The sequence below is a fragment of the Watersipora subatra genome, chromosome 2 (genome assembly GCF_963576615.1).
Source record: "Watersipora subatra chromosome 2, tzWatSuba1.1, whole genome shotgun sequence".
NCBI classification, from domain to species: Eukaryota; Metazoa; Bryozoa; class Gymnolaemata; order Cheilostomatida; family Watersiporidae; genus Watersipora; species Watersipora subatra.
Window position 1 is genome coordinate 51,126,589 of NC_088709.1, and position 257,649 is coordinate 51,384,237.

Here is a 257,649-nt window from a genome sequence, read left to right on the forward strand (position 1 = left end):
TAAAACATTGTTTGTTACAAAACGGAAAATCTCATTTTATATTTTTGTCAAAAACAGACTTATACTCAGCTCAAAATATAACAATAATTGCTCGACTATTGCAAGGTTATGAGGCCATGACTAGTGTTTTGAGTTTAAACGCTGCTGAGTTTTAACAATTGGCAATTAGCAATTGCCAATTGCAAATGCTAATTAATAATTATAAAAACAATCAAGTTTATAAATAAAAATATACTTTTAAAAATAAAAACAGTAAATGTATGGTATATTTTCAAGCCTATAAAATACAACGAATTTTACTTTTGTTTAATTCTTAATTTACTACCCTGCCGACCCACAGCATTCTGGGTCACTCTAATTCAAAGCCCCTCAGAAGCAAGCTTTATTTGGAGTGGTCTGTGACACCTTCTCTGCATAAGTGAACTATCTGATTGATGAGGCTGCTTGTGTGACAAAAAGAGCCAACACCATCATATTTTATTTTCATCACTATTTAGATACCTATGGTCTTGGTGAAGAAAAACCTTTGTTCCACGCTGACAACTGTTGGGATGCAAACAACAACCAATGTTTTGAAGTTTAGTGTTTGTATTGAAAATGTATTGATAAAACTTTGTATATCAAACGTATTTTAGTGGCCAGAATAAAAACAACGCAGTGGTACAGTACGTGGTCTGGCGCATTGCCAACGGGCTGCACAAGGAAATTGAACTGAATTTTCTCATCACTGGTCACACGAAGTACAGTTCCGATTACTGCTTTGGCTTGCTAAAAATTAAATACAGAACTGACAGAGTTTCCGTTCTTTCTGATATAGCTGAGGTATGTTTCCCATTTTGTCAATTAGTGAAATAAGAGTTTGCAAATTTTGCATGCACTAATTATACACAAACTATCTAAAGGTTCTTGGTTACCTAATCTGAGTTTTATTTAATTAGGTAGTGAATGGCACGGCCCACATTAACCTTGCCCAGCTTTTCATGGACGATCCTGGCGATGCGTCCATTTCAATAAAGGACTGTATTGGATTCCTTCATACAAAAGCAAAAAGGATCAGCCAAATTAAGAGCTACCACCAGCTTATCTTGTTGGCGGAAAGACTAGGAATACTTTGTTTTGTATTCTTAGTCATCCGAAATTTGGTTTTTGAAAGTACAACATAGAAAAATTCCATAATATTGTACAATTAAAAAAATACTAATATACAGTGTGTGAAATAATCATTGTTTTGCTGCAGGCAGGGTCCGAGTAAAAAAGCATGCCAATAGCTTGGGGAGTGAAGATATACAGCTTATGTCTGCCGAGTCAGCCAGGTCAGGGCAGCCCGAAATCATTCCGGCTCATTCCATTCAAATCTATTTTCAAAGAAATCAGAGAGTTCTGTGATAGGAGCAAAAGATATACTGTGTGCCCAGCGCCTATTCAATAGCCATCGCAGCTCAATATGTCTGCTGCAGTGACTGCAGAATGTAAAAGGACTACTAAAAAGTCTACTAAGGCTAGCTCTACCACCCCGACATGCAAACCTAAACGTCAATCATAGACAGAAGCAGCACTGCTATTAGTTTATTTTTTGTTTATATTATATTATTATATTATATTCATGTTATTTTGATATTTTAATCAAATTTCTTTACCTTGAACTTAATTTACCTACCAGACTGGTAATATTGATCTCAAAATGTCTCCACGGGCTCAGAAGCCCTGAATCGGCTATCCTAAAGATGCTAACTCGTACATCTCAGTAAAAGTTCTGTGAATGGATTGGGTAATTGTTCTAACACTGATACATTGGCATCAATGTTATGCCCAAAACAACCAGTTCAATGTGCAACACAATTTGGTCGTAGCTCCTTTACTGTATATTAATGTGTTATTTTCCAACGACACAACATATTACCTTGACCTCACTGTTTTATGTATTCTAGTTCATGTGGCGCCATTGGAAACTTTTTTATATTGTTCGCCATGTTATCTTCCCTAAAGATTTCAATATTCATGAGAACATAATGCTTGTAGCGGGGGGTGCTATGACCTTCCAAAACGTCAACAAATAATACTGTTTGATATTTAATCCATCAACTGTAAAGACAAATTTCTCAGTTTTTGGCGTCTACCACATTGACCAACACCCTCTTTGATATAACTCTGTGTCTTAGGTTAAATTGCTTTGATTTTAATTCCAACAACAGTTTTGAAAAGCTGACAAGTTTCTCTATTACTTTGGGCTAAAACCAATTTTGTGATATGACCTAATTTGTATTAAAAATGACACGACCTGTCACATTTTTCCCAAATGTTTTAAATATGCAAAATTCAATGGGAGAACTTTGTTCAATCGAAACAAGCTATCGAAACCCGTCAAAAGACTCAAGTGCTTTATAAGGAAAAGTGTGTAACGCAAAAGTCTGAGATACATGTAAAACTATTAAACTGCTACTATGTAGGACCGATATCAGACTGCTACTGCAACAGTTGAATGAACAGTTTGGGATAGATAAAAGAACCAATAACATAGCTGTTACTGTTTCATATCTGTTGGTATATCTGCTTTTGTGTGTGTGCGCATGCGCGTGTGTGTGCGCATTGTGGGCATGCATCTGTGTATCTGCGCATTGTGGGCATGCATGTGTTTGCGTTTTGTGGGCATGCGTAGGTGTGTCTGCGCACAGAGGGCATGTGTGTGTGTATCTGCATATTGTGGACATGTGTGGGTGTGTCTGCGTACAGCGGGCATGCATGTGTGTGTGTATCTGCGTATTGTGGGCGTGCATGGGTGTGTCTGCATATTGTGACATGTGTGGGAGTGTCTGCCCATTGTTCAATATATATATATATATATATATATATATATATATATATATATATACAGATGCATTTGTTTTATGGCAGCACCATTATGTGCAGTAGCTATTACTGAGTGATGGGTTTTTGAGATAATAGATGGATTAAAGAAATTACATTGTATTCTTATACAAATATATGCTCCATCATACAACAGTTTTAACATACAAAGTGGGATCTTGAAACAAATTAATTTTATATCTAGAAGTTTTACTGCATATTTGAAAAGTTGATTTGTTGCTGCTGAAACTTAACTGTTTGTTTACTTTTTGAAATTTACTATTAAATTCATTTATATTTATGAACTTCACAAACTAAACCAATTCATTAGTTAGATAGTATTTCTGCTTGTTTGGTCCATGTTCAGTGTTTAAACAAGACTTTGGCCTGTATGAAAAACCTATTGCAGAGTCTGGTGACAGCTCAGCTGGGAACAGACATGTTCTTCGAATTTGAAACAATGTAGTTTTTAAACCGTGTTCGTACAAGAGTAGATGCTTTGTGAAAAACATTCAATTTGTGTCACATGTATTATATATTATTATTATTACAGTTGATTGCCTTTCTAGTAGATGTTAAATGTCTGACATTTGCCTTTGTCATTTATACAGTAAAGTTAAGCAAGAAGAGGCAGCAAGGTTACGATGCTGAGAGATTCCATTTACTAGGTACTAAAGTCTTCGACTAAAAGTGCTGGTGATAGACTTGGAATCTTTAATACGATTATGAAAGGAGGGAAACCTAAAATACCAAGTTTAAAAACTAAACCATGCAAAGGTCAAATATCGTGTGCACAGATCACTGATGCTTCCAAACAATATAATATCATTTCAGCTTCAAATGGGAGTCATCTACCCATTCGATGGAGTGATCGTACCAATATTAAGTGTGTATGAGCGATGCCTTGAAGACCATGATGTCTGCTTAGCTTACTAAAGTAGAAGTTGTGTCCACTTTTTAGCAGTATTGTTGCACAAAAACTGGCTCTGTCATCTCAGCTAGACATGGCTGAGTTCAGTGGTAAGATAACCTTGACAACTGGAAACATGCACAGTTGAAGAGAGAGGGCAATTTGAGGTTAGATACCAAAGGTCAGGGTTCAATTCAAAGGTCACCACTGGTGACTTTGTTAAGAATTGAATCCAATCTATGGTTTGCAGACCACTAGGTCTCCACTGCATTGTTTGTCAGTTGTCATGTACCCAGTTGGCACAAATCAGTTGTCACATATGCAATAGGTTAACTTAAAGCCCACATGTGATTAGTCGGCCTTAATCTTTTGTTTCATGGCTCTTTATTGGACCACTCAGCTCTAGAATTTTTATAGAATACTCACAAGCTTAAAAAGCCAAGTTGATTTTTGTTAACAATCTTTATACTCTAAAACTGGCTCAGCAGGTTTGAACAGTTGTTAGCAAAAAGCAATCAACAGTTGGCAATAAACAATTGGCAATAAACATTAAACACTTGACAATAAGCAATCACCATTTAGCAATAAGCAATCAACAGTTGGCAATAAGCAATCAAAAGTTGGCAATAAGCAATCGACAGTTGACAATAATCAATCAAAAGTTGACAATAAGCAATCAACAGTTGGAAATAAGCAATCAAAGGTTGGCAATAAGCGATCAACAGTTGACAATAGGCAATCAACAGTTGACAATAAGCATTCAACAGTCGACAATAAGCAATCAACAGTTGACAATAGGCAATCAACAGTTGACAATAAGCATTCAACAGTGGACAATAAGCAATCAACAGCTTGCAATAAGCAGTCAACAGTTGACAATGAGCAACCATTAGCTACTTTAGGTAGCTTTAGTTTACATTTGCTGTTATTGTTGTTCTCCAAGAGCAGCTCTAGTTTGCTCAGGCATAATTGAGTAAAATAGCTGTTGGTCAAATCAAGCGAACCAAACTCATGTGTTTTTGCACTGCTTTACCGTTCAAATCTCAAACACTGGTTTTAGCCAAGCAAATTCTCTGAAAAGTATCTACATGCATTTTTCCTGAACCTATCCAGTTGGAAATAATACGTATTTGGAAATCTTTGTGCGTTATTCTTCCTATTAGTTGTTCCAAGAAGTCGTTAAGCTTTACCTTTTAAAGTGGCTCAGATTTAACACATTTATAAAAAAGAATTTTTTGTTGACATTTGGCATGCGTCGAATAGTGTATACTATAGAAACACTGATTATAGCTACAAAAGCTTTTTTGACAAAGAGAGCACAACTCCATTTAAGCTATCCTATTTCAGGCAATAATAACTAGCAGTGGTGCTGACTCAGGGTTTTACATAATAGCATAGGACAAGGACAAAAGCATGCTTGCTAGTTTTATGCCACTCGGCATGGGCTGCTGCTATACCACCCACAACACTCCTTTGTAAGTACCAAGGAGTGTGTAGCAAAATCCATATAAACTACCATGTACACTCAAATTCCTTTATATTTAGAATCATGAGCTATACATAAGCATTTATGATAGCCGTAACTTTCTATGTTAGATGCATTTTTCTTAAACTAAGTACCTGCTCCTGTATTTGAGTCACGAGTGTCATCTCTTTCCTATATAAACAGCATAATCTTTAGTTCTGTAGACAAAAGCGGTCGTGTGGTATTGTACAGCTGACTGCATTCTTTCAATGTTTACCCTAGGCTATTAGTAACATCATCGGGTGGCTTTTATACCAAAAATGTCGATGATGTGGAAGAGTGACATGGCCATCAGGAACTCAAACTAAACTCAGCTTTCCTATAAATGTTACACTGAACAAACATATTTCAATCAATGTAGGCTGTACCAGTTCTCATTCACCTACAACATTTCCATTGTTTGTTTTGTGCCATTAAGTGGTTGCAGGTAGCAGAAAAACACGATATCACCTGCCTTTTTAGTTTTTTACCGAAAGATTTTAGCACAAAAACTTTTCATAAATTTGGAACTGTAGCTAAGAACATTAGATTGGCTCTTCTAGCTAGTAAAAAGTTAATTACTAAAGCCATTTGAGGCCATGTGTCTCAATGTCTAAGATATCACAATTTTATTTTTTTAACAATGAATGTGTGTTCACACCGAGGGGATTTATTGGAGTTGTGTTTTTGATGAAAGAGTTGGAGTTGGAATGACATCCAGTCTGTTCACAATTTGACATGTAGTTTGCAAACCAAACCCAATTCAAACTCTGATTATTCAGAATGAGTCACCTTTTTCAGCCAATGAAATACCACATCGATATCCGTTCCATTTGCTTGTATTTGCGTCGCTGTTAACATTGCGATATGCGATTGTTCACTTCTATGTTGTACTCTGTCAATGATGGCTGTTCAAAACAGACAAACATAGTATGCAGAACTTTGCTGATTTAGTGTCGGCAACTGATAAAAAGACATTTTTACAACCATTTTTCGTGTTACACCAAACCGACTTTGTGGGCATGAAAGCAACTTCTATAAATTACCCCGGTGTAAATGCACATATATAAGCTCTTATCAAATCTGGAACTTGTTAGTTGGATCAATTTTCTGGTATTAACAAAAGAATCGACACATGAGCCAATTAGCTAGCATGAGTAATTTTTCAGCCCTCACCTGATTGGCTGGTCTGAAGCCTCACAGAGTTTAAGCTGTTTTATTGCTTATTGCTGAACCACCAAGCAAGAGGAATTTTTCTAGACTATTGCTTTGTAGATTATGGGACGCTCCTCTACCACCCTCGTATTCCAGTTTGGAAATCAGTTTATTAAGACTCCAGTTGGACTTACAGAAGGGTTAAAAAACACGCAACATCCAAGCATAGATGATTTGGTAAGATCAATGTTAGTGTTCTAGAAAGTACTGGCACATTCCATAGTCTCTTGTTCTAGGTATAATGGCATCACATTGTATGTGTAAATATAAACATATTTTGCTGTATCATTATTTGATTTGTATTGTAGTCACCGCTGCAGATGAGTGATAGAATAGTATACACATGTTAAGCATCCCAGAGTCTACTACAAAAAGCTGGTGTAACTACTTCGCAGACGGAAAGGCAACCTGCTGGCTCTGTACACAAGAAGTAAGTCATACACACTGCAGCAAGACTTGCTTACATTGCTGTCAATATTGATGGCATAATGACATATAAGCTAAGCTGCCTTAAACTATGACATGTCCACACACCTGCTCTAGGATTGCATTGGTATGCCTCAAAATATGATCATAGACATCTGTAGACCTATCATAACATATCATAACCCGAGGAAATCAACTGTAAACAGTTTTAAATAGAAGTTGAATGGTGCTTCACATCCAGGCATGTCAGTTGCTAATATCCCGTCATGTCAGTTGCTATATCCGGGCATGTTAATTGCTTTTATCCTGGCGTGTCAGTTGGTAATATCCAGACATGTCAGTTGCTAATATCAAAGCATGTCAGTTGCTAATATCCAGGCATGTCACTTGCTAATATCCAGACATGTCAGTTGCTATATCCAGGCATGTTAGTTGCTATTATCCAGGCATGTCAGTTGCCAATATCAAGGCATGTCAGTTGCTATTATCCAGGCATGTCAGTTGCTAATATCCAAACATGTCAGTTGCTAATATAAAAGCATGTAAGTTGCTAATATCCAGGCATGTCACTTGCTAATATCCAGGCATGTCAGTTGCTTCTACTTGCTGCTACCTGCTAGACATTTCATTGTTGCTTTTGATCAGCATGATAGTCTGCATGCAGAGCATTCCTATTGGAGTGGCTCTTGCCTTGCTTTTTAAAGGTCCACTTGTCTAGTCTTGTCGACTTTTGATCTTTGTTGAGACAGTTAAGAGTTTATCAGAAGACCTGTATCAAAGATGAAAGAATAAGTTTGTAGAGCTTATGAACTGGAGTAAATCAAGCATCAGCCATAAGTATCAGTAATAAATGATTTAGCAGAAGTTAGGTGGTTAAGTAGAAAGAGGTTAGTAAACTCTAACACCACTAAGTTTGTGTGCTAAACACAACTGATTGGTTTAGTGCCAAATAAGCTTTCTTTTTGTTCACTTGAACACTTACTACTCTATGGGAGGTGATCTGGCAGCATATACAACCCAACACATAGGAGCTGAGACATTTACTGTAATAAATGTGTCACATCTGTCTTGGATTATTTCAGTGTGATCAAAAGGTAAATGTTATCCGCAATTTCAAAGTGAGACTGAAAGACTGTATTCAGTTAAATAGAGACTGTGCACAATGGCAAAAGTAAGGGAGATAATTGACTATTATCTCTCATGAAGCCAATATGATGACACAAAGGCGTATCACAGTGAACACCAGTCTTATATCACATCAACAGTAGTACTCAATGGCTATTAGTAATATTTATAGTTTGGTAGGGATTCAGGCGTGTCCAAATTGTTTGCAGGTTCTGGACCATGGATGCATTCTCTACTACTTCAAGGTTGTCAGCTCGTGAACAAAAGCTCTTTTAATACTCCATAAGACTCCAACCATACGGGGTTTCCGGGGTGAGGAAACAATTTTATATATACATATATGTATATATATATATATATATATACATATATATATATATATATCTAAATTGTTTCCTCATCCCGGTTAACCCGTAAGGGTGGTAGTAGTTTCTGCTCTAACTCGGGTCTCTTACCAGAGACCTGAGAGTTTAAGCACTCGCCTCTAAGATCTTAGCTGTTCCCAATAGCGCACTTTTCTGCAACTCACCTTAGTTGATTGCTGTTGGTGTCTGGGCAAGCAACATTCTGTGCGCTGGTGTTATTGCGCCCAGTGCCCCAATGACTACTTGGATTACAGGTGTTCTTACATCCCAGCATTTTTCAATCTGTTCTCCAAGAGGGAGATATTTTTCTACCTTTTCTTTTTCTTTGCTGTCTATATTGTAGTCATTCGGTACTGCTATATCTATTATAGTAGCTCTTTTGTTCTCCTTGTCCACCACCACTATATCTGGTTGGTTTGCTAGAACATGTTTGTTAGTCCGGATGTAGAAGTCCCAGAGGATCTTAGCGTGGTCATTTTCATTCACCTTACCAGGAGTTTCCCGTCAGTGTTGTGGTTTATTAAGGCCATACTCGTCACATAGACTTCTATACACAACACCTGCGACATGGTTTTGCCACTCAGTGTATGAATTTCCTGCTAGCTGCTTGCATCCATTAATGATGTATTGGATGGTCTCAGGTGCATTTTTGCACAGTCTGCATCTAGGATTGTCTCTAGTGTGATATATTTTTGTTTGGAATTGCCTTGTTGGGAGCGCTTGCTCCTGGGCTGCCATGATTAGCGACTCTGTATTAGTCATTAGGTTTCTTTTTTTCAGCCACATATATGTCTGGTGAAGATCGCCAACCTTAGATATTTGCCGGTGGTAAGCACGATGAAGAGGTTCCGTGTGCCAGTCAATTTCCTCATCATCAAGGCAAAGGTCCATTGTAAGAGCAGGCGATTGAAATTCAGCGAGCAACTTATCTGAAATGGCCATGGAGGCTGCATAAGCTTTGATGCTTTGCTCTTCCTCCTTCACTGTCTGCTGTACATTCTTAAGTTCCCTACCGCCATCTTTCCTATCGAGATACAATCTAGTAATATCAGATTTTGGTGGAGTGCTCCATGCATGGTCAGCAGTTTACGATTCAGCAGCTTCCTCAGTCCACTTTATTATACATGCTGAATATCTTATTACTGGCAGTGCATAGGTATTTATTGCCATGACGTGATTCCTGGTCCGTGATTGTCTGCAACTATTCTTGAGAGCAGTTTCCATGTCGTGGGCAAGCACGTTATTGGTCGATAGTTTTTGGGAATCGGTCCCTGCTTTGGATCTTTTATCAGAAGTACAGTTGGTCCTTTGGTGAACCATTCTGGATGGTCGCCTTCTTCTCTTAGGCATTCTGTCTGCTCAGTTCTTCTAGTGCGAAGTGATGTCAATTTCTTCAACCAGAAGGCTTGAATCATGTCATGGCCAGGTGGTGCCCAGCTCTTCAGTGCTGCACTCTGCACTTTATGTCCACTTCGCTTATGATGAGTCCAATTGTAGCCACAGTGTGTTGGTGGCCACAGTGTGTTGGTGGCTCTCTTTAAGCCTCTTCAGCCAACTTGCAGGGGTGTTATGAGTAGTCTCTTTCTGTCAGATGTCCTTCCAGGACTTTGAGGTGCTGGATCGGGGAGGATCTGACATTGGCATCTGCAGTTCACTTTGACCCGGGAATACACTCTAGATGGATTATTGATGAACAGGTTGTTCATTCTCTTGTTATTCTGCTCCTTGGTGTACCGCTTCAGTCATGCCGAGAGTGCTACTAACTGCTGTTTGGCAAATTCTGAAGCTTCTATTGTGGCTTCCCTTTTTGGATGCTCCAAACTGTGGTTAAATCTCTCACTGAGCCTACTAACGTTCCTGTGCTAACGTCCTTGATCCTGCTACTAACGTCCTTGATCTTCTTTTGTAGCCTCAGCTGCAAAGATGGAATGGCTTGAAGCCTTGTTGACATTGGCTTAATACCCATCTCCTCCAAGATGACGGTTGCCATACTGTAAATTAGGGCATTAGTCTCACTGATCGATCGAGTTGGAATCGATTCCAGTGCCAAGTTAATGTCTTCTAACAGCTTCTTAGGTATGGCCTTGCTAACTCTCTGTAGTAGTACCCCGCTTTCATAATCATTAGTCGTCGCCATCTTGTTGATGATAATTTCCGCAAGCTCTTACCCTTGGGTCAAGGTCAAAGTGCATGTCTTCTTCAACCCGTGAGTTAACACAAGATTGTGTATGTGTGACTGCTGGTGTTTATATGCACTGCTCGTTGGTCGAGGCTACTTGGGTGAGTCGGTACCTAATTTCATCTACCTCAAGTTCCGACATGAGGTGCCGCTTGATTATGTTACTCTTCTGAGCTACAAGTTGCTTAGCGGTTAATGGCAATTTAGGGCGCATGTTTATCCACAGTTGACGCATCCTTCCCATATAGCCTCACTTTTGAGGTTCAATGTTCACTCATAAAGTAGCTCTGCATGAGGTCCGTGTTATCAGTTTGAGACCATTTCAGTCGTTTTGAACCATTAGCGAATTTTTCACTGCCTTCTCCTGGTTCAGCTACAGGCAGCACAGACTTTGTTTGAACGGGCGACATCCGAGTAGGCATGGATTTGGTTGGTTATTGCACTCATCATAGAGGTTTTAGACGTTATACAAGCAAAGATCTTGTCTAAGGACCACCAGAAGGGTGCAGTTGTTGGGGTTTGAACTTAGGACCTAATGATCACTATCCCGAAACCTTACCACCTGCACTACCGCTCCTGTATAAATATATATATATATATATACATGTATATATATATATATATATATTTATATATATATATATTTATATATATATTGATATATGTATATAATAATAATATATATACATACTAGCTGATTGCTCGACGGTGCCCGGGGAATAAAAGTTTTTGCACAGAAAATTTATTTTTATTTAACATATATCAACAGTTACCATTTGAACTTGCTAACTTCATATCATGAGAAAATTGTTTTGCTTAGTTTAAAGGTTGACTTGCAACAAAATTCACGTTACAGTTATTTGGTATGGAAAGATTCACCATGTCTTACTCTGTTGTTTTGTAGGTGCCAAATACGTGAAAATATGATTACAAACCCTTAAAAGCTCAAAAACAAAAAGCCGCCGTAGATTGGACTCTAGATATTTATCTGTCGTGTTCATTACAGTTTTTTATCGTCTTGTCACGTGATGTTCTCACGTGTATTAAAAGGCCAATAAAAAGCTCACCATAAAACATATCATAGCACTAGTTTATGGCAAACACTTCGGGTTTTACCGAAGCCCCCGTATTAAATATAGATGCCGCTACTTTACAGTTTTGCTTCGGCATTATTCAATCGCCAAGTCGTAATTTGATCACGTGACCCAATACTTCGCAAATAATTTTTGCAGCACTTTTCGATTATCACAGGTAACCAACAGGCTTGTCATGATTATCAGACAAGGATATATACTCCTTCGAGCTAAGGTTATAAAGTTTAACGATTTTTTACGATCAGTTATAAGATTTCAGTGCTAAAAGTGACTGCATTACAATGACGATAAAACAGATGCGTAAGAACAACAGACATGGTTTTATTGAATGTGTGAAGGATATTTTTGAAAATATTTTGACGAATGAGGTTGCATGAAAGTGTAAACAGAAACCATCCTCTAACAACTACGTCCCATTAGAGCCGTTTTGAAAAGCGAATCCACGCTACAGCGGTCTCGTGTGGCTGCGATTAACCGTTTGTTTTTTAGCTTTTAAGAGCTTTTAATCATATTTCCACATATTTGGCACCCACAACACAGCAGAGTAAGATATAGTGAATCTTATGATACCAAAACTGTAATGTGAATTTTGTTGCAAGTCAACCTTTAAATAAATTAAGAGAAAAATAAAACATCTGTAAAGGTTTTCCCTTCTCCGTGAGTTGAGCAATCACTTGCGCAAACACTCACAAATTCTTTATTCCGAGATATGAAATTTTCTATAGCTGAACATTTACAACGACGAATACACAAACTTTGAGAAATATATATACATATAGATATATGGATAGATATATACCTCATATTTGTTGTGCAGCCGTTGTGTAGGCACAGGTTTCAGACCAAACATTATATATGAAGTTCTGGATCCATGCAACTGGGCTATAATCACAAAAATCAATTATGTGGTTTTCCATTGCAGGAATAACTAACGATTGTAGATATACAGCTGTACAAGCTAATGGAATAGGTAATAGCAGTAGAAGGTTATTCTTAACCCTTATACTCAAGTATACTGGTATTTAATAGGGCAGGAAATGGTTAACGTCATAGTTGCAGCTTTCATTATTAAAATGGCGCAAAGGGTATACTTGTTTCTTTCAGTTTTTTTTGATAGATTTTTTTTGAGGGGACATAAAACTGACAGTCATTTCAGGACTATATGATAATGGAAGTTCTATGTGTGTTGAGACCAGCAGAAAACTAGTAAAAGTAGTTACGCTAAATGTCTACTAAACTATTGAAAAATTAACATACAAGATCAAAGGCATGGTCTTATGCTAAAAATTTACAGCCGAGAAGGGAAAACTTAACATATTGCACACATATGTATTAGGAATGCTCAATTAAATGTATACAAGATTTATCGTAAATATACTACGGTATAAGCAACTAGCAAAGCTCTAACCAATTGCTGGCTAAACCAAAATTCAGTACATCGTATTTGACCAAGAGACATATACCTTTGCATGTAACTGAAATGTTGCGCTAATATAAACACTCCTTTGAATCAAACAATTTCAAACCTTGTTAGTATTTTGAAATATCTTTTTGAAAAGCTTGGAGTCAGAGAAGAACAGTTTTTGTCTAATGAAAAAGTACTTTACCTAAGCCAGCCATACTCTCAACTCTATGAAAGAAAACGAAGAAACTAACTTATGTTCTATTGTTAAAAGTATTTCTATTGCCTGATGTGTGTAATGTAACCATGATGTTGTTTTAAAAGGATGAAACATCCGGAGAGAAATGTGTCTTTTGAAATTCTCCAAGCAAAGATGGATTTGCTAGAGGTATGTCAATGAACTTAACGAGCCATGCCATGTACATAACACCACGAGTAACTGAGTCATGCACCATCCCTAGTAACTCAGTCATGTAATTTACACTCACTAGTAACTCAGTCATGTAATGTACCATCAATAGTAACTCAGTCATGTACCATCACTAGTAACTGAGTCATGTCATGTACCATCACTAGTAACTCAGTCATGTAATGTACCATCACTAGTAACTGGGTCATGTAATATACCATCACTAGCAACTGGGTCATGTAATATACCATCACTAGTAACTGAGTCATGTAATGTACCATCACTAGTAACTGAGTCATGTAATGTACCATCACTAGTAACTGAGTCATGTAATGTACCATCACTAGTAACTCAGTCATTTAATGTACCATCACTAGTAACTCAGTCATCTAATGTACCATCACTATTAACTCAGTCAGGTAATGTACCATCACTAGTAACTGAGTCATGCAATGTACCATCACTAGTAACTGAGTCATGTAATGTACCATCACAAGTAACTGAGTAATCTAATGTACCATCACTAGTAACTGAGTCATGTAATGTACCATCACTATTAACTCAGTCATGCAATGTACCATCACTAGTAACTGAGTCATGTAATTTACCATCACTAGTAACTCAGTCATTTAATGTAGCATCACTAGTAACTCAGTCATTTAATGTACGGTCACTATTAACTCAGTCATGTAATGTACCATCACTAGTAACTGAGTCATGCAATGTACCACCACTAGTAAGTGAGTTATGCAATGTACCATCACTAGTAACTGAGTCATGTAATGTACCATCACTAGTAACTCAGCCATTTAATGTACCATCACTAGTAACTAAGTGTGCACTACCTTACTGTCTGCGCTCACAGAAGGTAAACAATGAATCGCTAATAGATGAATGTAACATTTGGAAGGTTTTCTTGGATAGATATTTTGTTTAAGGATTTTACAAATAAATGAAAATTGGACAAGTTTTGCCTGCTTTTAGTTGTTTGGCTCATCTACCAAGTTGACTTAGTTAAGTGATTGAAAACTTAACAAGTATGCGAAGCGTTTGTCTGTCTAGGCGTTTGGAGATATTGAGATTGCCGTGAACGTACTAAAAATGGGAGACTCGAACATTCATCCAGTAGATAGAAAGTACTTGTCACTTGAGTTTGACCTTGAACCAATGACTAAATCTTGCGATATATACAAGGTAATGCTACTTTTACCTCAACAGCTATTTTATACTCCTTATATTGACATATACATACATTGGGCCGGTATGAATGTTTCTCTCTTTCAGTAGTAAATTATTATTTTCAGCCTTTTACTTGTATTTCATCGTTAATTAGATTATCAATGCTGTTCAACTTACTGGTTATGTCATATATTAGTGTATAAACATCATATTAGATGAGACTCAACAACACTGGTCAATTGTTTAGCATCACTAGCCAATATTTGCTGGTCAGTTGTCAAGTTTTAGCCGATGGAAAACACAAATGTATTAAGGGTGCTCCTTAGGCAAAAATCATTGACACAACCAAAGGTCTCAATGCAGTGCAATATTTACTAGTCTTACAGCCAATCAGCTCCATGTTTATACATTTCATTTCCACTAGCCAATGAGCCAGTTGTGTTCAATTTCCACTAGCCTATGAGCTGGTCGCATTCCTTTTCTACTAGCCAATGAGCTGGTCACATTTCGTTCCTATTAGCTAATGAGCTGGTCACATTCCTTTTCTACTAGCCAATGAGCTGGACACAGTCCTTTTCTACTAGCCAATGAGCTGGTTGCATTCCTTTTCTAATAGCCAATGAGCTGGTCACATTAAATTTCTACTAGCCAATGAGCTGTCTGCACTGCTCTATTCAACTGTCTAGTTTTGCAAACTGTATTAGGTCTACTGAGTGAATGTTACATTTTCCCTTTCACCTTGCTTATTGGACGCTTTGGTTCATTTTTTGTGGTAACTTTAACGGTTTTAACAAAGTTATCACCCATCACAACTCTTCATTAATCACATGTTTGTATGATTTTGTTAGTTAATCAAAAGCTATTTGCTAAACACCCACACTTCCTCCCTCTACCAGTATTCCATAGAATTGTTGGACATATTCCATTGCGACAAAGATCAGCCATCGGGACCAGATGTTGGCAATAAGTCAGTTGTATTTCTAATATTTTTGGTTGTATCTCCAATATTGATAGTCGTATCTCCAATATTGATAGTCAATCTCCAATATCGTTAGTCGTATCTCCAATATCGTTAGTCGTATCTACAATATCGTTAGTCATGTATCCAATATCGTTAATATTATCTCCAATATCGTTAGTCGTATCTCCAATATTGATAGTCGTATCTCCAATATTGATAGTTGTATCTCCAATATGTTTAGTCGTATCTCAAATATTGTTAGTCATCTCCAATATTGTTAGTCGTATCTCCAATATAGTAGCCTGATTTCTTTACAGAAACTCTGTGTTTTTTATTTATTTACTTTATGTTGGCTATTGTATGTAGGCCTGTCGTTTTCAGTTTCTGTGATTTCTTATGATTACTCAACTCTATATCTATGTATTGTGTGCATGATGACTCATTCATATGGCTATATATTACGTGCAAGATGACTCAATCATATGGCTATGTATTACGTGCATGATGACTCATTCATATGGCTATGTGAGCTCATCATTCTCTGTCTAACATGTACTGGCGCACATTGCGTAGGATGCTACTCTAGCATGGCTCCAGGCTTATCAACTGGGTTGGAATTCTGGCTAAGGGACTGAGAATTGCACCCTCGGGCGGCTCCTGTTACAGGTTACATGGTGAGTAAATTACAGTTTTGTCAAGGCCATGACAAAGATTTGTGTTACACTAGTAACCGGGTATAAATGAATTCGAAATCTTATACAGGTGTGACTGCTTCATCAACTAAAGGGTCCGGTATATTATAAGAGGTAGCCCTACCAGTAGCTCAGTGTTCAGCTATCTAAAGTTGTTGTAGTCTCCAAAAAGTAGAAGAGACCATTTGAGCTTTGAATAGCCATTAATATCTTACCTAGCAATGTCTCATTCGCTATAAATGTTAATGTCGAATTTTACCTCCTAAACTTTCCTATGTAACCTCATCTTGCCTGCTATTTACCTGCTTCTGATAGCCAGTTTACTTTTTTTGCCTTTCTTTTTGCATCATAGTTTGGCAAGGTTGTCTATTTCCCTGATTGCTCCAGTAAAAGGCCATTTATTGCTTTTCAACAAGAAGAAAAAATGTTGGAGTGTTCCTGCGTAATGAGGTCATGCTAGGTAAGTTATATGTATGTTACTAGGTAAGTTATGCAAGCTAAACTGTTTAGATGTACACTAAGCAGGTTATACCAGCTAGACTGTCTAGATGTACACTAGGTAAGTTATACCAGCTAGATTGTTTAGATGTACACTAGGTAAGTTATACTAGCTCGACTGTTTAGATGTAAACTGGTTAAGTTATACCAGCTAGACTGTTTAGATGTACACTAGGTAAGTTATACCAGCTAGACTGTTTAGATGTACACTATGTAAGTTATACCAGCTAGACTGTTTAGATGTACACCAGGTAAGTTATGCCAGCTAGACTGTTTAGATGTACACTAGATAAGTTATACCAGCTAGACTGATTAGATGTACACTTGGTAAGCTATACTAGCTAGACTGTTTAGATGTACACTAGGTAAGTTGTACCAGCTAGACTGTTTAGATGTACACTAGGTAAGTCGTACCAGCTAAACTCTAGATGTAAACTAGGTAAGTTATACCAGCTAGACTCTTCAGATGTACACTAGGTAAGTTATACCAGCTAAACTGTTTAGATGTACACTAGGTAAGTTATACCAACTAGACTGTTTAGTTGTACGCTAGGTAAGTTATACCAGCTAGACTGTTTAGATGCATACTAGGTAAATTATACCAGCTAGACTGTTTAGATGTTAACATTCAGTCTAGCAGCCATTCATGAGATTTTGGCTAATCTTTTAAAGGTGCCTGAGCTCTTGCATCATGACCACCAGGTCAGCATAATTGGAGGGTTTATTGTCTCTGTGCAGGTCAGCAAAATGAGATAGTCTCTTTAGACTACTGTGCTGACAAGCTGCCTAAAGGAAAACACTCTGTAAAAGCTTGTGGGAAGATGATTCCAAACCCAAAAGGAAATACTGACCAGTAAGTTCTTCTCATCCGGTGCCATCCTTAATTTCCTATTGAATTTTTACTTGGTATATAAAGGAAACATTTACACCAAATACAACTTTTATATTATTACAAAAACTAAAACTGTGTTAACTAAAGTTTGATAAACTCAACACCAGAAGACTGATGGAAAAATTACCAAATGCTTTAACGTTTTCCATTATCATATGAAAGCTGTTAATATTGAATCAGTTTATCACTGTGATCATCAAGTAGTGATCATGTTCTTGTTGACTATAAATCTATTTGTCGTGAGTTTAGATAGCTCTACATATCGGTATATGATAGCGTATGATATTTGAATCACACAGGGATGGCGCGACTGTACCCTGTGGAAAGCCTAAGAAGACAGATACATTCAACTCATCAGGTTATACGCTCTACAACAATGAGTACATAGTCTATAACACCAACCAGATCACGATGAAATATCTTCTCAAGGTCAAGTGCAACTTCCGCCACTAATTCCTTCCATAGCAATGCCAACTAGGCTCGATTGCTTTAGTTCTTTCTTGTCAGTTTTCTTTGTATTATCTCGTTGTTATGATTTTAGGCTTGGTCATTATACAGATTTGTAGTTTTTAACTTTTTAAATAATTTCTCTTGGTACTATTGCACATTGTTCTATTCTTTACTGTGTAAATGAGGATAACAGTTGGCAAGTTACTGTTGCCACTTGCCGTTAGTTGCCACTTGCCGTTAGTTGCCACTTTCCGTTAGTTGCCACTTTCTGTTAGTTGCCACTTTCTGTTAGTTGCTCACAGTATACGCTATCAAAAGTTTTTTCAAACAGCCAATCAAAACTTGCAAGGAACACTTTGCTAAGTTTTCTTATTATGTTGTATCAAATACATGTACATGTGTGTGGACTCGATACACGGGGCTGGTTCATTGCTGCCATGAATAGTGGTTAGTTTAACATGACCTTGACCTGCAGTCTTCCTTGTTAATGGTCACACCATCAGCTCTCTACCAGATATGGATTGGTTCGATGCCAAAAAGTCAAATTATCTGCTCGTGAAAATGTTTCTTGAGATCATAATCGGTTTTTTAGTAACACAAGTGATGATCCTTACTCCTTTCTTACTTCCTCATGCATGATGTGCCTAAGAATATTCATCATCAGAATCATCAGAATTTCACTCTGTTTTGTAGTCACTGAGGTTTAAATTTGATCAATTCACCTGTAAAAATCTTTATAGATTGTTAACAACCTGATCTGAAGACTTTAATATATTTTGATGAATGATGAGAACAACCTTCAGGAACAGCAAATGGCATAATATCAGCCATTGTTACAGCATTTCAAAGTGCGTTTTCTAACTTCAAAACTCTTTGGTTTTTTCCTTAAAACTTTGCAAACAACGCCATCAAATAAGTAATAACTGTATCCGTTTAACATGTTTACTTAAAGTAGTTCCTTTATAGACTTGTTTAACTTGGTCTCATACTTGAACTTATATGAAAAATGGTATAGCGAACATTCTGAGACCCACGCGTGAATGCTGCTCTGTCCGAAAGAGATTGAAAAATATAGGTGACATTAGCAGTGCTTTGTTCATATAAAAGTTAATTTTATTTTTTCTAAAATTCTCGCCAGCTAGTGAGGAAATGAAGCATCACATTTTATTTGAACGTCATGACTATTATAATGCCACTTGAGTGGAAGGTTTGGAAAAATACAGCGCCATAGGACTCAAATAGAGGTTTCATATTATATTCCAAATATTTTCAGCCTTCCTTTGAATAGAACTTTTGTTGCTCTTCAGGGAAGATAGGATTAACAGTATCATAAAATAGGCTTAGGTCAAGGCATCGCCGTCGGGTTCTAATGAACCATTTACTACAGCAGAAAAAATTGTTGATCAGTCATTTTTCTTCGTTCCAGCTAGTCAATTATTCTCAAACATGGTAGATTTTGCTACAAAGCTTCGTTCTTTTAACCAGAGTAAATCAAAACATGCAGAGAACCCTCAATCATCATATTATATTATATTGTATAAAATACCTGTCTGTTTATACTTGGTACAAGTGGCTGGCTCAACAGCACCCGGGACTAGTTGTTAGTTTAACATGATCTTGATATCCAGTTTTCTTTGAGAAAGACGACTAATCGGCTTTCCATCAATGTCTTGCAGAGCATGTCTAGACTGCAAAACCTGTTACCATATAGATTACACTGGGCAACCAAGTTTCAAAGAATTTTTGCTCGCCGAACAAAATTAGCTGTTTTCTGTCAAGTTTTTTGTGCTAAATACAATTATCCGCATAGAAAATCGAAAGGATTTCGGTTAGCGTGCTAAAGGAGGTTGTCCGATCCTTGACCCTCTGTTCACAGATATCGCAACTCTAAACCTGCTGCTGACTTTAAAGGGAAAATTCCACTTCCCTGACAAGTGGAAAATACCAAGGAGACTCAACTGTTCTGCTGGTGCAAGGTGGTAAACTCTTGGAAAGAACAAGCCAAATTGGTGTAATTCAGAAAATTGCTGAATTACTCACATACCCTAGGACACTTATGTATTCGCGTCATCTAACTTTCGCATTTTCGTGGTGTCTTCCTCTCGCGAAAATTTCATGAGCGACACTAAACTATTACAACGAACGAGCGAAAACGCGAAATTAAATAGCTTAGTTCATTAATATCCACAATAAAATCTTCATATTAGAAATGCAGGCAATTTTTGTCTGTGGTTGGGCTCAATGAGAACCTTTTGGTAAACTCATTATAGCTAATACACCGACTGAGTAGCATGGCCAAGCAAATAAAGATGATATCAGTTTAGTCACCGAATTTGTACCTGATGGGGATGAAAGTCTGGTAGGTGAAGTCATAAAATTGCAGAATAATTATTGTAGTGATGAATTTTATTACGAACCAAAAAAATATCAACCCTCACCAGGTCCAACAACATTATACGGTTTTGGTTGTAAACAGACACATTAAAGACAGTTCTGCTACTTTAATTATCTGTATAATCACGAAACTCTAAATATTGATTGGCTATACTGTCATCAACAACTAATTACCTGTTTTATGACTCGCCCGCGGTCTAATCTAATCTAATTTAAAGTTTTCCCACTACACCCTTCTAGAAAGAAGGAAAGGCGTGGGAACTCTTTTATTACAAAAATTCTTTACTAAAAACCTCTCAGGTCTCGCGTTGTTCTCGGCCAAAAAGAATTGAAAAACGCATTTTTCCGGATTGTTTGCACAAACAGACCTGCTTTCTGTTGAGTGTTGTGGTGCTTGATAGTATTTTTAAAATCAGGGACTGTAAAGCTCCTTTCCACGGCTTTTAAAAAAAATTCACACCTAATATCTTTCGCCGTTTAGCTAAACTCTCGATCCCTGTATTTGCTCTTATTTCTGTAAAACTGACTTGCCCCTTTAGTTTAAAAATGAACCTTGAAGCGGTGTTCTGTATTTTCTCAAATATTTTGATATCTTTTTTCATAAACGGGTCCCATACCGTGCAACCGTACTCTAACAGTAAAAATAAGCAATCTGCCGAGTTTTTGTGTCAGCATGCTTTAAAACTCTACTTAGCATATGTAATGTTCTATTAGCTTTTCTTATTATTTTTACATAATTAATTTCTCATTTCAGGTTATTTTGCAACTCAATGCCAAGATATGGATGTGAATCAACATTGTCTAAACGTTGGTCACATAAAAAATAACTTGCTCTTGAATTCGACTCTCCAACTGAAAAAAAAGCACATTTAGAAACATTAAAAGTCAATTGCCACTTATTAGAATACTTTTGGAGTACCCTAAGGTCTTGTTGCAATACCGCTTTGTTGACGCGGGAATTAAATAAAAGAGTATTGTCAGCAAACAGTCGGCATTCTGACACCATAAGGTCTGGCAAGTCATTAACGTACAATAAAAAAGAAGGGGTCCCATAACTGACCCTTGGGGCACTCCTGAGTTAATTGGACAAAATGGAGAGTTGGCATCTTCCACGGAAACAAATTGCCTTCGGTTCGATAATAAATCCTCTATCCAAAAAATAAGATTTTCATTTATACCGTAATAGTTGAGTCTGAGTAAACGTTTACAATGATTCACAGTATCAATTGTCTAAGAAAAATATAATATGATTACATCTGTAATAATTCTATTATCCAGATTAAAAGCAAGATCGTTAATTGTATAAACAAGCTGGGAATCACAAGATCTTCCACTTCTAAATCCATGCTGACTATCGTGCAAAATGTTATATGTGTTTAGATTATCATGAATTTTAGAAGATACAATATGTTCGAGAAGTTTACAAGTAATGCAAGTCAAAGACACAGGTCTGCAGTTAGTGGGTAATTCTTTACTTCCTTTTTTATAAATAGGTATGACCCTAGCAACTTTCCAGATTGATGGTATTGTGTAACTGTCTAACGAGTATTGAAAAATCTCCGTAAGACATGGAGCTATAATGCGAGAAAACAGTTTTAAGATTTCACTAGACAAATAATCAGGTCCCCCAGTTTTACTTTCCTCTAAATTTTGCAACAGGTCAAATACTCCTTCTCTAGAAATTATCAAGTCAGTTGTATCTTTAGGTATATCCACTGATTTCATTTCAGGTGATTGGCCACCATCTTTGACAAAGACAGACTCAAAAAAGGAACCCAGAAACATAGCTTTCTCAGCTGGTGTTTGAGCCAACTTATCATCATATTTAAGATCTGGAATGATGTTGCTTGCATTGCTTCTACTCTTTTTTAGGTAGTTGAAAAAAGGTTTACTATTGCCAGTGAGTAGTGGTTTGTATAGTCGTGTATGTAAATATGATCTCTTAGCTTGTTGCACTAACTTTTTATTGGATTTTTTCATACTTTTGTATTTTTTTATAGCATAGTATGTATTTTCACGTTTCATTTTTCTGTGAAGCATTTTTTGCTTACTCATATTTTTTTGGATATTTGCAGTCATCCATTTTGGATCATTTTGCTGTGTTTCCAATTTTTTGGTAGGTGTACATTTGTTTCTCAGCTCGTTGATACCATTAATAAACAGGTCGTAGATATTACTTATGCGGTGGTTAATGAACTCACAGAAAAATGTTCATTTTTCGATTAGAAAATATCAAACAAAAGCTTGAAATTGCTTCGTTGTTTTAGGCTGATTTTATAGATAGATCTTCGGACAACACAGTCAATTTCATAAAACTCTTAAAGACAGTGGGTTATGTGGTCAACGAATAATAAAATCAGAGTACCACGCAATTGCTGAGAAAGTCCAAAATAGCGTTTATGGCAGTGGCCCCTAGAAAACGCATAAATGCGTTTATGGCAGCGAAAGGGTAATACAGTTTTAGTTGTTATCTGTCTATTTTCTTCTTCTTGAGATTCGAGTGTGAAATTCACAGCGGGAGAGACTTTGACTTCATTGATAGTCTAAGAAACAAATGTCAGCAAGTGATCAAATTGAATTATCGATCTCACCCACACATTTCAACCTGCGGTTTACAAATACGAACTAATCCCAAATTGAATTTTTTTCTTATTAGCAAACTGGACCTGAGGGATATAATCTGTTTTTTCAACTGCATTTGATTTCACATCACTATATTTTCGCACTCATCAGAGCCGCGAAATTGAGTTGCAGCGAAATTTTACTCTGTGTGCTTGCTACTCATGAAACTAAATACTAGCGAAATAAAAGTGTCCTAGGGTATTGAGGATGATAATTCCCACTGCATTGTGATGCTGATGCAATTTACAGTATTGCCAACATAGTGACTTGTCAAAGATGAAGCTCGCTTGAGCAATGTGAATGCTGGTGCAATTTAGGATAATTTCCTGTTATTATCTAAAAATTGCTGGTATTTTCAAATCACAGCAAACTAATGTAATGATGGTAGATCGTTGATGACAAACCTTACTAACCTGACAGGATTATCTAGCTAAGCTCAGAGATCCTTAAATGGTTTTTTTTGTATTGCAGAAGCTTTTCACAGCTAGCTACTTTCTCTAACCTTCCATGACCATATAAATTTCTTTTTTCAAAAATTCACAGCTAATATAATTTCATGGTTTACTGCTACAGCCAGTATAACTCAATTACTGTATAGCTGTATCAATAAAATTGTATATCGAATTGTAGGGAAGCTCTTCACACGAGTGTCTCTAGGGATGTGGTAAGATGCTTATTTCTTGGTCTGATAACATCAGGTTATCAAACCAAGAATAGAAAAAGAGTTATAATCTTCTGAATGACGCATCTCTTTTATTATTTTCTATCTAAGAGTAGTTGAAGGAGATGTTATATATATATAATGTATAAATATATTATAGTTACTAGAAATTCCACTGTCATACAGCCCACGACCAAAGAGATGTTGGAAAAAAGAAAGGGTACTGATGGTTGAGAAATGCAATATTAGCAGTCAAATGGCACTGCAGTGCAATAGGATAACTGCAATGGTAGTTGTAATGTACTGGGTGTGGGTGTTATTATATGTTTATATCTCTCCTCCTGCAATAGGAGAAATGTAATATTGGCCAATATTAGAAGTAAAATGCACTGATATTATTAGAATAGCCATTATTATTAATATAGTAATAATATAAAACCAATGCACAATTTTGTTCACATTTCAAAATGTCATAGCTAGCATTATCAAGAATTTGTGATGTTTATATAGATTTTTAGAAAAGCTGTACTACGTAGTCATTGTTCTGTAGTCATCCAAACTTATAATTAAATATTGTAATAATCTCATAAGAATCGTTATAAAGAAATATCATCGTCATTTCCTTTACTTACACTGCGTTGGACATCAGTTAGAATATCAAAGTACTCAAAAGTGTCTAAAATGTCAGTTATTTTGAAATCAGCAAATTGTCGAATTGCCGAAACCTTCGGCAATTCGACAATGCTATAGACTGGTGAAATGTGCACGTTATTTTTTTATAAAATGCCCGCGACCTAATCGTTTTATTCTCTGTCGCTTGGCGTTTCAAGTTCCGGTCTTAACTTTGATAAAAGTAAGGCTTAGCAAGTTTTAATAAAGATTTTTGACCGATCAATCTGTCTATTTGTGTATAATTTGTTCAGATGGGTACGTTCTAAGATACTGTCGACACTTTTCAAAGACTTGGTAATATACATGTATTTGAATTGGTTTATATGTGTTTTTTATCGTTATTATACTTAAACGACTCTGCTAAACCATGGTTAAAATTGTTCATGAGATTTTAAAACGAGGGTTTGCGACGTTGTTGTTGAAAGTTTTCGTAAGTTGTGGGCACATGCATTTATCATGTGCATAAGTTAGCATAATAATCACATCATTTATCACATCATTTATCACATCATTACACATGCACATAACGGCAGCCTCGTAATACTCAATGACCGGAATGAAACTCTTATTTAAAGTGGACGAAGGTTTGGAGCTCCCGTCGAATTGGAGAAAGTTGGGGGGCTTTTTGTATGTATATACCTCTTTTTCGCGGGGATAAAACCTCATGAATAAGAGAGTGTTACTACATTTACTTTAAATTGAAAAGTAGAAAGTCCATACTTGGAGTGAACTAATAAAATAATTAAAATAGCATTACTAAGGTGTGGCTAGATACGCAGATTTGTCATTATTTGATACATTACTAAATTGAGTATAGATAGCTTTATTATGATATGATACAGTACCAAGGTAAGCATAGATAGCTTTGTAATAATGTGATACAATCAGATTGTCTCTTAGTGATTACATTAGTAATCTCTTATGGTCTCCAAGTGATCTCTAAGTTAGAGAGTCTCCATGTGATCTCTTAGCATCTCTAAGTTGGAGATCATGCTTCTTTTGAATTACCATGTTCTTAAATGTCGGTTGCATTTAACTGCAATTTTTGTTAGCTTTGATAATAAATATACTTATTGGCATGCAAAATCTTTGCTGTTACTATATGTTTACAGTAATTGAGCCCTTGAACTGCCTAGGGGTACATGTAACTCCTCTGCATGCGGCATGGCTCCAAGTCTGTAATGAATATATTGCAGTGAGAGGAGAACTGCAATGCCCGCAGTGCATTGTCAAGAACAAGAGGTTAGATCGGGAGTACGCACATCGGTCATCAGCAGTGGAAAGAGGGATAACTCCAAAAGGACAAGTAGCCTATACGAATCCTGTCTCATCAGATAAGAGGTTTGTATGTTGCTGTAACTGCCAATTGCATGGTTGTTACAATCAGATTCAAATGAAAGATGCTGCCAGCAGAAGTTTGGTACCGGTATACTATTCACACATGAGACAATAATACCAGCAGTAGATACAACCCTCCAGTTTATCAGTATGCATATTGTTGCAAGTTTGTCATTCGTTTTCAGTTTGAAATCTAAAAAATTGGAGCCACCGCTACCGGGGTCAAGTAAAGGTCGTTTATCACAAGCCTCCAAAGTATCAAACCTACTTCTCACACAGAACTATCTGCCAGTCGTGGATATGACGACCAAGTTCTATGGAGAGCATTTGGATACTGGCAGCAAATGACCTTCCGATCTCTTTATTTAGAAATGTGAATAATATCTTCATGTGATGTTTGTGTTGAAACAATTATATATTTTGTTATTATTTTGCGTGCTTTATGAATATAATTTCTACAATATGAAATGAGAGACATGAAGTAGATGGAATTTGAATTGCACTTGAAAGTATTGATCATGTCTTGACTAGTTTGTGCAGTGAATCAGATACAACGCAATGTTTGCTAGCGATTCGCAGCAGATAAACATTCACTAGAGCCTGTCAGTCATGTTACCTATATCAGACGATATTAAACTTCAAAAGTTGGTGACTACCCTAGGACACTTATATTTTGCTAGTATTTAGTTTCGGGAGTAGCTCACAGAGTAAAATTTCACAGCAACTTAATTTCGCAGCTCTGATGAGTGCAAAAATATAGTGATTTAGAAATAAATGCAGTGGAACAAACATAATTAGATTCCTCAGGCTCAGTTCACCGATAAAAAAAAATTCAATTTGCGACTAGTTTGTAATTGTGAACCGCAGGTAGAATGGTGTGGGCAAGGCCGATAATGCAATTTGATCGCTTGCTGTCGTTTGTTTCTTGGACCATCAACAGCCCATTTTCACTGGGGCGGCTGGCCGGCTGAGCCGCCCCAACTTTTTGGGAATTTTTTACGGTAAGTACAGTCCAATTCGGATAACTCTCCCTCAGATAAAATGTAACGTTTCATCTCAAACACAAGGTTAACTCGAACGGATTTGTTTGGTCAGTTCCAACGCAATGATAAGTTGCTTCAGATAACTCGACCTCAACATCATTTATTCGAAAAGTTATTTTATATGGACACGGTTTTTATCGCTGTAGAATATCACTTCATTCCAAGCCATAGAGACCAACATCGACTTCTAGTAGTTCTTAGGCATCATTATTATCATCATCTGAGACAAAATATTCTTGGTAACGACTTTTATAAAGTTTTGCAAAAGGTTAAGTTTTGTCAAACACCCGCTTGGCCAGGTCCCATCGAAAGCGTAAAAGCCTCCAAATGAACTTAAAATAAAATCCGCAAAATTGATCTTTGTTAAAACGCTCAAAAGAAAAAGATGTCTTTTTCTGAGCATTTTAACTGCGGTCAAGTTTTGCCTATTTTCATTTAAAAACATCTCGTCAGTCACATCACCTAAAACAAAACAAATCTCAAGAATTAGAAAAATGTTGATACTTTCCGATAAAATTTTTTAAAACTTCACACGAGAGGCCTGGCTGAGGCCCTACATGAAAGAAATCTGTTGGGGGCTTACACCGCCCCACCCTTCACACCGTAGGTGTTCATAACTAGTCGCCTAACATTAGCCACCCCAACTTGCAACCATTGAATACAGGCCTGACTATCAATGAACAAAGCTATTTAGTTTCGCTTTTTTGCTCGTTTGTTATGATAGTTTAGTTTGATAGTTTAGTTATAGTCGCACATGAAATTTTCGTGAGAGGATGACACCGCGAAAACGCGAAAATTAGATGAGGCGAATACACAAGTGTCCTAGGGTATGTGATTTCAGCATTTCGAGTGGTTTGTAATTTATAAACCTAAACACCACAAGTAGGGAAGTTTTCTAAGACAGCAAAAAACTAAGTCACTGTGGTGATTGGTAGATGCTGATTTGGCTCTAGATAAAACTTAAACAAAAGAAATACAATTACCCGCTTAAAAGTAATTTTCATGCTGAAATTAATTTGCCAGTTTTTAAAAATCCATAGACGAGTGTGTTTAAACCAACTGAATATGACAACATACTCTTGTGAAAAACTGAAACACGAATACTGTAGTATAGAGAGCTGTCGGTGACTAAATGTGTGTCACCAAACAGGGTTTAGTATTTCAAAAACTGACCAATCAATGTTGAACAGCTTCTGGCTTTTTGTTGGTCAGTTTTGCGTTAAGCTCTGTGATTGGCTAAAAATTTCCAATTGCGCCGCTCTTTCTTTAAAGCATCTTCAGAAAATGTTTGCCTTTTTTTATTGCTCAGTTTCTAAAATGGAACTACTTTCACTTAAATATGATTGGTTAAGTCATAAGACCTAAACTACTTTCGTTTCAGAATTATTCTGATTGGATGTTTTGGTCATACTCTTAAGAGAACAACTCCAAATATTTGAGAAGTTAAATATTTGTGTGTGTGTGTATTTTATTTCATCAATTAGTAGAAATATAATATTAAGCACAATAAAGATATAGTTTTAATATTGAATAAGTTAAACAAAATAAATAAAAGCTTAGTTCCTGCTCGTCAAGGCATGATGAGACCCACATGCGCAGTAGCACTGCAGATAGTCGATGATATTGGCTCACAGGAATTGGCAATCTCTAAGTGCAGGTCTGAATTAATCTATAAGCTTAACAAATGTTTTTTAACATTAACCCTGAAACTGATGCAATTTTAAAATTATGCTCGTGATTTCGGTCCCTTTATAGTCAATGAAATAAAGACACGCGACGAATGTGTAGAGTATACCAACTAATAACTGCTAATAGTAATGCTACATGTTAATAAAAATGGAAAATAGTAAATGAGATAAGTATGTAAATACAAATAAATACCATATAGGTACCCAAATGATATACATAAGATATCGACAGATGTAGCCAATTCGGCTTATTCGACAAATATAATGAATTTTTAAATGAGTCTAAATAGCTCTTACTGAACATCAATCACCCAATACAAAGACCAATTAAAACACAAAAGCATATGATTTACTAAAATCCTGGACGGTAGTTAAAAAGAATTGTTAAACCAAAATGAGTGTTATATAAATAGATAACCAAAATAGGGTATATAACGAAATAGTTTATATATATTATCCCTTCTCATATTTCAAATAGCTCATTATATGTTCCAACCGGCCGAGTACCGCATCAGAATACACTTTTCTTGGGCCAACCACAAAAACTCACAAGTTTCAAAGACACCCTAAAATACAAGTTTATCATAAGCAGTCCAACCTTCTGGTTAGACTGCTATAAAAAAGATCGGTAAAAAAGATCACATCATAACCTTTCCTCCCCACTCGACTTTGCACACCTCCTCAAATATGATGAGGGCCAAAGAGGTGTACCTGTTAGCAATAGAGTGTCATTGACAGCTGTAGGCCTGACTAATTATCCATTATATATCATATACATATATATACTAGCTTTGCCTGCCAGTGTTGCCCGGATATTAAAAATCAGCTTATAAACAATGAGAAGGGATGAGAGTTGCTTACCACTTGCTGGCAAGCAACTCTCCAGCAAGTGGCAGGCCATTGCCAAGTGGCCTGGCACATTGCCAATCGAAAGTTCCGCTAACCTAGTTAGTAAGCTTCAAATGCTGGTAGGCAATGACATTGCGTCAGGCTTGTTACCCAGCTAGGTTAATCTAATAATAGCTATAGCCGGAACGCAGACAGACATATGATATACAGAAATACTTTAAAAATATACATATAAACATAAATCTCAATGTGTGTATGTGTGTTTTAGTTTGTTCGGCTATATCTATTAAAATTTACGAATGATAAATCCATTTCATGCTAGAATTGATCTCAGAACATCTATTCACCAGGCAAATCTCTTACCAATTAAGCTACGCCAGATTCATGGATTCATTAGGCAATATGCTTGAGGTTTCATATCCGTGAATGTTGTTGTAAAGATTGATCTACCGATCTTCATTTATATATGGATGCATGGTGCAACGTGTGTGCCCAATTGTGATTCTTTGTGTATGTGTGCTAAGTTTGTGTTCACATGCGTTTCACTGTTTTGTTTTGTATCTCCGGTGTGTTGTTTTGTGTCATTGTTTGTTGTCGTGTGTGAGTTTGTGTAAATGTGTGTGATTGTTTGTGTGTCACTTTGTATTGGTGTTTTTGGTTTCGTTTTTACACAAAACCAAAACTGTGTTAGCACACAGAAACATGCATGCACGATTGTATTTGCATGCGTGTCTCTGTGTGGGCTTGTGTGTGTCTTTGTGGTCTTACTGTGTTTAAATTTGTTTGTATTTGGGTGCCTGTATGTGTGCATGTGGTCTGTTTGTTTGTCTATGTGTGTGTCAACAAGACAAGCAGGTGTGCGTATGTCTGTCTGAGTCTCTGCATGTATGTGCAATTGTGTCCTTAAATTTTTTATGTGTATCTGTGTGTAATTTTGTGTTGTGTGTGTCTATGTGTACTGTGTGTGTGTCGCTGTCCGTGCCTGTGTGTATGTTTGCGTGTCTTTACATGTGTGTGCGCGAGTGTGTGCTTATGTATACATCTGTGTTTGCGTGCACTTGTTGATGCCTGGCTGTTTGTGCGTGCTTGCGGTCCTCTGGCTATGTGTGTGGGTTTGTTGGTGTCTGGCTGTGTGTTTTTCTTTTTTTTGCTTGTGTGCCTTTATGCGGATGCATTTTGCTTGTGTGAGCATGTATATGCGTGTGCTTGTGCAGGTTATGTGCCTTTATACGTGTGTCTGTGTTTATGTGTGTGTGTCTTCACTGTTTTTAACAAGTTTTTGAATATGCGTCATTTTGTGTCTGCGTGACTATCATTAGAATTGTCATCATTTTTCTCCAAACCTTGTTCCAAATGTTGCAGATAAGCCAGATTCAATGGGGTGAACTTTGTTCAATCGCATCAAGTATTTCAAGTCTGTCAAGAGGTTACCATATTCTTCAAGGACAAGTTTTTAACCTAAAAGTTGAAGATATATTTAACCCTTTCGATATCATAGACGCATAAATGCGTTTTATATGGTCCAGTGCCGTAGACGCATTATTGAGATTTCACCAGCAATTGCGTAGTAACTTCAATTCATTATTCCTTGACAACATAACCCACGGTTTTAAGGACTTTCATGATATTGAATACGTTGTATGAAGATAACGCTCTAAAATTTGCCGTAAATAACGAAGCAATTTGAACTTTTGTTGGAGAACTACTAACCTTAAAATGAACAATTTCTGTTTAAGTTTTGTTAATTGCCGCGCGAGTTAGAAAAAGATAATTGCTTATGTTTATGATGTCATAGCCAATTAAGATTTAGATTTTCGTGATTAGACAGATAATTAAAGTAGCAACAGTGACGGATAGAGGTGAAAGTAATAGTTTTGTAAGAGTAAAGAACATTATGGAGGATCGTCTTAGCTTTGCAATGCTTGCTTCACATACCTTTATCATCACACGACGTATAGATACATTGAGTTTTTGCATAGCAGTGTTAGTTAAAATTTTGGCAGAATAAAATATGTTAAAAAATTGTTCTAGGGAGAGTTTGAAATTGAAAAAAATATTGTATACATATCGTGAAGCAATATCGGCAGTTTTTTGTAAGATGGTTTGCCCTAGGCCGATGGCTAAATTTGTACATGGAGGGCAGTGAAAGGGACCGCTACCAAGCTGCTACTGCGTACTTTCAATATAACATTTTGTGATTGATGAACGAATCAAATCCATTGCACCTACTGGTACAAATCAGGGTACATCAGTGCGTCTGGGCTCATGCGTGTTGGTGGGTGTTTACACATGTTTGATTTTGCAGATGCGTGTGTGCGCACGACTGCCTGTTCATGACTAGGTGTGTGCGTAAAAACATGTAGTTATTTGTGCGCTCACTCAGTTTTATTTCTATTTTTTTATCAGTCAGTTTTATTTGTTCTTATGGATTTTATTTTAAGTTTATTTTATTCTTAAGTTCTACGAAAGTTTATCACAGAAACTGGTCTTTGGTTAAACGTTGTAATCTTTTTTTTTCTACATAAGTTTTTGCGTGAAATCCGTTATGATTACCAATGGAGTGACCGACATAACATCGCGACCAAGCCGCGTAGACGGAAGAAAACAACTCCCTATAAGTGCAGCTGATGCATCAGCTGCAGTACGTCTTGTGACAAGCTGTTGTTGCTCGCCGCTCGACCAAGGGACAACTTTGCAAAAACAACAGCTTGTCAAGACAGGCTAACTAAGCTCGTATATTTAGGTTAATTAGCTGCTGCAGTAGCATTAAGAGACATTTTAGAAATACTGCATTGATAAATATTTATAGAGCTATAACAATAAACTACACAGTTAAAATGCAATATAAGTTTAAAGTAATCTAATATGAGCTACCTATAATTTGCAATAATAGAAATATACCTTGGAAACCCACGCGTACCCAAAAAAGGCTGTATATATATATATCGCTAAATTATCTATTATTTAATGAATACACAAAAAGTGTCGTGTGATGGTATGGTGTGTGTGCGCGCGTGTGTGTGCATGTGTGAGCGTGTGTGTGTGCATGTGTGAGCGTGTGTGTGAGTGTCTATATGAGCGTGTATGTGTGTCTGAGTGTGTCAGTGTGCATGAATGTGCATCATTTGAATGCAGTGTGTATATGTGTGGTGTACCTCTTAGTGTATGAGTTTGTACTTGTTTGGGTGTAAGAATTTTGTGTATGTGTGGTTGTAGTTATTTGTTTGTTTGTTTATTCATGTGTCCTGAATTTTGATCTGTTTAGTTATTTCATCCTTGTGTTTGCGCATTTGCCTAGTGTGTGTATTTGTTTTATGTTTTTGTGTATTAAGTTTTAAAACTACTGTCATTTTTTCGCAAACTTCTTTTTCAAATGTCGCTAGTAAGCGAGATACAATGCGCTAAACACTGTTCAATCGCAACATGATTTACAAGTGTTCTAGTGGAAAATTGCTACTACATTGAAGACTATTAAACTACTAGTATGTAGGACCGATATCAAACTGCTACTGCAAGTTTGGGATGTAACATTATGTGATTGATGAACAAATTAAATACATTGCACTTACTGGTACATATCTGGTTATATAAGTGTGTCTGGGTTCATGAGTGTTGGTAGGTGTTTGTGCATGTGTGCAAACGTTTGTGTGTTTTTCTGTGTTCATGTGTGTGTGCCTCCGCATTTGTGAGCAAGTATATGACTGTGTGTCTGTCACTGTGATTTTTATTAGAATTACTGACATCGCCTTCAAAAAAGTTTTCTAAATGTTGCAGGAACGCAAGATTCAACGGTGTGAACTTTGTTCAATCGCAACAAGCTATCAAAGGCTGTCAAATGATCACCATAGTCTTCAAAGACAAGTTTTTAACCTGAAAGTAGAAGGTACATTTAAAACTGTGAAACTGTTACTATTTAAGACCTATATCTAGCTTCTACTGCAATTTTTGATATAACAGTTTTCAATGGATGAACAAGTCAAATATGTTGCTGTTATTGTTACATAGCTGTTGGTATATTAGCGTTTGTGTGTGCGTGCATGTGTGCACATGTTTGTGTATATGCGTGTCACTCAGTGTGTGTACATGTTTGCGTGGGTGTGGCTGTTTTGGTGTCGGTGTCGCAGTCTGTGTGTGTCGCTGTCTGTGCGTGTCGCTGTCTGCGTGTTGCTGTCTGTGCGTGTCACTGTCCGTCTGTTTGTGAGTGTGTGTGTGTGCGTGCGTGTGTCTGTGCGTCGGTGTATAGGTGTGTGCGTTTGCCCGGTTGTGAGCAAGTATATCAATGTGTGTCTGTGTGACTATTATTACAATTACCGTTATCGCTCAGCAAACAGTTTTTCCAATGTTTCAGATACGAAAGATTCATTGTGGGTTAACTTGTGGTCAATGGTGTTAATTTTGCTCAATCACAACAAGAGTTTCAAGTCTGTCAAGAGGTAACCATAACTTTCAAAGGCAAGTGTTTAGCCTGAAAGTTGAAGGTACATTTTAAACTATTAAGCTGCTACTACACTAGAACACTTATGTATTCGCGGCATCTAACTTTCGCGTTTTCGCGGTGTCATTCTCTCGCGAAAGTTTCATGTGCGAAACTAAACTATCATAACAAACGAGCGCAAAAGCGAAACTAAATAGCTTTGTTCATTGATACTGTAGAATGGAATTTTATAACGACATTTATTTTAACTTTTTTAACGACCACTATAGCATCGTTAAAATATAAACCAACAAAATAATTTGACCGTCAAAATTTATCACGTTATTATTTTGCAATTAATTATGATTATTTTCCCATTAAGAATGATTTATAATGATGGGAGTTTGATGTCAATGCACACGCGTTAGTAGCGTTTGCTGGGGACATCAATCAATGCAGTGAGCACCGTGTGTTGAAAGAAAATAAGACACATGCTACACATAAGACAATACTACACAAGCAGCATGGCTCTGGAAAGGTTTGGATTCACCACTGACACCTCTTCAATAACGATGATGTGACTGACAAGACGTTTTTAAATCAAAATAGGCAAAACATGGCCGCAGTTAAAACACTCAGAAAAAAAACATCTTTTTCTTTTGAGCGTTTTAACAAAGATCAATTTTGCGGATTTTATTTTAAGTTCATTCGGAGGCTTTTACACTTTCGATGGGACATGGCCAAGCGGGTGTTTGATAAAACTTAATCTTCTGCAAATCTTTATAAAAGTCGTTAACAAAACTATTTTGCCTCTGATGATGATAATAATGATGCCTAAGAACTACTAGAAGTTGATGTTTGTCTCTATGGCTTAGAGTGAAGTGATACTCTACAGCGATAAAAACCGTGTCCATGGCCATTGGGCAAATAACCTTTCGAATAAATGATGTTGAGGTCGAGTTATCTGAAAGAACTTATCATTGCGTTGGAACTGACAAAACAAATTCGTTTGAGTTTACCTTGTGTTTGAGATGAAATGTTACATTTTATCTGAGGGCGGGTTATCCGAGTTGGACTGTACTTACCGTAAAAAATTCCCAAAAAGTTGGGGCGGCTCAGCCGGCCAGCTGCCCCAGTGAAAACGGGCCTGTTGATAGTCCAAGAAACAAATGGCAGCAAGCGATCAAATTGCATTATCGACCTTGCCCACACCATTCTACCTGCGGTTCACAATTACAAACTAGTTGCAAATTGAAATTTTTTTTATCGGTGAACTGAACCCGAGGAATCTAATTATGTTTGTTCCACTGCATTTATTTTCACATCACTATATTTTCGCACTCATCAGATCTGCGAAATTAAGTTGCTTCAAAATTTTACTCTGTGAGCTACTCATGAAACTAAATACTAGCGAAATATAAGTGTCCTAGGGTATGTAGGACCGCTATAGTGCTGCTGTGGTGAACTTTGATAGAACAGTTTGCAATAGATGAATGGATCCAACACATTGTCATTATTAATTTGACTAAAAGTTTCATACTGCATGCAGTATGAAACTTTTAGTCATAAACTGTTGCTAAAAACTGTTTCCATCTTTGTATTTATACAGGTAACTCTTCATTTTGGTGTTCTTAGTATATTCTTGGTTCTGTGTTTGTTTCATGCAATTTTTTTATCTGACGATTGGTGTAAACTTAACATCATTTTGCATAATTAAACTTTAAGTATTACACTGTTGCTAAAAACTGTTTCCATCTTTGTATTTATACAGGCTCAGTGGACAACTTTGAACACTATATCAGTGAAGTCTCAACTATTTTCTGTATATATATATATACATACAGACTATAGCTGGCTTATATATATATATATATATATATATAAAAAAAATTGTTTCCTCACCCCGGATACCCCGTATGGGTGGTAAATTCTGCTCTAACTCGGGTCTCCTACCAGAGACCTGGGAGTTTGAGCACTCGTCTCAAGATCTTAGCTGTTCCCAATAGCGCACTTTTCTGCAACTCACCTGAGTTGATTGTTGTTGGTATTTGGGCAAGCCACATTTTATGCGCCGGTGTTATTGTGCCCAGTGCCCCAATCACTACTGGGATTACGGTTGTTCTTACATTCCAGCATTTTTCAATTTCTTCTCCAAGAGGGAGATATTTTTCTACCTTTTCTTTTTCTTTGCTGGCTATATTGTAGTCATTGGGTACTGCTATATCTATTATAGTAGCCCTCTTGTTCTCCTTGTCTACCACCACTATATCTGGTTGGTTTGCTAGGACATGCTTGTCAGTTTGGATGTAGAAGTCCCAGAGGATCTTAACGCGGTCATTTTCATTGACCTTACCAGGAGCTTCCCACCAGTGTTGTGGTTTATTAAGGCCATACTCATCACATAGACTTCTATACACAATACCTGCGACATGATTATGCCGCTCAGTGTATGCCTTCCCTGCTAGCTGTCTGCATCCACTGATGATGTGTTGGATGGTCTCAGGTGCATCTTTGCACAGTCTGCATCTAGGATCGTCTCTAGTGTGATAGATTTTCGTTTGGAGTTGCCTTGTTGGGAGCACTTGCTCCTGGGCTGCCATGATTAGCGACTCTGTATTGGCCGTTAGGTTTCCTTTGTTCAGCCACATATATGTCTGGTGAAGATTGCCAACCTTAGATATTTGTTGGTGGTAAGCACCATGAAGAGGTTTCGTATGCCAGTCAATTTCCTCATCATCAGGGCATAGGTCCGTTGTGAGAGCAGCCGATTGAAATTCAGCTAGCAAATTATCTGAGATGGCCATGGAGGCTGCATATGCTTTGATGCTTCGCTCCTCCTTTTTCACTGTCTGCTGTACACTTTTGAGCCCCCTACCGCCATCTTTCCTATCAAGATACAATCTAATAGTATCAGATTTTGGGTGGAGTGCTCCATGCATGGTCAGCAGTTTACGAGTTGCTATATCTGTTTCTTTGATGGCTTCCTCAGTCCACTTTATTATGCCTGCTGGATATCTTATTACTGGCAGTGCGTAGGTATTTATTGCCATGATTTGGTTCTTGGCATTGAGCTGGCTCCGCAAGACCTGCCGAAGGCGATTCTTGTATTCGGAAATGGCTTTGTGACGTACCTCGGCTTCATGGTTGATGTTGCTTTGCATAATCCCCAAGTACTTGTACCCTTCTTCTATATCTTTGATGGTACCATTTGGCATTCTTAGGCCATCTGTGAGCATAGAATGGCCTTTCTTAAGAATTAGCCTTCCACATTTTTCAATACCGAAGGTCATTCCGATGTCCTTGCTGTATACCTGAGTGAGGTGTATTAGCGAATCAATGTCCCTTTCTTTGTTAGCGTACAGCTTGATGTCATCCATGTAGAAGAGGTGGTTTATCTTGGTGCCACTCTTAAACTGGTACCCATATTGAGTTTCCTCCAGCATATTGCTTAGAGGGTTTAGGCATATGCAGAAGAGCAGCGGTGATAAGGAGTCACCTTGATAGATGCCTCGCTTAATTTGTACACTCGCCAGCTTTTTGCCATTAGCCTCCAATTCCGTCTTCCATTTGGTCATTGACATCTTGATGAATGCCACAAGAGCAGGGTGAACATTGTACATACTGAGGCACTCAAGTATCCAACTATGGGGAATTGAGTCATAGGCCTTTCTGTAGTCAATCCAAGCCATGGCAAGATTGGTTTGCCTTCTCCTGCTGTCTTGACAGACCGTCCGATCCACCAGTAACTGATGTTTAGCTCCTCGGGTGTTGCGCCCAATTCCTTTCTGAGCACTGGTCATATAGTGACTCATGTGCTCTTCCAGTTTGTCTGCAACTATTCCTGAGAGCAGTTTCCAAGTGGTGGGCAAGCACGTTATTGGTCGATAGTTTTTGGGAATCGGCCCCTGCTTTGGATCTTTTATCAGAAGCACAGTTCGTCCTTTGGTCAGCCATTCTGGATGGTCACCTTGTTCTATTAGGTATTCCATCTGCTTAGCCATTCTAGTGTGAAGTGATGTCAATTTCTTTAACCAGAAGGCTTGAATCATGTCATGGCCAGGTGCTGCCCAGTTTTTCATACGCTGCACTCTGCACTTAATGTCATCTTTGCTGATGGTGAGTCCTTGCTGAGCCACAGTGTGTTGTTGGTTCTCTTTAAGCCTCTTCAGCCAATTTGCAGTGGTGTTATGAGTGGTCTCTTTCTCCCAGATGTCCTTCCAGAACTTTGAAGTGCTAGATCGGGGAGGCTCAGACATTGGCCTCTGCAGTTCACCTTTGAACTGGGAATACACTCTAGATGGATTATTGATGAACAGTTTGTTCATTCTCTTGTTATCTCGCTCTTTGGTGTACCGCTTCAGTCGTGCCGAGAGTGCTACTAGCCGCTGTTTGGCAGATTCTAGAGCTTCTATTGTGGCTTCCCTTTTTGGACGCTCCAAACTGTGGTTAGATCTCTCACTGAGCCTACTAACTTTCTTGCGCAAGTCCTTGATCTTATTTTGTAGCCTCAGCTGCCAGGATGGAATGGCTTGAAGCCTTGTTGGCATTGGCTTAATATCCATCTCCTCCAAGATGACGGTTGCTGTACTGTAGATTAAGGCATTAGTCTCACTGATTGATCCAGTTGAGATCGACTCCAGTGCCATGTTAATGTCTTCTAACAGCTTCTTAGGTATGGCCTTGCTAACTCTTCGTAGTGGTACCCTGCTTCCATAATCATTAGCAGCTGACATCTTGTTGATGATATTTTCCGCAAGCTCTTTCACCCTTGGGTCAAGGTCCAAGTGCATGTCCTCTTCAGCCCGTGAGTCAACACATGATCGTGTATCCATGACAGTGTGTGTTGATATGCACTCCTCGATGGTTGAGGTTACTTGGGTGAACTTTTCCCTAATTTCATCTACCTCAAGTTGTGATATGAGGTGCCGCTTGAATACGTTACTCCTCTGAGCTACAAGTTGCTTAGCGGTAGTGGCAATTCAGGGCGCATGTTTATCCACAGTTGACGCATCCTTCCCATGTAGCCCCACTTTTGAGGTTCACTCATAAAGTAGCACTGCATGAGGTCCGTGTTATCAGTCCGAGTCCATTTCATCCGTTTTGAACCAGTAGCCCATTTTTCACTGCCTTGTCCTGGTTCAGCTACAGGCAGCGCGGACCTTGTTTGACCGGGCGACGTCCGAGCCGCAATGGCTTTGGTTATTGCACTCATCATAGAGGTTGTAGACGTTATACAAGCAAAGGTCTTGTCTAAGGACCACCAGAAAAGTGCATATATAGTATAGTATAGTGCATATATATATATAGTATATATATATATATATATATATATATATATATATATAAGCCAGCTATCTAACCTATATCTATATATATGTATATATGTATATATATATATATGTATATATATATATTGCCCACGTCACAGATAGCCCACGTAAAGTTAAATTTCTTATTGTTATTTTTACAGGTGCCGGTCTAAAATTGGAGGCACTTCAGGGTGTCATGTCAGAGTAGGCCATCGTTAACCACTGTCAATGCCTGATTTTTCTTCAACAGCAGCTCCTGGATTGCACAGGATCTTTACATTATGGATGTTAAAACTTTGAATTTTAAATTCTATAGCTGTGCCAAAAAAAGCTGATAGTTTGATTCAGATATCTCCTATAATAGATATATGTGCTTATATCTATTTTAATATACAATATAGGCCTATGTGTTTGACCTGATGATTCTTAGTTTACACAAAATACATTTTTTCCTTTGATTTGCAACAGGTGCTAATTCACTTTGCAAGAAACAGATCTTTCAATGTTAGACAAGCTGTATTCCCCCATGATTGGGTGATAAAATAATTACCCAATGAGTTTAAGTAAGTCAAGCCAGTAACTTAAGTTTGTCTAAATAGCTACTATAACAACAGCCATGTCTGAAGCCAGCTTAATAATTTTTACCTAACATGTAACAAACTCTAGTAGTACAATTAGTGTGTCATTAATATTTTCGCAAGTGCTTCAAGAGTGCATATTTTACTCGATTTAATGATTATGGCCACAGTTACGCTACTGTATAGCAATTTAGTCGCTTGGCCTAGTAGTTTAACACGCGTGGCTGTAGACACGGAGATTCTGAGTTCAAATCCAGGGCAAAGCAGATTTTTTATTCCGAGAACTATGGCTGTAGCTGAACACAATGAATGACAGGCTAATAACAAACACTAAACAAGCAATAAACACTGAAATCTAGATAATAATATAGATTGCTAATTATTTTTCACTTTGTTGTTATGTTCCCTTATAAAATGCGCTTATGAGGAAGAGACCATATCAAAAGTCTGTTGAGTCAAAAGAGTCACCAAAAACTGTTGTTTTTGGTGACTTGGAGTTTCTGGTACTTACATCAATACAAAATTGTTGGTTTCTTATCAAAAACACCATGAAATGTAGAAGGTAACCTTAGATCCTTAAATGTTTGTTTTTGTAATAAACAATTGAAGTCTATTTCATAAATCAATGGGTTCCAAGTTGATGTCAACCTGACAGTTTAAAAATTGTTATACCGTATTAAGAATTAATTAAAAATGACTTGTACCTTTAACCACTATTGCTACTCTGTTACACCATTGTTGTGGCATTGAATACTTGAGTTGTTGACATATATTAACAGTTGCTTAGGCAGCTTTTCAGTAAAGAGCAAGTTTCAACTTACTATATAAAATAGTCTAAGAATAATATTAAGTATATTGTGAAAAACACTGGCAATTTATATGTTACGAATAATTTAATACTTAATAATATTTTAATACTTTAATATTTTAATACTGAATAATAATATTTAATTAAAATACATTGTTATTATAAGAGCTTGAAGAAAACAGTTGAGTAATGCCTGAAATACAATAAAATTGCTATACAAAAATTAGTGTGGTTAATGGAAGTTTTCAGTTAGTTTTATTAAAGAAAAGATAACTCCCACAATGGGTGTTGGTCTTACATTAGGAGTATGACTCAGAACAGTTTAACTACTTTCTTTGTTGCTAGTAGGTAGAGCAGGAGGGGCTAGCATTGTTGTTGTCATAAAAGTAGTAATTGTGTACTTTTTTTTGTCAGCTGCTGATCGACAGCAGGCAATTTGCAAATGCAGGCAGCAGGATTATTCAAGAGGCAAGTTTTTCTAAACCATACCCAGAAGCCCAAAGTATTTCCAACAAATGAACAAATAAAGCATTTGAGCATATAAAATTAGTACTCTGGTTTGGTACCTGAACTATCACACGGGCATGTAATGTTTCTGTCCCATTCGGCTCTATAGTGTTGCTCATATAAATCACACGCTATCATAATCACTGCGAGAACAAAGTACAATACAGAAAAAATATTGATTCCCATCATGAGCTTGTCTAACTTTTCTGTCCTACGATGACCATTCTGCCGGACCGCATATATTATTTGGAAAAAATTGACGAAGCCTGCAACTAAATTAGGAAGTACCAAACAGAAGATACAGGCAAGCGACCCTAAAACAAATCCTCGTAGAATAGTCATGTTTTAGTTTCCAACGTGACCTCCCTGTGACATGGTCGTCATCGATGTTGTCAGTAGCTATGGTAGGCTGGATCACATGATACAGCCTTGTGTACAATAGTAAGAGGAATTATATAACTGATGAAGCCCATGAGGTAGCACCCACTGAGGAATATGATTGGTCTCTCCGGATGCTCAAACCGGACTCAAACCTCTGCATGTCTAAAACAAGGTTATGACTGTGAGAAGAGTTGATACGCTGTGCGCAACAGAGGATGTTACATTTCACCTATCATGTAAAATAGGCTCCATGGCAGCTCATTACGCAGTTTGAATTCCCGCTGTACTAACTTTGTTGTAGTGCTGTGACTCTACGGATAATTGCATTCACTTACATCTGAACATTTTACACAATATTTATTAATTTTAATGCGAATATTTTAAATATTTATTATTATGAATATTTAACTATATTTTTGGCATATAATAAAACAAGTCATTATGTTGATGATTACGAATGGCAATAAAAAGCTGTAGATAAATACTAACCCTATTTCTTTTCATCACCAGATACTATCATCATTTTAAAGTGAGTGTTATTTCTGTTTCCTTGATACTTTATTCCTTAATAATTAATATTCTAAATGACTGAACAACTGCCAGGGTATTTCATGAACATCACTGTGCAGATGATAAATGATAGTCAACACACATCATTGCTGTGTTCTTAATACGGTTAATACCGCTGTTTACGTTCTACATATTGCAGCTATTAGTCTATCAATTACTGGATAAGTATATCATGCTAGTGAACTAACTAATTAACGCACTAATATATTAGTGTGTTGGTGCATTAATGCTTTATTGAACTGATGCATTACATGCCTATTACATTAGTGAGCTAAATACTAATGTGCGAATGCACCAATTCTCTAGTTTGATAATGCAATAATTAGCTAATGAATTAGTATATTATTACAACTTTTTGCTATTTCATTAGTGTATCAATCTCCTTGTGTACTAGTTCATTAGTGCATCAATGCACTAGTGTGCTATTGCACTAGTGTATTAATGCACTGTGTGTTATTACATTAGTGTATTAATGAATTATTAATTATTAGTGTATTAATGCACTGTGTGATATCGCATTAGTGCATTAATGCACTTGTGTGCTATTGCATTAGTGTATCAATGCTCTGGTGTGCTACTGCATTAGCGTATTAGTGCCCTGGTGTGCTATTGCATTAGTGTTTTAATGCTCTGGTGTGCTATTGCGTTAGTGTATTAATGCTCTGGTGAGCTATTGCATTATTGTATCAATGCTCTGATGTGCTATTGCATTAGTGTATTAATGGTCTGGTGTGCTACTGAATTAGTGTAATAATGCTCTGTGTGCTATAACATTAGTGTATTTATGTACTGCGTGCTATTGCATTAGTGTATCGATGCACTTGTGTCCTATTGTATTAGTGTATTAATGCACTATGTGCTATTGCATCAGTGTATTAATGCACTTATGTGCTAATACATTAGTGTATTAATGCACTTGTGTGCTATTACATCAGCATAGATCTATTTTCGTAGAAATGCATTTTCACAACACCTGATTTATTTACAACACCGAAAGAATATTGGAATATAGAGAATAGAGATCCAGCATATGAAAATCAACCAAACAAGCCATTATTTACAATAGTGAGGGACTTGACAGTCTGTAGAAAGTGATCCTCTGTCCAGGCAGACTCGCTAGTAGAAGTATTGACATCGCTGCTGTTGCTCTCTGCACTGTAAACAGCAGGAGACACACAGACAGATGGATTTCAAAGGTGATAGATATATACGATGAGTACATGCAAATCAACTAACAAGTAATACCATTGAAATACTATTTTTCAAAATTGTATTTATACCACATAACAGTCCATTTACATTCATCTTTACTTAACAAAATATATTATCTATTATTATTATTATTATTAATATATTCTATTTTATTAAATAACATGATATATTATTATTAATTTATTATTGTTAAACTTACAGATAAATGATATACTGACTGCCTCTATGGAGACAAATGCTTCATTGTCTAATAAAACCACAATTTATATCATTTTTATGAATAAGCGAACAGCAATTAGTGTAGTTTCAGTGTAGTAGCAATTTGTTAACAGTTTGGTGTTTTCTGACAGCAATATAAGATTACAAGTGAGAACTGTTTAATTAGCCGAATAGGTCTGATGTAAACTTCATAGCTAATTTCATATTGATCAGATTCAATAATTGTTCCTCGTAATTCTATTTAATTGTGTACAACGTATATAAGACATAATAAGTAGATTTGGGGTGGGACTAGGGCTTCTACATGTTTTGACATAAAGAGCACGGCTAGACTTAAGAACAAAGGCTAACTAGACATACTTGATATGAAGAGGATTATTGAAGGTAAGGAGAATATCAGATGTAAACTGGGGGAGCCTAAGAAGGGCCATATGAACTTCTACTGTGTTTCTGGCAGTGTCTTTGAACTTGCTCACTGACTGTATGCCTTTCATGAGACGACAACTCTTACAACTACAAGATCGGTAACTCATTTGCACTCAGCCTATGCACTTCATCAAATAGATGGGCAAGCTTGTAACAAAAGCTTTTCAGAAAAAGTGGCTACCTACTCTTCCTTAATAAATCTTCCAAATATACTATGATAATAAAATATACTATAATACAACAATACACTATAATATACTATAATAATATAATATTTTATGATATACTAAAATATAATATGATAATATAATATACTATAATATACTATGATAATATAATATACTATAATAAAACAATACGCTATAATATACTATAATAATATAATATTTTATGATATTCTAAAATATAATATGATAATATAATATACTATAATATACTATGATAATATAATATACTATAATATACTATGATAATATAATATACTATAATATATTATGACCTTATATTAAAAATATAGACCAAGGAGTGTGTGGTAGTAAAGGAGATAAAATAATGCATGTTTACAGCATCGAGGCACCTTATTCTACTACTAAACCTGTACACTAATAATCACTCTAAGATGCTATCTCCAACCATTGGTTGAATAACATAAATAAACAGAGTATTACTGGTGAATGATATTACTGGTAGATATCCATTAGCTGTGTTCTAGAATGTTCTAGAACACTTGACCTTTGGTAGTCTTTTGCTTATGCTGTCCAATTATGTACACTCATCATATACACTTGTGATGTCACAATTATGTACCTAGCATAAAGTTAATCATAGAGCGATCCTATGGAGGCTCACTGAAATCATAGCCTAATCAGTAGTCTATCGATTGTTTTGGACAGAAAATATGGGATAAACATCATGGAAGATGCTGAACTTTGGCTTTCTGGATAGTTTGACCTCAATGCTGTAAATGAGACTTGATAGTAGCAGTTTACAAATTTTGTGAAAATGATTAGGGAAAAAATAGCTTAATTTTAATTGGAAACAAGTTCCTTGGTAAATTTTTTTAATCATTTGGCACAGTTGCGCGAGCAGTAGCCTAGATAACTGACAAATGCTAATTATGGTTTTTTAATTATATACATTGTAGATGACGAACAACTCAACTAATTAAAAAATGACCTTGCGAAAATTGATCTCCATTGCCTTTTCCCAGATTACAGGTTTGAGCTTCCTAAATAAATATTGTCAGAGGTTTCCATTTTTAATGCACCCAATTATGCATAGATTGACCAAAAACATCCTTCTTGCTATACATAAACAAGCCTATCATGAAAATGATTCGCCTAATTGTTGTGTCTTTGAAGGCTAATGTGGTTCAAATCTTTATTTAGTGACCACAGCATCGTCCGTGCCCCAACAGTAAATATATCAAAGTTCAGTTGTAAATAGGCTGAGGATGTCGGATACGTCAAAAAATTCAAATAATTTTAAAAATTGTGAAATTTTAAGAAAAAAAGATCTTTATTAAGCTGAGGCATAAATTGCAGTACATACCAAGAGGCAGATAAAGAAGACAACTCCAGAGGCTGGTTACAGAGACTATTGACATCCACATCTGCATTATTTGTGTCGACTAAATCTTTGAAGTATATCCTAAAGGAGGGTGAAAGAAATAGTAAGTAATGTACATTCTCAGCCAGTAAATTAGTGTCTAACAAACACACTGAAAGACATGTTTGAAATGGGTAGCTGGAGTCATAGCAACCTAAATATACACTAGTATGTTCATGCTAGCATTTCAAAATAAGTTAATTGAAAAGGTGTATGAAAAAACACAATCGAAACATCAATATCATTTCGGCTAACGCCAACATCAATGCAATTGACCATTTATGATGCAAGATACGCGCAAAAAACCTTACAAATATGAAGGGCGCATACCTACTAACTAAAAAGAAAACCCATGCAGAAGGAAAAGAGATAGAAATACGTGAATGTGTAAAAAGAGAGGAGAGACTGAAGATGGAGAGATTGAGAAAATAGAACAAAAGGAAACGAAACGATGGGAGGCTGGAGTGAAGGCAGAGAGCGAGGACAGAGAGCAAGGTATGAGAGAGTGAGGAGAAAGAGAGATCAAAAAGAGAGAATGAAGAGAGAAGGCAATGAGAAAAAAGAGAAAGAAGATGAAGAAAGAGATAAAATGGAGAGGAAGTACATTGAGGTGAGGGCATGGGGAAAGAGAGCGAGGAGAGAGGATAAAAAAGCAACTTAGAAAAGAGGAAAGACGACTCCAACCTGAGTGCCTGATCATCTTCCGATTCCTCATATTCCATCACTTCAATAATGATACTCTGGTCAGTGCATGTATGAGCAAACACTTCCTGATTATCTGGAATCTCACGAAGGTCACTGGAAGCACAAGTGGATAAAATCAGCTTATACCCAACTGACTGACGGTGTGCTATGAGTTATTTCCTCTACCAACTTTAGCATTCTCTATTTTTAATGACTTGAAAACTGTTTGTCAAACAAAAACATGTGACTTTATGGTACTAATTTACCCTCGTAACAACAATAAACTGTTGGCATCAGAAGCAGTGAATCTATTCAACTGCTATCAGCTGACATGCAACCAGCGACAAGAGTTCACATTCATAGAGACATCCCTTTTAACCTTGCATATACAAGCGAGTTAAATGATCCTGGACCATATTAACAGCTTTCCATTGACTGTGACAGCGTTTAGAACAGTACAATTCCTTTTGAACTGTATATCATACTGAAACTCTAAGCGCACAACTCAATGAAAAAACAGAAATCAAGAGTAAAATGTTTTAAACCGTCTGAAAGAAGTGATGTTATAGAGGTAACTAAAGAAACATAATGATTGCAGAACACGAAATCTGATGAATTATGTATAAACTTGTTACAACAAGAAAAACAAACAGTTTAGCTTAAAGATCTTGCTGCTGAGAATAAGAAGCTTCTTAGCTTTGTCAAATTTGGATGCTTCCATATCAAAAATGTCAATCTGTGTGTCATTACAAGCTAAAGTTCTGTTAGCAGTCATTAGTTATTTTTCGACCCGCTTAGAATATAGGCTATTGATAGGCTATACATAGCCTATAAATTGTTGACTTATGGTCTAAGTAGTGTAAGAAGAACCAGAGCGTGCAGCATAGTTTTTTACTGTTGTAGCTGCATGTAATTAAACTAAATGTGTGTTATTTTGAAATTATGATGTAACACCTGCTACTGGGCATGTAGACCTCATCATATCTTAATATGTACGAATCACGCTTTCATTTATTTTTTTCTTTTAATCAATATTGTAATTACCGTACTTTTTGGACTGTTAGCCGCTACCTTTTTCTGATGATTTGAGCCATGCGGCTTATATAAGGGTGCGGCTAATCTGTGGCTTTTTCTTTCACCGCTAGGGCGCACTAACGGGAATCTCCAATTAGTGTGCTTCTAGCAGTGAAAGAAAATACGAAACAATGCCTCACGATACAGTCCCGTTAGGCACTAAGTTAAAAAGCGTCGGATAATACGAAACTGTGCCGTTGTGCACTGTTCCGTTTTAAACAGCAAAGTTGCTGCCGCGTTAAAAAGCACAGTCATGGGTACTGCGGCCTACACAAAGGTGCGGCTTATGTATTGTTTTATAATCGGTTTTTGGAAAATAAAGCAGATGCGGTTTACATAAAGGTGCGGTTTATAGTGCAAAAAGTACAGTATATATATTTACTAAATGTTTAATTTTTACTAGTTGATGAAATAAAACACACACACACACACTCCAGGGTTACAAGTACGATCACGGTATTATTTCTTTGTTTTTGGTAAACCAATCTAGCTTACTGTCCAAACTAATTGCATTCAGTGGTAAAACACTATTATCCTAGTTACTTGTCTTGCAATCTGGGACCATCTATTATTATGCTAGAAACCATTATGTAAAATATGTGTTTGATACTTTATTGCTGGGTGATTGTCATGCAAAACTGTACAAAGGAAGCTGTGTATATCTATTCCTACTGTAGTGAACCTTAAAATTGAGAAATAAATTCTAGCTTACAAACTCTGTAAAATGGGTGATGGTCCTGACAAGGTCCATTGGGGAGCGACTCCACAAAGTAGACTATACTGTATGAAATCTCTCATTTGTGCGGCCAGATATCCAATGTTGAGAAACGTGGTAAACTAACAAAAGGTGTAGGTGATCAAACCACCATACCCTACAGGATGAATTTATTCGCGGAGTTATATTTCGCGAAAATTTTCTTTCATGCATATTCGCGGATGAAATTATTCGCGGCTGAAAACTGCCGCTCTCTAGGAAAAGTTACCTCTACTGCGACTAGTAATAGTTATTACTACGCATGTGCACACCGCGTGTTCCAGTTTATATTTAGCTTACAACTGCGAGGCAATCATGCTATTCTACGGTAAACAATTTTTGCTGCGTCCAGAGGTTTTCACGAATATTCATCGCTTTGGAGGCCTTTGATAAGCCAACAACTTGTGGTAAGTAATGAGTTTTTACATTTACTAAATTAGTTGAATTTTACTTTGGTTCTTCGGTAAAAAGCAATATTACCGTATTTTTTCCATCCCTACTGCTTCATTATTTGTTTTAGTGTGAGAGAAAGATTTTTCATCATACACCGAAGAACAATGATTGCAAGGGTGGTAGATGTCATTCTTAGAAGAACACCAATCATTCAGGGAGGTCTGGAAATTGAGGTTGAAGTGACCGCAGCTACTTACGAGAAGAATATACATGTATCTGTTTTTAAAAAAGGAACAAAAACGCCTTTACGAGCACAAATCTTTGGCCAACCGGCAGAACTTTGCAATAGTGAGCCACGAGGAGAGTTCTGATGATAACTTCCTTACCAGTCATGTAGTAGCGAGAGAATCGCCTTCAACAGCTACCCAAGACAGTGACAGATCTGCTATTAGTAAAATAACTAGTCCGAAAGCACCATTACACGCTAGTATTCACATATCAAGAGTACCAGTTTAATTTTATTGCTAGACAACCGCCATATGGACTAAACTGTTTATATTTTCTCCATTCATCATTTGTAAAATTTTATTTGTATTTGAAATATTTTATTTGTACACTCAAGTTTGTAATAAATTATAATATATCTATACATGAAATAAAATATTTAATTTAATCTAGGTTGACTGGTTGCCTTTCTGCCAAAATTCCTGCCTTGATGAATATTACTACTTGTCTCTAGTTTTCGTAATCGGAGTAGGTTGTTTCATTCTCAATCTGCAGTAAACACAAAAAAGAAAAATATTAACGAGTGTTGAGGAAGTACAAAAACAATAGCTGAAGTATTTGATGAAAGCGATCAGTTTTTAAACAAAAGAATTAACTAATGCAGTTGATTATGGAAAAACGTATCTGCACTGCAAATCAAATACATACCATAATGCCCAGATCAGAATCATGATCATCCTTGACTTCGGTATTAGAGATTGATGAAGTTGATGCTAATGTAGAAGGACTAGGAGAGCTTTTTTGCTATGCTGAAGCCATGCCGAATAATTTGTAAAAACTTTGAATAATTTTGTGAAGTTTGACGCAATGGCAATAAAGCTCGAAGCCTGGCGATGATTTTAAAGAAGTTTTGGAACTCGGCTACGTTTAGTACTTCTGCCTCGCGGCTATTTTCGTGATGACGCCATTTTGCATATCTTGTGACAACCTCGAATAATTTTGTAAATAAATGTGATGCATTGCCAATGGTGTTAACTCGAAGCTCAGGCAATGATTTTAAAAATGTTTTGGAGCTCAATTACGTTTAGTACTTACATTAAAAACTAGGCTAGCGACTAGTTTTCAATTTGATGCAGTAGTTATTCTCTCTTGTGATTAAAAATATAACTAATTATTCACTGAATTTAATAATTCGCGGGATTGACTGCTCGCGAAATCGCGAATTTTTATGACCAACGAATATTTTCATCCTGTAGGGTATATGGAGGAAGAACTTGTGGCATAGGAGTTGACCTCAAAGAGATGACAGACCATATGATGATACTGATAAAACATTTTGCCGAATTGAAAATCTTTAGTAAACTTATTCATAATGTTCACACGTTAGTAAATTTTATTTATCGTAGAAACTTTATTTGAACGCCAAAGTTGTTAGACTGCCACATTGACATTCTTTGATCTTTACAAACCCATAATGGAGAAGGATCACGAGAAGTGTCCACAATTTGTTACATAATTAACATTTAATCTTTTCATGGTTGCTGTTCGTATCGAAGTTCATTTTCTAACCTTAAACCGGAAGGCTTTTTATTAAAACTTTGAAAGCAACGCCATAGAAATAATTAATAACCATCTCAGGCTAATTATAGTAGTTTCTTGTCTAGCACGGTCCTAATACTTTGACGTATGTGAAAAATGGTTTACAATTACGACTCAATCTGTACTACTTGTACTATACTATTTTGCTGTGTACATTGATACATTTTCACGAGGCAAGACTTTGTATTTACTATTTTTATCCACAGAATATGCCTTTTTAGTACCTGTGAGTACTGTTCCTACATATTGTATGTAAGTATTTACGAGTTTTTTGTTAGGGTCTCATTTATTGCACCATGATGGCTAGTTTGGGGAGAATAAAATTTATTGTTGCATTTGTATTTAGTATAGATAGCAAACAGCAAATCAACGTCATTAGTCAGTTTGCTGTTAACCCTTTCAAATCTGATCCTGGATATTCCGGGTAAGAGGTATGCTCTCTTCACCCTGATCTCGGAATAACCGGAGTTCGAAGTGGGTGAAGTTTAGACATGGTATACTGACTGTCCAGTAAAGTCAAAAGAAGAGTTAATGTTGTAATCGAATGTTAGGAATAGATTACCTTTGATTCTAAGTATCTGAGGGGCACTATGCCATTTCTATTCATATTTAAAAATCACTACGCTACCAGCGGTTTTCAGCCATTTCCCTTTTACTTGGAGAAAGTGCAAAGTGTAAAATGCAAGTGTATGATTCTGTCCTAATTATTGGAGAGTGCAAAGTGCATAAAGCTCCCCCTAAAAGTTCATAGTGCAAATGCGTATCGCAAAACCATGGCTGGTAGTGCACTTTAGTGCAGTGCGTCCAATATTTGCTAGTGGCCCAGCCCTGATGTGAATATTATGCTATTAAATGGCTCCAGTGGTTGTTTTATGAAGTAGGAAAGACAATCCAGCTCATGGAACTAGGAGTAGTAGTTGTAGTAGTTTCAGTGGAATCGGTTGCATGCATGAAATACTAAATACCATGATTTTTTACATTACATTTATGTGAGGATGTAGGAGTTGACCATGGACCAAGAGCCTCAACACCCAATTGGATCATTCTAGCAGTCATGACGGGAACATGGCAGATATGAGTAATGTGGATGAATCTAGTAAAAGATTAGAACATGGTATGTTTTTACATGAAATGTTTGTTTCAATTGTGTGACTTATGGTAGTACCTTCGTGATAGTTTCTTATATGTTTCAAATTATAATGGAGGTGATGGTGATGGCAGGCGTAGTGGAAGTCGTGGTAGAAGCCTTGGTAGAAGTTGTGGTAGAGGTTGTGGTAGGCCTCATGGAAATGAGGCTCTAGGTGGTGGGCAACGTGGAAGAAGAGGGCGTGGTCAAGTAAGTGCAGATAAAACTCACGGCGGCGCTGGAGCTGCCCAAACTCAACAAGGTACACACACATGTTATGATTGCTCACACAAAATGGTTTTCATGTATGTTGTGTATAATGTTTGACGAGGAATGCATTATTACACATCAGTTGTGTTAGTTATTTTCGCTTTTGCCTTAGGTGGATGGCAATGGCAGAAAAATACTCCCCAGCAGAACCGCGAAATCCTATTTAGTGGCACTCCTGGTCTGAAAGTTTGTATGCCTCAAGATGCATCACTTCTAGATTATTTTAAGCTGTTTTTGACTAATGAAATTACCAATTTGATCCTAGTAAAAAAAACGATTTGGAAACTCCGAACACCAGAACTGGCAGCCAATCAACATGAACAATCTTCAGAAATGCTCTGCTCTCATCATGCTGACTGGCATAATCAAGAAACCCAAACTGCAGTAATATTTCAGCATTGATCCCAAACTGGCCGCCCCACTTTTTAACAGCGTGATGTCACGAGACAAATTCATAAAAATCTTGCATGCCCTGCACATTGTAGATAATGAGTTGGTGCCCACCAATCGTATCCACCGCATAACTCACCTACTAAATCATAGATTTGAGACTGTGTATAGTCCTAAAAAGCACATAGCGATTGATGAGACATTGCTGGTATTTAAAGGTCGCCTGATTTTTAAGCAGTAGATACTAACGAAGAGGACAATGTTTGGTATGAGAGGCCATTTTTTAGCAGAAAGCGACACCGGCAATGTCTGTTGATATTCACTGTACCAAGGTCGAGATAGAGAAAATGCTGACATTTCACAAGGGTTAGCACATAGAACCATCTTGGATATGATGAACGGGTTTCTCAACAACGACCATGAACTTTTCACAAACAACTGGTACACAAGCCATCAGTTGCTGAAAGAATTGTATCAACGAGGAATGTACGCTTATGGAACTCACCGTTCCAACGGAAAGCATGGTCTGAAAGATATTCACTATGTTTCCATGATGCGCAGTGCTTCAGAGTTGCACCCTCTCCGAATCATGAAAACGGCTTCTTCGCACTGAAATCACTGCGCACTGATCAGTGCGAAACCAGTGCAAATTCGCAGCAAGGAAACAGCAATTGCGCAGTGGTTGCGTATAGCTCTCATGCCGTGGAGATGGATTCTTTGAGGGCCATAAACTAGTACAAATGTTATCCCACTAATCTTGTTTTTTTCTATTCTATTGATCTTCTTTCACCTAAATTTAATTGCACCCTCGTAGGTCTGCACCTACGAGGGTGAGGTGATTGCTTTCTTAGACTTTGTTATCGATATCAACACTTTTCGAAAAATAGTTGACAAGTCCTAAATTAACGATTAAATAATATATCACTTAAAAATACTTATTAAAAATATATTACTTTGTAAGAATTGTGTTAAGGTTTGTAAAACCTTGCGAATGTGTATTGTAAATAAAAGAATAATGATTACAGACGCATAAAAAGTTCGTTTCTGACGTTCGGTATCTATGATCGATTCAATTTCTCCATCAGGCGATTCGATTTATACAATTTCTCTGCTCTGGCTAATTTGCTGAAAACCACTGCGCAGCATGGAAACGTACAATCCCCTCGACTTCGGAGGGCACTGCATCGTAGTACCGCGCATCATGGAAACATAGTGATTAAAATTTTTACAGCAAATCAACCACTCGATAAAGGCCAGTCACAATACTTCACCTGTTCAGCAGTGTTGACCGGCTGCTGGCGAGATGAAAACTTTATTGTATTTGTCTCTAACAAACATTCTGATATTATTCTTAAAAATCTAGAAAGAAGAACATGGAATGACAGGGAGAAAGTGAAACCCAAGTCAATTATCAACTACAATAAGTATATGGGTGATGTATATGGCAGATCAGTACATCAAATATTATAACATGGATCGTCGTAGTTTAAGGTGGTGCAAAAAGCTCTTTTTCATCAATTGGACATTGCCACACACAACACACATGTTGTTTACAAGCAGAACACTAGTACAATAATTTCTACGCTTGATTTTTGGCTCAAACTTGTTGATCTCCTCCTGAATGAAGCTGGACCTGACCCTACATGTACTGGCGGCCCGCGTGGAAGACCACAATCAACCGACACTGATCTGGCTGGTATAAATGCTTCAAGACACAGAACAGCCAAGAGGACTGATCAAAAGCGAGTGAAACTAAGTATTGTAGTGCCAAGTGCGGCATTATACCCCTGTGCCCAGTGCTATGTTTCCGGCGCTGCCATACTGAACATAATTTACAATGAATATCTTTGTGTAAATGTATTTTATTGTAAAGAGAACATGTGAATAAATAAAAATTCAATTTAAATCTGCTGTCAATAATGTTTGGTAAGATGTGATAACTCTACTAATTGTCCAATTGAAATTGTTGTACTTATTTTGCTGTATATTTTGATCTAGGATATATTTTGCCGTGATCTTTTGTGAGCTCACTCATAACATATCTAATCAGTATCTGACAAAGTCTCACTGTGATGTAACACTTTAAAAAAGTATATCATTCTTGCAAAGTTGGCATACTTGAAGCTCTGTATGAAGCCTCCTGTCTTATCTGTAATTTTGTCACATGATCAGATTAAGACTTGACGATTAGTCCAAGCCAAAAGAAAACTGTAAAGTAGCGAGCATCTATATTTGATGCAGGGCCTTCGGTAAAACCCGAAGTGTTTGTCATAAACTAGTGCTACGATAAGTTTTATATTGAGCTTTGTATTGGCCTTTCAATTCACATGAGAACATACGTGACAAGACGATAACCAAAATTTGTGGTTACAACATCGAAATAAAGAAATGCCAATGTACGGCCGCTTTTCGTTTTTGAGCTTTTAAGAGCTTGTAATCACATTTCCACATATTTGGCACTTACAACATAACAGAGTAAGACATGGTGAATCGTTTGATACCAAATAGCTGTAATGTGAATTTTGTTGCAAGTCAACCTTTAATAATCCTTTCATTTTGTTAATAACAAAGTAACAAACAGCCTCTATTTGCAGGTATATTATCAAATAAAAACGGAAACTGTAAAAGTATCCTGAATACAAGATAGCAATGAAAAACTCAGGTTTAGTTTGAGATGATTCGTGTGAAAAATTAAAAAATAATTTACATTTTTTTGCAGTCATTTTTGGCTACTTGTATACTCTTTCTATACTTCCTTTGTTCATTTCTGTTGCAGAAATACAGAAATGAACAAAGGAAGTATAGAAAGAGTATACAAGTAGCCAAAAATGACTATCTAAAAACTAAAGTTTTTGCACCATTGGAACAGGGTAATTCTAAACCCTTTTTTAGACATATTAAATCTTTGAAAACCAATACATCTAGCATTGAGTCTCTTGCCCAACCAAATGGCGAGTTGACAGAGAACTTGCCACAGATTACAAACCTGCTTAATGATTTTTTTCAGCAACAATTTTGTCAGTCTGAACAACTGTTGCATGTCGAACAGTGTGAAAACTGGGCCGCCGATATTACAGCCTTGGGCGTTTTAAAATTGATTAACGATCTTAAAATCAAAAAAGCCCCCGGTACAGATGGTATTAATGGTAATATGTTGAAATTACAGCCCGAAAAAACTGCAGACTGCCTAACTATTGTTTTTAACGAGTCATTAAGGCTTGGTAGAGTTCCCACAAGATGGAAAGAGGCTAATGTGGTACCCCTTCATAAAAAGGGTGACAGAACAGTTCCAGGGAATTACAGGCCCATATCACTGACAAGCATTCCATGCAAGATTATGGAACACATCATTTTACATAAACTGAATAGCGAACTAGATCAAATAATTAGCACCTCTCAACATGGTTTCCGCGCTGGGCTCTCCTGTGAGACTCAACTGACATCTACCATTCACTCAATTGCAAAAGCTTTGGATAGAAAAGTACCAACTCATGCTTTAATTTTAGATTTTAAAAAAGCCTTTGACAAGGTCCCTCACATGTTTTTAATTAATAAACTGAAACGCTACAATCTTAGTCCTTTTTTAGTTGACTGGATTAAACATTTTTTAACCGGGCGAACTCAAAGAGTTACGATAAAAGGGGTAAATAGTGAGAGTCGTTGTGTTACAAGTGGGGTACCCCAGGGTTCTGTCTTGGGGCCTAGATTGTTTTTGTTGTATATTAATGATTTGTCTGAATGTGTTGATTGTAATATTAGTTTGTTTGCGGACGACACTATAGTTTATGCCTCAATTGATAATTCCTTTACTGTTGTCGACTTTCAGAATAGCATAAACGCTGTCTTCGATTGGTCTCAGAGGTGGAAGCTAGAATTTAATATTGAAAAGTGTAAGGTGATGTGTTTTTCAGGTTCTGCATGTTCTGACGACCAGTTGCCATATTTTTTAAATGGAAGTTTGTTACAGTTTGAAACCCATTCACTATACTTGGGAGTGTGGCTATCTAGTGACCTTTCGTGGCAGTATCACATCGATTGCAAAGTTAAAAAGGCCAGTCAAATGCTAGGATTTTTAAGGAGATCTATATCTAGTGCACCTAAAGCTCTCAAACTACTTGCATATAAATCCTTTATTAGACCTATTTTGGAGTATGGATGCCAGGTGTGGGACCCGTACAAGAGATACGAGGTTGACCAGGTTGAGGCGGTTCAGAGAAAGGCTGTGAGATTTATTTGCAATGTTAAAGGTCGCGATATTGGTGTAACTGGCTTAATTAAAGACATGAACCTGGAGACGTTAGAGGAACGTAGAACCAACTTGCGTAAATGTTTGTTATATAAAATGATCAGAGACGCCTGTTCCGAGTCTCCAGGAGCAATATCACACAAGTTTCCTGAGCTTTTTAGTAAAAATAAAAATGAAGATCATTGTACCACTAGAAGTCAGCGTGCCTCGCAGCCCATGAATTTAACCGCAAATAACAACAAGTACCATAATAGCTTCCTTCCGAGAACTATACGAGATATGAAACTCGGAGATATATATGTCATACAATAAGCTTTTTTATTTTTTGTTTTTGAGGTTGTAATTTTAGTCTATACTTTTGATTGTACAAACTTGAGGCCTGCACAATATATTCATATGAATATCTGCAGGATCTATTTATACCGATACCGATATGAGAGGATGACTTCAAATAAGTTATATGCTGGGATAACCTATACGAAATAAAACTACTAATACAATATATATATACAAGTGTTCTTATTAACTATGAACTATATCTCTACTATCTATTATAAACTCACCTACGGTGGAATATTAGCACAAGTCGCACAATTAATGGATATGCATGTGCATGAGTACATTGTCTATAAATTTAACTGCGCCTCAGCAATGAGGGGTTTTGTCATTGGCCTCAGGAAAACAAAAAAATATTAAATAAACAAATAAAAGGATGTGTAATCTGATAATTTTAGCAGAGGTATGTTTAATACGCAACACTGCAACTTGTATAATAATTGTTTAAATTACCTCACATCAACACGTGGTTCAGGCAACTTTGCAGTTAAAGCAACACCAAATATATCGACAGATGACATTATATTTGAATGCATGCATAAGCCTTCGATATTTCGTAAAAAAACAGAAATATAGATTGTGTGTGAGGTTGATAGTATGTACGTACACTTCGAAATTTTTGTAGGAAGGTACGTACACTTCGAAATACACCCGACACTTCGAAATTAGAAATTATAAGAATTACTACCGTTAGCTCCTACTACCATTCAAATGGCAAAACTGGATTCGCTAATAATAGCCCTCAGCACTTAGTGTGGTTGGCTTGTGCTTATCTAATCGCCGCAAGCCAAAGTTGCGCGCATACATTTTAAGAGGCTACTTTGCTGCTTATTTCACACGTGTTAATTAATGAAATCCCATACGTTGCCTGATTTGTACTGTGAAGAATTTGGACCAACCTTTACTCAAACACGATCTAGTATGTAATAAATGTTCAATAAATGTAAAAAAATGAAGGTGGTTTTCGTTCGTTTTTATTCTGAAGGAAATTCCTTTAGTCGTGGATCTGCGACCACTTCTCTGCCCTCCTACATACACATTATACATTGATTTCACCCGTTTTTGATAACAGAACCCGGTAGGAAGTAGTTTAAGAGTAAGAATAAATAGAGTCGCTAATGCGCTGGCAGTTAAATTGTAGTTTAACTAACAAATTATTAGCATTACGATAAATTATAAAGAAGGCAGACGCAACATGCAAAATATATAGATATACGAGTATATATAAGAGTATACGTTAAACAGAAATTCCTGGCCTGGCGTCCACCACAATGAAACACTATTTCTGCTATTATCGCATTCTATTATGTCTATAACGAACATACACAAAATCAATTTTTATCGTTATTTTCTTAAAATACTCATTACTCATTAGTGATACAAACGTTATATACGTATCATATTTATCAGAACTACCAGTTCTGCTAGAAACGGGTAGCACGGGTGTGTCAAGGGAAAGAGCAATAAGGAAACCTTTTAACCTAAAGTTATTACCTCATGATAACAAAAGTGAAAAATACAGTAATAAATAAGCAATCGTCCCAGCAGCCACATTTTAGTATAAAACTGTGTTATGTAGGATTTGGGAAAAATTGTTATACACATTTCATCAACATCCAAGCATGCATCCCGGTTGAATTTGCTTTGTCACTATATTTTATTTTTGGCTATGTTTAGTTTGTGCACTTTTGCTTAGACTGTGTGAACTAAGTTGATTATTACTGGTTCAGGCACTAGGGAATGTGTTAAGTTATTGTAAGCAGTGCTGATATTTATCAGTAAAGTCACTTCTTTTTTATAAGATAAGTCCAACAATTAAAAGACACTACTAACAAAATCTAAACCAATAATATCAATGATGGAAGGTTGAAAATAGACGATGAATGTTGTTATGGACGAATGTGAAGAAATTATGTTTATTTCGACTATTTTCAGTGTGTGTATATTTGCTTTGTCATATGGGAACTAATTTGGTTATTACTGGTTAAGGTACAAGTGAAAGTGTTAAGCTATTGTAAGCAATACTGATATTTACCAGTAAAAAATACTTTTTTCTTCGATAAGTCCAGCAATTAAAATACATAACTAAAAAAATTCTAAACAATAAAATTAATGCCAAAAAGATGAAAATAGCTAATAAAAGTTACATCCTGACTCGAACGGACGTCCATGTTAGCTTGCTTGGTCCATATGGCTGCGAATTACAACAGTCAAATGAGAGTCATGGCGAGAGTCCTTATAGAGTCCTTATATATAGATGCTTGGTAGTTGATATAGGGAAGTAGAAGAATATCAGCTGATGATGGAGAAGGAAGCTCCAGAGGCAAATACAGAGAGGCTCCAGAGGCAGAGGGAGGGAGACTCTAAAGGGAAGATAGAGGGAGGTTCTAGAGGCAGAGAAGCATGCCTCATCAAGCGGAGGAAGCGTCAGCAGGTCGTCGAAAAAGAGAGAGTTGGATCGATTGCCAGATAGAGAGACGCTGAACTGTTGTAGCTGTTTTTTATAGATGTCTCTTTTGGCTTGTGAGAAGGTGTTTAAGAGCTCATGTTCTGTTCTTTGTGTTGCAGAGGGTTAGAAATTTGTCTTAAGTATGTCATGGGAGTGGAATAATTGGAAATGATAACTGACTACAATTGTCTTGGTTGTGTCTAATACAGGTCTGATATCTTTTAATGGTTTTTTGGCATGTCAATTGATGTCTTTTTTCTCATGTGCTACTTCCACAGGAAGTTTATAAGCTGCTTTTAGATGAGTATATGATGACTGTCTTTATTGCTCATCCTCTAATGTGTTAGGTGTCACATTTATTGTATTATTGCATGTGTCTCCGATGTTTAGGCATTTCTCCATTACGCTATCTGACTTGCCTAATACATCTATACAACAGTGTTACAACCTTACTCAAATGGTCGTCTATGTTCATCCGTTCTGTCCCGTATGGCTGCGAGTCTCGACAGTCAAATGAGAGTCTTAACAGTCCATAGATAGGGAGGCTCAACAGTTGAAACAGCGAAGTTTTGTCAGTCTCTTCTTTTTTGGCAGTGAAAGAGAAGAGGCTCAGCAAATGATGGAGAAAGAGACTCCGCAGACAAAAGAAAGGAGGCAAAGTCATTGGAGCTGTTCTCTTTTATAGATGTATTTGTCAGCCTGTAAGAAGGCGTTTAGGTGCTCAGGTTCTGTTCTTTTGTTGTAGAGAGTTGACATGTGAGTGGAGTTATCTTGAGTATATCATGAAGTTGTACTGGTTGAAATTATGACTAGCACGTTTATTGTGGTTTAATCTGGTAGAAGTTGGTGGCAGAGCTGAGTACATGTAGTTGCCTCTATTTCCTTTTGGTGATTTTCTGGCTGGTCAATTAGTGCCTTTTATCTTCGATGTGTTACTTCCAATAGAGGATTCTAGTCTACATTGGGTGTAAAGTGATTTCTTCTCTTCATGTCTTTTTGTTGTACCAAATGTTTTTGTTCATATTAATATTGCATATATTTCCTGTCGTTTAGGCTTTGCTATATTATGCTATCTGCTTTTGTTAAGACCTCTTTACAACAAATGTACAATGTTTCAACCAACAAACAGGTGATGACAAAGCAGTATATCTTAAGAGCGCTGTCATAAGCCATTTTGTGGAATCGTACAGTTGATCACCATAAACTGTCAATAACAGTTGTTTTATTTCTAGTAAGCTTTTTTAAAACAAAATCTCAAAAACAGACAATTTTTTGGTATATTGTCTGTTGGGTACAGGCAAAAACAGTAATTTTATTTCTTTTCAGTATTGGCCTCATAAAGCGAAAGTATCCTAAAGAGTGGTATAGAAACATATAATGATTATCTAATTCAAACACCCCCTTGTGAGATTCATCAAACTTTTATATACATGATACATAATAGAAACTAGTAATAAAGCATTATGTTAAAATTAGTAACTTTAATTACCTGCAGTAACTTTTGTGTATTTAGTGGTTATCATCTGCAAGAACATAGCTATATTACTAATTACCTGATAATTTACTACCAATTAACTAGGGCTTCAACAGAGTGCGCTGGCTGCAGAGTCCTGTATCAAAATCATTCTTTTAGACTTATTTCAGACTTTTATAATTAGTGAATAAGGGGGCAGCGTAGGATTGACTTGGATTATCCCTGCCAACATAATAAGCTGGCACACCTGTATTTAATCAGTTCGGGCAAGCTTGTGTTAACACCGACATTGCATGTGAGATCTGTCTGGGTTACAGAAGTGCAATGTCTCTTTTTGAGTTTCTCAAGGCTTTGTATTTCACCCCTTAATATCTAGGATATTGTGGCTTATGATGCAGTTAAGGATGCAATATTTACATTGGCACATGTTAAAGTAAACAGATGTTGAAAATGAGTTTTTATCATCAATAATACAAGGTCATGGATTGGTTTCCATCATGCAGAGTTAGTACATCCACGGCGTTGTGGCTATGTGTTGAATGATTGTTTCTCATCGCAAGTGGCTGCCTTAGAGCTATTTTCCCTAGATATCGACTTAATAGTGAAATCCTAATAAGTGGATGCCTAACAGTTCGTATTTGAATTTTGTTGTCGTCCCTTCATCTACCAATAATAGCACCCAACCTAGCATGTTGTACTTTAATTAACAAACAATCAAGTAGATTATATTTCTACGTCTTGATTTGAGTAAAACTGATAGATATGCTGTGATTAAAAATTGCCAACAAGATTTCACTTTGTAAGAGAATAAAATATTGTCAAACTTTATTTATAAGTGGCAATTTATGAATGGCTGTTTAGCTCTATAAATCTTCATATAACTAATCATAAAGGTTTTGCTAAGGATGTTGTATTCTATTTTTTCAACACAAAATCAATATTTTAATGGCCTATACATTATTGAGTTTATAATAAAATGTTTGCTAATAGTTAAAAAATATGTTCTTATATAGTTAGTTGTTGATAGACTAATCGCAGCAGTTTGGTGATCTTTCAATTTTAGTGTGACGTCCACGATGCCTCCGAAAAAGAAACGAAAAGTTGTTGGTAAGCAATGCCTATTGTAGACTTGGTAGAGGAGATGCCTTGAGCTGCAATAAAAATTGTAGATTTGATAGGAGAGATGCCTTGATCGGCAATAACTATTTGAGTTGGGTAAATTAATTATTTAGTTCCAATTTGTTCTTGGTTGCTTGCAAAACACTAGCTTTTCTCTGATATTTCTCCATATGTATCGGATGCAACAAGAGAGGAGTTTTTTCAAGTTATGACTTTGTAAAGGTTGTATGAGCTACTACTGTTGGGGTAGTTGTGAAGGTAAAGTTGATACCTCTACAGCATAAAAATAATCCATCATAATAATGATTACTTTATCGGGATTTTCCGTTATCCAAAACATATAATATATGTAAACACCTTAATCCATTCCAAGTCTTCCCAAACTCACCCCTTGGACCCTTTGAAAACTTACACTCGAATTCCTAATTTAATGGCTGTACAGTAACTTTGGTATTAATAGTTTGTATCAACAACTTTTCAGTTTTTTTCTTATCACTAACACTTGGTTTAGTGCCCATGATTACAGTATCTTTAAGTTACGAGGAGCACACACCTTCACTGGAAACTTAAATCAATTATTTTCACCTTTTTTCCACAGCAAGGTCCAAACCATAGAGTTATCTCCCCCTAGAGTGATAACTACACGAGCGTTTCCGGTGCCAACAAGGAGCGTTTAGGCCACGCCTCTTTTTTGTGCTAGTCAGTCGTAGTGATTGACTAGATCAATAACATCAGCCATGAGAAGGGTTAAACAAGGATCATGAATTCCAGCTGAGATAGTAATTAATGCTCATATTAAAGAAATGATGATTATAGTTTATCACTTTAATACATGCTTATTATTTAAAGCAATTCAATAAATTGCTAAACATTATGGAAATGTTTACTTTTTCATTTCCATAAACATAAATATTTCCATAATTTTAGGGAAATGGATATGGAAGTTTTATTTTACAAGTATGGAAATAGTATGAAAATGGAAATAATATGGAAATGAATTATGGAAATCCTATGGAAATGGAAATAATATGGAAATTAATTATGGAAATGGAATTAATATGGAAATGAATTATGAACTTTTATGGAAATGTAAATAATATGGAAATGGAAATAATATGGATTTGGAAATACTATGGGAATGAAGTAGGGAAATGGAATTAATATGGAAATGAATTATGGAAATGGAAATAATATGGAAATGGAAATAATATGGAAATGAATTATGGAAATGGAATTAATATGGAAATGAATTATGGAAATGGAAATAATATGGAAATGGAAATAATATGGAAATGAATTATGGAAATGGAATTAATATGGAAATGAATTATGGAAATGGAAATAATATGGAAATGGAAATAATATGGAAATGAATTATGGAAATGGAATTAATATGGAAATGAATTATGGAAATGGAAATAATATGGAAATGGAAATAATATGGAAATGAATTATGGAAATGGAATTAATATGGAAATGAATTATGGAAATGGAAATAATATGGAAATGGAAATAATATGGAAATGAATTATGGAAATTGAATTAATATGGAAATGAATTATGGAACTTTTATGGAAATGGAAATAATATGGAAATGAATTATGGAAATGGAAATTGTGACATGCACATAATCCCTGATACCTACATGACTTGCCAAGGCACTGAATAGATAGTGAGTGAAAGTGAAGGTAATGCAAGCAGTTACTCATAGATAACATCCATAGTTATACTGGGGTTGTATTACATTGGTGTGATGGGAAGCTAATCAACTGCCATCAACTATGAGCTGTACTACCCGGTGTTGCCCGAGTAATAAAAAAGTATTTGGACAGAAAACTTATTTTTATATAACATTTACTATTCTAACTTTTAAACTTCATATCATGAGAAAATATTTTTAAGCAGTTTAAATGAATTAAGATGAAAAAGAAAACAACTTTAAAGGTTTGCAAGCTTTTTCAAACAACTACAACTTTTAAATTTCATATCATGAAAGAAGTGTTTTGTTGAAATAAATTAGGAAAAAAATAAAACTGTAAATGTGTTTAAATGTAAAATAATTAGCAAGTAATGCTAAATATAATCTGTTTAGCTATGATTACAATAAAAAATTATTGTAATCATAGCTAATTTTTATTACTTTATTTAATAAATAAAGTAATTCACAACTACTTTTTTATTACTTTATTTAATAAATAAAGTAATAAAAAGTCTATTTTATTTTTAAATAATTATAATTTAGTATAATTAAGTATAATTTATTTTTATCTAACATATAACAACATTTGCCACTCTAACTTTCAAACTTTTTGCTTGCTTACATCAAGCAAAGATGTCCACTAACTAGTGGACATCTTTGCTTCAAGCTAGTCTATGTATTTGATTGATATGTATTGAAATCTAATATTACATGCAAGGGCTGTTTGTGAACTGAGGTGACAATGAATCACTCTATCACCATACAATGTCAACACTTTCAGTTGATGGCAGTCGATTAGCTTCCCATCACACCAATGTAATACAACCCCAGTATGACTATCTATCTTATCTATGAATAACCAATGATATACAGCCCCTCATGTGTGGGGGCTGTATATCATTGGAGTAACTGATTGCATTAACTCACCTACTTAACACTGTCTATTCAGTGTCTTTGCAAGTCATGTAAGTATTGAATTGCTTTAAATAATAAGCATATATTAGAGTAATAAACTATAATCATCATCTCTTTAATATGAGCAATAATTACTGTGCAAATTAATGATCATTCTCATGGCTGATGTTATTGTTCTGTCAATCACTACGAGTGACTAGCACAAAAAAGGGGCGTGGCCTAAACGCTCCTTGATGGCACCGGAAACGCTCGTGTTGTTGAATGCACAGTTATCACTCTAGGGGGAGATAACTCTATGGTCCAAACTGCAAATAAGAAAAAAGTTGTGTGTAAATAGAATAAGTAAAATAATATAATAGACACCCCGGGTACCCTATAGATTGTTTACAGATTGTTTACAAAATTGCTTTAAAAATGATATTTTTAAAGCAAACCATGGGACTCTCGTTATTCAAATCGAGTCTGAGAACTTGCACTGACTTAACACTTTCCATTAAATTTACATTACATTCCTTACAATAGACAATGCAAAACTTTACATTAGTTCTGTATTTTTCAGTAGAGTTTATGTAAAATGAGGTTTTAGAGGTATTTACTGCATTGTCATTAATACTGCATCTGTATCATACAATCAATATCGAGGGCAACTCTTGCTGTTTCCTTACAAAATATTACTTGACATTTGAGATAAAATTTGCCACTGCCCCATCTTTTGCTCTTGCTTTCTTAGTAGATTCTACAGCTATTTTATTATTCTATTGTGTTTGTTTGTTCTAATCAAAACACAAAAACTATTTATCACGAAAAAAGTTATTTATCGCCCGTAAAAGTGCATCGTCTTACTGTCTTTACCTTAGATGCCAAGGCAGCTGTAACAGACAAAGCAGCCGTTTCCTCTACATCTGTTAAGGCTAAGAAAGCTGCTGGCAAAGCAGCTGCTGACCTCAAAACTAAAGGCAAAAAACCGACAGCCAAGGAAGCTAAAGAGAGTGAGTTATCATTACCAAAATTTGTTTGCAATTGGGAATCTTATTTAGCGTCTAGCGTTACTATTTCTTAACAGTTGACATCCAACTTTTGTTCTAGAAATTGTGGAAAAAACAATCTTGAAAAAAGGTAAAGTTCCTGTGGATCCTGAATGCCCATTCAAGGAGTCTATGCATGTCTATTGCTCTGATGGAGACATATGGGATTGTATGCTCAACCAGGTGAGTTTTAATGTAGGCACAGAAGTTTTACATGTTTTGTCTGATTGATGTTTGTAATAGTTGTCACTCCCTACTAATTGTTAATTTATTACTGTTAGTTTAGGCTTAGCGCAGAAAGTAGCTGGTGAGCTCCTAGGGATTTCGACGGCCACAGTATTCCTTAGCAAGTATTTAGCTATCTCTCAAAAATTGATGTACTGTAATCATGTTTCACTATAGGTCAGGTTTTGTCTACATTGGTTTGAGAGAAACTTTATCAAAGAAGCATCTTAAAGCAAATAATTTACATAATTTTTTATTATATATTTCAACACATCAGAGTCTTAGCTTTCAAATGAGCCTATATTCAATACACAAAAAATAATAGAACTATGAAAAACAGGGTGTCAAAAGTAGGTCCTGCAATAAAAAAACACTTGGTTGCGGTTCCCACAATGTGATGTCATAATTATCATTTAGCCTTAAATCATGGATCCCTTTTGCTGCCATTGAGGCTGCGCTTTTCTCTGACAATCGGTGCTGTGCGCTTTTCTGTGACAATCGGTGCTGTTAAACACAGAGAGCGCTAATAATAAATAGGGTTCTAGATAATCAACAATGCCCGAGGATCGTGGTAATGCTCGACCAATACAACCACATGTTCTGGGTTAATTAGTTATGCTTCAATAAATATATTGTTGTTGATAAAGGTAAGGAAACCACATAGATTAAGTTGTGACCTGCAGTTGCGTGGCCCTAGGACTATATGTCAATTGCACTTTCGGGAGATCACGCAATGCTTGAAATTAATTAGTCTTAGTCCATGCCCCTCAACATCACAATAAAAAGAGAGGACTAGTGCATAATAACATCGGGAAAACATAGTATGATGCTTGGAATCTAATCTGAGTTATTTATTATATAAATAATCTGTACATAAAGAGCTAATGACACTGATTCTTTTGTCATCTTCATTGGTTCTCTGGAGTTGTCCTACCTTCGCTTGCCACTAGCGTCATTATCGCGGCTAATAAATATAAACAGTAAGCAATAAAATAAGCAGTAAGAGCACACATCGCCGAATATGAAAATTGTGACGTCGAAATTTTCGAGTCTATACCATTGAACACTTCTAGTGTAGAGCTCTGGGGAAATCCTATAAACACCAACCAACGTTTGTTTCCCCATGTCGAAAAATGGCTCCTTCGAAAGCCAAGATTCTGATGTATCGAAATATATGATAAAAAAATTGTTATTGATGTGCTTTAAAATCGACCATGACAGGATAGACTGGTAGCTCTCAAATAGGACTGTAGTAGGTGAGTAACCATCTTGAAGTAGGCCATGCCAGTATAGACTATGGTAGCTCTCAAGTAGGACTGTAGTAGGTAAGGAACTATCTTGAATTAGGTTATGACAGGATAGACTATGGTAGCACTCAAAAAGGACTGTAGTAGGTAAAGAACCATCTTGAAGTAGGCCATGACAGTATAAACCATGGTGGCTCTCCAGTAGGACTGCGCCATGTTTTGGGTCCAGACCTTTATCACCTGTGTGCAACAATCGCTGGATAGTACCTGATTTCCGGTGAGTAGAACAAGAGAACAAAACCTGTAACTATCAAACACGTAATTCTCTTTCCCTCTTCAATTTCAGCGATATACAAAAATCCATGAAAAATAAAACATTTCAATTTGCATTGCATTGTTATAAGCACCATATATTATAATGTTTATAAAGGGGTCCGTGACATTTAGATAAGGAGCTCAGGGGTCCATGGCTCCAAGCTAGTTGGGAACCACTGGTATATACTATGTTAGCTCTCAAGTAGGACTTTAATAGGTAAGGAACCATCTTGAAGTAGGCTATGACAGAATAGACTGGTATCTTTCAAGTAGGACTGTAGTAGGTAAGGAACCATCTTGAAGTTGTTTATGACAAGATAGACTATGGTAGCACTCAAGTAGGACTGTAGTAGGTAAGGAACCATCTTGAAGTAGGCTATGACAGGATAGACTGGTATCTCTCAAGTAGGACTGTAGTAGGTAAGAAACCTTCTTGAAGTAGGCTATGACAACGTAGACCATGTTAGCACTCAAGTAGGACTGTAGTAGGTAAGGAACCATCTTGAAGTAGGCTATGACAACATAGACTATAATAGCTCTCCAGTAGGACTGTAGTAGGTAAGGAACCATCTTGAAGTAGGCTATGACAACATAGACTATGATAGCTCTCAAGTAGGACTGTAGTAGGTAAGGAACCATTTTGAAGTAGGCTATGACAGTATAGACTATGTTAGCTCTCAAGTAGGACTGTAGTAGGTAAGGAACCATCGTGAAGTAGGCTACGACAGTATAGACTATGGTGTCTCTCAAATAGGACTGTAGTAGGTAAGGAACCATATTGAAGTAGGCTATGACAGGATAGACTATGGTAGCACTCAAATAGGACTGTAGTAGGTAAGGAACCATCTTGAAGTAGACTGTTACAGCATAGACTATGGTAGCTCTCAAGTAGGACTGTAGTAGGTAAGGAACCATCTTGAAGTAGGCTATGACAGGATAGACTGGTATCCCTCAAGTAGAACTGTAGTAGGTAAGAAACCTTCTTGAAGTAGGCTATGACAATGTAGACCATGTTAGCACTCAAGTAGGACTGTAGTAGGTAAGGAACCATCTTGAAGTAGGCTATGACAACATAGACTATGATAGCTCTCAAGTAGGACTGTAGTCGGTAAGGAACCATTTTGAAGTAGGCTATGACAGTATAGACTATGTTAGCTCTCAAGTAGGACTGTAGTAGGTAAGGAACCATCTTGAAGTAGGCTACGACAGTATAGACTATGGTGTCTCTCAAGTAGGACTGTAGTAGTTAAGGAACCATATTGTAGTAGGCTATGACAGGATAGACTATGGTAGCACTCAAGTAGGACTGTAGTAGGTGAGGAACCATCTGGAAGTAGACTGTTACAGCATAGACTATGGTAGCTCTCCAGTAGGACTGTAGTACATGTAGGTAAGGAACCATTTTGAAGTAGGCTATGACATTATAGACTATGTTAGCTCTCAAGTAGGACTGTAGTAGGTAAGGAACCATCTTGAAGTAGGCTATGACAGCATAGAATATGGTAGCTCTCAAGTAGGACGGTAGTAGGTAAGGAACCATCTTGAGGTAGGCTATGACATTACAGACTATGTTAGCTATCAAGTAGGACTGTAGTAGGTAAGCAACCATGTTGAGGTAAGCCATGACAGTATAGACTATGCTTGCACTCAAGTAGGACTGTAGTAGGTAAGGAACCATCTTGAGGTAGGCTATGACAGCATAGACTATGGTGTCTCTCAAGTAGGACTGTAGTAGGTAAGGATCCATCTTGAAATAGGCTGTGACAGTATAGACTATGGTGTCTCTCAAGTAGGACTGTAGTAGGTAAGGAACCATCTTGAAGTAGTCTATGACAGTATAGACTATGTTAGCTCTCAAGTAGGACTGTAGTAGGTAAGGAACCATATTGAAGTAGGCTATGACAGGATAGACTATGGTAGCACTCAAGTAGGACTGTAGTAGGTAAGGAACCATCTTGAGGTAGGCTATGACAGCATAGACTATGGTGTCTCTCAAGTAGGACTGTAGTAGGTAAGGATCCATCTTGAAGTAGGCTGTGACAGTATAGACTATATTAGCTCTCAAATAGGACTGTAGTAGGTAAGGAACCATCTTGAAGTAGGCTACGACAGTATAGACTATGTTAGCTCTCAAGTAGGACTGTAGTAGGTAAGGAACCATATTGAAGTAGGCTATGACAGGATAGACTATGGTAGCACTCAAGTAGTACTGTAGTAGGTAAGGAACCATCTTGAAGTAGTCTACGACAGTATAGACTATGTTAGCTCTCAAGTAGGACTGTAGTAGGTAAGGAACCATCTTGAAGTAGGCTATGACAGCATAGAATATGGTAGCTCTCAAGTAGGACTGTAGTTGGTAAGGAACCATCTTGAAGTAGTCTACGACAGTATAGACTATGTTAGCTCTCAAGTAGGACTGTAGTAGGTAAGGAACCATCTTGAAGTAGTCTACGACAGTATAGACTATGTTAGCTCTCAATTAGGACTGTAGAAGGTAAGGAACCATATTGAAGTAGGCTATGACAGGATAGACTATGGTAGCACTCAAGTAGGACTGTAGTAGGTAAGGAACCATCTTGAAGTAGACTGTTACAGCATAGACTATGGTAGCTCTCAAGTAGGACTGTAGTACATGTAGGTAAGGAACCATTTTGAAGTAGGCTATAACATTATAGACTATATTAGCTCTCAAGTAGGACTGTAGTAGGTAAGGAACCATCTTGAAGTAGTCTACGACAGTATAGACTATGTTAGCTCTCAAGTAGGACTGTAGTAGGTAAGGAACCATATTGAAGTAGGCTATGACAGGATAGACTATGGTAGCACTCAAGTAGGACTGTAGTAGGTAAGGAACCATCTTGAAGTAGTCTATGACAGTATAGACTATGGTAGCTCTCAAGTAGGACTGTAGTAGGTAAGGAACCATCTTGAAGTAGGCTATGACAGCATAGGCTATGGTAGCTCTCAAGTAGGACTGTAGTAGGTAAGGAACCTTCTTGAAGTAGGCTATGACAGCATAGGCTATGATAGTACTCAAGTAGGACTATAGTAGGTAAGGAACCATATTGAAGTAGGCTATGACAGGATAGACTATGGTAGCACTCAAGTAGGACTGTAGTAGGTAAGGAACCATCTTGAAGTAGACTGTTACAGCATAGACTATGGTAGCTCTCAAGTAGGACTGTAGTAGGTAAGGGACCATCTTGAAGTAGAGTATGACAAGATAGACTATGATAGCTCTCAAGTAGGACTGTAGTAGGTAAGGAACCTTTTCGAAGTAGGCTATGACAGCATAGACAATGGTAGCTCTCAAGTAGGACTGTAGTAGGTAAGGAACCATATTGAAGTAGGCTATGACAGCATAGACTTTGGTAGCTCTCAAGTAGGACTGTAGTAGGTAAGTAACCATCTTGAAGTAGTCTACGACAGTATAGACTATGTTAGCTCTCAACTAGGACTGTAGTAGGTAAGGAACCATCTTGAAGTAGGCTATGACAGTATAGACTATGATAGCTCTCAAGTAGGACTGTAGTAGGTAAGGAACCTTCTTCAAGTAGGCTATGACAGCATAGACTATGGTAGCTCTCAAGTAGGACTGTAGTAGGTAAGGAACCATCTTGAAATAGAGTATGCCAGCATAGGCTATGGTAGCTCTCAACTAGGACTGTAGTAGGTAAGGAACCATTTTGAATTAGGCTGTGACAGCATAGACTATGGTAGCTCTCAAGTAGGACTGTAGTAGGTAAGGAACCATCTTGAAGTAGGGTATGACAGGATAGACTGGTATCTCTCAAGTAGGACTTTTGTAGGTAAGGAACCTTCTTGAAGTAGGCTATGACAGGATAGACTATGATAGTACCCAAGTAGGACTGTAGTAGGTAAGGAACCAACTTGAAGTAGTCTATGACAGTATAGACTATGGTAGCTCTCAAGTAGGACTGTAGTAGGTAAGGAACCATCTTGAAGTAGGCTATGACAGCATAGGCTATGATAGCTCTCAAGTAGGACTGTAGTAGGTAAGGAACCTTCTTGAAGTAGGCTATGACAGCATAGGCTATGATAGTACTCAAGTAGGACTATAGTAGGTAAGGACCATATTGAAGTAGGCTATGACAGGATAGACTATGGTAGCACTCAAGTAGGACTGTAGTAGGTAAGGAACCATCTTGAAGTAGACTGTTACAGCATAGACTATGGTAGCTCTCAAGTAGAACTGTAGTACATGTAGGTAAGGAACCATTTTGAAGTAGGCTATGACATTATAGACTATATTAGCTCTCAAGTAGGACTGTAGAAGGTAAGGAACCATCTTGAAGTAGGCTATGACAGCATAGAATATGGTAGCTCTCAAGTAGAACTGTAGTTGGTAAGGAACCATCTTGAAGTAGTCTACGACAGTATAGACTATGTTAGCTCTCAAGTAGGACTGTAGTAGGTAAGGAACCATCTTGAAGTAGTCTACGACAGTATAGACTATGTTAGCTCTCAATTAGGACTGTAGTAGGTAAGGAACCATATTGAAGTAGGCTATGACAGGATAGACTATGGTAGCACTCAAGTAGGACTGTAGTAGGTAAGGAACCATCTTGAAGTAGACTGTTACAGCATAGACTATGGTAGCTCTCAAGTAGGACTGTAGTACATGTAGGTAAGGAACCATTTTGAAGTAGGCTATAACATTATAGACTATATTAGCTCCCAAGTAGGACTGTAGTAGGTAAGGAACCATCTTGAAGTAGTCTATGACAGTATAGACTATGTTAGCTCTCAAGTAGGACTGTAGTAGGTAAGGAACCATCTTGAAGTCGTCTACGACAGTATAGACTATGTTAGCTCTCAAGTAGGACTGTAGTAGGTAAGGAACCATATTGAAGTAGGCTATGACAGGATAGACTATGGTAGCACTCAAGTAGGACTGTTGTAGGTAAGGAACCATCTTGAAGTAGTCTACGACAGTATAGACTATGTTAGCTCTCAAGTAGGACTGTAGTAGGTAAGGAACCATCTTGAAGTAGTCTACGACAGTATAGACTATGTTAGCTCTCAAGTAGGACTGTAGTAGGTAAGGAACCATATTGAAGTAGGCTATGACAGGATAGACTATGGTAGCACTCAAGTAGGACTGTAGTAGGTAAGGAACCATCTTGAAGTAGACTGTTACAGCATAGACTATGGTAGCGCTCAAGTAGGACTGTAGTAGGTAAAGAACCATCTTGAAGTAGTCTACGACAATATAGACTATGTTAGCTCTCAAGTAGGACTGTAGTAGGTAAGGAACCATCTTGAAGTAGTCTACGACAGTATAGACTATGGTAGCTCTCAAGTAGGACTGTAGTAGGTAAGTAACCATCTTGAAGTAGTCTACGACAGTATAGACTATGTTAGCTCTCAAGTAGGACTGTAGTAGGTAAAGGAACCATCTTGAAGTAGTCTACGACAGTATAGACTATGTTAGCTCTCAAGTAGGACTGTAGTAGGTAAGGAACAATATTGAAGTAGGCTATGACAGGATAGACTATGGTAGCACTCTAGTAGGACTTTTGTAGGTAAGGAACCATCTTGAAGTAGACTGTTACAGCATAGACTATGGTAGCTCTCAAGTAGGACTGTAGTACATGTAGGTAAGGAACCATTTTGAAGTAGGCTATAACATTATAGACTATATTAGCTCTCAAGTAGGACTGTAGTGGGTAAGGAACCATCTTGAAGTAGTCTATGACAGCATAGAATATGGTAGCTCTTAAGTAGGACTGTAGTAGGTAAGGAACCATCTTGAGGTAGGCTATGACATTATAGACTATGGTAGCTCTCAAGTAGGACTAGTAGGTAAGTAACCATCTTGAAGTAGTCTACGACAGTATAGACTATGTTAGCTCTCAAGTAGCACTGTAGTAGGTGAGGAACCATCTTGAGGTAGGCTATGACATTATAGACCATGGTAGCTCTCAAGTAGGACTGTAGTAGGTAAGTAACCATCTTGAAGTAGTCTACGACAGTATAGACTATGTTAGCTCTCAACTAGGACTGTAGTAGGTAAGGAACCATCTTGAATTAGGCTGTGACAGCATAGACTATGGTAGCTCTCAAGTAGGACTGTAGTAGGTAAGGAACCATCTTAAAGTAGAGTATGACAGGATAGACTATGATAGCTCTCAAGTAGGACTGTAGTAGGTAAGTAACCATCTTGAAGTAGTCTACGACAGTATAGACTATGTTAGCTCTCAACTAGGACTGTAGTGGGTAAGGAACCATCTTGAAGTAGGCTATGACAGCATAGAATATGGTAGCTCTCAAGTAGGACTGTAGTAGGTACGGAACCATCTTGAGGTAGGCTGTGACAGCATAGACTATGGTAGCTCTCAAGTAGGACTGTAGTAGGTAAGGGACCATCTTGAAGTAGAGTATGACAAGATAGACTATGATAGCTTTCAAGTAGGACTGTAGTAGGTGAGGAACCTTTTCGAAGTAGGCTATGACAGCATAGACAATGGTAGCTCTCAAGTAGGACTGTAGTAGGTAAGGAACCATATTGAAGTAGGCTATGACAGCATAGACTTTGGTAGCTCTCAAGTAGGACTGTAGTAGGTAAGGAACCATCTTGAGGTAGACTATGACATTATAGACTATGGTAGCTCTCAAGTAGGACTGTAGTAGGTAAGGAACCATCTTGAAGTAGGCTATGACAGCATAGAATATGGTAGCTCTCAAGTAGGACTAGTAGGTAAGGAACCATCTTGAATTAGGCTGTGACAGCATAGACTATGGTAGCTCTCAAGTAGGACTGTAGTAGGTAAGGAACCATCTTGAAGTAGGCTATGACAGCATAGAATATGGTAGCTCTCAAGTAGGACTGTAGTAGGTAAGGCACCATCTTGAGGTAGACTATGACATTATAGACTATGGTAGCTCTCAAGTAGGACTGTAGTAGGTAAGGAACCATCTTGAAGTAGGCTATGACAGCATAGAATATGGTAGCACTCAAGTAGGACTGTAGTAGGTAAGGAACCATCTTGAGGTAGACTATGACATTATAGACTATGATGGCTCTCAAGTAGGACTGTAGTAGGTAAGGAACCATCTTGAAGTAGGCTATGACAGCATAGAATATGGTAGCTCTCAAGTAGGACTGTAGTAGGTAAGGAACCATCTTGAAGTAGAGTATGACAGGATGGACTATGTTAGCTATCAAGTAGGACTGTAGTAGGTAAGTAACCATCTTGAAGTAGTCTACGACAGTATACACTATGTTAGCTCTCAACTAGGACTGTGGTAGGTAAGGAACCATCTTGAAGTAGGCTATGACAGCATAGACTATGGTAGCTCTCAAGTAGGACTGTAGTAGGTAAGGAACCATCTTGAAGTAGGGTATGACAGGATAGACTGGTATCTCTCAAGTAGGACTGTAGTAGGTAAGGAACCTTCTTGAAGTAGGCTATGACAGGATAGACTATGATAGTACCCAAGTAGGACTGCAGTAGGTAAGGAACCAACTTGAAGTAGTCTATGACAGTATAGACTATGGTAGCTCTCAAGTAGGACTGTAGTAGGTAAGGAACCATCTTGAAGTAGGCTATGACAGCATAGGCTATGATAGCTCTCAAGTAGGACTGTAGTAGGTAAGGAACCTTCTTGAAGTAGGCTATGACAGCATAGGCTATGATAGTACTCAAGTAGGACTATAGTAGGTAAGGAACCATATTGAAGTAGGCTATGACAGGATAGACTATGGTAGCGCTCAAGTAGGACTGTAGTAGGTAAGGAACCATCTTGAAGTAGACTGTTACAGCATAGACTGTGGTAGCTCTCAAGTAGGACTGTAGTACATGTAGGTAAGGAACCATTTTGAAGTAGGCTATGACATTATAGACTATATTAGCTCTCAAGTAGGACTGTAGAAGGTAAGGAACCATCTTGAAGTAGGCTATGACAGCATAGAATATGGTAGCTCTCAAGTTGAACTGTAGTTGGTAAGGAACCATCTTGAAGTAGTCTACGACAGTATAGACTATGTTAGCTCTCAAGTAGGACTGTAGTAGGTAAGGAACCATCTTGAAGTAGTCTACGACAGTATAGACTATGTTAGCTCTCAATTAGGACTGTAGTAGGTAAGGAACCATATTGAAGTAGGCTATGACAGGATAGACTATGGTAGCACTCAAGTAGGACTGTAGTAGGTAAGGAACCATCTTGAAGTAGACTGTTACAGCATAGACTATGGTAGTTCTCAAGTAGGACTGTAGTACATGTAGGTAAGGAACTATTTTGAAGTAGGCTATAACATTATAGACTATATTAGCTCCCAAGTAGGACTGTAGTAGGTAAGGAACCATCTTGAAGTAGTCTATGACAGTATAGACTATGTTAGCTCTCAAGTAGGACTGTAGTAGGTAAGGAACCATCTTGAAGTAGTCTACGACAGTATAGACTATGTTAGCTCTCAAGTAGGACTGTAGTAGGTAAGGAACCATATTGAAGTAGGCTATGACAGGATAGACTATGGTAGCACTCAAGTAGGACTGTTGTAGGTAAGGAACCATCTTGAAGTAGTCTACGACAGTATAGACTATGTTAGCTCTCAAGTAGGACTGTAGTAGGTAAGGAACCATCTTGAAGTAGTCTACGACAGTATAGACTATGTTAGCTCTCAAGTAGGACTGTAGTAGGTAAGGAACCATATTGAAGTAGGCTATGACAGGATAGACTATGGTAGCACTCAAGTAGGACTGTAGTAGGTAAGGAACCATCTTGAAGTAGACTGTTACAGCATAGACTATGGTAGCTCTCAAGTAGAACTGTAGTTGGTAAGGAACCATCTTGAAGTAGTCTACGACAGTATAGACTATGTTAGCTCTCAAGTAGGACTGTAGTAGGTAAGGAACCATCTTGAAGTAGTCTACGACAGTATAGACTATGTTAGCTCTCAAGTAGGACTGTAGTAGGTAAAGAACCATATTGAAGTAGGCTATGACAGGATAGACTATGGTAGCACTCAAGTAGGACTGTAGTAGGTAAGGAACCATCTTGAAGTAGACTGTTACAGCATAGACTATGGTAGCTCTCAAGTAGGACTGTAGTAGGTAAAGAACCATCTTGAAGTAGTCTACGACAATATAGACTATGTTAGCTCTCAAGTAGGACTGTAGTAGGTAAGGAACCATCTTGAAGTAGTCTACGACAGTATAGACTATGGTAGCTCTCAAGTAGGACTGTAGTAGGTAAGTAACCATCTTGAAGTAGTCTACGACAGTATAGACTATGTTAGCTCTCAAGTAGGACTGTAGTAGGTAAAGGAACCATCTTGAAGTAGTCTACGACAGTATAGACTATGTTAGCTCTCAAGTAGGACTGTAGTACATGTAGGTAAGGAACCATTTTTGAAGTAGGCTATAACATTATAGACTATATTAGCTCTCAAGTAGGACTGTAGTAGGTAAGGAACTATCTTGAAGTAGTCTACGACAGTATAGACTATGTTATCTCTCAAGTAGGACTGTAGTAGGTAAGGAACCATATTGAAGTAGGCTATGACAGTATAGACTATGCTAGCTCTCAAGTAGGACTGTAGTAGGTAAGGAACCATATTGAAGTAGGCTATGACAGGATAGACTATGGTAGCACTCAAGTAGGACTGTAGTAGGTAAGGAACCATCTTGAAGTAGACTGTTACAGCATAGACTATGGTAGCTCTCAAGTAGGACTGTAGTACATGTAGGTAAGGAACCATTTTGAAGTAGGCTATGACATTATAGACTGTATTAGCTCTCAAGTAGGACTGTAGTGGGTAAGGAACCATCTTGAAGTAGGCTATGACAGCATAGAATATGGTAGCTCTTAAGTAGGACTGTAGTAGGTAAGGAACCATCTTGAGGTAGGCTATGACATTATAGACTATGGTAGCTCTCAAGTAGCACTGTAGTAGGTAAGTAACCACCTTGAAGTAGTCTACGACAGTATAGACTATGTTAGCTCTCAAGTAGGACTGTAGTAGGTAAGGAACCATCTTGAGGTAGGCTATGACATTATAGACTATGGTAGCTCTCAAGTAGGACTAGTAGGTAAGTAACCATCTTGAAGTAGTCTACGACAGTATAAACTATGTTAGCTCTCAAGTAGCACTGTAGTAGGGGAGGAACCATCTTGAGGTAGGCTATGACATTATAGACCATGGTAGCTCTCAAGTAGGACTGTAGTAGGTAAGTAACCATCTTGAAGTAGTCTACGACAGTATAGACTATGTTAGCTCTCAACTAGGACTGTAGTAGGTAAGGAACCATCTTGAATTAGGCTGTGACAGCATAGACTATGGTAGCTCTCAAGTAGGACTGTAGTAGGTAAGGAACCATCTTGAAGTAGGGTATGACAGGATAGACTGGTATCTCTCAAGTAGGACTGTAGTAGGTAAGGAACCTTCTTGAAGTAGGCTATGACAGGATAGACTATAATAGTACCCAAGTAGGACTGTAGTAGGTAAGGAACCAACTTGAAGTAGTCTATGACAGTATAGACTATGGTAGCTCTCAAGTAGGACTGTAGTAGGTAAGGAACCATCTTGAAGTAGGCTATGACAGCATAGGCTATGATAGCTCTCAAGTAGGACTGTAGTAGGTAAGGAACCTTCTTGAAGTAGGCTATGACAGCATAGGCTATGATAGTACTCAAGTAGGACTATAGTAGGTAAGGAACCATATTGAAGTAGGCTATGACAGGATAGACTATGGTAGCACTCAAGTAGGACTGTAGTAGGTAAGGAACCATCTTGAAGTAGACTGTTACAGCATAGACTATGGTAGCTCTCAAGTAGGACTGTAGTACATGTAGGTAAGGAACCATTTTGAAGTAGGCTATGACATTATAGACTATATTAGCTCTCAAGTAGGACTGTAGAAGGTAAGGAACCATCTTGAAGTAGGCTATGACAGCATAGAATATGGTAGCTCTCAAGTAGAACTGTAGTTGGTAAGGAACCATCTTGAAGTAGTCTACGACAGTATAGACTATGTTAGCTCTCAAGTAGGACTGTAGTAGGTAAGGAACCATCTTGAAGTAGTCTACGACAGTATAGACTATGTTAGCTCTCAATTAGGACTGTAGTAGGTAAGGAACCATATTGAAGTAGGCTATGACAGGATAGACTATGGTAGCACTTAAGTAGGACTGTAGTAGGTAAGGAACCATCTTGAAGTAGACTGTTACAGCATAGACTATGGTAGCTCTCAAGTAGGACTGTAGTACATGTAGGTAAGGAACCATTTTGAAGTAGGCTATAACATTATAGACTATATTAGCTCCCAAGTAGGACTGTAGTAGGTAAGGAACCATCTTGAAGTAGTCTATGACAGTATAGACTATGTTAGCTCTCAAGTAGGACTGTAGTAGGTAAGGAACCATCTTGAAGTAGTCTACGACAGTATAGACTATGTTAGCTCTCAAGTAGGACTGTAGTAGGTAAGGAACCATATTGAAGTAGGCTATGACAGGATAGACTATGGTAGCACTCAAGTAGGACTGTTGTAGGTAAGGAACCATCTTGAAGTAGTCTACGACAGTATAGACTATGTTAGCTCTCAAGTAGGACTGTAGTAGGTAAGGAACCATCTTGAAGTAGTCTACGACAGTATAGACTATGTTAGCTCTCAAGTAGGACTGTAGTAGGTAAGGAACCATATTGAAGTAGGCTATGACAGGATAGACTATGGTAGCACTCAAGTAGGACTGTAGTAGGTAAGGAACCATCTCGAAGTAGACTGTTACAGCATAGACTATGGTAGCGCTCAAGTAGGACTGTAGTAGGTAAAGAACCATCTTGAAGTAGTCTACGACAATATAGACTATGTTAGCTCTCAAGTAGGACTGTAGTAGGTAAGGAACCATCTTGAAGTAGTCTACGACAGTATAGACTATGGTAGCTCTCAAGTAGGACTGTAGTAGGTAAGTAACCATCTTGAAGTAGTCTACGACAGTATAGACTATGTTAGCTCTCAAGTAGGACTGTAGTAGGTAAAGGAACCATCTTGAAGTAGTCTACGACAGTATAGACTATGTTAGCTCTCAAGTAGGACTGTAGTAGGTAAGGAACAATATTGAAGTAGGCTATGACAGGATAGACTATGGTAGCACTCTAGTAGGACTTTTGTAGGTAAGGAACCATCTTGAAGTAGACTGTTACAACATAGACTATGGTAGCTCTCAAGTAGGACTGTAGTACATGTAGGTAAGGAACCATTTTGAAGTAGGCTATAACATTATAGACTATATTAGCTCTCAAGTAGGACTGTAGTGGGTAAGGAACCATCTTGAAGTAGTCTATGACAGCATAGAATATGGTAGCTCTTAAGTAGGACTGTAGTAGGTAAGGAACCATCTTGAGGTAGGCTATGACATTATAGACTATGGTAGCTCTCAAGTAGCACTGTAGTAGGTAAGTAACCACCTTGAAGTAGTCTACGACAGTATAGACTATGTTAGCTCTCAAGTAGGACTGTAGTAGGTAAGGAACCATCTTGAGGTAGGCTATGACATTATAGACTATGGTAGCTCTCAAGTAGGACTAGTAGGTAAGTAACCATCTTGAAGTAGTCTACGACAGTATAGACTATGTTAGCTCTCAAGTAGCACTGTAGTAGGTGAGGAACCATCTTGAGGTAGGCTATGACATTATAGACCATGGTAGCTCTCAAGTAGGACTGTAGTAGGTAAGTAACCATCTTGAAGTAGTCTACGACAGTATAGACTATGTTAGCTCTCAACTAGGACTGTAGTAGGTAAGGAACCATCTTGAATTAGGCTGTGACAGCATAGACTATGGTAGCTCTCAAGTAGGACTGTAGTAGGTAAGGACCCATCTTAAAGTAGAGTATGACAGGATAGACTATGATAGCTCTCAAGTAGGACTGTAGTAGGTAAGTAACCATCTTGAAGTAGTCTACGACAGTATAGACTATGTTAGCTCTCAACTAGGACTGTAGTAGGTAAGGAACCATCTTGAAGTAGGCTATGACAGCATAGAATATGGTAGCTCTCAAGTAGGACTGTAGTAGGTACGGAACCATCTTGAGGTAGGCTGTGACAGCATAGACTATGGTAGCTCTCAAGTAGGACTGTAGTAGGTAAGGGACCATCTTGAAGTAGAGTATGACAAGATAGACTATGATAGCTCTCAAGTATGACTGTAGTAGGTAAGGAACCTTTTCGAAGTAGGCTATGACAGCATAGACAATGGTAGCTCTCAAGTAGGACTGTAGTAGGTAAGGAACCATATTGAAGTAGGCTATGACAGCATAGACTTTGGTAGCTCTCAAGTAGGACTGTAGTAGGTAAGGAACCATCTTGAGGTAGACTATGACATTATAGACTATGGTAGCTCTCAAGTAGGACTGTAGTAGGTAAGGAACCATCTTGAAGTAGGCTATGACAGCATAGAATATGGTAGCTCTCAAGTAGGACTGTAGTAGGTAAGGAACCATCTTGAATTAGGCTGTGACAGCATAGACTATGGTAGCTCTCAAGTAGGACTGTAGTAGGTAAGTAACCATCTTGAAGTAGTCTACGACAGTATACACTATGTTAGCTCTCAACTAGGACTGTGGTAGGTAAGGAACCATCTTGAAGTAGGCTATGACAGCATAGACTATGGTAGCTCTCAAGTAGGACTGTAGTAGGTAAGGAACCATCTTGAAGTAGGGTATGACAGGATAGACTGGTATCTCTCAAGTAGGACTGTAGTAGGTAAGGAACCTTCTTGAAGTAGGCCATGACAGGATAGACTATGATAGTACCCAAGTAGGACTGTAGTAGGTAAGGAACCAACTTGAAGTAGTCTATGACAGTATAGACTATGGTAGCTCTCAAGTAGGACTGTAGTAGGTAAGGAACCATCTTGAAGTAGGCTATGACAGCATAGGCTATGATAGCTCTCAAGTAGGACTGTAGTAGGTAAGGAACCTTCTTGAAGTAGGCTATGACATTATAGACTATATTAGCTCTCAAGTAGGACTGTAGAAGGTAAGGAACCATCTTGAAGTAGGCTATGACAGCATAGAATATGGTAGCTCTCAAGTAGAACTGTAGTTGGTAAGGAACCATCTTGAAGTAGTCTACGACAGTATAGACTATGTTAGCTCTCAAGTAGGACTGTAGTAGGTAAGGAACCATCTTGAAGTAGTCTACGACAGTATAGACTATGTTAGCTCTCAATTAGGACTGTAGTAGGTAAGGAACCATATTGAAGTAGGCTATGACAGAATAGACTATGGTAGCACTCAAGTAGGACTGTAGTAGGTAAGGAACCATCTTGAAGTAGACTGTTACAGCATAGACTATGGTAGCTCTCAAGTAGGACTGTAGTACATGTAGGTAAGGAACTATTTTGAAGTAGGCTATAACATTATAGACTATATTAGCTCCCAAGTAGGACTGTAGTAGGTAAGGAACCATCTTGAAGTAGTCTATGACAGTATAGACTATGTTAGCTCTCAAGTAGGACTGTAGTAGGTAAGGAACCATCTTGAAGTAGTCTACGACAGTATAGACTATGTTAGCTCTCAAGTAGGACTGTAGTAGGTAAGGAACCATATTGAAGTAGGCTATGACAGGATAGACTATGGTAGCACTCAAGTAGGACTGTTGTAGGTAAGGAACCATCTTGAAGTAGTCTACGACAGTATAGACTATGTCAGCTCTCAAGTAGGACTGTAGTAGGTAAGGAACCATCTTGAAGTAGTCTACGACAGTATAGACTATGTTAGCTCTCAAGTAGGACTGTAGTAGGTAAGGAACCATATTGAAGTAGGCTATGACAGGATAGACTATGGTAGCACTCAAGTAGGACTGTAGTAGGTAAGGAACCATCTTGAAGTAGACTGTTACAGCATAGACTATGGTAGCTCTCAAGTAGAACTGTAGTTGGTAAGGAACCATCTTGAAGTAGTCTACGACAGTATAGACTATGTTAGCTCTCAAGTAGGACTGTAGTAGGTAAGGAACCATCTTGAAGTAGTCTACGACAGTATAGACTATGTTAGCTCTCAAGTAGGACTGTAGTAGGTAAAGAACCATATTGAAGTAGGCTATGACAGGATAGACTATGGTAGCACTCAAGTAGGACTGTAGTAGGTAAGGAACCATCTTGAAGTAGACTGTTACAGCATAGACTATGGTAGCTCTCAAGTAGGACTGTAGTAGGTAAAGAACCATCTTGAAGTAGTCTACGACAATATAGACTATGTTAGCTCTCAAGTAGGACTGTAGTAGGTAAGGAACCATCTTGAAGTAGTCTACGACAGTATAGACTATGGTAGCTCTCAAGTAGGACTGTAGTAGGTAAGTAACCATCTTGAAGTAGTTTACGACAGTATAGACTATGTTAGCTCTCAAGTAGGACTGTAGTAGGTAAAGGAACCATCTTGAAGTAGTCTACGACAGTATAGACTATGTTAGCTCTCAAGTAGGACTGTAGTAGGTAAGGAACAATATTGAAGTAGGCTATGACAGGATAGACTATGGTAGCACTCTAGTAGGACTTTTGTAGGTAAGGAACCATCTTGAAGTAGACTGTTACAGCATAGACTATGGTAGCTCTCAAGTAGGACTGTAGTACATGTAGGTAAGGAACCATTTTTGAAGTAGGCTATAACATTATAGACTATATTAGCTCTCAAGTAGGACTGTAGTAGGTAAGGAACTATCTTGAAGTAGTCTACGACAGTATAGACTATGTTAGCTCTCAAGTAGGACTGTAGTAGGTAAGGAACCATATTGAAGTAGGCTATGACAGTATAGACTATGCTAGGTCTCAAGTAGGACTGTAGTAGGTAAGGAACCATATTGAGGTAGGCTATGACAGGATAGACTATGGTAGCACTCAAGTAGGACTGTAGTAGGTAAGGAACCATCTTGAAGTAGACTGTTACAGCATAGACTATGGTAGCTCTCAAGTAGGACTGTAGTACATGTAGGTAAGGAACTATTTTGAAGTAGGCTATAACATTATAGACTATATTAGCTCCCAAGTAGGACTGTAGTAGGAAAGGAACCATCTTGAAGTAGTCTATGACAGTATAGACTATGTTAGCTCTCAAGTAGGACTGTAGTAGGTAAGGAACCATCTTGAAGTAGTCTACGACAGTATAGACTATGTTAGCTCTCAAGTAGGACTGTAGTAGGTAAGGAACCATATTGAAGTAGGCTATGACAGGATAGACTATGGTAGCACTCAAGTAGGACTGTTGTAGGTAAGGAACCATCTTGAAGTAGTCTACGACAGTATAGACTATGTCAGCTCTCAAGTAGGACTGTAGTAGGTAAGGACCATCTTGAAGTAGTCTACGACAGTATAGACTATGTTAGCTCTCAAGTAGGACTGTAGTAGGTAAGGAACCATATTGAAGTAGGCTATGACAGGATAGACTATGGTAGCACTCAAGTAGGACTGTAGTAGGTAAGGAACCATCTTGAAGTAGACTGTTACAGCATAGACTATGGTAGCTCTCAAGTAGAACTGTAGTTGGTAAGGAACCATCTTGAAGTAGTCTACGACAGTATAGACTATGTTAGCTCTCAAGTAGGACTGTAGTAGGTAAGGAACCATCTTGAAGTAGTCTACGACAGTATAGACTATGTTAGCTCTCAAGTAGGACTGTAGTAGGTAAAGAACCATATTGAAGTAGGCTATGACAGGATAGACTATGGTAGCACTCAAGTAGGACTGTAGTAGGTAAGGAACCATCTTGAAGTAGACTGTTACAGCATAGACTATGGTAGCTCTCAAGTAGGACTGTAGTAGGTAAAGAACCATCTTGAAGTAGTCTACGACAATATAGACTATGTTAGCTCTCAAGTAGGACTGTAGTAGGTAAGGAACCATCTTGAAGTAGTCTACGACAGTATAGACTATGGTAGCTCTCAAGTAGGACTGTAGTAGGTAAGTAACCATCTTGAAGTAGTTTACGACAGTATAGACTATGTTAGCTCTCAAGTAGGACTGTAGTAGGTAAAGGAACCATCTTGAAGTAGTCTACGACAGTATAGACTATGTTAGCTCTCAAGTAGGACTGTAGTAGGTAAGGAACAATATTGAAGTAGGCTATGACAGGATAGACTATGGTAGCACTCTAGTAGGACTTTTGTAGGTAAGGAACCATCTTGAAGTAGACTGTTACAGCATAGACTATGGTAGCTCTCAAGTAGGACTGTAGTACATGTAGGTAAGGAACCATTTTTGAAGTAGGCTATAACATTATAGACTATATTAGCTCTCAAGTAGGACTGTAGTAGGTAAGGAACTATCTTGAAGTAGTCTACGACAGTATAGACTATGTTAGCTCTCAAGTAGGACTGTAGTAGGTAAGGAACCATATTGAAGTAGGCTATGACAGTATAGACTATGCTAGGTCTCAAGTAGGACTGTAGTAGGTAAGGAACCATATTGAGGTAGGCTATGACAGGATAGACTATGGTAGCACTCAAGTAGGACTGTAGTAGGTAAGGAACCATCTTGAAGTAGACTGTTACAGCATAGACTATGGTAGCTCTCAAGTAGGACTGTAGTACATGTAGGTAAGGAACCATTTTGAAGTAGGCTATGACATTATAGACTGTATTAGCTCTCAAGTAGGACTGTAGTGGGTAAGGAACCATCTTGAAGTAGGCTATGACAGCATAGAATATGGTAGCTCTTAAGTAGGACTGTAGTAGGTAAGGAACCATCTTGAGGTAGGCTATGACATTATAGACTATGGTAGCTCTCAAGTAGCACTGTAGTAGGTAAGTAACCACCTTGAAGTAGTCTACGACAGTATAGACTATGTTAGCTCTCAAGTAGGACTGTAGTAGGTAAGGAACCATCTTGAGGTAGGCTATGACATTATAGACTATGGTAGCTCTCAAGTAGGACTAGTAGGTAAGTAACCATCTTGAAGTAGTCTACGACAGTATAAACTATGTTAGCTCTCAAGTAGCACTGTAGTAGGTGAGGAACCATCTTGAAGTAGGCTATGACATTATAGACCATGGTAGCTCTCAAGTAGGACTGTAGTAGGTAAGTAACCATCTTGAAGTAGTCTACGACAGTATAGACTATGTTAGCTCTCAACTAGGACTGTAGTAGGTAAGGAACCATCTTGAATTAGGCTGTGACAGCATAGACTATGGTAGCTCTCAAGTAGGACTGTAGTAGGTAAGGAACCATCTTGAAGTAGGGTATGACAGGATAGACTGGTATCTCTCAAGTAGGACTGTAGTAGGTAAGGAACCTTCTTGAAGTAGGCTATGACAGGATAGACTATGATAGTACCCAAGTAGGACTGTAGTATGTAAGGAACCAACTTGAAGTAGTCTATGACAGTATAGACTATGGTAGCTCTCAAGTAGGACTGTAGTAGGTAAGGAACCATCTTGAAGTAGGCTATGACAGCATAGGCTATGATAGCTCTCAAGTAGGACTGTAGTAGGTAAGGAACCTTCTTGAAGTAGGCTATGACAGCATAGGCTATGATAGTACTCAAGTAGGACTATAGTAGGTAAGGAACCATATTGAAGTAGGCTATGACAGGATAGACTATGGTAGCACTCAAGTAGGACTGTAGTAGGTAAGGAACCATCTTGAAGTAGACTGTTACAGCATAGACTATGGTAGCTCTCAAGTAGGACTGTAGTACATGTAGGTAAGGAACCATTTTGAAGTAGGCTATGACATTATAGACTATATTAGCTTTCAAGTAGGACTGTAGAAGGTAAGGAACCATCTTGAAGTAGGCTATGACAGCATAGAATATGGTAGCTCTCAAGTAGAACTGTAGTTGGTAAGGAACCATCTTGAAGTAGTCTACGACAGTATAGACTATGTTAGCTCTCAAGTAGGACTGTAGTAGGTAAGGAACCATCTTGAAGTAGTCTACGACAGTATAGACTATGTTAGCTCTCAATTAGGACTGTAGTAGGTAAGGAACCATATTGAAGTAGGCTATGACAGAATAGACTATGGTAGCACTCAAGTAGGACTGTAGTAGGTAAGGAACCATCTTGAAGTAGACTGTTACAGCATAGACTATGGTAGCTCTCAAGTAGGACTGTAGTACATGTAGGTAAGGAACTATTTTGAAGTAGGCTATAACATTATAGACTATATTAGCTCCCAAGTAGGACTGTAGTAGGTAAGGAACCATCTTGAAGTAGTCTATGACAGTATAGACTATGTTAGCTCTCAAGTAGGACTGTAGTAGGTAAGGAACCATCTTGAAGTAGTCTACGACAGTATAGACTATGTTAGCTCTCAAGTAGGACTGTAGTAGGTAAGGAACCATATTGAAGTAGGCTATGACAGGATAGACTATGGTAGCACTCAAGTAGGACTGTTGTAGGTAAGGAACCATCTTGAAGTAGTCTACGACAGTATAGACTATGTCAGCTCTCAAGTAGGACTGTAGTAGGTAAGGAACCATCTTGAAGTAGTCTACGACAGTATAGACTATGTTAGCTCTCAAGTAGGACTGTAGTAGGTAAGGAACCATATTGAAGTAGGCTATGACAGGATAGACTATGGTAGCACTCAAGTAGGACTGTAGTAGGTAAGGAACCATCTTGAAGTAGACTGTTACAGCATAGACTATGGTAGCTCTCAAGTAGAACTGTAGTTGGTAAGGAACCATCTTGAAGTAGTCTACGACAGTATAGACTATGTTAGCTCTCAACTAGGACTGTAGTAGGTAAGGAACCATCTTGAAGTAGTCTACGACAGTATAGACTATGTTAGCTCTCAAGTAGGACTGTAGTAGGTAAAGAACCATATTGAAGTAGGCTATGACAGGATAGACTATGGTAGCACTCAAGTAGGACTGTAGTAGGTAAGGAACCATCTTGAAGTAGACTGTTACAGCATAGACTATGGTAGCTCTCAAGTAGGACTGTAGTAGGTAAAGAACCATCTTGAAGTAGTCTACGACAATATAGACTATGTTAGCTCTCAAGTAGGACTGTAGTAGGTAAGGAACCATCTTGAAGTAGTCTACGACAGTATAGACTATGGTAGCTCTCAAGTAGGACTGTAGTAGGTAAGTAACCATCTTGAAGTAGTTTACGACAGTATAGACTATGTTAGCTCTCAAGTAGGACTGTAGTAGGTAAAGGAACCATCTTGAAGTAGTCTACGACAGTATAGACTATGTTAGCTCTCAAGTAGGACTGTAGTAGGTAAGGAACAATATTGAAGTAGGCTATGACAGGATAGACTATGGTAGCACTCTAGTAGGACTTTTGTAGGTAAGGAACCATCTTGAAGTAGACTGTTACAGCATAGACTATGGTAGCTCTCAAGTAGGACTGTAGTACATGTAGGTAAGGAACCATTTTTGAAGTAGGCTATAACATTATAGACTATATTAGCTCTCAAGTAGGACTGTAGTAGGTAAGGAACTATCTTGAAGTAGTCTACGACAGTATAGACTATGTTAGCTCTCAAGTAGGACTGTAGTAGGTAAGGAACCATATTGAAGTAGGCTATGACAGTATAGACTATGCTAGGTCTCAAGTAGGACTGTAGTAGGTAAGGAACCATATTGAAGTAGGCTATGACAGGATAGACTATGGTAGCACTCAAGTAGGACTGTAGTAGGTAAGGAACCATCTTGAAGTAGACTGTTACAGCATAGACTATGGTAGCTCTCAAGTAGGACTGTAGTACATGTAGGTAAGGAACCATTTTGAAGTAGGCTATGACATTATAGACTGTATTAGCTCTCAAGTAGGACTGTAGTGGGTAAGGAACCATCTTGAAGTAGGCTATGACAGCATAGAATATGGTAGCTCTTAAGTAGGACTGTAGTAGGTAAGGAACCATCTTGAGGTAGGCTATGACATTATAGACTATGGTAGCTCTCAAGTAGCGCTGTAGTAGGTAAGTAACCACCTTGAAGTAGTCTACGACAGTATAGACTATGTTAGCTCTCAAGTAGGACTGTAGTAGGTAAGGAACCATCTTGAGGTAGGCTATGACATTATAGACTATGGTAGCTCTCAAGTAGGACTAGTAGGTAAGTAACCATCTTGAAGTAGTCTACGACAGTATAAACTATGTTAGCTCTCAAGTAGCACTGTAGTAGGTGAGGAACCATCTTGAGGTAGGCTATGACATTATAGACCATGGTAGCTCTCAAGTAGGACTGTAGTAGGTAAGTAACCATCTTGAAGTAGTCTACGACAGTATAGACTATGTTAGCTCTCAACTAGGACTGTAGTAGGTAAGGAACCATCTTGAATTAGGCTGTGACAGCATAGACTATGGTAGCTCTCAAGTAGGACTGTAGTAGGTAAGGAACCATCTTGAAGTAGGGTATGACAGGATAGACTGGTATCTCTCAAGTAGGACTGTAGTAGGTAAGGAACCTTCTTGAAGTAGGCTATGACAGGATAGACTATGATAGTACCCAAGTAGGACTGTAGTAGGTAAGGAACCAACTTGAAGTAGTCTATGACAGTATAGACTATGGTAGCTCTCAAGTAGGACTGTAGTAGGTAAGGAACCATCTTGAAGTAGGCTATGACAGCATAGGCTATGATAGCTCTCAAGTAGGACTGTAGTAGGTAAGGAACCTTCTTGAAGTAGGCTATGACAGGATAGACTATGATAGTACTCAAGTAGGACTATAGTAGGTAAGGAACCATATTGAAGTAGGCTATGACAGGATAGACTATGGTAGCACTCAAGTAGGACTGTAGTAGGTAAGGAACCATCTTGAAGTAGACTGTTACAGCATAGACTATGGTAGCTCTCAAGTAGGACTGTAGTACATGTAGGTAAGGAACCATTTTGAAGTAGGCTATGACATTATAGACTATATTAGCTCTCAAGTAGGACTGTAGAAGGTAAGGAACCATCTTGAAGTAGGCTATGACAGCATAGAATATGGTAGCTCTCAAGTAGAACTGTAGTTGGTAAGGAACCATCTTGAAGTAGTCTACGACAGTATAGACTATGTTAGCTCTCAAGTAGGACTGTAGTAGGTAAGGAACCATCTTGAAGTAATCTACGACAGTATAGACTATGTTAGCTCTCAATTAGGACTGTAGTAGGTAAGGAACCATATTGAAGTAGGCTATGACAGAATAGACTATGGTAGCACTCAAGTAGGACTGTAGTAGGTAAGGAACCATCTTGAAGTAGACTGTTACAGCATAGACTATGGTAGCTCTCAAGTAGGACTGTAGTACATGTAGGTAAGGAACTATTTTGAAGTAGGCTATAACATTATAGACTATATTAGCTCCCAAGTAGGACTGTAGTAGGTAAGGAACCATCTTGAAGTAGTCTATGACAGTATAGACTATGTTAGCTCTCAAGTAGGACTGTAGTAGGTAAGGAACCATCTTGAAGTAGTCTACGACAGTATAGACTATGTTAGCTCTCAAGTAGGACTGTAGTAGGTAAGGAACCATATTGAAGTAGGCTATGACAGGATAGACTATGGTAGCACTCAAGTAGGACTGTTGTAGGTAAGGAACCATCTTGAAGTAGTCTACGACAGTATAGACTATGTCAGCTCTCAAGTAGGACTGTAGTAGGTAAGGAACCATCTTGAAGTAGTCTACGACAGTATAGACTATGTTAGCTCTCAAGTAGGACTGTAGTAGGTAAGGAACCATATTGAAGTAGGCTATGACAGGATAGACTATGGTAGCACTCAAGTAGGACTGTAGTAGGTAAGGAACCATCTTGAAGTAGACTGTTACAGCATAGACTATGGTAGCTCTCAAGTAGAACTGTAGTTGGTAAGGAACCATCTTGAAGTAGTCTACGACAGTATAGACTATGTTAGCTCTCAAGTAGGACTGTAGTAGGTAAGGAACCATCTTGAAGTAGTCTACGACAGTATAGACTATGTTAGCTCTCAAGTAGGACTGTAGTAGGTAAAGAACCATATTGAAGTAGGCTATGACAGGATAGACTATGGTAGCACTCAAGTAGGACTGTAGTAGGTAAGGAACCATCTTGAAGTAGACTGTTACAGCATAGACTATGGTAGCTCTCAAGTAGGACTGTAGTAGGTAAAGAACCATCTTGAAGTAGTCTACGACAATATAGACTATGTTAGCTCTCAAGTAGGACTGTAGTAGGTAAGGAACCATCTTGAAGTAGTCTACGACAGTATAGACTATGGTAGCTCTCAAGTAGGACTGTAGTAGGTAAGTAACCATCTTGAAGTAGTTTACGACAGTATAGACTATGTTAGCTCTCAAGTAGGACTGTAGTAGGTAAAGGAACCATCTTGAAGTAGTCTACGACAGTATAGACTATGTTAGCTCTCAAGTAGGACTGTAGTAGGTAAGGAACAATATTGAAGTAGGCTATGACAGGATAGACTATGGTAGCACTCTAGTAGGACTTTTGTAGGTAAGGAACCATCTTGAAGTAGACTGTTACAGCATAGACTATGGTAGCTCTCAAGTAGGACTGTAGTACATGTAGGTAAGGAACCATTTTTGAAGTAGGCTATAACATTATAGACTATATTAGCTCTCAAGTAGGACTGTAGTAGGTAAGGAACTATCTTGAAGTAGTCTACGACAGTATAGACTATGTTAGCTCTCAAGTAGGACTGTAGTAGGTAAGGAACCATATTGAAGTAGGCTATGACAGTATAGACTATGCTAGGTCTCAAGTAGGACTGTAGTAGGTAAGGAACCATATTGAAGTAGGCTATGACAGGATAGACTATGGTAGCACTCAAGTAGGACTGTAGTAGGTAAGGAACCATCTTGAAGTAGACTGTTACAGCATAGACTATGGTAGCTCTCAAGTAGGACTGTAGTACATGTAGGTAAGGAACCATTTTGAAGTAGGCTATGACATTATAGACTGTATTAGCTCTCAAGTAGGACTGTAGTGGGTAAGGAACCATCTTGAAGTAGGCTATGACAGCATAGAATATGGTAGCTCTTAAGTAGGACTGTAGTAGGTAAGGAACCATCTTGAGGTAGGCTATGACATTATAGACTATGGTAGCTCTCAAGTAGCACTGTAGTAGGTAAGTAACCACCTTGAAGTAGTCTACGACAGTATAGACTATGTTAGCTCTCAAGTAGGACTGTAGTAGGTAAGGAACCATCTTGAAGTAGGGTATGACAGGATAGACTGGTATCTCTCAAGTAGGACTGTAGTAGGTAAGGAACCATCTTGAAGTAGACTGTTACAGCATAGACTATGGTAGCTCTCAAGTAGAACTGTAGTTGGTAAGGAACCATCTTGAAGTAGTCTACGACAGTATAGACTATGTTAGCTCTCAAGTAGGACTGTAGTAGGTAAGGAACCATCTTGAAGTAGTCTACGACAGTATAGACTATGTTAGCTCTCAAGTAGGACTGTAGTAGGTAAAGAACCATATTGAAGTAGGCTATGACAGGATAGACTATGGTAGCACTCAAGTAGGACTGTAGTAGGTAAGGAACCATCTTGAAGTAGACTGTTACAGCATAGACTATGGTAGCTCTCAAGTAGGACTGTAGTAGGTAAAGAACCATCTTGAAGTAGTCTACGACAATATAGACTATGTTAGCTCTCAAGTAGGACTGTAGTAGGTAAGGAACCATCTTGAAGTAGTCTACGACAGTATAGACTATGGTAGCTCTCAAGTAGGACTGTAGTAGGTAAGTAACCATCTTGAAGTAGTTTACGACAGTATAGACTATGTTAGCTCTCAAGTAGGACTGTAGTAGGTAAAGGAACCATCTTGAAGTAGTCTACGACAGTATAGACTATGTTAGCTCTCAAGTAGGACTGTAGTAGGTAAGGAACAATATTGAAGTAGGCTATGACAGGATAGACTATGGTAGCACTCTAGTAGGACTTTTGTAGGTAAGGAACCATCTTGAAGTAGACTGTTACAGCATAGACTATGGTAGCTCTCAAGTAGGACTGTAGTACATGTAGGTAAGGAACCATTTTTGAAGTAGGCTATAACATTATAGACTATATTAGCTCTCAAGTAGGACTGTAGTAGGTAAGGAACTATCTTGAAGTAGTCTACGACAGTATAGACTATGTTAGCTCTCAAGTAGGACTGTAGTAGGTAAGGAACCATATTGAAGTAGGCTATGACAGTATAGACTATGCTAGGTCTCAAGTAGGACTGTAGTAGGTAAGGAACCATATTGAAGTAGGCTATGACAGGATAGACTATGGTAGCACTCAAGTAGGACTGTAGTAGGTAAGGAACCATCTTGAAGTAGACTGTTACAGCATAGACTATGGTAGCTCTCAAGTAGGACTGTAGTACATGTAGGTAAGGAACCATTTTGAAGTAGGCTATGACATTATAGACTGTATTAGCTCTCAAGTAGGACTGTAGTGGGTAAGGAACCATCTTGAAGTAGGCTATGACAGCATAGAATATGGTAGCTCTTAAGTAGGACTGTAGTAGGTAAGGAACCATCTTGAGGTAGGCTATGACATTATAGACTATGGTACAATGTAGCTCTCAAGTAGCACTGTAGTAGGTAAGTAACCACCTTGAAGTAGTCTACGACAGTATAGACTATGTTAGCTCTCAAGTAGGACTGTAGTAGGTAAGGAACCATCTTGAGGTAGGCTATGACATTATAGACTATGGTAGCTCTCAAGTAGGACTAGTAGGTAAGTAACCATCTTGAAGTAGTCTACGACAGTATAAACTATGTTAGCTCTCAAGTAGCACTGTAGTAGGTGAGGAACCATCTTGAGGTAGGCTATGACATTATAGACCATGGTAGCTCTCAAGTAGGACTGTAGTAGGTAAGTAACCATCTTGAAGTAGTCTACGACAGTATAGACTATGTTAGCTCTCAACTAGGACTGTAGTAGGTAAGGAACCATCTTGAATTAGGCTGTGACAGCATAGACTATGGTAGCTCTCAAGTAGGACTGTAGTAGGTAAGGAACCATCTTGAAGTAGGGTATGACAGGATAGACTGGTATCTCTCAAGTAGGACTGTAGTAGGTAAGGAACCTTCTTGAAGTAGGCTATGACAGGATAGACTATGATAGTACCCAAGTAGGACTGTAGTAGGTAAGGAACCAACTTGAAGTAGTCTATGACAGTATAGACTATGGTAGCTCTCAAGTAGGACTGTAGTAGGTAAGGAACCATCTTGAAGTAGGCTATGACAGCATAGGCTATGATAGCTCTCAAGTAGGACTGTAGTAGGTAAGGAACCTTCTTGAAGTAGGCTATGACAGCATAGGCTATGATAGTACTCAAGTAGGACTATAGTAGGTAAGGAACCATATTGAAGTAGGCTATGACAGGATAGACTATGGTAGCACTCAAGTAGGACTGTAGTAGGTAAGGAACCATCTTGAAGTAGACTGTTACAGCATAGACTATGGTAGCTCTCAAGTAGGACTGTAGTACATGTAGGTAAGGAACCATTTTGAAGTAGGCTATGACATTATAGACTATATTAGCTCTCAAGTAGGACTGTAGAAGGTAAGGAACCATCTTGAAGTAGGCTATGACAGCATAGAATATGGTAGCTCTCAAGTAGAACTGTAGTTGGTAAGGAACCATCTTGAAGTAGTCTACGACAGTATAGACTATGTTAGCTCTCAAGTAGGACTGTAGTAGGTAAGGAACCATCTTGAAGTAATCTACGACAGTATAGACTATGTTAGCTCTCAATTAGGACTGTAGTAGGTAAGGAACCATATTGAAGTAGGCTATGACAGAATAGACTATGGTAGCACTCAAGTAGGACTGTAGTAGGTAAGGAACCATCTTGAAGTAGACTGTTACAGCATAGACTATGGTAGCTCTCAAGTAGGACTGTAGTACATGTAGGTAAGGAACCATTTTGAAGTAGGCTATGACATTATAGACTGTATTAGCTCTCAAGTAGGACTGTAGTGGGTAAGGAACCATCTTGAAGTAGGCTATGACAGCATAGAATATGGTAGCTCTTAAGTAGGACTGTAGTAGGTAAGGAACCATCTTGAGGTAGGCTATGACATTATAGACTATGGTACAATGTAGCTCTCAAGTAGCACTGTAGTAGGTAAGTAACCACCTTGAAGTAGTCTACGACAGTATAGACTATGTTAGCTCTCAAGTAGGACTGTAGTAGGTAAGGAACCATCTTGAGGTAGGCTATGACATTATAGACTATGGTAGCTCTCAAGTAGGACTAGTAGGTAAGTAACCATCTTGAAGTAGTCTACGACAGTATAAACTATGTTAGCTCTCAAGTAGCACTGTAGTAGGTGAGGAACCATCTTGAGGTAGGCTATGACATTATAGACCATGGTAGCTCTCAAGTAGGACTGTAGTAGGTAAGTAACCATCTTGAAGTAGTCTACGACAGTATAGACTATGTTAGCTCTCAACTAGGACTGTAGTAGGTAAGGAACCATCTTGAATTAGGCTGTGACAGCATAGACTATGGTAGCTCTCAAGTAGGACTGTAGTAGGTAAGGAACCATCTTGAAGTAGGGTATGACAGGATAGACTGGTATCTCTCAAGTAGGACTGTAGTAGGTAAGGAACCTTCTTGAAGTAGGCTATGACAGGATAGACTATGATAGTACCCAAGTAGGACTGTAGTAGGTAAGGAACCAACTTGAAGTAGTCTATGACAGTATAGACTATGGTAGCTCTCAAGTAGGACTGTAGTAGGTAAGGAACCATCTTGAAGTAGGCTATGACAGCATAGGCTATGATAGCTCTCAAGTAGGACTGTAGTAGGTAAGGAACCTTCTTGAAGTAGGCTATGACAGCATAGGCTATGATAGTACTCAAGTAGGACTATAGTAGGTAAGGAACCATATTGAAGTAGGCTATGACAGGATAGACTATGGTAGCACTCAAGTAGGACTGTAGTAGGTAAGGAACCATCTTGAAGTAGACTGTTACAGCATAGACTATGGTAGCTCTCAAGTAGGACTGTAGTACATGTAGGTAAGGAACCATTTTGAAGTAGGCTATGACATTATAGACTATATTAGCTCTCAAGTAGGACTGTAGAAGGTAAGGAACCATCTTGAAGTAGGCTATGACAGCATAGAATATGGTAGCTCTCAAGTAGAACTGTAGTTGGTAAGGAACCATCTTGAAGTAGTCTACGACAGTATAGACTATGTTAGCTCTCAAGTAGGACTGTAGTAGGTAAGGAACCATCTTGAAGTAATCTACGACAGTATAGACTATGTTAGCTCTCAATTAGGACTGTAGTAGGTAAGGAACCATATTGAAGTAGGCTATGACAGAATAGACTATGGTAGCACTCAAGTAGGACTGTAGTAGGTAAGGAACCATCTTGAAGTAGACTGTTACAGCATAGACTATGGTAGCTCTCAAGTAGGACTGTAGTACATGTAGGTAAGGAACTATTTTGAAGTAGGCTATAACATTATAGACTATATTAGCTCCCAAGTAGGACTGTAGTAGGTAAGGAACCATCTTGAAGTAGTCTATGACAGTATAGACTATGTTAGCTCTCAAGTAGGACTGTAGTAGGTAAGGAACCATCTTGAAGTAGTCTACGACAGTATAGACTATGTTAGCTCTCAAGTAGGACTGTAGTAGGTAAGGAACCATATTGAAGTAGGCTATGACAGGATAGACTATGGTAGCACTCAAGTAGGACTGTTGTAGGTAAGGAACCATCTTGAAGTAGTCTACGACAGTATAGACTATGTCAGCTCTCAAGTAGGACTGTAGTAGGTAAGGAACCATCTTGAAGTAGTCTACGACAGTATAGACTATGTTAGCTCTCAAGTAGGACTGTAGTAGGTAAGGAACCATATTGAAGTAGGCTATGACAGGATAGACTATGGTAGCACTCAAGTAGGACTGTAGTAGGTAAGGAACCATCTTGAAGTAGACTGTTACAGCATAGACTATGGTAGCTCTCAAGTAGAACTGTAGTTGGTAAGGAACCATCTTGAAGTAGTCTACGACAGTATAGACTATGTTAGCTCTCAAGTAGGACTGTAGTAGGTAAGGAACCATCTTGAAGTAGTCTACGACAGTATAGACTATGTTAGCTCTCAAGTAGGACTGTAGTAGGTAAAGAACCATATTGAAGTAGGCTATGACAGGATAGACTATGGTAGCACTCAAGTAGGACTGTAGTAGGTAAGGAACCATCTTGAAGTAGACTGTTACAGCATAGACTATGGTAGCTCTCAAGTAGGACTGTAGTAGGTAAAGAACCATCTTGAAGTAGTCTACGACAATATAGACTATGTTAGCTCTCAAGTAGGACTGTAGTAGGTAAGGAACCATCTTGAAGTAGTCTACGACAGTATAGACTATGGTAGCTCTCAAGTAGGACTGTAGTAGGTAAGTAACCATCTTGAAGTAGTTTACGACAGTATAGACTATGTTAGCTCTCAAGTAGGACTGTAGTAGGTAAAGGAACCATCTTGAAGTAGTCTACGACAGTATAGACTATGTTAGCTCTCAAGTAGGACTGTAGTAGGTAAGGAACAATATTGAAGTAGGCTATGACAGGATAGACTATGGTAGCACTCTAGTAGGACTTTTGTAGGTAAGGAACCATCTTGAAGTAGACTGTTACAGCATAGACTATGGTAGCTCTCAAGTAGGACTGTAGTACATGTAGGTAAGGAACCATTTTTGAAGTAGGCTATAACATTATAGACTATATTAGCTCTCAAGTAGGACTGTAGTAGGTAAGGAACTATCTTGAAGTAGTCTACGACAGTATAGACTATGTTAGCTCTCAAGTAGGACTGTAGTAGGTAAGGAACCATATTGAAGTAGGCTATGACAGTATAGACTATGCTAGGTCTCAAGTAGGACTGTAGTAGGTAAGGAACCATATTGAAGTAGGCTATGACAGGATAGACTATGGTAGCACTCAAGTAGGACTGTAGTAGGTAAGGAACCATCTTGAAGTAGACTGTTACAGCATAGACTATGGTAGCTCTCAAGTAGGACTGTAGTACATGTAGGTAAGGAACCATTTTGAAGTAGGCTATGACATTATAGACTGTATTAGCTCTCAAGTAGGACTGTAGTGGGTAAGGAACCATCTTGAAGTAGGCTATGACAGCATAGAATATGGTAGCTCTTAAGTAGGACTGTAGTAGGTAAGGAACCATCTTGAGGTAGGCTATGACATTATAGACTATGGTAGCTCTCAAGTAGCACTGTAGTAGGTAAGTAACCACCTTGAAGTAGTCTACGACAGTATAGACTATGTTAGCTCTCAAGTAGGACTGTAGTAGGTAAGGAACCATCTTGAGGTAGGCTATGACATTATAGACTATGGTAGCTCTCAAGTAGGACTAGTAGGTAAGTAACCATCTTGAAGTAGTCTACGACAGTATAAACTATGTTAGCTCTCAAGTAGCACTGTAGTAGGTGAGGAACCATCTTGAGGTAGGCTATGACATTATAGACCATGGTAGCTCTCAAGTAGGACTGTAGTAGGTAAGTAACCATCTTGAAGTAGTCTACGACAGTATAGACTATGTTAGCTCTCAACTAGGACTGTAGTAGGTAAGGAACCATCTTGAATTAGGCTGTGACAGCATAGACTATGGTAGCTCTCAAGTAGGACTGTAGTAGGTAAGGAACCATCTTGAAGTAGGGTATGACAGGATAGACTGGTATCTCTCAAGTAGGACTGTAGTAGGTAAGGAACCTTCTTGAAGTAGGCTATGACAGGATAGACTATGATAGTACCCAAGTAGGACTGTAGTAGGTAAGGAACCAACTTGAAGTAGTCTATGACAGTATAGACTATGGTAGCTCTCAAGTAGGACTGTAGTAGGTAAGGAACCATCTTGAAGTAGGCTATGACAGCATAGGCTATGATAGCTCTCAAGTAGGACTGTAGTAGGTAAGGAACCTTCTTGAAGTAGGCTATGACAGCATAGGCTATGATAGTACTCAAGTAGGACTATAGTAGGTAAGGAACCATATTGAAGTAGGCTATGACAGGATAGACTATGGTAGCACTCAAGTAGGACTGTAGTAGGTAAGGAACCATCTTGAAGTAGACTGTTACAGCATAGACTATGGTAGCTCTCAAGTAGGACTGTAGTACATGTAGGTAAGGAACCATTTTGAAGTAGGCTATGACATTATAGACTATATTAGCTCTCAAGTAGGACTGTAGAAGGTAAGGAACCATCTTGAAGTAGGCTATGACAGCATAGAATATGGTAGCTCTCAAGTAGAACTGTAGTTGGTAAGGAACCATCTTGAAGTAGTCTACGACAGTATAGACTATGTTAGCTCTCAAGTAGGACTGTAGTAGGTAAGGAACCATCTTGAAGTAGTCTACGACAGTATAGACTATGTTAGCTCTCAATTAGGACTGTAGTAGGTAAGGAACCATATTGAAGTAGGCTATGACAGGATAGACTATGGTAGCACTTAAGTAGGACTGTAGTAGGTAAGGAACCATCTTGAAGTAGACTGTTACAGCATAGACTATGGTAGCTCTCAAGTAGGACTGTAGTACATGTAGGTAAGGAACCATTTTGAAGTAGGCTATAACATTATAGACTATATTAGCTCCCAAGTAGGACTGTAGTAGGTAAGGAACCATCTTGAAGTAGTCTATGACAGTATAGACTATGTTAGCTCACAAGTAGGACTGTAGTAGGTAAGGAACCATCTTGAAGTAGTCTACGACAGTATAGACTATGTTAGCTCTCAAGTAGGACTGTAGTAGGTAAGGAACCATATTGAAGTAGGCTATGACAGGATAGACTATGGTAGCACTCAAGTAGGACTGTTGTAGGTAAGGAACCATCTTGAAGTAGTCTACGACAGTATAGACTATGTTAGCTCTCAAGTAGGACTGTAGTAGGTAAGGAACCATCTTGAAGTAGTCTACGACAGTATAGACTATGTTAGCTCTCAAGTAGGACTGTAGTAGGTAAGGAACCATATTGAAGTAGGCTATGACAGGATAGACTATGGTAGCACTCAAGTAGGACTGTAGTAGGTAAGGAACCATCTTGAAGTAGACTGTTACAGCATAGACTATGGTAGCTCTCAAGTAGAACTGTAGTTGGTAAGGAACCATCTTGAAGTAGTCTACGACAGTATAGACTATGTTAGCTCTCAAGTAGGACTGTAGTAGGTAAGGAACCATCTTGAAGTAGTCTACGACAGTATAGACTATGTTAGCTCTCAAGTAGGACTGTAGTAGGTAAAGAACCATATTGAAGTAGGCTATGACAGGATAGACTATGGTAGCACTCAAGTAGGACTGTAGTAGGTAAGGAACCATCTTGAAGTAGACTGTTACAGCATAGACTATGGTAGCTCTCAAGTAGGACTGTAGTAGGTAAAGAACCATCTTGAAGTAGTCTACGACAATATAGACTATGTTAGCTCTCAAGTAGGACTGTAGTAGGTAAGGAACCATCTTGAAGTAGTCTACGACAGTATAGACTATGGTAGCTCTCAAGTAGGACTGTAGTAGGTAAGTAACCATCTTGAAGTAGTCTACGACAGTATAGACTATGTTAGCTCTCAAGTAGGACTGTAGTAGGTAAAGGAACCATCTTGAAGTAGTCTACGACAGTATAGACTATGTTAGCTCTCAAGTAGGACTGTAGTAGGTAAGGAACAATATTGAAGTAGGCTATGACAGGATAGACTATGGTAGCACTCTAGTAGGCCTTTTGTAGGTAAGGAACCATCTTGAAGTAGACTGTTACAGCATAGACTATGGTAGCTCTCAAGTAGGACTGTAGTACATGTAGGTAAGGAACCATTTTTGAAGTAGGCTATAACATTATAGACTATATTAGCTCTCAAGTAGGACTGTAGTAGGTAAGGAACTATCTTGAAGTAGTCTACGACAGTATAGACTATGTTAGCTCTCAAGTAGGACTGTAGTAGGTAAGGAACCATATTGAAGTAGGCTATGACAGTATAGACTATGCTAGCTCTCAAGTAGGACTGTAGTAGGTAAGGAACCATATTGAAGTAGGCTATGACAGGATAGACTATGGTAGCACTCAAGTAGGACTGTAGTAGGTAAGGAACCATCTTGAAGTAGACTGTTACAGCATAGACTATGGTAGCTCTCAAGTAGGACTGTAGTACATGTAGGTAAGGAACCATTTTGAAGTAGGCTATGACATTATAGACTGTATTAGCTCTCAAGTAGGACTGTAGTGGGTAAGGAACCATCTTGAAGTAGGCTATGACAGCATAGAATATGGTAGCTCTTAAGTAGGACTGTAGTAGGTAAGGAACCATCTTGAGGTAGGCTATGACATTATAGACTATGGTAGCTCTCAAGTAGCACTGTAGTAGGTAAGTAACCACCTTGAAGTAGTCTACGACAGTATAGACTATGTTAGCTCTCAAGTAGGACTGTAGTAGGTAAGGAACCATCTTGAGGTAGGCTATGACATTATAGACTATGGTAGCTCTCAAGTAGGACTGTAGTAGGTAAGTAACCATCTTGAAGTAGTCTACGACAGTATAGACTATGTTAGCTCTCAACTAGGACTGTAGTAGGTAAGGAACCATCTTGAATTAGGCTGTGACAGCATAGACTATGGTAGCTCTCAAGTAGGACTGTAGTAGGTAAGGAACCATCTTGAAGTAGGGTATGACAGGATAGACTGGTATCTCTCAAGTAGGACTGTAGTAGGTAAGGAACCTTCTTGAAGTAGGCTATGACAGGATAGACTATGATAGTACCCAAGTAGGACTGTAGTAGGTAAGGAACCAACTTGAAGTAGTCTATGACAGTATAGACTATGGTAGCTCTCAAGTAGGACTGTAGTAGGTAAGGAACCATCTTGAATTAGGCTATGACAGCATAGGCTATGATAGCTCTCAAGTAGGACTGTAGTAGGTAAGGAACCTTCTTGAAGTAGGCTATGACAGCATAGGCTATGATAGTACTCAAGTAGGACTATAGTAGGTAAGGAACCATATTGAAGTAGGCTATGACAGGATAGACTATGGTAGCACTCAAGTAGGACTGTAGTAGGTAAGGAACCATCTTGAAGTAGACTGTTACAGCATAGACTATGGTAGCTCTCAAGTAGGACTGTAGTACATGTAGGTAAGGAACCATTTTGAAGTAGGCTATGACATTATAGACTATATTAGCTCTCAAGTAGCACTGTAGAAGGTAAGGAACCATCTTGAAGTAGGCTATGACAGCATAGAATATGGTAGCTCTCAAGTAGAACTGTAGTTGGTAAGGAACCATCTTGAAGTAGTCTACGACAGTATAGACTATGTTAGCTCTCAAGTAGGACTGTAGTAGGTAAGGAACCATCTTGAAGTAGTCTACGACAGTATAGACTATGTTAGCTCTCAATTAGGACTGTAGTAGGTAAGGAACCATATTGAAGTAGGCTATGACAGGATAGACTATGGTAGCACTTAAGTAGGACTGTAGTAGGTAAGGAACCATCTTGAAGTAGACTGTTACAGCATAGACTATGGTAGCTCTCAAGTAGGACTGTAGTACATGTAGGTAAGGAAGCATTTTGAAGTAGGCTATAACATTATAGACTATATTAGCTCCCAAGTAGGACTGTAGTAGGTAAGGAACCATCTTGAAGTAGTCTATGACAGTATAGACTATGTTAGCTCTCAAGTAGGACTGTAGTAGGTAAGGAACCATCTTGAAGTAGTCTACGACAGTATAGACTATGTTAGCTCTCAAGTAGGACTGTAGTAGGTAAGGAACCATATTGAAGTAGGCTATGACAGGATAGACTATGGTAGCACTCAAGTAGGACTGTTGTAGGTAAGGAACCATCTTGAAGTAGTCTACGACAGTATAGACTATGTTAGCTCTCAAGTAGGACTGTAGTAGGTAAGGAACCATCTTGAAGTAGTCTACGACAGTATAGACTATGTTAGCTCTCAAGTAGGACTGTAGTAGGTAAGGAACCATATTGAAGTAGGCTATGACAGGATAGACTATGGTAGCACTCAAGTAGGACTGTAGTAGGTAAGGAACCATCTCGAAGTAGACTGTTACAGCATAGACTATGGTAGCGCTCAAGTAGGACTGTAGTAGGTAAAGAACCATCTTGAAGTAGTCTACGACAATATAGACTATGTTAGCTCTCAAGTAGGACTGTAGTAGGTAAGGAACCATCTTGAAGTAGTCTACGACAGTATAGACTATGGTAGCTCTCAAGTAGGACTGTAGTAGGTAAGTAACCATCTTGAAGTAGTCTACGACAGTATAGACTATGTTAGCTCTCAAGTAGGACTGTAGTAGGTAAAGGAACCATCTTGAAGTAGTCTACGACAGTATAGACTATGTTAGCTCTCAAGTAGGACTGTAGTAGGTAAGGAACAATATTGAAGTAGGCTATGACAGGATAGACTATGGTAGCACTCTAGTAGAACTTTTGTAGGTAAGGAACCATCTTGAAGTAGACTGTTACAGCATAGACTATGGTAGCTCTCAAGTAGGACTGTAGTACATGTAGGTAAGGAACCATTTTGAAGTAGGCTATAACATTATAGACTATATTAGCTCTCAAGTAGGACTGTAGTGGGTAAGGAACCATCTTGAAGTAGTCTATGACAGCATAGAATATGGTAGCTCTTAAGTAGGACTGTAGTAGGTAAGGAACCATCTTGAGGTAGGCTATGTCATTATAGACTATGGTAGCTCTCAAGTAGCACTGTAGTAGGTAAGTAACCACCTTGAAGTAGTCTACGACAGTATAGACTATGTTAGCTCTCAAGTAGGACTGTAGTAGGTAAGGAACCATCTTGAGGTAGGCTATGACATTATAGACTATGGTAGCTCTCAAGTAGGACTAGTAGGTAAGTAACCATCTTGAAGTAGTCTACGACAGTATAGACTATGTTAGCTCTCAAGTAGCACTGTAGTAGGTGAGGAACCATCTTGAGGTAGGCTATGACATTATAGACCATGGTAGCTCTCAAGTAGGACTGTAGTAGGTAAGTAACCATCTTGAAGTAGTCTACGACAGTATAGACTATGTTAGCTCTCAACTAGGACTGTAGTAGGTAAGGAACCATCTTGAATTAGGCTGTGACAGCATAGACTATGGTAGCTCTCAAGTAGGACTGTAGTAGGTAAGGAACCATCTTAAAGTAGAGTACGACAGGATAGACTATGATAGCTCTCAAGTAGGACTGTAGTAGGTAAGTAACCATCTTGAAGTAGTCTACGACAGTATAGACTATGTTAGCTCTCAACTAGGACTGTAGTAGGTAAGGAACCATCTTGAAGTAGGCTATGACAGCATAGAATATGGTAGCTCTCAAGTAGGACTGTAGTAGGTACGGAACCATCTTGAGGTAGGCTGTGACAGCATAGACTATGGTAGCTGTCAAGTAGGACTGTAGTAGGTAAGGGACCATCTTGAAGTAGAGTATGACAAGATAGACTATGATAGCTCTCAAGTAGGACTGTAGTAGGTAAGGAACCTTTTCGAAGTAGGCTATGACAGCATAGACAATGGTAGCTCTCAAGTAGGACTGTAGTAGGTAAGGAACCATCTTGAAGTAGGCTATGACAGCATAGAATATGGTAGCTCTCAAGTAGGACTGTAGTAGGTAAGGAACCATCTTGAGGTAGACTATGACATTATAGACTATGATCGCTCTCAAGTAGGACTGTAGTAGGTAAGGAACCATCTTGAAGTAGGCTATGACAGCATAGAATATGGTAGCTCTCAAGTAGGACTGTAGTAGGTAAGGAACCATCTTGAAGTAGAGTATGACAGGATGGACTATGTTAGCTATCAAGTAGGACTGTAGTAGGTAAGTAACCATCTTGAAGTAGTCTACGACAGTATACACTATGTTAGCTCTCAACTAGGACTGTGGTAGGTAAGGAACCATCTTGAAGTAGGCTATGACAGCATAGACTATGGTAGCTCTCAAGTAGGACTGTAGTAGGTAAGGAACCATCTTGAAGTAGGGTATGACAGGATAGACTGGTATCTCTCAAGTAGGACTGTAGTAGGTAAGGAACCTTCTTGAAGTAGGCTATGACAGGATAGACTATGATAGTACCCAAGTAGGACTGTAGTAGGTAAGGAACCAACTTGAAGTAGTCTATGACAGTATAGACTATGGTAGCTCTCAAGTAGGACTGTAGTAGGTAAGGAACCATCTTGAAGTAGGCTATGACAGCATAGGCTATGATAGCTCTCAAGTAGGACTGTAGTAGGTAAGGAACCTTCTTGAAGTAGGCTATGACAGCATAGGCTATGATAGTACTCAAGTAGGACTATAGTAGGTAAGGAACCATATTGAAGTAGGCTATGACAGGATAGACTATGGTAGCACTCAAGTAGGACTGTAGTAGGTAAGGAACCATCTTGAAGTAGACTGTTACAGCATAGACTATGGTAGCTCTCAAGTAGGACAGTAGTACATGTAGGTAAGGAACCATTTTGAAGTAGGCTATGACATTATAGACTATATTAGCTCTCAAGTAGCACTGTAGAAGGTAAGGAACCATCTTGAAGTAGGCTATGACAGCATAGAATATGGTAGCTCTCAAGTAGAACTGTAGTTGGTAAGGAACCATCTTGAAGTAGTCTACGACAGTATAGACTATGTTAGCTCTCAAGTAGGACTGTAGTAGGTAAGGAACCATCTTGAAGTAGTCTACGACAGTATAGACTATGTTAGCTCTCAATTAGGACTGTAGTAGGTAAGGAACCATATTGAAGTAGGCTATGACAGAATAGACTATGGTAGCACTCAAGTAGGACTGTAGTAGGTAAGGAACCATCTTGAAGTAGACTGTTACAGCATAGACTATGGTAGCTCTCAAGTAGGACTGTAGTACATGTAGGTAAGGAACTATTTTGAAGTAGGCTATAACATTATAGACTATATTAGCTCCCAAGTAGGACTGTAGTAGGTAAGGAACCATCTTGAAGTAGTCTATGACAGTATAGACTATGTTAGCTCTCAAGTAGGACTGTAGTAGGTAAGGAACCATCTTGAAGTAGTCTACGACAGTATAGACTATGTTAGCTCTCAAGTAGGACTGTAGTAGGTAAGGAACCATATTGAAGTAGGCTATGACAGGATAGACTATGGTAGCACTCAAGTAGGACTGTTGTAGGTAAGGAACCATCTTGAAGTAGTCTACGACAGTATAGACTATGTTAGCTCTCAAGTAGGACTGTAGTAGGTAAGGAACCATCTTGAAGTAGTCTACGACAGTATAGACTATGTTAGCTCTCAAGTAGGACTGTAGTAGGTAAGGAACCATATTGAAGTAGGCTATGACAGGATAGACTATGGTAGCACTCAAGTAGGACTGTAGTAGGTAAGGAACCATCTCGAAGTAGACTGTTACAGCATAGACTATGGTAGCGCTCAAGTAGGACTGTAGTAGGTAAAGAACCATCTTGAAGTAGTCTACGACAATATAGACTATGTTAGCTCTCAAGTAGGACTGTAGTAGGTAAGGAACCATCTTGAAGTAGTCTACGACAGTATAGACTATGGTAGCTCTCAAGTAGGACTGTAGTAGGTAAGTAACCATCTTGAAGTAGTCTACGACAGTATAGCCTATGTTAGCTCTCAAGTAGGACTGTAGTAGGTAAAGGAACCATCTTGAAGTAGTCTACGACAGTATAGACTATGTTAGCTCTCAAGTAGGACTGTAGTAGGTAAGGAACAATATTGAAGTAGGCTATGACAGGATAGACTATGGTAGCACTCTAGTAGGACTTTTGTAGGTAAGGAACCATCTTGAAGTAGACTGTTACAGCATAGACTATGGTAGCTCTCAAGTAGGACTGTAGTACATGTAGGTAAGGAACCATTTTGAAGTAGGCTATAACATTATAGACTATATTAGCTCTCAAGTAGGACTGTAGTAGGTAAGTAACCATCTTGAAGTAGTCTACGACAGTATAGAATATGGTAGCTCTCAAGTAGAACTGTAGTTGGTAAGGAACCATCTTGAAGTAGTCTACGACAGTATAGACTATGTTAGCTCTCAAGTAGGACTGTAGTAGGTAAGGAACCATCTTGAAGTAGTCTACGACAGTATAGACTATGTTAGCTCTCAATTAGGACTGTAGTAGGTAAGGAACCATATTGAAGTAGGCTATGACAGAATAGACTATGGTAGCACTCAAGTAGGACTGTAGTAGGTAAGGAACCATCTTGAAGTAGACTGTTACAGCATAGACTATGGTAGCTCTCAAGTAGGACTGTAGTACATGTAGGTAAGGAACTATTTTGAAGTAGGCTATAACATTATAGACTATATTAGCTCCCAAGTAGGACTGTAGTAGGTAAGGAACCATCTTGAAGTAGTCTATGACAGTATAGACTATGTTAGCTCTCAAGTAGGACTGTAGTAGGTAAGGAACCATCTTGAAGTAGTCTACGACAGTATAGACTATGTTAGCTCTCAAGTAGGACTGTAGTAGGTAAGGAACCATATTGAAGTAGGCTATGACAGGATAGACTATGGTAGCACTCAAGTAGGACTGTTGTAGGTAAGGAACCATCTTGAAGTAGTCTACGACAGTATAGACTATGTTAGCTCTCAAGTAGGACTGTAGTAGGTAAGGAACCATCTTGAAGTAGTCTACGACAGTATAGACTATGTTAGCTCTCAAGTAGGACTGTAGTAGGTAAGGAACCATATTGAAGTAGGCTATGACAGGATAGACTATGGTAGCACTCAAGTAGGACTGTAGTAGGTAAGGAACCATCTCGAAGTAGACTGTTACAGCATAGACTATGGTAGCGCTCAAGTAGGACTGTAGTAGGTAAAGAACCATCTTGAAGTAGTCTACGACAATATAGACTATGTTAGCTCTCAAGTAGGACTGTAGTAGGTAAGGAACCATCTTGAAGTAGTCTACGACAGTATAGACTATGGTAGCTCTCAAGTAGGACTGTAGTAGGTAAGTAACCATCTTGAAGTAGTCTACGACAGTATAGACTATGTTAGCTCTCAAGTAGGACTGTAGTAGGTAAAGGAACCATCTTGAAGTAGTCTACGACAGTATAGACTATGTTAGCTCTCAAGTAGGACTGTAGTAGGTAAGGAACAATATTGAAGTAGGCTATGACAGGATAGACTATGGTAGCACTCTAGTAGGACTTTTGTAGGTAAGGAACCATCTTGAAGTAGACTGTTACAGCATAGACTATGGTAGCTCTCAAGTAGGACTGTAGTACATGTAGGTAAGGAACCATTTTGAAGTAGGCTATAACATTATAGACTATATTAGCTCTCAAGTAGGACTGTAGTGGGTAAGGAACCATCTTGAAGTAGTCTATGACAGCATAGAATATGGTAGCTCTTAAGTAGGACTGTAGTAGGTAAGGAACCATCTTGAGGTAGGCTATGTCATTATAGACTATGGTAGCTCTCAAGTAGCACTGTAGTAGGTAAGTAACCACCTTGAAGTAGTCTACGACAGTATAGACTATGTTAGCTCTCAAGTAGGACTGTAGTAGGTAAGGAACCATCTTGAGGTAGGCTATGACATTATAGACTATGGTAGCTCTCAAGTAGGACTAGTAGGTAAGTAACCATCTTGAAGTAGTCTACGACAGTATAGACTATGTTAGCTCTCAAGTAGCACTGTAGTAGGTGAGGAACCATCTTGAGGTAGGCTATGACATTATAGACCATGGTAGCTCTCAAGTAGGACTGTAGTAGGTAAGTAACCATCTTGAAGTAGTCTACGACAGTATAGACTATGTTAGCTCTCAAGTAGGACTGTAGTAGGTAAGGAACCATCTTGAAGTAGTCTACGACAGTATAGACTATGTTAGCTCTCAATTAGGACTGTAGTAGGTAAGGAACCATATTGAAGTAGGCTATGACAGGATAGACTATGGTAGCACTTAAGTAGGACTGTAGTAGGTAAGGAACCATCTTGAAGTAGACTGTTACAGCATAGACTATGGTAGCTCTCAAGTAGGACTGTAGTACATGTAGGTAAGGAAGCATTTTGAAGTAGGCTATAACATTATAGACTATATTAGCTCCCAAGTAGGACTGTAGTAGGTAAGGAACCATCTTGAAGTAGTCTATGACAGTATAGACTATGTTAGCTCTCAAGTAGGACTGTAGTAGGTAAGGAACCATCTTGAAGTAGTCTACGACAGTATAGACTATGTTAGCTCTCAAGTAGGACTGTAGTAGGTAAGGAACCATATTGAAGTAGGCTATGACAGGATAGACTATGGTAGCACTCAAGTAGGACTGTTGTAGGTAAGGAACCATCTTGAAGTAGTCTACGACAGTATAGACTATGTTAGCTCTCAAGTAGGACTGTAGTAGGTAAGGAACCATCTTGAAGTAGTCTACGACAGTATAGACTATGTTAGCTCTCAAGTAGGACTGTAGTAGGTAAGGAACCATATTGAAGTAGGCTATGACAGGATAGACTATGGTAGCACTCAAGTAGGACTGTAGTAGGTAAGGAACCATCTCGAAGTAGACTGTTACAGCATAGACTATGGTAGCGCTCAAGTAGGACTGTAGTAGGTAAAGAACCATCTTGAAGTAGTCTACGACAATATAGACTATGTTAGCTCTCAAGTAGGACTGTAGTAGGTAAGGAACCATCTTGAAGTAGTCTACGACAGTATAGACTATGGTAGCTCTCAAGTAGGACTGTAGTAGGTAAGTAACCATCTTGAAGTAGTCTACGACAGTATAGACTATGTTAGCTCTCAAGTAGGACTGTAGTAGGTAAAGGAACCATCTTGAAGTAGTCTACGACAGTATAGACTATGTTAGCTCTCAAGTAGGACTGTAGTAGGTAAGGAACAATATTGAAGTAGGCTATGACAGGATAGACTATGGTAGCACTCTAGTAGAACTTTTGTAGGTAAGGAACCATCTTGAAGTAGACTGTTACAGCATAGACTATGGTAGCTCTCAAGTAGGACTGTAGTACATGTAGGTAAGGAACCATTTTGAAGTAGGCTATAACATTATAGACTATATTAGCTCTCAAGTAGGACTGTAGTGGGTAAGGAACCATCTTGAAGTAGTCTATGACAGCATAGAATATGGTAGCTCTTAAGTAGGACTGTAGTAGGTAAGGAACCATCTTGAGGTAGGCTATGTCATTATAGACTATGGTAGCTCTCAAGTAGCACTGTAGTAGGTAAGTAACCACCTTGAAGTAGTCTACGACAGTATAGACTATGTTAGCTCTCAAGTAGGACTGTAGTAGGTAAGGAACCATCTTGAGGTAGGCTATGACATTATAGACTATGGTAGCTCTCAAGTAGGACTAGTAGGTAAGTAACCATCTTGAAGTAGTCTACGACAGTATAGACTATGTTAGCTCTCAAGTAGCACTGTAGTAGGTGAGGAACCATCTTGAGGTAGGCTATGACATTATAGACCATGGTAGCTCTCAAGTAGGACTGTAGTAGGTAAGTAACCATCTTGAAGTAGTCTACGACAGTATAGACTATGTTAGCTCTCAACTAGGACTGTAGTAGGTAAGGAACCATCTTGAATTAGGCTGTGACAGCATAGACTATGGTAGCTCTCAAGTAGGACTGTAGTAGGTAAGGAACCATCTTAAAGTAGAGTACGACAGGATAGACTATGATAGCTCTCAAGTAGGACTGTAGTAGGTAAGTAACCATCTTGAAGTAGTCTACGACAGTATAGACTATGTTAGCTCTCAACTAGGACTGTAGTAGGTAAGGAACCATCTTGAAGTAGGCTATGACAGCATAGAATATGGTAGCTCTCAAGTAGGACTGTAGTAGGTACGGAACCATCTTGAGGTAGGCTGTGACAGCATAGACTATGGTAGCTCTCAAGTAGGACTGTAGTAGGTAAGGGACCATCTTGAAGTAGAGTATGACAAGATAGACTATGATAGCTCTCAAGTAGGACTGTAGTAGGTAAGGAACCTTTTCGAAGTAGGCTATGACAGCATAGACAATGGTAGCTCTCAAGTAGGACTGTAGTAGGTAAGGAACCATCTTGAAGTAGGCTATGACAGCATAGAATATGGTAGCTCTCAAGTAGGACTGTAGTAGGTAAGGAACCATCTTGAGGTAGACTATGACATTATAGACTATGATCGCTCTCAAGTAGGACTGTAGTAGGTAAGGAACCATCTTGAAGTAGGCTATGACAGCATAGAATATGGTAGCTCTCAAGTAGGACTGTAGTAGGTAAGGAACCATCTTGAAGTAGAGTATGACAGGATGGACTATGTTAGCTATCAAGTAGGACTGTAGTAGGTAAGTAACCATCTTGAAGTAGTCTACGACAGTATACACTATGTTAGCTCTCAACTAGGACTGTGGTAGGTAAGGAACCATCTTGAAGTAGGCTATGACAGCATAGACTATGGTAGCTCTCAAGTAGGACTGTAGTAGGTAAGGAACCATCTTGAAGTAGGGTATGACAGGATAGACTGGTATCTCTCAAGTAGGACTGTAGTAGGTAAGGAACCTTCTTGAAGTAGGCTATGACAGGATAGACTATGATAGTACCCAAGTAGGACTGTAGTAGGTAAGGAACCAACTTGAAGTAGTCTATGACAGTATAGACTATGGTAGCTCTCAAGTAGGACTGTAGTAGGTAAGGAACCATCTTGAAGTAGGCTATGACAGCATAGGCTATGATAGCTCTCAAGTAGGACTGTAGTAGGTAAGGAACCTTCTTGAAGTAGGCTATGACAGCATAGGCTATGATAGTACTCAAGTAGGACTATAGTAGGTAAGGAACCATATTGAAGTAGGCTATGACAGGATAGACTATGGTAGCACTCAAGTAGGACTGTAGTAGGTAAGGAACCATCTTGAAGTAGACTGTTACAGCATAGACTATGGTAGCTCTCAAGTAGGACAGTAGTACATGTAGGTAAGGAACCATTTTGAAGTAGGCTATGACATTATAGACTATATTAGCTCTCAAGTAGCACTGTAGAAGGTAAGGAACCATCTTGAAGTAGGCTATGACAGCATAGAATATGGTAGCTCTCAAGTAGAACTGTAGTTGGTAAGGAACCATCTTGAAGTAGTCTACGACAGTATAGACTATGTTAGCTCTCAAGTAGGACTGTAGTAGGTAAGGAACCATCTTGAAGTAGTCTACGACAGTATAGACTATGTTAGCTCTCAATTAGGACTGTAGTAGGTAAGGAACCATATTGAAGTAGGCTATGACAGAATAGACTATGGTAGCACTCAAGTAGGACTGTAGTAGGTAAGGAACCATCTTGAAGTAGACTGTTACAGCATAGACTATGGTAGCTCTCAAGTAGGACTGTAGTACATGTAGGTAAGGAACTATTTTGAAGTAGGCTATAACATTATAGACTATATTAGCTCCCAAGTAGGACTGTAGTAGGTAAGGAACCATCTTGAAGTAGTCTATGACAGTATAGACTATGTTAGCTCTCAAGTAGGACTGTAGTAGGTAAGGAACCATCTTGAAGTAGTCTACGACAGTATAGACTATGTTAGCTCTCAAGTAGGACTGTAGTAGGTAAGGAACCATATTGAAGTAGGCTATGACAGGATAGACTATGGTAGCACTCAAGTAGGACTGTTGTAGGTAAGGAACCATCTTGAAGTAGTCTACGACAGTATAGACTATGTTAGCTCTCAAGTAGGACTGTAGTAGGTAAGGAACCATCTTGAAGTAGTCTACGACAGTATAGACTATGTTAGCTCTCAAGTAGGACTGTAGTAGGTAAGGAACCATATTGAAGTAGGCTATGACAGGATAGACTATGGTAGCACTCAAGTAGGACTGTAGTAGGTAAGGAACCATCTCGAAGTAGACTGTTACAGCATAGACTATGGTAGCGCTCAAGTAGGACTGTAGTAGGTAAAGAACCATCTTGAAGTAGTCTACGACAATATAGACTATGTTAGCTCTCAAGTAGGACTGTAGTAGGTAAGGAACCATCTTGAAGTAGTCTACGACAGTATAGACTATGGTAGCTCTCAAGTAGGACTGTAGTAGGTAAGTAACCATCTTGAAGTAGTCTACGACAGTATAGACTATGTTAGCTCTCAAGTAGGACTGTAGTAGGTAAAGGAACCATCTTGAAGTAGTCTACGACAGTATAGACTATGTTAGCTCTCAAGTAGGACTGTAGTAGGTAAGGAACAATATTGAAGTAGGCTATGACAGGATAGACTATGGTAGCACTCTAGTAGGACTTTTGTAGGTAAGGAACCATCTTGAAGTAGACTGTTACAGCATAGACTATGGTAGCTCTCAAGTAGGACTGTAGTACATGTAGGTAAGGAACCATTTTGAAGTAGGCTATAACATTATAGACTATATTAGCTCTCAAGTAGGACTGTAGTGGGTAAGGAACCATCTTGAAGTAGTCTATGACAGCATAGAATATGGTAGCTCTTAAGTAGGACTGTAGTAGGTAAGGAACCATCTTGAGGTAGGCTATGTCATTATAGACTATGGTAGCTCTCAAGTAGCACTGTAGTAGGTAAGTAACCACCTTGAAGTAGTCTACGACAGTATAGACTATGTTAGCTCTCAAGTAGGACTGTAGTAGGTAAGGAACCATCTTGAGGTAGGCTATGACATTATAGACTATGGTAGCTCTCAAGTAGGACTAGTAGGTAAGTAACCATCTTGAAGTAGTCTACGACAGTATAGACTATGTTAGCTCTCAAGTAGCACTGTAGTAGGTGAGGAACCATCTTGAGGTAGGCTATGACATTATAGACCATGGTAGCTCTCAAGTAGGACTGTAGTAGGTAAGTAACCATCTTGAAGTAGTCTACGACAGTATAGACTATGTTAGCTCTCAACTAGGACTGTAGTAGGTAAGGAACCATCTTGAATTAGGCTGTGACAGCATAGACTATGGTAGCTCTCAAGTAGGACTGTAGTAGGTAAGGAACCATCTTAAAGTAGAGTACGACAGGATAGACTATGATAGCTCTCAAGTAGGACTGTAGTAGGTAAGTAACCATCTTGAAGTAGTCTACGACAGTATAGACTATGTTAGCTCTCAACTAGGACTGTAGTAGGTAAGGAACCATCTTGAAGTAGGCTATGACAGCATAGAATATGGTAGCTCTCAAGTAGGACTGTAGTAGGTACGGAACCATCTTGAGGTAGGCTGTGACAGCATAGACTATGGTAGCTCTCAAGTAGGATTGTAGTAGGTAAGGGACCATCTTGAAGTAGAGTATGACAAGATAGACTATGATAGCTCTCAAGTAGGACTGTAGTAGGTAAGGAACCTTTTCGAAGTAGGCTATGACAGCATAGACAATGGTAGCTCTCAAGTAGGACTGTAGTAGGTAAGGAACCATCTTGAAGTAGGCTATGACAGCATAGAATATGGTAGCTCTCAAGTAGGACTGTAGTAGGTAAGGAACCATCTTGAGGTAGACTATGACATTATAGACTATGATCGCTCTCAAGTAGGACTGTAGTAGGTAAGGAACCATCTTGAAGTAGGCTATGACAGCATAGAATATGGTAGCTCTCAAGTAGGACTGTAGTAGGTAAGGAACCATCTTGAAGTAGAGTATGACAGGATGGACTATGTTAGCTATCAAGTAGGACTGTAGTAGGTAAGTAACCATCTTGAAGTAGTCTACGACAGTATACACTATGTTAGCTCTCAACTAGGACTGTGGTAGGTAAGGAACCATCTTGAAGTAGGCTATGACAGCATAGACTATGGTAGCTCTCAAGTAGGACTGTAGTAGGTAAGGAACCATCTTGAAGTAGGGTATGACAGGATAGACTGGTATCTCTCAAGTAGGACTGTAGTAGGTAAGGAACCTTCTTGAAGTAGGCTATGACAGGATAGACTATGATAGTACCCAAGTAGGACTGTAGTAGGTAAGGAACCAACTTGAAGTAGTCTATGACAGTATAGACTATGGTAGCTCTCAAGTAGGACTGTAGTAGGTAAGGAACCATCTTGAAGTAGGCTATGACAGCATAGGCTATGATAGCTCTCAAGTAGGACTGTAGTAGGTAAGGAACCTTCTTGAAGTAGGCTTTGACAGCATAGGCTATGATAGTACTCAAGTAGGACTATAGTAGGTAAGGAACCATATTGAAGTAGGCTATGACAGGATAGACTATGGTAGCACTCAAGTAGGACTGTAGTAGGTAAGGAACCATCTTGAAGTAGACTGTTACAGCATAGACTATGGTAGCTCTCAAGTAGGACTGTAGTACATGTAGGTAAGGAACCATTTTGAAGTAGGCTATGACATTATAGACTATATTAGCTCTCAAGTAGGACTGTAGAAGGTAAGGAACCATCTTGAAGTAGGCTATGACAGCATAGAATATGGTAGCTCTCAAGTAGAACTGTAGTTGGTAAGGAACCATCTTGAAGTAGTCTACGACAGTATAGACTATGTTAGCTCTCAAGTAGGACTGTAGTAGGTAAGGAACCATCTTGAAGTAGTCTACGACAGTATAGACTATGTTAGCTCTCAATTAGGACTGTAGTAGGTAAGGAACCATATTGAAGTAGGCTATGACAGAATAGACTATGGTAGCACTCAAGTAGGACTGTAGTAGGTAAGGAACCATCTTGAAGTAGACTGTTACAGCATAGACTATGGTAGCTCTCAAGTAGGACTGTAGTACATGTAGGTAAGGAACTATTTTGAAGTAGGCTATAACATTATAGACTATATTAGCTCCCAAGTAGGACTGTAGTAGGTAAGGAACCATCTTGAAGTAGTCTATGACAGTATAGACTATGTTAGCTCTCAAGTAGGACTGTAGTAGGTAAGGAACCATCTTGAAGTAGTCTACGACAGTATAGACTATGTTAGCTCTCAAGTAGGACTGTAGTAGGTAAGGAACCATATTGAAGTAGGCTATGACAGGATAGACTATGGTAGCACTCAAGTAGGACTGTTGTAGGTAAGGAACCATCTTGAAGTAGTCTACGACAGTATAGACTATGTCAGCTCTCAAGTAGGACTGTAGTAGGTAAGGAACCATCTTGAAGTAGTCTACGACAGTATAGACTATGTTAGCTCTCAAGTAGGACTGTAGTAGGTAAGGAACCATATTGAAGTAGGCTATGACAGGATAGACTATGGTAGCACTCAAGTAGGACTGTAGTAGGTAAGGAACCATCTTGAAGTAGACTGTTACAGCATAGACTATGGTAGCTCTCAAGTAGAACTGTAGTTGGTAAGGAACCATCTTGAAGTAGTCTACGACAGTATAGACTATGTTAGCTCTCAAGTAGGACTGTAGTAGGTAAGGAACCATCTTGAAGTAGTCTACGACAGTATAGACTATGTTAGCTCTCAAGTAGGACTGTAGTAGGTAAAGAACCATATTGAAGTAGGCTATGACAGGATAGACTATGGTAGCACTCAAGTAGGACTGTAGTAGGTAAGGAACCATCTTGAAGTAGACTGTTACAGCATAGACTATGGTAGCTCTCAAGTAGGACTGTAGTAGGTAAAGAACCATCTAGAAGTAGTCTACGACAATATAGACTATGTTAGCTCTCAAGTAGGACTGTAGTAGGTAAGGAACCATCTTGAAGTAGTCTACGACAGTATAGACTATGGTAGCTCTCAAGTAGGACTGTAGTAGGTAAGTAACCATCTTGAAGTAGTTTACGACAGTATAGACTATGTTAGCTCTCAAGTAGGACTGTAGTAGGTAAAGGAACCATCTTGAAGTAGTCTACGACAGTATAGACTATGTTAGCTCTCAAGTAGGACTGTAGTAGGTAAGGAACAATATTGAAGTAGGCTATGACAGGATAGACTATGGTAGCACTCTAGTAGGACTTTTGTAGGTAAGGAACCATCTTGAAGTAGACTGTTACAGCATAGACTATGGTAGCTCTCAAGTAGGACTGTAGTACATGTAGGTAAGGAACCATTTTTGAAGTAGGCTATAACATTATAGACTATATTAGCTCTCAAGTAGGACTGTAGTAGGTAAGGAACTATCTTGAAGTAGTCTACGACAGTATAGACTATGTTAGCTCTCAAGTAGGACTGTAGTAGGTAAGGAACCATATTGAAGTAGGCTATGACAGTATAGACTATGCTAGGTCTCAAGTAGGACTGTAGTAGGTAAGGAACCATATTGAAGTAGGCTATGACAGGATAGACTATGGTAGCACTCAAGTAGGACTGTAGTAGGTAAGGAACCATCTTGAAGTAGACTGTTACAGCATAGACTATGGTAGCTCTCAAGTAGGACTGTAGTACATGTAGGTAAGGAACCATTTTGAAGTAGGCTATGACATTATAGACTGTATTAGCTCTCAAGTAGGACTGTAGTGGGTAAGGAACCATCTTGAAGTAGGCTATGACAGCATAGAATATGGTAGCTCTTAAGTAGGACTGTAGTAGGTAAGGAACCATCTTGAGGTAGGCTATGACATTATAGACTATGGTAGCTCTCAAGTAGCACTGTAGTAGGTAAGTAACCACCTTGAAGTAGTCTACGACAGTATAGACTATGTTAGCTCTCAAGTAGGACTGTAGTAGGTAAGGAACCATCTTGAGGTAGGCTATGACATTATAGACTATGGTAGCTCTCAAGTAGGACTAGTAGGTAAGTAACCATCTTGAAGTAGTCTACGACAGTATAAACTATGTTAGCTCTCAAGTAGCACTGTAGTAGGTGAGGAACCATCTTGAGGTAGGCTATGACATTATAGACCATGGTAGCTCTCAAGTAGGACTGTAGTAGGTAAGTAACCATCTTGAAGTAGTCTACGACAGTATAGACTATGTTAGCTCTCAACTAGGACTGTAGTAGGTAAGGAACCATCTTGAATTAGGCTGTGACAGCATAGACTATGGTAGCTCTCAAGTAGGACCGTAGTACGTAAGGAACCATCTTGAAGTAGGGTATGACAGGATAGACTGGTATCTCTCAAGTAGGACTGTAGTAGGTAAGGAACCTTCTTGAAGTAGGCTATGACAGGATAGACTATGATAGTACCCAAGTAGGACTGTAGTAGGTAAGGAACCAACTTGAAGTAGTCTATGACAGTATAGACTATGGTAGCTCTCAAGTAGGACTGTAGTAGGTAAGGAACCATCTTGAAGTAGGCTATGACAGCATAGGCTATGATAGCTCTCAAGTAGGACTGTAGTAGGTAAGGAACCTTCTTGAAGTAGGCTATGACAGCATAGGCTATGATAGTACTCAAGTAGGACTATAGTAGGTAAGGAACCATATTGAAGTAGGCTATGACAGGATAGACTATGGTAGCACTCAAGTAGGACTGTAGTAGGTAAGGAACCATCTTGAAGTAGACTGTTACAGCATAGACTATGGTAGCTCTCAAGTAGGACTGTAGTACATGTAGGTAAGGAACCATTTTGAAGTAGGCTATGACATTATAGACTATATTAGCTCTCAAGTAGGACTGTAGAAGGTAACGAACCATCTTGAAGTAGGCTATGACAGCATAGAATATGGTAGCTCTCAAGTAGAACTGTAGTTGGTAAGGAACCATCTTGAAGTAGTCTACGACAGTATAGACTATGTTAGCTCTCAAGTAGGACTGTAGTAGGTAAGGAACCATCTTGAAGTAGTCTACGACAGTATAGACTATGTTAGCTCTCAATTAGGACTGTAGTAGGTAAGGAACCATATTGAAGTAGGCTATGACAGGATAGACTATGGTAGCACTTAAGTAGGACTGTAGTAGGTAAGGAACCATCTTGAAGTAGACTGTTACAGCATAGACTATGGTAGCTCTCAAGTAGGACTGTAGTACATGTAGGTAAGGAACCATTTTGAAGTAGGCTATAACATTATAGACTATATTAGCTCCCAAGTAGGACTGTAGTAGGTAAGGAACCATCTTGAAGTAGTCTATGACAGTATAGACTATGTTAGCTCTCAAGTAGGACTTTAGTAGGTAAGGAACCATCTTGAAGTAGTCTACGACAGTATAGACTATGTTAGCTCTCAAGTAGGACTGTAGTAGGTAAGGAACCATATTGAAGTAGGCTATGACAGGATAGACTATGGTAGCACTCAAGTAGGACTGTTGTAGGTAAGGAACCATCTTGAAGTAGTCTACGACAGTATAGACTATGTTAGCTCTCAAGTAGGACTGTAGTAGGTAAGGAACCATCTTGAAGTAGTCTACGACAGTATAGACTATGTTAGCTCTCAAGTAGGACTGTAGTAGGTAAGGAACCATATTGAAGTAGGCTATGACAGGATAGACTATGGTAGCACTCAAGTAGGACTGTAGTAGGTAAGGAACCATCTTGAAGTAGACTGTTACAGCATAGACTATGGTAGCTCTCAAGTAGAACTGTAGTTGGTAAGGAACCATCTTGAAGTAGTCTACGACAGTATAGACTATGTTAGCTCTCAAGTATGACTGTAGTAGGTAAGGAACCATCTTGAAGTAGTCTACGACAGTATAGACTATGTTAGCTCTCAAGTAGGACTGTAGTAGGTAAAGAACCATATTGAAGTAGGCTATGACAGGATAGACTATGGTAGCACTCAAGTAGGACTGTAGTAGGTAAGGAACCATCTTGAAGTAGACTGTTACAGCATAGACTATGGTAGCTCTCAAGTAGGACTGTAGTAGGTAAAGAACCATCTTGAAGTAGTCTACGACAATATAGACTATGTTAGCTCTCAAGTAGGACTGTAGTAGGTAAGTAACCATCTTGAAGTAGTCTACGACAGTATAGACTATGGTAGCTCTCAAGTAGGACTGTAGTAGGTAAGTAACCATCTTGAAGTAGTCTACGACAGTATAGACTATGTTAGCTCTCAAGTAGGACTGTAGTAGGTAAAGGAACCATCTTGAAGTAGTCTACGACAGTATAGACTATGTTAGCTCTCAAGTAGGACTGTAGTAGGTAAGGAACAATATTGAAGTAGGCTATGACAGGATAGACTATGGTAGCACTCTAGTAGGACTTTTGTAGGTAAGGAACCATCTTGAAGTAGACTGTTACAGCATAGACTATGGTAGCTCTCAAGTAGGACTGTAGTACATGTAGGTAAGGAACCATTTTTGAAGTAGGCTATAACATTATAGACTATATTAGCTCTCAAGTAGGACTGTAGTAGGTAAGGAACTATCTTGAAGTAGTCTACGACAGTATAGACTATGTTAGCTCTCAAGTAGGACTGTAGTAGGTAAGGAACCATATTGAAGTAGGCTATGACAGTATAGACTATGCTAGCTCTCAAGTAGGACTGTAGTAGGTAAGGAACCATATTGAAGTAGGCTATGACAGGATAGACTATGGTAGCACTCAAGTAGGACTGTAGTAGGTAAGGAACCATCTTGAAGTAGACTGTTACAGCATAGACTATGGTAGCTCTCAAGTAGGACTGTAGTACATGTAGGTAAGGAACCATTTTGAAGTAGGCTATGACATTATAGACTGTATTAGCTCTCAAGTAGGACTGTAGTGGGTAAGGAACCATCTTGAAGTAGGCTATGACAGCATAGAATATGGTAGCTCTTAAGTAGGACTGTAGTAGGTAAGGAACCATCTTGAGGTAGGCTATGACATTATAGACTATGGTAGCTCTCAAGTAGCACTGTAGTAGGTAAGTAACCACCTTGAAGTAGTCTACGACAGTATAGACTATGTTAGCTCTCAAGTAGGACTGTAGTAGGTAAGGAACCATCTTGAGGTAGGCTATGACATTATAGACTATGGTAGCTCTCAAGTAGGACTGTAGTAGGTAAGTAACCATCTTGAAGTAGTCTACGACAGTATAGACTATGTTAGCTCTCAACTAGGACTGTAGTAGGTAAGGAACCATCTTGAATTAGGCTGTGACAGCATAGACTATGGTAGCTCTCAAGTAGGACTGTAGTAGGTAAGGAACCATCTTGAAGTAGGGTATGACAGGATAGACTGGTATCTCTCAAGTAGGACTGTAGTAGGTAAGGAACCTTCTTGAAGTAGGCTATGACAGGATAGACTATGATAGTACCCAAGTAGGACTGTAGTAGGTAAGGAACCAACTTGAAGTAGTCTATGACAGTATAGACTATGGTAGCTCTCAAGTAGGACTGTAGTAGGTAAGGAACCATCTTGAATTAGGCTATGACAGCATAGGCTATGATAGCTCTCAAGTAGGACTGTAGTAGGTAAGGAACCTTCTTGAAGTAGGCTATGACAGCATAGGCTATGATAGTACTCAAGTAGGACTATAGTAGGTAAGGAACCATATTGAAGTAGGCTATGACAGGATAGACTATGGTAGCACTCAAGTAGGACTGTAGTAGGTAAGGAACCATCTTGAAGTAGACTGTTACAGCATAGACTATGGTAGCTCTCAAGTAGGACTGTAGTACATGTAGGTAAGGAACCATTTTGAAGTAGGCTATGACATTATAGACTATATTAGCTCTCAAGTAGCACTGTAGAAGGTAAGGAACCATCTTGAAGTAGGCTATGACAGCATAGAATATGGTAGCTCTCAAGTAGAACTGTAGTTGGTAAGGAACCATCTTGAAGTAGTCTACGACAGTATAGACTATGTTAGCTCTCAAGTAGGACTGTAGTAGGTAAGGAACCATCTTGAAGTAGTCTACGACAGTATAGACTATGTTAGCTCTCAATTAGGACTGTAGTAGGTAAGGAACCATATTGAAGTAGGCTATGACAGGATAGACTATGGTAGCACTTAAGTAGGACTGTAGTAGGTAAGGAACCATCTTGAAGTAGACTGTTACAGCATAGACTATGGTAGCTCTCAAGTAGGACTGTAGTACATGTAGGTAAGGAAGCATTTTGAAGTAGGCTATAACATTATAGACTATATTAGCTCCCAAGTAGGACTGTAGTAGGTAAGGAACCATCTTGAAGTAGTCTATGACAGTATAGACTATGTTAGCTCTCAAGTAGGACTGTAGTAGGTAAGGAACCATCTTGAAGTAGTCTACGACAGTATAGACTATGTTAGCTCTCAAGTAGGACTGTAGTAGGTAAGGAACCATATTGAAGTAGGCTATGACAGGATAGACTATGGTAGCACTCAAGTAGGACTGTTGTAGGTAAGGAACCATCTTGAAGTAGTCTACGACAGTATAGACTATGTTAGCTCTCAAGTAGGACTGTAGTAGGTAAGGAACCATCTTGAAGTAGTCTACGACAGTATAGACTATGTTAGCTCTCAAGTAGGACTGTAGTAGGTAAGGAACCATATTGAAGTAGGCTATGACAGGATAGACTATGGTAGCACTCAAGTAGGACTGTAGTAGGTAAGGAACCATCTCGAAGTAGACTGTTACAGCATAGACTATGGTAGCGCTCAAGTAGGACTGTAGTAGGTAAAGAACCATCTTGAAGTAGTCTACGACAATATAGACTATGTTAGCTCTCAAGTAGGACTGTAGTAGGTAAGGAACCATCTTGAAGTAGTCTACGACAGTATAGACTATGGTAGCTCTCAAGTAGGACTGTAGTAGGTAAGTAACCATCTTGAAGTAGTCTACGACAGTATAGACTATGTTAGCTCTCAAGTAGGACTGTAGTAGGTAAAGGAACCATCTTGAAGTAGTCTACGACAGTATAGACTATGTTAGCTCTCAAGTAGGACTGTAGTAGGTAAGGAACAATATTGAAGTAGGCTATGACAGGATAGACTATGGTAGCACTCTAGTAGGACTTTTGTAGGTAAGGAACCATCTTGAAGTAGACTGTTACAGCATAGACTATGGTAGCTCTCAAGTAGGACTGTAGTACATGTAGGTAAGGAGCCATTTTGAAATAGGCTATAACATTATAGACTATATTAGCTCTCAAGTAGGACTGTAGTGGGTAAGGAACCATCTTGAAGTAGTCTATGACAGCATAGAATATGGTAGCTCTTAAGTAGGACTGTAGTAGGTAAGGAACCATCTTGAGGTAGGCTATGTCATTATAGACTATGGTAGCTCTCAAGTAGCACTGTAGTAGGTAAGTAACCACCTTGAAGTAGTCTACGACAGTATAGACTATGTTAGCTCTCAAGTAGGACTGTAGTAGGTAAGGAACCATCTTGAGGTAGGCTATGACATTATAGACTATGGTAGCTCTCAAGTAGGACTAGTAGGTAAGTAACCATCTTGAAGTAGTCTACGACAGTATAGACTATGTTAGCTCTCAAGTAGCACTGTAGTAGGTGAGAAACCATCTTGAGGTAGGCTATGACATTATAGACCATGGTAGCTCTCAAGTAGGACTGTAGTAGGTAAGTAACCATCTTGAAGTAGTCTACGACAGTATAGACTATGTTAGCTCTCAACTAGGACTGTAGTAGGTAAGGAACCATCTTGAGTTAGGCTGTGACAGCATAGACTATGGTAGCTCTCAAGTAGGACTGTAGTAGGTAAGGAACCATCTTAAAGTAGAGTATGACAGGATAGACTATGATAGCTCTCAAGTAGGACTGTAGTAGGTAAGTAACCATCTTGAAGTAGTCTACGACAGTATAGACTATGTTAGCTCTCAAGTAGGACTGTAGTAGGTAAGGAACCATCTTGAAGTAGGCTATGACAGCATAGGCTATGATAGCTCTCAAGTAGGACTGTAGTAGGTAAGGAACCTTCTTGAAGTAGGCTATGACAGCATAGGCTATGATAGTACTCAAGTAGGACTATAGTAGGTAAGGAACCATATTGAAGTAGGCTATGACAGGATAGACTATGGTAGCACTCAAGTAGGACTGTAGTAGGTAAGGAACCATCTTGAAGTAGACTGTTACAGCATAGACTATGGTAGCTCTCAAGTAGGACTGTAGTACATGTAGGTAAGGAACCATTTTGAAGTAGGCTATGACATTATAGACTATATTAGCTCTCAAGTAGGACTGTAGAAGGTAAGGAACCATCTTGAAGTAGGCTATGACAGCATAGAATATGGTAGCTCTCAAGTAGAACTGTAGTTGGTAAGGAACCATCTTGAAGTAGTCTACGACAGTATAGACTATGTTAGCTCTCAAGTAGGACTGTAGTAGGTAAGGAACCATCTTGAAGTAGTCTACGACAGTATAGACTATGTTAGCTCTCAATTAGGACTGTAGTAGGTAAGGAACCTTCTTGAAGTAGGCTATGACAGGATAGACTATGATAGTACCCAAGTAGGACTGTAGTAGGTAAGGAACCAACTTGAAGTAGTCTATGACAGTATAGACTATGGTAGCTCTCAAGTAGGACTGTAGTAGGTAAGGAACCATCTTGAAGTAGGCTATGACAGCATAGGCTATGATAGCTCTCAAGTAGGACTGTAGTCGGTAAGAAACCTTCTTGAAGTAGGCTATGACAGCATAGGCTATGATAGTACTCAAGTAGGACTATAGTAGGTAAGGAACCATATTGAAGTAGGCTATGACAGGATAGACTATGGTAGCACTCAAGTAGGACTGTAGTAGGTAAGGAACCATCTTGAAGTAGACTGTTACAGCATAGACTATGGTAGCTCTCAAGTAGGACTGTAGTACATGTAGGTAAGGAACCATTTTGAAGTAGGCTATGACATTATAGACTATATTAGCTCTCAAGTAGGACTGTAGAAGGTAAGGAACCATCTTGAAGTAGGCTATGACAGCATAGAATATGGTAGCTCTCAAGTAGAACTGTAGTTGGTAAGGAACCATCTTGAAGTAGTCTACGACAGTATAGACTATGTTAGCTCTCAAGTAGGACTGTAGTAGGTAAGGAACCATCTTGAAGTAGTCTACGACAGTATAGACTATGTTAGCTCTCAATTAGGACTGTAGTAGGTAAGGAACCATATTGAAGTAGGCTATGACAGGATAGACTATGGTAGCACTTAAGTAGGACTGTAGTAGGTAAGGAACCATCTTGAAGTAGACTGTTACAGCATAGACTATGGTAGCTCTCAAGTAGGACTGTAGTACATGTAGGTAAGGAACCATTTTGAAGTAGGCTATAACATTATAGACTATATTAGCTCCCAAGTAGGACTGTAGTAGGTAAGGAACCATCTTGAAGTAGTCTATGACAGTATAGACTATGTTAGCTCTCAAGTAGGACTTTAGTAGGTAAGGAACCATCTTGAAGTAGTCTACGACAGTATAGACTATGTTAGCTCTCAAGTAGGACTGTAGTAGGTAAGGAACCATATTGAAGTAGGCTATGACAGGATAGACTATGGTAGCACTCAAGTAGGACTGTTGTAGGTAAGGAACCATCTTGAAGTAGTCTACGACAGTATAGACTATGTTAGCTCTCAAGTAGGACTGTAGTAGGTAAGGAACCATCTTGAAGTAGTCTACGACAGTATAGACTATGTTAGCTCTCAAGTAGGACTGTAGTAGGTAAGGAACCATATTGAAGTAGGCTATGACAGGATAGACTATGGTAGCACTCAAGTAGGACTGTAGTAGGTAAGGAACCATCTTGAAGTAGACTGTTACAGCATAGACTATGGTAGCTCTCAAGTAGAACTGTAGTTGGTAAGGAACCATCTTGAAGTAGTCTACGACAGTATAGACTATGTTAGCTCTCAAGTATGACTGTAGTAGGTAAGGAACCATCTTGAAGTAGTCTACGACAGTATAGACTATGTTAGCTCTCAAGTAGGACTGTAGTAGGTAAAGAACCATATTGAAGTAGGCTATGACAGGATAGACTATGGTAGCACTCAAGTAGGACTGTAGTAGGTAAGGAACCATCTTGAAGTAGACTGTTACAGCATAGACTATGGTAGCTCTCAAGTAGGACTGTAGTAGGTAAAGAACCATCTTGAAGTAGTCTACGACAATATAGACTATGTTAGCTCTCAAGTAGGACTGTAGTAGGTAAGGAACCATCTTGAAGTAGTCTACGACAGTATAGACTATGGTAGCTCTCAAGTAGGACTGTAGTAGGTAAGTAACCATCTTGAAGTAGTCTACGACAGTATAGACTATGTTAGCTCTCAAGTAGGACTGTAGTAGGTAAAGGAACCATCTTGAAGTAGTCTACGACAGTATAGACTATGTTAGCTCTCAAGTAGGACTGTAGTAGGTAAGGAACAATATTGAAGTAGGCTATGACAGGATAGACTATGGTAGCACTCTAGTAGGACTTTTGTAGGTAAGGAACCATCTTGAAGTAGACTGTTACAGCATAGACTATGGTAGCTCTCAAGTAGGACTGTAGTACATGTAGGTAAGGAACCATTTTTGAAGTAGGCTATAACATTATAGACTATATTAGCTCTCAAGTAGGACTGTAGTAGGTAAGGAACTATCTTGAAGTAGTCTACGACAGTATAGACTATGTTAGCTCTCAAGTAGGACTGTAGTAGGTAAGGAACCATATTGAAGTAGGCTATGACAGTATAGACTATGCTAGCTCTCAAGTAGGACTGTAGTAGGTAAGGAACCATATTGAAGTAGGCTATGACAGGATAGACTATGGTAGCACTCAAGTAGGACTGTAGTAGGTAAGGAACCATCTTGAAGTAGACTGTTACAGCATAGACTATGGTAGCTCTCAAGTAGGACTGTAGTACATGTAGGTAAGGAACCATTTTGAAGTAGGCTATGACATTATAGACTGTATTAGCTCTCAAGTAGGACTGTAGTGGGTAAGGAACCATCTTGAAGTAGGCTATGACAGCATAGAATATGGTAGCTCTTAAAGAGGACTGTAGTAGGTAAGGAACCATCTTGAGGTAGGCTATGACATTATAGACTATGGTAGCTCTCAAGTAGCACTGTAGTAGGTAAGTAACCACCTTGAAGTAGTCTACGACAGTATAGACTATGTTAGCTCTCAAGTAGGACTGTAGTAGGTAAGGAACCATCTTGAGGTAGGCTATGACATTATAGACTATGGTAGCTCTCAAGTAGGACTGTAGTAGGTAAGTAACCATCTTGAAGTAGTCTACGACAGTATAGACTATGTTAGCTCTCAACTAGGACTGTAGTAGGTAAGGAACCATCTTGAATTAGGCTGTGACAGCATAGACTATGGTAGCTCTCAAGTAGGACTGTAGTAGGTAAGGAACCATCTTGAAGTAGGGTATGACAGGATAGACTGGTATCTCTCAAGTAGGACTGTAGTAGGTAAGGAACCTTCTTGAAGTAGGCTATGACAGGATAGACTATGATAGTACCCAAGTAGGACTGTAGTAGGTAAGGAACCAACTTGAAGTAGTCTATGACAGTATAGACTATGGTAGCTCTCAAGTAGGACTGTAGTAGGTAAGGAACCATCTTGAATTAGGCTATGACAGCATAGGCTATGATAGCTCTCAAGTAGGACTGTAGTAGGTAAGGAACCTTCTTGAAGTAGGCTATGACAGCATAGGCTATGATAGTACTCAAGTAGGACTATAGTAGGTAAGGAACCATATTGAAGTAGGCTATGACAGGATAGACTATGGTAGCACTCAAGTAGGACTGTAGTAGGTAAGGAACCATCTTGAAGTAGACTGTTACAGCATAGACTATGGTAGCTCTCAAGTAGGACTGTAGTACATGTAGGTAAGGAACCATTTTGAAGTAGGCTATGACATTATAGACTATATTAGCTCTCAAGTAGCACTGTAGAAGGTAAGGAACCATCTTGAAGTAGGCTATGACAGCATAGAATATGGTAGCTCTCAAGTAGAACTGTAGTTGGTAAGGAACCATCTTGAAGTAGTCTACGACAGTATAGACTATGTTAGCTCTCAAGTAGGACTGTAGTAGGTAAGGAACCATCTTGAAGTAGTCTACGACAGTATAGACTATGTTAGCTCTCAATTAGGACTGTAGTAGGTAAGGAACCATATTGAAGTAGGCTATGACAGGATAGACTATGGTAGCACTTAAGTAGGACTGTAGTAGGTAAGGAACCATCTTGAAGTAGACTGTTACAGCATAGACTATGGTAGCTCTCAAGTAGGACTGTAGTACATGTAGGTAAGGAAGCATTTTGAAGTAGGCTATAACATTATAGACTATATTAGCTCCCAAGTAGGACTGTAGTAGGTAAGGAACCATCTTGAAGTAGTCTATGACAGTATAGACTATGTTAGCTCTCAAGTAGGACTGTAGTAGGTAAGGAACCATCTTGAAGTAGTCTACGACAGTATAGACTATGTTAGCTCTCAAGTAGGACTGTAGTAGGTAAGGAACCATATTGAAGTAGGCTATGACAGGATAGACTATGGTAGCACTCAAGTAGGACTGTTGTAGGTAAGGAACCATCTTGAAGTAGTCTAGGACAGTATAGACTATGTTAGCTCTCAAGTAGGACTGTAGTAGGTAAGGAACCATCTTGAAGTAGTCTACGACAGTATAGACTATGTTAGCTCTCAAGTAGGACTGTAGTAGGTAAGGAACCATATTGAAGTAGGCTATGACAGGATAGACTATGGTAGCACTCAAGTAGGACTGTAGTAGGTAAGGAACCATCTCGAAGTAGACTGTTACAGCATAGACTATGGTAGCGCTCAAGTAGGACTGTAGTAGGTAAAGAACCATCTTGAAGTAGTCTACGACAATATAGACTATGTTAGCTCTCAAGTAGGACTGTAGTAGGTAAGGAACCATCTTGAAGTAGTCTACGACAGTATAGACTATGGTAGCTCTCAAGTAGGACTGTAGTAGGTAAGTAACCATCTTGAAGTAGTCTACGACAGTATAGACTATGTTAGCTCTCAAGTAGGACTGTAGTAGGTAAAGGAACCATCTTGAAGTAGTCTACGACAGTATAGACTATGTTAGCTCTCAAGTAGGACTGTAGTAGGTAAGGAACAATATTGAAGTAGGCTATGACAGGATAGACTATGGTAGCACTCTAGTAGGACTTTTGTAGGTAAGGAACCATCTTGAAGTAGACTGTTACAGCATAGACTATGGTAGCTCTCAAGTAGGACTGTAGTACATGTAGGTAAGGAACCATTTTGAAGTAGGCTATAACATTATAGACTATATTAGCTCTCAAGTAGGACTGTAGTGGGTAAGGAACCATCTTGAAGTAGTCTATGACAGCATAGAATATGGTAGCTCTTAAGTAGGACTGTAGTAGGTAAGGAACCATCTTGAGGTAGGCTATGTCATTATAGACTATGGTAGCTCTCAAGTAGCACTGTAGTAGGTAAGTAACCACCTTGAAGTAGTCTACGACAGTATAGACTATGTTAGCTCTCAAGTATGACTGTAGTAGGTAAGGAACCATCTTGAAGTAGTCTATGACAGTATAGACTATGTTAGCTCTCAAGTAGGACTGTAGTAGGTAAGGAACCATCTTGAAGTAGACTGTTACAGCATAGACTATGGTAGCTCTCAAGTAGAACTGTAGTTGGTAAGGAACCATCTTGAAGTAGTCTACGACAGTATAGACTATGTTAGCTCTCAAGTATGACTGTAGTAGGTAAGGAACCATCTTGAAGTAGTCTACGACAGTATAGACTATGTTAGCTCTCAAGTAGGACTGTAGTAGGTAAAGAACCATATTGAAGTAGGCTATGACAGGATAGACTATGGTAGCACTCAAGTAGGACTGTAGTAGGTAAGGAACCATCTTGAAGTAGACTGTTACAGCATAGACTATGGTAGCTCTCAAGTAGGACTGTAGTAGGTAAAGAACCATCTTGAAGTAGTCTACGACAATATAGACTATGTTAGCTCTCAAGTAGGACTGTAGTAGGTAAGTAACCATCTTGAAGTAGTCTACGACAGTATAGACTATGGTAGCTCTCAAGTAGGACTGTAGTAGGTAAGTAACCATCTTGAAGTAGTCTACGACAGTATAGACTATGTTAGCTCTCAAGTAGGACTGTAGTAGGTAAAGGAACCATCTTGAAGTAGTCTACGACAGTATAGACTATGTTAGCTCTCAAGTAGGACTGTAGTAGGTAAGGAACAATATTGAAGTAGGCTATGACAGGATAGACTATGGTAGCACTCTAGTAGGACTTTTGTAGGTAAGGAACCATCTTGAAGTAGACTGTTACAGCATAGACTATGGTAGCTCTCAAGTAGGACTGTAGTACATGTAGGTAAGGAACCATTTTTGAAGTAGGCTATAACATTATAGACTATATTAGCTCTCAAGTAGGACTGTAGTAGGTAAGGAACTATCTTGAAGTAGTCTACGACAGTATAGACTATGTTAGCTCTCAAGTAGGACTGTAGTAGGTAAGGAACCATATTGAAGTAGGCTATGACAGTATAGACTATGCTAGCTCTCAAGTAGGACTGTAGTAGGTAAGGAACCATATTGAAGTAGGCTATGACAGGATAGACTATGGTAGCACTCAAGTAGGACTGTAGTAGGTAAGGAACCATCTTGAAGTAGACTGTTACAGCATAGACTATGGTAGCTCTCAAGTAGGACTGTAGTACATGTAGGTAAGGAACCATTTTGAAGTAGGCTATGACATTATAGACTGTATTAGCTCTCAAGTAGGACTGTAGTGGGTAAGGAACCATCTTGAAGTAGGCTATGACAGCATAGAATATGGTAGCTCTTAAGTAGGACTGTAGTAGGTAAGGAACCATCTTGAGGTAGGCTATGACATTATAGACTATGGTAGCTCTCAAGTAGCACTGTAGTAGGTAAGTAACCACCTTGAAGTAGTCTACGACAGTATAGACTATGTTAGCTCTCAAGTAGGACTGTAGTAGGTAAGGAACCATCTTGAGGTAGGCTATGACATTATAGACTATGGTAGCTCTCAAGTAGGACTGTAGTAGGTAAGTAACCATCTTGAAGTAGTCTACGACAGTATAGACTATGTTAGCTCTCAACTAGGACTGTAGTAGGTAAGGAACCATCTTGAATTAGGCTGTGACAGCATAGACTATGGTAGCTCTCAAGTAGGACTGTAGTAGGTAAGGAACCATCTTGAAGTAGGGTATGACAGGATAGACTGGTATCTCTCAAGTAGGACTGTAGTAGGTAAGGAACCTTCTTGAAGTAGGCTATGACAGGATAGACTATGATAGTACCCAAGTAGGACTGTAGTAGGTAAGGAACCAACTTGAAGTAGTCTATGACAGTATAGACTATGGTAGCTCTCAAGTAGGACTGTAGTAGGTAAGGAACCATCTTGAATTAGGCTATGACAGCATAGGCTATGATAGCTCTCAAGTAGGACTGTAGTAGGTAAGGAACCTTCTTGAAGTAGGCTATGACAGCATAGGCTATGATAGTACTCAAGTAGGACTATAGTAGGTAAGGAACCATATTGAAGTAGGCTATGACAGGATAGACTATGGTAGCACTCAAGTAGGACTGTAGTAGGTAAGGAACCATCTTGAAGTAGACTGTTACAGCATAGACTATGGTAGCTCTCAAGTAGGACTGTAGTACATGTAGGTAAGGAACCATTTTGAAGTAGGCTATGACATTATAGACTATATTAGCTCTCAAGTAGCACTGTAGAAGGTAAGGAACCATCTTGAAGTAGGCTATGACAGCATAGAATATGGTAGCTCTCAAGTAGAACTGTAGTTGGTAAGGAACCATCTTGAAGTAGTCTACGACAGTATAGACTATGTTAGCTCTCAAGTAGGACTGTAGTAGGTAAGGAACCATCTTGAAGTAGTCTACGACAGTATAGACTATGTTAGCTCTCAATTAGGACTGTAGTAGGTAAGGAACCATATTGAAGTAGGCTATGACAGGATAGACTATGGTAGCACTTAAGTAGGACTGTAGTAGGTAAGGAACCATCTTGAAGTAGACTGTTACAGCATAGACTATGGTAGCTCTCAAGTAGGACTGTAGTACATGTAGGTAAGGAAGCATTTTGAAGTAGGCTATAACATTATAGACTATATTAGCTCCCAAGTAGGACTGTAGTAGGTAAGGAACCATCTTGAAGTAGTCTATGACAGTATAGACTATGTTAGCTCTCAAGTAGGACTGTAGTAGGTAAGGAACCATCTTGAAGTAGTCTACGACAGTATAGACTATGTTAGCTCTCAAGTAGGACTGTAGTAGGTAAGGAACCATATTGAAGTAGGCTATGACAGGATAGACTATGGTAGCACTCAAGTAGGACTGTTGTAGGTAAGGAACCATCTTGAAGTAGTCTACGACAGTATAGACTATGTTAGCTCTCAAGTAGGACTGTAGTAGGTAAGGAACCATATTGAAGTAGGCTATGACAGGATAGACTATGGTAGCACTCAAGTAGGACTGTAGTAGGTAAGGAACCATCTCGAAGTAGACTGTTACAGCATAGACTATGGTAGCGCTCAAGTAGGACTGTAGTAGGTAAAGAACCATCTTGAAGTAGTCTACGACAATATAGACTATGTTAGCTCTCAAGTAGGACTGTAGTAGGTAAGGAACCATCTTGAAGTAGTCTACGACAGTATAGACTATGGTAGCTCTCAAGTAGGACTGTAGTAGGTAAGTAACCATCTTGAAGTAGTCTACGACAGTATAGACTATGTTAGCTCTCAAGTAGGACTGTAGTAGGTAAAGGAACCATCTTGAAGTAGTCTACGACAGTATAGACTATGTTAGCTCTCAAGTAGGACTGTAGTAGGTAAGGAACAATATTGAAGTAGGCTATGACAGGATAGACTATGGTAGCACTCTAGTAGGACTTTTGTAGGTAAGGAACCATCTTGAAGTAGACTGTTACAGCATAGACTATGGTAGCTCTCAAGTAGGACTGTAGTACATGTAGGTAAGGAGCCATTTTGAAATAGGCTATAACATTATAGACTATATTAGCTCTCAAGTAGGACTGTAGTGGGTAAGGAACCATCTTGAAGTAGTCTATGACAGCATAGAATATGGTAGCTCTTAAGTAGGACTGTAGTAGGTAAGGAACCATCTTGAGGTAGGCTATGTCATTATAGACTATGGTAGCTCTCAAGTAGCACTGTAGTAGGTAAGTAACCACCTTGAAGTAGTCTACGACAGTATAGACTATGTTAGCTCTCAAGTAGGACTGTAGTAGGTAAGGAACCATCTTGAGGTAGGCTATGACATTATAGACTATGGTAGCTCTCAAGTAGGACTAGTAGGTAAGTAACCATCTTGAAGTAGTCTACGACAGTATAGACTATGTTAGCTCTCAAGTAGCACTGTAGTAGGTGAGAAACCATCTTGAGGTAGGCTATGACATTATAGACCATGGTAGCTCTCAAGTAGGACTGTAGTAGGTAAGTAACCATCTTGAAGTAGTCTACGACAGTATAGACTATGTTAGCTCTCAACTAGGACTGTAGTAGGTAAGGAACCATCTTGAGTTAGGCTGTGACAGCATAGACTATGGTAGCTCTCAAGTAGGACTGTAGTAGGTAAGGAACCATCTTAAAGTAGAGTATGACAGGATAGACTATGATAGCTCTCAAGTAGGACTGTAGTAGGTAAGTAACCATCTTGAAGTAGTCTACGACAGTATAGACTATGTTAGCTCTCAAGTAGGACTGTAGTAGGTAAGGAACCATCTTGAAGTAGGCTATGACAGCATAGGCTATGATAGCTCTCAAGTAGGACTGTAGTAGGTAAGGAACCTTCTTGAAGTAGGCTATGACAGCATAGGCTATGATAGTACTCAAGTAGGACTATAGTAGGTAAGGAACCATATTGAAGTAGGCTATGACAGGATAGACTATGGTAGCACTCAAGTAGGACTGTAGTAGGTAAGGAACCATCTTGAAGTAGACTGTTACAGCATAGACTATGGTAGCTCTCAAGTAGGACTGTAGTACATGTAGGTAAGGAACCATTTTGAAGTAGGCTATGACATTATAGACTATATTAGCTCTCAAGTAGGACTGTAGAAGGTAAGGAACCATCTTGAAGTAGGCTATGACAGCATAGAATATGGTAGCTCTCAAGTAGAACTGTAGTTGGTAAGGAACCATCTTGAAGTAGTCTACGACAGTATAGACTATGTTAGCTCTCAAGTAGGACTGTAGTAGGTAAGGAACCATCTTGAAGTAGTCTACGACAGTATAGACTATGTTAGCTCTCAATTAGGACTGTAGTAGGTAAGGAACCTTCTTGAAGTAGGCTATGACAGGATAGACTATGATAGTACCCAAGTAGGACTGTAGTAGGTAAGGAACCAACTTGAAGTAGTCTATGACAGTATAGACTATGGTAGCTCTCAAGTAGGACTGTAGTAGGTAAGGAACCATCTTGAAGTAGGCTATGACAGCATAGGCTATGATAGCTCTCAAGTAGGACTGTAGTCGGTAAGAAACCTTCTTGAAGTAGGCTATGACAGCATAGGCTATGATAGTACTCAAGTAGGACTATAGTAGGTAAGGAACCATATTGAAGTAGGCTATGACAGGATAGACTATGGTAGCACTCAAGTAGGACTGTAGTAGGTAAGGAACCATCTTGAAGTAGACTGTTACAGCATAGACTATGGTAGCTCTCAAGTAGGACTGTAGTACATGTAGGTAAGGAACCATTTTGAAGTAGGCTATGACATTATAGACTATATTAGCTCTCAAGTAGGACTGTAGAAGGTAAGGAACCATCTTGAAGTAGGCTATGACAGCATAGAATATGGTAGCTCTCAAGTAGAACTGTAGTTGGTAAGGAACCATCTTGAAGTAGTCTACGACAGTATAGACTATGTTAGCTCTCAAGTAGGACTGTAGTAGGTAAGGAACCATCTTGAAGTAGTCTACGACAGTATAGACTATGTTAGCTCTCAATTAGGACTGTAGTAGGTAAGGAACCATATTGAAGTAGGCTATGACAGGATAGACTATGGTAGCACTTAAGTAGGACTGTAGTAGGTAAGGAACCATCTTGAAGTAGACTGTTACAGCATAGACTATGGTAGCTCTCAAGTAGGACTGTAGTACATGTAGGTAAGGAACCATTTTGAAGTAGGCTATAACATTATAGACTATATTAGCTCCCAAGTAGGACTGTAGTAGGTAAGGAACCATCTTGAAGTAGTCTATGACAGTATAGACTATGTTAGCTCTCAAGTAGGACTTTAGTAGGTAAGGAACCATCTTGAAGTAGTCTACGACAGTATAGACTATGTTAGCTCTCAAGTAGGACTGTAGTAGGTAAGGAACCATATTGAAGTAGGCTATGACAGGATAGACTATGGTAGCACTCAAGTAGGACTGTTGTAGGTAAGGAACCATCTTGAAGTAGTCTACGACAGTATAGACTATGTTAGCTCTCAAGTAGGACTGTAGTAGGTAAGGAACCATCTTGAAGTAGTCTACGACAGTATAGACTATGTTAGCTCTCAAGTAGGACTGTAGTAGGTAAGGAACCATATTGAAGTAGGCTATGACAGGATAGACTATGGTAGCACTCAAGTAGGACTGTAGTAGGTAAGGAACCATCTTGAAGTAGACTGTTACAGCATAGACTATGGTAGCTCTCAAGTAGAACTGTAGTTGGTAAGGAACCATCTTGAAGTAGTCTACGACAGTATAGACTATGTTAGCTCTCAAGTATGACTGTAGTAGGTAAGGAACCATCTTGAAGTAGTCTACGACAGTATAGACTATGTTAGCTCTCAAGTAGGACTGTAGTAGGTAAAGAACCATATTGAAGTAGGCTATGACAGGATAGACTATGGTAGCACTCAAGTAGGACTGTAGTAGGTAAGGAACCATCTTGAAGTAGACTGTTACAGCATAGACTATGGTAGCTCTCAAGTAGGACTGTAGTAGGTAAAGAACCATCTTGAAGTAGTCTACGACAATATAGACTATGTTAGCTCTCAAGTAGGACTGTAGTAGGTAAGGAACCATCTTGAAGTAGTCTACGACAGTATAGACTATGGTAGCTCTCAAGTAGGACTGTAGTAGGTAAGTAACCATCTTGAAGTAGTCTACGACAGTATAGACTATGTTAGCTCTCAAGTAGGACTGTAGTAGGTAAAGGAACCATCTTGAAGTAGTCTACGACAGTATAGACTATGTTAGCTCTCAAGTAGGACTGTAGTAGGTAAGGAACAATATTGAAGTAGGCTATGACAGGATAGACTATGGTAGCACTCTAGTAGGACTTTTGTAGGTAAGGAACCATCTTGAAGTAGACTGTTACAGCATAGACTATGGTAGCTCTCAAGTAGGACTGTAGTACATGTAGGTAAGGAACCATTTTTGAAGTAGGCTATAACATTATAGACTATATTAGCTCTCAAGTAGGACTGTAGTAGGTAAGGAACTATCTTGAAGTAGTCTACGACAGTATAGACTATGTTAGCTCTCAAGTAGGACTGTAGTAGGTAAGGAACCATATTGAAGTAGGCTATGACAGTATAGACTATGCTAGCTCTCAAGTAGGACTGTAGTAGGTAAGGAACCATATTGAAGTAGGCTATGACAGGATAGACTATGGTAGCACTCAAGTAGGACTGTAGTAGGTAAGGAACCATCTTGAAGTAGACTGTTACAGCATAGACTATGGTAGCTCTCAAGTAGGACTGTAGTACATGTAGGTAAGGAACCATTTTGAAGTAGGCTATGACATTATAGACTGTATTAGCTCTCAAGTAGGACTGTAGTGGGTAAGGAACCATCTTGAAGTAGGCTATGACAGCATAGAATATGGTAGCTCTTAAAGAGGACTGTAGTAGGTAAGGAACCATCTTGAGGTAGGCTATGACATTATAGACTATGGTAGCTCTCAAGTAGCACTGTAGTAGGTAAGTAACCACCTTGAAGTAGTCTACGACAGTATAGACTATGTTAGCTCTCAAGTAGGACTGTAGTAGGTAAGGAACCATCTTGAGGTAGGCTATGACATTATAGACTATGGTAGCTCTCAAGTAGGACTGTAGTAGGTAAGTAACCATCTTGAAGTAGTCTACGACAGTATAGACTATGTTAGCTCTCAACTAGGACTGTAGTAGGTAAGGAACCATCTTGAATTAGGCTGTGACAGCATAGACTATGGTAGCTCTCAAGTAGGACTGTAGTAGGTAAGGAACCATCTTGAAGTAGGGTATGACAGGATAGACTGGTATCTCTCAAGTAGGACTGTAGTAGGTAAGGAACCTTCTTGAAGTAGGCTATGACAGGATAGACTATGATAGTACCCAAGTAGGACTGTAGTAGGTAAGGAACCAACTTGAAGTAGTCTATGACAGTATAGACTATGGTAGCTCTCAAGTAGGACTGTAGTAGGTAAGGAACCATCTTGAATTAGGCTATGACAGCATAGGCTATGATAGCTCTCAAGTAGGACTGTAGTAGGTAAGGAACCTTCTTGAAGTAGGCTATGACAGCATAGGCTATGATAGTACTCAAGTAGGACTATAGTAGGTAAGGAACCATATTGAAGTAGGCTATGACAGGATAGACTATGGTAGCACTCAAGTAGGACTGTAGTAGGTAAGGAACCATCTTGAAGTAGACTGTTACAGCATAGACTATGGTAGCTCTCAAGTAGGACTGTAGTACATGTAGGTAAGGAACCATTTTGAAGTAGGCTATGACATTATAGACTATATTAGCTCTCAAGTAGCACTGTAGAAGGTAAGGAACCATCTTGAAGTAGGCTATGACAGCATAGAATATGGTAGCTCTCAAGTAGAACTGTAGTTGGTAAGGAACCATCTTGAAGTAGTCTACGACAGTATAGACTATGTTAGCTCTCAAGTAGGACTGTAGTAGGTAAGGAACCATCTTGAAGTAGTCTACGACAGTATAGACTATGTTAGCTCTCAATTAGGACTGTAGTAGGTAAGGAACCATATTGAAGTAGGCTATGACAGGATAGACTATGGTAGCACTTAAGTAGGACTGTAGTAGGTAAGGAACCATCTTGAAGTAGACTGTTACAGCATAGACTATGGTAGCTCTCAAGTAGGACTGTAGTACATGTAGGTAAGGAAGCATTTTGAAGTAGGCTATAACATTATAGACTATATTAGCTCCCAAGTAGGACTGTAGTAGGTAAGGAACCATCTTGAAGTAGTCTATGACAGTATAGACTATGTTAGCTCTCAAGTAGGACTGTAGTAGGTAAGGAACCATCTTGAAGTAGTCTACGACAGTATAGACTATGTTAGCTCTCAAGTAGGACTGTAGTAGGTAAGGAACCATATTGAAGTAGGCTATGACAGGATAGACTATGGTAGCACTCAAGTAGGACTGTTGTAGGTAAGGAACCATCTTGAAGTAGTCTAGGACAGTATAGACTATGTTAGCTCTCAAGTAGGACTGTAGTAGGTAAGGAACCATCTTGAAGTAGTCTACGACAGTATAGACTATGTTAGCTCTCAAGTAGGACTGTAGTAGGTAAGGAACCATATTGAAGTAGGCTATGACAGGATAGACTATGGTAGCACTCAAGTAGGACTGTAGTAGGTAAGGAACCATCTCGAAGTAGACTGTTACAGCATAGACTATGGTAGCGCTCAAGTAGGACTGTAGTAGGTAAAGAACCATCTTGAAGTAGTCTACGACAATATAGACTATGTTAGCTCTCAAGTAGGACTGTAGTAGGTAAGGAACCATCTTGAAGTAGTCTACGACAGTATAGACTATGGTAGCTCTCAAGTAGGACTGTAGTAGGTAAGTAACCATCTTGAAGTAGTCTACGACAGTATAGACTATGTTAGCTCTCAAGTAGGACTGTAGTAGGTAAAGGAACCATCTTGAAGTAGTCTACGACAGTATAGACTATGTTAGCTCTCAAGTAGGACTGTAGTAGGTAAGGAACAATATTGAAGTAGGCTATGACAGGATAGACTATGGTAGCACTCTAGTAGGACTTTTGTAGGTAAGGAACCATCTTGAAGTAGACTGTTACAGCATAGACTATGGTAGCTCTCAAGTAGGACTGTAGTACATGTAGGTAAGGAACCATTTTGAAGTAGGCTATAACATTATAGACTATATTAGCTCTCAAGTAGGACTGTAGTGGGTAAGGAACCATCTTGAAGTAGTCTATGACAGCATAGAATATGGTAGCTCTTAAGTAGGACTGTAGTAGGTAAGGAACCATCTTGAGGTAGGCTATGTCATTATAGACTATGGTAGCTCTCAAGTAGCACTGTAGTAGGTAAGTAACCACCTTGAAGTAGTCTACGACAGTATAGACTATGTTAGCTCTCAAGTAGGACTGTAGTAGGTAAGGAACCATCTTGAGGTAGGCTATGACATTATAGACTATGGTAGCTCTCAAGTAGGACTAGTAGGTAAGTAACCATCTTGAAGTAGTCTACGACAGTATAGACTATGTTAGCTCTCAAGTAGCACTGTAGTAGGTGAGGAACCATCTTGAGGTAGGCTATGACATTATAGACCATGGTAGCTCTCAAGTAGGACTGTAGTAGGTAAGTAACCATCTTGAAGTAGTCTACGACAGTATAGACTATGTTAGCTCTCAACTAGGACTGTAGTAGGTAAGGAACCATCTTGAATTAGGCTGTGACAGCATAGACTATGGTAGCTCTCAAGTAGGACTGTAGTAGGTAAGGAACCATCTTAAAGTAGAGTATGACAGGATAGACTATGATAGCTCTCAAGTAGGACTGTAGTAGGTAAGTAACCATCTTGAAGTAGTCTACGACAGTATAGACTATGTTAGCTCTCAACTAGGACTGTAGTAGGTAAGGAACCATCTTGAAGTAGGCTATGACAGCATAGAATATGGTAGCTCTCAAGTAGGACTGTAGTAGGTACGGAACCATCTTGAGGTAGGCTGTGACAGCATAGACTATGGTAGCTCTCAAGTAGGACTGTAGTAGGTAAGGGACCATCTTGAAGTAGAGTATGACAAGATAGACTATGATAGCTCTCAAGTAGGACTGTAGTAGGTAAGGAACCTTTTCGAAGTAGGCTATGACAGCATAGACAATGGTAGCTCTCAAGTAGGACTGTAGTAGGTAAGGAACCATCTTGAAGTAGGCTATGACAGCATAGAATATGGTAGCTCTCAAGTAGGACTGTAGTAGGTAAGGAACCATCTTGAGGTAGACTATGACATTATAGACTATGATCGCTCTCAAGTAGGACTGTAGTAGGTAAGGAACCATCTTGAAGTAGGCTATGACAGCATAGAATATGGTAGCTCTCAAGTAGGACTGTAGTAGGTAAGGAACCATCTTGAAGTAGAGTATGACAGGATGGACTATGTTAGCTATCAAGTAGGACTGTAGTAGGTAAGTAACCATCTTGAAGTAGTCTACGACAGTATACACTATGTTAGCTCTCAACTAGGACTGTGGTAGGTAAGGAACCATCTTGAAGTAGGCTATGACAGCATAGACTATGGTAGCTCTCAAGTAGGACTGTAGTAGGTAAGGAACCATCTTGAAGTAGGGTATGACAGGATAGACTGGTATCTCTCAAGTAGGACTGTAGTAGGTAAGGAACCTTCTTGAAGTAGGCTATGACAGGATAGACTATGATAGTACCCAAGTAGGACTGTAGTAGGTAAGGAACCAACTTGAAGTAGTCTATGACAGTATAGACTATGGTAGCTCTCAAGTAGGACTGTAGTAGGTAAGGAACCATCTTGAAGTAGGCTATGACAGCATAGGCTATGATAGCTCTCAAGTAGGACTGTAGTAGGTAAGGAACCTTCTTGAAGTAGGCTATGACAGCATAGGCTATGATAGTACTCAAGTAGGACTATAGTAGGTAAGGAACCATATTGAAGTAGGCTATGACAGGATAGACTATGGTAGCACTCAAGTAGGACTGTAGTAGGTAAGGAACCATCTTGAAGTAGACTGTTACAGCATAGACTATGGTAGCTCTCAAGTAGGACTGTAGTACATGTAGGTAAGGAACCATTTTGAAGTAGGCTATGACATTATAGACTATATTAGCTCTCAAGTAGGACTGTAGAAGGTAAGGAACCATCTTGAAGTAGGCTATGACAGCATAGAATATGGTAGCTCTCAAGTAGAACTGTAGTTGGTAAGGAACCATCTTGAAGTAGTCTACGACAGTATAGACTATGTTAGCTCTCAAGTAGGACTGTAGTAGGTAAGGAACCATCTTGAAGTAGTCTACGACAGTATAGACTATGTTAGCTCTCAATTAGGACTGTAGTAGGTAAGGAACCATATTGAAGTAGGCTATGACAGAATAGACTATGGTAGCACTCAAGTAGGACTGTAGTAGGTAAGGAACCATCTTGAAGTAGACTGTTACAGCATAGACTATGGTAGCTCTCAAGTAGGACTGTAGTACATGTAGGTAAGGAACTATTTTGAAGTAGGCTATAACATTATAGACTATATTAGCTCCCAAGTAGGACTGTAGTAGGTAAGGAACCATCTTGAAGTAGTCTATGACAGTATAGACTATGTTAGCTCTCAAGTAGGACTGTAGTAGGTAAGGAACCATCTTGAAGTAGTCTACGACAGTATAGACTATGTTAGCTCTCAAGTAGGACTGTAGTAGGTAAGGAACCATATTGAAGTAGGCTATGACAGGATAGACTATGGTAGCACTCAAGTAGGACTGTTGTAGGTAAGGAACCATCTTGAAGTAGTCTACGACAGTATAGACTATGTCAGCTCTCAAGTAGGACTGTAGTAGGTAAGGAACCATCTTGAAGTAGTCTACGACAGTATAGACTATGTTAGCTCTCAAGTAGGACTGTAGTAGGTAAGGAACCATATTGAAGTAGGCTATGACAGGATAGACTATGGTAGCACTCAAGTAGGACTGTAGTAGGTAAGGAACCATCTTGAAGTAGACTGTTACAGCATAGACTATGGTAGCTCTCAAGTAGAACTGTAGTTGGTAAGGAACCATCTTGAAGTAGTCTACGACAGTATAGACTATGTTAGCTCTCAAGTAGGACTGTAGTAGGTAAGGAACCATCTTGAAGTAGTCTGCGACAGTATAGACTATGTTAGCTCTCAAGTAGGACTGTAGTAGGTAAAGAACCATATTGAAGTAGGCTATGACAGGATAGACTATGGTAGCACTCAAGTAGGACTGTAGTAGGTAAGGAACCATCTTGAAGTAGACTGTTACAGCATAGACTATGGTAGCTCTCAAGTAGGACTGTAGTAGGTAAAGAACCATCTAGAAGTAGTCTACGACAATATAGACTATGTTAGCTCTCAAGTAGGACTGTAGTAGGTAAGGAACCATCTTGAGGTAGGCTATGACATTATAGACTATGGTAGCTCTCAAGTAGCACTGTAGTAGGTAAGTAACCACCTTGAAGTAGTCTACGACAGTATAGACTATGTTAGCTCTCAAGTAGGACTGTAGTAGGTAAGGAACCATCTTGAGGTAGGCTATGACATTATAGACTATGGTAGCTCTCAAGTAGGACTGTAGTAGGTAAGTAACCATCTTGAAGTAGTCTACGACAGTATAGACTATGTTAGCTCTCAACTAGGACTGTAGTAGGTAAGGAACCATCTTGAATTAGGCTGTGACAGCATAGACTATGGTAGCTCTCAAGTAGGACTGTAGTAGGTAAGGAACCATCTTGAAGTAGGGTATGACAGGATAGACTGGTATCTCTCAAGTAGGACTGTAGTAGGTAAGGAACCTTCTTGAAGTAGGCTATGACAGGATAGACTATGATAGTACCCAAGTAGGACTGTAGTAGGTAAGGAACCAACTTGAAGTAGTCTATGACAGTATAGACTATGGTAGCTCTCAAGTAGGACTGTAGTAGGTAAGGAACCATCTTGAATTAGGCTATGACAGCATAGGCTATGATAGCTCTCAAGTAGGACTGTAGTAGGTAAGGAACCTTCTTGAAGTAGGCTATGACAGCATAGGCTATGATAGTACTCAAGTAGGACTATAGTAGGTAAGGAACCATATTGAAGTAGGCTATGACAGGATAGACTATGGTAGCACTCAAGTAGGACTGTAGTAGGTAAGGAACCATCTTGAAGTAGACTGTTACAGCATAGACTATGGTAGCTCTCAAGTAGGACTGTAGTACATGTAGGTAAGGAACCATTTTGAAGTAGGCTATGACATTATAGACTATATTAGCTCTCAAGTAGCACTGTAGAAGGTAAGGAACCATCTTGAAGTAGGCTATGACAGCATAGAATATGGTAGCTCTCAAGTAGAACTGTAGTTGGTAAGGAACCATCTTGAAGTAGTCTACGACAGTATAGACTATGTTAGCTCTCAAGTAGGACTGTAGTAGGTAAGGAACCATCTTGAAGTAGTCTACGACAGTATAGACTATGTTAGCTCTCAATTAGGACTGTAGTAGGTAAGGAACCATATTGAAGTAGGCTATGACAGGATAGACTATGGTAGCACTTAAGTAGGACTGTAGTAGGTAAGGAACCATCTTGAAGTAGACTGTTACAGCATAGACTATGGTAGCTCTCAAGTAGGACTGTAGTACATGTAGGTAAGGAAGCATTTTGAAGTAGGCTATAACATTATAGACTATATTAGCTCCCAAGTAGGACTGTAGTAGGTAAGGAACCATCTTGAAGTAGTCTATGACAGTATAGACTATGTTAGCTCTCAAGTAGGACTGTAGTAGGTAAGGAACCATCTTGAAGTAGTCTACGACAGTATAGACTATGTTAGCTCTCAAGTAGGACTGTAGTAGGTAAGGAACCATATTGAAGTAGGCTATGACAGGATAGACTATGGTAGCACTCAAGTAGGACTGTTGTAGGTAAGGAACCATCTTGAAGTAGTCTACGACAGTATAGACTATGTTAGCTCTCAAGTAGGACTGTAGTAGGTAAGGAACCATCTTGAAGTAGTCTACGACAGTATAGACTATGTTAGCTCTCAAGTAGGACTGTAGTAGGTAAGGAACCATATTGAAGTAGGCTATGACAGGATAGACTATGGTAGCACTCAAGTAGGACTGTAGTAGGTAAGGAACCATCTCGAAGTAGACTGTTACAGCATAGACTATGGTAGCGCTCAAGTAGGACTGTAGTAGGTAAAGAACCATCTTGAAGTAGTCTACGACAATATAGACTATGTTAGCTCTCAAGTAGGACTGTAGTAGGTAAGGAACCATCTTGAAGTAGTCTACGACAGTATAGACTATGGTAGCTCTCAAGTAGGACTGTAGTAGGTAAGTAACCATCTTGAAGTAGTCTACGACAGTATAGACTATGTTAGCTCTCAAGTAGGACTGTAGTAGGTAAGGAACAATATTGAAGTAGGCTATGACAGGATAGACTATGGTAGCACTCTAGTAGGACTTTTGTAGGTAAGGAACCATCTTGAAGTTGACTGTTACAGCATAGACTATGGTAGCTCTCAAGTAGGACTGTAGTACATGTAGGTAAGGAACCATTTTGAAGTAGGCTATAACATTATAGACTATATTAGCTCTCAAGTAGGACTGTAGTGGGTAAGGAACCATCTTGAAGTAGTCTATGACAGCATAGAATATGGTAGCTCTTAAGTAGGACTGTAGTAGGTAAGGAACCATCTTGAGGTAGGCTATGTCATTATAGACTATGGTAGCTCTCAAGTAGCACTGTAGTAGGTAAGTAACCACCTTGAAGTAGTCTACGACAGTATAGACTATGTTAGCTCTCAAGTAGGACTGTAGTAGGTAAGGAACCATCTTGAGGTAGGCTATGACATTATAGACTATGGTAGCTCTCAAGTAGGACTAGTAGGTAAGTAACCATCTTGAAGTAGTCTACGACAGTATAGACTATGTTAGCTCTCAAGTAGCACTGTAGTAGGTGAGGAACCATCTTGAGGTAGGCTATGACATTATAGACCATGGTAGCTCTCAAGTAGGACTGTAGTAGGTAAGTAACCATCTTGAAGTAGTCTACGACAGTATAGACTATGTTAGCTCTCAACTAGGACTGTAGTAGGTAAGGAACCATCTTGAATTAGGCTGTGACAGCATAGACTATGGTAGCTCTCAAGTAGGACTGTAGTAGGTAAGGAACCATCTTAAAGTAGAGTATGACAGGATAGACTATGATAGCTCTCAAGTAGGACTGTAGTAGGTAAGTAACCATCTTGAAGTAGTCTACGACAGTATAGACTATGTTAGCTCTCAACTAGGACTGTAGTAGGTAAGGAACCATCTTGAAGTAGGCTATGACAGCATAGAATATGGTAGCTCTCAAGTAGGACTGTAGTAGGTACGGAACCATCTTGAGGTAGGCTGTGACAGCATAGACTATGGTAGCTCTCAAGTAGGACTGTAGTAGGTAAGGGACCATCTTGAAGTAGAGTATGACAAGATAGACTATGATAGCTCTCAAGTAGGACTGTAGTAGGTAAGGAACCTTTTCGAAGTAGGCTATGACAGCATAGACAATGGTAGCTCTCAAGTAGGACTGTAGTAGGTAAGGAACCATCTTGAAGTAGGCTATGACAGCATAGAATATGGTAGCTCTCAAGTAGGACTGTAGTAGGTAAGGAACCATCTTGAGGTAGACTATGACATTATAGACTATGATCGCTCTCAAGTAGGACTGTAGTAGGTAAGGAACCATCTTGAAGTAGGCTATGACAGCATAGAATATGGTAGCTCTCAAGTAGGACTGTAGTAGGTAAGGAACCATCTTGAAGTAGAGTATGACAGGATGGACTATGTTAGCTATCAAGTAGGACTGTAGTAGGTAAGTAACCATCTTGAAGTAGTCTACGACAGTATACACTATGTTAGCTCTCAACTAGGACTGTGGTAGGTAAGGAACCATCTTGAAGTAGGCTATGACAGCATAGACTATGGTAGCTCTCAAGTAGGACTGTAGTAGGTAAGGAACCATCTTGAAGTAGGGTATGACAGGATAGACTGGTATCTCTCAAGTAGGACTGTAGTAGGTAAGGAACCTTCTTGAAGTAGGCTATGACAGGATAGACTATGATAGTACCCAAGTAGGACTGTAGTAGGTAAGGAACCAACTTGAAGTAGTCTATGACAGTATAGACTATGGTAGCTCTCAAGTAGGACTGTAGTAGGTAAGGAACCATCTTGAAGTAGGCTATGACAGCATAGGCTATGATAGCTCTCAAGTAGGACTGTAGTAGGTAAGGAACCTTCTTGAAGTAGGCTATGACAGCATAGGCTATGATAGTACTCAAGTAGGACTATAGTAGGTAAGGAACCATATTGAAGTAGGCTATGACAGGATAGACTATGGTAGCACTCAAGTAGGACTGTAGTAGGTAAGGAACCATCTTGAAGTAGACTGTTACAGCATAGACTATGGTAGCTCTCAAGTAGGACTGTAGTACATGTAGGTAAGGAACCATTTTGAAGTAGGCTATGACATTATAGACTATATTAGCTCTCAAGTAGGACTGTAGAAGGTAAGGAACCATCTTGAAGTAGGCTATGACAGCATAGAATATGGTAGCTCTCAAGTAGAACTGTAGTTGGTAAGGAACCATCTTGAAGTAGTCTACGACAGTATAGACTATGTTAGCTCTCAAGTAGGACTGTAGTAGGTAAGGAACCATCTTGAAGTAGTCTACGACAGTATAGACTATGTTAGCTCTCAATTAGGACTGTAGTAGGTAAGGAACCATATTGAAGTAGGCTATGACAGAATAGACTATGGTAGCACTCAAGTAGGACTGTAGTAGGTAAGGAACCATCTTGAAGTAGACTGTTACAGCATAGACTATGGTAGCTCTCAAGTAGGACTGTAGTACATGTAGGTAAGGAACTATTTTGAAGTAGGCTATAACATTATAGACTATATTAGCTCCCAAGTAGGACTGTAGTAGGTAAGGAACCATCTTGAAGTAGTCTATGACAGTATAGACTATGTTAGCTCTCAAGTAGGACTGTAGTAGGTAAGGAACCATCTTGAAGTAGTCTACGACAGTATAGACTATGTTAGCTCTCAAGTAGGACTGTAGTAGGTAAGGAACCATATTGAAGTAGGCTATGACAGGATAGACTATGGTAGCACTCAAGTAGGACTGTAGTAGGTAAGGAACCATATTGAAGTAGGCTATGACAGGATAGACTATGGTAGCACTCAAGTAGGACTGTTGTAGGTAAGGAACCATCTTGAAGTAGTCTACGACAGTATAGACTATGTCAGCTCTCAAGTAGGACTGTAGTAGGTAAGGAACCATCTTGAAGTAGTCTACGACAGTATAGACTATGTTAGCTCTCAAGTAGGACTGTAGTAGGTAAGGAACCATATTGAAGTAGGCTATGACAGGATAGACTATGGTAGCACTCAAGTAGGACTGTAGTAGGTAAGGAACCATCTTGAAGTAGACTGTTACAGCATAGACTATGGTAGCTCTCAAGTAGAACTGTAGTTGGTAAGGAACCATCTTGAAGTAGTCTACGACAGTATAGACTATGTTAGCTCTCAAGTAGGACTGTAGTAGGTAAGGAACCATCTTGAAGTAGTCTACGACAGTATAGACTATGTTAGCTCTCAAGTAGGACTGTAGTAGGTAAAGAACCATATTGAAGTAGGCTATGACAGGATAGACTATGGTAGCACTCAAGTAGGACTGTAGTAGGTAAGGAACCATCTTGAAGTAGACTGTTACAGCATAGACTATGGTAGCTCTCAAGTAGGACTGTAGTAGGTAAAGAACCATCTAGAAGTAGTCTACGACAATATAGACTATGTTAGCTCTCAAGTAGGACTGTAGTAGGTAAGGAACCATCTTGAAGTAGTCTACGACAGTATAGACTATGGTAGCTCTCAAGTAGGACTGTAGTAGGTAAGTAACCATCTTGAAGTAGTTTACGACAGTATAGACTATGTTAGCTCTCAAGTAGGACTGTAGTAGGTAAAGGAACCATCTTGAAGTAGTCTACGACAGTATAGACTATGTTAGCTCTCAAGTAGGACTGTAGTAGGTAAGGAACAATATTGAAGTAGGCTATGACAGGATAGACTATGGTAGCACTCTAGTAGGACTTTTGTAGGTAAGGAACCATCTTGAAGTAGACTGTTACAGCATAGACTATGGTAGCTCTCAAGTAGGACTGTAGTACATGTAGGTAAGGAACCATTTTTGAAGTAGGCTATAACATTATAGACTATATTAGCTCTCAAGTAGGACTGTAGTAGGTAAGGAACTATCTTGAAGTAGTCTACGACAGTATAGACTATGTTAGCTCTCAAGTAGGACTGTAGTAGGTAAGGAACCATATTGAAGTAGGCTATGACAGTATAGACTATGCTAGGTCTCAAGTAGGACTGTAGTAGGTAAGGAACCATATTGAAGTAGGCTATGACAGGATAGACTATGGTAGCACTCAAGTAGGACTGTAGTAGGTAAGGAACCATCTTGAGGTAGACTGTTACAGCATAGACTATGGTAGCTCTCAAGTAGGACTGTAGTACATGTAGGTAAGGAACCATTTTGAAGTAGGCTATGACATTATAGACTGTATTAGCTCTCAAGTAGGACTGTAGTGGGTAAGGAACCATCTTGAAGTAGGCTATGACAGCATAGAATATGGTAGCTCTTAAGTAGGACTGTAGTAGGTAAGGAACCATCTTGAGGTAGGCTATGACATTATAGACTATGGTAGCTCTCAAGTAGCACTGTAGTAGGTAAGTAACCACCTTGAAGTAGTCTACGACAGTATAGACTATGTTAGCTCTCAAGTAGGACTGTAGTAGGTAAGGAACCATCTTGAGGTAGGCTATGACATTATAGACTATGGTAGCTCTCAAGTAGGACTAGTAGGTAAGTAACCATCTTGAAGTAGTCTACGACAGTATAAACTATGTTAGCTCTCAAGTAGCACTGTAGTAGGTGAGGAACCATCTTGAGGTAGGCTATGACATTATAGACCATGGTAGCTCTCAAGTAGGACTGTAGTAGGTAAGTAACCATCTTGAAGTAGTCTACGACAGTATAGACTATGTTAGCTCTCAACTAGGACTGTAGTAGGTAAGGAACCATCTTGAATTAGGCTGTGACAGCATAGACTATGGTAGCTCTCAAGTAGGACTGTAGTAGGTAAGGAACCATCTTGAAGTAGGGTATGACAGGATAGACTGGTATCTCTCAAGTAGGACTGTAGTAGGTAAGGAACCTTCTTGAAGTAGGCTATGACAGGATAGACTATGATAGTACTCAAGTAGGACTGTAGTAGGTAAGGAACCAACTTGAAGTAGTCTATGACAGTATAGACTATGGTAGCTCTCAATTAGGACTGTAGTAGGTAAGGAACCATATTGAAGTAGGCTATGACAGGATAGACTATGGTAGCACTTAAGTAGGACTGTAGTAGGTAAGGAACCATCTTGAAGTAGACTGTTACAGCATAGACTATGGTAGCTCTCAAGTAGGACTGTAGTACATGTAGGTAAGGAACCATTTTGAAGTAGGCTATAACATTATAGACTATATTAGCTCTCAAGTAGGACTGTAGAAGGTAAGGAACCATCTTGAAGTAGGCTATGACAGCATAGAATATGGTAGCTCTCAAGTAGAACTGTAGTTGGTAAGGAACCATCTTGAAGTAGTCTACGACAGTATAGACTATGTTAGCTCTCAAGTAGGACTGTAGTAGGTAAGGAACCATCTTGAAGTAGTCTACGACAGTATAGACTATGTTAGCTCTCAATTAGGACTGTAGTAGGTAAGGAACCATATTGAAGTAGGCTATGACAGGATAGACTATGGTAGCACTTAAGTAGGACTGTAGTAGGTAAGGAACCATCTTGAAGTAGACTGTTACAGCATAGACTATGGTAGCTCTCAAGTAGGACTGTAGTACATGTAGGTAAGGAACCATTTTGAAGTAGGCTATAACATTATAGACTATATTAGCTCCCAAGTAGGACTGTAGTAGGTAAGGAACCATCTTGAAGTAGTCTATGACAGTATAGACTATGTTAGCTCTCAAGTAGGACTGTAGTAGGTAAGGAACCATCTTGAAGTAGTCTACGACAGTATAGACTATGTTAGCTCTCAAGTAGGACTGTAGTAGGTAAGGAACCATATTGAAGTAGGCTATGACAGGATAGACTATGGTAGCACTCAAGTAGGACTGTTGTAGGTAAGGAACCATCTTGAAGTAGTCTACGACAGTATAGACTATGTTAGCTCTCAAGTAGGACTGTAGTAGGTAAGGAACCATCTTGAAGTAGTCTACGACAGTATAGACTATGTTAGCTCTCAAGTAGGACTGTAGTAGGTAAGGAACCATATTGAAGTAGGCTATGACAGGATAGACTATGGTAGCACTCAAGTAGGACTGTAGTAGGTAAGGAACCATCTTGAAGTAGACTGTTACAGCATAGACTATGGTAGCGCTCAAGTAGGACTGTAGTAGGTAAAGAACCATCTTGAAGTAGTCTACGACAATATAGACTATGTTAGCTCTCAAGTAGGACTGTAGTAGGTAAGGAACCATCTTGAAGTAGTCTACGACAGTATAGACTATGGTAGCTCTCAAGTAGGACTGTAGTAGGTAAGTAACCATCTTGAAGTAGTCTACGACAGTATAGACTATGTTAGCTCTCAAGTAGGACTGTAGTAGGTAAAGGAACCATCTTGAAGTAGTCTACGACAGTATAGACTATGTTAGCTCTCAAGTAGGACTGTAGTAGGTAAGGAACAATATTGAAGTAGGCTATGACAGGATAGACTATGGTAGCACTCTAGTAGGACTTTTGTAGGTAAGGAACCATCTTGAAGTAGACTGTTACAGCATAGACTATGGTAGCTCTCAAGTAGGACTGTAGTACATGTAGGTAAGGAACCATTTTGAAGTAGGCTATAACATTATAGACTATATTAGCTCTCAAGTAGGACTGTAGTGGGTAAGGAACCATCTTGAAGTAGTCTATGACAGCATAGAATATGGTAGCTCTTAAGTAGGACTGTAGTAGGTAAGGAACCATCTTGACGTAGGCTATGACATTATAGACTATGGTAGCTCTCAAGTAGCACTGTAGTAGGTAAGTAACCACCTTGAAGTAGTCTACGACAGGATAGACTATGTTAGCTCTCAAGTAGGACTGTAGTAGGTAAGGAACCATCGTGAGGTAGGCTATGACATTATAGACTATGGTAGCTCTCAAGTAGGACTAGTAGGTAAGTAACCATCTTGAAGTAGTCTACGACAGTATAGACTATGTTAGCTCTCAAGTAGCACTGTAGTAGGTGAGGAACCATCTTGAGGTAGGCTATGACATTATAGACCATGGTAGCTCTCAAGTAGGACTGTAGTAGGTAAGTAACCATCTTGAAGTAGTCTACGACAGTATAGACTATGTTAGCTCTCAACTAGGACTGTAGTAGGTAAGGAACCATCTTGAATTAGGCTGTGACAGCATAGACTATGGTAGCTCTCAAGTAGGACTGTAGTAGGTAAGGAACCATCTTAAAGTAGAGTATGACAGGATAGACTATGATAGCTCTCAAGTAGGACTGTAGTAGGTAAGTAACCATCTTGAAGTAGTCTACGACAGTATAGACTATGTTAGCTCTCAACTAGGACTGTAGTAGGTAAGGAACCATCTTGAAGTAGGCTATGACAGCATAGAATATGGTAGCTCTCAAGTAGGACTGTAGTAGGTACGGAACCATCTTGAGGTAGGCTGTGACAGCATAGACTATGGTAGCTCTCAAGTAGGACTGTAGTAGGTAAGGGACCATCTTGAAGTAGAGTATGACAAGATAGACTATGATAGCTCTCAAGTAGGACTGTAGTAGGTAAGGAACCTTTTCGAAGTAGGCTATGACAGCATAGACAATGGTAGCTCTCAAGTAGGACTGTAGTAGGTAAGGAACCATATTGAAGTAGGCTATGACAGCATAGACTTTGGTAGCTCTCAAGTAGGACTGTAGTAGGTAAGGAACCATCTTGAGGTAGACTATGACATTATAGACTATGGTAGCTCTCAAGTAGGACTGTAGTAGGTAAGGAACCATCTTGAAGTAGGCTATGACAGCATAGAATATGGTAGCTCTCAAGTAGGACTGTAGTAGGTAAGGAACCATCTTGAATTAGGCTGTGACAGCATAGACTATGGTAGCTCTCAAGTAGGACTGTAGTAGGTAAGGAACCATCTTGAAGTAGGCTATGACAGCATAGAATATGGTAGCTCTCAAGTAGGACTGTAGTAGGTAAGGCACCATCTTGAGGTAGACTATGACATTATAGACTATGGTAGCTCTCAAGTAGGACTGTAGTAGGTAAGGAACCATCTTGAAGTAGGCTATGACAGCATAGAATATGGTAGCTCTCAAGTAGGACTGTAGTAGGTAAGGAACCATCTTGAGGTAGACTATGACATTATAGACTATGATGGCTCTCAAGTAGGACTGTAGTAGGTAAGGAACCATCTTGAAGTAGGCTACGACAGCATAGAATATGGTAGCTCTCAAGTAGGACTGTAGTAGGTAAGGAACCATCTTGAAGTAGAGTATGACAGGATGGACTATGTTAGCTATCAAGTAGGACTGTAGTAGGTAAGTAACCATCTTGAAGTAGTCTACGACAGTATACACTATGTTAGCTCTCAACTAGGACTGTGGTAGGTAAGGAACCATCTTGAAGTAGGCTATGACCGCATAGACTATGGTAGCTCTCAAGTAGGACTGTAGTAGGTAAGGAACCATCTTGAAGTAGGGTATGACAGGATAGACTGGTATCTCTCAAGTAGGACTGTAGTAGGTAAGGAACCTTCTTGAAGTAGGATATGACAGGATAGACTATGATAGTACCCAAGTAGGACTGTAGTAGGTAAGGAACCATCTTGAAGTAGACTGTTACAGCATAGACTATGGTAGCTCTCAAGTAGGACTGTAGTACATGTAGGTAAGGAACCATTTTGAAGTAGGCTATGACATTATAGACTATATTAGCTCTCAAGTAGGACTGTAGAAGGTAAGGAACCATCTTGAAGTAGGCTATGACAGCATAGAATATGGTAGCTCTCAAGTAGAACTGCAGTTGGTAAGGAACCATCTTGAAGTAGTCTACGACAGTATAGACTATGTTAGCTCTCAAGTAGGACTGTAGTAGGTAAGGAACCATCTTGAAGTAGTCTACGACAGTATAGACTATGTTAGCTCTCAATTAGGACTGTAGTAGGTAAGGAACCATATTGAAGTAGGCTATGACAGGATAGACTATGGTAGCACTCAAGTAGGACTGTAGTAGGTAAGGAACCATCTTGAAGTAGACTGTTACAGCATAGACTATGGTAGCTCTCAAGTAGGACTGTAGTAGGTAAGGAACCATCTTGAAGTAGTCTACGACAGTATAGACTATGTTAGCTCTCAAGTAGGACTGTAGTAGGTAAGGAACCATCTTGAAGTAGTCTACGACAGTATAGACTATGTTAGCTCTCAAGTAGGACTGTAGTAGGTAAGGAACCATATTGAAGTAGGCTATGACAGGATAGACTATGGTAGCACTCAAGTAGGACTGTAGTAGGTAAGGAACCATCTTGAAGTAGACTGTTACAGCATAGACTATGGTAGCGCTCAAGTAGGACTGTAGTAGGTAAAGAACCATCTTGAAGTAGTCTACGACAATATAGACTATGTTAGCTCTCAAGTAGGACTGTAGTAGGTAAGGAACCATCTTGAAGTAGTCTACGACAGTATAGACTATGGTAGCTCTCAAGTAGGACTGTAGTAGGTAAGTAACCATCTTGAAGTAGTCTACGACAGTATAGACTATGTTAGCTCTCAAGTAGGACTGTAGTAGGTAAAGGAACCATCTTGAAGTAGTCTACGACAGTATAGACTATGTTAGCTCTCAAGTAGGACTGTAGTAGGTAAGGAACAATATTGAAGTAGGCTATGACAGGATAGACTATGGTAGCACTCTAGTAGGACTTTTGTAGGTAAGGAACCATCTTGAAGTAGACTGTTACAGCATAGACTATGGTAGCTCTCAAGTAGGACTGTAGTACATGTAGGTAAGGAACCATTTTGAAGTAGGCTATAACATTATAGACTATATTAGCTCTCAAGTAGGACTGTAGTGGGTAAGGAACCATCTTGAAGTAGTCTATGACAGCATAGAATATGGTAGCCCTTAAGTAGGACTGTAGTAGGTAAGGAACCATCTTGACGTAGGCTATGACATTATAGACTATGGTAGCTCTCAAGTAGCACTGTAGTAGGTAAGTAACCACCTTGAAGTAGTCTACGACAGTATAGACTATGTTAGCTCTCAAGTAGGACTGTAGTAGGTAAGGAACCATCTTGAGGTAGGCTATGACATTATAGACTATGGTAGCTCTCAAGTAGGACTAGTAGGTAAGTAACCATCTTGAAGTAGTCTACGACAGTATAGACTATGTTAGCTCTCAAGTAGCACTGTAGTAGGTGAGGAACCATCTTGAGGTAGGCTATGACATTATAGACCATGGTAGCTCTCAAGTAGGACTGTAGTAGGTAAGTAACCATCTTGAAGTAGTCTACGACAGTATAGACTATGTTAGCTCTCAACTAGGACTGTAGTAGGTAAGGAACCATCTTGAATTAGGCTGTGACAGCATAGACTATGGTAGCTCTCAAGTAGGACTGTAGTAGGTAAGGAACCATCTTAAAGTAGAGTATGACAGGATAGACTATGATAGCTCTCAAGTAGGACTGTAGTAGGTAAGTAACCATCTTGAAGCAGTCTACGACAGTATAGACTATGTTAGCTCTCAACTAGGACTGTAGTAGGTAAGGAACCATCTTGAAGTAGGCTATGACAGCATAGAATATGGTAGCTCTCAAGTAGGACTGTAGTAGGTACGGAACCATCTTGAGGTAGGCTGTGACAGCATAGACTATGGTAGCTCTCAAGTAGGACTGTAGTAGGTAAGGGACCATCTTGAAGTAGAGTATGACAAGATAGACTATGATAGCTCTCAAGTAGGACTGTAGTAGGTAAGGAACCTTTTCGAAGTAGGCTATGACAGCATAGACAATGGTAGCTCTCAAGTAGGACTGTAGTAGGTAAGGAACCATATTGAAGTAGGCTATGACAGCATAGACTTTGGTAGCTCTCAAGTAGGACTGTAGTAGGTAAGGAACCATCTTGAGGTAGACTATGACATTATAGACTATGGTAGCTCTCAAGTAGGACTGTAGTAGGTAAGGAACCATCTTGAAGTAGGCTATGACAGCATAGAATATGGTAGCTCTCAAGTCGGACTGTAGTAGGTAAGGAACCATCTTGAATTAGGCTGTGACAGCATAGACTATGGTAGCTCTCAAGTAGGACAGTAGTAGGTAAGGAACCATCTTTAAGTAGGCTATGACAGCATAGAATATGGTAGCTCTCAAGTAGGACTGTAGTAGGTAAGGCACCATCTTGAGGTAGACTATGACATTATAGACTATGGTAGCTCTCCAGTAGGACTGTAGTAGGTAAGGAACCATCTTGAAGTAGGCTATGACAGCATAGAATATGGTAGCTCTCAAGTAGGACTGTAGTAGGTAAGGAACCATCTTGAGGTAGACTATGACATTATAGACTATGATGGCTCTCAAGTAGGACTGTAGTAGGTAAGGAACCATCTTGAAGTAGGCTACGACAGCATAGAATATGGTAGCTCTCAAGTAGGACTGTAGTAGGTAAGGAACCATCTTGAAGTAGAGTATGACAGGATGGACTATGTTAGCTATCAAGTAGGACTGTAGTAGGTAAGTAACCATCTTGAAGTAGTCTACGACAGTATACACTATGTTAGCTCTCAACTAGGACTGTGGTAGGTAAGGAACCATCTTGAAGTAGGCTATGACAGCATAGACTATGGTAGCTCTCAAGTAGGACTGTAGTAGGTAAGGAACCATCTTGAAGTAGGGTATGACAGGATAGACTGGTATCTCTCAAGTAGGACTGTAGTAGGTAAGGAACCTTCTTGAAGTAGGCTATGACAGGATAGACTATGATAGTACCCAAGTAGGACTGTAGTAGGTAAGGAACCAACTTGAAGTAGTCTATGACAGTATAGACTATGGTAGCTCTCAAGTAGGACTGTAGTAGGTAAGGAACCATCTTGAAGTAGGCTATGACAGCATAGGCTATGATAGCTCTCAAGTAGGACTGTAGTAGGTAAGGAACCTTCTTGAAGTAGGCTATGACAGCATAGGCTATGATAGTACTCAAGTAGGACTATAGTAGGTAAGGAACCATATTGAAGTAGGCTATGACAGGATAGACTATGGTAGCGCTCAAGTAGGACTGTAGTAGGTAAGGAACCATCTTGAAGTAGACTGTTACAGCATAGACTATGGTAGCTCTCAAGTAGGACTGTAGTACATGTAGGTAAGGAACCATTTTGAAGTAGGCTATGACATTATAGACTATATTAGCTCTCAAGTAGGACTGTAGAAGGTAAGGAACCATCTTGAAGTAGGCTATGACAGCATAGAATATGGTAGCTCTCAAGTAGAACTGTAGTTGGTAAGGAACCATCTTGAAGTAGTCTACGACAGTATAGACTATGTTAGCTCTCAAGTAGGACTGTAGTAGGTAAGGAACCATCTTGAAGTAGTCTCTGACAGTATAGACTATGTTAGCTCTCAAGTAGGACTGTAGTAGGTAAGGAACCATCTTGAAGTAGTCTACGACAGTATAGACTATGTTAGCTCTCAAGTAGGACTGTAGTAGGTAAGGAACCATATTGAAGTAGGCTATGACAGGATAGACTATGGTAGCACTCAAGTAGGACTGTTGTAGGTAAGGAACCATCTTGAAGTAGTCTACGACAGTATAGACTATGTTAGCTCTCAAGTAGGACTGTAGTAGGTAAAGAACCATATTGAAGTAGGCTATGACAGGATAGACTATGGTAGCACTCAAGTAGGACTGTAGTAGGTAAGGAACCATCTTGAAGTAGACTGTTACAGCATAGACTATGGTAGCTCTCAAGTAGGACTGTAGTAGGTAAAGAACCATCTTGAAGTAGTCTACGACAATATAGACTATGTTAGCTCTCAAGTAGGACTGTAGTAGGTAAGGAACCATCTTGAAGTAGTCTACGACAGTATAGACTATGGTAGCTCTCAAGTAGGACTGTAGTAGGTAAGTAACCATCTTGAAGTAGTCTACGACAGTATAGACTATGTTAGCTCTCAAGTAGGACTGTAGTAGGTAAAGGAACCATCTTGAAGTAGTCTACGACAGTATAGACTATGTTAGCTCTCAAGTAGGACTGTAGTAGGTAAGGAACAATATTGAAGTAGGCTATGACAGGATAGACTATGGTAGCACTCTAGTAGGACTTTTGTAGGTAAGGAACCATCTTGAAGTAGACTGTTACAGCATAGACTATGGTAGCTCTCAAGTAGGACTGTAGTACAAGTAGGTAAGGAACCATTTTTGAAGTAGGCTATAACATTATAGACTATATTAGCTCTCAAGTAGGACTGTAGTAGGTAAGGAACTATCTTGAAGTAGTCTACGACAGTATAGACTATGTTAGCTCTCAAGTAGGACTGTAGTAGGTAAGGAACCATATTGAAGTAGGCTATGACAGTATAGACTATGCTAGCTCTCAAGTAGGACTGTAGTAGGTAAGGAACCATATTGAAGTAGGCTATGACAGGATAGACTATGGTAGCACTCAAGTAGGACTGTAGTAGGTAAGGAACCATCTTGAAGTAGACTGTTACAGCATAGACTATGGTAGCTCTCAAGTAGGACTGTAGTACATGTAGGTAAGGAACCATTTTGAAGTAGGCTATGACATTATAGACTGTATTAGCTCTCAAGTAGGACTGTAGTGGGTAAGGAACCATCTTGAAGTAGGCTATGACAGCATAGAATATGGTAGCTCTTAAGTAGGACTGTAGTAGGTAAGGAACCATCTTGAGGTAGGCTATGACATTATAGACTATGGTAGCTCTCAAGTAGCACTGTAGTAGGTAAGTAACCACCTTGAAGTAGTCTACGACAGTATAGACTATGTTAGCTCTCAAGTAGGACTGTAGTAGGTAAGGAACCATTTTGAGGTAGGCTATGACATTATAGACTATGGTAGCTCTCAAGTAGGACTAGTAGGTAAGTAACCATCTTGAAGTAGTCTACGACAGTATAAACTATGTTAGCTCTCAAGTAGCACTGTAGTAGGTGAGGAACCATCTTGAGGTAGGCTATGACATTATAGACCATGGTAGCTCTCAAGTAGGACTGTAGTAGGTAAGTAACCATCTTGAAGTAGTCTACGACAGTATAGACTATGTTAGCTCTCAACTAGGACTGTAGTAGGTAAGGAACCATCTTGAATTAGGCTGTGACAGCATAGACTATGGTAGCTCTCAAGTAGGACTGTAGTAGGTAAGGAACCATCTTGAAGTAGTCTATGACAGTATAGACTATGTTAGCTCTCAAGTAGGACTGTAGTAGGTAAGGAACCATCTTGAAGTAGTCTACGACAGTATAGACTATGTTAGCTCTCAAGTAGGACTGTAGTAGGTAAGGAACCATATTGAAGTAGGCTATGACAGGATAGACTATGGTAGCACTCAAGTAGGACTGTTGTAGGTAAGGAACCATCTTGAAGTAGTCTACGACAGTATAGACTATGTTAGCTCTCAAGTAGGACTGTAGTAGGTAAGGAACCATCTTGAAGTAGTCTACGACAGTATAGACTATGTTAGCTCTCAAGTAGGACTGTAGTAGGTAAGGAACCATATTGAAGTAGGCTATGACAGGATAGACTATGGTAGCACTCAAGTAGGACTGTAGTAGGTAAGGAACCATCTTGAAGTAGACTGTTACACCATAGACTATGGTAGCTCTCAAGTAGGACTGTAGTACATGTAGGTAAGGAACCATTTTGAAGTAGGCTATGACATTATAGACTATATTAGCTCTCAAGTAGGACTGTAGAAGGTAAGGAACCATCTTGAAGTAGGCTATGACAGCATAGAATATGGTAGCTCTCAAGTAGAACTGTAGTTGATAAGGAACCATCTTGAAGTAGTCTACGACAGTACAGACTATGTTAGCTCTCAAGTAGGACTGTAGTAGGTAAGGAACCATCTTGAAGTAGTCTACGACAGTATAGACTATGTTAGCTCTCAATTAGGACTGTAGTAGGTAAGGAACCATATTGAAGTAGGCTATGACAGGATAGACTATGGTAGCACTCAAGTAGGACTGTAGTAGGTAAGGAACCATCTTGAAGTAGACTGTTACAGCATAGACTATGGTAGCTCTCAAGTAGGACTGTAGTACATGTAGGTAAGGAACCATTTTGAAGTAGGCTATAACATTATAGACTATATTAGCTCCCAAGTAGGACTGTAGTAGGTAAGGAACCATCTTGAAGTAGTCTATGACAGTATAGACTATGTTAGCTCTCAAGTAGGACTGTAGTAGGTAAGGAACCATCTTGAAGTAGTCTACGACAGTATAGATTATGTTAGCTCTCAAGTAGGACTGTAGTAGGTAAGGAACCATATTGAAGTAGGCTATGACAGGATAGACTATGGTAGCACTCAAGTAGGACTGTTGTAGGTAAGGAACCATCTTGAAGTAGTCTACGACAGTATAGACTATGTTAGCTCTCAAGTAGGACTGTAGTAGGTAAGGAACCATCTTGAAGTAGTCTACGACAGTATAGACTATGTTAGCTCTCAAGTAGGACTGTAGTAGGTAAGGAACCATATTGAATTAGGCTATGACAGGATAGACTATGGTAGCACTCAAGTAGGACTGTAGTAGGTAAGGAACCATCTTGAAGTAGACTGTTACAGCATAGACTATGGTAGCTCTCAAGTAGAACTGTAGTTGGTAAGGAACCATCTTGAAGTAGTCTACGACAGTATAGACTATGTTAGCTCTCAATTAGGACTGTAGTAGGTAAGGAACCATTTTGAAGTAGGCTATGACAGGATAGACTATGGTAGCACTCAAGTAGGACTGTAGTAGGTAAGGAACCATCTTGAAGTAGACTGTTACAGCATAGACTATGGTAGCTCTCAAGTAGGCCTGTAGTACATGTAGGTAAGGAACCATTTTGAAGTAGGCTATAACATTATAGACTATATTAGCTCTCAAGTAAAACTGTAGTAGGTAAGGAACCATCTTGAAATAGTCTACGACAGTATAGACTATGTTAGCTCTCAAGTAGGACTGTAGTAGGTAAGGAACCATCTTGAAGTAGGCTATGACAGGATAGACTATGGTAGCACTCAAGTAGGACTGTAGTAGGTAAGGAACCATCTTGAAGTAGTCTACGACAGTATAGACTATGTTAGCTCTCAAGTAGGACTGTAGTAGGTAAGGAACCATCTTGAAGTAGTCTACGACAGTATAGACTATGTTAGCTCTCAAGTAGGACTGTAGTAGGTAAGGAACCATATTGAAGTAGGCTATGACAGGATAGACTATGGTAGCACTCAAGTAGGACTGTAGTAGGTAAGGAACCATCTTGAAGTAGTCTGTTACAGCATAGACTATGGTAGCTCTCAAGTAGGACTGTAGTAGGTAAAGAACCATCTTGAAGTAGTCTACGACAGTATAGACTATGTTAGCTCTCAAGTAGGACTGTAGTAGGTAAGGAACCATCTTGAAGTAGTCTACGACAGTATAGACTATGTAGCTCTCAAGTAGGACTGTAGTAGGTAAGTAACCATCTTGAAGTAGTCTACGACAGTATAGACTATGTTAGCTCTCAAGTAGGACTGTAGTAGGTAAGGAACCATCTTGAAGTAGTCTACGACATTATAGACTATGTTAGCTCTCAAGTAGGACTGTAGTAGGTAAGGAACCATATTGAAGTAGGCTATGACAGGATAGACTATGGTAGCACTCTAGTAGGACTTTTGTAGGTAAGGAACCATCTTGAAGTGGACTGTTACAGCATAGACTATGGTAGCTCTCAAGTAGGACTGTAGTACATGTAGGTAAGGAACCATTTTGAAGTAGGCTATAACATTATAGACTATATTAGCTCTCAAGTAGGACTGTAGTAGGTAAGGAACTATCTTGAAGTAGTCTACGACAGTATAGACTATGTTAGCTCTCAAGTAGGACTGTAGTAGGTAAGGAACCATATTGAAGTAGGCTATGACAGTATAGACTATGCTAGCTCTCAAGTAGGACTGTAGTAGGTAAGGAACCATATTGAAGTAGGCTATGACAGGATAGACTATGGTAGCACTCAAGTAGGACGGTAGTAGGTAAGGAACCATCTTGAAGTAGACTGTTACAGCATAGACTATGGTAGCTCTCAAGTAGGACTGTAGTACATGTAGGTAAGGAACCATTTTGAAGTAGGCTATGACATTATAGACTATATTAGCTCTCAAGTAGGACTGTAGTAGGTAAGGAACCATCTTGAAGTAGGCTATGACAGCATAGAATATGGTAGCTCTTAAGTAGGACTGTAGTAGGTAAGGAACCATCTTGAGGTAGGCTATGACATTATAGACTATGGTAGCTCTCAAGTAGGACTGTAGTAGGTAAGTAACCACCTTGAAGTAGTCTACGACAGTATAGACTATGTTAGCTCTCAAGTAGGACTGTAGTAGGTAAGGAACCATCTTGAGGTAGGCTATGACATTATAGACTATGGTAGCTCTCAAGTAGGACTAGTAGGTAAGTAACCATCTTGAAGTAGTCTACGACAGTATAGACTATGTTAGCTCTCAAGTAGGACTGTAGTAGGTGAGGAACCATCTTGAGGTAGGCTATGACATTATAGACCATGGTAGCTCTCAAGTAGGACTGTAGTAGGTAAGTAACCATCTTGAAGTAGTCTACGACAGTATAGACTAAGTTAGCTCTCAACTAGGACTGTAGTAGGTAAAGAACCATCTTGAATTAGGCTGTGACAGCATAGACTATGGTAGCTCTCAAGTAGGACTGTAGTAGGTAAGGAACCATCTTGAAGTAGAGTATGACAGGATAGACTATGATAGCTCTCAAGTAGGACTGTAGTAGGTAAGTAACCATCTTGAAGTAGTCTACGACAGTATAGACTATGTTAGCTCTCAACTAGGACTGTAGTAGGTAAGGAACCATCTTGAAGTAGGCTATGACAGCATAGAATATGGTAGCTCTCAAGTAGGACTGTCGTAGGTAAGGAACCATCTTGAAGTAAAGTATGACAGGATAGACTATGTTAGCTATCAAGTAGGACTGTAGTAGGTAAGGAACCATCTTGAATTAGGCTGTGACAGCATAGACTATGGTAGCTCTCAAGTAGGACTGTAGTAGGTAAGTAACCATCTTGAAGTAGAGTATGACAGGATAGACTATGATAGTACTCAATTAGGACTGTAGTAGGTAAGGAACCATCTTGAAGTAGAGTATGACAGGATAGACTATGCTAGCTCTCAAGCAGGACTGTAGTGGGTAAGGAACCTTCTTGAAGTAGGGTATGACAGCATAGACAATGGTAGCTCTCAAGTAGGACTGTAGTAGGTAAGGAACCATATTGAAGTAGGCTATGACAGCATAGACTATGGTAGCTCTCAAGTAGGACTGTAGTAGGTAAGGAACCATCTTGAAGTAGAGTATGTCAGCATAGGCTATGGTAGCTCTCAAGTAGGACTGTAGTAGGTAAGGATCCTTCTTGAAGTAGGCTATGACAGCATAGACAATGGTAGCTCTCAAGTAGGACTGTAGTAGGTAAGTAACCGTCTTGAAGTAGTCTACGACAGTATAGACTATGTTAGCTCTCAACTAGGACTATAGTAGGTAAGGAACCATCTTGAAGTAGGCTATGACAGGATAGACTATGATAGTACTCAAGTAGGACTGTAGTAGGTAAGTAACCATCTTGAAGTAGTCTATGACAGTGTAGACTATGGTAGCTCTCAAGTAGGACTGTAGTAGGTAAGGAACCATCTTGAAGTAGGCTATGACAGCATAGGCTATGGTAGCTCTCAAGTAGGACTGTAGTAGGTAAGGAACCATCTTGAAGTAGTCTACGACAGTATAGACTATGTTAGCTCTCAACTAGGACTGTAGTAGGTAAGGAACCATCTTGAAGTAGGCTATGACAGCATAGAATATGGTAGCTCTCAAGTAGGACTGTCGTAGGTAAGGAACCATCTTGAAGTAAAGTATGACAGGATAGACTATGTTAGCTATCAAGTAGGACTGTAGTAGGTAAGGAACCATCTTGAATTAGGCTGTGACAGCATAGACTATGGTAGCTCTCAAGTAGGACTGTAGTAGGTAAGTAACCATCTTGAAGTAGAGTATGACAGGATAGACTATGATAGTACTCCATTAGGACTGTAGTAGGTAAGGAACCATCTTGAAGTAGAGTATGACAGGATAGACTATGCTAGCTCTCAAGCAGGACTGTAGTGGGTAAGGAACCTTCTTGAAGTAGGCTATGACAGCATAGACAATGGTAGCTCTCAAGTAGGACTGTAGTAGGTAAGGAACCATATTGAAGTAGGCTATGACAGCATAGACTATGGTAGCTCTCAAGTAGGACTGTAGTAGGTAAGGAACCATCTTGAAGTAGAGTATGTCAGCATAGGCTATGGTAGCTCTCAAGTAGGACTGTAGTAGGTAAGGATCCTTCTTGAAGTAGGCTATGACAGCATAGACAATGGTAGCTCTCAAGTAGGACTGTAGTAGGTAAGTAACCGTCTTGAAGTAGTCTACGACACTATAGACTATGTTAGCTCTCAACTAGGACTATAGTAGGTAAGGAACCATCTTGAAGTAGGCTATGACAGGATAGACTATGATAGTACTCAAGTAGGACTGTAGTAGGTAAGGAACCATCTTGAAGTAGTCTATGACAGTATAGACTATGGTAGCTCTCAAGTAGGACTGTAGTAGGTAAGGAACCATCTTGAAGTAGGCTATGACAGCATAGGCTATGTTAGCTCTCAAGTAGGACTGTAGTAGGTAAGGAACCATCTTGAAGTAGGCTATGACAGGATAGACTATGATAGTACTCAAGTAGGACTGTAGTAGGTAAGGAACCTTCTTGAAGTAGGGTATGACAGCATAGGCTGTGGTAGCTCTCAAGTAGGACTGTAGTCGGTAAGGAACCATCTTGAAGTAGAGTATGACAGCATAGGCTATGGTAGCTCTCAAGTAGGACTGTAGTAGGTAAGGAACCATATTGAAGTAGGCTATGACAGGATAGACTATGGTAGCACTCTAGTAGGACTTTTGTAGGTAAGGAACCATCTTGAAGTAGACTGTTACAGCATAGACTATGGTAGCTTTCAAGTAGGACTGTAGTACATGTAGGTAAGGAACCATTTTGAAGTAGGCTATAACATTATAGACTATATTAGCTCTCAAGTAGGACTGTAGTAGGTAAGGAACTATCTTGAAGTAGTCTACGACAGTATAGACTATGTTAGCTCTCAAGTAGGACTGTAGTAGGTAAGGAACCATATTGAAGTAGGCTATGACAGTATAGACTATGCTAGCTCTCAAGTAGGACTGTAGTAGGTAAGGAACCATATTGAAGTAGGCTATGACAGGATAGACTATGGTAGCACTCAAGTAGGACTGTAGTAGGTAAGGAACCATCTTGAAGTAGACTGTTACAGCATAGACTATGGTAGCTCTCAAGTAGGACTGTAGTACATGTAGGTAAGGAACCATTTTGAAGTAGGCTATGACATTATAGACTATATTAGCTCTCAAGTAGGACTGTAGTAGGTAAGGAACCATCTTGAAGTAGGCTATGACAGCATAGAATATGGTAGCTCTTAAGTAGGACTGTAGTAGGTAAGGAACCATCTTGAGGTAGGCTATGACATTATAGACTATGGTAGCTCTCAAGTAGGACTGTAGTAGGTAAGTAACCATCTTGAAGTAGTCTACGACAGTATAGACTATGTTAGCTCTCAAGTAGGACTGTAGTAGGTGAGGAACCATCTTGAGGTAGGCTATGACATTATAGACCATGGTAGCTCTCAAGTAGGACTGTAGTAGGTAAGTAACCATCTTGAAGTAGTCTACGACAGTATAGACTAAGTTAGCTCTCAACTAGGACTGTAGTAGGTAAAGAACCATCTTGAATTAGGCTGTGACAGCATAGACTATGGTAGCTCTCAAGTAGGACTGTAGTAGGTAAGGAACCATCTTGAAGTAGAGTATGACAGGATAGACTATGATAGCTCTCAAGTAGGACTGTAGTAGGTAAGTAACCATCTTGAAGTAGTCTACGACAGTATAGACTATGTTAGCTCTCAACTAGGACTGTAGTAGGTAAGGAACCATCTTGAAGTAGGCTATGACAGCATAGAATATGGTAGCTCTCAAGTAGGACTGTCGTAGGTAAGGAACCATCTTGAAGTAAAGTATGACAGGATAGACTATGTTAGCTATCAAGTAGGACTGTAGTAGGTAAGGAACCATCTTGAATTAGGCTGTGACAGCATAGACTATGGTAGCTCTCAAGTAGGACTGTAGTAGGTAAGTAACCATCTTGAAGTAGAGTATGACAGGATAGACTATGATAGTACTCAAGTAGGACTGTAGTAGGTAAGGAACCATCTTGAAGTAGAGTATGACAGGATAGACTATGATAGCTCTCAAGCAGGACTGTAGTAGGTAAGGAACCTTCTTGAAGTAGGCTATGACAGCATAGACAATGGTAGCTCTCAAGTAGGACTGTAGTAGGTAAGGAACCATATTGAAGTAGGCTATGACAGCATAGACTATGGTAGCTCTCAAGTAGGACTGTAGTAGGTAAGGAACCATCTTGAAGTAGAGTATGTCAGCATAGGCTATGGTAGCTCTCAAGTAGGACTGTAGTAGGTGAGGATCCTTCTTGAAGTAGGCTATGACAGCATAGACAATGGTAGCTCTCAAGTTGGACTGTAGTAGGTAAGTAACCATCTTGAAGTAGTCTACGACAGTATAGACTATGTTAGCTCTCAACTAGGACTATAGTAGGTAAGGAACCATCTTGAAGTAGGCTATGACAGGATAGACTATGATAGTACTCAAGTAGGACTGTAGTAGGTAAGGAACCATCTTGAAGTAGTCTATGACAGTATAGGCTATGGTAGCTCTCAAGTAGGACTGTAGTAGGTAAGGAACCATCTTGAAGTAGGCTATGACAGCATAGGCTATGGTAGCTCTCAAGTAGGACTGTAGTAGGTAAGGAACCATCTTGAAGTAGGCTATGACAGGATAGACTATGATAGTACTCAAGTAGGACTGTAGTAGGTAAGGAACCTTCTTGAAGTAGGGTATGACAGCATAGGCTGTGGTAGCTCTCAAGTAGGACTGTAGTCGGTAAGGAACCTTCTTGAAGTAGAGTATGACAGCATAGGCTATGGTAGCTCTCAAGTAGGACTGTAGTAGCTAAGGAACCATCTTGAAGTCGGCTATGACAGCATAGGCTATGGTAGCTCTAAAATGGGATGATAACAGAATTAATTCACAGTAGCTGTAAATAAGCTGTATTGTAAGCTTTCAATGCACAATGCAATTGTGTATTCAATACAATGCACTTATTATTTACATAGTATGAATACAAGTGATTTCTGATTTCATGCCGTGATAATGCAATCATTATCTCGAGGGAAGCCATGATATGAATTTGCTTGAAACTCCGATAATTCAAAATTTGGCCATAAGTACGCAGCTAGTAGTTTGCAGGTCAACATGTATTCCTTAAGGAATAGAGAAAGCATATTATTATGCTTTATTATTTATCTTGAGGTGTTGACTGATGTTTTAAAAAAGAATCAAGGAGATCGACTAATCAGATGCTGAGATATAGCCAGCCAAACACAGGTCTACCAAACAACATAAGTATTTTGGTAATCATCATATTAGCATCAACATATGGCGTATGAAATCGACTTGTGTGCCATTGGTCAATTAAGCCAACTAATGCGCTCTCCTATAACAATCACAGCGTTTAATTGGTTTAATCCCTGGAAGTATAGAACAATCAAATTGGGCCTAACAATCATTGCTCTGAGAATTCCGAACCAGTCTCTCTGACGTGTAGACTAGTTTTAGCATGAAATAATTACATGCATCTATTATTTCGCAACATTTCGCTATCTTGCTAGTTCAGCTCATTTTTGTGGTTTTCCCACTTAGCTTCCCTATTCAGACTCATCTTTAGCGCTGTTCAGGTTTTTTTAACTATAGCTAATAAATGGAATCAATTAAATCAATCATCAATCTCGGTTATCATTTGGAGTTCTCTACAAATTACATTAGTTACATCATTTATTTTATACGCATTTATATTATCATTTTGTATAATATGCATTATGATTATTATATTAATCATAAAAATAATCATAGATAAGATAATAGATAATTAGAAAAATCAAATCAAAAGTTATCGTTTTCTTTTCTTACAGCAAGAGCAGCGCGGTCAAGTTATTCTTTTTAAGATTATGGCTGTAGTGAACTTACAGCCTGTTAATAGTGACGATAATCATGAAAATCAACTAATTGCTGCAGTAGATACACAATAGAAAAATGATGAATGAACAAAAATTCACATTCTCATATCTTATTCTAAGCGAACTGCAATCGCGGATGTCGCATATAGACTATACACACGCCGTTCGTTGAACAGAGGATCTTCGGAGCATATCCGTGGAGATCGAGTTGAAATTCGAAGCACAATAGTCAAAATCTGCTCTTCTGTTTTGAAAAATCATGGAAGGGGTTTGTGGACTATTGCCTTTACCACGCAATGTTTGCTTGATTTTTTAGAGAAGCCAAAGCTAGTCTGTAAATTCTTTACTACCGCGAGAAGCGTTTCACATCTCGCAGCCTGAAACAATCAGTATACACAATTGAGGTAAGGGTGCGCAACTCCGGCACATGTCCAATAAGTCGATTTCATACGTCACAATTCTCGGGGTTTTCGAATGGTTTTTCCTCCGATTCGTTTTTAGGTAGACCTGTGTTTGGCTGACTATATCTCTGTTTCTGGTCGTTCAATTTTCTTGATTTTTTTATAACATCAGTAAACACCTCAAGATACATAATAAAGCATAATAATCTTATGCTTTCTCTATTCCTTAGCAGGAGCACAGGATGTAGGTGTTGAGATGTTTTAGCAACATGCAGGTGTATGTGTATTGTTTGGCAGTAGCATGCTGGTGAGCCTGTATTGTTTGTCAGTAGCATGCAGGTTTGTCTGTATTGTTTTGCAGTATCATGCATGTGTATGTGTATTGTTTGGCAGTAGCATGCAGGTGTGTCTGTATTGTTTTGCAGTATCATGCATGTGTATGTGTATTGTTTGGCAGTAGCATACAGGTGTGTCTGTATTGTTTTGCAGTATCATGCATGTGTATGTGTATTGTTTGGCAGTAGCATACAGGTGAGCCTGTATTGTTTGTCAGTAGCATGCAGGTGTATGTGTATTGTTTGGCAGTAGCATACAGGTGTGTCTGTATTGTTTGGCAGTAGCATACAGGTGTATGTGTATTGTTTGGCAGAAGCATGCAGGTGTGTCGGTATTGTTTGGCAGAAGCATACAGGTGTGTCTGTATTGTTTGGCAGTAGCATGCAGGTGTATGTGTATTGTTTGGCAGTAGCATACAGGTGTGTCTGTATTGTTTGGCAGTAGCATACAGGTGTATGTGTATTGTTTGACAGTAGCATACAGGTGTGCATGTTTTGTTTGTAGACATACATGCAGAATAACAATAACAAGTACTACATAATTCAATTGCTTGAGTCTGACTTATTGGATAAGTACGTTGTCTGGACAAGGTGGGGTCGTGTGGGCAAGGATGGTCAGACCGCTGACTACCAATCTGGACCAAGATTGGAAGAAGCAAAGTGGTTCTTCTGTACCAAGTATGTAATACTTCCTTTCAGGATAGATTTGCCGCAGATATTTTCATATGCTGATTATATCAAGGGTTAATTTAAAATTCACCAGTACTACAAGAAAATTGCTCTCGTTTTTCTCTTGATGTCAATCATACTTCAATAAAATAACTAATTATTCTAACATTACTCCCCTCCTATAGTTATACAGCAGCTCATCTCTTTTACATTTCCTCTTAAAATTATTTAATTATATTTGTGTCTCTATTTGGGAGTTATCTTCTTTTGTGTTTTGCCAAATATACTCAGTCAACTGATCTATCAGGCTTGCATGTTTATTCTTTTTTCAGTTCCTTGTAAACATTTGCCTACACAATGTGCTAATGAAAACTTGACAGTGAAAGTTTTTATTTTCTTTCAATGCCGCCTGTCATCTGAGATGACAGTAAACATAGGAATCATGTTTTACAAATAAAGGCAGAGATTACTAGTGGACATTGTAGCAGGGCCTGAAAGAAAACATGTCTTTTGATTTTAATTGAACTCACAACTATATGTGTATCCCCTTTATATGATACAGTAGATGGGAACCCTAAAACCTTTGTTATAGCTGATCATAGGAGCAACCGTGGTTCAGTTGTTAGTACGCTGGCATGTAATCATTAGGTCAGTGGTTCAAATCACTGAAGAACTTTTGGTGGTGTTAGGAAGGGTATACAGCTACAATTGCTCCTGTCCTCAGTCAGGTCATCGGCCACCAAACCGGCCCTCTATCCGCGCTCTAGTGTTGGTGAGGAGGGTGGCTAGCATGCTGCAGGACTATAAAAAAACCTGATAAAGGTTGGAAGAACTCCTGTGTGAGCCAAAGGTCTGCTAGTAAGAGACTGTCCCAATAAAAACGCTCAACAGAAGGCAATGACAAACCACTGTTGAAACCTGCTAAGAGCAGTCATGGTTAAAGGAAGGGTGGAGATCCATGATCGCTTACATTGTCATAGCGCATGTTATTTAGAGAGAGATACTTGATTACTTGAGCTATGTTTTCCATTATATTACACAGTAGAAGGAAAGAAGAGGGTCTGAAACCCTTTTTTAGTTCTCTCGGATGTTGAAGCAGATGAATTGAAAAAGTAACCTTTTTAACTAGAGCTGCAAAACTATTACAGAAATTAATCACAATTAATAACTGATCAGAACTAGTTAATCTTCGATTAATCTTAGAATTAATCTATTAAAAACCTGCATATTCGAAAACAAATAATACAGCTACATATAAATTAATTATATTTGAAACAGTTATTGTTAACAGGAGTACATGTTATGTACAATGTACATAAGTTAACCGTATTAATTATTATGAGTATGAAAATAGCTCATGGAAGTCTATAATCAAGCCAGCTAAAAGTTGCGATAGTACAGTTTATTCACATTATCCGAATGAAGAGATGCCCTCTTCCTACATACAATATCGCTAGCTTTAAAGGATAGCCGCTCACTGGGAACAGTAGTGGTGGTAGTCAGCAGTAGTAGTTATTGTCTACAGCTGGTGATGAATTCTGAGATGTACGATGAGAATTAGTTAAATAACATCTTTCTTAATGATGATGTGCTGTGGTGCTAGGCAAATTCTCTCTGGCATACATTGTACTTCACTTTCTTGTTTATGCTTCCAACAACGTCTTTAAATGCGATTCTTTTGAAAAATTAAAATACAATAATTTACCTAAAAAAGTGTTTAACTATTGACAGAAGATAGACTGTAAAATATTAAATAATACTGAAATCGCTTCTTTTGCTATTGCCTAGGGACATGTTCAAACAATTATCAACATGGCCGCTTGCAACTAGATCGGCTCGGCACTTTTTTGTTGTATAAACAAGTTTTACGTTATTGACTCACTTATTGTTTTCATACTTGAGTGCAAAATAATTGTGGTTGTATTTAATTGGTAAAAATGTGTTGCTTGTCATAAACCACCTTGGCTGCATTTTATTTGAAGATTAATTGGCTCAACTCTGTTAATAGTGTATTTATATTGATCGTGTTAATCGTTTAATTAACGCGATCCTTGTACAGCTCTAGTTTTAACACAATTCTGATGCTCTTACTTTGAATGGTTCTTTTTAGGTTCAAAGATAAAACCCAGAATGATTGGCATACCAGAAAAAATTTCACCAAAGTTTCTGGAAAATATTCCCTACTTGAGATGGACTATGATGCTACAGTATGTTTTCTTTGGTGCAACTTGAGCTATATTGTTGCCTCTCTTGAGTTCTCATACCAAATATTAGTATATACACATGCATATTTATCCATACAGACTGCAGGTGCGGATACTGATGCTATAGACAGTGCTAAGGCGGAACCTGCTGATGTTCCTGATTGCAAACTGGACCGGCGTGTGCAAGTATGCTTGCAGGTTTATGTTGAATTATCTGGTATACAGTCAAACATGGATAACTCGAACTTCACAGGACCAAATGTGTTCGAGTTATCAGAGCGTTCAAGTTATCAGAGCACTGTCACAAGTCCATGTATTTATTTATTTATTAGTAGATACATGCATATATACAAACTATAATATAAATCAAAAGCATAAATGGCTTGTATCAACTTAAATGCTTCGAATGTAAAGTTTAAAACTTTTTTATCAAAAAGTATAGATATTTTTCTATCACTTGAGATTGGTTTGTTGTTGGAGGTAATGTTATTGCCAGGACGTTTTTAGATTAAAATTGGCAAAATTTGATCGTTGTTGAAATGCTCAGAAGAAAAGACATCTTTTACTTTTGAGCGTTTTAACCAAGATCAATTTTGCCGATTTTTCTTGAAGTTTATGCAAAGGTTACCTCACTTTTCCTTGCTTCCAAAGGACCATCGCTAAGCGGATGTTTGATAAAAATCAAACTTCACCAAACCTTTAGAAAAGTCGTTGACAAAAATATTTTGCCGATGGTGGTAATAACGACGCCTGTGAATTACGAAAAGATGACGTTTACCTCTATGGCTTGGAATAAAGTGATTTTCTAAAGCGATAACAACCTTCTCGGTAGCCGTTGGGCAAAAAAATGTTCGGGTTAACAGAGTTGGGGTCGAGTTATCTAAAGCCATTTATCATTACGTGGGAACGGACAAAAGAAACCGTTTGAGTTGACCATGTGTTCGAGCTATCCGAGGGCGAGTTATCCATGTTTGACTGTAGTTTGTTTTCCAAATGTGCGCCTAACAGACTTGGTCTCTATTGTCGACATACAATTCATATTTCCTTTAAAAAACTTATGGTAGTCTTTTAACAAGCTTAAGCAAACAAATGCATAAAGTTATGAAGCTAGCATGTAGGAGCAGACAACTTACAGTGTGAAACTATCATGTGTGTGCAGTAGTTATGATAGGAACTAGCTGGTTTATTAGATTAACTCTTATATAAGAAATAGAGAATATTTAGCTGGTGCTTCTCTGGTTAATCCGATTAGAGTCACTCTGCTCCTTTGCAGGACCTGATAACTCTAATAGCTGACGTAAAGGCCATGGAGGCAGCGGTTGTTGAAATGAAATACGATGCTAAAAAAGCTCCTCTTGGTGAGTAACCAACCTTTCTGTTGTGCCACCACTTATAGCACTGTTTAACACAGCACAGTCTCACAGCAATCTGCTGCGCTGTTGGCAGGCAAGCTTACAAAAGCTCAAATCAAGCAAGGTTACAGCGCTCTTAAGGACATAGAGACACTTATCAAGGCTGGCAAGTTTGGCTCTGAACTTACCGAAGCCTGCAACGCTTTTTACACACGAATTCCTCATGACTTTGGGTAAGTCTCTTTCCAGCACTGTTTATAGCAATCCCTTACTTTTTGCGGTCAATCAGCCAGTGCGCTGATCTCCATGATCCATGAGTGAGAATATGTGAATATAGAAAATACGCGAAATAGAAACTAACAAACTCCAATCTAATAAATAAATTTTCTCATCAATCATAAACACGTTCCTCTTTTTCTTGTTTGTTAAATGATTTTGTGTGTTGAGTCAGTTCAAAAGGCATGATGAAGAGTGTTACATGCTTCACACTTCTCACTGGGCCAGAGTATGACATAGATTTATATATATTGTATGTAATCTTCATGAAGTTTTAAGCCGTGAATAGTGAGTAGTGAGGAATTACTGTACATACTGTATGTACTCATGTATAAATTAGGTTTTATTTATAAGTCGAACAAGAAGTTTTTAAGACAAAAATGAACCCGTTGTTCCAGAATTTGGAATAATGATATCTAATCTGAATCGATGTTTGCTGGCCGGAACAAAAACATAACTTTCAAAATACCAAGTATTTTACTCAATGCGATAAATAGAGTTCTATGGTTGGCTTTAAACGGGGTTTGGATTGACTCCCTTGCGGTATTATTTGTGCAATGACAGCACGCTAAAACACAAGTTAAACTTTGCCTCTTCATAATCACATGCTTGTTACTCCATGGCTAGTACACAAACAAAAGCGAATATTTGTAGAGAAAGGTCTAGTCAGAATTTACCGTCGTAAAATTTCACTTACTGTTTTCCAAATATATTACCTGTTAAATTTATACCCGCCAGTGGCAGTACATCACATCAATGACGGCTGTTTAGTTACGATTGAAACTGCTATCGTAAGCTTGTTTACTGGTAATATCTAGCCTATGTTCACTGATATTTAATACTGGTAATTATCTGAAGTAACTTCAACTTTTATATGATGAAGTACCATTATTATGAGTGTTTGCTAAAGCCTGGTTTCCATGTACGCCGCAAAGTACCGGCAACAGCACCGCAGGCTATTGCGGTGAAATAAAAACCTACCTACATACCGAGGACCACCGGTAGTTGCCGGCGATCAATGCAAGAGTTTAGCGATGTTCAAATTTCGCGGAGTCGCAGGCAAAATCCTTCCCAAAATGCGCTGTACAGGTGAGGGTCAGTCCTTTCGAGACGTCATCGTGAAGAGTCGCAGCATGGCCAATGGCAAAATCCAGTTGATATTGTTGGTTCAGAATTACCCTGCTTTATATGACAGACAAGGTGCGTGTAATATATTATAATGGTATTTTGATTAATTTATCGTAGTGGTAGTAAGCCAAGAAGAATTAGTATGTATTTATGAAAAAGTACTAAAATTGGTAATATAGGTTTCAGCAACACTTTATAACTCGGTGATATGTACTTGGGATATAAAACTTGGTAATGTGTACAATTTATAATAAAGTTCACTCATTTTTACAAATTATTCTCATGAGTATACATTGGTTAGTTTTATTACAATAGTTTATCTTATTTTAACCATTCCAATTATTTGTGCACAACATATTCAATAATAGCACAATAATACCGTTATGTATTATTAATAAAAAAACTAATTGCATACATTACTATATATAACTACATTCTAAGTTACATATATGCGTTCTATGGTGTATGTATGTAGAAGTACTTGTTGAATATATGTGTCTAGTATGGGACATTTTTGTAACTTAAATTTGTTATTGCAGACAAGTTCTCGAGAAACCAAATATGAAGGCGAATGCCTGGCGAGACATTGCAGACTAGTTGGCTTTGAGCTCACAGGAGTGCGAAGCAAAGTTTAGAAACTTCAGGACAGGATTCTCTAAATATTTGAAAGTTAAAATAGGTAATTGAATGTTGTGGACTAGCATTCTTTAACTTGAAGCATTTCAAATATTGATTTTAAAGCGAAATATTAACTGGCTGAATTTTGAATCTCTTCAGGTGCTTCTGGATGTGGAGCAGCGAACGTGGGGCCAGTAAAGTCTGAGTTGGCGAGGCTCCTCATCATGCACATCAAATGCCCAGAGCCTAATCAAATTCAGCTGCAGAGGTAAAGGCAGTTGCGCAGTCATTGCCAACAGAGTCTGATGACTCCTTCACACTTGACCCTGAACTGGCAGACCCTGCGCCGGCAGAGACACGCCCTTGTCCAGCACCGTTTTCATCTATCATATTCTCACCAACTCAAGCACAACAAAAAAAGAACATGGCAAAAAACTATGGATAGTCATATAAACTATTTAACCGGTCATATTGTGTAAAGGCCGGGCCACACGTATCGTGTAATTTCAACTAGTCTGGGAAATTCCATTCGTACGAAAGTTATGACCTGCCACACGGAGTTTCCCCACCACGGATTCGTACGAAACTAACTTTCAACTAGCCAATTATAACGCGGTGATAAATTGAAGCCGATTCCGTTTCAATCATTTGCTTCAGTACAAACATTTGGGTCAGATCTAAAAAAGATAACGATTTGTGAGTTTCTAGTCGCAAATCCTAATTCCTAAAATCGGTTGAGGAATGTACACGTAAATTAATTTCGGCGCCTACAGTTTAACTGCGCGTTAATAAGGTCGTTTCTACGCAACTACAAAACTGCTAATGCTAGTTGCACTGAGTAGTTGTAGTAGGCTGTTGTTGTAAATAGTTTTAGTATACTTTTGAATAGAGCTTGTACATCGATAATATTATTACGAACTATTATGTATGTACTACATTGCAAAACGGTTATTTGGTATGACTACAGCAAGTTTTGGCTTGCCCATAAAACCGTTTTACTTTTTCTTCTAATTACAATACATATTGGAACCTGAATTTTCAGCAAACATTATACTAGCTACAAAACAGTTATATTTCTATTAAATAAATCCATTACGTCTATGGTACTACTGATTACATATAATCGCCAACACAGTACACAGTTTTCAAACCGAGTTAGGAACTGCGGGCTAGAAACTCTCAAATACTTATATTTTTTAGATATGACCAAACATGCGGAAAAAAACGGCCTTCAACATTCAACGAACCTTTTCAACCGACCAATCAAACAACGATTCGTAGGAATTTCTGACGTTTCATCTAATTCAGGATTCGTTCATCGTGCGCAACCAACGATGGACGAATTCGTCCAAATGTCAATTCGTATGAATCGTTTCGTCCAAATTTTGTCGATTTCGTGAGAATTTTGTCTCGTGTGGCCCTACCTTTAGTTATTCACAGCTGCCAAACGTCATAGAATACTTTGTTGGTTTTTCCCAGCTGTCAAATATTAATCAGATAAATAGTTTATTTGTCAGATTAATCGGGCCATACTTGCCGCAATAAAAGAGCAACAGCAAAACGACAGGGATGAGGGCTGCTATTATGCATGCCACTAGCTCTGAAGCTGCGGAAATTAAAAGGGCAACTAAATCCAAATGTCATCTGGACATATTGACACTTGTTGCTGATGCAGAATTAAAGGCTGAACAGCATTAACCACACCCAGAACTGCCACAGCAATCATTTGCCTCTCCACTTCATATGTTATTTTAACCACAACCATATGTATATCATCCTAACCATATCTTAACCATAACCATTTTAATCAACAACTTTGCATTACTATATTTTAGTATCATAATAAATTGGAAATTATAATTGCGTTACTATATGTATATTTTGGTATCATAATAACTAAAATTAAAATGTAAAATAATTTGCTTAGTCAAGCTTTCTCCCACAACTATTTATGTATTCCACTTGCCAACAGAAAGAATGTATTTGCATAGTATACATGTATATGAGTACATGTCATCACTGTGCGCACATTACAACGAACAACATGCAGAGAGACTGCCAGCTATATCTGCCTTGCCTTCTCGTACTCATAATATAGACAAACTCATGCGTTAGGCTCCACCCCTTTAATAATCTCGACTCCATCGGTTCTCTATTTAGCCAGTTCGTTAGATCGAGCTGACTGACCTACTGCCGAGTCTCCTGTTGCGACAAAAAACTCGGCCCAGGGATGGCGTCGGTTCTGGAATCAGCCAGGCAGTCGGCCTTGGTCTCTGCACTCTGCCACCACAATACCAGCTTGATATTAAACCAAACTACAAGATATGATTAAGTAAAAACATTAAACGTGTATACTACTTTCGTGACAACAAACCATGAACACATTCATTGAGCTCCGTTGTTCTTGTTACATAATGAAGGTGCACTCTTGAGTTTCTAGTCAGATGGGTGGTTGAGAGGCTAATTCTCAGAAACCAGACAATGTTTTGAAACTACATATTTCCGGCGTATGGTAGAAGGCACGGAGCGTATGCTCATGAAGTATGTACGGAATTGGTCATTGATGTGGGAACAGCTAAGATCTTGAGGCGGTTGCTCAAACTCCCAGGTCTCCGGTAGGAGACCCGAGTTAGTGCAAAAATTATGACCCATATGGGTTAACCGGGGTGAGGAAACAATTTTATATATATGTATGAATATAAATAATATATATATGTATATTTATTATATATATATATATGAATATATACTATATATATGAATATATACTATATACATATGAATATATATATATATATATATATATACTATAGTACATGTATATATGCATGTATATAGCATATATATTCAGAAAATATGTTCAACAGATATATTGAACATGCTGCGCAGCCTTCATGTGGGCACAAGTTTCAGACCAAACAATATATTTGAAGTTCTGAAGCCATGCAACTGGGCTATAATCACAAAAATTGATAATGTGATTTATAATTGCAGGAATAACTAACGATTGATGATATACCGCTGCACATGCTAGTGGAATAAGTAATAGCAGTAGAAGGTTATTCTAAACCCTTATTATACTCGAGTATACTGCTATTTAGCATGTCAGGAAATGGTTAATGCCACAGGTGCAGCTTTTACTGCTAAAATGGCGCAAAGATTAAACATGTTTCTTTCAGTTCATTTAAAGAAAGTCTTCTTTGAGATGAACATGAAACTGACAGTCATTTGAGGACTCTATGACAATGAATGTTCTATGTGTGTTGAGACCAGCAGAAGACCAGTAGAAGTAGTTACGCTAAATGTCTACTAAGTTGTCACAAAATTAACACACCAGATCAAAGGCATGGTCTTATGCTAAAGATTTACAACCGCAAAGAGAAAATTCAACGTACAGCATATAAATGTATTGGAAATGCTCAATTAAATGTATACAATATATATCGTAAATATACTATGTTATAAGCAACTAGCAAGCTTCTAACAAATTGCTGGCTAAACCAAAATTTAGTACATCATATTTGACCAAAAGACAATTACCTTTGCATGTAACTGTGAAAAGTTGCACTAATATGAACACTGTTTTTAAATCCAACAGGTTTAAACCTTTTTGGTATTTTGAAATATGTTTTTGAAAAACTTGGAGTCGGGGAAGAACTGTTTTTGTCTAATGAAAGAGTATTTTGCCCAGGCCACTCATTCTGTCAACTCTGTAACAAAAAACTACTTAAACTAACTTATGTCCTAAGTATTTCTTTAATCCATGATGTGTGTAATGTAACCATGATATTATTTTTTCAGGATGAAACCTCCGGAGAGAATTGTCTCCCTTGACACTCTTAAAGCAAAGATAGATTTGCTAGAGGTATGTCAATGAACTTAACGAGCCATGCAATGTACATAACATCACTAGTAACTGAGTCATGTACCATCACTAGTAACTGAGTCATGTACCATCACTAGTAACTCAGTCATGTAATGTACCATCCCTAGTAACTCAGTCATGTAATGTACCATCACTAGTAACTCAGTCATGTCATGTACCATCACTAGTAACTCAGTCATGTCATGTACAATCACTAGTAACTCAGTCATGTCATGTACCATCACTAGTAACTCAGTCATGTACCATCCCTAGTAACTGGGTCATGTTATGTACCATAACTAGCGACTGAGTCATGTACCATCACTAGTAACTCAGTCATGTACCATCACTAGTAACTGAGTCATATAATGTACCATGACTAGTAACTGAGTCATGTAATGTACCATCACTAGTAACTCAGTCATGTAATGTACCATCACTAGTAACTGAGTCATGTACCATCACTAGTAACTGAGTCATATACCATCACTAGTAACTGAGTCATATACCATCACTAGTAACTGAGTCATGTACAATCCCTAGTAACTGAGTCATATAATGTACCATAACTACTAACTCAGTCATGTAATGTACCATCACTAGTAACTCAGTCATGTAATGTACCATCTCTAGTAACTCAGTCACGTAATGTACCATCACTAGTAACTCAGTCATGTAATATACCATCACTAGTAACTGAGTCATATACCATCACTAGTAACTGAGTCATGTACAATCCCTAGTAACTGAGTCATATAATGTACCATAACTACTAACTCAGTCATGTAATGTACCATCACTAGTAACTCAGTCATGTAATGTACCATCTCTAGTAACTCAGTCACGTAATGTACCATCACTAGTAACTCAGTCATGTAATATACCATCACTAGTAACTGAGTCTGTGCTACCTTACTGTCTGCGCTCACCGAAGGTGAACAAGGAATCACAAATAAATGGATGTAACATTTGGAAGGTTTTCTTGGATAGACGTTTTGCTGAAAATGGACAAGTGTTGTTTGCATGTATATATTCGGCTCATCTACCAAGTTGACTTAGTTAAGTGATTGAAAAGTTCACAAGTATGCAAGGGGTTGTTCTGTCCAGGCGCTTGGAGATATTGAGATTGCCGTGAACGTACTAAAGAAGGGAGACCAGAACATTCATCCAATAGATAGAATGTACTTGTCACTTGAGTGTGACCTTGAACCAATGGATAAATCTTGTGATATATACAAGGTAATGCTACTTTTTACCTCAACAGCTGCTTATACTTCTTATATTGACATATACATACATTGGGCCGGTATGAATGGTTCTCTCTTTCACTAGTAAATTATTATTTTCAGCCTTTTACTTGTATTTCATCGTTAATTAGATTATCATTGCTGTTTAACCTACTGGTTATGTCATATATTAGTGTATAAACATCATATTAGATGAGACTCGACAACACTGGTCAGTTGTTTTTAACATCAGTAGCCAATAGGTGCTGGCCAGTTGTCACCTTTAAGCCAATGGAAAACACAAATGTATTAAGGGCCCCTCTAGGCTAAAACCATTGACACAACTACAAGGCTCGAGGTAGGGCAATTTTTTGACTAGCTTTTAAAGTTGCCCCGATTTTAATATCGGTATCGGTGCCGCAATGGGTGTTTAGTATCCGAATCGGTATCGGTCAGTCTTTTCTTTAAAAAATCGGAAACTTCAGATACTTTTTGCATATGAACTATTTAGCAGAAAACCGTATTTTAGTCTGCTACACTAATAAATAATCATCAGCTGTAAGTTCCTTACTTTTACCTAATGAATTCCGGGCCTGTCACACAATCTATTTTATGTTTTTAGCCTGATAAACATCCATACAGCTGAAGAATATTTTGGTTTTAGTCAGGAAGTAATCACAAAGTGCAGTATTTTCCAATTACAGTCATATGATTTATTGCAGCCAATCACGTACAAGAAAACAATGATGGGAAACAATAATGCGGTGTTATATTTTCATTAACTAGTATTACGAAAGTAATTTGAGCAGCGGTCGATGCATAAAGTTATCTATCTCTCTCTTGATCCTGGCGATGTCCTGACATTTGTATCGCATAAAATAACCTCAGTAGCTTATCGGTGTATAGCATGTCCTCTATCATCTGTGGCAAGTCAATCCTTTTTCAGTACAACTGGCTACATCGATAGAGATAGAAGATAGAGACATCTCACTGAGATAATTGAATCCCTAACAGTATTTAATAGACACATTGATTTGCTCTAAACTTGTATAGGCACAGTAGTTCGTTCAGCAATAGAAGAGAAACTTCATTGTCACAAAGAAAGCTGTACCACTAACAGTAATTACCATTGTTAATTAATAACAAACTACAAGAAACATGGACTGTTTTGTTACTAGATGCACGCTATGTCAATATGTGAATATATATACATGTATATCATTTTTCCATAAATACAAACAAATAAATGCCTCAATATTTATATTTTCTTTGCATTATATTTATATTTGCATAATAAAATTGACAATTGTCTATGGAACACAAAATATCTGAATCGGATTATTTTTCAATAATAATCGGTATATCTGATCGGCTGGTGAGGTTAGAATCGGCGCATCTCTACTAGTTTTACAGCCAATCAGCTACATGTATATGCATTCCATTTCCACTAGCCAATGAGTCAGTTGCATTCCATTTCCACTAGCCTATTAGCTGCTCCCATTCCTTTTCTACTAGCCAATAAGCTGGTCATATTCCTTTCCTACTAGCCAATGAGCTGGTCATATTCCTTTTCTACTAGCCAATGAACTGGTTGCATTACATTTCTACTAGCCAATGAACTGGTCACATTACATTTCTACTAGCCAATAAGCTGGTGACATTCCTTTTCTACTAGCCAATGAGCTGGTGACATTCATTTTCTACTAGCCAATGAGCTGGCTGCACTGCTCTATTCGACTGTTTAGTCTTGTAAACTGTATAAGGTCTGCTGAGTGAATCTTACATTCTACCTTTCACCTTGCTTATTCAATGCTTCAGTTAAGTTTCTGTGTTAACTTAAACAGTTTTAGCAAAGTTATCAATCATCATGACTCTTTATTATTCACATGTTTATATGATTTTGTTAGTTACTCGAGAGCTATTTGCTAAACACTCACGGTTCCACCCACAACCACTATTCCATAAAACTGTTGGACATATTCCATTGCGGCAAAGATCAGCCATCGGGACCAGATGTTGGCAATAAGTTAGTTGTATCTCCAATATTTCATAGAAGCCTCATCTCTATACAGAAACACTCTATGTTTTCTTCATTTACTATAAGACCACCTTATGTTGACCATTTAATTTAGGCCTGCCATTTCCAGTTTCTGTGATTTCTTATGATTACTCAACTCTATGTCTATGTATTACATGCATGATGTCTAATTCATGTCTATGTATTACGTGAATGGTGACCCATTCATATGGCTATGTGAGCTCATCATTTTCGGTCTAACCTGTACTGGCACATATTGTGTAGAATGCTGCTCTGGCATGGCTCCAGGCTTACCAACTGGGTTAGAATTCTGGCTAAAGGACTGAGAATTGCACCCCCGGAGGCGCCTGTTACAGGCTACGTGGTGAGTAAATGACAGTTTTGTTGAGGCCATGACAAAGATTTGTGTTACACTAGTAACTGGATATGGATGAAGTTGCCATATTATACAGGTGTGATTGTTTTAATTTACTATAGGGTACGGTACATTATAAGGTGTAACCCTACCGGTAGCTCAGTGTTCAGCTATCTAAAGTTGTTGCAGTCTCCCAGAAGTAGAAGAGACCCATTTGAGCTTCAAATAGCCGTTAATATCTTATCTAGCAATGTCTCATTTGCTATTAATGTTAATATCCAATTTTACCTTCTAAATTTACTTATGTAACCTCATGTTGTCTGCTGTTTATCTGCTTTTGATAGTCACTTTACTTTTTTGCATTTCGTTTTGCCTCATAGTTTGGGAAGGGGGTCTATTTCGCTGATTGCGCCAGTAAAAGTGCCAATTATTGCTTTCCAACAAAAACGAAGAATGTTGGATTGCTCTTGCTTAATGAGGTCACGCTAGGTAAGTTATAGGTATGTTACTAGGTAAGTTATACCAGCTAGACTGTTTAGATGTACACTATGTAATTTATACCAGCTAGACTGTTTAGATGTACACTAGGTAAGTTATACCAGCTAGACTGTTTAGATGTACACTATGTAATTTATACCAGCTAGACTCTTTAGATGTACACTAGGTAAATTATACCAGCCAGACTGTTTAGATGTATGCTAGGTAAGTTATACCAACTAGACTGTTTAGATGTACACTAGGTAAGTTATGCCAGTTAGACTGTTTAGATGTACACTAGGTAAGCTGTACCAGCTAGACTGTTTAGATTTACACTAGGCAAGTTATATCAGCTAGACTGTTTAGATGTACACTAGGCAATTTATACCAGCTAGACTGTTTATATGTGCTCTAGGTAATTTATACCAGCTAGACTGTTTAGATGTACACTAGGTAAGTTATACCAGCTAGACTGTTTAGATGTACACTAGGTAATTTATACCAGCTAGACTGTTTAGATGTACACAAGGTAAGTTATACCAGCTAGACTGTTTAGATGTACACTAGGTAAGTTATACCAGCTAGACTGTTTAAATGTGCTCTAGGTAATTTATACCAGCTAGACTGTTTAGATGTGCTCTAGGTAATTTATACCAGCTAGACTGTTTAGATGTGTTCTAGGTAAGTTATACCAGCTAGACTGTTTAGATGTACACTAGGTAAGTTATAGCAGCTAGACTGTTTAGATGTACACTAGGTAAGTTATACCAGCTAGACTGTTTAGTTGTACACTAGGTAAGTTATACCAGCTAGACTGTTTAGATGTACACTAGGTAAGTTATACCAGCTAGACTGTTTAAATGTGCTCTAGGTAATTTATACCAGCTAGACTGTTTAGATGTGCTCTAGGTAATTTATACCAGCTAGACTGTTTAGATGTGTTCTAGGTAAGTTATACCAGCTAGACTGTTTAGATGTACACTAGGTAAGTTATAGCAGCTAGACTGTTTAGATGTACACTAGGTAAGTTATACCAGCCAGACTGTTTAGTTGTACACTAGGTAAATTATACCAGCTAGACTGTTTAGATGTGCTCTAGGTAATTTATACCAGCTAGACTGTTTAGATGTACACTAGGTAATTTATACCAGCTAGACTGTTTAGATGTACACTAGGTAAGTTATACCAGCTAGACTGTTTAAATGTGCTCTAGGTAATTTATACCAGCTAGACTGTTTAGATGTACACTAGGTAAGTTATGCCAGCTAGACTGTTTAGATGTACACTAGGTAAGTTACACCAGCTAGACTGTTTAGATGTACACTAGGTAAGTTATACCAGCTAGACTGTTTAAATGTGCTCTAGGTAATTTATACCAGCTAGACTGTTTAGATGTACACTAGGTAAGTTATGCCAGCTAGACTGTTTAGATGTACACTATGTAATTTATACCAGCTAGACTGTTTAGATGTACACTAGGTAAGTTATACCAGCTAGACTGTTTAGATGTACACTAGGTAATTTATACCAGCTAGACTGTTTAGATGTGCTCTAGGTAAGTTATACCAGCTAGACTGTTTAGATGTACAATAGGTAAGTTCTACCAGCTAGACTGTTTAGATGTACACTAGGTAAGTTATACCAGCTAGACGGTTTAGATGTACACTATGTAATTTATATCAGCTAGACTGTTTAGATGTACACTAGGTAATTTATACCAGCTAGACTGTTTAGATGTGCTCTAGGTAAGTTACACCAGCTAGACTGTTTAGATGTACACTAGGTAATTTATACCAGCTAGACTGTTTAGATGTACACTAGATAAGTTATACCAGCTAGACTTTTTAGATGTGCTCTAGGTAAGTTATACCAGCTAGACTGTTTATATGTGCTCTAGGTAAGTTACACCAGCTAGACTGTTTATATGTACACTAGGTAAGTTATACCAGCTAGACTGTTTAGATGTACACTAGGTAATTTATACCAGCTAGACTGTTTAGATGTACACTAGGTAATTTATACCAACTAGACTGTTTAGATGTGCTCTAGGTAAGTTATACCAGCTAGACTGTTTATATGTGCTCTAGGTAATTTATACCAGCTAGACTGTTTAGATGTACACTAGGTAAGTTATACCAGCTAGACTGTTTAAATGTGCTCTAGGTAATTTATACCAGCTAGACTGTTTAGATGTACACTAGGTAAGTTATGCCAGCTAGACTGTTTAGATGTACACTATGTAATTTATACCAGCTAGACTGTTTAGATGTACACTAGGTAATTTATACCAGCTAGACTGTTTAGATGTACACTAGGTAAGTTATACCAGCTAGACTGTTTAGATGTACACTATGTAATTTATACCAGCTAGACTCTTTAGATGTACACTAGGTAAATTATACCAGCCAGACTGTTTAGATGTATGCTAGGTAAGTTATACCAACTAGACTGTTTAGATGTACACTAGGTAAGTTATGCCAGTTAGACTGTTTAGATGTACACTAGGTAAGCTGTACCAGCTAGACTGTTTAGATTTACACTAGGCAAGTTATATCAGCTAGACTGTTTAGATGTACACTAGGCAATTTATACCAGCTAGACTGTTTATATGTGCTCTAGGTAATTTATACCAGCTAGACTGTTTAGATGTACACTAGGTAAGTTATACCAGCTAGACTGTTTAGATGTACACTAGGTAATTTATACCAGCTAGACTGTTTAGATGTACACAAGGTAAGTTATACCAGCTAGACTGTTTAGATGTACACTAGGTAAGTTATACCAGCTAGACTGTTTAAATGTGCTCTAGGTAATTTATACCAGCTAGACTGTTTAGATGTGCTCTAGGTAATTTATACCAGCTAGACTGTTTAGATGTGTTCTAGGTAAGTTATACCAGCTAGACTGTTTAGATGTACACTAGGTAAGTTATAGCAGCTAGACTGTTTAGATGTACACTAGGTAAGTTATACCAGCTAGACTGTTTAGTTGTACACTAGGTAAGTTATACCAGCTAGACTGTTTAGATGTACACTAGGTAAGTTATACCAGCTAGACTGTTTAAATGTGCTCTAGGTAATTTATACCAGCTAGACTGTTTAGATGTGCTCTAGGTAATTTATACCAGCTAGACTGTTTAGATGTGTTCTAGGTAAGTTATACCAGCTAGACTGTTTAGATGTACACTAGGTAAGTTATAGCAGCTAGACTGTTTAGATGTACACTAGGTAAGTTATACCAGCCAGACTGTTTAGTTGTACACTAGGTAAATTATACCAGCTAGACTGTTTAGATGTGCTCTAGGTAATTTATACCAGCTAGACTGTTTAGATGTACACTAGGTAATTTATACCAGCTAGACTGTTTAGATGTACACTAGGTAAGTTATACCAGCTAGACTGTTTAAATGTGCTCTAGGTAATTTATACCAGCTAGACTGTTTAGATGTACACTAGGTAAGTTATGCCAGCTAGACTGTTTAGATGTACACTAGGTAAGTTACACCAGCTAGACTGTTTAGATGTACACTAGGTAAGTTATACCAGCTAGACTGTTTAAATGTGCTCTAGGTAATTTATACCAGCTAGACTGTTTAGATGTACACTAGGTAAGTTATGCCAGCTAGACTGTTTAGATGTACACTATGTAATTTATACCAGCTAGACTGTTTAGATGTACACTAGGTAATTTATACCAGCTAGACTGTTTAGATGTACACTAGGTAATTTATACCAGCTAGACTGTTTAGATGTACACTAGGTAAGTTATACCAGCTAGACTGTTTAGATGTACACTAGGTAATTTATACCAGCTAGACTGTTTAGATGTGCTCTAGGTAATTTATACCAGCTAGACTGTTTAGATGTACACTAGGTAATTTATACCAGCTAGACTGTTTAGATGTACACTAGGTAAGTTATACCAGCTAGACTGTTTAGATGTACACTAGGTAATTTATACCAGCTAGACTGTTTAGATGTGCTCTAGGTAAGTTATACCAGCTAGACTGTTTAGATGTACAATAGGTAAGTTCTACCAGCTAGACTGTTTAGATGTACACTAGGTAAGTTATACCAGCTAGACGGTTTAGATGTACACTATGTAATTTATATCAGCTAGACTGTTTAGATGTACACTAGGTAATTTATACCAGCTAGACTGTTTAGATGTGCTCTAGGTAAGTTACACCAGCTAGACTGTTTAGATGTACACTAGGTAATTTATACCAGCTAGACTGTTTAGATGTACACTAGATAAGTTATACCAGCTAGACTTTTTAGATGTGCTCTAGGTAAGTTATACCAGCTAGACTGTTTATATGTGCTCTAGGTAAGTTACACCAGCTAGACTGTTTATATGTACACTAGGTAAGTTATACCAGCTAGACTGTTTAGATGTACACTAGGTAATTTATACCAGCTAGACTGTTTAGATGTACACTAGGTAATTTATACCAACTAGACTGTTTAGATGTGCTCTAGGTAAGTTATACCAGCTAGACTGTTTATATGTGCTCTAGGTAAGTTACACCAGCTAGACTGTTTAGATGTACTCTAGGTAATTTATACCAGCTAGACTGTTTAGATGTACAATAGGTAAGTTATACCAGCTAGACTGTTTAGATGTACACTAGGTAAGTTATACCAGCTAGACTGTTTAGATGTACACTAGGTAATTTATACCAGCTAGACTGTTTAGATGTACACTAGGTAATTTATACCAGCTAGACTGTTTAGATGTACACTAGGTAATTTATACCAGCTAGACTGTTTAGATGTGCTCTAGGTAATTTATACCAGCTAGACTGTTTAGATGTACACTAGGTAATTTATACCAGCTAGACTGTTTAGATGTACACTAGGTAAGTTATACCAGCTAGACTGTTTAGATGTACACTAGGTAATTTATACCAGCTAGACTGTTTAGATGTGCTCTAGGTAAGTTATACCAGCTAGACTGTTTAGATGTACACTAGGTAAGTTCTACCAGCTAGACTGTTTAGATGTACACTAGGTAAGTTATACCAGCTAGACGGTTTAGATGTACACTATGTAATTTATATCAGCTAGACTGTTTAGATGTACACTAGGTAATTTATACCAGCTAGACTGTTTAGATGTGCTCTAGGTAAGTTACACCAGCTAGACTGTTTAGATGTACACTAGGTAATTTATACCAGCTAGACTGTTTAGATGTACACTAGATAAGTTATACCAGCTAGACTTTTTAGATGTGCTCTAGGTAATTTATACCAGCTAGACTGTTTAGATGTACACTAGGTAAGTTATACTAGCTAGACTGTTTATATGTGCTCTAGGTAAGTTACACCAGCTAGACTGTTTATATGTACACTAGGTAAGTTATACCAGCTAGACTGTTTAGATGTACACTAGGTAATTTATACCAGCTAGACTGTTTAGATGTACACTAGGTAATTTATACCAACTAGACTGTTTAGATGTGCTCTAGGTAAGTTATACCAGCTAGACTGTTTATATGTGCTCTAGGTAAGTTACACCAGCTAGACTGTTTAGATGTACTCTAGGTAATTTATACCAGCTAGACTGTTTAGATGTACAATAGGTAAGTTATACCAGCTAGACTGTTTAGATGTACACTAGGTAAGTTATACCAGCTAGACTGTTTAGATGTACAATAGGTAATTTATACCAGCTAGACTGTTTAGATGTGCTCTAGGTAAGTTATACCAGCTAGACTGTTTAAATGTGCTCTAGGTAAGTTATACCAGCTAGACTGTTTAGATGTGCTCTAGGTAAGTTATACCAGCTAGACTGTTTAGATGTGCTCTAGGTAAGTTATACCAGCTAGACTGTTTAGATGTGCTCTAGGTAATTTATACCAGCTAGACTGTTTAGATGTGCTCTAGGTAATTTATACCAGCTAGACTGTTTAGATGTGCTCTAGGTAAGTTACACCAGCTAAACTGTTTAGATGTACACTAGGTAATTTATACCAGCCAGACTGTTTAGATGTACACTAGGTAAGTTATACCAGCCAGACTGTTTAGATGTACACTAGGTAATTTATACCAGCTAGACTGTTTAGATGTGCTCTAGGTAAGTTACACCAGCTAGACTGTTTAGATGTACACTAGGTAATTTATACCAGCTAGACTGTTTAGATGTACACTAGATAAGTTATACCAGCTAGACTTTTTAGATGTGCTCTAGGTAAGTTATACCAGCTAGACTGTTTATATGTGCTCTAGGTAAGTTACACCAGCTAGACTGTTTATATGTACACTAGGTAAGTTATACCAGCTAGACTGTTTAGATGTACACTAGGTAAGTTATACCAGCTAGACTGTTTAGATGTACACTAGGTAATTTATACCAGCTAGACTGTTTAGATGTACACTAGGTAATTTATACCAGCTAGACTGTTTAGATGTACACTAGGTAAGTTATACCAGCTAGACTGTTTAGATGTGCTCTAGGTAATTTATACCAGCTAGACTGTTTAAATGTACACTAGGTAAGTTATACCAGCTAGACTGTTTAGATGTACACTAGGTAAGTTATAGCAGCTAGACTGTTTAGATGTACACTAGGTAAGTTATAGCAGCTAGACTGTTTAGATGTACACTAGGTAAGTTATACCAGCTAGACTGTTTAGATGTGCTCTAGGTAAGTTATACCAGCTAGACTGTTTAGATGTGCTCTAGGTAATTTATACCAGCTAGACTGTTTAGATGTACACTAGGTAAGTTACACCAGCTAGACTGTTTAGATGTACACTAGGTAAGTTATACCAGCTAGACTGTTTAAATGTGCTCTAGGTAATTTATACCAGCTAGACTGTTTAGATGTACACTAGGTAAGTTATGCCAGCTAGACTGTTTAGATGTACACTATGTAATTTATACCAGCTAGACTGTTTAGATGTACACTAGGTAATTTATACCAGCTAGACTGTTTAGATGTACGCTAGGTAAGTTATACCAGCTAGACTGTTTAGATGTACACTAGGTAATTTATACCAGCTAGACTGTTTAGATGTGCTCTAGGTAAGTTATACCAGCCAGACTGTTTAGATGTACACTAGGTAATTTATACCAGCTAGACTGTTTAGATGTACACAAGGTAAGTTATACCAGCTAGACTGTTTAGATGTACACTAGGTAAGTTATACCAGCTAGACTGTTTAAATGTGCTCTAGGTAATTTATACCAGCTTGACTGTTTAGATGTGCTCTAGGTAATTTATACCAGCTAGACTGTTTAGATGTGTTCTAGGTAAGTTATACCAGCTAGACTGTTTAGATGTACACTACGTAAGTTATAGCAGCTAGACTGTTTAGATGTACACTAGGTAAGTTATACCAGCTAGACTGTTTAGATGTGCTCTAGGTAATTTATACCAGCTAGACTGTTTAGATGTACACTAGGTAATTTATACCAGCTAGACTGTTTAGATGTACACTAGGTAAGTTATACCAGCTAGACTGTTTAAATGTGCTCTAGGTAATTTATACCAGCTAGACTGTTTAGATTTACACTAGGTAAGTTATGCCAGCTAGACTGTTTAGATGTACACTAGGTAAGTTACACCAGCTAGACTGTTTAGATGTACACTAGGTAAGTTATACCAGCTAGACTGTTTAAATGTGCTCTAGGTAATTTATACCAGCTAGACTGTTTAGATGTACACTAGGTAAGTTATGCCAGCTAGACTGTTTAGATGTACACTATGTAATTTATACCAGCTAGACTGTTTAGATGTACACTAGGTAATTTATACCAGCTAGACTGTTTAGATGTACACTAGGTAATTTATACCAGCTAGACTGTTTAGATGTACACTAGGTAAGTTATACCAGCTAGACTGTTTAGATGTACACTAGGTAATTTATACCAGCTAGACTGTTTAGATGTGCTCTAGGTAATTTATACCAGCTAGACTGTTTAGATGTACACTAGGTAATTTATACCAGCTAGACTGTTTAGATGTACACTAGGTAAGTTATACCAGCTAGACTGTTTAGATGTACACTAGGTAATTTATACCAGCTAGACTGTTTAGATGTGCTCTAGGTAAGTTATACCAGCTAGACTGTTTAGATGTACACTAGGTAAGTTCTACCAGCTAGACTGTTTAGATGTACACTAGGTAAGTTATACCAGCTAGACGGTTTAGATGTACACTATGTAATTTATATCAGCTAGACTGTTTAGATGTACACTAGGTAATTTATACCAGCTAGACTGTTTAGATGTGCTCTAGGTAAGTTACACCAGCTAGACTGTTTAGATGTACACTAGGTAATTTATACCAGCTAGACTGTTTAGATGTACACTAGATAAGTTATACCAGCTAGACTTTTTAGATGTGCTCTAGGTAAGTTATACCAGCTAGACTGTTTATATGTGCTCTAGGTAAGTTACACCAGCTAGACTGTTTATATGTACACTAGGTAAGTTATACCAGCTAGACTGTTTAGATGTACACTAGGTAATTTATACCAGCTAGACTGTTTAGATGTACACTAGGTAATTTATACCAACTAGACTGTTTAGATGTGCTCTAGGTAAGTTATACCAGCTAGACTGTTTATATGTGCTCTAGGTAAGTTACACCAGCTAGACTGTTTAGATGTACTCTAGGTAATTTATACCAGCTAGACTGTTTAGATGTACAATAGGTAAGTTATACCAGCTAGACTGTTTAGATGTACACTAGGTAAGTTATACCAGCTAGACTGTTTAGATGTACACTAGGTAATTTATACCAACTAGACTGTTTAGATGTGCTCTAGGTAAGTTATACCAGCTAGACTGTTTAAATGTGCTCTAGGTAAGTTATACCAGCTAGACTGTTTAGATGTGCTCTAGGTAAGTTATACCAGCTAGACTGTTTAGATGTGCTCTAGGTAAGTTATACCAGCTAGACTGTTTAGATGTGCTCTAGGTAATTTATACCAGCTAGACTGTTTAGATGTGCTCTAAGTAATTTATACCAGCTAGACTGTTTAGATGTGCTCTAGGTAAGTTACACCAGCTAAACTGTTTAGATGTACACTAGGTAATTTATACCAGCCAGACTGTTTAGATGTACACTAGGTAAGTTATACCAGCCAGACTGTTTAGATGTACACTAGGTAATTTATACCAGCTAGACTGTTTAGATGTGCTCTAGGTAAGTTACACCAGCTAGACTGTTTAGATGTACACTAGGTAATTTATACCAGCTAGACTGTTTAGATGTACACTAGATAAGTTATACCAGCTAGACTTTTTAGATGTGCTCTAGGTAAGTTATACCAGCTAGACTGTTTATATGTGCTCTAGGTAAGTTACACCAGCTAGACTGTTTATATGTACACTAGGTAAGTTATACCAGCTAGACTGTTTAGATGTACACTAGGTAAGTTATACCAGCTAGACTGTTTAGATGTACACTAGGTAATTTATACCAGCTAGACTGTTTAGATGTACACTAGGTAATTTATACCAGCTAGACTGTTTAGATGTACACTAGGTAAGTTATACCAGCTAGACTGTTTAGATGTGCTCTAGGTAATTTATACCAGCTAGACTGTTTAAATGTACACTAGGTAAGTTATACCAGCTAGACTGTTTAGATGTACACTAGGTAAGTTATAGCAGCTAGACTGTTTAGATGTACACTAGGTAAGTTATAGCAGCTAGACTGTTTAGATGTACACTAGGTAAGTTATACCAGCTAGACTGTTTAGATGTGCTCTAGGTAAGTTATACCAGCTAGACTGTTTAGATGTGCTCTAGGTAATTTATACCAGCTAGACTGTTTAGATGTACACTAGGTAAGTTACACCAGCTAGACTGTTTAGATGTACACTAGGTAAGTTATACCAGCTAGACTGTTTAAATGTGCTCTAGGTAATTTATACCAGCTAGACTGTTTAGATGTACACTAGGTAAGTTATGCCAGCTAGACTGTTTAGATGTACACTATGTAATTTATACCAGCTAGACTGTTTAGATGTACACTAGGTAATTTATACCAGCTAGACTGTTTAGATGTACGCTAGGTAAGTTATACCAGCTAGACTGTTTAGATGTACACTAGGTAATTTATACCAGCTAGACTGTTTAGATGTGCTCTAGGTAAGTTATACCAGCCAGACTGTTTAGATGTACACTAGGTAATTTATACCAGCTAGACTGTTTAGATGTACACAAGGTAAGTTATACCAGCTAGACTGTTTAGATGTACACTAGGTAAGTTATACCAGCTAGACTGTTTAAATGTGCTCTAGGTAATTTATACCAGCTAGACTGTTTAGATGTGCTCTAGGTAATTTATACCAGCTAGACTGTTTAGATGTGTTCTAGGTAAGTTATACCAGCTAGACTGTTTAGATGTACACTACGTAAGTTATAGCAGCTAGACTGTTTAGATGTACACTAGGTAAGTTATACCAGCTAGACTGTTTAGATGTGCTCTAGGTAATTTATACCAGCTAGACTGTTTAGATGTACACTAGGTAATTTATACCAGCTAGACTGTTTAGATGTACACTAGGTAAGTTATACCAGCTAGACTGTTTAAATGTGCTCTAGGTAATTTATACCAGCTAGACTGTTTAGATGTACACTAGGTAAGTTATGCCAGCTAGACTGTTTAGATGTACACTAGGTAAGTTACACCAGCTAGACTGTTTAGATGTACACTAGGTAAGTTATACCAGCTAGACTGTTTAAATGTGCTCTAGGTAATTTATACCAGCTAGACTGTTTAGATGTACACTAGGTAAGTTATGCCAGCTAGACTGTTTAGATGTACACTATGTAATTTATACCAGCTAGACTGTTTAGATGTACACTAGGTAATTTATACCAGCTAGACTGTTTAGATGTACACTAGGTAATTTATACCAGCTAGACTGTTTAGATGTACACTAGGTAAGTTATACCAGCTAGACTGTTTAGATGTACACTAGGTAATTTATACCAGCTAGACTGTTTAGATGTGCTCTAGGTAATTTATACCAGCTAGACTGTTTAGATGTACACTAGGTAATTTATACCAGCTAGACTGTTTAGATGTACACTAGGTAAATTATACCAGCTAGACTGTTTAGATGTACACTAGGTAATTTATACCAGCTAGACTGTTTAGATGTGCTCTAGGTAAGTTATACCAGCTAGACTGTTTAGATGTACACTAGGTAAGTTCTACCAGCTAGACTGTTTAGATGTACACTAGGTAAGTTATACCAGCTAGACGGTTTAGATGTACACTATGTAATTTATATCAGCTAGACTGTTTAGATGTACACTAGGTAATTTATACCAGCTAGACTGTTTAGATGTGCTCTAGGTAAGTTACACCAGCTAGACTGTTTAGATGTACACTAGGTAATTTATACCAGCTAGACTGTTTAGATGTACACTAGATAAGTTATACCAGCTAGACTTTTTAGATGTGCTCTAGGTAAGTTATACCAGCTAGACTGTTTATATGTGCTCTAGGTAAGTTACACCAGCTAGACTGTTTATATGTACACTAGGTAAGTTATACCAGCTAGACTGTTTAGATGTACACTAGGTAATTTATACCAGCTAAACTGTTTAGATGTACACTAGGTAATTTATACCAACTAGACTGTTTAGATGTGCTCTAGGTAAGTTATACCAGCTAGACTGTTTATATGTGCTCTAGGTAAGTTACACCAGCTAGACTGTTTAGATGTACTCTAGGTAATTTATACCAGCTAGACTGTTTAGATGTACAATAGGTAAGTTATACCAGCTAGACTGTTTAGATGTACACTAGGTAAGTTATACCAGCTAGACTGTTTAGATGTACAATAGGTAATTTATACCAGCTAGACTGTTTAGATGTGCTCTAGGTAAGTTATACCAGCTAGACTGTTTAAATGTGCTCTAGGTAAGTTATACCAGCTAGACTGTTTAGATGTGCTCTAGGTAAGTTATACCAGCTAGACTGTTTAGATGTGCTCTAGGTAAGTTATACCAGCTAGACTGTTTAGATGTGCTCTAGGTAATTTATACCAGCTAGACTGTTTAGATGTGCTCTAGGTAATTTATACCAGCTAGACTGTTTAGATGTGCTCTAGGTAAGTTACACCAGCTAGACTGTTTAGATGTACACTAGGTAATTTATACCAGCCAGACTGTTTAGATGTACACTAGGTAAGTTATACCAGCCAGACTGTTTAGATGTACACTAGGTAATTTATACCAGCTAGACTGTTTAGATGTGCTCTAGGTAAGTTACACCAGCTAGACTGTTTAGATGTACACTAGGTAATTTATACCAGCTAGACTGTTTAGATGTACACTAGATAAGTTATACCAGCTAGACTTTTTAGATGTGCTCTAGGTAAGTTATACCAGCTAGACTGTTTATATGTGCTCTAGGTAAGTTACACCAGCTAGACTGTTTATATGTACACTAGGTAAGTTATACCAGCTAGACTGTTTAGATGTACACTAGGTAAGTTATACCAGCTAGACTATTTAGATGTACACTAGGTAATTTATACCAGCTAGACTGTTTAGATGTACACTAGGTAATTTATACCAGCTAGACTGTTTAGATGTACACTAGGTAAGTTATACCAGCTAGACTGTTTAGATGTGCTCTAGGTAATTTATACTAGCTAGACTGTTTAAATGTACACTAGGTAAGTTATACCAGCTAGACTGTTTAGATGTACACTAGGTAAGTTATAGCAGCTAGACTGTTTAGATGTACACTAGGTAAGTTATAGCAGCTAGACTGTTTAGATGTACACTAGGTAAGTTATACCAGCTAGACTGTTTAGATGTGCTCTAGGTAAGTTATACCAGCTAGACTGTTTAGATGTGCTCTAGGTAATTTATACCAGCTAGACTGTTTAGATGTACACTAGGTAAGTTACACCAGCTAGACTGTTTAGATGTACACTAGGTAAGTTATACCAGCTAGACTGTTTAAATGTGCTCTAGGTAATTTATACCAGCTAGACTGTTTAGATGTACACTAGGTAAGTTATGCCAGCTAGACTGTTTAGATGTACACTATGTAATTTATACCAGCTAGACTGTTTAGATGTACACTAGGTAATTTATACCAGCTAGACTGTTTAGATGTACGCTAGGTAAGTTATACCAGCTAGACTGTTTAGATGTACACTAGGTAATTTATACCAGCTAGACTGTTTAGATGTGCTCTAGGTAAATTATACCAGCCAGACTGTTTAGATGTACACTAGGTAATTTATACCAGCTAGACTGTTTAGATGTGCTCTAGGTAAGTTACACCAGCTAGACTGTTTAGATGTACACTAGGTAATTTATACCAGCTAGACTGTTTAGATGTACACTAGATAAGTTATACCAGCTAGACTTTTTAGATGTGCTCTAGGTAAGTTATACCAGCTAGACTGTTTATATGTGCTCTAGGTAAGTTACACCAGCTAGACTGTTTAGATGTACTCTAGGTAATTTATACCAGCTAGACTGTTTAGATGTACAATAGGTAAGTTATACCAGCTAGACTGTTTAGATGTACACTAGGTAAGTTATACCAGCTAGACTGTTTAGATGTACAATAGGTAATTTATACCAGCTAGACTGTTTAGATGTACACTAGGTAAGTTATAGCAGCTAGACTGTTTAGATGTACACTAGGTAAGTTATACCAGCTAGACTGTTTAGATGTGCTCTAGGTAATTTATACCAGCTAGACTGTTTAAATTTACACTATGTAAGTTATACCAGCTAGACTGTTTAGATGTACACTAGGTAAGTTATACCAGCTAGACTGTTTAGATGTACACTAGGTAATTTATACCAGCTCGACTGTTTAGATGTACACTAGGTAAGTTATACCAGCTAGACTGTTTAGATGTGCTCTAGGTAAGTTATACCAGCTAGACTGTTTAGATGTACACTAGGTAAGTTATACCAGCTAGACTGTTTATATGTACACTAGGTAAGTTATACCAGCTAGACTGTTTAGATGTACAATAGGTAATTTATACCAGCTAGACTGTTTAGATGTACACTAGGTAAGTTATACCAGCTAGACTGTTTAGATGTACAATAGGTAATTTATACCAGCTAGACTGTTTAGATGTGCTCTAGGTAAGTTATACCAGCTAGACTGTTTAAATGTGCTCTAGGTAAGTTATACCAGCTAGACTGTTTAGATGTGCTCTAGGTAAGTTATACCAGCTAGACTGTTTAGATGTACACTAGGTAATTTATACCAGCTAGACTGTTTAGATGTACATTAGGTAAGTTATACCAGCTAGACTGTTTAGATGTACAATAGGTAATTTATACCAGCTAGACTGTTTAGATGTGCTCTAGGTAAGTTGTACCAGCTAGACTGTTTAAATGTGCTCTAGGTAAGTTATACCAGCTAGACTGTTTAGATGTGCTCTAGGTAAGTTATACCAGATAGACTGTTTAGATGTGCTCTAGGTAAGTTATACCAGCTAGACTGTTTAGATGTGCTCTAGGTAATTTATACCAGCTAGACTGTTTAGATGTGCTCTAGGTAAGTTATACCAGCTAGACTGTTTAGATGTACACTAGGTAAGTTATACCAGCTAGACTGTTTAGATGTGCTCTAGGTAATTTATACCAGCTAGACTGTTTAGATGTGCTCTAGGTAAGTTATACCAGCTAGACTGTTTAGATGTACACTAGGTAAGTTATAGCAGCTAGACTGTTTAGATGTACACTAGGTAAGTTATACCAGCTAGACTGTTTAGATGTGCTCTAGGTAATTTATACCAGCTAGACTGTTTAGATGTGCTCTAGGTAAGTTATACCAGCTAGACTGTTTAGATGTACACTAGGTAAGTTATACCAGCTAGACTGTTTAGATGTGCTCTAGGTAAGTTATACCAGCCAGACTGTTTAAATGTGCTCTAGGTAATTTATACCAGCTAGACTGTTTAAATGTGCTCTAGGTAAGTTACACCAGCTAGACTGTTTAGATGTACACTAGGTAAGTTATACCAGCTAGACTGTTTAGATGTACACTAGGTAATTTATACCAGCTAGACTGTTTAGATGTGCTCTAGGTAATTTATACCAGCTAGACTGTTTAGATGTGCACTAGGTAAGTTACACCAGCTAGACTGTTTAGATGTACACTAGGTAAGTTATACCAGCTTGACTGTTTAGATGTACACTAGGTAATTTATACCAGCTAGACTGTTTAGATGTGCTCTAGGTAAGTTACACCAGCTAGACTGTTTAGATGTACACTAGGTAAGTTATACCAGCTAGACTGTTTAGATGTGCTCTAGGTAATTTATACCAGCTAGACTGTTCAGATGTACACTAGATAAGTTATACCAGCTAAACTGTTTAGTTGTACACTAGGTAAGTTATACCAGCTAGACTGTTTAGATGTGCTCTAGGTAATTTATACCAGCTAGACTGTTTAGATGTGCTCTAGGTAATTTATACCAGCTAGACTGTTTAAATGTGCTCTAGGTAATTTATACCAGCTAGACTGTTTAGATGTACACTAGGTAATTTATACCAGCTAGACTGTTTAGATGTGCTCTAGGTAAGTTACACCAGCTAGACTGTTTAGATGTACACTAGGTAAGTTATACCAGCTAGACTGTTTAGATGTACACTAGGTAAGTTATACCAGCTAGACTGTTTAGATGTACACTAGGTAAGTTATACCAGCTAGACTGTTTAGATGTGCTCTAGGTAATTTATACCAGCTAGACTGTTCAGATGTACACTAGATAAGTTATACCAGCTAAACTGTTTAGATGTACGCTAGGTAAGTTACACCAGCTAGACTGTTTAGATGTACACTAGGTAATTTATACCAGCTAGACTGTTTAAATTTGCTCTAGGTAATTTATACCAGCTAGACTGTTTAGATGTACACTAGGTAATTTATACCAGCTAGACTGTTTAGATGTGCTCTAGGTAAGTTACACCAGCTAGACTGTTTAGATGTACACTAGGTAAGTTATACCAGCTAGACTGTTTAGATGTACACTAGGTAATTTATACCAGCTAGACTGTTTAGATGTACACTGGTTAAGTTACACCAGCTAGACTGTTTAAATGTGCTCTAGGTAATTTATACCAGCTAGACTGTTTAGATGTACACTAGGTAATTTATACCAGCTAGACTGTTTAGATGTACACTAGGTAATTTATTCCAGCTAGACTGTTTAGATGTACATTAGGTAAGTTATATCAGCTAGACTGTTTATATGTACACTAGGTAAGTTATACCAGCTAGACTGTTTAGATGTACACTAGGTAATTTATACCAGCTAGACTGTTTAGATGTACACAAGGTAAGTTATACCAGCTAGACTGTTTAGATGTACACTAGGTAAGTTATACCAGCTAGACTGTTTAAATGTGCTCTAGGTAATTTATACCAGCTAGACTGTTTAGATGTACGCTAGGTAAGTTACACCAGCTAGACTGTTTAGATGTACACTAGGTAAGTTATACCAGCTAGACTGTTTAGATGTGCTCTAGGTAATTTATACCAGCTAGACTGTTTAAATGTGCTCTAGGTAATTTATACCAGCTAGACTGTTGAGATGTACACTAGGTGAGTTATACCAGCTAGACTGTTTAGATGTGCTCTAGGTAAGTTACACCAGCTAGACTGTTTAGATGTACACTAGGTAAGTTATACCAGCTAGACTGTTTAGATGTACACTAGGTAAGTTGTACTAGCTAGACTGTTTAGATGTACACTAGGTAAGTTGTACTAGCTAGACTGTTTAGATGTACACTAGGTAATTTATACCAGCTAGACTGTTTAGATGTACACTAGGTAATTTATACCAGCTAGACTGTTTAGATGTACACTAGGTAATTTATACCAGCTAGACTGTTTAGATGTACACTAGGTAAGTTATACCAGCTAGACTGTTTAGATGTACACTAGGTAAGTTATACTAGCTAGACTGTTTAGATGTACACTAGGTAAGTTATATCAGCTAGACTGTTTATATGTACACTAGGCAAGTTATACCAGCTAAACTGTTTAGATGTACACTAGGTAAGTTATACCAGCTAGACTGTTTAAATGTGCTCTAGGTAATTTATACCAGCTAAACTGTTTAGATGTACACTAGGTAAGTTATACCAGCTAGACTGTTTAAATGTACACTAGGTAAGTTATACCAGCTAGACTGTTTAGATGTACACTAGGTAAGTTATACCAGCTAGACTGTTTAGATGTACACTAGGTAAGTTATACTAGCTAGACTGTTTAGATGTACACTAGGTAATTTATTCCAGCTAGACTGTTTAAATGTGCTCTAGGTAATTTATACCAGCTAGACTGTTTAGATGTACACTAGGTAAGTTATACCAGCTAGACTGTTTAGATGTACACTATGTAAGTTATACCAGCTAGACTGTTTAGATGTACACTAGGTAATTTATACCAGCTAGACTGTTTAGATGTACACTATGTAAGTTATACCAGCTAAACTGTTTAGATGTACACTATGTAATTTATACCAGCTAGACTGTTTAGATGTACACTAGGTAAGTTATACCAGCTAGACTGTTTAGATGTACACTAGGTAAGTTATACTAGCTAGACTGTTTAGATGTACACTAGGTAAGTTATATCAGCTAGACTGTTTATATGTACACTAGGCAAGTTATACCAGCTAAACTGATTAGATGTACCCTAGGTAAGTTATACCAGCTAGACTGTTTAAATGTGCTCTAGGTAATTTATACCAGCTAAACTGTTTAGATGTACACTAGGTAAGTTATACCAGCTAGACTGTTTAAATGTACACTAGGTATGTTATACCAGCTAGACTGTTTAGATGTACACTAGGTAAGTTATACCAGCTAGACTGTTTAGATGTACACTAGATATGTTATACCAGCTAGACTGTTTAGATGTACACTAGGTAATTTATACCAGCTAGACTGTTTAGATGTGCTCTAGGTAATTTATACCAGCTAGACTGTTTAGATGTACACTAGGTAATTTATACCAGCTAGACTGTTTCAATGTACACTAGGTAAGTTATAGCAGCTAGACTGTTTAGATATACACTAGATAAGTTATACCAGCTAGACTGTTTAGATGTACACTAGGCAAGTTATACCAGCTAAACTGTTTAGATGTACACTAGATAAGTTATACCAGCTAGACTGTTTAGATGTACACTAGGCAAGTTATACCAGCTAAACTGTTTAGATGTACACTAGGTAAGTTATACCAGCTAGACTGTTTAAATGTACACTAGGTAAGTTATACCAGCTAGACTGTTTAGATGTACACTAGATAAGTTATATCAGCTAGACTGTTTAGATGTACACTAGGTAAGTTATATCAGCTAGACTGTTTATATGTACACTAGGCAAGTTATACCAGCTAAACTGTGTAGATGTACACTAGGTAAGTTATACCAGCTAGACTGTTTAAATGTGCTCTAGGTAATTTATACCAGCTAGACTGTTTAGATGTACACAAGGTAAGTTATACCAGCTAGACTGTTTAGATGTACACTAGGTAAGTTATACCAGCTAGACTGTTTAAATGTGCTCTAGGTAATTTATACCAGCTAGACTGTTTAGATGTGCTCTAGGTAAGTTACACCAGCTAGACTGTTTAGATGTACACTAGGTAAGTTATACCAGCTAGACTGTTTATATGTACACTGGTTAAGTTATGCCAGCTAGACTGTTTAGATGTACACAAGGTAATTTATACCAGCTAGACTGTTTAGATGTACACTAGGTAATTTATACCAGCTAGACTGTTTAGATGTACACTAGGTAAGTTATATCAGCTAGACTGTTTAGATGTACACTAGGTAATTTATACCAGCTAGACTGTTTAGATGTACACTAGGTAAGTTATATCAGCTAGACTGTTTAGATGTACAATAGGTAAGTTATACCAGCTAGGCTGTTTAGATGTACACTAGGTAATTTATACCAGCTAGACTGTTTAGATGTACAACAGGTAAGTTATACCAGTTAGACTGTTTAGATGTACACTATGTAAGTTATACCAGCTAGACTGTTTAGATGTACACTATGTAAGTTATACCAGCTAGACTCTTTAGATGTACACTAGGTAAGTTGTACCAGCTAGACTGTTTAGATGTACGCTAGAGAAGTTATACCAGCTAGACTCTTTAGATGTACACTAGGTAAGTTATACCAGCTAGACTGTTTAGATGTACACTATGTAATTTATACCAGCTAGACTGTTTAGATGTACACTAGGTAAGTTATGCCAGTTAGACTGTTTAGACGTACACTAGGTAAGTTATACCAGCTAGACTGTTTAGATGTACACTATGTAAGTTATACCAGCTAGACTCTTTAGATGTACACTAGGTAAGTTATACCAGCTAGACTGTTTAGATGTACACTATGTAATTTATACCAGCTAGACTGTTTAGATATACACTAGGTAAGTTATGCCAGCTAGACTGTTTAGATGTGCTCTAGGTAATTTATACCAGCTAGACTGTTTAGATATACGCTAGATAAGTTATACCAGCTAGACTCTTTAGATGTACACTAGGTAAGTTATACCAGCTAGACTGTTTAGATGTACACTATGTAATTTATACCAGCTAGACTGTTTAGATGTACACTAGGTAAGTTATGCCAGTTAGACTGTTTAGATGTACACTAGGTAAGTTATACCAGCTAGACTGTTTAGATGTACACTATGTAAGTTATACCAGCTAGACTGTTTAGATGTACACTAGGTAAGTTACACCAGCTAGACTGTTTAGATGTACACTAGGTAAGTTATACCAGTTAGACTGTTTAGATGTACACTATGTAAGTTATACCAGCTAGACTCTTTAGATGTACACTAGGTAAGTTATACCAGCTAGACTGTTTAGATGTACACTATGTAAGTTATACCAGCTAGACTGTTTAGATGTACACTAGGTAAGTTATACCAGCTAGACTGTTTAGATGTACACTAGGTAAGTTATACCAGTTAGACTGTTTAGATGTACACTAGGCAAGTTATACCAGCTAAACTGTTTAGATGTACACTAGGTAAGATATACCAGCTAGACTGTTTAAATGTACACTAGGTAAGTTATACCAGCTAGACTGTTTAGATGTACACTAGATAAGTTATATCAGCTAGACTGTTTAGATGTACACTAGGTAAGTTATATCAGCTAGACTGTTTATATGTACACTAGGCAAGTTATACCAGCTAAACTGTGTAGATGTACACTAGGTAAGTTATACCAGCTAGACTGTTTAAATGTGCTCTAGGTAATTTATACCAGCTAGACTGTTTAGATGTACACAAGGTAAATTATACCAGCTAGACTGTTTAGATGTACACTAGGTAAGTTATACCAGCTAGACTGTTTAAATGTGCTCTAGGTAATTTATACCAGCTAGACTGTTTAGATGTGCTCTAGGTAAGTTACACCAGCTAGACTGTTTAGATGTACACTAGGTAAGTTATACCAGCTAGACTGTTTATATGTACACTGGTTAAGTTATGCCAGCTAGACTGTTTAGATGTACACAAGGTAATTTATACCAGCTAGACTGTTTAGATGTACACTAGGTAATTTATACCAGCTAGACTGTTTAGATGTACACTAGGTAAGTTATATCAGCTAGACTGTTTAGATGTACACTAGGTAATTTATACCAGCTAGACTGTTTAGATGTACACTAGGTAAGTTATATCAGCTAGACTGTTTAGATGTACAATAGGTAAGTTATACCAGCTAGGCTGTTTAGATGTACACTAGGTAATTTATACCAGCTAGACTGTTTAGATGTACAACAGGTAAGTTATACCAGTTAGACTGTTTAGATGTACACTATGTAAGTTATACCAGCTAGACTGTTTAGATGTACACTATGTAAGTTATACCAGCTAGACTCTTTAGATGTACACTAGGTAAGTTGTACCAGCTAGACTGTTTAGATGTACGCTAGAGAAGTTATACCAGCTAGACTCTTTAGATGTACACTAGGTAAGTTATACCAGCTAGACTGTTTAGATGTACACTATGTAATTTATACCAGCTAGACTGTTTAGATGTACACTAGGTAAGTTATGCCAGTTAGACTGTTTAGACGTACACTAGGTAAGTTATACCAGCTAGACTGTTTAGATGTACACTATGTAAGTTATACCAGCTAGACTCTTTAGATGTACACTAGGTAAGTTATACCAGCTAGACTGTTTAGATGTACACTATGTAATTTATACCAGCTAGACTGTTTAGATATACACTAGGTAAGTTATGCCAGCTAGACTGTTTAGATGTGCTCTAGGTAATTTATACCAGCTAGACTGTTTAGATATACGCTAGATAAGTTATACCAGCTAGACTCTTTAGATGTACACTAGGTAAGTTATACCAGCTAGACTGTTTAGATGTACACTATGTAATTTATACCAGCTAGACTGTTTAGATGTACACTAGGTAAGTTATGCCAGTTAGACTGTTTAGATGTACACTAGGTAAGTTATACCAGCTAGACTGTTTAGATGTACACTATGTAAGTTATACCAGCTAGACTGTTTATATGTACACTAGGTAAGTTACACCAGCTAGACTGTTTAGATGTACACTAGGTAAGTTATACCAGTTAGACTGTTTAGATGTACACTATGTAAGTTATACCAGCTAGACTCTTTAGATGTACACTAGGTAAGTTATACCAGCTAGACTGTTTAGATGTACACTATGTAAGTTATACCAGCTAGACTGTTTAGATGTACACTAGGTAAGTTATACCAGCTAGACTGTTTAGATGTACACTAGGTAAGTTATACCAGTTAGACTGTTTAGATGTACACTATGTAAGTTATACCAGCTAGACTCTTTAGATGTACACTAGGTAAGTTATACCAGCTAGACTGTTTAGATGTACACTATGTAAGTTATACCAGCTAGACTCTTTAGATGTACACTAGATAAGTTATACCAGCTAGACTGTTTAGATGTACAATAGGTAAGTTATACCAGCTAGACTCTTTAGATGTACACTAGGTAATTTATACCAGCTAGACTGTTTAGATATACACTAGGTAAGTTATGCCAGTTAGACTGTTTAGATGTACACTAGGTAAGTTATACCAGTTAGACTGTTTAGATGTACACTATGTAAGTTATACCAGCTAGACTCTTTAGATGTACACTAGGTAAGTTATACCAGCTAGACTGTTTAGATGTACACTATGTAATTTATACCAGCTAGACTGTTTAGATATACACTAGGTAAGTTATGCCAGTTAGACTGTTTAGATGTACACTAGGTAAGTTATACCAGCTAGACTGTTTAGATGTACACTAGGTAAGTTATACCAGCTAGACTGTTTAGATGTACACTATGTAATTTATACCAGCTAGACTGTTTAGATATACACTAGGTAAGTTATACCAGTTAGACTGTTTAGATGTACACTAGGTAAGTTATACCAGCTAGACTGTTTAGATGTACACTAGGTAAGTTATGCCAGTTAGACTGTTTAGATGTACACTAGGTAAGTTATACCAGCTAGACTGTTTAGATGTACACTAGGTAAGTTATACCAGCTAGACTGTTTAGATGTACACTATGTAATTTATACCAGCTAGACTGTTTAGATATACACTAGCTAAGTTATACCAGCTAAACTGTTTAGATGTACAATAGGTAAGTTATACCAGTTAGACTGTTTAGATGTACACTAGGTAAGTTATACCAGCTAGACTGTTTAGATGTATACTAGGTAATTTATACCAGTTAGAATGTTTAGATGTACAATAGGTAATTTATACCAGCTAGACTGTTTAGATGTACACTAGGTAAGTTATACCAGCTAGACTGTTTAGATGTACACTATGTAATTTATACCAGCTAGACTGTTTAGATGTACACTAGGTAAGTTATGCCAGCTAGACTGTTTAGATGTACACTAGGTAATTTATACCAGCCAGACTGTTTAGATGTAGACTAGGTAAGTTATACCAGCTAGACTGTTTATATGTACACTAGGTAATTTATACCAGCTAGACTGTTTAGATGTACAATAGGTAAGTTACACCAGCTAAACTGTTTAGATGTACAATAGGTAATTTATACCAGCTAGACTGTTTAGATGTACAATAGGTAAGTTACACCAGCTAAACTGTTTAGATGTACAATAGGTAATTTATACCAGCTAGACTGTTTAGATGTACACTAGGTAAGTTATACCAGCTAGACTGTTTAGATGTACACTAGGTAAGTTATACCAGCTAGACTGTTTAGATGTACACTATGTAATTTATACCAGCTAGACTGTTTAGATATACACTAGGTAAGTTATGCCAGTTAGACTGTTTAGATGTACACTAGGTAAGTTATACCAGCTAGACTGTTTAGATGTACACTAGGTAAGTTATACCAGCTAGACTGTTTAGATGTACACTATGTAATTTATACCAGCTAGACTGTTTAGATATACACTAGGTAAGTTATACCAGTTAGACTGTTTAGATGTACACTAGGTAAGTTATGCCAGTTAGACTGTTTAGATGTACACTAGGTAAGTTATACCAGCTAGACTGTTTAGATGTACACTAGGTAAGTTATGCCAGTTAGACTGTTTAGATGTACACTATGTAATTTATACCAGCTAGACTGTTTAGATGTACACTAGGTAAGTTATACCAGCTAGACTGCTTAGATGTACACTAGATAAGTTATACTAGCTAGACTGTTTAGATGTAGACTAGGTAATTTATACCAGCTAGACTGTTTAGATGTACACTAGGTAAGTTACACCAGCTAAACTGTTTAGATGTACAATAGGTAAGGTATACCAGCTAGACTGTTTAGATGTATACTATGTAATTTATACCAGCTAGACTGTTTAGATGTACACTAGGTAAGTTATACCAGCTAGAATGTTTAGATGTACACTAGGTAAGTTATACCGGCTAGACTGTTTAGATGTACACTAGGTAAGTTATACCAGCTAGACTGTTTAGATGTACACTATGTAATTTATACCAGCTAGACTGTTTAGATGTACACTAGGTAAGTTATACCAGCTAGACTGTTTAGATGTACACTAGGTAAGTTATACCAGCTAGACTGTTTGGATGTACACTATGTAATTTATACCAGCTAGACTGTTTAGATGTACACTAGGTAAGTTATACCAGCTAGAATGTTTAGATGTACACTAGGTAAGTTATACCAGCTAGACTGTTTAGATGTACACTATGTAATTTATACCAGCTAGACTGTTTAGATGTACACTAGGTAAGTTATACCAGCTAGAATGTTTAGATGTACACTAGGTAAGTTATACCGGCTAGACTGTTTAGATGTACACTAGGTAAGTTATACCAGCTAGACTGTTTAGATGTACACTATGTAATTTATACCAGCTAGACTGTTTAGATGTACACTAGGTAAGTTATACCAGCTAGAATGTTTAGATGTACACTAGGTAAGTTATACCGGCTAGACTGTTTAGATGTACACTAGGTAAGTTATACCAGCTAGACTGTTTAGATGTACACTAGGTAAGTTGTACCAGCTAGACTGTTTAGATGTACACTAGGTAAGTTATACCAGCTAGACTCTTTAGATGTACACTAAGCAGGTTATACCAGCTAGACTGTTTAGATGTGCTCTACGTAAGTTATACCAGCTAGACTGTTTAGATGTACACTAGGTAAGTTATACCAGCTAGACTGTTTAGATATACACTAGATAAGTTATACCAACTAGACTGTTTAGATGTACACTAGGTAAGTTATACCAGCTAGACTCTTTAGATGTACAATAGATAAGTTATACCAGCTAGACTGTTTAGATGTACACTAGGTAAGTTATACCAGCTAGACTGTTTAGATGTACACTAGGTAAGTTATACCAGCTAGACTGTTTAGATGTACACTATGTAATTTATACCAGCTAGACTGTTTAGATGTACACTAGGTAAGTTATACCAGCTAGACTGTTTAGATGTACACTAGGTAAGTTATACCAGCTAGACTGTTTAGATGTACACTAGGTAAGTTATACCAGCTAGACTGTTTAGATGTACACTAGGTAAGTTATACCAGCTAGACTGTTTAGATATACACTAGGTAAGTTATACCAACTAGACTGTTTAGATGTACACTAGGTAAGTTATACCAGCTAGACTCTTTAGATGTACAACAGATAAGTTATACCAGCTAGACTGTTTAGATGTACACTAGGTAAGTTATACCAGCTAGACTGTTTAGATGTACACTAGGTAAGTTATACCAGCTAGACTGTTTAGATGTACACTATGTAATTTATACCAGCTAGACTGTTTAGATGTACACTAGGTAAGTTATACCAGCTAGACTGTTTAGATGTACACTAGGTAATTTATACCAGCTAGACTGTTTAGATGTACACTAGGTAAGTTATACCAGCTAGACTTTTTAGATGTACACTAGGTAAGTTATACCAGCTAAACTGTTTAGATGTACACTAGGTAAGTTATACCAGTTAGACTGTTTAGATGTACAATAGGTAAGTTATACCAGTTAGACTGTTTAGATGTACACTAGGTAATTTATACCAGCTAGACTGTTTAGATGTGCATTAGGTAAGTTATACCAGCTAGACTGTTTAGATGTACACTAGGTAATTTATACCAGCTAGACTGTTTAGATGTACACTAGGTAAGTTATATCAGCTAGACTGTTTAGATGTATGCTAGGTAAGTTATACCAGCTAGACTGTTTAGATGTACACTAGGTAAGTTATGCCAGTTAGACTGTTTAGATGTACACTAGGTAAGTTATACCAGCTAGACTGTTTAGATGTATGCTAGGTAAGTTATACCAGCTAGACTGTTTAGATGTACACTAGGTAATCTGTACTAGCTAGACTTTTTAGATGTACACTAGGTAAGTTATATCAGCTAGACTGTTTAGATGTACACTAGATAAGTTACACCAGCTAAACTGTTTAGATGTACAATAGGTAAGTTATACCAGCTATACTGTTTAGATGTACATTAGGTAATTTATACCAGCTAGACTGTTTAGATGTACACTATGTAAGTTATACCAGCTAGACTGTTTAGATGTACACTATGTAATTTATACCAGCTAGACTGTTTAGATGTACACTAGATAAGTTATGCCAGTTAGACTGTTTAGATGTACACTAGGTAAGTTATACCAGCTAGACTGTTTAGATGTATGCTAGGTAAGTTATACCAGCTAGACTGTTTAGATGTACACTAGGTAATCTGTACTAGCTAGACTTTTTAGATGTACACTAGGTAAGTTATATCAGCTAGACTGTTTAGATGTACACTAGATAAGTTACACCAGCTAAACTGTTTAGATGTACAATAGGTAATTTATACCAGCTAGACTGTTTAGATGTACACTAGGTAAGTTATTCCAGCTAGACTATATAGATGTACACTAGGTAAGTTATACCAGCTAGACTGTTTAGATGTACACTAGGTAAGTTATACCAGCCAGACTGTTTAGATGTACACTAGGTAAGTTATACCAGCTAGACTGTTTAGATGTGCTCTAGGTAAGTTATACCAGCTAGACTGTTTAGATGTACACTAAGTAAGTTGTACTAGCTAGACTTTTTAGATATACACTAGGTAAGTTATACCAGCTAGACTGTTTAGATGTACATTAGGTAAGTTAAACCAGTTAGACTGTTTAGATGTACACTATGTAATTTATACCAGCTAGACTGTTTAGATGTACACTAGGTAAGTTATACCAGCTAGACTGTTTAGATGTACACTAGGTAAGTTATACCAGCTAGACTGTTTAGATGTACACTTGGTAAGTTGTACTAGCTAGACTTTTTAGATATACACTAGGTAAGTTATACCAGCTAGACTGTTTAGATGTACACTAGGTAAGTTATACCAGCTAGACTGTTTAGATGTACACTAGGTAAGTTATATCAGCTAGACTGTTTAGATGTATACTAGGTCAGTTATACCAGCTAGACTGTTTAGATGTACACTAGGTAAGTTATACCAGCTGTACTGTTTCGATGTGCGCTAGGTAAGTTATACTAGCTAGACTGTTTAGATGTACACTAGGTAAGTTATACCAGCTAGAATGTGTAGATATACACTAGGTAAGTTATAACAGCTAGACTGTTTAGATGTATCCTAGGTAAGTTATACCAGCTAGACTGTTTAGATGTACACTAGGTAAGATATACCAGCTAGACTGTTTAGATGTACACTAAGTAAGTTATACCAGCTAGACTGTATATATGTACACTAGGTAAGTTATACTAGCTAGACTGTTTAGATGTATGCTAGGTAAGTTATACCAGCTCGACTGTTTAGATGTACATTAGGTAATTTATACTAACTAGACTGTTTAGATGTACACTAGGTAAGTTATACCAGCTAGACTTTTTAGATGTAAACTAGGTAAGTTATGCCAGCTAGACTGTTTTGATTTTTACATTCAGTCGAGTAGCCATTCATGCGATTCTGGTTAATCTTTTGACGATACCAGAGATCTCGCATCACGACTACTAGGTCAGCATTCTGGAAGGGTTTATTGTTTTTGCATAGGTCAGCAAAATGAGCTAGTCTCATCAAACTGTCATGCTGACAAGCTGCCTAAAGGAAAACACTCTGTAAAAGGTTGTGGGAAGATGGCTCCAAGCCTGGAGGGCAATACTGACCTGTAAGTTTCTCTCCTTCGGTGCCACCCTTAATATCCTGCCAAAATGTTACTTAAGGGTTGACTTGCAACAAAATTCACATTACAGTTATTTATTATCAAAAGATTCACCATGTCTTACTTTGTTGTGTTGTAGGTGAAGAATATGTGGAAATGTGAGTACAGGCTCTTAAAATCTCAAAAACGAAAAGTTGCCGTAGATTGGAATCTCTTTATTTCTCTGACATAGCCATGAAGTTTGGTTATTGTCTTGTAACATGATGTTCTCACGTGAATTGAAAGGCCAATAAAAAGCTCAACATAAACCTTATTGCAGCACTAGTTTATGACAAACACTTCGGGTTTTACCGAAGACCCCGTATCAAATATAAATGCTCGCTAATCTACAGTTTTGTTTTGGCCTGGTCAAATCGGCAAGTCGTAATCTGACCATGTGACCCAATATTTCGCAAATAACTTCTCCTGCACTTTTCTATTATCACAAGTGACCAACAGGCTCGTCATGATTATCAGACAATGATATATACTCCTTCAAGCTAAGGCTTAAAAATTATTTGATTTTTTACGGCAAGTTATAAGATATCACTGCTAAAAGTGACAGCATTACGATGACGATAAAACAGAGCCGTAAGAACAATAGACATAGTTTTATTGAATGCGTGAAGTATATTTGTGAACATATTTCAACGAATAAGGTTGCAAGAAAGTGTAATCAGAAGCCATCTCTCACAACTACATCACATTTGAGCCGTTTTGGAAAGGGAATCCTAACTATGGTGGTCTCGTGTGGCTGCGATTTTCTGTTCGTTTTTGAGCTTTTAAGAGCTTGTAATCCCCTTTCCACATATTTTGCACCTACAACACAACAGAGTAAGACATGGTAAATCTTTCCATATCAAATATATGTAATGTGAAATTTTCGCAAGTCAACTTTTAATATATAAAGGAAACTTTCAACACCGATAGAACTTTCATATTATAACTAGAAATTCCCCTGTCATACAGCCCACGACCAAAGTGATATTGGAAAAAAGAAAGGGTACTGATGGTTGAGAAATGCAATATTAGCAGTCAAGTGGCACTGCAGGGCAATAGAATCACTGCAATGGTAGCTGTAATGTACTGGGTGTTATTACGTACAACAAACAGCAATAATGAAAGGAAAAGATTGTATGTTTATATCTCTCCACGCAATAGGAGAAATGCAATATTAGAACTAAAATGCACTGATATTATTAGAATAACCAATATCATTAATATAGTAATACACTAATAATAGAAAACCAATGCACAATTTTGTTTACATTTCAAAATGTCATAGCTAACAATATCAAGAAGCTGTGATATTGATATAGATTTTTAGAAAATCTATTTAACAAACCTATTTAGAAAAAATAATAACAGTAACATATTGCCCAGCATCGGTCACGATACACTTCGATCTTGTAAATTCGAAAGCTCATTCTTATAATCAAATCTCATAAAATCGAATAATCATTCTTATAATTAAATATTGTAATAATCTCACAAGAATCGTTAGAAAAAATATCATGGTCATTTCCTTTACTTTTACTGCTTTTTACATCGGTTAGAATACCAAAGTACTCAAAGGTGTCCAAAATGTCAGTTACTTTGAAATCGGCAACAAGGAAACAATGACTTTTCAGTACTTCTGCATTAATTAAAGAAACCTTCGGCAATTGGACAAAACCGTAGACTGGTGAATTGTGCACAATTTTTTCGTGAAATGCTCACGACTTAATGGATCTATTCTCTGTCATTTGGCGTTTCGTTTGCCGGTCCTAATTTTGATAAAAATTAAGGCTGGTCAAGTTTTAATAACGATTTCAGGTCGAATTAATCTGTCTACTTATGTATAATCCAATCAGATGGGAAAGGTTTAGGATATTGTCTACAAATAATAAAGACTTGGTAACTTATTTAAATAGGTTTATGTGTGTTTTGTATTGTTATTATACTTAATTGACTCAATTAAAAATGGTTAAATTTGTTAATGAGATTTCGGTACAAGGGCTTGCGACGGCCGCTGATGAATCATTTTCATGAGTTGTGTGCACATATGCATTTATCATAAATCTCCAAAACAATCGCTTCGCTCGTGTTTGGACGTAGGAAAATTCAAACTGTTTTAACCAAAGTTTAATAGACACAACACCAGAGGACTCTGATAAAAAATTACCAAATGCTTTAATATCTTCCATTGTCATTCAAAGGCTGGTAATATTGAAGCAGTTTATCACTGTGATCATCAAGTAGTGATCATGTTCTTGCTGACTATAAATCTATTTGTCATGAGTTTAGATAGCTCTACATAGCGGTAATATAATAGCGTATGATATCTGAATCCCATAGGGATGGCGTGACTGTACCATGTGGAAGGCTTAAGGAGACGGGTATAGTCAACTCATCAGGTTATACGCTCCAGTACAATGAGTACATAGTCTATAACACCAACCAGATCAAGATGAAATATCTTCTCAAGGTCAAGTTCAACTTTCGCCACTAACTTCTTCCATAGCAATGCCAACTAGGCCCAATTGCTCTAGTTCTTTTTGTCAGTTTTTTTTAAATATCTTGTGTTATGATTTTTAGGCTTGGTTCTTTTATAGATTGGTGCTTTTTAACTTTTTAGATTATTTCTGTTGGCACTATTGCACATTGTTCTATTCTTTACTGCGTAAATGAGAATAACAGTTAGCAAGCTACTGCTGCCACTTGCTGTTAGTTGCCACTCGATGTTAGTTGCTCACAGTAAATGCTATCAAAATTTCTTTCAAACAGAAAATCAAAACTTTGCTAGGTTTTCTTATTATGTAATTATTATATAAAATGTATTTATTTGGCTAAAACTTATGACACAGGATATATGCACACAAGGAGAAAACTTACTCCCATTTTGTTCAGTTTGGACACACTCCTCCCCTTTCAGTTTTGTTATGATAAGCCGAATAGCCTTTGATTTACCTGCAGCATTATGAGTATTTGATTGGACAGTCAGATAATAAATGCGTTCAACCGAAGTTATGACCGCATGTGAATTGATACGATGGAAACATTTCAACTGTTATTGCCAATGTCATTTACAACTTTTATGTTACTGTTATTTGAATGCCCCCTTTAATAGAAAGGTTGAAAAATACAGCATGACCCTTTAATTGAACATCACCTCTATTATACCGCCACATTGACATTCATTGTTTGATCTTTACGAAACCGTAATAGAAAGTTATCAGTAGAAATCACCCCCAAAATGCTAGGCCTACTAATAATGACTCGGTTACATCAGTTGCAATTAGTTCTTTCGTTGCTGCTGTAGTGGTTGCCATGGTTTCAGGGGTTTCATGGTCTCTGAAGACAATTGATCGACCTCAAACCATAACAGTCATGTACAACTTTTATTGTATTTACTAGGTAAATCAGACACACTGATTCCGATTTTGTACTCAAAATAAAGATTAGCCCACTAACTTTCAAAGTAATAAAGGCTTTTTTACAGCGTTTTAATGTCGGTTTCGAAAACAGCACAATCGGCACAACAAGCTCCGCCCATAAATTCATAACGTAACCTAGCTTTTTAAGAACAGAAGTTACGTAGGGATGTTTAGACTGATTTAGAATAATAGAGATGGGTGTTTTAAAATCCATTAATATCTAAGTTCAGCCTTAAAAATAATCTCAGCCTTTTTTGAAAGGTAGATAAGCTATTTAACACTGCATATTTAAAAAAAGCGCGATAACATCGCTAGCTTGTGATAAACCACGCTTTTTGAGCTCATTTTTCTCAGCATTCATCCTATTTAAACATCATGTAACAAGCTACGAGCAATTTTAAATAGTTTGTATACCTTTCAGCAAAGACAGATTATTTTACAGGCTGGATTTGGATAATAATGAGTTTTAAGACACTCCTCTCTATTATTCTAAATCGGACTAAACATTCTTCTGTTTCTGAAAAAGCTAGGTTTTGTCACATATTTATGGGCGGAGCTTGTAATGCCGATTGCGTTGTTTTCGAAACGGATTTTGAAATGCTTTAAAAAAGCTTGAATGACATTGACAGGTTAGTGGACCAATCTTTATTTTGAGTACAAAATCGGAATCAGCGTGGCTGATTTACCTAGACACTACTATAAAAGTTGTACGTGACAGTTATGGTTTAAACCCTACTGACTTTGAATACGAGTGTAATTCTGATAATTTTGATGATCAATCTTCTTCCAACTCGAGTAAATCAAAACATGCAGGGAACCCTCAGTCGTCATATTATATTGTATCAAATACATGTCTATTTAGACTTGATACAAGTGGCAGACTCAACACCACCCGGGCTAGTTATTAGTTTAACATAACCTTGATATCCAGTTTTCTTCAAAAATGATAACCCATTGGCTCTCCATCAATGTTTTGCTGAGCGTGTCTAGTCTGCAAAACCTGATACTATATTGATTACACTGGGCAACCAAGTTGCAATGTATTTTCGCTCACCGAATTAAATTGGTTATTCTTTATCGGGTTTTTGTGCTAAATACAAATATTGTCATAAAAATCAAGAGGATTTTGGTTAGCAAGCTAAAGGAGATCGTTCGATCCTTGACCCTCTGTTCAAAGATATTGCAACTCTAGACTTGCTGCATAGGAAATACCATTTCTCTTGACAAATGGAAAAACCCAGGGAAACACAACTGTCCTGTTGGTATAAGATGGTAAACCCTTAGAAAGAACAAGCCAAATCGGTGCAATCTACACGTAGAAGATCGCCGACTTAATCACTTTTTGAGGATGATACTTGCCAGTGCATAATAATGCTGCTGCAATTTAAAACATTGTCGATATGGTGACTTATCACAAATGAGGCTCGCTGGTGCATTGCAAATTCTAGTACCGGTGTAGACGATTGCTAGCTAGGCAATGCTTGTAAAAAGATCCAGAGGATGTTGTAATTTGTTTTGTATTGTGCATAAGAGTAAATATAATCATACATCCAAAAGCATTTATACCCCAGAGAGCAGGCCTTAGAAAGTTCAAGAGGGTAAAGCAGACGTGTCAACTATTATGATTTGCAGTTAGTAGAAAACAGGCCCCGCCCTCAACACTTGATTACATAAATTCTAGTCTTATTATACACATCTAATGGCTACACCTAAACACGAAGAAGATAAATAAAGATATACATTGTATTGTTTATACCAGTTCACACCAAAAAGGCTGATTAGCACTCAGTTTTGAGATATAGCAATTTTAAAAGTATGGGTTTTATGACAAACTACAGCAGCAAACCAGGCTTCAAATACAAGATTTGACACAAGTAGGCAACCATTCCTACATATCAGATGCAGACTAGTACAAACACGCAATGTTTGTAATCCTGGTAATTCATTGACTATTTATTTTATATTATTGATAATGTTATTTCAATTAGAATTATTATCATTGATAATATTAATAAGAGGAGAAAACAATTACGCACAATAAAATATGAGGTGGTTACATCGATGTAAGTATTCACCTTCTTGCTTAGGCTCCCTAACTCAAAAATGAATGAGTAAAGTAAACCAACATACACTCGTGCATCTAATGACCCGACTTTGCTATTGTCCTTCACCTTTACAGAGTTTAGTGAAAAGTAAATTACATGAATGGCGTGTCAACTTTTTGTGGTACACATTACGGAAATTTTGTTTTGGTGATACAGTACGGGTGATGGAAGAGCAAGATAGAGCTTGAGAGGAGAGTGTCATATCCTCTTTTTATATCTATTGCCTCGCGGTACCCATCTTTCCATGACTCCGTACGGCCACCGTACCTACCGACCCGTACATTGTGTCCTTCATGGTAAACTCTCTTGACATCAGTGCCAATGTACAGCAGCAACCGAAGTTGCTTTTGACGGAACAGTTCAAAATATTTCCATTAAGACTAGCAAGGAATGCCTATTATGTAACATCGTAGGGTCATACTCTCCAGTTTTATGGCTCTATCCTGGTACACGAGATTCGTTGGCAGTTTTGTGTACAAGTTAGGATAGGATAGTTACATAGGCCTTATTACAGCGGTAATTTTATAGGCTCATATTTTTCACATATGTTGTATGCGTTATAATTATGTGTGCAGATGTTTACTCAATCATGTTTCCAAATGTCTAAGTATTTTGCCTGCCTTCTAAGAGTTATCTTATCTCATGGCACCCTTCAGTAATTACTTTGAAGCTAAACAGATTATTGCTCTAATGCAAAATTCATCACACCGGACACCTTCAGTTATGTGGAAGAAAATGTACGTTGTCTGATAGGGTAATTTTGGTGTATTCTATCTTAATTCATTTTTTGTGAACCATATACAATAAATAGTCGTTGCAAACAAATACAAGCCTGTTCAATTACTTCTATAACCCAGCATTGTCCTGACTAAATATAACCTCAACTGAATATCATCTGAAATAAGGAGAATATTGAAAAAGAAGACATAAACCCAATACCGTCTGATTACACAAAATATTTCAAATGCACTGTTAGCTCTCAGAATTTAAGTAATTTGTTGAAAGAAAGTATCAATGTAATCAATGTAATCAATGTAAGTATCAATGTAAGAAACAATGTAATCATTTTCGCAAGTGCTTCAAGAGTGAGTATTTGAACTGATGTAATGAATATGGCCACAATTATGCTGTAGTATAGCAATGTAGCCGCTTGGCGTAGTAGTTTCAAATCCAGTGCAACACAAATTTTTCATTTCAGAAGCTATAGCTGGACACACATATGACAGACCAACAAAAACACTGAAATTTCCATATACAGATAGAGGATTAATTTATTTTGGTATTGTATTCTCTTATATAAAGAGCTAACAAAGAAGAGATCAAATCAAAAGTCAGCCAACTGCTGTTTTTGCGACAAGTTGTGCCTCACAATTTATTCAAAAGTTGTGAGGTCAATTCTTGGATATGCCTGTCAGGTGTGGTCATCATATCATAAGTATTTAATAGATATGCTAGAAACTATCCAGAGGGGTGCCATAAGATACATTTTTATACTAGGTCAATTAGAAAGTGTTACTAGCTGTACGAGAGAGCATGCTATAGATCTACTCGTGGCTCGTCGACTGGAATCGGATAAAAAAATTATTTAATATGTTGAATGTGGTCAATATGACCTAGGCGTAAATGATTGCACCTCTTTTAATAAATCGTATTCTACCCAAAAAGGTACTGTCTGTCACTTCTCATTATCGCTTGGACCAGTTCAAGTTCTCATTCTATAATAGAACTAGCTGTGCTACCCGGTGTTGCCGGAGTAATAAAAAAGTCTTTGGACAAAAAATTGATTTGTATTTAACATATTCCAACATGTGCCATTCTAACTTTCAAACTACATATCATGAGAAAAGTTTTTTGTGTAGTTGAAATAATTTAATAGAAAATAAAAACAACTGTAAAGGTTTTCAAACTTTGCCCAATAATTGTAACTTTCAAACTTCATATCATAAGGAAAAGGGTTTGGGCAGGTCAAATAAATTTCAAAACATAAAAAAACTATGAAGGGGTTTAGATATAAATGAGAAATAATTAGCAAGAAATAGCTAAATTAAGTCGGTTTTACTACGAATACAATAAAGGGTGATTCGGTAATAATACAATTCTTACGAACTGGAAAAAACAAAATAAAAATCCTGAATATGTTGAATTAATAATAACAATAATTGTACAATGTCCATGTACAAATTTAGCTATTGGCCTATGGCCAGCCATTTTACTGAAAGATGCCGATATTATATTGCTTCATGATACAGTATGTAAACAATATTTTTTTCAATTTCAAACTCTATATAAAACAGTTTTGCTACATATTTTATTTCTCCAATATGTTAACAAACACTGCCATGCAATAAATTCAATGTATCTATACTTTGTGTATTGGTAAAGCGATGTGAAGCTACGATCGCTATGAAGTTAAAATGATCCTCTTACTCCTACTAGCTCCTTACTCTTACAAAACTATTACTTTCACAACCATCACAGTGAGTGTTGCTATTTCACTTATTTGTGTAGTCACAAAAATCTGAATCGGCTATGATGCCATCAACATAAGTAATTATCTGTTTTCTAACTAGGGAGGCACTTACATAAAACTCGCACAAAAAATGTTCATTTTTGGGTAATGTAATCTAATTAAAATTCTTGCATAGAAGTGTGTGCATTTCAAAAAGGTTACTGTTCCACCAGAAGATATCCTTCACAACTTTGAATACGGCAATACTATTATCTCTTGATACTGGTACAAATGTAAAAATGAGATATCGTACTTTGTCTGACCGAAAGGTGAGAGAACATTGAGGCTCTTTTCATGAATACAGTATACATGTCCGCGCCGGAAGATTATAGTAATTGAACCTTACGGAAAAAAGTTATTAACAGGGCCGTCGCATCTGTAAAATAAACAGTGTACGTTCAAGCTATATCTATAGCAGGAATGCATACAGACATACATACGACGACATAAGACAAACGAAACACTTCAAGAAATGTATGTATATATATATATATATATACATATATATATATTATATATATATATATACATATATATATACATACATATATACATACATGTACATGTATATATACATACATATATACATATATATATATATATATATATATATATATATATATATATATATATATATATATATATATATATATATATATATATATATATATATATATATATATATATATATATATTACCTTTTTATTAGATGGACTGGCGCAAGCGCCATAGTAATAAATTGCAAATAATGCCTTGTTGCATTTTAATGAGAAAGTAATAGGCCGAAAAGAAAAACTGAATTTTTAAATCTTTTTATTTAATTCAATTACTTTAGCTAATTAAATATCTATGTAATACCTGTGGCATTTTCTAGTACCTAAATCAATACAAAAATGAGGTTGGTTTCTTATAAGACACATCCTAAAACTGAGAGGGTAACCTTAGAGCTTTAAATGTTTTTTCTTTTTGTAATAGCCAATTAAAGTCTACTTCATAAATCGATGGGCTCAAAGTTAAAGGCGCTAATAAGGAAAAGATAAAATCAAAAGTCTGTTGAGTCAAAAGAGTCACCAAATACTGTTGTTTTTGGTGACTTGAAGTTTCTGGTACTTACATACATACAAAAATGTTGGATTCTTATCAAATACACCCTGAAATGTAGAAGGTAACCTTAGATCCTTAAATGTTTGTTTTTGTAATAAACAGTTGAAGTCTATTTCATAAATCATTGGGTTCCAAGTTGATGTCGACCTGACAGTTTAGAAATTGTTATGTTAAAAATTAATTAAAAATGACTTCTACCTTTAACCACTATTGCTACTCTGTTGCACCATTGTTGCGGCATGGAATACCTGAGTTGTTGACATATATTAACAGTTGATTAGGCAGCTCTTCAGTAGAGAGCAAGTTTCAACTTACTATATAAAAATTAATAGTCTAAGAATAATATTAAATATATTGTGAAAAACACTGGCAATTCATACATTGAGGATATTTTAAAATGTCAATCTCAAAATGCAATTATGTTATTGGAGCTTGAAGAAAACAGCAGAGAAATGCTTATAATACAATAAAACTTATGTGAATAAAAATTAGGGTAGTCAATGGAAGAGCATTTAGTTGGTTTTATCAAAAAAAAAGATAACTCCCACACTGGGTGTAACTCATACATGGCTAGGGGTATGACTCAGAACAGTATAATTACTTTCTTTTTTGCTAGCTGGTGGAGCTGAAGAGGGAGCCCGCAATGTTGTTGTTGTGTAAGTAACTGTCACGCACTTATCTTTGTCAGCTGCTGTTTGGCAGCAGGCTCTTGATTTTTTCAAGAGGCAAGAGTTTTTTCAGGTCGTACCTGAAAGCCTGAAGTATTACCAACAGCTGAACACAAAGTATTTGAGCATGTATTCTCAGTACTTTGGTTTAGTACCTGAATTGTCACATGGTTCTGTTCCATTCGACTCTATAATGTTTCTCATTAAAATGGCACACTGTCACAATCGTAGCAGGAACAGTGTACAATACAGAAAAAATATCGATTCTTATTACAAGCTTTTCTAACTTTTTGTCCTAGGATGACCTTTCTGCTGGATCGCATCTCTTATTCGAAAAAGGCTGACAAAAGCCAGCAACTAAAAAAAGAAGTACCAAGCAGAAGATACAATATAAGACGCCTTTAAACAAATCCTCGTAGATTAGGCATGTTTTGGTTTCCAGCGTACAATATTCCTGTGACATGGTCCCCATCGATGTTGTTAGTAGCTATGATCGCAATGGCCTTAATATATGGCACGAGTCAGGCGATGAGATGGAAATACCGTAAATAGCTAGAAATAGCTTCTTGAGCCCATTTGAGGCCCGCTGCAAGAAGCCAGACGAAGGTCACAATCACCCACTATGTGGAAGAAGCCATTTCAAAAAATGGACTAAAAGGAATACAGCTATGGAAAAGGCAGGGCCTGTTGTCTCATATCTAATAACTTCACTATTTCATGCTACAGCCTGAGGAGCACCAATCATACTCCTCAGCACCCGATGATGAGTATGATTGGTCTCTCCAGATACTCAAACCTTTGCGTGTCTATAAAGAAGGTGATGACTGTGAGAGGAGTTGATATACAGTGGAGGATCCTCCAAAACTGACCCCGAATACCACAAACTTACTTGCTCCTGTAAAATAATCTCCATGGCAGCACATGGAGCAGTCGGATACTCCGGCTATGCTGACTTTGTTGTAGTAATGTGACTCTACATATAATGGCACCCACTTACATGCACCTACATACTTACAAAGTGCAGTTATGAGGTTTAAAGTTGCAAAGCGACTCACATTATAGAAACGTGAAGCCTAGCAACTTAGCAATGATCACTACTAGTGATACCTTTCTTCTTGTGGTTGTGTCTGGTAGAAAGTTTTGCCAATTTTAATCTGGAAACATGCTGACAGCCAGACCATCTCAAAAATCAAAAATCTATTCAAATGATAACAAAACTGTGTTTTTAACAGAATCACCATTGCTGGTTTTTGCTTCTCACAACAATTTTTTTGAATCTATCAACTTTTTGATCATCTTCATTTTATTAATGTAAATAAGAGTGTACTATCAAAACTGTCAGCACTTTTATTGTTACATTTTAGTCAAACTGCTACAATACACTTAGGTAAGCAGCACATAGCCACACTTCTGATTTGTAAATAAAAGCAATTATGTTACGCTTTAGATAATTGTAGCTAAAATAGGTGGCTTTTGTCGCGTGAGAAAAATAATAAATAAATATATAATATGTAATAAATAAAAGAATATAATAAATTTAAATTATATAATGTATTTTAAATTATATAAATATACTTTTGTTGTTGATATGATGTATTTCCAAATTACTCGTAGTGTTGTGCAAAGCTATAGCTTTGTCAGTGGAGAAAATTTAATAATATTTTATAAATACAAATGTATGTATATAATTATTTAAACTAAATGAAAGTTTTAATAAAATGTTAATAAAATGATTTAATAAAATGTAACTTTTAAATGCAATCGTGTTTTTGTGTGGTTCTATATAATGTTGTGTAAGGTAGCACTCCTGAGTGATTTTCTCACGTAACAAATAAATTTTTTGAACTGGCAAGGTGGCTCATCCTGCCAGGCAAAAAAATGTTCTCTATATCAATCAACTGTCAAATCAATCCTGCCAATTTGTGTATGATCTGTTTCCGTATTTGCAATTCTGACACAATTTGTCTTCCCCTGAATATTTTATACTTATCTGCCAGCTCAGTAGTTGTCTTGCCTCGCTTGGGCACCGATGTATGTTCTTCTGTAGAATGAGTGTTAGCCACCGTTGTTTTAGCAGTATATAGCCTCTTTCGGGCGTCAATTTCAAATGCTGGTTGCAAACTCAAATATTGTTGTCGTATCAGTAATAGATTGGCCTATCTCAGGCTTTGATATAAAGTATATTTATCAATAACAAGCCTCCCTTGGGCATAAAACGAATAAAAAAAATCGTTCAAATAATTCGTAGTATAATAAGTGTATATCTCGTCACAATGAGTGGTAAAAAATGTGTCCTCAGAAACGTACAAGTATTATCGTAGTATTCAGCCAAATGGCTTTATCTCCTCGAGGTAAAAAAGTAGTAAAAGCGGTATACAATTTCACCAACGTGGCCTCCCTGGCCCGCTCTCTCTGGCCTCTCCTCTCTCTGTCTTAATCACTCTCAGAGGCTCCTTATATACAAGCCGTCTGAGAATAACAACTTTTAATTGGCTTCTAGTCAGCATTTTGCAAACTTTGTGCAATTGCTGACTAAGCATATCGCAACGGATTAGCTGTGGTGGAGCGTCTCAGCTCATCCTTTTTTGAAGCTCATGATGTTTGCAAAACTTAGCCAATTTTTGGAGTGTAAAATTTATAAAAGTGTATGTATCTCTTCTGTTTTTAGCTTTAAAAATCTAGAAAAATTCTGGAGTATGTATTTTGCTCCATTCTTTTATTATTTGAGGCTCTGCTTGCTGCTAGAAGCCAGCTACTTGGGAAATTCCATGATTAAATGGAATCTCATGGAGACATAGTTGAAACGACTGGTTTTCATGAGTTTGATAGTTTCTTAAGACTGCTTTGGCATTACCAGTGTATAATAAAACAAAAAATAGCATAAAAAAGAAAATTCAGAACTAACATAAAGTAAAAGCATAAAATACAAAGATTAAAGTGTAAGCTCAAGCCATGCAGTTATTATTTATGTGACATGCTCTTTTTATTGTAGCTCGGGGATGTAGGCTCTCTTCTACTCTGTACAGGCTCTCTATAGGATTGGATGGCTGCTCAGCTATCACGTCTCTCTTTACAATGTTTATGCAATATTTTGATGTGTTATGTTGAATCTGAATAAGTATATAAATAAATGTATATATTACAGTGAGATACAGTGATTTGTGGTTTTCCTGTCTAGTTAGCATCTGACATCCTTTAAGGTGGTCTGTCTGTTGTGTTAAGATGAATAGGTCATTAAATTTCATTTCTGTGTGTGTTGTTGTCATTACAGGTCATAGTAGTTTTTGGTTTCCTTGTCAAAATAGGTTTGCCTGGTTTCTTCCAGAACTGATATCTGACACTTTGAAAGAATCATTTGTACTTGTTTTTTCTATTATCGTATTAGTATTTTTGCTATATTTTTGCTATTTAACCCTTTGACGAGTTCTCTTTTATAACGTTTTTGTTTTGCAAATAACATAACATAGCAAGCATGTACTAATATCCAACATGTGGCACATGTTATAGTTTTACTGAAAACTTACTACGACTTGAAGTTTCAATGATTTAATTAGAAGTTGTCTTCTCTTTATTTAACGACTATAATAATTACTTTTCTAATTTTGTATAGCCTCAGATTGAAACTGATGCGCTTTAAGCTATGAAAACAGGGTTGTTTAAAAGGTGAATTATGAAGAACCTGAGCTAATATTGTGGTATTTTCAAACAGTTTGCATGCTTGTTACGCGATTTTCGGTAGTCATCTTATTTTTTGTTGAGTCAACTATTAAAGGTTTGTGTCTAACCCTTTGTATTTTTCTTTTTATTGTGTTTTTAAATATGTTTACTTGTTTTCAAAGCATTATCATCACCTTGAATAATACTTTAGGAATAATACCTTGACTTGACGTTTCCCAAGCGATCGATCGTACACTACCGTAGTGAATTTTCGTGACACTTCTGACGCAAGTTTTAGTCGGTTGAGCTATAGGTATATATGTCTATAATTATTCATCCCTTCTGTGGAGATAGCAGATTTTGCTTTGGTAATTATTTATATTCAGCAAGTGGACAACGTTCAACATTCTAGACCGGACTGAATCTCATTTGCAATGTATAAATGCACTCATCCGTGCATATGATACCCGTATGTATATCTTACCTGCGTTATTTTAATTTTCACAGTTTTAAATTAAGCACTCTTTTTATAGCTATTATATGTTTGTTCTTACTACATTGTTTTGTACTAACATAACATACTGACCTGCTTTATTGTCTCGCGGCCGCCTCAGGCGCCGCTGCGCATGTTTTTGTACATGTACACCGAGGGTACGTTTTTGGTAGTATTTTTTTTATTGAAAGTCTCTGCACTTTCTTACTTTGGTTTTAAAATAAGTATTTTAATTATACTGTGACTAGTTTTACAGGGTAAGTAAAACATTTTTTCATTTTATTTTTGTATTTTACGTCACTGCTTTTTTAATTTCCAGCTTTTCTCTTTGAGTTGCTCAGAGGTATCCGACAACTTAGTTTTTTTGTGGCAGAATGGCAAGAGCAATGATGGTAGCTCATAAAGCTAGATAAAAAATTATTGAAGTGGTTGAATCTGATCAATATGACATTGATTATGATTGAATGATTATATATCTTTTATTAGTACATATTCATTTTGAAAAGGTAGTGTCGCTTCTCATTCTCGCTTGGACCATGTCAAGTTCTCATTTTATAATGGAATTAGAATTTATTAGATGGACTGGTGCAAGCATAATCATAGTAAATTGCGAATAATTTCTTGTTTCATTCTAGTGAGAGAAAAAAGTAGGCCATAAACGAAAAAGAAAAGCAGATTTCAAATAACCTTTTTTTTGGATTCATTCATTTTGATTTTAGTCAATATCCATGTAATGCCCACGGGCATAATGGATCATCATGCCTTTATATAAAGTTTTTAACCTTTTTATAGTATAGCTTTATCACTCAGAATTCTACGGTAACAGACATTAAGAAGCACTATTGCTTGACTGTACACATTAATACCTGTTGCAAAAAGGTAACTTTACTTACCCGTTATGAGCAACGATTCATTGTAAGCCAAGTTCATATTACCGTAATCAAGCTATAATACAAATCTGCAAATTTATAAGTTATTATAAGTTCTATATTCATCTGGCCATATTCAATACCTTCCACAGTGTCTTCTGACCGCAATTCTTTTCTTGCACAGTGAACCAGTCGATGTAATTGTGCAAACAATGTTGTGTGTACTGTGTTTATTTTGAATTTTTATTATGTTTAGAAGCACCGTGTAGACAAATTAGATTTTAGTCTCAAAATACATAACATAAACAAAATTTACGTACCTTTTAAATGAAGGTATTTTGTTTATTTCTGTGTACTTCATACTGTTCTGTCAGTAGTGTCTGCTGCAGTTCTCTACTGATTACAATAATCTTGTTGGTCATATGAGTTTGAACATTTTTTATGCATTAGCTCCCATTTTTCTTCTGGCATGGGTTTATGCTTAATGTTAACTTAGTGTGACATGCTTCTTATACCCGCCAATCATTCATGGTTTCATGCCTAATGCTAGCTAAGCATGAAGCCATGATTGTTTGGCAGGTGTAATTAGTATGGCCCATCTTGTTACTAAGTATATCTACTATGACAGTGTAGCGTAGTGGTTAGCTGCTCTTCAGGAACTACTTTGGAACCTTTAGGCTTGTCTACAGTTTGACTTCGGTCGTGTCTTTGAGTTCAAACCCAGTGCAATTCCAATTATTCATTCCTACAGTTTTATCGCTAAAGCTGAATAAACAACCAACAGCTGACAAACAGACACTGAGGTTTATATATATATACTGGCTGTGCTACCCGGCATTGCCTGGGTGTTAAAAATCAGCTTATAAACAATGAGGGGTAATGAGAGTTGCCTGCCACTTGTTATTAGCCTGGTACATTGCCAATAAATAGTTTAAGTAAGCTTACTAATAAGAGCTACCACTTCTCATGACATTACACCATTACATTACGTCAAGGCGGAGATCGGTAGTGCATTTGCCTAATGAATACATCCAAGCTCGTATGGCTGAATTGGTAAGGCGTCACGCTGACAAATCGGAGGGTCGGAGAACAAATCTTCTATGATACAGATTGTTTGCTCCAAGATTTTAATAGCTATAGCTGGAACTACACACATACAGACAACTTTGAGAAGTATATATATATAGATTGATTAAATCATTCTTTAAGTGTGTAGTAAGCTCAACTCGATGTTTAAAATCGAGTTGGAATTGACATATTCAATTTGAAATTTGTTTTGTGATGAAGCTTCAAAAACTTCAGCTACCAATTGTGATGCCGTCAATTCATTTTTACATTGCCGTTGGTCAGTGCGTCTGTCTCAAGGGTAAAAGCGTTGTTTGGTACTCAACATAGTAATGTTGGACTTTTCTGCAAATCATAACCCCTAAATAGGTCTTCGTTAGCTTGTGAGTGTAGGCAGTGAATAACAACAGTTTAAAGCATGATTTTCATCTTGTTGTCCAGTTTTTGGGTGCTTGAATTTATACTGATTCATAGTGATTATTTATTGTTTTGATTGTTTATTATGATATTTATACAATTATAGTAATTTTATAAAGGAGATAAATAGTGACTTGAGGCACAGGAAAATTGCCATGCAAGTTCAGTACCGAAGTGCACTAAGCTCGTATATCGAGGTTAATTAGCTGCTGCAGTAGCATTAAAATACATTCTAGAATTACTACTTTGATAAATATTTATAGAGCTATAACAATAGACTACACAGTTAAAATGCAATATAAGTTTAAAGTGATTTAATATTAGTTACCTGTAATTTGCAGAAATACAAATATATATATACCTTGAAAACCCACGCATATCCCGAAAAAGGGTTCACATACAGTGAAACTCGGCTAACTCGACCTTCACGGGACCGAGAGGAAGTGTTTGAGTTATCAGAGTATTCAAGTTAGGAGAACACTGTCACAAGTGCATGTATTTATCAGTACATATACAAGCTATTTATAAATCAAAAGCATTAATTTGCAAGTTAAGGGCCCTCTCATGTAATGTTTTAACAATTTTTATCAGAAAGTATAAATATTTTATTATTACTTGAGATTTGTTTGTTTGTTTTAGGTGATGTGATAGCTAGGACGCTTTCGGATTAAAATAGGCAAAACATGATCGCAGTTGGAACGCTTAGAATAAAAGACATATTTTTTCTTTTGAACGTTTTAACAAAAAACAATTTTGCAGATTTTTCTTCAAGTTTATCTGAAGGTTACCTTGCTTTTCCTTGCGTTCGAAGGGCTAACCCAAGCAGATGTTTGGTAAAATTTGATATTTTTAAACCTTTAGAAAAGTCGTTAGTGAAAATATTTTGCCAATAGTGGTAATAATGACGCCTAAGAACTACTAAAAGTTGATGTTTATCTTTTTGGCTTGGAATAAAGCGATATTCTAAAGCGATAACAATCGTCTCGGTAGCCGTTAGACAAAAAACTAAAAAGCTGTTCGAGTTAACGAAGTTGAAGTCCAGTTATTTAAAGCAATTTATCATTGTGGGGGAACGGACCAAACAAATCCGTTCGAGTTTACCATGTGTTTGAGCAATCCGAAGGCGAGTTATCCGAGTTTAACTGTATATTGCTAAAATATCTTTGATTTTAATGGATACACAATAAATGTGGTGTGTGTGTGTGCGCACGCGTGTATGTGGTTCGTGTGTGTCATTTGAATGTAGTGTATATGTGTGGTGTATCTCTTTGTGTATGAGTTTGTACTTGTTTGTGTTAAAGCATTTTGTGTATGTGTGGTTGTAGTTGTTTGCGTGTTTGTTTATTCATGTGTCCTGAATTTTCATCTGTTTAGTTAGTTTATCTTTGTGTTTGCCCATTTTCCTAGTGTGTGTATTTGGTGTGCAAAGTTTTAGAACTACTGTCATGATTTTGCAAATTTTGTTTCAAATGTTGCTAATAAGCGGGATACAATGTGCTAAACATTGTTTAATTGCAACAGGATTTACAAGTAGTTTATTTGAAAGTTGCTACTACATTTAAGATTATCAAACTGCTACTATGTAAGACCGCTATTAAGCTGCTACTGTGAACTGTTGATAGAACAGTTTACGATAGATGAACAAATCAAGCACACTGCAATTACTGTTACATTTTTGTTTACTTAAATGTGTACGTGTATATGTGTATACGTGTTGGTGTGTGTTTATGTGAGTGGGCAAGTGTGAGTTTACGACTGTGTATGGACGCAAGTGTGTGTTTTTTCGATCGTATGAGTGTTTCTGGGCATGCGTGAGTTTATGTATGTGTGTGTCTGTATGTCTGTGTGTGTTTCTGTGCATGTACTGTATATGTTCATGTACATGGGTTTGTGTGTTAGATACCTCTTGAATAGTGTATGTTTCATAATCATGAATCTCGTTGAAACGATTGATCTAGTGATCTTCATGTAAGTGTGTGTCAGTGCCAGGGCTGTATCCTCCTATACTGCAGCTACTGCCATGGCAGTACCATTTTTGAGGCTCAAAATCTCGGAATTTAACACTCTCTCACACAATCTCTTGATTTTAACACTTTTGCTGGGGAAATGACCACCATGTCATTTATCGATTGCGTGGGGAAATGGTAGCCTGGGCATGGCTCTCGTGGGGAATCGGGAGAGAGCGCCTGAGGCACATAGCGAAAAAAAAGTAAGATACTTCTGCAAAACGAGTAACATATGTTACATATGACGCTCAGACTGATACTAATGAATGCGTGTCGATAGATTCAGATCTCACGATGTATTAGATGTGGTGCGTTTAAAAGCCTATCGTCGTGGTCATGTGACTTGATCTAGTGAAAGGCCCTATGTTTTTGATAGGCTGGGTAGTTATGTAATACCCCATTTGATAACAAAACGATAAGAACCATAGGTTACTATTCTCTTGCGTTTTCAGGTTTGCAGTTTCATTTCATATACTGATAAAAATTGGAGCGATTCAAAAATCATCTATCAAAGCTAGGCATAGTCACGCTTAGACCAAAACAGTCTCAAGCTTCACAACATATTATCGCAGGTTTTGAATAATTTATAGTTCATCCTACTGGCTTCGGAAAAAGTATTTGCATTCAGATAGCACTGTTTTGCAGTGGTAGGTCCGAGTTGTTCATAGTAACTGTTGCGAGTAATTACAGTTTTTACTAGATAAACTTTTCTTTATTAGCAGCGTGCGATTCATTTTTGTTGTTCTATTGCTATTCGTTTGTATTGTTATTGTGAAAATCTTTTATTCAATTGATTTAATTTTTGATTATAATTAAATCAAAACCTAATTAATTAAACATATAAAATAATATAACTCCTGTGGTTGATTTATTATGCAACCAACATTTCATACTTACCAACCAGCGTTTGTTTGCTGCCAATTCAGATTAAAAATAATACATAATACTCGCGAAGATTATAAAAAGACCGTCACATGATACTCCTTCGGAAATAACGATTGTGATATTAGCGACTGCAGAAGTCGACTTTTAGAGTTGTCTTCCCCGCGTGTTGCTATGTGTCCCAGGCTCTCTCTCCCAATCCCCCACGAGAGCCATGCTCAGGCTAGGGAAACGGTATTTACGTCACTTTTAGTAGACATGAAGTTTATAAAGCTGCCGTCTCGTAACGTTAAACAAAGGATATGAATGCTAGTAAGTTTTAAATATCATCAACAAGATATTAGTCAATAAATTAAGATATGAAACGATCATCAGAAAGGCGTTGCTTTATGCTAAAGAAATCGCGCCTTGGAAAAGAATAAAAACTGGAAATACCAGTCAACATCGGCTCGACTTTCAAAACGGAAAAATAAAATATTATTTGATTCTCCGATTGTAAGTGATTTTTGGTGTGATTAGAATAACAATAATTCAGATGAAAGAACTGATGTAAACTTTTTAGACTTATAATATTTGGAATATACAGAGAAAAACAATCGTTATGGTAGCTCGCACGGCAACGTTATAGCGTTGGACTTTGCCGAAAGGAATGCTTCCAAGCATTTCATACAGAGACAATTGTACATGGTTGTATTTTTGTAGTAGTAGATATGTAAATGAATGCTTATGTGCAAAAAATTTTGTTCACAGAAATGAATTATTTGAGCTATGCATGTAACATGCATAGCTCAAACTTAAATCTACTATTTGCTCAGTATTATAGACTATAGTATAAGTGCATTATTTTTAACATGGTGATCTATTAATTTTACTTTTTAACTTTAAAATATTCTTTAATTAAATTGTTTCATAGGAGACTACTCGTCTCCTACACCATTCAGCATTGTACCTGGTGATAATTCTACCTCATGCTAGCTGTGGCCAACCCCTTTAGCAGCTCCCATTCACATTATATTTTTAATGAGCGTTGCTAAAGACAATCTCAATAAACAGTTTTATATTTAGAAAACTGGATTGTAATGTCAAATTTTCTGTTGGAACATGTGCCCCATCAGGAGCCAAGTGTGCTAGATTTGCACCATTTTGACTAGTTATACTAAAATATTTTCCGGGGGAGAACCCCCAGCCCCCCTACCGAAAGGGCGCTCGATACCCCTCTTGGACTTTCCCCGCAGTACCATTTTCCAACAGGTGGATACTGCCCTGATCGGTGCGTGGTGCTATTTGTGTGCCCAAGAGTGTTCATTTGTGTTTGCGTACTGGGTCTGTGTTCATATGTGTTTCACTGTTTATTTTTGTGTATTTATTTATGTACACTGGAGTGCTGCTTTATGTCTTTGTTTGTTGCTGTGTGTTAGTTGGTGTAAATGTCTGTGATTGCTTGTGTGCTGCTCTGTCTTTGTGTTTTTGTTTGTGTGCTTGTATGTGCGTATGTCTGTGTGTGCCTGTGTGTCTGCGTATGCTTGTGTGTTCCTTTGTGTGTTTTTGTGTGTGTGTGTGTGTGTCTGTCTGCTTGTGAACAAGTACGCAATTGTCTGTCTGTGTGAGTGTGTGCTTTTGTGTGTATCTGTGCATATGTTGCGTATTTGTGTATCTGTTTGTGTTTTTGTGTGAGTCTCTATCTGTATATGTGTATGTGTTTGTATAGGTTTGTCCGTTAGATTAGATATTCCTTAAAAGTGTAGGTTTCGTAGTCATTATTCTCATTGAGAAAATTGTGTGTTTGTGTTAACAAGACGTTTGTGTGTGTGTCTGTAAGCAATTATATGTATTTGTATCTGTGTGTGTGTGTGTGTGTGTGTGTGTGTGTGTGTGTGTGTGTGTGTGTGTGTGTGTCTGTCTGTGTGCGCTTGTTTGTGTTTTTGTTTGTGTGTGAGCATCCCTGCATCTGTTTGTGTGGCTGTATGTTTGCCTGGCTATGGATGTGTGAGTGTTTGTGTGTGTGTCTGAGTGCGTTTGACTGGTTGTGTGTCTGCATGTGTGCATGCAACCAGGTCTTATATGTTTTTGTGTGCATGTCAACGTGCATGTGTGCGTGCATGTGTTAGTTGACTCTTGCAAGGATGGGTATATGTGTAGATCCAATACGCAATGAGATTCTGTGAATATCAGTAGAATAATTTTTCTGCGGTTTTCTGTGTGTTTATTGTGTGTTTTGTGTGTTCGTGCGCATGTGTGAGTGTGTGCGTGTGTGCGTTTGTGTGACTCCGTGTGCGTTTGTCTATCTGTGTTTGTTTTTGTGCCTGTTTTTTTGTGCCAAAATTAGATTCTGCTTAAAAATTTGGTCTTCGTAATTATGACTTTTGTCAAAACTTGTTGGAACTCTTGTTGACTCTGTGTGAGTGTGTGTCTGTGTTTATGTGTATCTGTGTTTATGTGTATCTGTGTTTATGTGTGTCTGTGTTTATGTGTAACTGTGTTTATGTGTGTCTGTGTTTATGCGTTTATGCGTGTCTACGTTTATGTGTATCTGTGTTTATGTGTGTCTGCGGCTGTGTGAGCTATTGTTACATACCTGTTGGCATATCTGCACTTGCGTGTGTGTGCATACATGTTTTTTTCTGTCCATACCTGTTTCTGTGTGTGCGTTGGTTTACCCATCAGATTAGTTAATCTTCAAAACTATAGGTTTCTTGATCATGAATGTCATTTGATAGCTTGTGTCTCGTGTGTGTCTATGCCTGAATTTGTGTCTGTGAGTGCCTTTGTTGATGTGTATGTGTGCGCGGTTGTGAGCAGGTATATAAATCTGTGTCTGTCTGTCTCTGTGTTTGTATGTCTATCATTAGAGTTAGTTACACCCCTCTTCAAACATCTTTTCAAATGTTGTAGATGGGGTGAAACTTTGTTCAATCACAACGATATTTTTCAAGTCTCTCAAAGGGTTACCACAGCCTTCTAGAACAAGCTTTTAACGCGAAAGTCTAAGGTACATTAAGAATAATAAATTGTTTCTGCCACCAATCTGCTACTGTAAACTTTTGATAAAACAGTTTGCGATAGATGAACGGATCAAATACATTACTGTTATTAGATATTTGTTGAAATATATATGTGTGCCTGCGCAGTTTTGAACAAGTATATGAATGTGTGTATGTCTGTCTAGTTAGTTGCCGCTAGCAAGGATGAGTATATGTGTAGATCCACCATGCTACAAGATTCATTGAATATCAGTAGAATAGTTTTTGTGTCATACCATAAAAATGAGTTTAATCACAAAGTTGACAGTACTGGCATACTGTCATACTATCAACATCGTATTGTGTAGGCCTTGTAAATAACAGGACCAGCTGTAGATGAATGGATTAAACACATTGCAATAATCACCACTAGTGAATATTATGATATTTATACAATTATAGCAATTTTATAAAGGAGATAAATAGTGCCTTAAGGTACAGGAAAACTGCCATGCAAGTTCAGTAGCGGAGTACACTAAGTTTATATATCGATGTTAATTAGCAGCTGCTGAGCATTAAGAGACATTCTAGAATTACAGCATTGATAAATATTTATAGAGCTATAACAATAGACTACAGAGTTAAAGTGCAATATAAGTTTAAAGTAATCTAATATTAGTTACCTATAATTTGCAGAAATACAAAAATACCATGGAAACCTAAGCATACCCCAAAAAGGGTGCACATATTATGAATGAGTAATGAGTATGGTGTATGTGTGGTGGGGTGGTGGTGCGTGTGAGCGGTTATGTGTGTGCATGAATTTGTGTCATTTGAATGCAGTGTGTGTGGTGTATCTCTTTGCGTATGAGTCTACTTGTTTGCGTATAAGCATTTTGTGTATGTGTGGTTGTAGTTGTTTGTATGTTTGTTTAACATGTGTCTGGAATTTTTAACTGTTTAGTTATTTCATTTGTGTGTTTGTGCATGTGTGTTTGTGCATGTGTGTTTGTGCGTGTGTGTGTGTGTGTGTGTGTGTGTGTGTGTGTGTGTGTGTGTGTGTGTGTGTGTGTGTGTGTGTGTGTGTGTGTGTGTCGTGTACGCGTGTGTCTAATGTGGGTATATGGTGTGCGTGTGTGAAGTTTTAGAATTGCTGTCAATATTTTTCAAACATTGTTTCAAATGTTGCTAATAAGCGAGATACAATGTGCTAAACATTGTTGAATTGCAACATGATTTTCAAGTCTGTCAAGAGATTAACTTGATTTTCAAGGACCAGTGTTTAATTTGTAAGTTGCTATTACACTAAAGACTATCAAGCTGTTACTATGTAGGACCACTATCAAGCCGCTACTGCAAACTCTTAATATAACATTTTGTGATAGATGAACGAATCAAATCCATTGCACTTACTGGCACATATCTGGTTACATAAGTGTATGCATGGGTGTTGGTGGGTATTTGTGTGTGTGTGTGCCTGCAAACGTGTGTGTGTGCATGTGCGTGGGTGGGTATTTGTGCGAGTGTCTGTGCAAGCGTGTGCGTTAGTGTTGGGTCAGTATTGGGTTATCCGCTCTTACCGATACCGAGGGATTCTCGGTATCCGAAGAAAACCAATAATTTTCGGTGACAGCTAGGTATCCGCGGCCGGTTTGATATCATTGGTATTTATCCGTTAAAGCCTACCGGTAAATGGTTATACGGATATCCGGAGAGATTTTTGAAACGCTTCGTGACGAACATGTTAATCTCAGCACGCATTGGCGAGCAAATTCTACGAAAATTTCCCTGCTTACTGTATCTATTATTATATTACGTTACATTGATAATGCCACCAGCCTCAAAGGTTTGGGAGTTCTCCACAGATGGGAGGATGTATAAAGACTCTAACGGGACTGGACTCTAATTGGACTGCGTATAATCATGTGATTACATTACCTGATTACAATGTGTGATAGTAAGATTTCTGTAAACTGTTTCAGTATATTTAACAAAGAGAGCCCCTTGCCATTATCTATCTGTTCTTTATTATACATAACGTTTGTATCAATAACTATATTTTTTAATTGAATAAACAATGAAAACATATATTATGAAAATTATATTTCCATCTTTCTTTTCTTTTTTGGCTTTCTAAAACAAGGAGTCTCTTTGCCGCAACAATATACTGCTGACTAAAGAATGTTTTCTTTGCACAGGCTATTTTTTGCACAACGATAAAAGTTGTTCGAGACAGTTATGATTTAAAGTTTAAACCATTAAACTTTAAACCATTTAAGTAAAGACACACTGATAACCACATACTGAACATTAGTACCGACAATGCCGAACTTTCTTAGTTGGCCAAGGATACCGAAGATGGTAAATACCGAGGATACCGATACCGGGAAAACCGATAAAAATGTGCTATAAAAAAGGATATCCGATCCGGCACTAAATTAGATACCGGCCCAACACTAGTTTGTGTGCACGCGACTGCGTGCATTTGCGCATATGTGTCTGTCTGTGTTCATGTGTGTGTGTCTCCGCTCTTGTGAGCCAGTATATGACTGTGTGTCTATCACTGTGAATATTATTAGAATTACTGACATCGCCTGCAATAAAAAATCTAAACGTTGCAGTAACGTTTAGATTTAAATGTTTAGATGCAAAAAAAGTTTAATAAATGTTGCAGACACGCGAGATTCAATGGGGGAACTTTGTTCAATCACAAGATTTTCAATCTGTCAAGTGGCTACCATAATCTTCAAGAACAAGTTTTTAACCTGAAATTTGAAGGTACATTTAAAACTATTAAATGTGTTTGTTTGCACGTGTGTGCGTGTGTATGTGCATGCATGTTGGTGTGTTTGTGGGTGCGCTTGTGGGTGTGTGTGTGCGCGCGCTTGTGTGTGTGTGTGTGTGCGCGCGCTTGTGTGTGTGTGCGTGTGTGTGTGTGTGCGACTGTGTGTGCATGCAAGTGTGTGTCTGTTTAATCGCCTGAGTGTGTTTCTGTGTGTCTCTGTATGTGAGTTTGTGTATTTCTGTGCACGTTTGTGTATTTCTGTGCATGTTTGTGTCTGTACACCTGTGTGTGTTTGTGTATCTACGAGTTTGTGTGTGTGCGCACGCGTGTGTGGTGTATATGTACTGTGGGTCGGTTTCCGTGTCTGTGTTTATGGCTGTGCACGTTTATATCTGTGCCTGTTCTGTTGGGAGCAAGTATGTAAATGTATTTGTTCGTCTGCGTGACTATTATTAGAATTACCATCAATCCTCTGCAAACATTTTTCCAAAAGGCGCAATATCGCGAGATTTAATGGGGGAACTTTCTTCAATCACACTAAGCTGTTTTATTCAGTCAAGAGGTTACCATTCACTTTAAAAACAAGTTTTATACCTGAAAGTAAAAGGTACATTTAAAATTGCTAAATGTGTGTGTGTTTGCGTGTGTGTGCGTGCCCTCACTTGTGTATACGTGTGTGTGTGCGTGCTTGTGTATACTTGTTTGTGTGTGCGTGCATGTGTGTGCGTGTGTGTGTGCGCGTGTGTGTGTGTGCGCGTGTGTGTGTGCGTGTGTGTGTGCGTGTGTGTGTGCGCATGTGTGTGTGTGTGCGCATGTGTGTGTGCGCGCATGTGTGTGTGCGCGCATGTGTGAGTGTGTCTATGTTTATGTGTGCCTGTGCAGTCTTTAGCAAATTCATGAATGTGATTTTGTTTGTCTCTGTGACTGCGTGAATATTATTAGAATTACCGTCATTAATCAGCAAACATTTTTCCAAATGCTGCAGATACCCAAGGTTTAATGGGTTGAACTTTGTTGAATCTCAACAAGCTATCCAAATCTGACAATTGGTCACCATGGTCTTCAAGGACAAGTGTTTAGCCTGGAAGTTGAAGGTACATTTAAAACTATCAAAGTGCCACTATGTAAGACCTCTATCTTCTAATGCAACTATTGATGTAAAAGTTTGCAATAGATAGACAGATAAAATTTATACATTTGTGTTGTTACATATTTGTTGACATATCTGCGTGTGTGTGCATGCGTGTGCAATGTGTGCGTCTGTACAGGTTTGTGTGTCTGTTTTTTATGTGTGTGCCTTTGTTTATGTGTGTGTCTGTCTGTGTGTCTTTGTTTATGTGTGTGTCTTTGTTTATGTGTGTGTTATGGTGCGTTTGTGAGCAAGTATATGATGTCTGTCTGTCTCTGTGTGTGACTATTATTAGAATTTCCGTCATCGCTCTCCAAACAAGATTCCAAATACTTCAGATACCAGATATTCAATAGGGTGAACATTATTCAATCACAACAAGCTATTCAAATCCGTCAAGAGGTTACCATGCTCTTCAAGGATAAGTTTTTTACCTGGACGTTGAAGGCACACTTAAAACTATCAAACTGATACTAAGTAGGCCCACATTCAAGCTGCCACTGCACACTCTGATAGAATTGTTTGTGATAGATGAATGGATCAAATTCCTTGCTGTTATTGTTGCATATCTACGTTCGTATGTGTTTCTGCACGTGTGTTTGTGCGCTAAACACATTTTGAAAGTGTGGGTTTCGAAATTATAATTCTTGTTGAAAAGACTGGGTTTGTCTGTGCCTGTGTGTGTGTGTGTGTGTGTGTGTGTTGTGGGTATGTTAGAGTCTGCATTTAAGTACACGTGTACGTTGTGTGTGTGGCTGTGTGGCTATAGTTTGCATTACCATTATAGCTTTGCAAACATTTTTCGAAATGTTGCAGTTGCGCGAGATTCAATGGGGTGAACTTTGTTGGCGCTACTATATTTAAAGGTTGACTTGCAACAATATTCACGTTACAGTTGTTTGGTATGAAAAGATTCACCATGTCTCACTCTGTTGTGTTGTAGGTGCAAAATATGTGGATATGTGATTACAAGCTCTTAAAAGCTCAAAAACGAACAGTTAATCGCAGCCAAACGAGACCGCCGTAGTTTGGATTCTCTTTCCAAAACGGCTAAAATGTGACGTAGTTGTGTTAGATGGTTTCTGTTTACACTTTCATGCAACCTTATTCGTGGAAATATTTTCACAAATTTACTTCACACATTTATAAGACCATGTCTATTGTTCTTACGCTCCTATTTTATTGTTATTGGAATGCTGTCACTTTTAGCAGTGATATCTTATAACTTACCGTAAAAATTCATTCATTTTTTAGCCTCAGCTTGAAGCAGTACATATCATTGTCTGATAATGATGACGAGCCTGTTGGTTACTTGTGATAATCGAAAAATGCTGCAGAAATTATTTGCGAAGTATTGGGTCACGTGATCAAATTACGACTTGCCGGTTAGTTCAAGCCGTAACAAAACTGTAAAGTAGCGAGCATCTATATTTGATACGGGGTCTTCGGTAAAACCCGAAGTGTTTGTCATAAACTAGTGCTACGATAAGTTTTATATTGAGCTTTTTAGTGCCCTTTCAATTCACGTGAGAACATCATGTGACAAGACAATAACAAAATTTCATGACTACTTCAGAGAAATAAATAGATTCCAATCTACGGCGGCTTTTCATTTTAGAGCTTTTAAGAGCTTGTAATCACATTCCCACATATTTTGCACCTACAACAGAGCAGAGTAAGACATGATGAATCTTTTGATACCAAATAACTGTAATGTAAATTTTGTTGGGAGTCAACCTTTAAAGGCTGTAGACTTACGAAGCAAAGCTGATTTTTGTTGACAGTCTTTATATTCTGAAACATAATCAGCAAGTTTGAACAGTTGTTTGCAATAAGCAATCAACTGTTGGCAATGAGCAATCAACAATTGGTAATAAGCTATCAAAAGTTAGCAATAAGCAATCAACAGTTGACAATAAGCAATCAGCAGTTGGCAATAAGCAATCAACAGTTGGCAATAAGCAATCAATAGTTGGCTAAAAGCAATCAACAGTTGGCAATAAGCAATCAACAGTTGGCAATAAGCAATCAATAGTTGGCAATAAGCAATCAATAGTTGGAAATAAGCAATCAACAGTTGGCAATAAGCAATCAACAGTTGGCACTAAGCAATCAACAGTTGGCAATAAGCAATCAACAGTTGACAATAAGCAAGCAACAGCTGGCAATAAGCATTCAACCGTTGGCAATAAGTAATCAATAGTTGGCAAAAAGCAATCAAGAGTTGGCAATAAGCAATCAACAGTTGGCAATAAGCAATCAACAGTTGGCAATAAGCAATCAATAGTTGGAAATAAGCAATCAACAGTTGGCAATAAGCAATCAACAGTTGGCAATAAGCAATCAACAGTTGGCAATAAGCAATCAACAGTTGGCAATAAGCAATCAACAGTTAGCAATAAGCAATCAACAGTTGACAATAAGCAATCAACAGCTGGCAATAAGCAATCAACAGTCGACAATAAGCAATCAACGGCTGGCAATAAGCAATCAACAGCTGGCAATAATAATCAATAGTTGGCAATAAGCAATCAACAGTTGGCAATAAGCAATCAACTGTTAGCAACAAGCAATCAGCGGTTGGAAATATGCAACAACAGTTGGCAATAAGCAACCAACAGTTGGCAATAAGCAATCAATAGTTGGAAATAAGCAATCAACAGTTGGCAATAAGCAATCAACAGTCGGCAATAAGCAATCAACAGTTTGCAATAAGCAAGCAACAGTTGGCAATAAGCAATCAACAGTTGACAATAAGCAAGCAACAGCTGGCAATAAGCAATCAGCAGTTGGCAATAAGCAATCAACCGTTGGCAATAAGCAATCAAATGTTGGCAATAAGCAATCAAAAGTTGGCAATAAGCAATCAACTGTTTGCAATAAGCAATCGACAGTTGACAATAAGCAAGCAACACCTGGCAATAAGCAATCAACAGTCGACAATAAGCAATCAACGGCTGGCAATAAGCAATCAACAGCTGGCAATAATAATCAATAGTTGGCAATAAGCAATCAACAGTTGGCAATAAGCACTCAACAGTTGGCAATAAGCAATGAATAGTTGGAAATAAGCAATCAACAGTTGGCAATAAGCAATCAACAGTTGGCAATAAGCAATCAACAGTTGGCAATAAGCAATCAACAGTTTGCAATAAGCAAGCAACAGCTGGCAATAAGCAATCAACAGCTGGCAGTAAGCAATCAACAGTCGACAATAATCAATCAACGGCTGGCAATAAGCAATCAACAGCTGGCAATAAGCAATCAACAGTTGGCAATAAGCAATGAACAGTTGGCAATAAGCAATCAACAGTTGGCAATAAGCAATCAACAGTTTGCAATAAGCAAGCAACAGCTGGCAATAAGCAATCAACAGCTGGCAGTAAGCAATCAACAGTCGACAATAATCAATCAACGGCTGGCAATAAGCAATCAACAGCTGGCAATAAGCAATCGACAGTCGACAATAAGCAATCAACGGCTGGCAATAAGCAATCAACAGCTGGCAATAATAATCAATAGTTGGCAATAAGCGATCAACAGTTGGCAATAAGCACTCAACAGTTGGCAATAAGCAATCAACAGTTGGCAATAAGCAATCAACAGTTGGCAATAAGCAATCAACAGTTGGCAATAAGCGATCAACAGTTTGCAATAAGCAAGCAACAGCTGGCAATAAGCATTCAACAGCTGGCAGTAAGCAATCAACAGTCGACAATAATCAATCAACGGCTGGCAATAAGCAATCAACAGCTTGCAATAAGCAATCAACAGTTGGCAATAAGCAATCAACTGTTGGCAACAAGCAATCAGCGGTTGGAAATAAGCAACAACAGTTGGCAATAAGCAATCAACAGTTGGCAATAAGCAATCAACAGTTGGAAATAAGCAATCCACAGTTGGCAATAAGCAATCAACAGTTGGCAATAAGCAATCAACAGTTTGCAATAAGCAATCAACAGTTGACAATAAGCAATCAACAGTTGACAATAAGCAAGCAACAGCTGGCAATAAGCAATCAGCAGTTGGCAATAAGCAATCAACCGTTGGCAATAAGCAATCAATAGTTGGCTAAAAGCAATCAACAGTTGGCAATAAGCAATCAACAGTTGGCAATAAGCAATCAACAGTTGGCAATAAGCAATCAACAGTTGGCAATAAGCAATCAATAGTTGGAAATAAGCAATCAACAGTTGGCAATAAGCAATCAACAGTTGGCAATAAGCAATCAACAGTTGACAATAAGCAATCAACAGTTGACAATAAGCAATCAACAGTTTGCAATAAGCAATCGACAGCTGGCAATAAGCAATCAACAGTTGACAATAAGCAATCAACGGCTGGCAATAAGCAATCAACAGCTGGCAATAATAATCAATAGTTGGCAATAAGCAATCAACTGTTGGCAACAAGCAATCAGCGGTTGGAAATAAGCAACAACAGTTGGAAATAAGCAACAACAGTTGGCAATAAGCAATCAACAGTTTACAATAAGCAATCAACAGTTGGCAAGAAGCAATCAACAGTTGGCAATAAGCAATCAACAGTTAGCAATAAGCAATTAACAGCTGGCAATAAGCAATCAACAGTCGGCAATAAGCAAAAAACAGTTGGCAATAAGCAATCAACAGTTGCATTAAGCAATCAACGATTAGCAATAAGCAATCAACAGTTGGCAATGAGCAATCAACAGTTGGCAATGAGCAGTCATTAGCCAATTTTAATAGTTACAGTTTACATTTATAGACATTTACTGCTGTTGTTCACCAAGAGCAGCTCTAGTTTGTTCAGGTTGGGTACAATGTCTGTTGATCAAATCAAGCGAACGAAATTCATGTATTCGTCCACTGCTCTACCGTTAAAATCTAAAGAAACTAGTTATAGCCAAGTAAATTCACTAAAGAGTATCTACATGTATCTCTCTTGACTCTATCAAACTGTAAACATTAGCCATTTGGCAAAAAAATGGTGAGTTCTTCCTATTTCTTGTTTTTTGAGAAGTTTGACTTAATAAAATGGTCTAATTTTAGGGTTTATTTATAAGACATAATTTGTTATTAACATTTGGCATGTTTCCGATAGTGTGTATTATAAAAGCACCGGTTATGATTAAAATAAATTTTTTACTCAAGAGAACACAACTCCATTCAAGCTTTATATAGAATGAACTCATTCGTACCTATCAACGATGAGCATAGTCTCCCCTGACATATGTGTTTACTTACACTGATTTAGCCCAAGTTTCCTGAACAGTTGTATCAGCCATGAGGGAGGAGAGCTGGCAATCGTAACAAGTCGTGGTGCTGACTCAGGCTTCTACACAATAGCATACGACAAGGATAAACTCATGCTTGCTAGTTTTATGCCACTCGGCATGTGTTGTTGCTATAACACCCGCAACACTCCTCTAACTACCAAGGAATGGGTAGCACAATCCATATTAACCGCCATGTACACTCATATTCCTTTATATTTAGAATCATGAGCTATAGATAAGTATTGATTACAGCAGCAACTTTCTGTGTTAGATACATCTTTCTTAAACTACAGTTGTGTGCGAAATACTTGGGACACCTATGCAATTATGCTATAAATGCTTACATAATGTTTAAATTGCTCTAGACTGAGTAATATTGAAGTTAATCTTATAATTGTACACATCAATGAAAAGCTCAGAGTGTAAGGAATGCACTGATCTTACTTTCGACAAGATAAAGTAAATTACTGATATGTTGTCTCCATGTTTGGAGCACATGGACCATAATCTCCTTTCACTGTTTAGACCTGTTCTTCAATTCATTTGTCTCTCTAATTTGGCTTTTGATACGAGTGAAAATGTCAAAACTGAATTAAAGTTATCTCAAAGACATTCTTTTATCTCATTTCTGTGCATTGTTTATCGTAACTCTCTCAGACATTTACAGTTTTCGTATAAAAGGCTGAGCAGAAGTTTGATAAATTCATTTGATTTCATCATGTCATCTCTCGCGACAAGAAGTATTCTGTGGTGCACCTTTACAGTAAACAGAACAAGACTGTGAGAGAAATTGCTGCAGAATTGAAAATTGCAAAGTCTACAGTGCATAATATTATAAAGAAATGGAAAGAAGTTGGAACGATTGACGACCAGAGAGCGGGAAACAGTGGACGGAAACGCAAGTCAGATTTTCGTAGCGATAGGGTCTTGCGTAAACTGGGTCGAGACAGCAGGCGTAAATCCCGTGCTGAGTTAGCTGTTGACTGGAAAAAGTCAACAGGTGTGGAAGCAAGCAGGTTTACAGTGACGAGAAGGTTGAAGAGGGTGGGCTAAGCAGACGCCGTGCCAGGAAGAAACCATTGCTTTCATCTGTTCAGAAGGGAAAGAGATTGGATTGGGCAAAAGCACATCAAGACTGGAGATTCAGACATCGGATCTGAATCCGATTGAAAACTTTTGGAAGACACTGAAAAATATCTTGAGGAAAGATAGGAGAGCTTCAAGCAAACTTGTACTAAAAGAAAGGATAGTGAAGGCCTGACACAGGATGATATTTCAAGAAGAACTTCTGAGACTGATTAAAAGCATGCCCCATCGCTGCCGCATGGTTATTTCCAGCAAAGGTGGTTCAATTAAGTACTGATGTACCACTACACAACCCCAATGGCCCTTTTCAGGGCCACCAACATATAAAAGAGTTATTCATTAGATTTTATAACTCATTTAGTGACACGAAACACAGTTCGAATTATGAACTAAATTGTGGAAAAATACAGGTTTTCTGTAGTGACGAGCTTTGAAACTCAGTATTTCATGAGAAGTGGCAATTAGTGCAATTATTTTATTATTATTAGATTTCTAACATTCTGAGGATTCCAAAAATGTGTGGGTTCATATATATGTAACAGGAGTTTGATACAAAAATGATGTTTTACAGCTAAATATTAATATTCTTCTTTGCGTCCCAAGTATTTTGCACACCACTGTAAGTACCTGCTTCTGTATTTGAGTCACGAGTCTCTCATCTATTTTCTATATAAATGGTATCATTTTTAGTTCTGTAGTCTAAAGCGGTCATGTGGTATTGTACAGCTAACTGCATTCTTCCACTGTTTACCCTAGGCTATTAGTAACATCATCGGGTGGCTTTTATACCAACCAAGAATATGATGTGGAAAAGTGGACATGGCCATCAGGAGCTCAAACCAAACTCAGCTATCCTATAAATGTTACGCTGAGCAAACAGATTTCAATCAAGGTGGGCTGTACCAGTTCTCATTCACCTACAACATTTCCATTGTTTGTTTTGTGCCATTAAGTGGTTGCAGTTAGCAGAAGAACACAATATCACATGCCTTTTTTAGTTTTATACCGAAAGATTTTAGCACAAGAACTTTCTATAGATTTGAAAATGTAGCTGAGTACGTTAGATCTGTTTTTTGGCTGGTAACAACAAGTTAATACTAAACCCATTTGAGGTTTATGTGCCTCAATGTCTAAGATAGCACAATTTTTGTCTTTTAACTTTGCCTGTGCGTTAACACCAGGATGGTTTATTGGAGTTGTGTCTCCGTTGAGAGAGTTGAAATGACATCCAGTCTGTTTACAATTGGAAATGTATTTTTCAAACCAAACCTAACTTATACTACGACTCTGCAAAGTGGGTCACCTTTTTTAGCCAATTAAATACCACATCGATATCCATTCCATTTGCTTGTATTTGCCTCGCTATTAACATTGCGATATATCATTGGTCACTTCTATGTTTTACTCTGTCAATGATGGTTGTTCAAAATCGACGAACATAGTATGCAAAATTTTGCTGATCTAGCGTCTGCGACTGAGACAAAGTCATTTTTACAACCATTTTTGTTCTACACCAAACCGATTTGGTCGCCGTCGAGGCAACTCCTATAAATTACACCGGTGTAAGTGCACTTATATGAGCTTTCCTCAAATCTAGAACTTGTTAGTTAAATTACCTTTCTGGTATTAGCAAAAAATTATGCACATTAGCCAATTAGCTGGCAAGATACTAATTTTATCAGCCTGCACATGATTGGCTGATCTGAAGCCTCACAGATTTTAAGCTTTTTTATTGTTCATTGCTTGACCACCCAGCAAGTAGAATCTTTCTAGACTATTGCTTTGTAGATTATGGGACGCTCCTCTATCACCCTCGTATTTCAGTTAGGAAATCAGTTTATTAAGACTCCAGTTGGACTTACAAAGGGATTAGAAAACATGCAACCTCCGAGCATAGATGATTTGGTAAGATCAATGTTAGTGTTCTAGAAAGTACTAGCACATTGTATAGTCTCCTGTTCTAGATTCTATGCCAATACATTGTATGTGTTAACATAAACATTTTTAGCTGTATCAATGTTTGATTTTTATTGTAGTCGCCGCTGCAGATGAGTGATAGAGTAGTGTACACTTGTCAAGCATCCCAGCGTTTACTACAGAAACCTGGTGCAGCTCCTCAGACGGAAAGGCAGGCTACTGACTCTGTACTCAATAAGTAAGTCATACGCACTGCAGCAAGACTCGCTTACTATGCTGTCAATACTGACAGCGTAATGGCATATCTGCTGCCTTAAACTATGACATGTTCACACACCTGCTCTAGGGTTTCATTGGTATGCCGCAGAATGTGATCATAGACGCTCATGGACCTATTGTAACCTATCATAACCTGAGAAAATAAACTGTGAACATATTGTCTAGGATCAAAAGTGTTAACGCTTTTAGTATCTGGTAATTTTCATCAAAGGTAAGTGTGATATTTCTAAAAAGTTTTTATACATGAAAATATGCGTGTGCAGATCATGTTGCAAATTAAAATCTGTAGCTTTTCACTTCACAAACTTGCCCTAAACTTTCTATCTACATTGTATATTGATTATTAAACTCTGTGACTATATATATGCTGCCAGCATTGGAAGTGCTCATATTCATTACTTAGTTTACATTTCAAGTACACCTACTGAGTTTATTTGGAAAACTGTGCAGTGTCTCTAATATTTTAGTTAATGGAATTTTAGGCTCCATTATTGATAGAATTTCCGAATTTTAAAAGATACGCCTAATCTAAAAGATGCAGTAATATTTTGCTTTTGAATTTATGTTAACGAAAATAGATAATGCAAACCTTTGTAACTTTTGGGTCTTAAAGCTAAGAAAATAGACTTCCATAACAAACTGAATTATGCGTCAGCCCATTTTTTCACAGCAAAATGTTTTCTTTTGGCAGCAGGTATATGTCTACAAACATAAAAATGTATATCCATAAATAATATATATCCACCAGAGCAGCATTTTATAGTATGAATTGGCTCGAGAAAAGCAAACCTTCAGATCTGTGATGATACTGGATGGTTGGTAGTTTTAATACATATACAATTTATATGTAATAAAATATTTAAATGTATCATATAAATTACCATATGATATAACATTATAATATATGAAATGTTGTAATATACTTGAAGAATAACTTATATAAATATATTATAATATAATTTTATTTTATATATCCATGTTTTATTATCCTAACATTGATGCTTAGACCGCTGCCAGTGCTATCTATTGGCTAATACCGACACACTCCTGTTGGTGTGGTGAGTATACTAGACAGCAGCTTATCTACAATAAAAATAGAAGTTGTCACAGTATTTCTCTCTGTTTAGAACTCGCTCAGTGAAGACGCCGAAGAAGGAGGAAACCTCGAATGTCGAGTTCTCAAAGGCTCACGTCATTCTATACAACATTAGCAAGTTTGAGAGAGACTACAGCAAACTCAAAAACAAGGCTAAGTGAGGCTGCTTCCTCTTTAAAGCGCATTAATTACATAATTTTTTATCATATATTTCAATACATCGGAGCCTTGGCTTTCGAATGAGCCATTGTTTGACATGGTGAGACAGATATTGGTTGGTGTTTATAGGATTGCATCAGAGCTCTACCACAGAAATGTTCAATGGCATAGACTCGCAAAATTGTGACGTCACAATTTTCATATGCGGTGTTGTGTGCTCTTACCACTTATTTTATTGCTTACCGCCTATATTTATCAACTACGATAATGACGCTAGTGGCAGGCGAAGGTAGGACAACTCCAGAGAACCAATGAAGATGGCAAGGAATCAGTGTCACTAGTTCTCCATGTACAGATTATTTCTATAATAAATAACTCAGATTCCTAGCACCATACTATGTTTTCCTGATGATATTATGCACTACCCCTCTCATTTTATTGTGATGTTGAGGATTGCGACTGAGGCTAATTAATTTCAAGCATTGCGTGATCTCGCGAAAGTGCTATTGACATATTGTCCTAGGGCCACCAACCGTGGGTCACAATTTAATCGATGTGATTTTATTACCTTTATCAACGACATTAATTTTATTGAAGAATAATTAATTAACCCAGAACATGTGTTTGTATTAGTCGGGCGTTAGCACATCCCCAGGCATTGTTGATTATCTAGAATCTTAGTTTATTATTAGCATTCTCTGGGTTTAACGGCACCGACTGTCACAGAAAAGCGCAGCCTCAATGGCGGCGAAAGGGATCGACTACCTAAGGCTAAATAATAATTGTGACATCACATTTTGAAAACCTGAACCAAGTGTTTTTTTACGGGACATACTTATGACACTTGTTTTTAATAGTTCTATTATTCTTTGTGTATTGAATATAAGCTCATTCGAAAGCCAAGACTCTGATGTATTGAAATATACAATAAAAGAATTATGTAAATTATGTGCTTTACGATCATTATCACCTTTAAATACAGCTCGACAGCAAAGCAGCTTAAGCAGCAAAGCATTCAAAGCAGCTTATCTGCAATAAAAATAGAAGTTGTCACAGTATTTATCTCTATGTAGAACTCGCTCAGTAAAGACGCTGAAGAAGGAGGAAACATCGAATGTCGAGTTCTCAGAAGCTCACGTCATTCAATACGATATTAGCAAGTTTGAGAGAGACTACAGCAAACTCAAAAACAAGGCTAAGTGAGGCTGCGTCCTCTTTAAGATCATTATCACATTTAAATACAGCTCAACTCTTGTTCATGTTTCAATCCTTTGCAAGTCACATCTGTTTACTGTACAGGCTGTTTTTACTATGTATTACTTTATTATTGACAATAATTTCATTTCAAACAGAAACGTCTTCCAAGTTATGCAATACAAGAATTATAAAACAGAAAAAGCCAACAGTTGGCCAATAAAGGGGGTCCTCCCATGTTTTGTGACGATTTTGATGACCCGACGACAAGGATATTTCAAAGGCGACAGACGAAACGACCATTTATCACTGTAGGTGATGTTGACGAGGCGACAATGATTGTGCAGGTACGTAGGCTTACGCAAGTAAGGTACAGTCATAGAGTTATCTTCCCCTAGGGAGAGATAACTCAATGGGTACAGTTATACAGATGAAACTTTTCGTTGGTTATGAGTTCTGACCGAAAAACAGCATTATTTGGCCCAAATTTACAGAATTATCTGAGCTGTGCATGCCCACCAAACTCGTCCACGAAACGCTTTTAACTAGCTAAACAAATCACTAGCGAGCACGATTCTAGCAGCTTTAAAAATTAGTCCAAGACACGTATTACTAGTCTACGACACACAATAAAGTTACCGCTGCATGTCAACATAGTTCACACGATGAAACTGCTTAGACTGCGATATAGTTGGTTAGCGAGCACGATTCTAGCAACTTTTAAAGTTTATGTAGTCCGAAGCATGTAAGCGACACGCAAAAAAGTATCACGGCAATTCACTATAGTAAATACGATGGAACTAACTTGATTGCACTAAAGACAGCAACACTTTTTACCACAAAAATTTTGCTGCTAAAGATGAATTTTTATTATTAAAAAATAACGGATTTGTAGCAACGGTGTATAAACGATAAATACCAACAATAGCGTAATCTAAGCAGTTGCATCGTATATACTATGTTGAAGTGCACTGATACTTTTATTGTGTGTCATCATACATATCATGAACTATACTAATTGCAAAAGTTGCTAGAATCGTGCTCGCTAGCACGTTCATAGCAGCACGGAATAATTCTGTGCGTTTCGTTCATTTCGTGATTTTAGTCAGAACCAACGAAAAACTTGCTACGTGTGGCCGTACCTTCACTAACTTATTATTTGTCCATAAATCAACTCGTCACATGACCAAACGAAACTTCACTAGTTTCGGTTTAAAGTATCTGGCTCCACATTTATGCACTGCCATGTAATTTAAGTAAACAACAATGAAATATCACGACACACTGACAGCAAATAACTTTCCAATTCTGTGACTGACAGTGATTATTAAAGACAATCTCGGTCTACTTTCAGTTAAATATGTATAGCCCTAAAAACCTAAGACGCCTGTCACTCTTTGCGGAATAATCAGCAACACTCCCGAATATCACTAATAAATTTGTGAAGGTTGCTCGTTGAGCCATGCTTTTGATTAGCAGAAGTTCAAGCTGGGCAAGTTTCAGGTTTTCAGCGCAACCCAGTGCTGCCAGAATGGATATTCGCATTAAAATAACGAAGGTGAAGAAAGTGGTTGTTTTGGTTACCAACTTGAAAAATGTGACGACAGTGATTTTTAAAGTGACAGCAGTGATTTTAAAAGTGACTATTCTGACGGCAACTTTGTGTGGTAGGACCGCCAATAAAAGCGAATAAATGGTTTGACATATAGTTAAAAATACCTTTTTTGTGGAGAGAATGGATATTAGGTGAGAAATAGCTTGAGCCGCTAGCAATGATATTTTCAAATAGATGTTAGAGGTTGTATGCAATTTGTTCATATAATGCAAGTTGAAATGAGTTGGAAACTTGTGATTGTCATGTAAAAATTGAGGACACGAACCATGAAAGTTCTTGAAACTGATTATATGGTATAAAATAAACAATTACCATAGGCAAAGTAGGAAGATGCAAAGATTTGGAAGGGTCATTTGCTGACGTAAGATATCCTGACTTTCTATTGACTTTTTATAACCTAAAATTTATGAATCAATAGAAATTGAATAGTGCTTCACATCCAGGCATGTCAGTTGCTAATATCCATGCATGTCAGTTGGTAATGTCCAGGCATGTCAGTTGCTAATATCCAGGCGTGTCAGGTGCTAATATCCAGGCATGTTAGTTGCTAATATCCAAGCAGGTCAGTTGCTAATATCCATGCATGTCAGTTGGTAATGTCCAGGCATGTCAGTTGCTAATATCCAGGTGTGTCAGGTGCTAATATCCAGGCATGTTAGTTGCTAATATCTAAGCAGGTCAGTTGCTAATATCTGGCCATATCAGTTGCTACTATCCAGTCATGTCAGTTGCTAATATCCAGTCATGTCAGTTGCTAATATCCAGGCATGTCATTTGCTAGTATCTAGGCATGTCAGTTGCTAATATCCAGGCATGTCAGTTGCTAATATCCAGTCATGTCAGCTGCTAATATCAAGGCGTGTCAACTAGAGGTGGAACGAGACACAAGACGTCTCGAGTATCGACCTGTCTCGTATCGGTCTCGTCTCGACTTAACTATTGCCAAACTCGAGACAGGAAATAGAACTAAAGCGCCTGCGCACGGTTGTTAAAACATGGCTTCTTGCGGTAGCAACAACTCCATATATTGTAATGGATTGCGGGCAACTGCCTTTAAAGTTATACCCGGTCCGTTACTACTTGTTGCTACTGATTATGTTGGCCACTGAGTCTAATCATGTAGTCCGGACAACGGCCCTGTTATTTTTTAGTTCGGTTCTGTGTCCTTAAAACAGATACCGGGTCGTATCTAATTACTCTTCGGATAATCCAATTTAATAAATAGAATTTTGCGGGTAAAATGTCTGTATTTTATCATATCGTGTCTAAACACCAACTGCCCTTCATAAAATTCGGGCCTCTTTTACGTATATACTACCAATCGCGGGTAAAACTTGCCCGGACACGGAGAAACGAACGAAAGGCCGTGTCGACCATAGTCCGTGTTCGGTTAACAATGACGTTTTGTTAGCTCAATATAAGAATATACATGTGCATGTATACAGTAATTAATATAATTTCATGAGTACAATTTAAATATAATTCACATAATACAGCTAATACACAAACAAAACTTAACATTAATGAAACGATAAGAATGAAAGTGTTATCGTGTGTTCTTTTAGTTGCGGTATTTCCTTGTAGAGCGACGGCTATCGGTTTCATTACACATTACATTAAAAAGTAAGAACTATTCAATAGATGGTAAAAATATACATGTACAAAGCAATACATTTATGATAATTATGATCAATCAAGCTCAAAATTCTTAGAATATATAACTTCGGTATTTTAGAGCTGTTTGTGTCACTTTTGTTTACAAAAACTACATGCATATCACTATTAAAATGTTGTATTTAAATCGTTTACACCAGGTGAAAATTCAATTTAAAAAGAGTTTTATTAATTTTATATATACCAAGTAGCTAGTACTTGTGTAGTGAAATCATCACCAAATGCTCATTATTTTACTGTCTCGAGTCTCGAATTTTTACAAGACAGTGTCTCGAGTCTCGTCTCGAGCTTAAAAAACCTGTCTCGTTCCACCTCTAGTGTCAACTGCTAATATGCAAAGCAAGTCTGTTGCTTATATCCATGAGTATCAGTTGCTAATATCCAGGCATGTCAGTTGCTATTATCTAGGCATGTCAGTTGCTAATATCCAGGCATGTCAGTTGATAATATCCAGGCATGTCGTATTTCACGTTATAGGAATCTCGTAGATTAATGGCTTGATGTACATAGGATTGCATTGGAATTGCCTCCCCTCAGTTAAAAAATATGAAGACATCAGTAGACTAGTCGCAGCAAGGACTGTCGGCTGCCAAATATATTCCACTCAGTATTCAGAACAACAATGCTGATGAGTTAGCCTTACACCTACACCTGGCATTGAAGAAGTCGTTAAGTCTCCTTGCATACCTTCAGCTCCATCAGGTATTGTTCTCTCTTGGCACTTTCATAGTTCTCTTTTATTTCCTGCTGGTCATGCAATTCCAATTTTATGCAATTTGGTAACTATTTATGTCTTTCCTCTGATCTTGTGATTGTGTTGATAAAATTAGCAGCACAGACAGCAGCAAATGTATAGCAGCACAGACAGTATGATATCAAGGCAGATACAGCATTAGCACCTTACAAAAATAAAATATAACGCTAACATGATAACCTTTTTGCCGAGCCTAAACTGCTGAGCAAACACGGCTATGGCTAGAACAGGCCAGAACTGCTACTAAAAGCGTTTCTAAAAGTGAATGAGATGGTGTGCTTTTTTGTAATATGCCCTGTTCTCTCTTTTCTCACCGTTGCCTATCGCAACGCTTGGAGCACCTGTGCAAGCTGTGTAGTTCTGTAGTACTGGTAGCTGGAAAAAAGTCAAAGTAACTCAGAAGCGGAAGGATATGAACATGTTCACCATTATAAACGGTGGCAAATCCAACGTTTTCAAGTAGTGGATGTGTGGCGATTCACAGACAATACAACATTGAATGAGAAGTACTTACCTATTTGAAGTAGAAGTTCAGTAGATAAAACTCGAAAACAATTGTCTAGGTGGCCGCAAAAAACAAACGTATACGTGACCTTCCCTGTACGCGTAAATATCAACATTTAGTAGTAAATATTAATTACATGTAATTTACTACTCATTAATTTATTTAATGAGTAGTAAATCTTATTTAATTTTATTAGTTTATTTACTACTCATATTTACTACTCATATTAATTCAGTTCGCTTTGTACAACCGAATCGAAAAAAGGAACAACCGCTCTATAATGTGTACATACACACACAAATATACAGACTGATTTTTTGCCATTTATATAGTAGATTTTATAGTAGATTATGTTTTAATCTTGTTATACTTTGGGAAGTCACAATTTATACAGATGTACACGGAGACGGGTTCCTTACATTACGGATGTTGAACTTGAAAAGTTCATTTCAAAAGTAGTGCCAAGAAAACAGCTGATTGTTCTCTCAGTTGTCTCCTCATTGTAAGTTGTCTCCTAACAGTACATATATTGTTTCCTCACTGTAAGTTGTCTCCCCTCTTCAAGTTGTTTTCTCATTGTAAGCTTGTTCACTGTAAAATGTCCCATTACTGTAAATGGGACATTTTACAGTGAGTTGTTATTATTTTGTACTGTGTCTCCTGCCTAACTAAAGCTGCTTTTTCTCTTAAGCTACATACCTTCTTACAAGTTGTTTTTCTTTGTAAGTTGTCTTATCTTTATTAGGGGCCAGTTCTTTAAAATTGTTTCTCTATAAGTTCTCTTCTTTCCATAAGTCATCTCTTGTCTGTAAGTTGTCGTCTCCCTCTTTCTCGAAGTCTTTTCCATTTTATGATTTCACTTTTTCCTCGCATATTGTTTTCCATCTATACGTTTTCTAGTTATATGATCATAATAATCTACAGTCTCTACTATTTAAAGTTACTTATAACTGCAAAAACAACTCCTGCTCTCTTCTGACGCGTACTCCTCTCATTTACCTCACATTTCTATCCATGAGCCGAAAGCCATCTCAAGCTTTGCTGGATATCTTTATTGACAGGTTTCCTGACAAGAATACTGGAGATGAAATCTAGACAAACTGCATAATGACTGCACTGCCAACCGAGCTCACACGTCTATGCAGTCATGCTCAGACCCTTACCGTCTCTTTAGATATGATAATGGCTTACTTTGACTCTAACCACACCCAACCAATACTTCTCACCAGACATAATGCTGTACCTGGCATGTTCCTAGTGAGTTCATCTGTGGGCTTAGGCTATAGTAGCTCATATAATGAATGAAGTACATGGAACTGCCTTGGTACAACTTTGGTTATTTTTAGTTTAACCTAATTCAAAGATCTTAGAGTGCTCTTGGTACTTGTTTACTTTGTTTAAAAGTAACAAATATGAACACACGTGGTATTGAGAGTTGCCTCCTTTTGCTTTACCATAGCTCGTCATCTTGTTTTTTTCAGTCGGGCGACTATTTTTTTGTGACCATATATTCAATAGCTATGCAAATGCGCAGAAGAACTTCCAAAGCAGTTGATGGACACTCGTAAGCTCGCCCTCAAGAGTTTCTGTCTGCCCAGAGATTTCAAGTTCAAGTGATTTCTGTTTTTACCTGTCTCTCCCTGTAGAAGCAAAGTGTTTTTTGTTGTTTGATTACAAGTGATTGCTAATAATAAGTCTACTGTGATTTGGACATCACCACTTTCATCCGTAAAAAATGCTTTTTTTTAATTTGTAGTTTTTTATCAAAGTACAGATGCCAGAGTAACATGCCGATGTGCTGAAGGACTGTAGATGCAGTTGGAAATGTAAGTTTCCAAAAAATGAGCAGAGAAAGATAAATACATCGGTATTCATCAATTTTAACTTTTTATAGTCCACAAAAGGGAAGAGAGAGCCTGAGGTCTCCGTGGGGTGGGCAGATAGGAGGTGCCGGAGTTGACAAGCATGGCGGTCCTGGTATTACTGTTCCGGTGCCCAAAATAGACGATGGAATTCAGTCACCAGATTCTGTATCTACCTTGGAATACCATATCGGGTTGGTCACTATTCTTTTATCTAGTCAATATTCCAGTTTAATCAGTGATTTACGCCTGGTTGTCTGATTGTCACTTCTAGCCTGTAGTTGGTAGCAAAAGGTTGTACCCCTCCCTCTCTGTCTGATTGTCCAATCAGTGGAGGAACCAAACTTTTGTGTTTGTTTTTCCTCATTCGTTATTTAGAATTATAAAAAGCCTTTTGGCTAACAAAAATTGTTTTTCAAGTCTCGTCTTTTGACATACATGTAAGTTGGTTGTCTGCAGGAATAGCCACATTTAAATCAGTCTGATTACCTAACTCTGCAAGTGGTGTAATAGTTTTAATCAGTTAAACTTAGAGATATGATCAACTAGATGAATGCCCGGTGAATTTAAATAACTTCTCTGGTAAGATAGTAAAGGCTTCTTACCTTTACTAAACCAATTTCAGTGTTTGCGGATGACTAATAAAATCTTTCCGTTGCGTGCTAATTAAGATCCAATCACTTTAGTCATGATTTAATGAATGTATTAAGTCATTTATGGCTGTTATTGAATCAGCTAAGGGTGAAGATTGTGCCTCTAGATTTGCTAAACGATGAGCGATAGCCGCGATCGATAGCCTCAAACGATAGCCATGATCGATAACCACATGATTACGACTGTGATTGCTATATTATTAATACTTTTTTGGCATTTTCAAATAGATGATTGAAATGCTGAAAAACTTATTTTTTATGAAATGTAAGAGCATTAATTGTTTTTTCTATGCAGAGCTCCAAAAAATTATTTTCCAAATTCTGCGTTTATTGTTAGCAGACAGAATTGTGGAAAATTCCTCATTTGCTATACATTGGCTAAACACATTACTAACGGGTGTCGCTGAAAATGTGTCCTCTTTTCTTAAAGATTTTTGTGCAAGGTTGATTTTATTACGAACAGTTTTGTATTTTCAGTAATTGTTTCTTTTCTTCAGATGTCTTTTATGTCTGTAAAATATTCTTCCTTGGAAAGATCTCTCTCCTCATATGAAATGCTTTCTCCTTCCTTTTCCTCCTAGACACCCCAATTATATCATACTGTTTATTTCCTCTTGAGACTTCTTATTTTTTCCTTTTTTTAGTGAATAGTTTCTCTTCAACCCTGTAATCTCATCGTTGTACAATATCTTATTCCACCATCTCTCTCCTGTCATGACCTAACAACACTCATTCATATCATTAAATCCATTTTCACTTTTTGGTAGACATTTTTTGTTTTAAAATCCTTCCTATAGCCGTTTTGTTCACCTTTCTCTTATTTGTATTTTTTTTTTATTTTATCATTTTTATTATCACTTATATGTTAATTAAAACAACTCAACACCCAAACCATCTAGCAGAGTGAGGGTAACATGAAATGGAGTAATGAGAAATTCAACAGATTCTAGCCGGTTTTCTTCCGTTATGCTCAAGTGGTGATGCAGAGGATTGCAGTCACATGAATAGGGAATTAGGCTATGTTTATCTTGTTAATTATTTTATTATGTATAGAGGATATACTTATGTCTTCCTACCAAATAAACAGCAAATAGCCTTAGCACCAACAGGGAGCAACTTTATTAAGATAGTTGTGTTTGATTTTATTTCAGGCTTAAAGATGTAGTAAAGTTTCTGAGGCGCTACTTACCGTAACCAAGGTGTTATTTTATTTTTTCTAGTTGCAGTGTATTTTGATCAGGAGCCATTATACCCTAGGACACTTATATTTTGCTAGTATTTAGTTTCGTGAGTAACATACAGAGTAAAATTTTGCTGCAACTTAATTTCGCAGCTCTGATGAGTGCGAAAATATAGTGATGTGAAAATAAATGCAGTGGAACAAACATCATTAGATTCCTCAGGTCAAGTTCACTGGTACGAAATATTTTTCAATTTGGGACTACCGTACTTTTTGGACTATAAACTGCCCTCTATATAAGCCGCATCTGTTTTATTTTCCAAAAAAACGATAATAAAACTATATATAAGCCGCACCTTTGTATAGGCCGCAGAACTCAGGACTGTGCTTTTTAACGCGGCAGCAAGTTTGCTGTCTAAAATGGAACAGTGCAAAACGGCACAGTTTCGTATTATCCGGCGTTTTTTAACTTAGTGCCTAACGGGACAGTACCGTGAGGCATTGTTTTGGATTTTCTTTCACCGCTAGAACACACTGATTGGAGATTCCCGTTAGTGCGCCTTAGCAGTGAAAGAAAAAGCCACAGATTAGCCGCACCCTTATATAAGCCGTATGACTCAAATCATCAGAAAAAGTAACGGCTAATAGTCCGAAAAGTACGGTAGTTTGTATTTGTAAACCGCAGGTAGAAATATGTAAGCGAGATCAATAATGCAATTTGATCCCTTGTTGCCATTTGTTTCCTGGACTATCAATGCCGTCAAGGTCTCTGCCGCCGTGACTGATGTGGAACCAATATTAGATGTCAAATATTTATAGCACGCGGTGGCCATGGCTCCGGGTTGTTATTGCTTTTGGTTGGTGATAAAATTCATCACCACAATAATTATTATTCAATTTTATGACTTTCCCTACCAGACTGTCATCCTCATCAGTTACAAGTTCAATTACTAAACTAATATCATCATCTTCCTCATTTGTCTAGGCTTTTCCAAAAAACTTATTATCTTAATTTGTTTTGCGATGCTGTTCAGTCGGTGTATTAGATATAATGAGTTTAGCCAACAAATTGTCCAATGAGCCAACCACACACGAAAATTGCTTGCATTTCTAATATGACGATTTTATTGGGAATATCAATAAAGAAAGCCATTTAATTTCGTGTTTTCGCTTGTTCGTTATGACTTTTTAGTTTCGCTCATGGAATTTTTGCGAGAAGATGTTGCCGCGAAAATGCGAAAGTCAGATGCCGCGAATACATAAATGTCCTAGGGTAACAAAAAGTCTTCGACTAAAAGTGCTGGTGATAGACTTGGAATCTTAAATACAGTTATGAAAGGAGGGAAACCTAAAATACCAAGTTTAAAAACTAAACCATGCAAAGGTCAAATATTGTGCGCACAGATTACTGATGCTTCCAAACAATATAATATCCTTTCAGCTTCAAATGGGAGTCATCTACCAATTCGATGGAGTTATCGTACCAATATTAAGTGTGTACGAGCAATGCCTTGAAGACCATGATGTCTGCTTAGCTTACTGAAGTAGAAGTTGTGTCCACTTTTTATAAGTTTTGTTGCACAAACACTGGCTCTGTCATCTCAGCTGGACATGTGTGAGTTCAGTGGTGAGATCACCTTGACAACCGGAAACATGCACAGTTGAAGAGAGAAAGGGCAATTTGAGGTTAGATACCAAAGGTCAGGGTTCCATTTAAAGGTCACCGCTGGTGACTTTTGTCAGGAACTGAATCCAATCTATGGTTTGCAGACCACTAGGTTGCATACCATTGCATTGTTTGTTTGCATACCAGACCACTGCATTGTTTGTCAGTTGTCATGTACACAGTTGGCACAAATTAGTTGTCACATATGCAGTAGGTTAACTTAACGCCCGCATGTGATTAGTCGGTCTTAATCTTTTGTTGCATGGCTCTTCACTGGACCACCCAGCTCTAGAATTTTTATGGAATACTCACAAAGAAGAAACTCAACTCACACAAACTCAACTTCAACTCACGCTTAGAAAGCCAAGTTGATTTTTGTTAACAATCTTTATACTCTTAAACTGACTCAGCAGGTTTGAACAGTTGTTAGCAATAAGCAATTAACAGTTGGAAATAAACAATTGGCAATAAGCATTAAACACTCGACAATAAGCAATCACCAATTAGCAATAAGCAATCAACAGTTGGCAATAAGCAATACACAGTTCGCAATAAATAATCAACAGTTGACAATAAACAATCAACAGTTAGCAAAAATCAATCAACAGCTTGCAATAAGAAATCAACAGTTGACAATAAGCAATCAACAGTTGATAATAAGCAATCAACAGCTGGGAATAAGCAATCAACAGTTGGCAATAAGCGATCAACAGCTGACAAAAAGCAATCAACAGTTGGCAATAAGCAATCAACAGTTGACAATAAGCAATCAACAGTTGATAATAAGCTATCAACAGCTGGCAATAAGCAATCAACAGTTGGCAATAAGCAATCAACAGTTGGTAATAAGCAATCAACAGTTGGCAATAAGCAATCAACAGTTGGCGATAAGTAATCAACAGCTGGTGATAAATAATCAACAGTTGGCAATAAGCAATCAACAGCTGGTGATAAATAATCAACAGTTGGCAATAAGAAATCAACAGTTGGCGATAAGCAATCAACAGCTGGCAATAAGCACTCAACAGCTGGCAATAAGCAATCAACAGCTGGCAATAAGCAATCAACAGTTGGCAATAAGCAATCAACAGTTGGCGATAAGAAATCAACAGTTGGTAATAAGTAATCTACAGTTGGTAATAAGCAATCAACAGTTGGCAATAAGCAACTAACAGCTGGCAATAAGCAATCAACAGTTGGCAATAAGCAATCAACGGTTGGCAATAAGCAATCAACAGCTGGGAATAAGCAATCAACAGCTGGTAATAAGCAATCGACAGTTGACAATAAGCAATCAAAAGTTGACTATGAGCAATCAACAGCTGGCAATAATCATCAACAGTTGACAATAAGCAATCAAAAGTTGACAATAAGCAATCAGCAGTTGACAATAAGCAATCAGCAGTTGACAATAAGCAATCAACAGTGGAAATAAGCAATCAACAGTTGGCAATAAGCAATCAACGGTTGGCAATTAGCAATCAACAGCTGGGAATAAGCAATCAACAGCTGGGAATACGCAATCAACAGTTGACAATAAGCAATCAAAAGTTGACTATAAGCAATCAAAAGTTGACTATAAGCAATCAAAAGTTGACTATAAGCAATCAACAGCTGGCAATAATCATCGACAGTTGACAATAAGCAATCAAAAGTTGACAATAAGCAATCAGCAGTTGACATTAAGCAATCAGCAGTTGACAATAAGCAATCAACAGTTGACAATAAGCAATCAACAGTTGACAACAAGCAATCAACAGCTTGCAATAAGCAATCAAAAGTTGACAATAAGCAATCAACAGTCGACAATAAGCAATCAACAGTAGGCAATAAACAATCAACAGTTGACAATAAGCAATCGACAGTTGACAACAAGCAATCAACAGCTTGCAATAAGCAATCAAAAGTTGACAATAAGCAGTCAACAGTCGACAATAAGCAATCAACAGTAGGCAATAAGCAATCAACAGTTGACAATAAGCAATCAACAGTTGGCAATAAGCAATCAACAGTTTGCAATCAG

At 38.0% G+C, this 257,649-nt stretch overlaps 2 protein-coding genes and 1 pseudogene across 2 annotated transcripts; 2 read left to right on the forward strand and 1 right to left on the reverse strand.

The window, feature by feature from the left end:
• The first annotated feature begins 13,389 nt into the window (after window positions 1-13,389).
• Window positions 13,390-18,148, forward strand: LOC137388302 (poly [ADP-ribose] polymerase 2-like; annotated as a pseudogene).
• Window positions 18,149-42,985: 24,837 nt separating this feature from the next.
• On the reverse strand, window positions 42,986-57,236 carry LOC137388303 (ran guanine nucleotide release factor-like). Its single transcript, XM_068074792.1, has 5 exons — window positions 56,995-57,236; window positions 46,129-46,242; window positions 45,388-45,486; window positions 43,771-43,923; window positions 42,986-43,134 (listed from the first exon to the last, which is right to left on the reverse strand). The coding sequence occupies exons 1-5, from the start codon at window positions 57,075-57,077 to the stop codon at window positions 43,017-43,019; spliced, it is 567 nt and encodes a 188-aa protein (XP_067930893.1). The 5' UTR covers window positions 57,078-57,236; the 3' UTR covers window positions 42,986-43,016.
• A 4,286-nt stretch (window positions 57,237-61,522) lies between these two features.
• Window positions 61,523-211,176, forward strand: LOC137386844 (poly [ADP-ribose] polymerase 2-like). Its single transcript, XM_068073010.1, has 16 exons — window positions 61,523-61,571; window positions 65,055-65,186; window positions 65,284-65,405; window positions 167,272-167,444; window positions 169,546-169,642; window positions 169,739-169,825; window positions 170,913-170,997; window positions 171,086-171,224; window positions 176,815-176,878; window positions 177,986-178,117; window positions 180,012-180,130; window positions 180,407-180,506; window positions 180,878-180,986; window positions 208,517-208,618; window positions 210,221-210,239; window positions 211,002-211,176. Exons 1-16 carry the CDS (start codon window positions 61,541-61,543, stop codon window positions 211,153-211,155), a joined length of 1,665 nt encoding a protein of 554 aa, XP_067929111.1. The 5' UTR covers window positions 61,523-61,540; the 3' UTR covers window positions 211,156-211,176.
• The last annotated feature ends 46,473 nt before the right edge of the window (window positions 211,177-257,649 follow it).

What these genes read in the sequence shown, in the direction of transcription:
- LOC137388303 (XM_068074792.1), bottom strand. Translation starts at nt 57,077, where the DNA reads ATGCATTCAAATATAATGTCATCTGTCGATATATTTGGTGTTGCTTTA. An exon ending in TCTTCTTTATCTGCCTCTTG is followed by an intron (nt 43,924 to 45,387) that starts GTATGTACTGCA and finishes CCGATCTTGTAG; the next exon opens with TTGTAAGAGTTGTCGTCTCA. An exon ending in AATAATCCTCTTCATATCAA is followed by an intron (nt 43,135 to 43,770) that starts GTATGTCTAGTT and finishes TGCTGTTTACAG; the next exon opens with TGCAGAGAGCAACAGCAGCG.
- LOC137386844 (XM_068073010.1), top strand. Translation starts at nt 61,541, where the DNA reads ATGCCTCCGAAAAAGAAACGAAAAGTTGTTG. An exon ending in AGATGGACTATGATGCTACA is followed by an intron (nt 169,643 to 169,738) that starts GTATGTTTTCTT and finishes TTATCCATACAG; the next exon opens with ACTGCAGGTGCGGATACTGA. An exon ending in CAAAGATAGATTTGCTAGAG is followed by an intron (nt 176,879 to 177,985) that starts GTATGTCAATGA and finishes TGTTCTGTCCAG; the next exon opens with GCGCTTGGAGATATTGAGAT.